We start from the raw sequence: 288,358 nt of genomic DNA, 5'->3' as shown, positions 1-288,358 counted from the left end.
TGGGGACACCTCTGTGCACAAGTATCACAAGCAGCTTACCAGAACTCCTTGGCTACTCAATTTAATGAGACAGCCTCTCCCAGCAAGATGTTATACCAATGTCACCAGCGGTTGTCAAGCTCCAATGCTTCATAATCACTCCATCATATAAGCATGAGTATATAAAAAGAATAAAAGCCCATAGCGTAATTCCGTAACATATAAAATCCAATTTATTAAAAGAATACTACTCACAGTGAGAAGGTAAAAAACAGGTACATAGAACAGTGCGGCGTCCCGCAATTGTCCAAAACAGCATCAAGCAATGTAAAGCAGCCGGCTCCGTAAGGGGGCGTGTGGACTTTGCATCTGGAGTCGCCAACGTTTCGTCATCAAAAGACTTCTTCTGGGCGCCCAGACGAAGTCTTTTGATGACGAAACGTTGGCGACTCCAGATGCAAAGTCCACACGCCCCCTTACGGAGCCGGCTGCTTTACATTGCTTGATGCTGTTTTGGACAATTGCGGGACGCCGCACTGTTCTATGTACCTGTTTTTTACCTTCTCACTGTGAGTAGTATTCTTTTAATAAATTGGATTTTATATGTTACGGAATTACGCTATGGGCTTTTATTCTTTTTATATACTCATGCTTATATGATGGAGTGATTATGAAGCATTGGAGCTTGACAACCGCTGGTGACATTGGTATAACATCTTGCTGGGAGAGGCTGTCTCATTAAATTGAGTAGCCAAGGAGTTCTGGTAAGCTGCTTGTGATACTTGTGCACAGAGGTGTCCCCATCCTCCACTTTTCCCTGGGTGTCACTGAAAAGGATTGTTCTCCTCAACACCTTGCATGCGGATTCATTTTCATTTGCATTTCTGTTTTGGGACTTTATTCAGTATTTTGGACACTATTTTGCTTATATTGTATATGTTTTTTTTGTGGTTCTCCACTTGCCACATTATTATTCAAATTACTTTAGCGCTGCACTTTTTGTAAAGATTTTGGTTATTGATCACTGTTAGTTGATTTTGGTGCTAGCTGCTCACATAATTCATATCGAATACACTGTCATTTATTTAACTTAGCGCAGGAATTTTTTTTCTCTCCCTTTATTACTGTAAGATAGTTAATGTGAATGTAAATTAGCTGTAACTAAGAACCAGCCAGCTGAGAAAATTGCAGGAGAGAGCAGAGAGATGTCATCATTGTTCTGCTGTATTTTATTGGTCAGTGACAGTCTAGGTTGGGTCAGTGACCAATCTGAAGGCAACCAAGCCATGCCAAGCCAGGGGTTTCTGAAACACAAAATTGTCTAAACAGAATTACAAATCTTTCTGCAGGTAAGCCAGTTTATACATACAAATAAATATAAAAAAGGAGCCAGTGCTTTGTGGGAAATATGCCCAAACCTTCAATATAACATACAATAAAAAAGTGCAGGTCTCCAAAAACTAAAACTGTGTTGTGTCATATAGTGCAATTTTACCATCAAAAATATAAAATTAGAAGTCTATGATCTTTGATAGTGACAGTTCATAAAATTTACATGTCTCCACTAAGTGACATAAGTCTTTATGAGCTCTCCAACGAGATTCCTCAGTTTGTCCCACCACCAATCCAATGCACTCACCAGAACATATGGCTGCACAAATTATCAACAGCAACTGGGCTCAATAGCAATAGGATGATCGAACTTTTCAAAAGTTCGGTTCGGCCAGAACATCCGAACTTCCCGAAAGTTCGGCCCGGATTTCAGAACCCCATTGAAATCAATGGGACCCGAACTTCGGTAATCAAAAAACCCAATTTTGAAGCCCTAAAACCCAATAAATGCCCCTAAAAAGTGCCTAGGGTTCTGGGTCATACCCCAGGGACTATTAATCACACAAAAAAAAGTTCTTAAAAATTGTCATTTTTGAAAGAGAGACAATTATTGAAAAAAAAATTAAAAAAAAAAAAAAAATCTTTGGATTTAGTATCTGGGGGGTCTAAAAAGTGTACCTGTGAAGTTTCAGCTCTGTAGCATGTCCAGAACCATAAAAAAAAGATTGTTTGTATTAGGTCACTTATAGAACAGGTTAGTGGCTTCTCTCTTTTCACACCTTGCCGGTTTAGTAGCAAACGTTTTTTTTTTGGGGCATTTTTTGGGGTCTTTTGAGGCAGGCAAAACATCTGAACTTGTGTATACGGGTATATATACACACATACTTATATGTATATATACACCTAGACATATATAGGTGTGATATATGTCTCCAAATAACCCAAAAAAATGCCCAAAAAAACGCTAGCGCCAAAAAAAAAACGCCCAGGTGTGTTGTTGCAGGCATTTTTTGGGGGTTTTTGGAGGCAGGCAAAACATCTGAACTTGTGTATAGTGGTATATATACACACATACTTATATGTATTTTACACTTAGACATATATAGGTGTTATAGGAGCGGAGCCATATTAGTGTAAATGATTTCATTAGTGCAAGCATATATTTCTTCTACTATCACACCTATATATGTCTAGGTGTATATACACATATAAGTATGTGTGTATATATACACCCGTATACACAAGTTCAGATGTTTTGCCTGCCTCCAAAGAACCCAAAAAAATGCCCAAAAAAACGCTAGCGCCAAAAAAAAAACGCCCAGATGTGTTGTTGCAGGCATTTTTTGGGGGTTTTTGGAGGCAGGCAAAACATCTGAACTTGTGTATAGGGGTGTATATATACACCTAGACATATATAGGTGTGATAGTAGCAGAAATATTTGCCTGCGCTAATGAAATCATTTACACTAATATGGCTCCGCTCCTATAACACCTATATATGTCTAAGTGTAAAATACATATAAGTATGTGTGTATATATACCACTATACACAAGTTCAGATGTTTTGCCTGCCTCCAAAAACCCCAAAAAAATGCCTGCAACAACACACCTGGGCGTTTTTTTTTTGTTGACGCTAGCGTTTTTTTGGGCATTTTCTTGGGTTCTTTGGAGGCAGGCAAAACATCTGAACTTGTGTATAGTGGTATATATACACACATACTTATATGTATATATACACCTAGACATATATAGGTGTGATAGGAGCGTAACTATATTGGTGTTAATTATTTCATTAGCGCAAGTAGTGTTTTCTGCTCCTTTCACACCTATATATATGCAGGTGTATATATATATATACATACATGGGTGTGTATATATACCCCCTATACACATGTTCAGATGTCATGCCTGACTCCAAACATGTGCTCAAAAAATCCCTATAGACGCCTGCAGCCAAAAAGCAAGCTGACAGGGGCGAAGCCATATTACTGCAGCGAAAGTGACTTCAGAGAAACTAGCTTTTCTCTATAGCGGTCACCCTGATATGGAAGTGTTTGGTCACCCTGCCATAGCAGTCAGTGTCAGTTCACCCTACACTACATTACGGTCACCCTGATATGGAAGGGTTTGGTCACCCTGCCACAGCAGTCAGTTCACCCTACACTACATTACGGTCACCCTGACACTTCACACTTTCCCTACAGAAACTACATTTTTGCATCTAACTAAAGTGTAAAAGAGCACCTGTGCTGCCACGCAGCTTTAACTGTCTAGCAGTTGTTATTACATGTTATGTTATGCTATGTTATTGGTATCTTCCTTGCACCCCTGCTGTTTCTGGCTAGATGGTTTCTCCCATCTCCATTTTCCTGCTGTATCTACCATTAGTTGTTATGAGGAGACTGCAGAGTGTGGAAGCTGTTTAACTTCATTGTAAATTTACCTATGGAAAAGCCTCTATGTTTATGCCTTTGCTAACTTGAAGCATAAAGAAGCATTGGAGAACACCTCTGGAGTCTTTATTCATTGAGTAAACTATCTGTTAAAGCCATCATTCAACCTGCTGCACACACTTTCAGACTGGGGGTCTACAAGGAGGTCACAGGTACAATTGATGCAGAGACAGAACAGTAAATTTACAGGAATACACAGCTTCAGAGAGTACATTTCCATGAAGAATCCATCACAGGTATCTCTGCAGCTTAAGAAAAGTAAATTTCCAATGGTTTCATCACACAGGTATCTCTGCAGCTTCAGAAAGTAAATTTCCAAGAAGTACTTGAAGTAAATTTCCATGGTGTATACAGCTTCAGAATTAAATTTCCAGAAGCATCCATCACAGCTTCAGAACAGTGAGTATACACTTGCCTGTGTGTCACCAGAAGCATTACTCTGCATATGAAACCAGCCACCTATTACTGCTTCATTACTGTTACAGCCTTCTGAGGTGATCCAGTTTGAACTAGTTCCAGCAATAGCTAGCTATTGTATCAAATACCCAGCACCTGAGCCTGCCTGCTACTAACAGAAGTCACTACTTACAGAGCTGAGCTCTGGCAGATTTCTAACAAGACACCAGAAATACAGTACTTATTATGTCTGACAGAGATCTCACAGAATTACCTGCATTTAGTCAAGATAAAGCAGACTCCTTACTTCATTCTGCTCGTTCTGTCAGAGCCCCTCATCCATCCTTGAAGGCAAGGGAGGCTTATGAAGCAAGTAAGGAAGAAACATCTAGTAACCTGACTGCATTATGGGAAAAGACTTTAAGTTGTATAACAGCCACTAATGAAACTAGCAACAATTCTGAGCAATTGAACACTGCTCTCTCAAGGGTTAAGAAGGCATTTGAGAATTATAAAAGAATTTCTGAGAAGTACTATTCCCTATTGTCACATTCCAACATAGAGGAAGCTGCATTGGAATTAAAGGACTTTACTTCTAATGACCAGCAGAGGCATAGCACATATCTTGAAGCAAAGGCACAGATAGAATGTAGATTGGCACAGCTACATGAAACTATATCCTGTAACTCTGCTTCTTCCAGACACTCTGGAAAATCTTCTAGGTCTGCCCGCTCATATCATAAATCTTCTTCTAAGTCATTGCGGTCCTGCTCTATAAGGTCAATACTGAGCGACCAAATACTCAAAGCTCGCCAAAAGTTTGCAGTAGCCCAGGTTCAAGCCGCCTGCTCTGAAAAAGAAGCAGCCATCAAGGCAGAAGCTAAATGCAAGGAAGAAGAAGCTAAATGCAAGGAAGCAGAAGCTAAATGCAAGGAAGCAGAAGCTAAACGCATTCAGGCAAGAATACAAGCAGAAACAGAGGCTCAGCTAGAAATTCTTCAGAAGAATAGAGAAAAGGAAGTAGCTTTAGCAGAGTTATCTGTCTTGGAACAAGCCCTATTGGAAGAAGAAGGAGCAGCTTGTACCAGCTTGGCTGCTTTTCAAGACCCTGTTGAAAGGACCCTACAGTTTGTCTTAACTCAGAACCACGACAATACAGTCCCACCTACAGTTGGAGATTCTTCTCATAATCATCCAGCAAGTGGATCAGAAGGCAATGTGTCGCGAAAGCAAGCTGGTCAACTAGACACACCTACTAACAGAGACCCTCCACAACTACCGCACGTCACAAAATCAAGTGAATCAACCTACCCAGCTCATGTGCCACCACAACCCTATGTGCATAGAGATTACAAGGGCACAGCAGAAGACTACAGAATGAACTCTATACCCCCTTTGATACAGCTCTCTTTAACTTCAAATGCTCAGAGACCTTCAGACGACAGACCCTTACCTAGATTAAACCCGTCTGCAACACCTTTCTCTCTACCTACCAGCCAACATCATATACCAACCATGGTCCAAGACGGCGCACCATCAGTAGACCCTGTGGCTATAAAAACTGAAAGCACTGACATTGCAGAGTTCAGCAAGTATATGATTCGACGAGAGTTGATTACAACTGGACTGTCTAGATTTGATGACCGCCCAGAGAACTACAGGAGTTGGAGATCTACATTTAAGGCGGTAACCAAGAACTTGGACATTGAACCTCAAGCAGAACTTGACTTACTAATAAAGTGGTTGGGGCGTCAATCTTCAGAACAAGTAAAGAGACTTAAATCTGTCTACATTTATAACTTTAAAGCAGGCCTTGATGCTGCCTGGGAACGTCTAGAACAAGACTATGGGAGCCCCGAAGTCATTGAATCTGCCTTATTCCAGAGACTAAACAACTTTCCTAAAATCTCTGTTAAGGACAATCATAAGCTTAGAGAGTTAGGTGACCTCCTTCATGAACTTGAAATTGCTAAGTTAGATCCTAGTTTACCAGGTCTTAGCTATTTAGACACTGCTCAGGGCGTAAATCCTATTGTAGCAAAGTTGCCTAGTCATCTTCAGGGAAAGTGGACTAGTGTAGGATCAAAGTATAAGTATGAGCATTGTGCTTCCTTCCTTCCCTTTTCTTATTTTTCAGAGTTCGTGCGGAAGGTTGCAAGATCCAAGAATGACCCAAGCTTCTTCTATCCAGATACAACCACCATTCCTTTAAGTACTTCAAGGGGTATTGCCACCAACAGTAAATTCAAGGATTTAAGGCATCCTATTGCCATGAGGAAGACTGCAATAGCATCCAACGTCTTAGCTACAGACATTAAAGCTAGCAATCTTAATCAACAGTGTCCTATTCATATTGCGCCACACTCTCTCTCCAAATGTCGTGCATTTAAGGACAAGCCTATTGAAGAACGCAAGTCATTTCTCAAAGAGCATAATATCTGTTTTAAGTGTTGTGCATCCTCCGATCATTTAGCTAGAGACTGTAAGATCGCCATCAGATGTTCTCTCTGCAACAGTGACAAACATGTGGACGCTCTTCATTCAGACCTGTTCAAAAGGAAACCTTCACCCGGCAGCAACCCCAAGACTACATCAGATGATAGCGGGGAGAGAACTGAGCAATATGCCGACCCCATAACCACAAGGTGTACAGAGATATGTGGAAAAGGGCTTCATAGCAAGTCTTGTAGCAAAATATGTCTTGTAAGAGTTTTTCCTGAAGGATGTCCACAAAAATCCATAAAAATGTATGCCATACTCGATGATCAGAGCAATCGCTCATTGGCCAGTACAGAATTCTTTGACCTATTCAACATTCAAGGAGAGACCTGGTCCTATACCTTGCAGACATGTGCAGGAAAGGTCAATACTTCTGGAAGAAGAGCCCATGGCTTCGTAGTTGCATCAGAATATGAGGACACAGAGTTTCCTCTTCCAACTCTAATTGAATGTGATCAACTACCGAACAACAGAGAAGAAATCCCCACACCAGAGGTTGCACGTCATCACCCTCATTTGAGTCACATTGCTAACTACATTCCACCACTTAACAAGGATGTTAAGATTTTGATTCTACTAGGGAGAGACATTCCTAGAGCCCATAAAATAAGAGAGTTATGTAACGGTCCAGATGATGCTCCTCAGGCCCAGAAACTTGATCTTGGATGGGTGATAATAGGAGAAGTCTGTTTAGACCAATCTCACAAGCTCTTGGATGTAGCTTCCTACAAAACTAATGTTACCTGTCAATTGATGAAATGTCCATCGCATTATTATGTAAAGGAAAGACTTGATTTCAAAAACGAAGTTCCATATCAAGCACTTCAAAGTATTAACTGTAAGCTCACTTCTCAAAAGGACTTTGGTGATTCAGTGTACCAGACTACTTGTGATGACAACAAGATTGCCCCTTCAGTCGAAGACAAGGAGTTCATCAAGATTATGGATGAAGAGTTCTTCAAGGACAATTCCAACAGTTGGGTAGCTCCAGTACCCTTCCGAGTACCAAGGCTTACTCTCCCTAACAATCGAGAACAAGCTTTAACCAGATTTGCTGCACTGAAGAAAACTCTCCGTAACAAACCTGAGAAGCAAGAGCACTTTCTAGCATTCATGCAGAAGATTTTAGTGCCAGCAGTGGTCCTCACACAAACCATTTGGTTTTCAGGACCCATGTTTTTAATGGACCAGTCTTCTACAAACTCAGAAGAAATTATCGATTTCCACCTGGAGGATCCAGATACTGATCCGGAAATCCGGCCTGAAGTTGTAGCATTGAGTTCCAACATCTGCTCAAGAAGAAATTTGGAGGATGAAGATGACTCCACAGATATGGGGGATGGAGCTGATGAATGGATGCAGGCCAAGACTCTGGTTAAGCCTCCGGACCAGCTGGAACTCAGCGACGCTGAACTTAAGGAGGAATTCACTCGTATCCTGACTGCAAACAACCCTCATGCCCCCCAGAATATTGTGAGGTACAGTTTTAAGGAACGGGCCTACAAACCCATTAACATCGTGGACCAGCTGGCCGTACGCTTCTCCCTGGATGGAAACATGTTAAACAAAGACTCTGATGAAGCGCGGCGACAGATGGCGAAGTTGGGAGTCATTGAAGAGACTCAGACCAACGACTCCACAGAGCCGGGAGACAAAGATACAGATGGGAAGTCTGACACTCAGGCTAGTGAAGAATGGACAGAAGGTGAGGAAATACCATCCAGGAACAAGAAGGAGAGAAAACTGACCAACCAGTTCAATTATAGCGAGAGAGCGTCCCAGAGCATTAACAAACCCCTGCGGGAGCGAGCTTCTCAGACAGAGCCACCTCCAAGGACCACCTTCTCCGCCACTGCAAACCAGTGGAAATTCAACCCACCACACGCTTCACACATGGGCAGAGCATGGAAACGTATGATTGAGATGGCAAGGCGCATACTGGATTCTATGTTGCTTGATGTGAGTTCTTCGCGTCTTACCCATGAAGTACTGACCGCATTCCTTGCTGAGGTTGCAGGTTGCAGCAATAATCAACTCAAGACCGCTGACAGCTGTGTCCACAGACCCAGAATGTCCAACTGTTTTAACTCCAGCTGCATTATTGAGCCGGAAAATTGGACAGATCCCAGCGCCAAAGAGCATCTTTGAGGAAAGGGACATATATAAACGTCAATGGAGATATGCTCAATACCTTGCAGATTGTTTCTGGGACAGATGGAGGAGGGAATACCTCACACTTCTTCAAGGATGTAAAAAGTGGCAAACCCAGAAGCCTAACTTAAAGGAAGGGGACCTGGTTCTTCTAAAAGAAAAGCAAACCAATCGGATCCAGTGGCCAGTTGGAGTTATTTCAAAGGCCATTGCTAGTGATGATGGAAAGGTCCGAAGTGTGGAAGTCAGGATTGTAAAGGACGGGAGCCCAAAAACCTTCCTGAGACCAGTCACTGAGACAGTCCTAATTATGCCTGCTTCCAAAAATTCTGATTCAGTGTTATGTGAAGGAGTCACTTAGATCTCTAGCATAGTTAGCTTAGAGGAGAGGGCTACATAGCATTCTACTGTATGCAATGTTAATTGTATGTTTATGGAAAATAATTGTGTAGTGGTATCTCACGATACCAGACGGGGAGTGTGCTGCCACGCAGCTTTAACTGTCTAGCAGTTGTTATTACATGTTATGTTATGCTATGTTATTGGTATCTTCCTTGCACCCCTGCTGTTTCTGGCTAGATGGTTTCTCCCATCTCCATTTTCCTGCTGTATCTACCATTTTGTTTAGTTGTTATGAGGAGACTGCAGAGTGTGGAAGTTGTTTAACTTCATTATAAATTTACCTATGGAAAAGCCTCTATGTTTATGCCTTTGCTAACTTGAAGCATAAAGAAGCATTGGAGAACACCTCTGGAGTCTTTATTCATTGAGTAAACTATCTGTTAAAGCCATCATTCAACCTGCTGCACACACTTTCAGACTGGGGGTCTACAAGGAGGTCACAGGTACAATCGATGCTGAGACAGAACAGCACCCTAACTACACTAGATATCCCTTTCCTTACACTAATAAATGCTAAATGACACTTTTAAAGTAAAATTAACAGAACTGCTTCCACTCTCTTCCATGTCCCTGTATAACAATGCTAGGAATTTGGCGGGGGCTATCTTATATACTGGGGGGCGTATTCACTAATGATTGGACTATGGAGCCCCTAGTCACTCCATTCACATTCCTAGCATTCTCCTGCCCCCTCAATTGGCTTTTTCTAATGGTTCTGGTCCAATCACGGGCTTTTAAAGCCCATTTCCTGAACCATTGCATTTTGGTTGGTTCTGGTTGCCGAATTCCGAACTTTTTCAGCAAAAAGTTCTAAATTCAGCCGAACCTCGAACACCCAATGTTCGGGTCGAACCGATGGTCGACCCGAACCATTCGATCATCCCTAAATGGCATCATCCAAGAATTGACAGTATGACCTTGGAAACGGTACCTTTAAGGAGATGACTCTGTGGAGATAACAGCCAGACAGATGAATTGCAGGACTACATAGGTGTCAGGATTCAGCAGCAGCTAGGGAGCCCAAACACATGTAGCTACTAGAGATGGCCTTGCGGTTCGCCCGGCGGTCGGTTTGCGGTGAACTTTGCTTGTTCGCTGTCTGCCGATCACGCAAACATATGGCGATGTTCGCGGCCGCCATATTCTTTTACATTGTGAAGAACTTTGACCCATGACACATCCATCAGGTGGTACAGGACAGCCAATTGAGACATTTCAGCACATGGACATACCCCCCTACGTTATAAATAGACCTGATCTGGCGGCCATTTTACATTCTGCTTTTTGTCAGTGTAGGGAGAGGTTTGCTGTGTGCAGCAGGGACAGATTGTCAGTGACACAGATCGCTCTGTTATAGGTCCACAAAAGTCCTTTTAAGGACCGTTATTTGGTATAGGTGTACTATCTATAGTCTCTCTTTTGTCAGTGTAGGGAGAGGTTTGCTGTACGGAGCAGGGACAGATTGTCAGTGACACAGATCACTATGTTATAGGTCCACAAAAGGCCTTTTAAGGACTGGTATTTGGTATAGGTGTACTATCTATATTCTCTCTTTTGTCAGTGTAGGGAGAGGTTGCTGTGGGGAGCAGGGACAGACTGTAAGTGCCAGTTCACACTGATGCGATGCGGGAACACTGCGAATAGATATGCGTGTTCCCGCATTGCATCCACAGCACAGGCAGTTCACACTGGCATATGTGACATGCTGGGGGTGTCAATTCAAAGTTAACGACACCCCCAGCTCAGATCACATATTGCAGTGCGATCTGACAGTTCGCACAGAATCGAATCGCAATGGTGTGAACCACCATGCGATCCGATTCTGCTGCGGACCAAAAAAAGGGTCCTGTGCGTGTTTACTGTGATTGCGGTGTGAATTCAGCCATACATACCAAATACGCTATTATGAAAGTAAATTGTTATATAACACCACCCCTTCAATCTGTCATTTTGGGGGGGGGGAACCACTGGTCTATCACGCAAGTTATAATACTTTTTTCTAATTGCGTTTGCCACTCTTTGTAGTTGTAGTATTGCTGCAGAACCGCTCACCAGTCACAATGCTGCACAATACAAATCCACTATAATATGCTTTCTATATTCATCCAGCATTGCAACTTCCTCATCTTCCTGCTCCTTTACGGTTTGATCAATGACACTGCGCAATGCACGCTCCAGAAAGAAGGCGTAAGGTACGATGTCACTGATGGCGCCTTGGCTGCGACTGACCAGTTTGGTGATCTCAACAAATGGCCGCAGAAGTCTGCATGAGCAGCCACTGGTGCGGTGAAAAAAACCAAGCTCCCCAGAACCTGTCCTGCCGCAGGGTTCGTACAGGTAGTCGTTAACTGCACGTTTCTGCTGGAGCAGCCTATCAAGCAAATACAGGGTTGAGTTCCATCGCGTCGAGCAGTCACAAATAAAACGTATGACGGGCAGGTTGTGTCGCTGCTGAATGTCAGCAAGGCGAGCCATGGCTGTTTAAGATCTTCTGAAATGGGCCAAGATTTTCCTGGCCTGCCGCAAGACGTCCTGGACCGCAGGGTATTTGACATAGAATTGCTGCACGACCAAGTTCAGGATGTGTGCCATACATGGCACATGTGTAATTTTGCCCTGTTTCAGCACACTCAGCAGATTGGCACCGCTGTCGCACACCACTTCACCAACTGTCAAATTGAGCGGTGTTAGCCACTGATCTGCCTGTGAACACAAAGCTGAAAGGAGTGTAGGACCAGTGTGGCTCTTGGCTTCCAGGCACAACTGACGCAGCACAGCATAGCAACGTTTTACCTGGCATGTCGAATAGGTTCTGGGGATCTTGGGCGGCGCAGCGGAAGAGATGGTAGCAGCGGAAAAGGAGGAGTCAGCCGAGGAGGAGAGGGAGGAAGGAGTAGGAGGAGGAGAAGAAGGGGCAGGCCTGCATGCAATCCGTGGCAAAAAAAACAAATCTACACGGGTGCCACGGGTTACATGCTTGACGGTTGTCAGAAGGTTCACCCAGTGGGCATTAAAAGTTATATACCTTCCTTGTCCATGTTTGCTAAACCACGTGTCAGATGTATCTTGGCACCAACACTGTGTGCCAGAGATGCATTCACTTGTGAAAGTGGATAGTAATGCGCTTCAATAGTTAACCAACAATATTGATGTGTAAAACAATCAAATCTTGTAGGTGCAAAAGTAGTGCACAAACTTGGAGGACTTCAGAATAGTGCGTAAATACAGTCCATCAATAAAGTCCATAATCAAAAATGTGCAAATAATGTGTTCAGTGGTGAGTCCACACTTAAATGGTGACTGTGTTCAAATTCCAAAGTAGTGAATGGCCTCTTACCATGAGTTAAACAAAACAGAGCTTCCAAATGAACTTGACAATGTGATAATAAAATAACGCCCAGTGATAAAGATGGACTCTTACCAGAGATGATGGAGGTAAAAACCTCAAGCAAAGTAGGTAGATGATCCTGTGTCAGCAGGACTGAAGAGGTGGAGCACTCTCTTTGAGGATCCTCCAGATCACATGCACCGACAGCATCCAAAAACTTTGTGTGGCTCAAGATGAAATGGGCCAAAGATGCATTCCCAAACGAAAGAAAGGGACTAATAGTGCATTATCCTTTAAAATCAAATTTAATAAAGGCAAATACACTTACAGCAATTCAAGTTAAAAAGATGCAACAAGTTGAAGAACGTCACGGCCACCTGCAGAACGGTAACGTGAAAAAATGACAGCGCGACCAGCTCCTTCCGACGCGTTTCCACACAAGGGGTCTTCTACTGGGACTGGACCCAAGATTTGATTGTTTTACACATCAATATTGTTGGTTAACTTTTGAAGCGCATTATTATCCACTTTCACTTCTTCTACATATTTCTCTAGTGCTGCTTCTACTGATTGCGCACCTTCTTTTTGACTTTTCATGCATTCACTTGCCCCTGAACATGGCCATATAGCTCTGGGATGCCCTTCTGCTGGAAATATTTCCTTCCTGGGACCTTCCATAGTGGTGTTCCAATGGCCACAAATTTTCAAAAGGCCTCCGAGTCCACCAGTTTATATGGCAGTAGTTGGCGGGCTATCAGTTCCGACAAGCCAGCGGTCAACCGTTGGTCAACAGGGTTATCCAGCGTCATCAATTTTTACCCTCGAGCATTTGGGCCACGGAAGCATTTTCTAGAAAAATGTGAGGACAGCATGATGGAAGGTGGAGTGGATGACAATTGTGAGGAGAGAGGAGAAGGAGAAGAGGCTGGACGGTGAGAGCCTGGAGTGTGGCTTTGTGGATTCGGTGATGGGAGTCCAGGTGCCTTCTTAGGCCCCTTTCACACCGGCAGACCGTTCAGATCCGCCTGTCCGTTTTTTTGCCCGATCTGAATGGTCCCCCCCATGCATGTCTATGGGGCATCGGATGTCAGCGGAGACATGTCCGATGTCCGATGCCCCATAGACATGTCCGATCCAATCCCATCCGTCAAATCTGTATGGATGGAAACCTTTTTTTCCATCCGTCCAGTGGATCGTCCCTAGGTGAGTGTTGGGCTTACCGCGACTTATGCGTTGACTGCAAAGGCTCCAGCATCAGGGAACGCATAGACCAACAGGTGTCTGACTACATCGGGTTAACGGCCGATGTGGACGCCCTGAGAAGTGATGAACCCCTGTACTACTGGATGGGGAGGCTTGACCTCTGGCCAGAGCTTGCACAATTTGCAATGGAACTGTTGGCTTGCCCCTCGTCCAGTGTCCTGTCCGAAAGGACGTTCAGCGCAGCAGGGGGGATCACGACAGTGTTGACTACCTCACATTTCTAAAAATGAATGAGGCTTGGATCTCGGAGGAATTTAACACATGTGACCAGTGACCATGTTTGATTCAAATTCCTCATGACAGGCCACAAATATCCGCCACCACCCATAACAATTCATGGTCCCTGTCTTAGGTAAATACAGCGGCATAAAAGGCCTTTTATGTCCGTTGAATGCCTAATTGCTACAGTCTGTCCCAGCTCCACACAGCAACTTCTCCCTACACTGACAAAATACTTTTGTGGACCTATTAGCTAGCGACTTGTGTCACTATACAGTCTGTCCCTGCTCCACACAGCAACCTCCAGCCACAGAATACAAAGTTCTTTGCTGTTAGGTGAATGACTGTTGGCTAATTTTTGGGCCCTGTACTGGCCGACACTTACGTCTGTATCCTGTGAATGCCTAATGTACCTCTAGCCACCGAATACAAAGTTCTTTGCTGTCAGGTGAACGCCTGTGGGCTAATTTTTGGGGACTGTACTGGCCGACACTTACTTCTGTATCCTGTGAATGCCTAATGTACCTCATGCCACCGAATACAAAGTTCTTTGCTGTCAGGTGATCGCCTGTGGGCTATTTTTTGGGGCCTATACTGGCCGACACTTACTTCTGTATCCTGTCAATGCCTAATGTACCTCCAGCCACAGAATACAAAGTTCTTTGCTGTCAGGTGAATGCCTGTGGGCTATTTTTTGGGGCCTGTACTGGCCGACACTTACTTCTGTATCCTGTCAATGCCTAATGTACCTCCAGCCACAGAATACAAAGTTCTTTGCTGTCAGGTGAACGCCTGTGGGCTAATTTTTGGGGGCTGTACTGGCCGACACTCACTTCTGTATCCTGTAAATGCCTAATGTACCTCCAGACACAGAATACCAAGTTCTTTGCTGTCAGGTGAATGCCTGTTGGCTAATTTTTGGGGCCTGCACTGGCCGACACTTACTTCTGTATCCTGTGTATGTCTAATGTACCTCCAGACACAGAATACAAAGTTCTTTGCTGTCAGGTGAACGCCTGTGGGCTAATTTTTGGGGCCTGTACTGGCTGACACTTACTACTGTATCCTGAAAATGCCTAATGTACCTCCAGCCACAGAATGCAAAGTTCTTTGCTGTCAGGTGGATGCCTGTTGGCTAATTTTTGGTGCCTGTACTGGCCGACACTTACTTCTTTATCCTGTGAATGCCTAATTTTTCAGACTGGAATTGAAAAGCAATGGGTCTGTAAACGTTCTGCTAAATTAAGGAATGGATGCGGACCCATTTTACAGATGTGTGAATGGACCCTATATGTATTTGACATGTATTTACTGGCTGCTGTCAGTTCTGGCTTAGAAAAAAAAATAAAACATTTTTTGGCTGAAAAAAATAAATACATTTTTATGGCAACTTTTCCAATAGCAACACTACTGGTATGTCAGTGTCCATGTTGTGGGACTATGTGTGCACAGCTAGTAAGTATTTTGGGGCTGCAAATATGACCTGGAAGTTTTTAATGTTCGCCTGCCATTAAAGTGAATGGGGTCCACCGCGAACTTGCGGTTCACGAACATTGAGAAAGTTTGCAGATGGCGTTTGCGAACCGCCCCGTCGGATGTTCATCCATCACTAGTAGGTACACATGGTAACTGAGACCAAACAATGTAGATATCCTTAAAGTGAGATTTATTTACAGTGAAAAATACAAACAAGCATACACAGCAAACAATGAACATAGGAAACTCCAGAAAACAAGAACCAACCCCAAAGACAAAAATAACTAATGAACCTAAGAACTGAGAACATATGTAAACGGCATCCAAACCACACATGCCACGGTCGTTAGAGCGAGAGCAATAATTTGAGCCCTAGACCTCCTCTGTAACTCTAAACTGGTAACCTGTAGAAATGTTTAAAATGTCGCGTATGGGGATTTTTAAGTACCAATGTTTGTCGCCATCCCATGAGTGTGCACAATTTTGAAACATGACATGTGAGGTATCTATTTACTCAGCGTAACATTATCTTTCACATTAGAAAAAAAATTGGGCTAACTTTACTGTTTTTTTATTTTTTTATTCAAAAAGTGTATTTTTTCCAAAAACATTGCATTGTAAGACCTCTGCGCAAATACGGTGTGATAAAAAATATTGCAATGATCTCCATTTTAGTCTCTAGGATCTCTGCTAAAAAAATATATACATATAATGTTTGGGGGCTCTAAGTTATTTTCTAGCAAAAAATAACTGATTTTAACTTGTAACCAACAAGTGTCAGAAAAAGGCCCGGTCCAGAGCTGCTTAAGGCAATTATTCTCTCATAATGGCACCGACCAGGCTATTATCCCGTAGCAACACCCAGGTAGAAGGCAAGACTGTATCAAACAAGTGCTCACCAAAATGGAGCCAAATAAAGATATAGTGTAGTATTCATTGAAGGTAAATATCTACCCATCGTAAGTATATCCGTGAGAAAATGACTGCCCCTGCTTCAACAAAATGGCTGCTATATGTATAAAATAACAGATCCCATGGAAAATGGCCACCAGTCTTCGATAAAATGGCAGACGGGACTTATTTATACATATAGGCGAGTCCCATGACAAATGGCCGCCTATCTTCGGGAAAATGGCTGACGTTTATGGCTCCAAACACCTTTATTAGGTCCTATATTTATATAGAGTCTGAGTCTGAGGACGTCACCGGAAGTGACCAAACGCGTCAGTTTGGACCGCATAGCGTCATCACGTCACGCAGGTGGAACGCAAGCCGGAAGCCAGCCCATTATTCCGCGAGGAGGATGCGCAGCCCGCACCGCTGACCACAAGTGATAGTGTACCTTTGTTTTTACAATCTGAACCCAATGTATGGGTAATAAACTACCTAATCCTTACAATATTACGCTATTTGGAGCCTTCTTTCTCCTTCCCTACCATATTGGGTCGTTACACCCTGGAGCCTAGAGGAGCTGTTACCAGCCCATAGGACCACTATAAAGGGGAATCCATTTGGCCCAGGGGGCCACCAAAGCCTGAATGGACTTAATGCCATATGGCATATAGGACCCACTAGATATGGTAAGTGATCCAATTTATCCATTCACTCGGGACAAGAAATCGATGTTATAGCCAATCAAGCCAGAGCACTTGCACCTTCGAATTGTGAAGATTCACTTTCACTAAGGACATTATTTTGAGCGCAAAGTCACTGTTTACTTTGGACTGTCTTTTTATTGCTGATTGATATTTATACCTGAAATTTTATATGTCATACACTAAGTCACTCATGCACTAAGGACATTATTTTGAGCACAGAGTCACCGTTTACTTTGGACTGTTTTTTTATTGCTGATTTGATATTTATACTTGAAATTTTATATGTCATATCATATACCAAGTCACTTATGCACTTTATGGCACATGCTTAACTATTTATTGGGAATCCTTGCAATTTTTATGTTTATTTATTTTTGATATTTATTTGATTACTTACATTTTACCAAAGAGATTGGCATGGATAGTGCTATATATTAGACACCCAAACCAGCAAGCACTGTATTTGGCCTTTTTCTAAGACCATTCATCTGTCAGTACACCTTTTATTGTACAGCAGCTGCTTTATCCTAAACTTTTTATCTATATTTATATCTGATTCACTCATAGGCACATCAGTTGTTTGCATATAAATATACACCTTATCCTTGGTGGGTGGAATATACTCTGTATATTTTTCTACACACACATATATATAATATATATATATATATATATATATATATATATATATATATATATATATATATATATATATATATATATATATGAGACACTTGATATTCAGCCCCCTGACGATGCACTAGAGTGCAAAAAAACGTTGGCCGGAGAAAGAGTACTGACGTCATCATTGCCGCATGGTGTGTATGCGGCATCCATATTTGTAAGTCCAGGATACTGTTGTTTTAATTCTTATTTTTCTGCTATACTTTCATAAATATACTACACTATACAGTATATCTTCATTTGGCTCTGTTTTGGTGAGCACTTCCATACAGTCTTGCCATCTACCTGGGTGTTGCTACAGGATAATAGCCTGGTCTGAGCCCCATTTCCTTAAAGGGACCATCCTTCAAGGGTGAATCACTGTGACCTGGTGATTTCTACTGTGCTTTTGCGGTTAACATTTTGTGCAGCTATTTGATCTGGTGCATTCGATTGGTGGTGGTGCACTCTGTGGAGTTTTTTTTTTCACACTTTATTTTTGACACGTTCATGTTTATTTTTATTGGTCTCAGATATTCGTTAAATACTATACTATATATACTCTTTTTGACTTTAGCAGTAGCGGAACTACCACCGACCAGAAGGATAAGTACACAGGTAGTCACCCTAGGTAATGACAGGGACTCATCTGAGGTGCAGAGTCTAAGTACTAACCAGTGTGCACCAGGGCACCTAACAGTGGAGTTGGGTTTTTCTGCAAGTTAGTACCAGGTTGCAGTCCTCACAATCTCCCCACCAGGAGATGAGCAAGCCGGGGTCCATTAGCGGATAAGCAGGTAGGGATCAGAAAGAATCATAGTCAGAACAAACCAAAAGGTCATTAAGGAGTAGTTGCTGGTTGGGATCAGGCAGAAGTGCAGTCGAGAAACAAGCCAAGGGTTGATAACGAGTGATAGCAAAATATGGATGGGGACAGGGAAGAGAGGAGCAAGATACTGGCTTCAGAGTTCAGGGTTCAAGACAAACAAGGTTCAAGACAGAATCATTCAAGGAACTATCCAGTGAACTGTCCAGTGAACTGTCCAGCATTAATGGGTAGCACAGCAAGAAGAGACATTACCTGACACAGCGGAGGTTTCAGGTTCAAATACAGGCCCTGACACTATTTTTGGGGACCATCTGTTCCACATACTGCAGTCTTGCCATCCATCTGCTGGTTTAAATGGTGAATCAGTCTGACCTTTGTCATCTCCAGAGGATCATCTCCTTAAAGGGACTATCTTCAAGGTCATATTGTCTGTTTTTGGATGATGCCATTGAGCCCAGTTGCTGCCTATAATTTGTGCAGCCACATGTTCTGGTGAGTGCATTGGATTGGTGGTGGGATACATCGAGGAATTTTGCTGGAGAGTTTATAAAGACATATATGTCACTTGATGGAGATGTGTTAATATTCTTATGAACTGTCGATATTAAAGATCTTTTATATATATTATATGGCCTACTAGTTTACACTTTTGATGGTAAAAATTGCACTATATGACACATGTAACAGTTTTAAATTTTGGAGTGCTACACTTTTTTATTGCAGTTTATACATACGTTTCCAAATTTTGGAATGCTTTTTCTTAAATTATTATATCCTGCACAAGCATATTTAGCTTAATTTGCCATCCATTTCCAATATCTGGTATGTGTCCACACATCTGTAAGTTAGGCTGGGTGGTAAGGGCTGCCAAGTATGTATGTACATTTTATGATAAGCATAAATATAGAATCCTATTAGATTATCATTTACCATTACTTGTATAAAAATACTATGCAAATGTTTTAGCTTGTTGGCCTTTGCTGTAATAATTTTTTCACTACACAATCCAGGGCAGTTTCTAAGGTCACAATGGCAGCAAGTCAAGCAAAACACAAATTAGAGAACTGCCATGGAATTCCCATTTAAGATGACATTTACAGTCTTGAGATAAATTATCTAAGAATTTTGACCATTTCAGGACTTTGAAAAAAGTCGGAAGTAATTAAAGAGAAAAAAAAGAAGCATTTGACAGATCATTTTGCATATCAAAGTAAAAAATACTGTAGGTTGCTTGTCTAGAAAGTCTGTAGGCTGTATTAACTTTCTGTATAATGAAACAAAAATTCTAAAAGCATATGTAAAAGCACAGAAAAATCAATTCATATAAATGCTTAGGCCTTGTGAACACAGGGCATACTAAAGCATACACCTGTGGAGGGTCGTGTTTCCCGTAAGGGGATGCACAGACAGGGCCGCTGTTAGAAATCTCTGTACACCCTACCTGACAGGGCCCCCTAAATCTCCCCCCCCCCCCAAAATATCAAAATATTATCTTTGCTACAAATACACTAAAATCATTATTAGTGGACACTAACACAACCTAACGTACAAAATTCCTGCTAAATCTAAAAGATACAACTGTATTGAGTTCAAAAATAAAGGTCTGTGTGTGAATCAGGCCTTAAGGCTCATTCACACAGGTGCTGTGGCATGTACAGTGTGAATCTGAGTTTTTTTTTTGTGTTTGGAACTGTGTGCAGAAAGTCTATGTTATGCTATCTATTCACTCTGTATCAGCCAAAGTATCTGTTTGAATGAGCCCTCAATTATATGTTTTTATTTATATGATTTTTTTACCATTTTTTTAAAAATTAGTTTTGACATTTTTAACAGCCCTGTTGGGGGGGGGGGGGGGGCTCTGGTGAAATATCATGGGTCTAAACAGACCCCCAATGTCTAACTTCTGAGAAAGAGAAATTTCTCTTCCTGCAGTCTCAGTTGCACAGAATGAGTGAACAGGAACAACTCTTTATTGAGCTTCCTGTTCATTCACAACTGAGACATACTAAACACAGTTTACTATTCTTCAGTTATGAATGAGCACTGAGTGATTGGTACTGAAGACTCACTGTGTTCGTTTAGAAAAGCAAGGGACTAGTAAATATCATAAATTTACCAGCCCCACCCCACTTTCCATCCTGAAAACATCCCCTGGGCTCTGAAGCAGCTGCCAGGAGGGAGAGGAGGAGAAGCCAGCAGTGCTGTGAGTGAAACCAGGGGGGTGCAGCAGCAAAAGGAGGGGAACTTTGATAGGAAGGGGTGATCGGTGTGGCAGGGGTGGAATTACAGGAACCAATCGCCTGTAGTTCTCCCCTGCAGTAGCTGAAAGCGGCGGGAGGGAGTAGAGGAGAAGCATAATATTTTATGTTCCTGCCAATGGGAAGTACTATGCAGTGTCACTTGACTGACAGATTTGAGCCTGCTGGGGCTGCTGACATCACATCCTAGATGGTAGCAACCAGAGGCAGTCTGATAGTAATGGCGGATTTTACAGGTATATAAAATGCATTAAAAAATCTTGTGGAAAGATTTTGCTGAAAAACATGGTCTAGCAACTGGGATTTTTTTAACAGAACCAGTCTCCCAGTGTTAGGTGAGTTTGCTGTTATTTAGATCTTGGCCAGAGCACTATCAGGCTGTAAGGTAATCTCCTCTCTAGGCTAGGTTCACACATTTGGTAGTACAGCCAATCCAAAAAGTGATTGGGGGTGAAAAGATTTTTTTAAAACATTTTTGCTGATCTGTGTATTAAATTTTCAGCGGCCACAGCATGTGTAGGACCCCCTCTGGCTGCCTTACTAGGCTTTCAGTGGGTAGTCAAGTAGACAGTAGAAATGTGGCCAAACCACATCTTTTTTCACTGTGAAGATGGAGCTGCTGAGCGGCAGCTCAGTATCTGGAGGTCCTACTCCTTAAGGTGGCAATGTGCTGCTGCCCAGGAAAAACCCATCCCATAAGACACAGTGTATAGTGATGGAGAAGGTCCACAGCACACATGGCCCAGGTATACCAGAACTGATAAAACCATCAGAGGGATTATGTTGATGGCTATGCTGGGGCATCCATACCTAAATTAACTCTCCAACTCTGCTGAGTTGAAATCAAACTGGCTTGCCTTTCTTAGACAAGTTATGCAACATTTGAGGGAATGCACTACAGGGGTAGAGAAGAGAGTAAGTGACTTAAAAGATACATATCATTCAATCACAAATGGGTAGGCAGATTTGGAGAGTAGGCTTGTTGTTGCCAAAACAAAAAGCCGAACATTTTAAAAATCAAATCAGATGCAATAATTTTTCGTTGTGGCTCTCTCAGAATGTCATACTTTTGCTACAGGTGCCTTTCGGGCATGACAAACTATTCCATTTGGTCTGCCTATTGGTCCTGATGACCCTCATTGTTTGGTCATGTTCCCTAGCCTATGCCCAAGATTTTACTTGTTTGAACAGTTGCCAATGAACTGTTGAACCATATTTTTTAAAAATGTGACCTGAATTCTTTTCTTCATCTAAGTGGGCACAAAACAAGAGTGAGGGATACTGAAGGGAACCAAATGGTCTCCCCAACATTCCAGCTTAAATGTATATGAATATGATGGTGCAAATTGGTGAGCATTTAGGGGTAAAGTATTTTCCCTGGGTGTATGATAATGGTGCTCTTTTATTTTTTGACCACCTAAAAAACTCTTTAATTTAAATTTTTTTTAAATTATTGCTTACAGATACTTTACATTCCAACACACTATCAATTGGATCAATACTGCTAACTGTATATGTCTCCTTTCTTGAAAATCTACTGTGTTCACTGTCCCCTAAACAATGGGTGACAAGTTTATATCACTTTTTAAAAATGCAGACCTCCACTTTTTGAAAAGCTTCTAACTAAATGGTCCAGAAACATCCCCTCAGTAACAAAAGAGGACTTTGAAAAGGTGGAGTAATGTAAACTTACTTCCCTACGGTCATAAGTACACACTGTCTTTTCTCTCAATTCCTTGTTATATTACCAAGCTGAACAAAATGGGGATTAACCACTTTCATCCCCTTCCTGCCCAGGCCAAATTTCAGCTTTCAGCGCTGTCACATTTTGAATTACAATTGTGCGGTCATGCAACATTGTGCCTATATGAAATTTTTATCATTTTTTTCACACAAATAGAGCTTTCTTTTGGTGGTATTTAATCACCACTGGGTTTTTATTTTTTTGCTAAATAAATAAAAAAAGACCAAAAAGTTTGAAAAAAATGTGTCTCTTTATTTCTGTTATAAAATTTTGCAAATAAACAATCTTTCTTCATAAATTAGGACCAAAACCTATTTGGCTACATTTCTTTAGTGAAACCAACCCAAACCAGTGTTTATCATTTAGTCTGTAGGAAAGTTATAGAGTACATAAACTATGGTATATACAGTACTGCATGTCTGAAAATTGATCAATCCTAATGTCAGGACAGCAAAAATATCCCTTAAATTACCCCTTTTTGGAAAGTAGGCAGTCCAATTTAGTAAGAGGCATGGCAAGTTTTTTGCAGTTGAAAATTTCTGTCATAATTTTTTGGAAAATTAAGAAATAAAGAAAAATGTTTTTTTTTTTACTCACGGTCACCAATGCAGTACAGTGTCATCATATAACTGGTATGGTGGTGATCAGGGACACTGACAATTTTAACAGTTATTTTTTTTTACAATTTTTTATTTTTTTTACCCCTTTGACCAGAGCAATATAGTGTTTCTATAGTAACACTGTACTACTCTGGGGAAGTGGTCAGGGGTTTTGTTTTTTTGTTTTTTACACATTACTAATACTTATAGCAGTAAATTGATTATATCAATGAATGTATAGACAACCATTTTTATTAAATGAAACTGATTCATTCAGTATGTATTGCTGTAATTAGCTGTGATTGGCTACAGCTATGCATGTTGTACAGATGGGCTGTGATTGGCCATGTCTGTACCATGTGATCACTGTGACCAATCACAGCTAGCAACACAATTGTACAAAATAAATGGCATGAAAGGAAGCCTTTCATTGTTTACAATTGTCATGTGATCTGCATTGGTTGGTCATTGTGATCACATGGTACTGGCAGCGGGACGGTACAGTGATCGGTCATCAGCTCTGTCTGGTGGACACAGTTGGTGACAGATCGCCCCCCAGCATGAGGTGCATTCCGGGAGGATGTCATATAAGTGGTTAAGTGGTTAAACAATTGGCGCAGTGCTATAGCTGTACTAGCAATGGCTAATGCCATGTTTTCTGACCCTGCCTCAAGGTTGAGCCTTTGGCAACAAATTTCTTGTTTGGTTCACAACAGCTTTGGATTTTAACCTGCCATTTATATATATATATATATATATAATGTAATGACATTTCAGCATTTATATATCAACCCTTCCTAAAATAGGGTTTTTTTTGGGGGGGTGCAGGAAGGTATGACTATATGAAAGTGTGAGTGTACGATGAATGCATTCTCTACCTGAAGCATGTTGCTTCTAATTGCTATTACTGTTTTGTCTTTGTGTTTTTTTCATTTAAAAGTCAAAAAATCTATTTTACTTATCTGCGAGCAAAGTTTTTTAAATGGTACACTGACTACACTGTCAGCAGTCCAATATAGAGTGGAGCCAGGTATCGAGATAATGTAACCTCAGCACACAAATTAGGAAGTTCCATCACTAAACATCCAATTTGCAAATGGTCAAATGCACCAGGAAGAAGAGGAGAAGGACAGGGTACTGGGGAGGACATAGTGGATGCAGGGAGCTCAGACTCCATATTGCAGGAAGAGAGCACATTGCTGGTAGGGAGAAAAGTGTCAAGACCAAAATGTGTATATTAGCAACTGAAGCATTGTGTGGTAAAATGACCACCTAATGCCAGCCACCAGGCTAACAACACAGGAGCACAATTGGGAGAAAGACACCCTAAAATAGGAACTATCTGAACTAGGACCTTTAAAGTAGAATTCCATGTGTAAATCAATTTGAAGTGTTTGGAAAGCCTAAATATTTTTTACCTTAAAGTGCTTGTTACCCAAAAAAAAAAAATGGATCATGTATCCTTAAAGGAGTTGTAAAGTCTCAAGGTTTTTCACCTTAATGCATTCTTTGCATTAACGTGAAAAACATTCTTGGTTGCAGCTGCCCCCCAGACCCCCCCAATTGTTGTTACCTGAACCCAAATGTTCCAGCGATGAGCACTAGCCCGGCAGCTCCAGCCATTGGCTCCTGCTGCTGTCAATCAAATCCAGTGACTGGAGAGCGGGGGGCGGTGCCGAATCCTGCACTCTGTGTTTTAACTAGACACAGCAGTGGTACTCATGAGCGCTCCTGCAAGGGTGCTCCCATGGAAAGCTGCTCTCCGTGGGGCCCTCGATTAAGAGAAGGAGCCAGAAGTGACGCCCGGGGACCCCAAAAGAGGAGGATCGGGGCTGCTCTGTGCAAAACCCTTGTACAGAGCAGGTAAGTATAAAAAAAAAAGAAAAAACAAACCTTTACAATCACTTTAAAGCATGTTATACAGCACAGTGTTTGTGCGGTGTAATTAAGCCCCTGTATCACCTGGAATACCTTGCTGATCCTTACACCATAGTCAGTTTACGTGCCTCTGTCATCCGTAGTTCTCCTCTCTGCTCTCCTATTGCCTCCTCTGTTCTCCTCCCCCCTCCCCTCCCTGCCTGTCACCTCCATCCACTCCATGATCCTCCCCTCCTGCTCCTCTCATATCTAAAGTATAAGCATGCCATCTCTCTGTTATATAATACCCGTGTCCCTGTGCCTGTGCTGTATAAAAAAGATGCTGATTATACCTTATATCAGAGTATCTCCCAGCGCTCACGTGACTCCTCAGCTCTCTCGCCTCCCTGGCTGACATCAGTGGCAGTGCTGGGCTCCGCCCTCTATAGCTGTCAGCCGGGCAGAGGAGAGAGCCGAGGAGTCACCTGAGCGCCGTAAGACGCTCTTATATAAGGTATAATCAGCATTTTTTTATACAGCACAGGCACAGGGACACATAGTGTTATATAAAAGAGGGGATGGCATGCTTATACAATAGTAGGTTAACAACCACTTTAATGCATTCCCTGCATTAAGATAAAAAATGCTTCAGTATGTGTGTAGCACCCTCCTAGATAGTTTGAATTAGTGTGTGTTTTGATAGGTAAATTTAGTTGCCACATTTTAGACAGTGTGGCTGTTAATGTTTGTTAGGTAAAAACATAGTTTGCTCAATGTACTCAGTGAATCTGCAATCTGCTAGTCAAGTCTGCTTAGTGTGGTCAGCTGCTGCCAGTCTGTCTGATAGCTTCCTCTGTATCCACTGAACTTTAGAAGGTTCTGGATGATAGGTGTGGAGCTATGCAGATGGCAGCATGAATATTGATACAACCCTGACCTATCCCACAGAGGCAGGCTCTGATGACATGCTGGGAGACTGTATATTCTGTGAGCACACAGAGCCCTGGGTCTTTTCCTGGAGAGGATTAGTCCATTCTGAAGGGCATGCTGTCCTCCCAGGCACTGCTGCTATGCCTGCTGTTGTGAGGCCTCAGGTGGGTAACCTGAGGGCCTGGATGCTGAGACCCTTGAGCTAAAGAGATCTGACTGAACGGGGCTGAGGAGAAGATCTAGCTTGGTATCACTGGAGTAAAGTGTCGCTTGGAAGTTGGAAGGAGGCAACCAGCTGTTCCTTGGACCTTGTGTGAGTACAGATGCATTTGTGAGATATTGGGGACCTTTGTACTTTTACCACCCTTCTGGTGTTAGACAAAGGCAGCTGTGGGTCTAGTAGAAGGGGACACCAGCTGGTGTCCTGAAGAGCTTTGTCCAGGTAATCTCTACTTAAAGGAACTCTACTACTACAACCACTACCTTAAAGATAATGTCTACTGTTTGCTACAAGCACAAACATTCATATAGCTTGTCCTGAAGAATACCTAAGTCCTGAAGTATACATAGTTCTTGTTTTTGGAGAATCCCATCTACTTCCCTCAACCATATCCAAGTTCTCCAAAAATAAAAACAATATAACAACACCTATAGACTGGTGATTGAAGAAGCATGTGAATGAGCCTGTGTGCCTGATTGTGGGGAAACCTGGACAGTATTCCTGTGACTCCTAGGGGGGTAGTGCCCCCTCACCCCCGTATACTTACTTGAGACCGATCTTGATCCAGCACTGTACCCGTCTGCAGTGGCTCCACCCCTCAGAACAAGTGATAAAACATTTTTCATCTTTTAAGGTTTAGAAGTGCAGGTATAGTCCATCTCTGGGATCATTATGTTATACCCATATTTAGGGTGTAACATGGTCACATCCCTCAACTCCCAACCCTCAATTTGCCCCCTCCACTTACCTGAACTAGGTTACTTCTCGCTGCAGCAATGTGTTGATTTATTTAGTGCAGCTGTGCCTTTAATCATTTAACAAAATGATTGTTTTTACATTTATAAAGTGATGTTTGCAGAGTGAGTGTAATATGCGTATTATTAACAATATTAATATCTACAATCCAAGTGCTGGCACACTGTCTCTATTATGGTTTCTCTTTACAAGCTGAGACTCTAATAAGCAAAACCCAGTGCAAGCCCATAGAAGCAGCTGCACTGCTGACTTTTATACATTTGGCTAGGCTTCAGGGATACAAGACTAACAATAACTGGAAAAGCTTTAGGTTTAGGTTGTAAACACCTCACATTTTCCTCTCATTAGCTTTTTCACTGGGCTCATGAGCACCATGGATAATTAGGGTCTCCTGCGATTAATTACCAGACAGAAATGTCACTACAAATCAAACAAATTATAGCAGGCAAGTGGTTCTTGATTCTTTCTATGTACTCATAGAATGCAAAAGAAATAATTTTCTGCCAAAATTTAGTTAGGGAATAAAATGTTTAAAAGATATAATTATACTATCATAGAAATTTACAATACTTGATTAATGGCTGGAACATGGTCAGGAAGAAAATTCCTGGGAGTCCGCTACTCAAGTACATACTGACAGTCTGGTTTAAAAAATCTCATTATACATATGTAAGCCTAGATGATGCAGTGAGACATTCCTGTAATGGGGTGCTCTATAAAAGGAGCAATTAACAGAACTCCACTGCCATGTGCTGGTCCATAAACGTATTTGCTCATACACAATTCAGCACCGACTGCCGGGCCATTCCTGTATTCCAGATCACAATTTCTAATATATGCAGTTATTGCATCACTGCAACACAGTGTACTTCAGAGCTTTCCTTGTCACCAATTAGAGTCTCAGCATTTTCCACCACTCTGTTTAAGTTACAGTCACAACTGCATTCCAGTCTTATATTCACCTCCAGTGTACCTGTCTTTCTTTTGATTTGCTTTGCAATGTTTATTGCTCACCAGCTCACTACTGTTCTCAGCCTAACTTTAACTCATTTGGCCACATTTCCTCTTCTGCATTCAGTTCCAGAGGAGAAAATTTCCTGGCTTGACTGTTAGCTTTTTATTTTACAGACTATACCAGCCTTCTTCCTGTTTGCTTGATTTGCTTGTGCAGCCCTCTTTTTGGAGGGCTATGAGAAATGGCTCTCCCCAAACAGGATATTTCACTGAACCTGTGGATAAATAAGAGAACCAGAACCTTCAGTAAGCCGAAGAATGGAATTGGCAGGATCCCTGTCTGATCCCTGTGAACTTGAGCTTGAACTACCATGCTGTTAAATCCAGTAAAGCCAGCAACCAAGAAGCCGGATGGCAAATAGGTCCTTGGGAACAGATGATTGTGATCTGGTAGAGCTCCTCAGAGCAACTGTCTAGCACACTATCAGGTTAACATGCCACATCTGTCTGAGTCAATCCTAAAAACAACCAGGAATACCAGAATACCTACCCTCCATCACAAACCTGAGAGGCAAATGCAGAATAGCATTAATTAATAGTTACTGATCCCATGGAGCCACCAGAGCATTCACTGCCTCCAGCAGAGGAGGACCACTGTCTGTCTGTCTGTCTTTTGACTTGGAGGCCAAAAAGACAACCTCCAGAGTCGTCTACCTGCAACACACTTCCTGGAATACTTCCTGGAGTAGGAACCAGTTCAGGCACTGTTGGTTGAGGCATTTTTATGTTGATTTACTAAAACTAAAGCGTGCAAAATCTGGTACTGCTCTGTATAGAAACTGTGATGGAATACAGACACCCTGACTGGGTATCTCCGTCAGAGAACTACTTCCTTGCCATTGGAACACAGGAACAAGGTATTATAGCTGGGAATTGCACTCAAAAACTAGACATTACTAGCTTAGGGGCAAACAGGAACAACTTTTTTTGAACAGAAATACAGGTTTTTATACAGTTCAAAAATAGGGGCATTCACCATATAAACAATGCAAACTTCAAACAGCAATCCAATTAACAGCTAACTATGATCTAATTGAACAGTAATTTAAATAACACCCAACGAATTAACCAGTAAACAAATTAACAGCTAGGCACCTAGACAAGCCATGATTAGTCAGGGAGTGCCCACCCCAAACTTTCCAGCAACTGTTCTCTAAAATTTAGGAAGACCTAGGGTTGCCCAAATCTCATTACCCAGCTTTCTTTTCACATCCATCTTCTCACTGAGTTTCAAGTTGGCAGAGGCCATCATGGCTTCCTTTGACTTTTAGATTTGGTAATAACATGTCATCTTACATTATATAACATGACATCTTCCTGCATGGTTGTAGCTCCCTCAAATGCCAGGGACCATAATAAGTAGGCAAGAGGCTACCCTGCAGTCCCCTGTCTTGGTTAAGTCGGTCACAGAAAACCAATCAGTTTCCAGGTTTTATTGTCAAATCCTCATTGAACAAGCAGAAGTTAGAAGCTGATTAATTACCATGTGCAGCTGCACCAGATTTTGCACTCTCCAGTTTTAGTAAATCAACCCCTTTGTTTGCCACTGTAACGCTCCTGCGTTTTTGTAGTAGGCTGGATATGCAGCTGCAAAATCTCCACTCAGTAGTCATGTAGAGATGTGTTGAATAACCAGATCCAACTCTCCAGACTCATCACTGTGGGCCTGTCAGCTTCAACATACAGATATATACACACTCAATAAGATGTTCCTGGAGTGGTGGAATGTATATGACAGTATGAAGGTGTTGTGCTGAAGGGACAGGTGTGAACAGTGATAGAGATGGTAAGTACTTGATAGGTTTGTTCAGGAGAGTACTAGATGGTTTTAGGTAGAGTGCAGATAGGTTAGTAATCGAGTATGGTGACAGGTGGTAAGGACAGCAGATGACAATTACAGGATAGACTAACCCAGTGCAAGGATAGATGGTAGTAGACTCAAGAGCAAGCAATCTATGTAACAGTGCAGATGATAGATGGTAATAGACTCAAGAGCTAGCAATCTATGTAACAGTTCAGATAGTAGATGGTAGTAGGCTCAAGAGCTAGCAATCTATGTAACAATGAGATAGTAGATGGTAGTAGGCTCAAGAGCTAGCAATCTATGCAACAGTGCAGATGATAGATAGTGTAAGTAGGTTATGGAGGATTCCCCTGTGGGGTACTTATCACTAGTAAATGTTAGTAGTAGAGGGGTCCAGTAGAGAGGGGAAGATCCGGTAGCGAGATACAGGGATCAGTAGTGAGGTTCCGGTCTGCTCCAGGTAGAAGCAACCAGCTGGAGGTTCCGACAGCAAGACAGGCTTGAAAGCATGTGGATACACAAGGCAGGTTGAACGAACTATGTGAGTGAGAATGCTGGCGGTTGAAATAGCCGCTCTGCGGCGCTCAGCGATGACATCATCTGTCTTAAAGGTGTATGCGTACCACCTAGTAAGAAAGGTGGGACGCATATTTGGAAGGAAATAAATTATTAAGGGTACCAGAGGTACCAGAATCTTACAGCCACTTGTGTAAGTCTGAAATGCACATTGCTTCAAGGCTGGAAAATGATAGCAAAAGATATGATCAAATTCATTTAAAAACGACTGGATCCAGGGGTGAACTGGGCCAGGGGGAAGGGTGGAAATTTCCCCTCTGGGCCGAACTGATCCCCCCAAAAAAGGCTGCCACAGCAGTAGCTCAGCCTTACTTACACAGTGCCCCATTAACCAGAGACCCGTTTCTTCCATCATGGCCACCCAGTGCCCGCTATAGTCTGCGCTGGACTGGTTGCTAGGATCACCAGCCGCCTGGCATTCAGCAACCAGTGACGTCAGGGTCCTGAGGAGGAAAGCAAGGCCGAGGAGAGAACCTCCCTCCATCTTCTACTGTGCGGCCGCTGCGGAAGGGAACTGTCTGACTCTCACGGTGCCAGGAATCCATGATCAAGTAGAGCAGAGCCAGAGCACCTCTCCAGAGTCGACCTGCTGCGTGAGATGAGGTCAGGAGCAGAACAGTGACAACATATGTTTCATGTGAAGCATTGTTTCCCTGTACTTAGCTACCCCCTGGCACTATATACCTGTCCCATACCTGTATATTGATGTCTAGCTACTCCTGGCACTATATACCTGTCCCATACTTGTATTATACAGGTATATAGTGCCAGGAGCAACTAGACGTTACTATACAGGTATGGGACAGATATATAGCGCCACAGGTATGGGACAGGTATATAGTGCCAGGAGCATATAGACATAAATATACAGGTATGGGACAGGTATATAGTGCCAGGAGCAGCTAGACATCAATATACAGGTATGGGACAAGTATATAGTGCCAGGAGCAGCTAGACGTCAATATACAGGCTGTTTGCGGTTTGCGCTAAGTCTTGAGTGCAGGGTTTTGGGGTGCACTAGGTACTGCGTGCAGGGTTGAGAGGTGTGCTAGGTACTGAGTGCAGGGTTGCGGGGTGCGCTTTTTGGATAGTGCAAGGTTGTGGGGTGCGCTAGGTACTGAGTGCAGGGTTGAGGAGTGTGCTACGTACTGCATGCAGGAGGGGGGGGGGGAGGGGGGAGGGGGGGGGAGGGGGGAGAGAGAAGAGGTGGAGAGAATTCTCAATTAGTGTAGGCTGCAGAGTGCATGCTGGGAGTTGTAGCCCGTCATCCCAACAGCATGATGGATGTGGAGCCCCTCAGAACCACTGCAGATGGCATGCTGGGCATTGCAGTCCATCTACCTCACTGCACAGGGCATACTGGGCATTGCAGTCCATCTGCCTCACTGCACAGGGCATACTGGGCATACTGGGCATTGCAGTTCCTCAGGATCACTGCGGTGGGCATGCTTGGCATTGAGGTTCCTCAGGATCACTGCGGTGGGCATGCTGGGCATTGCAGTTCCTCAGGATCACTGCGGTGGGCATGCTGGGAATGGCAGTCCCTTAGGATCACTGCGGTGGGCATGCTGGGTATTGCAGTCCATCTGCCTCACTGCAGAGGGCATGCTGTCCAGCGTGCCCACTGTAGTGCAGTGTTAATTTTGGCAGCAAATTTCAATTTAGTTTTAGTCTTAGTCTTAGGACTAAAATGGCATTTTAGTTTTAGTCCTATTTTAGTCTTCTGCAAGTGTTTTAATTTTAGTCGTATTTAGTCGACTAAAACTCCAGTATATTTTAGTCGACTACAACGCCCTACATTTTAGTCGACTAAAACTCATTTTAGTCATCTATAATCAAATGGGTGTAGTTCAATTGTAATTTGTAATGCATTATTTAAGCATTTCTCTACAATTTCCAAACTCATTATATACTACTGCTGGTCCTGGAGTGAAAAATCTAATATGTTATTATTTATGCTTTGAGCATGCACCAGTGTTAATTTTTGGCAGCAAATTTCGATTTAGTTATAGTCTTTTGACTAAAATGCCATTTTAGTTTTAGTCATATTTTAGTCTTAAGACTAAAATGCCATTTTAGTTTTAGTCGTATTTTAGTCATCTGAATTGTGTTAGTTGACGAAAACATTTTAGTCAGTTTTAGTCGACGAAATTAACACTGCTGTAGTGATCCTGAGGAACTGCAATGCCCAGCATGCCCACTGTAGTGATCCTGAGGAACTGCAATGCCCAGCATGCCCACTGTAGTGATCCTGAGGAACTGCACTACACTTTAAACCCAAGGCAAGGCCATGCTGAGAGCTCCCCTATGGTACTTACCGCAGACAGTAAAGTTGTAGTAGACAGTAGTCGGCTCCTGGCGGTGAGGGTCGAGCAGGTGACAGTCACTCCGCTACAAGTCATGTGGCTGCTCTGACTATACACTGACTTCTCTCTTCAGCACGCTGCTCACTCACAAACCACGCCCCTTCACCGGCAAATTATACACAGCTATGCATAGGCAGTAGTTGGCCCCGCCCCCTCCACCTTCTTCTCCACCCACCAACCACTGTTTTGGCTATGCAGGGGACAAAGGGGCGGAGCCCCGCATATCGGCCCCGCCCTTCCCGACATCAGAGAGTCCATTTGACAGCTCCAGGCCACCTTCTTCTCCGCCCACCAACCACCCACCGCTGTTTTCTCTAGACTATACAGGGGACAAATGGGTGGAGCCCCACATATCGGCCCCGCCCTTCCCGACATCACAGCATCAATTTGACAGCCAGCTCCACCAGCTGGCTTGGGATTCAAGGTATGCTGCTCCTTCTCCACAAGTGCGGAAGGCAGAGAGGGGGAGAAAGAGGAGAGCGAGGAAGGCAGAGAGGGAGGGCAGGCGCCGCGAGGGCGGGTGCCGCCCCCCACTGATGTGCGCTCTAGGCCGACGCCTATCTTGTCTATAGGTAGCGCCGGCCCTGGGTCCCAGCATGAACCCCTCAGAGCTGAGAATGCATCACACTACCTGCCCCCCCAAACTAGTGTAGGACTACAAGTCCCAGCATGAACCCCCAAAACCTAAGTGGGGTCACATTCTTAGATCTCAGGGGTTCATGCTGGGACTTGTAGTCCTTCACTAGTTGCCGGGGGGGGGGGTCAGGTCCTCAGCTCTGAGGGATTGGTACAGGGACTTTTCTGTACTGTTTGCACTTTAACCACTTTAAGACTGGAAGATTTTGCTGCTTAATGACCAGGCCACTTTTTTTCAGCTTGGCACTGTGTGACTTTAACTGCAATTGTGCGGTCATGCAATGCTGTACCCAAACAAAATGTATGTCCTTTTTTTCCCACAAACAGAGATTTCTTTTGGTGGTATTTGATCACCTCTTCACTTTTTATTTTTTTGTGATATTAATAAAAAAAGAGCGAAAATTCGGAGAAAAAATTACATTTTCTACTTTGTCTTTTAAAAACTATCCAATATACTCAATTTTTGTCATATTTTTTGGCCAAAATGTATTTAGCTATATGTCTTAGACAAAAAAAAAACCTCAATAAGCGTATTTTTATTGGTTTGCGCAAAAGTTATAACGTCTACAAACTATGGTGTAAATACTGGAATTTATGCAGCTTTTACTTTCTGACTACCTATCTCATATCATGAAGTGCTAAAATGACAGGGCAGTACAACCCCCCCCCCCCCAAATTACCACTTTTGTTAAAGTAGACATTCTAAGGAATGTCCTGAGAGACATGTTGAGCTCATTGAATATTTAATTTTTTTTTCACAGGTGTTTGGAAATGACTAAAAAAAAAAAAAAAGTTGTTATTGAAATGATATATTGCTCACGCATGCCATGGGTATATGTGTAATTACACCCCAAAATATATTCTGCTGCTTCTGAGTAAAGGGATACCTTACCACATGTGTGAGACTTTGTGGAAGCCTAGCTGTGTACGGGACCCCAAAATCCAATCACCACCTTCAGAATTTCAAAGGGCGTAAATTTCTCATTGCACTTTCTCACTACCTATTACGGTTTTTGGAGGCCCTGAAATGTCAAGATAGCACAAAACCTACCCAAATGAAACCATTTTGGAAAGTAGACACCCCAAGCTATTTGCTGAGAGGCATATTGAGTCCATGAAATATTTTATATTTTGCCACAAGTTTTGGGAAAACTACATTTTTTGTTTTTAATTTTCTTTTTAACACAAAGTTGTCACTAAAAGATAAATTGCTCCCACATGCCATGGGTATATGTGGAATGACACACAAAAATAAATTTTGCTGCTTCTCCTGACTACAGGGATACCACATGTGTGAGAATTTTTGGGAGCCTAGCTGTGTACAGGACTCCAAATCCAATCCTCGTCTTCAAGCTTTCTAAGGGCGTAAATTTCTCATTGCACTTTCTCACTACCTATTACGGTTTTGGAGGCCCTGAAATGTCAAGATAGCACAAAACCTACCCAAATGAAACCATTTTGGAAAGTAGACACCCCAAGCTATTTGCTGAGAGGCATGGTGAGTCCATGGAATAATTAATATTTTGCCACAAGTTTTGGGAAAATTACATTTTTTTTTTCTTTTTTACACAAAGTTGTCACTAAAATATAAATTGCTCACACATGACATGGGTATATGTGGAATTAAACCCCAAAATACATTCTGCTGCTTCTCCTAAGTACAGGGATACCACATGTGTGAGACTTTTTGGGAGCCTATCTGTGTACGGGACCCCGAAAACCAATCACCACCTTCAGGTTTTCTAATGGCATAAATTGCTTTTTTTACTTCCTCACTACCTGTCACAGTTTCGGAGGCTCTGAAATTTCAAGATAGCACAAAACCCTCCCAAATGACCCCATTTTGGAAAGTAGACACCCCAAGCTATTTGCTGAGAGGCATATTGAGTCCATGGAATATTTTATATTTTGCCACAAGTTTTGGGAAAATTAAATTTTTTGTTTTTAATTTTCTTTTTAACACAAAGTTGTCACTAAAAGATACATTGCTCCCACATGCCATGGGTATATGTGGAATGACACACAAAAATACATTTTGCTGCTTCTCCTGACTACAGGGATACCACATGTGTGAGAATTTTTGGGAGCCTAGCTGTGTACGGGACCCCAAAACCAATCTTCGTCTTCAAGCTTTCTAAGGGCGTAAATTGCACATTTTACTTCCTCACCGCCTATCACAGTTTCGGAGGCCCTGAAATTTCAAGATAGCACAAACGCCCCCCCCCCCCCAAATGACCCAATTTTGCAAAGTAGACACCCCAAGCTATTTGCTGAGAGGCATGGTGAGTCCATGGAATATTTTAAATTTTGCCACGAGTTTCGGGAACATTTTTTTTTTTTTTTTTGTTTTTTTACACAAAGTTGTCACTAAATGATTTATTGCTCACACATGCCATGGGTATATGTGAAATGACACCCCAAAATACATTCTTCTGCTTCTCCTGAGTATGGGGATACCCCATGTGTGAGACTTTTTGGCAGTCTAGCCACGTACAGGACCCCGAAAATCAATCACCACCTTCAGGCTTTCCTAGGGCGTAAATTGTTGATTTCACTCCTCACTACCTATCCTAGTCAGGACAGAAGGGACAATAAGTCACACCTAAATCCGCTACAACTACAGACAGGACATCTTCTTTGGGGGTTTCTTTTTGCAGGGGTACTTGGGATGACATGTGGAAAATGCCTTTCATGCAGCTGCTGCAAACTGCTGATTGAAGTGGTTTACAAGGGGCCGAATTTTGTGGAGCCGGTCATATCCAGGGTCTCCCCGAGGATTTCAGAGTTCATTGTCACTGAAGTGCATTAACCGCATAATTTGCTCGTATATCGCCCTGGACACGGAAGCAGAGAACACGGGTATATGGTGAATTGGGTTAGTGGACCAATATCTCACTCCTTTTAGTTATACCCATGTTGAAGGAAAGGCCCAAAAACGTTTTAAACTCAGAAACTGTTATAGGTTTCCAGCCGAATTCTCTGGCAAGGGACAAATTTGTATGTGCGGCAATATATTGACCAGCATATAAATTGCTTTGGTCCACAATATATCTGTAAAGATATTCCGTGAAAAACAGCTCAAAAAAATTAAGGGGAGTAAAATTGGCTGTTTTCACGTGAATTGCGGGTTGGGCAGTGAATGGGGGCTGGCATATCCTAATTGGCTCTGTCGAATCTGTGGGCTGCCAATTAGGATATGCCAGCGCTTCAGGGAGGACACTATGGGCTCTATGGGCCTGTCTTCGAATTCTAGGTGGCTGCGGGCCACTACTCGTGCTAGCCACCGCACCAGCTTCAACTGCACTTATGCGACTCGCCACGTCACCAAGTGATACTGCAGTGCTCGTATGTCTAGGTCCAGGGTGTACTAGGCCACTGGTGCTTGCCAGTTCACCAGAAGTGTGAGCGGCACTAGTACTGGCTCTCTGCTCCATATGAGCACCCTGCGATCTCTGCACCCTTAGCAACTCCAGAACAGGGTCGGGTACGCCTGACCTTAGCAGGGACCCATCCGTCGTCAGAGCTATCTGTCAGGGAGCCACTGCTCTCTACAGGCTTGTATACTGACCCTGATTCTGCCAGTGAGGCTTCCCCATCGCTCTCATCTGACATGGTCAGTATGCTGTAGGCCTCTTCACTACTGTACCACCGTTTGGACATTTTAGCCACTAAATTTACAGGTACAGTTGTGTGACTCACAGGTAAAAAAGCACCTGGTTGTCAAGGACTATTTCAAACCCTACAAAAAAACTGCTAGTGCTAACAGGGATCAGGCCTGACTCTGCTAATGCAGCAGTTTTGTGTGTTGTGTTTTTTGGAAGTGACAGTAATCTATTGATTACTGCACTTGCCTTGGTGAGGTGGGGTAGGCTGGGCGGAGGGGGCTAAACACAGGTGCTGGCAGGTGTTGTGACCGATCCTGCTAACGCTGCGTTTTGGGAACCCTAAACTATTGGGGATGCTAGTATAGTTCTGATCAGATCAAAGATATTGATCCGTTCAGATACTATACTAGTAATGGAGGTGTATGTGTGTATGTGTGTGTTACTGGTAATCAAGGGGTTAACTAATATTTCTAACTATGTGGCAGGGATCTGCGCTGTCCTAGACTGACACTAACTAGCGTTAACACTAACTCATGTCCCCTGTGACACTAATATAGTGATCAGAAATAAACTTTACACTATAAAAGTGACACTGTGACAGGGTAATGAAGGGGTTAACTGGGGGTGATCAGGGGGTGATTAGGGGGTTAAATCTTTATTTGGGGGGGTAGCGGGTATCCTAAGACTACTTGGGACAGAAACTAACTCGCTAACGCTAACTCAAGTCACAATCACACTATTACAAGAATACAAAAAAACACTATATACCTGTATCTAGTGTGCAATGTGACAGGGGGTGAAGGGGTTAACTGGGGGTGATCAAGGGGGTTAGGGGGTTAAATCTTTATTCGGGGGGTGGCGGGTATCCTAAGCCTAAAAGTAACGGTCGCTAGCGCTAAACCAAGTCACAAGGCACACTAATACAGAAATATAGAAAACTGCTATATACTGTGTATAGTGTGCAATGTGACAGGGGGTGTAGGGGTTAACTAGGTGGGGGATCGGGGGTTAAATGTGCCTATCTATGTGTGTGTGTGTGTGTGTGTGTGTGTGCTTGGTGCAGTACTTACAATTGATCTTCTCTCCTCTCATGCTGGAATCCAAAAAGGATTTTGGGAGGGGAGAGAGGATCTTTTCTGTGCCTGTGTTTACATTACACAGGTACAGCTCCTGTGCGTCTGTGATTGGTCAGGACCGATCAGCAGGTCCAGGCAAAAAATTGTTGGCCTGGACCTGATGACTGATTGGTCCTGAACCGAATCAGACCATCGGCGGGGCCCCGGGAGCAAGCGCCGTACATGTACGGGGCTTTGCCTGTACGAGCCCGTCTGCTGCAGTACATCTGCAGTGGCTGGTCTTAAAATGGTTAAGAGGCCATAGTGGTACAAATCCCAGGGGTGCTGGAGGGCCACATTGTCCTCCCCCTCCTTTGTGATCATGGAAAACCTTAGACTGTTTTCTCCATCACTTTGCCACCACCGGCTCTACTGAATCCCCCCCCCCCCCCCCCACCAGCCACCACCACCTTGGTAAACAACCCAGAGCTCAGTAGACTGACAAGTGATCTTGCCTTTTTTATTCCCTGCAAAGCAAGGAGAAAACAACAAGATCACTTAGTAAAAGCGGCACATATTACACACACATTACACATTGTTACCCTCACATTTAACCCCTTGATTGCCTCTAGATGTCAACCCCTTCCCAACCAGTGTCATTAGTACAGTGACAGCGTATAGTATTAGCACTGATCACTGTATTAGTGTCACTGTTGATGCCAGTGTCAGTTAGTGTACCCCCCACCCAGTGTCAGATTGCCTGTCATACTATCACAGTCCCACTATAGTCGCTGATTGCTGCCATTACTAGCTTAAAAAAGATTCCAGTAACTATACCATTGTTTGTAAACACTATAACTTTCATACAAACCAAAAAAATTATACACTTATTGGGAATTTTTTTTTTATCAAAGGTATGTAGCAGAATACAGAAAGGAAAAGAGACAGGCCCGCCACTTTGAACAGGAGCTGTAGAGGGGAAGAAAGGATAACGGAAACCACATGGGTGCTCAGTACTCTCTCCCCCTCCCTTTCTCTCACTTTCTCCCCCTCTCTCTTTCTTCCCCACTCTCTCTCTCTCTCCACCTCCCTCTCTCTCTCTCCCCTCCCTCTTTTTGACCCCCTCCCTTTCTCTCACTTTCTCCTCCTCTCTCTCCCTCTCTCTCTGCCCCTCTCCTCTCTCTTTCTCCCCTCTCTCTCTCTCCGTTTCTCCCCCTCTCTCTCCCTCTCCCCCTGTCTCTCTCTCTCTCTCTCCATCTCTTTCTCTCCCTCCCTCTCTCTTTTTCCATCTCTCTCTCTCTCTTTCTCTTCCTCTCCCCCTCTCTCTCTTTTTCTCCTTCTTACCCCCCTCTCTCTTTCTCTTTCTCTCTCTCTCCCCTCTCTCTTTCTCTTTCTCTCCCTCTCTCTCCCTCTCTCCATCTCTCTCTCTCTCCCTCTCTCTCTGTCTCTCTCCCTCTCTCTTTCTTTCCCTCTCTCTCACCCTCCCCCTTTCTCAAACCACACATGTAAGGTATCGTCACGATTGTTAGAGTGAGAGCAATAAATCTAACACTAGACCTCCTCTGTACCTCTAAAGAATTAACCGTTAAAAATGTTTAAAATGTCACGTATGGAGATTTTTAAGTACCGTAGTTTGTCATCATTCCATGAGTGTGTGCAATGTTAAAGCATGACATGTTAGGTATCTATTTATTCAGCGTAACATCATCATTCACAATATACAAAAAAAATTCAAGTTACCATTACTGTTCTGTTTTTTTTGTTAACTCATGAAAGTTTATTTCTTCCAAAAAAATTGCATTTGAAAATTGCTGCGCAAATACAGCGTGACATAAAATATTGCAACGATTGCCATTTTATTCTATATTTATTCTCTAGGGTCTCTGCTAAAAAATATGTATAATGCCTGGGGGTTCTAAGTAATTTTCTAGAAAAAAATACTGATTTTAACTTGTAAGCAACAATTGTCAGAAAAAGGCTTAGACATGAAGGGGTTAAAGGGGACAACAACTAATGCACATATAAGTAACATATATATGGGCACTTCACCAGAATACAGGCGCTGATCCTAGATACAGTCCCTACTTGCTGCGGTGTGCGTGTATTGGATCCATCCTGGTCGCTTCAGCTCCTCCTGTACTCCACTGGGTGGCGGATACAATATGAAAACCAAACTGCAATGTAGGAAAGAGAGCGCACGCCGACCTCGGATAATAACGTTTATTAGCAAACAATACAACACATATGGATGCACTCACATTTTGGTCCTATAATGACAGACACATCAGTGGTAGCCGCCTGCTCCTCCTCTCCCTCCGGGGTGGCCTCCGGTGTAACCGCCACAAATAACAGCCGGATTGGCTTGCCTGAGCCTCGGCAGTGGTGGGCGGATGGATGGAGGGATATCAGGGGATGCAGCCCCACGGTATGGTTGCTATGGACAACACATTTCAGAGGCTGAGCCTCCTTCTTCAGGTCCCGCCCTGCTTCCTTACTACCTCCCTATATCCCTCCGGGGTGGCCTCCGGTGTAACCTCTAGCAGCTCATGGCTCAATACACCGATCCAGCCTGCTCACCAAGCGCTTCCTGCTCCTGCCCCCCCCCCCCCCCCCGCCAGACCCATACAAGCAGACCACGGTGCGACCCCCTCCCGCAGAAAAAAAAAAAATAGGTGACTCAGAGGAGTCAGAGGAGAAAGGGGAGGCGAAGTAAAAAGAGGAAAAATAAGCCACTTAATTCCACGTTCAAAATATTCAATTTGTCCTCGCATATACTCAATGAAGGAGAGATTAGCTTATTGCAAAAGGGCTTAATTTTGCCCCAAGTTGTAATGCTAACCTCTTTGATTTGTTTAAGGATTTGCACAAGTACATACGGGACCTAACGGTACAGAGATTCTATAGCCTGAAAATAGATAAGGATAAGGTGTTGCCAGGAGACCCAGGAGAGATAGGAGCAGTAGAGGGAGGATTATCGCCCATAGGAGATAGTGAGGATTTAGATATAGAAGTGCTCAATATCTTGGAGGAATTACTCATAGAGGGGGAAGTTCATCAGGGGATATAATATCCAACCCCTACTATAATGACATCATTCACAGTCATTTTAGGCCCAAATCAAGCTTTTATCCCCACCATGTAAAGAATGAATTAATAAAGACCTACTATTCCATGGTATATGCGGATTTCAGCAGAATTTGTGCCCGCCCCAAGGGGAAGTTAAGTACCAACAATCTATCCCAGGAGGAAAGAGTGGCATTAAGCTGCCTCAAAAAGAATAATGTCATAATTATCCGTGTAGCAGATGAAGGGGGAGGAATAGTGATTCAAAACAAGGAGGACTATTTAAAGGAAGCGGTTAGGTTACTCTCTGATAACAAAAGCTATGAGGTCCTAAACCACAACCCCCTACCAGATGGTGGTATTTGATCACCTGTGTGAGTTTTAATTTTTGAAAAAAAGAGCGACAATTTTGAAAAAAAAAAAAACATATTTTTCACATTCTGATATATAACATTCCCCAAAAAAATTTATAAATCAAAATTCTTTGAACTATAAACAAAAAAAGAGTGACAATTTTGAAAAAATAACAATATTTTTCATATTTTTTTATATGAAATCCCCCAAAATTTTTTTTTACCATTTTAGGCCAATTTGTTTTCTGCTACATATTTTTGGTAAAAAAAATCACAATAAGCGTATTTTGATTGGTTTGCGCAAAAGTTATTGGGTTTACTAACTACGGGAAAGATTTGTCATTTTTATTGTTTATTTTTTTTTACTAGTAATGGCGGCGATCTGCGATTTTTTTGCGGGACTGTGACATTGCGGCGGACAGATAAATATGCACTGTTACTGTAATAACAATGGCAGGGAAGGGGTTAACACTGTTGGTGATCAAGGGATAAATGTATGCCTCATGCTTACTGATGTGTGTGGGGGGAGGGGATTGTGTGACACAGACACAGATCGCAGGTTCAGCTATGCTGAATCCTGTAATCTGTCCCTGCCTATCACAGAGGAGATCTGCCCGCTTTGATCACCGCCTCTCCTCCCCTGGCCCGACTCTTGCTCCCGAATACAGCGGGAACGAGCCTCCTGTGGCACGTGCGGAGGGGGCGGAATCCAGCGACGTAGGTCTACGTCGCTGGACCCAGGAGAGCCACTCTGCCGCAGTAGGCTCAATGTGAGTGGTCGGCAAGTGGTTAAGCATGCATGGGATAGGCATAAGGCTTTTCTAGATATAAGATGGGGCCAGGGGCTAATGGAAGTATTCCATTTTTTTTAAAGGCAGAAATTGGGCAGTCTAGATGGGCCAAATGGTTCTTATCTGTCAACAAATTCCATGTTTCTATGTTACTGTTATATACTAGTACACATACTTGTGAACCTAAAGTGAGCAGTGTCCTACATTAGATATGTGTTTTGCTTTGTTTTTGTTTTTTTTCCCCTATAATATTAGCAATGTTTTTTCTTTTCCGTTGGACTAGTTTATTTCTTGTGATGCACATACTTGTTTCTGAGATGCAGAATTAGTAAATGTTTGCTGGTTGGGTGGTGCTCAGAAAACACGATAAAAACGGTCCAAAGAACTTGAGTTAGCAGGAAGGGATTCTAAGGAAATGAAACTATCTTTTTTTGTGGTATGTGAAAAGTTCAAAAGTTAAGGTTGGTTCTTAGATTTTATGCTACAGAAATGTATATTCACTCTTTGATAACAAGAGTGAGTTTTCCTAGTCTGTTTGCATGTGCATGATGAAGTATTACAATTAAGATTTAAGATGGATTATCAAGAAGTGTGCACACTTGACTTTCCATGATGATCACATTTTTAATATATATTTTTACTTATTTGAAATCTCATAAAACCTTAACCACTTAAGCCCCGGAGGATTTGGCTGCTAAACGACCAGAGGGTATTTTGCGATTCGGCACTGCGTGACTTTAACGGACAATTGCGCGGTCGTGCGACGCTGTACCTAAACGAATTTGGCGTCCTTTTTTTCCCACAAACAGAGCTTTCTTTTGGCGGTATTTGATCACCTGTGCGATTTTTTGATCACGCGCTATAAACAAAAAAAGAGCGTAAATTTTGCAAAAATAGCAATATTTTTCCCTTTTTTTTATATGAAATTCCCCCAAAAAAAAATGTAAAAATCAAAATTTTCTAATATTTTTGGCCAATTTGTTTTATGCTACATATGTTTGGTAAAAAAAATCGCAAAAAGCGTATTTTGATTGGTTTGCGCAAAAGTTATTGCGTTTACTAACAAAGGGAAAGATTTTTGTCATTTTTGTTGTTTTTTTTTTAACGCGTAATGGCGGCGATCTGCGATTTTTTTTGCGGTACTGCGACATTGCGGCGGACAGATCGGACCCTTGACTGACATTTTTGACACTTTTGGGGTTACCAGTGACATTTCTACAGTAATCAGTGCTATATATATGCACTGTTACTGTAAAAATACACTGGTAGTGAAGGGGTTAACTTTATTTGAGAGGGAGGGGCTGTGTGTGTCCCTAGGGGCGTGATTCTAACTGTGATTGGCTGTGGCTTCAACTGTATGCAGAGTGATCAATGGATCTACATAGTAGATCCATGTGATCATCTCTCATACAGAGAGGAGAATGACAGGCAGCTTGTTTACACAAGCTGCCTGACTTTCTCCCTCTCCCCCGCCGATCGCAGAGTGGCCGGCGGCGATCGGGTCCGCCGGTCACACGCGCGGGGGGGTCCGTGACCACGCAGGAGCGGGAGCGCGCCTCAGGCGGCGCGCGCTCGCTCCCTAAACCCTCACAGGCGAGCGACGTAGACCTACGTCACTTTGCCTGTGAGGGGCTGACCGCCGCCGTAGATAGTCGTGCGGCGGTCGGCAAGTGGTTAAATGTAAGGTAAGTATCAATTATATCATTTGTTTGCACATATGAGTGACCCAGATGTTTTTGAAGACTTTCCTGAATTATAATGTATGACGCCAGAAGACATATCAGAGAGTGTGATAAGTGATCCATTCCAAATACCTTCCTCCTGCATGTTCCATATGAGAAAAAAATTAATTTTGTTGAAAAACACCCTTTTCAGCCAACCAGGACTGAATGTGAAGATCTTCCTTTTCAAGAAGCAGACTTTATTTTACCGCAAAAAGCCTAATGTGGATCTATTCAGCTTTCATGGCTAAGTTGTGTGTTGAAGAATTTAAATTTAGAAGATCTTTTTTGCAGCATGTGCATTGTCTTTTCTGATTCCTCTTCCTCGTTCATTAGTGGTTGTACTCATGTTCGGCATTGCTATCAGGCAGCAAATAAGCATGAATCTTCTGAAAGCCATTGTGATGCCGTTACTGCTTATTTCACTGTGAAAAGGAATAGAAGCATTGGCACATTAATAAATCAGGCTCATGCCTCCAGAGGACAGAAGGAGATACTTCAAAATTTGAAGGTATTAAACCATATATTTGATATAATAAAACTGCTTGGAAAACAGGGTTTGCTATTTCGTGCCTATGCCACTAATGAATCACTGTACAATTTAAATAACAGTGAAATAAACCATGGGAACTTTCTGGAAATCGTCCTATATCTATTACAGTATGATGTTCCTCTTAAAAATAACCTTAATAAAAGTATTCAGGACAGTGAAAAAAGAAAACAGCGATTGAAAGACAGAAAAACATCAGGAAAACAGACAACTGGACGTGGATCTCTTGTAACATTTTTTCCAGTAAGACAGTAAAGGAAGTATTTGAAGTATTTGCAGCAATAGTTCATTGCATGAAAACCGTTATTGTGTCTGAAATCAGAGAGAAACGTTTCAGTATACAGGTCGACTTCACGCAGGATGTTGGAATTGTAGATCAAGCAACAGTGGTTGTGAGATATGTAAAAGATGAAGTAATTAAAGAATGACTTGTGGCGATTCTCCCTGTTAAAGATGCTACAGGAAAAGGTTTTCACGAACTTCTAATGTCCTGTTTTAATGTATTTGGATTAGATTTCCAAAAAATTGCCGGTGAATCATTTGATGATACAGCAAATATTAGGAGTAAGTATGTGGGACTACATGCACAGATCTCGAAGGTAGTGCCAGATGCGGTCTATATTAGGTGCTATAGTCATATCCTTAACTTGTGTGCCTCAGATTGCTGTCAAGAATTGGACGCAAAATAAAATTTTGAGCCTCATAATTTGCTTGGCAACCTTTTTTTGGAGACTCCCAAAAGAAAATGAATACTGTATGTGGAAAGATCAACTGGATAAAAGACATGGACAAGAAAAAACATTTAAAATGACAAAAAAATGGAGGGACAAGATGGTGGGCAAAAGAAAAGGCCCTTAACTGGATTTTTGGTGAGAAACACTCTCTTTATATTTAGACACCCTTGAAGTTTTATATGTCATTTCCCAAAGAAACTTGCTTGAATCAAAAGCCACTTCTGAGGCCTCATTCCTTTTTCACAATCTTTGTCAGCTTAGGACTATCTTAACAGCAAACATATTTTTGAAGGTTTTTGATGTTATAGGGCCAGTGTCAAAAGATCTACAAACCAGTGGCCTTGACTTCATGGTAGCATGGCAAATGATCAAAAGTGCAGCTGAGCAACTGAAAAAAATAGATTTCAACTATCCAAAACAAAAGGCTGAACGCTTTGCAATAAAAACAATTGAGCTCCTTGGAAGTTGAGACCCCGTTTCCAGTTTGAAGAGTTGCACGAAAAAAACACTTGGCTGGAGAATCTTCACATGATGAACGACTGGAAGATTAAATGCAATACTTTCGAGCTAGTGTGTTCAGATCAATTCTGGACCAAATCATACAAAGCTTAACTGAGAGATTTTCAGAAAATACGCAATTGGTCATGGATTCCCACTGCTTGGATCCTCGCACTTTTCTGAAAATTAGGACAGATCCCGAAGTGTTGGATGGAGGGGCACTAGAGAGAATTTCTAAGTTAGCCAGAGTAAATGAATGTTCTCTCAAAACTGAATTAATACCTTTTGCTAACTTATTTCCAAGTTTTACAGGATGTCTTTCTGAAGATGAGACACAGAAAGTGGAAATAATTATTGGTAATGATGATGAGGAGGAGGATGATAATGACAGGATTTCCCCTACCGACAATCTAGTTGAGGTATAAAAGGAATCAAAGTGCGGTATTTGCTGGCAGTGCTTTTTTTGCTGTCACAGGTTGTTGCTAAAATACACCCTTTATTCTACAGCTTATGAAAATCTTTCAATCACCTATGAGTACCTGCTGACCTTTTCTTTTACACAAGTGTCATGCGAGAGAGCCTTCAGCAAGCTGAAAATCATCAGGAATCAACTGCGAGCCACAATGGGACAAGAACTGCTTGATGTATTAGAAATTATTTGTTAAAGTTCTTCCTTGATGAGGTCTTTGCTAACTGTTTGAACAAATATTTGTTTTCAATTTTTTGACAAAGGTTAAGTGAGAAGGTTTATCCATATCCATAAATATATCACATATTCTTTAAGTGTATTGTGTACATACATTGCTTTAATTTGTTAAAACTGTAGATTTTATTTGTGTTAAAGTTCCTTTGTTGCTATTAAAATTAAATTATGTTACCACATTGCATCCTATTTGTCTTGCTATATAACATCAATATCTGTTATAAAACCAGGTGGGCTTGGATTATGAGCTGATTTGGTGGTTCAATGGGCCACTTGACTGGACTTGCCCCCCAGGCCTAAGGCTGCCAGCTCTCCCCTGACTGGATCTCACTGACAATTGATGTACCTCACCTTCATAGTACTGTCTGCTTGAATCTGGATTGTAGAACCTTCCACTAAAAAGGTATAATGCTTCAGGGACAGTCACAAACCTTCCATAGCTTGTGGATGTTACTTGGGAAATAAGATTATCACAAGGACCAAGTCCACTGTAATCAAGGATGTCCATGTCCCCTGCCCAGACCAACTAATTGGCACCTGTCATGGGGATTTCTTAATCACTTCAATACTGGACACTTTTACCCCCTTCCTTCCTAGGCCTATTGTGCGGTCATGCAACACTGAACCCATATGAAATTTTTAGCCTTTTTTTAAACAGATAGAGCTTTCTTTTGGTGGTATTTAGTCACCACTGGGTTTTTTATTTTTTGCTAAACAAATGAAAAAAGACCAAAATTTTTGAAAAATAAATGTTCTTCTTTGTTTCTGTTATAAAATTTAGGAAATAAGTAATTTGTCTTCTTCACTGATGTACGCTGATGAGGCTGCACTGATGGGCACTGATAAGGCTGCACTGAGGAAGCTGCACTAATGTGCACTGAAGAGGCTGCACTGATGGGCACTGGTGAGGCTGCACTAATGAGCACTGGTTAGGCTGCACTGATGTGTACTGGTAAGGCTGCACTGATGTGCAATGATGAGGCTGCACTGATATGCACTGATGAGGCATGAGGTGGCACTGATGGGCACTGATAAGGCAGCACTGATGAGAACTGAGGAGGTGGCACTGATAAGCTGCACTGCTGCACTAATGGGTATTGACAAGGCTGCACTGTTGAGGCAGCACTGATAGGTGGCACTGATGAGCGCTGATAAGTTGCACTGATGGGTACTGATAAGTTGCACTGATGGGCACTGATTGGCACTATTGGGACTGCACTAATAATCAAGGCACTGATGATCAGTGCCCTGATTATCAGTGTAAATGTGCCTTGTCAGACTTGCAAATTATTGGCTCTCCTTTCCTTAATCTGTGACATCGCATGAGGAAAGGAATGCCGATAAACGGCAAGTTTGTTTACATGTGATCAGCTGTGATTGGCCCTTTATCTTGATCTGTGATCAGCTGTGTCCAAAGGACAAAGCAATCACAGGTGCTTAGTGGATGTCCTCCCAAAACACGCCTCCCACACACCTCCTGGCTAGCTGTCTTTTGGCTTTGGTGCATTATTGAAGTAGTTAAACAACAGAAGGGAAGGTCTTCCCTGGCTCTGGAGCCCGATTCCCGAGCCTCAGCTATAAATGAATCATCTATCCAAGGACCAAGTTGACTAAGAAAGAATGCCTTATTGTAAAGGCCTGGGATTAAACTAGGCCAAAGGAATTGCCTCAAAAGAGGTTACCCTCAGACCTAGTTTTCTCCTGGTCTGGAGATCCTCAAATCTGAAACCAGAGTATGTAAAGCTTTAAAGGAAAAAGCAAATTTTTCTTAGTTGTGTTTAGGATCACCCAGATATTCTGAACGATGAGCTTGTCTAAGCTTTGTGCTCTGATGGTTCTGGATCCATCCAATTTATCTAAATATCTGGAGGTGGATGTTATTTTGCTTGATGGAGCCTGACCTGACTTGTCAGGCTCCATCAACAGTAAGTCCTCTTAGGATCCCAAAAGGAAAGTGTTTTGGAATGCAATAAGGCTAATACTGGGTCCAGAATCCTGATGAATATTCAAGGTGCTGATGAGCAGTCAAGGGGCAGGACCCCACACTGATGGTAAATTGACCCTATAGCAAGGCGTGGGAATTGCTGATGTGCTGAAAAGATGGGAACATGTGCCTACAAAAGCCAAAAAGTCTCCTCGGTAAAGGTAAATTTAGCATGTTCCTATGCATTTGAACCCAGACCCTTAAAGCTTCAAGATGCAGATCAGGCTAATGCCATGGACCTTGGAACAGTGAACTGTTCTACCACAGGAACTTGAGCGAATATGTGGAGGTCCAGATTGGAGAAATGAAAAAGATAGTTTCTAACAATTAGAGTAAAAGACCTTCCAATCTTTACTTTAGGCAACTCGGGCTGTTCTGGGCTGTTCCATACCAGAAGACCATGCAGTCTACCTCTTCCATCTGGGAAAGTGCCATAGCAATATTCTTACCTAGAGACCTCTGGCTCCATTGATTCTTCTTGATGCATGGTAAGTTTAACTTCCCTGATTAAATGGCATAGAAAAGGTGAAGCCACAGTCTGAATATTTTGTACCAGGTTCTCCTTTCTGCTCTTCCTTATCAGTGAAAGATTGCATACAGCTTGCTGTGGGAGATTCTGTGCAGTTGGTAGCAACAGTGTAAAACCCTTTTCTGCCTGCCCCCTGCCTCCTGGGTAATCTACACATGTGCCCATTTCCAAGACATCTGCCCAAATGCGGGGTAGATCTTTCTACTTCACATTCTCAGATTGATGCATTGTTCCCTGCACTTCTTTCTTCTTTTCTCATTGGCTGTTAGAATATACACTGGAACACAGTGTAGCTGCAACCCATCAGAGAGGAGATGTAGCACACAGCTTCTGAGGACACTAGCAGATAAATTCCAAACAAGAAAGCATGCGTGTCTTAGAAATGCGGCGGATTCTCTTTTTTCATGTGAGACAAGCTAGGAGAATTATAAACAAGGAGATCATTTCCAAGGAAGATGGCCCTGGTTGCACTGCTTTATGTAGGACTGTTACCCACACTTTTACAGATCTAAATAGCCACAAAAGGGGTTCCTTGTCTTCTGGAGCATTTAGCATCCAAAGTATTGGACTGTGCTATAGTAAAGGCTGAACCTGCACAAACAACCACCAAAGGTGGCAGGTTAGGAGGGTTTCTTCTCTTCACGCTAGTGTTTAGTCCTGTGGGTTTGCAGTGGTCTTGTGGGCAGATCTAGACAGAGCTACTACCACATGTATGCTGCCATGGTGCCAGTAAAGCTGCTAATAGAACATACTTTATTGTTATTGGAAATAGAAATGGGTCCTCGGAAATGTATGCAAATAAATCTCATATTGTTTGTGCAGTGTAGCTTCAGCCTTAAAAGCTCATTGTCGATAGGGAAAATTACCATAAAAATACAGTGGGGGGGGGGGGGGGCAATTATTAATGCAATTATGTCACATGCATTTTGTATGCAAACATTTTAGCATTAATCTTTAGGTGGTCACCAAAGTGACCTTTTTTTTTTTTTTGCATGATAGTGTGGCCAAATAGTGGTTGTACACCATTGCTGGCTGCAATGATATTTAACTGTTTGAACTGTTGCAAAATTTGCTAAGGTGCTAAGGAGCTTTGTTTAAACACTTGCAAATATGTTTGTTTTCAGCAGTGGCTAATTTATTACGCATATTGCTTACAGAAATCAAATATGTCCCTAACTTGCTTTAAAACAAAAGAGACAGAATAGCAGCTACAAACAATAAGACAGTTTTGATAAATGACCCCCGATGTCTTATGTAGAGTATAGCATTTAAATAATGGCAAAACTAAAATTAAAAGTCATAAAAATGACCAAGCATTACCACCTCACAGTCAGAAATACCTGAGGAAAAAAAAACACTTTTTCAACAATTATTTTTGTTCCAGTATTACAAGTCCACAATATATCATGCATTGGCATCAAGCTGGGAATTAAATTACCACTAATCATTTTTGTAAACCCTGCTGAGAGGAAAAAAAACTCAATCAGACATTTTTATGTGAAATGTGTTCTCTTTTAACTCACTCTTTGTAAATGGATAATATGTTGGTTAGATACGGGTTTTTGGTAAAGTTTATCAAGTGCACAGTATGATGTTGTTAGAAATGTATCTTCCTCATGAAAAACCCCAAATGCAGATTTATTTTACAGATAGGCGGTTTAAACTGGTTTCTGTGGCTGAGATTTAGAAACAGTTTCTCTGAATAATTTACTTCTTTTTATTCAGTTCAGGAAGCTACCTACAGTAGTGATCGAAAGTTTGGGCATCCCAGGTAAAAATTTGTATTAATGTGCATAAAGAAGCCAAGGAAAGATAGAAAAATCTCCAAAAGGCATCAAATTACAGATTAGACATTCTTATAATATATCAACAAAAGTTAGATTTTATTTCCATCATTGACACTTTCAAAATAACAGAAAACAAAAAAATGGTGTCTGCAAAAGTTTGGGCACCCTGCAGAGTTAATATCTTGTACTGCCCCCTTTTCAAGTATCACAGCTTGTAAACGCTTTTTGTAGCCAGCCAAGAGTCTTTCAATTCTTGTTTGAGGTATCTTTGCCCATTCTTCCTTACAAAAGTCTTCCAGTTTTTTGAGATTTCTGGGCTGTCTGTCACGCACTGCTCTTTTAAGGTCTATCCATAGATTTTCAATTATGTTGAGATCAGGAGATTGTGGAAGCCATGGCAAAACCTTCAGTTTCCGCCTCTTGATGTAATCTCCCGTGGATTTTGAGGTGTGTTTAGGATCATTATCCATTTGTAGAAGCCATCCTCTCTTTAACTTCAGCTTTTTCACAGATGGCATCAAGTTACCATCAAAAATTTGCTGAAATTTTATTGAATCCATTTTTCCTTCTACTCGTGAGATGTTCCCTGTGCCACTGGCTGCAATACAACCCCAAAGCATGATTGATCCACCCCCATGCTTAACAGTTGGACAGAGGTTCTTTTCATTAAATTCTGTGCCCCTTCTTCTCCAAACGTACCTTTGCTCATTCAGGCCAAAAAGTTCGATTTTAACCTCATCGGTCCACAGAACTTGTTTCCAAAATGCATCAGGCTTGTCTATATGTTCATTTGCAAAGTTCAAACGCTGATTTTTGTGGTGAGGACATAGAAGAGGTTTTCTTCTGATGACTCTTCCATGAAGACCATATTTGTACAAGTATCTCTTTATAGTGGAATAGTGTACCACAACTCCAGTGTCTGCCAGATCTTTCTGGAGGGATTGTGTAGTCAAACGTGGGTTTTTGAATTGTTTTTCTCACAATCCTGCGAGCTGTTCTGTCTGATATTTTTCTTGGTCTTCCAGATCTTGCTTTAACTTCCACTGTTCCTGATGACTGCCATTTCTTAATTACATTCTGAACAGAGGATATTGACATCTGAAAACGCTTTGCTATCTTCTTACAGCCTTCTCCAGCTTTGTGAGCGTCAACTATTTTCAGTTTCAGTTTTCTAGACGACTGCTTAGAAGATCCCATGGTGCTGATTGTTGGGGCAAGGTCAAATGAGTCTGGGCATTTAAAACCTTTGAGATTGACATCACCTGGTCTTCCCAGACTATGATTAAGAACAATCCATGACACTGGCAGGTCTCAGCCTTGCAAAGGGGGCAGTGCATGCTAGAAATTCTGCAGGGTGCCCAAACTTTTGCAGATGCCATTTTTTTGTTTTCTGTGATTTTGAAAGTGTAAATGATGGAAATAAAATCTAACTTTTGTTGACATATTATAAGAATATCTAATCTGTAATTTGATGCGTTTTGTAGATTTTTCCATCTTTCCTTGGCTTCTTTATGCACATTAATACAAATTTTTACCTGGGGTGCCCAAACTTTCGATCACCACTGTATGCTGGGTTTAGGCCAAGTGCTTCACTTTCTCCATCCTCAGCATGGTCAGCCATCAGGTTCTCAACCAGTGTTGGGCATTCCAAGGGCAGAAACATAGTAAGGATAAACAATATTACACTGGTGGGGACACCTACAATAGGCCATTTTTTGCGATGCGGCACTGTGTTATTTTAACTGACAATTGCGCAGTTGTGCAACACTGTACCCAAATAAATGTTCTTTTCCCCACAAATAGAGCTTTCTTTTGGTGGTATTTGATCACCTCTTTTTTTTGTGCTATAAACAAAAATGACTGACAATTTTGAAAAAAAAACAACATTTTTTACTTTCTGCTATAAAACATATCCAATAAAAAATTGAAAAAAATAAAATGTCTTCACCGATTTAGGCCAATATGTATTCTGCTACATATTTTTAGTAAAAAAAAAAGGACATCAGAATCGTCGCTGTCCTCACTTTCCGTACCTGATGACAAATTTTCCCACAAATTGCTATCACTCAGTTCTTCAAAGAACTCTGTTTCGCTGTCTCTTTTTTCCAGTTCGTCTAAAAGCGCTTTTGCGCAAAAATAATGCTTTTTGGACACCATGGTCGTTCTCTATTTTCCAGGCACAAAGAACTGGAAAAGCACAGGCAGGGCACTGGGAAAGTCAACAGATGGTGAAATGGCGTGATACAGTGTAATCCGTTAGGATCACAACTTTATATCATGTCCTTTAGTGTATTTACATTTACAATTTGACGATGGTTCCACCCCCCTGCGTCGCAACGCTCGCAGGGAAGGAAACCGGAAGACAGGTGCCGGTACCGGCCGAGCACACAGCGGGAGGACATAATCAGACCGCCAGGGAGGTTAAACAAATAAATTGGCAAGGATAAAAAAAGATAAAGAAGTTACATACTTAGTAAAAAGCCGATTCACATCACGATATTGTGTGTTACGGATGCGTTTCAGTGTGTGGGTTTTGGATGTGTTTTTGATGTGTTTGAGTGCATTTTTGATGTGTCACAGTGTGTTTTTTTGCCCTCTTTTTTCCTTGATCTCAGTTGAGGACGTGTGCATTCCTGTGCATTTTGAAAGCATTTTCCTGCCTTCCATACAGAAAACAATGCAGCATGTTCTACTGTTGTTAAATGCACTGGACATTGGAATTCATGTTAAACATTGTCAATGCATTTTTGATGCAGAATTAAAATTCATGGGACTGCATTTGGTTTGAACCAGCACTAAGTGATTACATGAGCTACTGAAAGTGCTTTAAAAAAAAAACTGAGGGTTTAATATTACCTTAGGATGAAGCAAACAATATTGGGCTTTTCCTAATACAATTACAATTCTCATTTTTTACTAAGTGCCATTTATGTAGTCTTTAGCTATCCCAAAAGAATAATTAGATGATTTCATGTTGAATTTGCAGATTAAACACTTCAGGCTATAAAACGTAATTAAGAGTTTTGGAAAATGTAGACACACTTTATAATATCATGGGACATGTAACCAGCGAGCAGGTGCAGCTGAGCGTGTCATGCAATGCTCAGACTAGGTGGAATTTATCTGCTACCAATTGTGACATATTTGAAAAAATTGTTATCCTCTAGAGCAAGCTTTTTTTACCACCTTTTTAATGCACTAGAATCCTTGAAATCATTTTCTGGTTTCAGGGAACTCCAAGTAATAATTACAATATCTACAGTTCACAGTACAATACTGTGATGGTCAGTGGTAAGAATGCTCCTTATATTTGTGGTGAGTGGGAAGAATTCCTTTATAGAGATAGCTAAAAAGATCATTGGTGTCAGTGGTTACTTATCTGAGATGTAGAAATTGCTCATTTCCCAAGGATTCCCTAGCAACCTTTGGAGGAACCCTATAGTTTTACAGAACCCTGGTTGAAATAGGCTGCTCTGGAGGGCTTGTAGAAAATAACATTATTTTAAAGGTTAACTATATCGGTATGGGCGTCCCGGACTTCCTAGATTGTCTTTCATGCAAGCCATTGAACGTTTGTATGTAAGTGCACTATTGACTTTTAATAAATATTGTATACTACGGATTTACACTATGAGGACTGTGTATTCCATGTTCCATTAACCACCTGTGGGAGCATACCAATATACCTTGGATACGTGGTGGAGCAATTAGGAGATTGTGAAGGCCGTCACAAGCCAGACACATACATAAAGTGGGATACCCCTGCATAAGGGGAAAGATATCTGGTGAGTGTGATTCCAGGTGGGGGACACGAGTAAACACACTGGGGCTCACTGCATGTCGTGGGTTTAACCTAAGTACAACAGCACCGCTGCTTTGTTGTTTCACTGACGGCACTACAAGGAGCAGCAAGATCACGGGAAGAGTGAAAACAAAGGACACTATACACTTTTATGAACTTATAAGGTTTTATTTTACACAGGAAGCTGTTTTATATACATTGCCTTGCGAAAGTATTCGGCCCCCTTGAACTTTGTGACCTTTTGCCACATTTCAGGCTTCAAACATAAAGATATAAAACTGTAATTTTTTGTGAAGAATCAACAACAAGTGGGACACAATCATGAAGTGGAATGAAATTTATTGGATATTTCAAACTTTGTTAACAAATTAAAAACTGAAAAATTGGGTGTGAAAAATGATTCAGCCCCTTTACTTTCAGTGCAGCAAACTCTCTCCAGAAGTTCAGTGAGGATCTCTGAATGATCTAATGTTGACCTAAATGACTAATGATGATAAATAGAATCCACCTGTGTGTAATCAAGTCTCCATATAAATGCACCTGCACTGTGATAGTCTCAGAGGTCCATTTAAAGCGCAGAGAGCATCATGAAGAACAAGGAACACACCAGGCTGGTCCGAGATACTGTTGTGGAGAAGTTTAAAGCCAGATTTGGATACAAAAAGATTTCCCAAGCTTTAAACATCCCAAGGAGCACTGTGCAAGCGATAATATTGAAATGGAAGGAGTATCAGACCACTGCAAATCTACGAAGACCTGACCGTCCCTCTAAACTTTCAGCTCATACAAGAAGACTGATCAGAGATGCAGCCAAGAGGCCCATGATCACTCTGGATGAACTGCAGAGATCTACAGCTGAGGTGGGAGACTCTGTCCATAGGACAACAATCAGTCGTATACTGCACAAATCTGGCCTTTATGGAAGAGTGGCAAGAAGAAAGCCATTTCTTAAAGATATCCATAAAAAGTGTTGTTTAAAGTTTGCCACAAGCCACCTGGGAGACACACCAAACATGTGGAAGAAGTTTTTGGCAACAATGCAAAACGTTATGTTTGGCGTAAAAGCAACACAGCTCATCACCCTGAACACACCATCCCCACTGTCAAACATGGTGGTGGTGGCAGCATCATGGTTTGGGCCTGCTTTCTTCAGCAGGGACAGGGAAGCAATGGCTTGCAGAAACGTATCACTTTAAGTTTTATTTAGAACTTGGATAGGAGATGGGATGAGTGGGATAATCCAACTAACAACTATTCACAGTATTGAAGACATCTGACTTGAGAATGCAGCAAGGCCGCTGCTTCACTCTGCCACTGGAATGAAGGTAATAAAAGTGTTCCTGTGTTCAGTTATCTTCAGGGTTCTAACTTGGCACCCCCTTTCTCTCTCACTGTGGAGCTGACACCCATCCACTGACTCTACATACTTTAGTGGTCCCCTTTCTAGGCAGACCCCTGGGCAAGTTCCTCTGTACTCTGTACTTTTCCAGATTCACTTCATCCCCAACTCCTCCAGTCAGCTTCTCTTGGACCTCTGGGTTCAGTCACGCTCCCTGGTTCACTAGGCCGACTGCCTGTGACCACCAACCACTGCTACAGAAGAGGAAGATCAAGGAGTAAATTTAAGCCTAGGGGAGTGTTTACTAACTGTGGGGGGAGGGGCTTTTGAAATGACCATAGAGACCTGTGATCCTAAATAAAAGGATCACAGGCACTCTGTGATCATTTCAGAGACAACGGTCAGCTGTGTTTACAACAGCTGCCCGTCCTTTTCTCTCAGCAGGGAATGAGCGCGGGTGGCCGGCAGCTATCACGGCTGCCAGCCCTAGGCATCCCCGGTGCCTAGTGGGGGTGGGAGCCCACTGCTGGCAGCAAGCGCTCGCCCCCCAGCACCACGCACATGACTGGCACGTCGTTTCTCGAAGCCGAGCCAGCTTGCCGCAATAAAACTGCGGCGGGCGGTCGGCGAGTGGTTAAAAGAGAAGTTTGGGATGTTTTTACATTTTAGAATCATACTTACCTAGGTGGATGCAGCATCGGTCTGATACTGCATCTGTCCCCTGCCAGTTCTAAGGCTGAGTATCCAGCAATCAAACACCACCGATTGCTTGGTTCTCAGACCTCCCGGAGCAGAGAGCTGATGACTGTCATTCACCACTATCTGCTCTGCCCCCCCACCCCTGCGCTCACTTGAGCACTGGGCCATGAAGGAGGCGGGAGCAGGCAGCTCAGACTTTCAGCAGCTGGCTGAGAGGCTGAGCCGAGCGCTGGTCTTGTCAATGGCATGTGTGCGAATCCCAACCAAATGGCCATGATCCTTCCTGAGTATGGACCGGCTCTATGACCTCAGCCGTCAGTGGGCTTCAGCTTGCTGACTGCTGAAAATGGGTCACAGGAGTGCAGAACAAACTGCACTCCTGTGATCCACAGGAGAAGTACAGCCACACAAGCTTTGGCTGTACTTCTCCTTAAACCACTTCTCTGGACCGGAAGGATTTGCCCCCTTAATGACAAGACCATATTTTGAGATTCTGCACTGCGTTATTTTAACGGAAAATTGCGTGGTCATGCGACGCTCTACCTAAAAAAAATTGATGTCATTTTTTTCTCACAAATAGAGCTTTCTTTTGGTGGTATTTGGTCACCTGTGTGATTTTTATTTTTGGCACTATAAACAAAAAAGAGCAAATATTCTGCTATATAAAATTCCCCCCCAAAAAAAATAATAAAACAAATCAAAATAACCATTATTTAACATTTTAGGCCAATTTGTTTTCTGCTACATATTTCTGGTAAAAAAAATCACAATAAGCGTATTTTGATTGGTTTGCGCAAAAGTTATTGCGTCTACTAACTACGGGAAAAATTTATGTCATTTTTATTGTTTTTTTTTTTTTTTTTTTACTAATAATGCAGGACTGTGACATTGCGGCGGACATGACTGGACCCCTGACTGACGTTTTCGACACTTTTGGGGGGACCAGTGACATTACTACAGTAATCAGTGCCAAAAATATACACTGTTACTGTAATAATGACACTGGCAGGGAAGGGGTTAATATTGTAGGTGATCAAAGGGTTAAATGTGAGCCTAGGGGAGTGATTCTAACTTTGGGGGGCGTGGCTTTTGAAATGACCATAGAGACCTGCGATCCTATATAGAAGGATCACAAGGGCTCTATGATCATTCCAGGGAGAAGAACGGTCAGCTGTGTTTACAACAGCTGCCTGTCCCTTTCTCTCAGCGGGGAACGATCGCGGGTGTCAGGCGGCAATCGGAACTGCCTGCACCGTGCATTGGCTTCCCCACTGACGAGTGGGGGTGGAAGCACGCCGACGGCAGTGCGCGCTCGCCCCCTAGCTCCCTGCGTGTGATCGACGTATAACTACGGCGATTTGCGCAGGAGCGGCTGCCTGCCACAGTATAACTGCGGCGGGCGGTCATAAAGTGGTTAAGGCAGGCCCTTGCATTACATACTTGTTGGTAGATCCAAATGAGATTGTACAATCAAATCATGTATGGCAAGCTTTATTTCCACCATGACCTCAATTCCATGTCAATTCCATGACTAGTCTTTGTTGGTGATTCACATCTTCCCTTCTAAGTCACCAGACATGCTATTTAATTAGTATTTCCAATCCATCCTGTGCCAGGAACCGATACCGTAACTACTCAGACACTAATGTGTATGCCTTCAACTCTGTGTTCTTGTCTCAGTAATACTTTATTCCCATACTGTGAAGAAAGAATGCCATACATAAGAAAAATGTATAGGTAATCTGGTTAGTGCAACTGCTGAAACAATTATCATTTCTCTATCTCTGCAATATTAAACAAAAAACAATTCAAATATTATTTACTATAATTCCGGTAGCACTTATTTATGACATAGTGACCAGGGACAAGTTAATACATTTAATCATATTGAAAAAAGTAGATAAAGTTAATTGTCCGAAAGCTGGAAGGTCTGTTACACATAATATTTCTAAACAAATAAAGCATATACAACACACATGGGACAAAGCAAATGGAGAAATATTGCTCTATGACTGGCAGTACCTGTTGGGAAAGTAATTGTGGCAGAGAGTTAGTCACCCTTCAGTGTGGTTCTGTGTTGTACTGCTCAGATGATGCATAGCTCTGGAATCCTAGATAATGAGAAGGTTCTACAACACCCAGGAGAATTGCTGTGTACCAAGTTGAAACTGTAAAACTTTGCCATGAACTCCCAAGATACACAGGAAGGAGAGCAGCTAATTGTTGTTTGGGTAAAACCAGCAGCATCAAGAATGTGACATTTCACATGTTTAGAGATATAATTAACCTGGAAGCTGGTGGAGATGTGATTCTTTGCCGCGCTTCTGTTGTCTTTCAGCTGCGTGTGTGGAATATACATGCGGAATGTACATGTGGCAAGCTACTTTACTTGTATTTTCCATGGAAAATTCCATTTGCTATTCTTGGGGTTCTTTCTTTGAAAGTTGCATCTGAAGAATATGAAGAATATAGAATGAATTCACATCTTTCAGCAAATTTTGGCTACAGATACAAGTTTACAGAGGGTTAAAGAGAACCAATCACTAAAAATTGTTTAATTTAAATAATCTCAAATGTCTTTTTTTTTTTTAAATATAATAAATGACTGGCTCTTTCAGAAATAAAAATAAGTCTCTTTACCATGGCTTTGGTCTGGGCAAATTATGGTGCCACTGGATTTATCAGACTTTAGGCAGCAGACCCTTCCTAAGTACAGTATATAGTATAAGTATATTTGCATATTTTTGCTTTCTAGGAATACATCTATATGTTATATGTGGGTGTATGACAGTACCGGTGTATACCCATGTACAGCCTTCTGCTCCGTGCTTCTTTCTTTTGCGCAGCTTCTCATTAGAGCGCACCATTGGAAGAATTTTTGCGATTTGACGGTCCGCTCACATATAAGTGTGGATGGAAACTTATGTGCTCAACATTTGCATTATGAGGGTAAATATCCCCATTAGACAGATCATGAATGTATTTGTTTCCTTTCCTTTAAAATTCATGACCTACTCATACTATATCTAAATTTCTTGTTTTCCTTAAAGGGATACCTCCTCTTTGGGATTTTTATGGGATAATTTATTTTCTCCAGCCCGGTTTTTTGATATTGGGGTACTCCCTGAAGTATATTGCATTTTTTATCGATACAGGTAAATATATTTGAGTTCAGCAATCAGATATATGACCCCTATTCTGAGGTCATGCAACTCATATTTTTCAATGTATTCCCATACTGCAGTCTCTTATTTTCAATACGTGTATTCTTTGGCTTGGCTATCATCCTCTCTATGGGTCAACTATAAGGGGCTGGATGTCTCAGTTCCTTCTTCCTCTCTACTCACCTCGGCTCCGGCGCCTACATTATCTTCACTTCCGGCAAAACAAAGGGTCCAGGTCTCCATAAGGTACCTTTTAGATATTAGTACTAAAATTATGAAGTTCATTAGGGCATTCAATTTAGGACTATTGGTATATGCCCTAGAAATGTATATTTTTGTCCTATCGTTTATGTTCTCTTTCTTGCAATTTAGAAATGTTCACTTTCGAGAAATATCTGGCAAAACTCCTGAAGAAGCTATTATGAAGATGGCGAAACACGTAGAGTTGATATTATCGAGTGCATTTTCTTGCTTTTAACATTTTTTAATCAAATGTATTGTCTTGTCCTTATTTTCTTTCTGTAATAAAATGTTCAATTTTTGAGAATTCAGATTTTTCTCCATCATTTGCACCTATAAAGTCCCACTTGCCCCCCTTTAATGTAGTTACCATTTATCATAGGGATGTGGTGCTCCTATTGTTCTATATCTCTAGCAATATTCCTTAAAAATTACCCATGTACAGCCGTGCACAGCCTTTCATGTCTATAGGTGGCTGTAAACAGCACCTGGGCTTCTCAGGCACTGAAGAAAACCAGAATTTTGTGTACACCCCCAAGTTGCCCATGTGTAAGAGGCAACAACCTGCTGTTGAAGGTTTAAAAATACTTTTGCCTATCCAAATTTATACCTGGGTGTCCTATCCAGTAGCTAATGCCATCTTGATCAAATTATTGACTTCCTAACTGACCTCATTTGACCATCCTCTACATACTGAGCCCAGCCTAGAGCTCCCTAACATGTGGCCCCCTGATATCTCTAATATAAAGTTTAAAACTTTACTCTGACTGCATACAGTGGCTGAGCAAATCATAGTAAGGGCCTGGAAGAAGCCAAACTTATGTTCAGCCAAAACTAAGAATAGGACCACCCAAGCAATGATCCATGACAAATTTGAGGCAACACCAACAGATAAAAAAACTAAATATATCCCACTCTGTCAACCAATGAATTGACAATTACCACCAGGCTTTGACACAATGCCCTTAGAACCCTGTACATTAAAGTCACCTGGACCATACATGCCACTAATTTGACTAAACTGTGACGAGCCCTGTTTTCGCCCACAACTCCTGGGAAGTTACCCCCCCCCCCCTCCTTTCCTCACTTTTAACTTTATCATTACAACCCAATCACAGCAAGAACTCTTAACATAATGCTTTACACACCTCTTTGTTGTGCACTTAATAAAAATGCTTGTATCTACCATACCAAGTTATATTCACAGAATGTGGCGGGGATTGTCATATTTCTTTGTAAACCCAATAACATTTTTGAACAGAAAAAAAGTTCAAGTTTCTTTCCTGCATACCACAAAAGAACCTGTATAAAAGAGGTAAAAAAGGCATAGTATGTAGCAAATCTACCATATACTGTATACCTATGGTATAAAAAAGATGAAAAAGGTCTTGGAAGAGAGAGAAACAGAGAGGAGAGAGACAGAGAGAGAGAGAGAGAGAGAGAGAGAGAAAGAGAGAGGCAATATAAGTGAATGTTATGAGTGTAGTAATGTCTGTGCTAATTCTGCAAGGTGGCAATTGGTAAACGGAAAGCCTGGGGTCTCAGCTAACTTGAACAAACTACCTCATGATAAGTAAGTAAGAAAAATGTAAAGTGAGACCGTGAGCCAGGCCTTCTCATCCAATGTCACTGCTTGACCTTACAAACACGCTTCTGGAAGAATGGTCAAACATTCCCATAGACACACTCCTAAACCTTGTGGACAGCCTTCCCAGAAGAATTAGGGCTGTTATAGCTGCAAAGGGAGGACCAACTTAATATTGAACCCTATGGACTAAGACTGGGATGCCATTAAAATTTATGTGCGTGTAAAGGCAGGCGTGCCAAAACTTTTGACAATATAGTGTTATTTTCATTTATGGTCTTGTCCCATTATACAAGAAGATACTTTTAAATGATTCATTGCGACTCGTCATGTATAGTGGAATATATATTAGATTTCCATACTGTCTTAGGGTTGTCATGTTTTAATTTAGGAGAGGATGTCAAAGATAAAATGTTGAACACAAAAGACAAGTAAGACAAACTACATGTAATTTGGGCAAAATCAGTAGAGAACTGCAGTGATAATCTATTTTGATTGATGATCTTCAAATATTGTAAATCAGAAAACACAACCGACACTCACTTTTATTATGAACTTTGAAAGAAAGAAATCAGGAAGTGTTTTAGTTCTACACTATACAGATTTTACATTCTCATGGCAATACCACCTAGATGATCTGTCTCTTCATTATCTACTTAATTGAAAATAGAATAGTACGCCTACACTAATTAGAGCTCCGCTGTTTAGAAATAAGTGCTTTATAAGTTGTTGTTTTTTTAAATACCCTAATGTGAAAATAAGTGTGATGCTTTACTTTTATAATTATCTTTAATTAATGAACATATGGGATTTCCATGTGGTTTATTAAAGAACACATTTAAAAAAAAACAAGTAAGATCAGTCAGTGAATTGCTAATGCTCTCCAGGAAACATTAAAAGTCAAAAACTATTCGATTTACCCAAAAGAGTCTGTGTCACTGGGCAAATAAAGAGCAAACTGCAGCGAACACAAAGGGCCAGTAGCTAGGGGTATTCGCAGCAGCCTATCAAACTTTCCTTTCATGGCCGAATGCCAAACCCTTCTGAAAAGCGAAGCTTCAACAATTTCAGTTAGTGTTAGAACTAGCCATTAAACTCACCTACCTATCTTTGTCTAAGAAAGAAGAAAGGGGGAAGCACCACCTAAGTGCAGAATTAAACAATAGGAATTATTGTCAAAGGTTAAAAAAAATTACAAGAATAAAAGTTTAAGTACGCTTATCGTATAGAGAAAGTGTCCACCTCTCGCCTCTGTTCTGCAGGAGCCACCTAGGGTACGGACCGCTGGAGATCTTGGAATAGGAAATGGATGCCCTGGCGGGAACCAGGAAGTCCCCGCCGACCGCTGTAGAATGCAATGGTGGACGTGACGTCACCAGGAGAAGAAGAGATGGCTGGGAGGATCAGGCTACACACTCGTTGTTCCCTGTTCTTTCGGAAGGAGCAGGGAGATCAGAGCGCATAGACTAAGCCGCCAATTTCCTTTTATTATGGACTATAAGGACAGAACAGCTGTTCCTGCACATACCCTATGCACTTGAACACTTTGATCTTGCTACCTATATTTGTCTGTATCCAATTTGTTCTGCGTTTGTACCTATTTAGGGGTGCTATATTCTCACCAATCAGTGCTGGTGCATCTGCCTGGGGTAGTCTGTAGTGCCTCCATCATATATTAAATAGCAATAGTTTTGGTGAGAAAAAGTCTTCTTTTTACCTTAAGAGGGTGCGGGGATTATCAATAAAACATAGGCATACAGTATTTGGTATCATCTTGTACACTACAGTAGCTCAGAGTTTTTCTCTGCAAAGCAATAAGTTAATTAAATAGAAAATATGCAAGCCTCTCAACTGTTGTCATGTACCTGGGTGTCCTTGATCCGGGAGGTTCCCTGTTCCATAGCTTGCAGCCTTATCTGTTGTGCCACAAAGAAGCTCTGGAGATTTTGCAGTGATTTTCCAGCCTTACTTTTGGACTCACTAGCTCCACCTGCTGCCAGCTGCAAACAATGTACAATTTAACCAGCTGTGAACAATGTACAATTTACTCAGCCTTCAAAAAGCAGCATTTCCTGTTCCTCAATGCCCGTTTGTTTGGAATATCTTCCTGGGTGGGCTGCTTGCTCTTTGATAGACTTTCGTGTATGAACTTTTGCCTGTATTCTTGACCCCTCTTCAGCCTGCCGAATCTGTACTTCACCGCCAGCTTGTGTATGACTTCTGCCTGCCTGACAATTCTTTGGATTACGTTTGGATACCGCTTTGCCCGATCTGTTGCGGGCCTAAACCCCTGACTACATTTTCGCCTGAATCCTCAGCACTCAAACTCCACTTCGGACTTTACCTAACAGGTACCTAACATAACAAACGGGCTATAATGTCAGTGGACCCTGCTGAGATTGTTAAGGCGCTTACTCATCAGGGACAATTGAGTGGAGCTCATGAACAGCATATTTCTTCTCTGGACGCTAAGCTAGATGAACTTTGTGCTATGCTAAAATCCTGTTTGCCTGGCTCCTCTGTATCTGTCCAGACTCCTGCTCCAATCCAACCCACCTCTTCTGTGCCCCTAAAACTTCCTTTAACTGAAAAGTTTGGTGGTGACACCGAGGACTGCAGAGGTTTTTAAAACGTTTGTCGCTTGCACTTCCGCAACAACCCTGGGGCTTTCAGTACTTCTTCTGCCAAAGTGACATTTGTAATTTCATTGTTAAAAGGGAAAGCCCTGGCATGGGTCTCTCCTTACCTGGAACGCAATGATCCTGTGCTGCAAGATGCTGATAGATTTCTGGCTTCTCTTCAGACTGTATTTGACAAGTTGGATAGAGCTTCTGCAGCCGAGTGCTCACTTTTGGACATACAACAATGTAACAGGACTATGGCACAGTATGCTATTGAGTTCCGTACCCTGGCGGCTGAGACCAAATGGGACTCAGGGGCATTACGTGCAGCTTTCCATAAAGGTCTTACAGATCGCATTAAGGATGAATTGGTCTATAAGGACTCCCCAGAAGATCTTGAAAAATTCATAGAGTTTTGTGTCCGTCTGGATCTCTGGTATCATGAAAGGTGCCAGGAGAGACTCAGAACTCGTAAGCTTCCAAGGCCGGTATATTGCTTGGCCCCTAACTTCCAAGCACCACCTCGGCCTGAACCTGAAATTTCTGTTGAATCCAAGTCTCCTGTGGGAACCATGGAAGTCAGCCATCTCCACCTCTCAGAATCGGAGAGACAGAGGAGGCGTGCATTGGGCTTATGCTTATACTGTGGACTTTAAGGACATTTGCTATCTGGTTGTCCAGCCCGTCCAGTAAAAGGCAGGGTCTAACCAGTGTCGGAGGAGCTGGCTTAGACCTTACAAGTACTTCCTCCAAAACTAAGACTACTGTACCCGCAACTTTCCAATTAGCCTCTAAACTTGTCTCCTGTGAGGCTTTGGTAGCCGCTGGTATATTCTTGGATTACAATTTTGCTAAAGAAAATAACATCCCATTTGTTCCAAAGTCTAGACCCCTGAGTATTACCACCCTGAATGGACAGCCGTTGGGAGATGGCCTTGTCAAGTTTGAGACCACCACTATCACCCTTAAGGTATGCGCACTCCATAAAGGGGAAATCATTCTGTCTCTTATTGATTCCCCACTTCTGCCTGTTATCCTTGGCTACCCTTGGTTACAACAACACAACCCTTCCTTTGATTGGGTAAAGGGAGAATTACCCTCTTGGGGGTCTTCCTGTTATTTGAACTGTTTATCTCGACCCACAAGACTTTCTGGTTGTCTGTTGAAAAAAAAAAAGCTAGCATTTTGTAATTATAAAAAAACCCAGAGCAATGAAGATAAGGAAATCTACAAGATTAGGCAGAAAGAGGCCAAGCAAGTTATAAGAACTTCTAAAGCGCAGGCAGAAGAAAAACTAGCTCAGTCTATGAAAAAGGGGGATAAGACATTCTTCAGATTTATAAATGAAAAAAGGAAATTAAAACAAGGAATAACTAAATTAAAAACAAAGGACGGAAGGTATGTAGAAGTGAATAAAGGGCTAGCCGACTGCCTTAATGAATACTTCTGTTCAGTTTTTACAGAAGAAAAAGAAGAAGGACCTCCACTTGAAAGGATGACTAATGAATCGTTTGATGCATGTGTCTTTACAGATGAAGACGTTCTAAGATTACTGTCTAAAGTGAAGACAAATAGGTCACAGGGTCCTGATGAGATACACCCAAAATTATTAAAAGAGCTTAGTGGTGAGCTGGCAAAACCATTAACAGATTTATTTAACCAATCATTAGTAACAGGAGTCGTTACGGAAGATTGGAAATTGGCAAATGTCGTGCCCATTCACAAGAAAGGTAGTAGGGAGGAATCGAGCAACTATAGACCAGTGAGTCTGACATCAATAGTAGGCAAATTAATGGAAACCCTATAAAGGATAGGATTGTGGAACATCTTAAATCCCATGGATTGCAAGATGAAAAACAAAATGGGTTTACTTCAGGATCATGTCAAACAAGGCTTTTGACACTGTCCCACATAGAAGACATCAATAAACTGCAGTCATTGAGCATGGACTCCCATATTGTTGAGTGGATTAGGCAGTGGCTGAGTGACAGACAACAGAGGGTTGTAGTCAATGGAGAACATTCAGAACAAGGTCATGTTACCAGTGGGGTACCTCAGGGATCTGTACTGGGACCAATTTTGTTTAATATCTTCATAAGTGATATTGCAAAAGGCCTCGATGGTAAGGTTTGTCTTTTTGCTGATGACACAAAGATATGTAACAGGGTTGATGTTCCTGGAGGGAAACGCCAAATGGAAAAGGATTTAGGAAAACTAGAAGAATGGTCAGAACTCTGGCAACTGAAATTTAATGTGGATAAGTGCAAGATAATGCACCTGGGGCGTAAAAACCCAAGGGCAGAATATAGAATATTTGACAAAGTCCTGACCTCAGTATCTGAGGAAAGGGATTTAGGAGTAATTATTTCAGAAGACTTAAAGGTGGGAAGACAATTTAATAGAGCAGCACGAAATGCCAGCAGAATGCTTGGATGTATAGGGAGAGGTATAAGCAGTAGAAAGAGAGAAGTGCTTATGCCGCTGTACAGAACACTGGTGAGACCTCACTTGGAGTATTGTGCGCAGTACTGGAGGCCATATGTCCAGAAGGATATAGATACTCTAGAGAGAGTTCAGAGAAGAGCTACTAAACTAGTACATGGATTGCAGGAAAAAACTTACCAGGAAAGGTTAAAGGACCTTAACATGTATAGCTTGGAAGAAAGAAGAGACAGAGGGGATATGATAGAAACTTTTAAATACATAAAGGGAATCAACTCGGTAAAGGAGGAGAGCATATTTAAAAGAAGGAAAACTACCACAAGAGGACACAGTTTTAAATTAGAGGGGCAAAGGTTTAAAAGTAATATGAGGAAGTATTACTTTACTGAGAGAGTAGTGGATGCATGGAATAACCTTCCTGCAGAAGTGGTAGCTGCAAATACAGTGAAGGAGTTTAAGCATGCATGGGATAGGCATAAGGCTATCCTTCATATAAGATAGGGCCAGGGACTATTCATAGGATTCAGATATATTGGGCAGACTAGATGGGCCAAATGGTTCTTATCTGCCGCCACATTCTATGTTTCTATCTTTCTATGTTGGCTTCCGCGGCCATCCCTCCTACCTTGCCTCATGAATACCATGAATTTGCAGATGTGTTTTGCAAGAAAAAGGCGGAGGTTTTACCTCCACATCGTTCTTTTGACTGTGCGATTAATCTGATCCCTGGAGCACCTCTTCCCAAAGGAAGGACCTATCCCCTGTCTCTGCCTGAACAAAAGTCCATGGAGGAATATGTCAAGAACAACTTGGAAAGAGGTTTTATTTGACCCTCTTCTTCTCCAGTGGGGGCAGGTTTCTTCTTTGTCGAAAAGAAGGATGGGGGTCTCCGACCATGCATAGACTATTGAGGGTTAAATCAGATCACTGTAAAGGACTCCTACCCGTTGCCTCTTATTATAGAAATATTTGATGTGCTTAAGGGAGCCGTTCTCCTCACCAAACTTGACCTCAGAGGGGCTTATAATCTGGTTCGAATTAGAGAGGGAGACGAGTGGAAGACAGCTTTCAACACCCGCAATGGACACTAAGAGTATCTGGTTATGCCATTTGGACTCTGTAACGTTCCTGCTGTCTTCCAACATTTCATGAATGACATTTTTCATGACTTCAGTAACCGTTTTATGATAATCTACCTGGATGATATCTTAATTTTTTCCAAGACTCACCTTGAGCACCGCTCACATGTAAGGCAAGTATTACAGCGGCTGAGAGAAAACCACCTTTATGCAGAGATTGAGAAATGCAGTTTCCATCAAAACCAGATATCTTTTCTTGGATACATCATAAATAGTGTCGGTTTCCAAATGGACCCACAGAAACTCTCTGCTGTCTTGCAATGGCCCCAACCGACCACTTTGAAGGGACTCCAAAGCTTTCTGGGGTTTGCAAATTACTACAGGTGTTTCATCAAGGGTTTTGCCTCCATAGCTGCCCCCCTTACTGCTATGACTAGGAAAGGCACCAATTGCAAACTGTGGCCCTCTGAAGCAGAATCAGCTTTCCAGCTTTTTATGGGTAAGTTCAGCAAGGCTCCAATTCTTCAGCATCCAAACCCTGATCTCCATTCTCCAATACATTGTTGAGGTGGATGCCTCTGAGGTAGGAGCAGGTGCCGTGCTGTCCCAGAGACCACCTAAGACCAGTAAGATTCATCCAGTGGCGTTTTTTTTAAAAAAGTTTTCTCCAGCGGAGATGAATTATGATGTTTGGAATCGAGAACTACTTGCTATAAAACTTGCATTAACCGAATGGCGACATCTTCTGGAAGGGGCTCTAAAGCCTTTTTCTATCCTGACCGACCATAAAAACCTGCTGTATCTTCAGACTGCTAAACGTTTGAATTCACGTCAAGCTCGATGGGCTCTGCTCTTTTCCCATTTTAATTTTGTCCTTTCCTATGTACCTGGTCATAAGAACAGGAAGGCCGATGCTCTTTCCAGACAGTTTGTTACTTCTGAAGAAGATCAACCTACCGAACAATATATTATTCCACCTCACAAGATTGTTACACAGATCTCTGCAGATCTTTCCCAACAGTTACAGGAAACCCAGAATCGTGTTCCTCAAGGGCTGAAGGTACCACCAGGTAGCCTGTTTGTAGCCCCCAGCCTCAGGAGACCTGTACTCCTCTGGGCACATGATGGATTGTTATCTGGTCATCCAGGTATCACAATCACTCTTAAGACCTTGCAGCGTCATGTTTGGTGGCCTCATATGAAAAGAGATGTTACAGACTATGTGGCTGCCTGTCCAACCTGTGCTGCTAATAAAGTACCTCGCACATTGCCTGCTGGGCTATTACAACCGCCTCGCCAGCCTTGGACCCATTTAACTATGGACTTCATTACAGAATTACCCAAATCTGATGGCATGACTGCTATATGGGTTATAGTGGATCGCTTTTCAAAGATGTCTCATTTTGTACCACTCTCTGGGTTACCTACAGCGGAAGCTCTGTCTACCCTCTTCCTTTCTCATGTTGTGAAACATCATGGTGTACCTACTAATATCGTCTCAGACCGCGGATCTCAGTTCATTTCCCGATTCTGGAGAGCGTTTTGTAAGAAACTGGGAGTAACGCTCTCACTCTCTAACTCACATCACCCGCAAACAGATGGTCAAACCGAACGCATGAACCAGACCCTTGAAACCTATCTTCGGCATTACATCAATTCACTACACTCCAATTGGTCTAAGTATTTGCCCTTGGCTGAATTCGCCATTAACTCTCGCTGGCACAGTGCCCTGCATACCACGCCATTTTACGCAGTATTGGGCTATCACCCTCAGACCTTTCCACTACTTCAGCCTTCATCTGGTGTACCAGCAGCAGATCAACGGATGAAGAATATCTTGCTACACTGGAAAAAAAGATTTGCTTATTGCTACAGAAGTCAGCAGGCAGATATGAACATTTCTCCAACAGACGACGACGCCATATACCTCCATATGCGGTGAGGGACAGAGTTTGGCTGTCTACCAAATACATAAGACTGAAGCAACCCTCTACCAAATTGGGCCCTCGATTCATTGGTCCTTTTAGGGTAATTGCTAGAGTCGGACCAGTCTCCTATCGGTTGAAATTACCCTCCTCACTCCGGATACACCCTGTGTTCCATGTTTCTCTCCTTAAAAGGGCAATCTTCAATCGTTACTCCAGAACTCAAAAACTACCTCCTCCTGTTCTTGTTGATGGACAACATGAGTTTGAAGTCTCTAAGATTCTGGATTCTGGAAGGCGGGGTCGTGACCTACAATATCTGGTTCATTGGAAAGTATACCCCATCACAGACCGTTCCTGGGTTCCAGCTAAAGATTTGCGTGCCCCTGCTCTCATCCGAGACTTTCATGCCTCTTTTCCTTCTAAGCCTCGCTAGGCCCCTGGAGGGGTCCATTGGAGAGGGGGTCCTGTCATGTACCTGGGTGTCCTTGAACCGGGAGGTTCCCTGTTCCATAGCTTGCAGCCTTATCTGTTGTGCCACAAAGAAGCTCTGGAGTTTTTGCAGTGATTTTCCAGCCTGATGCTTCACTTTTGGACTCGCTAGCTCCACCTTCTGCCAGCTGCAAACAATGTACAATTTAACCAGCTGTGAACAATGTACAATTTACTCAGCCTTCAAAAAGCAGCACTTCCTGTTCCTCAATGCCCATTTGTTTGGAATATCTTCCTGGGTGTGCTGTTTGCTCTTTGATAGACTTTGGTGTATGAACTTTTGCCTGTATTCTTGACCCCTCTTCGGCCTGCCGAATCTGTACTTCACCGCCAGCTTGTGTATGACTTCTGCCTGCCTGACCATTCTTTGGATTACGTTTGGATACCGATTTGCCAGATCTGTTGCCGGCTTGATCCCTGACTACGTTTTCGCTTGAATCCTCAGCACTCAAACTCCACTTCGGACTTTACCTAACAGGTACCTAACAACTGTCCCTCATTGGGTAGGACTGTGAAACCAAATCTTTCTGTCCCTCATTCCTCCTCAACTGTCCTTCACTTTTCCCTGATATGTAGACCTTATAAATATATTAGTTACTGAATCAAAGTGTTATAATGCACTAATTCTTGTATTTAATCATTAAATTAATATATCTATTATTTTGAAGGGCCAGAATATGAGAAAAGTTTTTGTGAAAAAAGTGCATACTGGTTTAGCCAATCATTTGTAGGAAAAAATTCGGAGCAGTCCCAGCTGAAGCCTGATAAGGAGAAATGCGTCGGAGCAGTAGCCACGCCGTCATGCCACACCACGTGTTCCGCACTGCAGGCGGTCACATTCGGCACACTTGGAACCATTGTTTATGTCCAGTTCCTTCCATTTGCCATGTTAGTGTGTTTCTTTTTTGATAAAGTTTTTTTAAAAGGATAATGCACTATTGGCACTTTATATCCTTTGTTATGGGGAGCTACATTAGAGTACAGTATCGCCAGCCACATCGGTGAGTTGGATATGGTGGAGTGGAGAAACATTCAGCCTACGCATTGAAGCCGCTATTGGATACCCTCTATCTGGTTCATCTGTATAAACAACAGTGGTTTATGCCTACCCTCTACATACTTCTGGTAAGAAGTTTGCACTACAACCGAGATGTCACCTCACTTGATTTAATTTGTTCACGTGTGGAAAGTGCCTATTCCCCAATAAGGCTCACTGTTTAGTGTTATCTGGTAAGAGGCTATTTCTTCTATTTCACCCGCACATATAGGTCTAAGATTAGCAAGATTGAAGATCCACTATTGATGGAAGCTTGATCTTTGGCTATTTGAGATTATCTGGATCAATTGGAGGATTTTATATATATTTTTTCACGATTGTTATAAATGATATGTTTTTGCATAAAGAATTTTCACATATGGTTTTTCACACTGTATGAAGATCACCATAATATTTGGGTCATCCCAGATGTCATATGTTTAATATTTATGATTGTGCTGAGCGCACTATACCTTTTTTCACATTCATTTTCACCATTTCAGTGCTGCCGCATAATTGTATGGTTAGCGCACCCTATTTTCTTTCACTTTCAAATACTTCACAATGACCACCAGTGTAATTAGCATTCTTCCCACTGACCATCACACTAATGTATCATGAGTTGTAGATAAAGTGATTTTTATCAGGGGTTCCCTGAAACCTGAAAGTTATTTTAAGGGTTTCTCAGTGTTGGAAAGTTTGAGAAAGGCTGTACTAGTATATTCAGCAAGGGTGATCACCATAGATCTCTGATAATGGGATCTCTTTGATTAAATATTTTGTACTATGGCAAAGCCCGAATGAAAACAGAAACTCGGCAGAAGTACATTATGGCATTTGTATGCTGCTTATACCTGCAAAGCCTAAGTGTAGGCACACCTGTAAAATATTCCAAATGTTACATCTGCCTGTGATCTCAAAGCTGCAGAATTAATTTAAAAAAAAGGTTGTTTTTGTAAATTTCAGATGCCAACTCAAGTTTCTCAACAGTTTCTATAAATTGCGTCCGCTGGGAGTAATCATGCTTCTCTCCTAGTATGTAGTGAGCCCTGTCAAACCACAATTTATATTGTAGGTGTTTAACTTTATGCTAGAATCCCTTTAAACAACTGGGCTATTTTAACGGAGGTGACATATTCATGAGATGCATAATTTTGTTATTTCACAGTTCTGGCCTTTAAATGAAAAGGTTAGTACTTTAGTGACAACATAAAGGGTATGCTTACTGTTCAGTCAGGAAGTACAGGACATTTTTACATATTTTTTTATTCTGTGAAGTAAAAAATTGTGACAGTAACAAAAATCAGCCACATTATTTTACAGTGGGGGATGGGGAGTAAGGGGGGAGGGGGTGTATCTATGTACCAATATGAATGCTATTGATGACCAGAGGTAGTTTAGAACAGAAGAGTGCACTAAGCAGGGGGGTCCTCATATATAACAATGACTGAGGGAAGATGTGTGCCTACCAAGCATTGTGGTGTCCATTTTTCTGCAATGCACTGCACATCACACCAGCACTGTGGCTTGAACAGAGCACATAGAAAAAAAATAGTTTTCTTTGTGCCCTAGTGGTGACTTGCATTTATCCAGTGCCTTTTGGATGTATCCAACGTAGATCAAAATTTTTAATGAATGACATGTAGCCCCCATTCACACCAGTGCGGAATTGAAAATGCGCTAGTTCAACGCGATTTCAAAGCCACACATCAGTGCGATTTGCACTGCCGATATCGTTGTGGCTTGCTACTTCATACAACAGAAGTTTATGCAGGTTGGAATGAAATCGGCAAAAAGTATTGCAGGAACTTTTTTAAATTTGCTGCAACATGAGTCGCGGCAATTTGAATGGTTCCATTGCTGACAATGGGCTGCAACTTGTCAAGCAATTTGGAACTGTCAAATTGCATGACAAATCACGTCGTTGTGAATGCGGGCTTAGTTTGCTAAAGCTCTGTGTTTTACGAAGAAAACTGCAGTGATCTTATTTGTATAAAGCATTATTTTTACTTTTTTACTACTTGATTATAACACAGTGCTGCTGATTAGTAATTTGCAGGTTTAAGTCACCATTACCTAGGGACAAAGAGCACAGGCTAGGGCTTTTCTGATTTTATAGTCAGGGATAATAGGCCTAATGGATGTTTGACAGAAAAAAAGGCCCTATTTAATAAAAAAACAAACAAACCCCCACAATAAATGAAAACTACAAAATACCACCCCATAAAACAAAAGCCTATACTCTATAGTAAACTTTTTTTTTTACTGCAAAAATAAATAAATAAGAAAAAAAATATATACAGTGTCTCACAAAAGTGAGTACACCCCTCATATTTTTGTAAATATTTTATTCTATCTTTTTATGTGAAAAAGCTGAAGAAATGACACTTTGCTACAATGTAAAGTAGTGAGTGTACAGCTTGTATTACAGTGTAAATTTGATGTCCCCTCAAAATAACTCAACACACAGCCATTAATGTCTAAACTGCTGGCAACAAAAGTGAGTACACCCCTAAGTGAAAATGTCCAAATTGGGCCCAATTAGCCATTTTCCCTACCCGGTGTCATGTGACTCGTTAGTGTTACAAGATCTCAGGTGTGAATGGAGAGCAGGTGTGTTCAATTTGGTGTTATCGCTCTTACTCTCATACTGGTCACTGGAAGTTTAACATGGCACCTCATGACAAAGAATTCTCTAAGGATCTGAAAAAAAGTTTTTTTGCTCTACATAAATGTAGCACCCTCCTAGGTAGGTGCTAGGTGGATAAAAGCTTAGCAGCTTCATCTACTTTTCAGGGGAGCTTGTTAGTTTTGCCTGTGTCCATGTGTGATTTATCTGGTCTGAGGGAGAATCCTCACTGTATCCAATAGGCGAGCCTGTTGGACAGTGGAGGAAACCCAGACAGTAACACACAGGCTTTTGTGACTATCCCAGTGGGTTGGCACAACAGTGGTGCATCCTGGGATATGTTATAAAAACCACGGGCACATGTGACAGGGTGTCTTTGGGCGGAAAGCCAGATCCCAGGAGGAGGGTGACGGCTGTCTCTCCTCCTGCTGCTGAGGAAGGTGGTAACAGGCGGTCGGCCTAGTGGACCATGAGTGTGGTGCTGAGTTGGTGAAGAGGTCCAGTGGAGACCGACAGTGGAGCAAGTGGCAGAGCGATCTGAGGAAAAACAGTGTCTGTGAGTCCAGGGAGCTTGCCAGGGGTCTGCCCAGGACAGGGACCACTCCAGGAGGGTGTCAGTGGACAGAAGGTCAATGCACACAGTTAGTGAGAAAGGGGGTGCCAAGTTAGACCCTGAAGAGTAATTCAAGTGAGAGTACATATTCTTTATCTTCACTTCAGTGGCAAGGTGAAGCAGTGGCCTTGCAGCATTCTGCAGTCAGTTGTCCTCAGGAATTGTGCATAGTTCAAGTTGGAGTATCCCACTCATTCCCTTCTCCCGTCCAAGTTTTAAAATAAAACACAAAAACCAAATCCCCTGGACTGTTCATTGTCTGAGCTAAGAACTTTTAATGCCGTGTGTTTGCTTCCAGTTGCTAATGGTAACCCGGGGGAACCCAAGAAGTGTAATTCTCAGTGGCTCCCTAGGGGGCAGTATTACATAAAGATGGCCTAGGCTATAAGAAGATTGCCAAGACCCTGAAACTGAGGTGCAGCACGGTGGCCAAGACCATACAGCGGTTTAACAGGACAGGTTCCAATCAAAACAGGCCTCGCCATGGTCGACCAAAGAAGTTGAGTACATGTGCTCAGTATCATATCCAGAGGTTGTCTTTGGGAAATAGACGTACGAGTGCTGCTAGCATTGCTGCAGAGGTTGAAGGGGTGGGGGGTCAGCCTGTCAGTGCTCAGACCATACGCCACACACTGCATCAAATTGGTCTGTATGGCTGTCATCCCAGAAGTAAGCCTCTTCTAAAGATGATGCACAAGAAAGCCCACACACAGTTTGCTAAAGACAAGCAGACTAAGCACATGGATTACTAGAACCATGTCCTGTGGTCTGATGAGACCAAGATAAACGTATTTGGTTTAGATGGTGTCAAGCATGCGTGGCGGCAACCAGGTGAGGAGTACAAAAATGAGTGACCCCTGCCTACAGTCAAGCATAGAGGTGGGAGTGTCATGGTCTGGGGCTGCATGAGTGCTGCCGTCACTGGGGAGCTACAGTTCATTGAGGGAACCATGAATGCCAACATATACTGTTACATACTGAAGCAGAGCATTAACCCCTCTGGGTGGCAGGGCAGTATTACAACATGATAACGACCCAAAACACATCTCCAAGACGACCACTGCCTTGCTAAAGAAGCGGAGGGTAAAGGGGATGGACTGGCCAAGCATGTCTCCAGACCTAAACCCTATTGAGCATCTGTGGGGCATCCTCAAATGGAAGGTGGAGGAGCGCAAGGTCTCTAACATCCACCAGCTCTGTGATGTCATCAGGGAGTAGTGGAAGAGGACTCCAGTGGCAACCTGTGAATCTCTGGTGAACTCCAGGGCCAAGATGGTTAAGGCAGTGCTGGAAAATAATGGTGACCACACAAAATACTGACACTTTGGGCCCAATTTGTGTTGAATTATTTTGAGGAGACAGCAAATATACACTGTTATACAAGCTGTACACTCACTAATTAATATTATAGCAAAGTGTCATTTCTTCAGTGTTGTCACATGAAAAGATATAATAAAATATTTACAAAAATGTGAGGTACTCACTTTTGTGAGATACTGTATAAAATGGCACTTTTCCACTGCAAGCACCGGCTCGGCTCTACGTGGCCCTGCCTGGCCCGGTCTGGTTTTCCACTGCATGGTACCGCATGGTACGGTGTTGGAACGGTTAGGTACGGTTTGGTATGGTTTGCTTTTCCACTAAAGTAGTACTAAAGTAAGTGGGTGGGATATCAACGATTCTCTGACCAATCAGTGGCTAGTAGTGACAAACAGTCAAGGCTGCATGCAAAGGATTGTGGGATATGGAGCCGTACCATTCGGTTTCATGTAGTGGAAAAGCGCTGCCGTACCGTAGCGTACCGAACCGTTCCTACACCGTACCATGCGGTATCACACAGTGGAAAAGCACAAAAGTGAGCCTGAACCGTTCGGTTCCATGCAGTGGAAAAGCGCCTAAAGAGAGAGGAGCTAAAAGTGACCACTGACTTCAAATAACCACAAAATAAAACGAAATACTAAAAAACCCAATAATAAGAACAAAAATAGGCAGGTTAGGGGTTGATTGCTCAATTAGCAATCAGATATATGCTACAGTTTTCTAAATGGCCATAATCTCTTCCTGTGCAATTTATCAGTTTTAGCTATGCTTTACCTAAAGGAGCTTCTAATTCTCCAACATTATGGCTGCTCTATGCCCACCCCTATTTACAAGAGATGAGGGGGCAGGTCATCCCAAAGACTTCGTATTAGCCCTTTTGGCCAACCACTGCATTATGGTTTTAAAGAATGCACCCAAACAAATCTGCATCAAAAAAATCACAGGCAGGATTTGCCTTGAACCCATGTTAGTGGAAAACCCAAACCTCATCTCTACGTCTGATCTCCTCTAGCTTCTTTCAGTTACTTCCTGTCAATATGCACTTAATCCAGTGTTGGCTGCACATCATTGCTCATTGTGATAACACAGAAGCACAAATGAGAATCAGATGTTACTCTAAAACAGGAAGTGTTCAAAAAAGGACCCTTATGGAAGGATCAATGAGGGATTGTATTGAAAGCTACAGATTTGAAAAAATAATTCTTGGCATTTTTTTTTTTTCTTTTTTCTGATTTACACATGTTGCTTGATGAGGAGTTTTCTTTTATCCTAAAGCTATTGTTAAAGAATTCCACATCAACAGTTTTGACAGGTAAGGAATTCAGTGATCCACAAGTTAAAATGCTCTAAAGCATATTTTCACCGTAAGTAATTGCATACCATTTTATTATTTGTAGCAACTATGCTGTTTTTTATCACTGAAAAGTGAAATATTTAAATAAGTCTTTTGAAAGTTTGAGGTTACATGTGAAAATTTAAACAACCTCACCTTCATTGGAAAAATATCATTGGAGAAAGCAGTTTTTATTAGTTGTATTTTGTGCAAACTACTTTCATTCATTTTTATTACACAATTTACTAATGTACCATATTAAAAAGTTTTAAAGTGCATTTGTGATTAAACAAAAGTAAGCATAATGTTATAACAGAGTGAAGCAGAAAAAGTGGAGATAATGGTGGAGGTTTGAAAGTATTTTAAAATTGTGATATTTAACCATTTGCTGTTTTACTGCTACAGGATGGCAGCTGTATATATACGTAATCCTGCACCGTCTGCTGGAAGTGCAGGATCACAGCAGAAGTCGATCCTCGGTGCCGACACTAGATGGCCACCGGCACCCGCCGATCGTTGGGCAGATCGATCGGTCTTGATACGTACACTGGTGCGCAGTCACGTTTGAACAAGAAGGGGCCATCCCCAAACTGGTCCCACAAGGTTGAGATCATGAAATTGCCCAAAATATCTTGGTATGCTGACACCTTAAGAGCTCCCTTCACTGGAACTAAGTGGCCAAGCCCAACCCCTGAAAAACAATCCCACACCATAATCCCTCCTCCAATGATTTGGACAAGTGCACAAAGCAAGGTCCATAAAGACATGGAAGAGGGAGTTTTGGGTGGAGGAACTTGACTGGCCTGCACAGAGTCCTGACCTCAACCTGATAGAATACCTTTGGGATGAATTAGAGCAGAGAATGCAAGCCAAGCATTCTCGTCCAACATCAGTGTCTGACCTCACAAATGCACTTCTGGAAGAATGGTCAAAAAACATTTCTTTAGGCACACTCCCAAACCTTGTGGACATCCTTCCCAGCAGAGTTTAAGCTGTTATAGCTGCAAGGAGTTGGCCAACTCAATATTGAACCCTATGGACTAAGACTGGGAACTGGGATGCCATTAAAGTTCATGTGTGTGTAAAGGCAGGTGACCCAATACTTTTGAGAATATAGTTTCTATATATATATATATATATATATATATATATATATATATATGTGTGCCAGAGATGGGTCCTGGATGGGAGGTATGTGTATTCATTATTTGAGTTCTGGTTCCCTTGTTCCCTTTAAGGGGAATGAAGAGAAGCACTGTGAAGTACTCAGGGATTCTGATGCTAATTTCCCGGGATTGAGTCCTGGTATGTGACCGGGAATTCAGAGACTCTGAGAGTTTGTACGGGAAAGAGCCTCCATCCTTGATTCCAGCTATTTTGGTCCTGAAAGGGTTAACCTGCTTGCAGGAGATGCCTGAAAAGGACAGGAGACATTCAGCAAGTGTCTGTGATGTGTTGAGTGGAACAGGACATAGTTGTTTGAGGGCTATGTGCTTTTGGGACTACTGAGACACTGCTTAGCTAAAGTGGCCTTTCTTTGGACCCTTGGAGCAGACGGGGACTTTAAACCTGGTATGGGACAAGGTTTTGCTGGAGGTGAGCTGGATGTTTGATTTATACTAGAAGTTGATGGACTGTTTTGTATTGTTTATGCTAAAGAAAGCCACTTTGTTTTAGCCTTTTTTTTTTTTTTATTTGCTTTTACCCACATGACTGGCTGGTGATCTGGACTCCCCAGATATCACAATATATTATAACTTACAAAACACATTATCATGCATTACATTAAGTCAACCCATTTATTTGGGCTGCCAAACAGTTACTATGCACAGCTGCCCCAGATTCTGGGTGCGCCAGTTTTAGCAAATCTTCCCCTATGTATCATTAACAACTGTTGTGTTTTCACCTTTGTTTCTAACTTTGTACCATCTCAGCATTGCTGGTCTCCTGCAGTTTCTTCACAGCACTTCCTTTCTAAATGCATGCACTCTAACGACACCTGCATGGCTTTTCTCAACACTGTGTGTTGGCAAATGTCCACTTGTATTCTCCAATGAGAGCTTAGGTGACAATGAAGAAGAACAAATTGAGCCTGGGGCAAAGTATTGTCGTCCTAAAACTGAAGTGCCTGAATGGCAGAATCAGCAGGTAGCATTTTAAAAGAGAAGTATGGGGTTTTTTTTTTTGGTTTTCAGGGCTCACTAAGCAGAGAGCTGCTGTCAGTCACCAGCTCTCTGCTCTTAACCCCCCCCCCCCCCCGCTCACTGGAGTGCTGGGCTTTGGAGGGAGCGGGAACAGCCGGCTTAAGCTCAGTGTTGGCACAGGCATGTTGGCAGATCCCGACCTCATTGTTGCGATCTTGCCTGAGCCTGGACTGGCTCTGTGATGTCAGCCTACATTGGGCTTCAACAAAGAAAATGGCCTCTGCCCCCACCTATAACTGGCCTTTATAGCAAAGAACACATGGAAGGGCAACGCACATGAGACAAACAAAAATAAAAATTCCCAGTTCAATTTGCTAACCAGTTTGCTTACCAACAAAATTAACCCGTCTAACAGTTTGCGTCAAAACAGGGGTTTAGTTAGCACACATTTGCATACGCATGTGTAAGCTTCAGGGCCACTCCACGGAACCCTGTATTACCTGCAGTCCTATCTCTAGTAAATTTATGAGAGTCTTCACAGTGGAAGCACATGCAAGCTAATGGATAGATAGGGGGCAGGTGAGCCTGGAGGTGGCCCATCCCTCCTGAAGGTACTTGGGGGCATAATGGAAGCCCAGCCAGTGGTATTACAGCAAAGGCATCCAGTATGTCCACTCACCAGTATACTTTAACAACAAAGAAAATGGCCTCTGCCCCCACCTATAACTGGCCTTTATAGCAAAGAACACATGGAAGGGCAACGCACATGAGACAAACAAAAATAAAAATTCCTAGTTTTTTCCAATTTGCTAACCAGTTTGCTTACCAACCAAATTATCCTGTCTAACAGTCTGCGTCAAAACAGGGGTTTAGTTAGCACACATTTGCAAACGCATGTGTAATTGGGCTTCAGCCTGCTGTCAGCTGAAAACAGGTCAAAGGAGTGCAGTATGAACTGCACGCCTGTTATTCACAGAAGTACAGCCAAAGCTTGTTTCTCCTTTAATAAAAGCTGCAGATTTGAAAATATTGAAATTGACTTTGAAATTGCATTAAGATATTGAGATTTTTGTGGCTAGGTTTACATATACTTTAATGTTGATTGTAATTAGCACATGTAAACGTAAAATTTTCAAATTTTTATGCAGACGTCCTTTTTTGTAGTTAATCTTCTACATTAATATTAGCTGTGCAGCACAATATAAATTGACAACTAAATTGGCTGGAAGTCTGATGAGATTACAAATGAGTCTATAAACATGGGAAATGAGCCTCATGACTTTATAGTACAATATTTGGCTAATTAGGAGAAATGAAATCTTGTGAAATGAACATGTCAGTGATTCACCATTCAGATGATGACTGCACAGCAGGCATGTAGGTCTCCATGGAGGTACATAACATCCCTTGATGCTGCCTCACCGCTGAGAAATCCTCATTCACGTACTGTCCATGTAAGTTATTTAGGTGAGCAAACAAGACAGACACATGGACCCCCCTGAAGATCAATAGATTCATTTGGTCTTGTGTTTAGGTTTTCATTCTGATGGATCATTTATCAGTGACAGTCACTTCTAACAAAAATTGTTTTTAATGACTTTATAGGGCATGAACCACGACAACGTAGTGAATTAAAAAAAAAGAAAAAAAAAAGAAGCTGCTCTCGTTTAACCACTTCTGGAAAGTAAGGATTTGCCCCCTTAATGACCAGGCCACTTTTTGCGATTCGGACAATTGCGAGGTCGTGCGACGCTGTACCCAAATAAAATTGATGTGCTTTTTTTCCCACAAATAGAGCTTTCTTTTGGCGGTATTTGATCACCTGTGCGATTTTTATTTTTTGCGCTATAAACAAAAAAAAGAGAGACAATTCTGTAAAAAAAAAACAATATATTTCACATTCTGGCATATAACATTCCCCCAAAAAAAAAATGTAAAAATCTAATTTTTTTAACATTCTAGGCCAATTTGTTTTCTGCTACATATTTTTGGCAAAAAAAATCTTGATTTGCGCAAAAGTTGTAGTAGTTTTTTTTTTTTTTTACTAGTAATGGCGGCGATCTGCAATTTTTAGTGGGACTGCGACATTGCGCCGGACAGATCGGATCCCTAACTGACATTTTTTACACTTTTGGGGGGAGCAGTGACATTACTACACTAATCAGTGCTAAAAATATGCACTGTTACTGTAATAATTACACTGGCAGGAAAGGGGTTAATACTGTGGGTGATCAAGGGGTTGAATGTGAGCCTAGGGGAGTGATTCTAACTGTATGGAGGCGGGGCTTGTGAAATGATCACAAAGACCTGTGATCTTACATAGAAGGATCACAGGCACTCTGTGATCATTCCAGAGAGAAGAACAGTCAGCTGTGTTTACAACAGCTGCCCGTCCTTCTCTCTAAGCGGGGAACAATCACGGGTGTCCGGCGATAATCGGAGCCGCCTGCCCCGTGCATCAGAATCCCCACTGCCAACGAAATTTAAAGTGCCCCCGTCCCTGCACACAGAAGTGAACGCCCACATATGTAAATTGCATTCAATCCACACATGTGAGATATCGCCGCAAACGTTAGAGCGAGAGCAACAATTCTAGCCCAAGACCTCTTCTGTAACTATAAACTAACTTTAGTGTTTTGTTTTTTTTAAATTCATGAAACTGTTTTTTTCCTCAAAAAAAAAAAAGTGTTCGAAAATTTGCTTCGCAAATACCATATGACATAAAAAGTTGGAATGACCACCATTTTATTCTCAAGGGTCTCTGCTAAAAAAAAAAAAACATATATAATGTTTGGGGTTCTGAGTAATTTTCTAGCAAAAAAATGATGATTTTTACATGTAGGAGCAGAGTGCCAGAATTGGCCCGGTATGGAAGTGGTTAAAGGGACATACATTAAAAATAGGCAGCGCCACACCCACTTTCACTTAATCCATTTTACATTCCTGACTCTGCTTGCAATAGTCTCAGTGGGGGCAGCAGCTAAGTGTTTTTGCTCACCCCATACATTGGTCCATAACGCGGAATAAATATTCCTATTTTCAAAGCTATCGCCTAGACCGAGCAGGCAGGAGACGGTAATCTGATGTCACACACTGCACATAGTGGAAAGCTGAGTGTAATCTGGGACCTGAGTGGAGGGAGTCTATAGAGTCTCATAGGGAAACACTCACAGCTAGGGTTGTCAATTGCCTACTGTGTTCTGGGAAGGGGGGGGGGGGTCTGTGTCCTCTTCTGAAATCCTGTGGTTTTTCGGACAATCTGTAAGAAGTGAAAGTGGATAATAATGCGCTTCAATGGTAAACCAACAATATTAATGTATAAAACAATCAAATCTTGTAGGTGCAAAAATAGTGCACAAAATTGGAGGACTTCAAAATCATGTGTAAACAAAATACAGTTCATCAATTAAAGTCCATAATCAAACATGTGCAAATAATATGTTCAGTGGTGAGTCCACATTTAAATGGTGACTGTGTTCAAATTCCAACGCAATGAGTGGCCTCTTACCATGTGTTAGACAAAACAGAGCCTCCAAATAAACTTGACAATGTGATAATAAAATAACGCCCAGTGATAAAGATGGGCTCTAACCAGAGATGATGGAGGTAAAAACTTCAAGCAAAGTAGGTAGATGATCCCGTGTCAGCAGGACTGAGGTGAAGCACTCTCCTTGAGGATCCTCCAGATCACATCCACCCACAGCATCCAGAAAAAAACTTGGTGCGGCTCAAGATGAAATGGCCCAAAGATGCATTCCCAAAAGAAAGAAAGGGACTAATAGTGCATTATCCTTTAAAACCAAATTTGCTCCAGTCCCAGTAGACGACCCCTTGTGTGGAAACGGGTCGGAAGGAGCTGGTCGCGCTGTCATTTTGTCACGTTACCGTTCTGCAGGCGGCCGTGACGTTCTTCAGCGTGTTGCATCTTTTTAACTTGGATTGCTGTAAGTGTATTTGCCTTAATTAAATTTGGTTTTAAAGGATAATGCACTATTAATCCCTTTCTTTTGGGAATGCATCTTTGGGCCATTTAATCTTGAGCCGCACCAAGTTTTTTTCTGGATGCTGTGGGTGGATGTGATCTGGAGGATCCTCAAGGAGAGTGCTCCACCTCTTCAGTCCTGCTGACACGGGATCATCTACCTACTTTGCTTGAAGTTTTTACCTCCATCATCTCTGGTAAGAGTCCATCTTTATCACTGGGCGTTATGTTATTATCATATTGCCAAGTTTATTTGGAGGCTCTGTTTTGTCTAACACATGGTAAGAGGCCATTCACTACGTTGGAATTTGAACACAGTCACCATTTAAATGTGGACTCACCACTGAACATATTATTTGCACATGGTTGATTATGGACTTTAATTGATGAACTGTATTTTGTTTACACATTATTCTGAAGTCCTCCAATTTTGTGCACTATTTTTGCACCTACAAGATTTGATTGTTTTATACATTAATATTGTTGGTTTACCATTGAAGCGCATTACTATCCACTTTCACTTTATTTATATATTTCTCTAGTGCTGCTTCTACTTACTGATTTGCGCACCTTTTTTTTGACTTTTCATCAATCTGTAAGAAGTGACTAATGCAGATAGCAGAGGGAGACAGAAATCACACTCTGTGCTTTGGATCGAGACTAGTACACACTATAGAGGGATATGCTCTGTTTATTTTTCATTCTATAGGTTTACAACCACTTTAAATAAAGGTCAGAATCACTTTAACTGCTTCCCATCTGGCTGTATATGTACATTAACCAGATAGAAGCTTTGCCAGCAGGGGTGGATATCGGCAGGCTCATGTGCAGCTCCTAGAACATGCACCTGTAAGCCCAGGGATGTGTCTGTCGGGTATAGGTACATGACTGGGTCAGGACCAATAAAATTGGTCTTGTATTATGTTATCTCTATGTCCAGTCACGGCAATCACATGTATAAACAAAGAAAATAAAAGTAAACATGGGTTCTCTCTTCTCCTACGGCCATCAATATCTTGGTTGGGGAAGTGGCACATGCCCAATGACACATCCCCGCTGTGCCTGGAGCTTACAGGATTCTTGGGGCCCAGCGTGGTGGGTGGGGCAGTCCCCACTGATGCCATATTAAATTCGTTTGCTGGGCACACATGGAAGACTGGGACATCCATGCCTGACATGGACAGGAATGACTGGTAAATTTACTAAATACTATTAAAGGAGAAGTAGGGCCAAAGCGGTTTTCATTCTGCACTCCTGTGAACCATATTCAGCTGACAGCGGGCTAAAGTTCACACGGCTGAGAGCCCTGAGCCAGCCCTGCTCCCCCTGCACAGCCCGAAGCTCCAGTAAGGGCTAGAGGGGCAGAGGAGAGAGTCGGCAACTGACAGTCACAGCTTTCTGCTCACTGAAGACCAAGAACTGAGCAATCAGCGGTCTTTGATCACACAGTTCTTGGAAAGGAGTCAGTGGAGGATAGATGCAGCATTGATCCGATGCTGCATCCACCTAGGTGATTATGTATTTTTTTTTTTTCTTAGTGCCCCAGACTTCTATTCTGACTGCTTCCTACTTTACTGCAATTAGCAATAGGCAATCTAGAACCGGACACTTTTAAAACTGAACTCAGGGCTCAAAAAAAACTGCTTCTAAATATATTCCTCAATAGCCACAAATTATATAAATCGACTTTGCGTGCACAAAGTGCCTTTACAAATCCAGATATTACCTTGTAAAGTTGTGGGGACATTATCAATGTGCTACCAGAACTAGTGGAGGAGCCTAGCAGATCATCTTGCTACAGGCTGCCTGCAGGAAACCACAGGAGGGGGCTGTCTATTTCAGACACCCTCACCCCTGATGGCCTGATAATTGAAATTGACATTAATTGCTTTATTAGTGAAGCGATCTATAGACTGGGGTGGTTTTGGTGATATTTTTATATAGACAGTGGTTTTAAAATATTTATTTTGAATATAAATTTGATATTTACTTTTATTTGCATTATATACTAAGCGATTTATTGTGCATGAATTTTTATTCTTCTATGGATTATTTAATTTTTTAAAAGATCAGGTGATTTACATCTTGCAGTGATAATAGTTGATTAGTGTTTTTTTTAGGGTGTTGAGATATTTTATTTTAAATTTTTTTTATCATCAATTTTGACCAATTTGATTGTGTATGGTTAAATGGCTTCATGTCAGACCGATTCCAAGTGAATCCATTATGTTTATTGTGTCGCCATACCAGCTTTCTAACAGTGGGTAAGAAGTGAGTATTGGCTTGTTCTGTGAGAAGCAGGTTATTTTATCAGCACTCTGGAAGATAAAACTTGTTTGCTTCTACCGATATAAAAAAGTCTGTAGTGACGAAAGAGGTCATGGGCGTAGCTAGCAGTGACTCCGTGTACTAAGCAGGGGATTTGCCTGTGTGCACAGGGTCTCCGCTCAGCGGCAGACGCTTGTTACACTCCAATTGCCTTTTTATGCTTGTAATTGGATGTCTATATGCACAATAAACATGTTTGGATGATTTTACGCTTTTCTTTTCGTGTATGGATTTTGAGAATCTGATTGACTTTGCTGGGGGGGTGAGTGGCTTTCCACTTGGGAAGGCCAGGCAGGGGGGTGAGTGGCTTTCCACTTGTCGGTGGTGGTTAGAAACACTGAGGCACTGGTAGGAAGATGGTTGTTTTGCAAAAAGAAGCTATTGAAAGTGTTACTAAACCCAGGACCCTGCGTTCAGTATATCTGGTCTGCCACAGTAGACAGAACATGGAACTGTGATTATTTTAGTAAATATAAACTGCTAAATACCTTTTCTCAGAGTCGTCTTCCAGGACAGCCCATGAGACCTTAGGGCTCCTCCTATCAGGACAGGAAACACATTCAAAATTTAAATAAAAGGCGGTCCGCTGGTCCTCACCTTCAGTATTTAGTGTTTCCTCCGGACAGGGAGTAACATGTTCCTGGAACTGAAGCTCCTGGTCTCCTGGACTGTCCATGGAAAGATTTGGAAGAAATATGCATCTTCTTTTGCCCAGGTGCGGTACCCCTTAGTATCGCAATAAGGGCTGACCGCTGTCTCCTGTTCTCGTCCATACGGGCAGAGACCGTGGATGGGGTCAAGTGGAGCGCAGGGGGAGTCCTCTTCCATTCCTGGCAGCGTCCTTGGAGCAGCACACGCTGTGTACCCGTGACACCGCCGATCCAAGCAGACCGCCACTTGCAAAACGTTGAATTTGGCGCCAAGAACGGAGAGGGCGGAACGTCGGCGTCTCCACTCTGGTCACAGGAAGTTGCATACGTAGCTTCCGGCCAGTGACGCAATCCACGGGCGCCGGAAACCCTAGTTCCAGTTTCCAAAGGCGCGAACAGCGAGGCGTTGGGTGTAAAGGTGAAGCCCCAGCACACGCTGTGGACCACCGAACGGAGCACAATGGATTCCTCGGCAGCTACCACTCAATCGGTAGAGACCAGCTCTGGCACCGGCACCTCCCAGGTAAGCAAGGGGGATTGCTCTTGGCCCTATTTTGCTCATACCTGTCGGGGGTTCTTTATGCCTTTTCCCTTCCCTTATAGTTTAGAAAGGCCGGCTTAAAGGGAGCACAAATTCTTTTTTCACCTTGCACAAGGTGGGTGGACAAGGGGGAATGTTAATCATGTTGTTTTCTATTATAGACCAAGGCTCAGGACAAGGTCCAGTTGCAGCCCCCCAAAAATAAATGTGAAGTTTGCTGAGCCAAGCTAAGTTCCACATGGACTAAAACAGTGTGCCGCTCATGCATAGATAATTTAATTAAGGATTACCCTGCTGTATCCTCCCAAAGAATGCTAACATCAGTTAGAGATGAACTAACCACCACCTTTAGCTCATTTAGGACCCTCATTGAAAAAATGCAGACCCCAATACAAGGACCTGTACAATCCCAAGTACCTACATCTGTTACCACACCACAGGTGTATGAGGGTAATAGAAGAGAGGAATCAGAATCTCCCCATTCCTCTTGGGAGGAGTCCGGATCAGGGGATGAACCTAGGGAAAAGGTTTATTATGGAGACTCTAATTTTAAATTTTCCCTGGAAGCTGTAGACGATTTACTTAAAGTAGTATATGTTACACTGGACATAGAAGAAGAGAAGGTGCAACTTTCTAAGCATGACCTTATGTATGCTACCCATAAGAAGCATGCTAGAAATTTTCCAGTACACAGCTCTTTGTTAAATATAATCAAACAAGAATGGGAAAATCCAGAAAGAAGATCTTTTTTTCCCAAAAGTTTAAAAAGGAGGTTTCGATTTGATTATAGCAAGGAACAACCTTGGAACAAAATCCCAAAGTTAGATGCCCCTCTTGCTAAAATATCCAGGGGTACAGATTTAGCATTTGAAGACATGGGTTCACTCAAGGACCCAATGGATAAAAGAATGGACATTATGTTATGCAGAGCTTGGGAAGCCTCAGCCATGAGTCTAAAACCAGCTCTAGCCTCTACTTGTATAGCCAGACATCTAGAATTATGGCTCTCACAAATTCAATCCCATCTAACAGCTGGAACACCTAGGGAGCAGATTGTAAAATCTTTTCCCCTTCTGTTTCAGGCAGTAGGTTTTTTTGGCTGATTCTTTAGCGGAATCAGTAAGGATGGCAGCCAAAACCTCAGCCTTGACAAATTCAGCCAGAAGAAGTCTCTGGCTAAAATCATGGTCAGGTGACTGTACTTCTAAGTTACGCCTCTGCGGTCTCCCCTTTACAGGTGACTATCTCTTCGGCCCTGGCCTAACAGAAGCCCTAGAACGCACTGCGGACAAAAACAAATAATTTCCAGAAAAGAAAAAATACCCATATACCCAAAAGATTTTTCGGGGCAGGGGTAGACAGCAGAGGAAACGGGAAGTCCAGCCTACGTTCAAAAAACACTGGACTGGCCACAAAGGTAGGGGTAGGGGAAACATCTTGTTTCACAAAGTGGGGGGGAAGATTAAGGGCCTTCCTCCCCCAGTGGAAGAAAATTACTTCAAGCCGGTTTATTCTAGACTTGGTGTCCACTGGACACAGGCTGGAGTTCAGTCGCCAGCCTCCAGAAAGGACAATGATTACCAGGTTGCCCAGAGATCCAGCCAAAGCTGCCGCTATAAGTCTCCAAATAGGAGACTTACTAGATCAGAGGGTATTAATACCTGTTCCAAAAGAAGAACAGGGCAGAGGATTTTACTCCCACATTTTTGTGATCAAGAAACCCTCGGGGAGTTATCGATTGATCCTAAATTTACGCAAGCTAAATCTCTCAGTAAAGTACAAACATTTTCGCATGGAATGAATACATTCCATAGGGAACCTGCTATATCCAAGATGCTTCATGACAACTCTGGACTTAAAGGATGCTTACTTTCACATCCCCATTCACCAGGCTTGCCAAAAGTTCCTAAGACTAGCAATAGAACTAGGACCAAAGATCAAACATTACCAATTCCAAGCACTTCCCTTCGGGTTATCCTCAGCCCCCCGTATCTTCACCAAGGTACTGGGGGAAGCGTTAGCTCCGTTAAGACTAAGGTCTATTATGATCACCCCCTACCTGGACGACATCCTGGTGGTAGCAGATTCATATCAGAAATTGGAGTCCGATCTCCTAGTAATTCAGGAGTTCCTTGGGTCCCTAGGCTGGATTATCAACAGACAGAAATCCTGCCTAACACCCTCCCAGAGGGTGACTTATCTCGGATATGAGATTTCTTCTCTGCATCAAAGGATTTTTCTCCCACAGTCCAAGATAGTGAAGATGCATCAGATGGTAGCTTCCTTACAAACCAACCAATGGGTCTCTTTAAGGGACATAACAAGGGTCGTAGGCTTGATGACCTCCTGCTTTCCAGCAGTTCCTTGGGCAAGATATTAGCAACTTCCCCTCCAAAAGTTCTTACTAGAGAACTGGGACGGCCTGCAAAATTCCTTGGAACAGAGGGTAAAGGTGCCCATAAAAGTAAAGAGAGCACTATGGTGGTGGAGATCTCCTCTTCACCTAACAAGAGGTTTAGATTGGGTCATTCAGGTGTCACAGAGAATAACCACAGACGCAAGCTCTTTCGGATGGGGGGCACATCTCCAGAACCAGTGGGCTCAGGGGAAATGGTCCCCAGTTCAGATGAAGACTTCCTCGAACCAAAGAGAACTCATGGCAGTACAAAAGGCCTTAGAGTTTTTTTCAGATAGACATAAAAGGATGTCATCTTCAGATTCGATCCGACAACATAACAACGGTGGCGTACCTCAACAAACAGGGAGGTACACAGAGTCGGGGATTACAGCACATAGCCCAGATAATATTTTCCTGGGCCGAGCTAAATCTAGCCTCCATCTCAGCTATTCATCTGAAGGGGACTCAGAATGGTCTAGCAGACCACCTCAGCCGCCACCAGGTGTGCCAGGACAATTGGTCCCTCAACCCAAAGGACTTTGCAAACATTGTAGCCAGGTGGGGCCTTCCAGAAGTGGACCTATTTGCAACAGACAAACAGCAAAACAGAGAGGTTCTTTTCCCTAGACCAGTGGGATCAGTCCTCAGGGGTCGATGCCTTTGCAAACCCCTGGACTTTCAGTCTCTGCTATACCTTCCCTCCAGTCAGGTTAATCCCGGAAGTCCTCCGAAAGTTCTGCCAGTAAGACACAGATCTAATTCTGATAGCTCCCTTCTGCCCCAAAAGGCCATGGTTTGCATGCCTACAGGCCCTAACCTCCAAACCTCCCATAAACTTGCCTTGGAGACAGGACCTGTTGACACAGGGTCCAGTGACACATCCATACGTCAGATCACTGAACCTAACAGCTTGGTATCTGAAGAGCAGATACTAAGCTCCCAAGGATTCTCAGACAAAGTAATCAATACATTAATCAATTGTCGTAAATCTGTCACGAGGAAGATATACTCCAAAATATGGAAAAGATTTCACTTTTGGATGGCTGAAAACCACAGGCCTTCCCCAGATGGTCCATCTATTTTAGAATTTTTCCAAGAGGGTATAGACAAGGGGCTCTCCCTTAGTACCTTGAAGGTGCAGGCTGCTGCCATTAGCACTTTTCTTCAACAATCCCTTCGGAAAAATCCAATTATAAATAGATTCTTCAAAGCTATTGCCCGATCAAAGCCGACAGTGATAAAAACATGTCCAGCTTGGAATTTATCCTTAGTCCTTCAAGCCCTAGTAGGTTTCCTTTTTGAACCCCTGAGGGATTTATCTGAAAAATTACTCATTCTAAAAACTTTATTTCTAGTTGCAGTAACGTCAGCTAGAAGAGTTCATGAATTACAGGCCCTCTCAATTAGGGAACCTTTTCTTATAATTTTTGAAGATAGAGTAGTGTTAAAAACCGACCCAGGGTTTTTACCCAAGGTAGCTACGTCCTTCCCCAGGACACAGGATATTGTACTACCTACCTTTTGTAGTTCCCCTTCTAATGAAAAGGAGAAGACGTTTAGTTTTTTGGATGTCACAAGAGCTCTTCTGGCATACCTGGAGGTGACTAAAACCTTCAGAAAGTGTGATATTTTATTTGTGCTTTTTTCTGGATCACATAGAGGTGAAAAAGCTTCTAAAGCCACCTTAGCTAGGTGGATAAAGCAGACTATTACGGAAGACTACACAGTCAAGAAGGTGGCTCCACCATTTATCAACACACACTCCACAAGGGCCTTGTCCACGTCCTGGGCCGAAAGGGCCGGTGCCTCACCAGACCAAATCTGTAAGGCAGCTACCTGGTCTAACTTTTCGACCTCTGTTAGACATTATCGCCTGGACCTCCTATCTTCCCAGGAACAGGCATTTGGTCGAAAGGTGCTCCAGGCAGTAGTCCCTCCCTAGACTGGTAAGTTTCTCGCTCATCGTCTCATGGGCTGTCCTGGAAGACGACTCTGAGAAAAGCTGAGTTATACTTACTGGTAACTCCTTTTCTAGTAGTCTTCCAGGACAGCCGGATTCCCACCCGGTTTGTCTTGTATTATGTAGAATATATGAGGTGTATGTGTGTGTATACATATATATATATATATATATATATATATATATATATATATATATATAATGTATGTATATGTTTTACAGGATGTCCTACGGTTCTCAAGAAATACTGAAGGTGAGGACCCGGGGACCGCCTTTTATTTAAATTTTGAATGTGTTTCCTGTCCTGATAGGAGGAGCCCTAAGGTCTCATGGGCTGTCCTGGAAGACTACTAGAAAAGGAGTTACCAGTAAGTATAACTCAGCTTTTCTCTTTAGCAGTATATAGCAGTTTTGTGACTTTTATCAGTGTCTGGTTAAAGCTTGTAGGAGAAGTTTTCATTCTCCTCTGAGTGTTCTATAAGGCTGCATGACCCCTGACCCTCTGTCTGGACAGTGATGATTGGCCCTGTGCTGATCGTATGCACTCTCCCAAGAATACACATAAACTGAGCATGTGCAGCTTGCCCCCAAGCCTCTGTTCTAACGGCAGATAGATTGGAGACAGTAGAAGAAGGGGAGAATCAGAGAAAACAGGATGAAACAGCATTTTTACACAATGCAAAGGATTAACCCCTTAGGATCCACAGTGAGTATATCAAGCATGCTTTACTGCATATACACACTGATTTTACTGAGTTTAGTAACACTTTAGGTGAACTTATTTCTGTTGATTTTATTACACTGGGTGATTTATTAAGCCTTATCATTGTTACATTGTATCTTCTGCACTGTTTCATTTCACAGCAAGTATTGCACAGATTGAGATGATTCCCTCAGAAAGCCCCTGTCCTTGGCATACAAGATGCTTCATCCCTCCATTTGTAGTGGTCTGGATGCTTTACATGCAGCATGGCATGACGGGGGTCAGGGGTTTGATGAGGAAGATTGGGTGGAGATGTGGGACAGCCCTTTCCAATGCCTAGTAGCGACCAGAGATAAGCTAATTCAATTCAAATAGCTTCACAGGATTTATTTCATCCCCCAACGCTTGCACCAAATGTTTCCTAATGCTTCGGCCTCTTGCTGGAGGTGCCCCTGTAGTCCGGCAGGATTTTCCCACATCTATTGGGAGTGTCCTATGGTTGGGGGCTTCTGGCGGGAGGTGACAAGCTTTGTGTCTGCTCTTACTAATGAGGCGATTCCGCTAACTGTTAACATTTGCCTCCTGGGTCTGGTGGATACCTTGCAAGCCCCCAAGGCACTACGCACCTTGGTGGGAATCCTCCTCTCCTACGCCCCAAAAGCAATTGTACTGAAATGGAAATCTCCGATCCCCCTACATTGGGTTTCTGGAAAGGTTTGATTAATGCCGTGGTCCCCCTTTACAAAGATGCTTATACATCCAGAGGGTGTCCTCGCAAATTTGATAAAGTGTGGCAACGGTGGGTGGAGTCATCTCTGACGACTGATGTTCAGGATTAAATCTCTGCTTCTAATGCTATGTATGCTTTTGTAAGATTTGGGCACTTTTCTTTGTTGTTGCTGGGTGGGCCAGCTGCGTTTACTTGCTGAATCTTGAGGGTGGAAGAACACTATTACTTTTCTGGGGATAACCCAGAATTTGTCATTTTCTTTTACTTATACATTCAATGATAATGGTAAACAGGACAAATAGAGAGTAAATCTTAACTGGGGCACAGACAGCTATAAAAACTGGCAGGTGTTCTAATCCCGCTCCACTCTATTCAAAACTAAAAAAAGAAAGATTTACCTTTTAGTTATACTTTAAGGACTGGTAAGTTGTAACATAATACATTTTTTTAGTTTAGATAAACTTTTATTTTTTTGTCACATAGCTTTGTTTTTTTGTGGTTGTTAATTTTTGAAACAATATTCAAACATCTGGGTAAGTCTGAATGTCTTACTTAATCTTTAAATAGGGTATTTTAAAAAAGGAATATGGACTTTGCCAGTGCTGACTATGTAAAGTTGCAGACTCGAGTTTTGTAATGTTCATCCCCACATTACTACTTAGTGAAGAGAATCCAGCTTGTCTTTACCAGTTTAAGGCATATATTGAACCAAATTTGATTTGCTGAAAAACAAGAATGTCACCGCCTTCCTGTTTATGTATTTGGTTGGATAAGATTAGATCTATCACTTTACTACAGCTGAAGCAAAGCCCTTTATATAAAGACATTTACATATGTTTTCTTTCTTTCTTTTCATCTCTGCACAACATCCGATCCATAGTGGCTACCAGAAAATGAGACCTTTCAACATTAAATTGTAATAGCTTGATACTTATTACTGTCATAGAAATATAATTGCAAGTATACACGAATACAAAGAAATAAAAGTTAAAAGACTGTTAGTTTTTTTTTTACAGTTCTATATAAGTTTGTTGTTCATTTATGCAATATAGTAAAAAAAAAAAAAAAAAAAAAAAAAAAAAAAAGACAAGCACTTCATTTATCTCCCAGATTTATCACGTTTGAAGCCATGTTGTTGCTTCCCTGTCATCTTCTTCTTGTAGACAATCCAGTTTTGAAGAGTGGTATAGCTTTCCCTGATCTTCTTCTCAGAGGGGTAGTTGTTCACCAGCTCTTTTGCCACCTGCCAAGACTTGCCGGGGGCTTCTGATAGAAACAGCTTGGCAGGTATAAAAATGCATTCAGCTCCTTCACTTATCTGCCAATGAAACATAAAAGAAATTAAAAAAAAAAAAGGACACTAGAACTAAAGTGGTGATAATGGTAATTGCTTCTGCTGCAAATTCCACAAGTGACTAGAACATAGGACCCAACTATAGAGGATGCAGGAGACAGAAATCCCTAGGTCAGAGGGTCCAAGCACTATAGTCATTTCCAAATCACATATATTTTTTTTTTTTTTATAATAGCTTCACACAAAGCTAAACTACTAATTTGTTTGCAGTTTTTATGAATGAAAAAAAAAAAGATCCTGACCAACTCACCTAAAGACCCTATAAAGTGACCATCCAAGGCCCCTTATTTCCTTATGAAGACTTGTGATCACCAATAAGGACTATGCTTGTTGCCACTTCTTATATTCTGACTTCACAAAGCTGCCACTGTAAGGGTCACCATATACTGTAAGTTACAATCTGAGCATACATTCTCTGTACAATGAACCTTAGATCTACAAAAATTATTTAATATAGGGGCCTACCTCATCCATCCAATCAATCTGTATCCAATCAGGCAGACCCTTGTATTGCTTACTTGTTGGTAAATCTAAAGAAGATTGTGCAATCAGACTGTGGTAAGCTTAAGACTGCAGGGCTCTTGGAAGATCAATTGATGGACTCCTTTGGGGCCAATGTGCATTGTCCATGTCACCAGAAAGTGAGTTAAGCACTACAAAAAGTACAATCCCCCACTACATACCAAAAGAAAGAATACTTTGGAGGAAGCCTGTCACCTGATCATGGTTTTAGTTACATTGTAAAAAAAAAAATAATAATAAAGATTATATGGGGGGGGGGGGCGTGTCCAAGATGACCACTGGAGTAGCAGCACTGTGAGAGAGCTCTGTACAACTTGCTGGCTATTTCATCAGTTTCCCTGCAGAACCTTGCCTATTCCCCCCTGCCAACACTGGACATACTCCCCGGGACTGGTATGACCTGACGTAGACATTCCTCGCAAGCCCACCAATTCTTCATCTGCCAAACTGGGGGACAAATCCCTCCAGTTTACTCTCCTGGATCTCTACTTTAACTCGGATGGGAAATATGTCATCCTCCATGTTATGTGTGATGGGCTAGAATTGGTGATTGCTGGTATATACAATCCTCCCCCAGCTACCATGTCATTGTTTCTTAAACTTGCACCACTGTTGGCTAGATATCCTATGGCACATGTTCTCCTGGCGGGGGATTTCAATATGCCCCTTGACCCGAGCCTAGACAAGCTCAATCCCGACTCCGCTACAGACTCCCCTATACTTAGGTGGGCTGAAATGTTTGGTTTGAGTGATGTGTGGCAGTGGAAACATCCTCAGGAGAGGCAATTCACTTAATATTCTGTCCCGTATGCCACTTACTCTCGCATAGATTTAATTTACGTAAGTAACCCTTTACTTTCTCGTACTCAGGAGGTCTCTATTTTACCACGTGGCATTTCGAATCATGCCCCAGTACTCCTAACGCTTAGGACCGATTCAGCCTCTGGCCCTTGTCTCTGGAGACTGTCCCGGTTCTGGGTCATGGATGAACCAGTGATTCAGGAGGTGAAGGCGGAGATCTCCGACTTCTGGATACACAATCGAGGTACAGCTGCCCAGGCTGTAACTTGGGATGCCTTCAAGGCGTACATTAGGGGGCAGTATCAGAGGATTATAGGCAAGGTGCGGATGGAGTCCTCTCTAAAATTGAAGGAAGCTGAGACTAAGGCCCAGGTTCTGGAAACCACTTATGTAGGCACAGGAGACAGAGAAGTTTATTGTGACCTCCGGGTCCTATATAGAGAAATAGGCCTACTTCGTACTACTTCCTGCAGGAAACTCCTTCTGTCCCAGTCCTAAAGAATCTTTGAACAGGGTGAGAGATCTGGTAGGCTCTTGGCCTGGCTGGCTAGGGAATGCTCCACAACTTCTCACATAGCCAATTAGAGATGACAGAGGCACCTTATGCCCTAACTCACTCCAGATCAACACCCAGTTTGCTTTATTCTATAAGAGGCTTTACTCTTCTAGGGTGGACTACACTCCTGACAGCCTAGTGTCCTTTTGGATGAGGTGGACTACACTCAGGCTGGGTTTAGACTCCCCTTTTTTACACTTAAGGAGATACAGGCGGCGGTGACCTCACTTCAAACGGTATGACAGCTTGCCTGCGGAAATTTTTTAAGACACATGCTGACGCGATTGCCCCCCACTTCCATATCTTGCTACACGCTGCATCTGCAGATGACCCTCTCCAGCTGTCGATGTGGGAGGCAATTATAGTAGTAGTGCCCAAACCTGGGAAGGACCCAGAATTGTGCGCTTCATAAAGGCCTATTTCTTTGCTCAATGTCGATGCTAAGATCTTTGCTAAGATTCTTGCTAACCGCCTCAACTAGGCAATCTTGTCTTTAGTTCATGGTGATCAAACTGGCTTTATGCCAGGTAAAGGCACTGACATTAACCTTTGCTTCTTTTACACTAATTTGGCCTATGTTTGCAGCGGTGATTCCCCTGGGGTGGTGGCCTCTCTGGATGCAGAAAAGGCCTTTGATTCTGTGGAATGAGTCTACCTCTGGCAGGTGCTCCGGAAATTTGGCTTTGGGCCTAATTTGTGTCCTGGATCCAACTACTCTACCAATCCCCCACTGCCAGAGTTAGAACCAATGGTCTTCTATCCTCACCCTTCCAACTCACAAGAGGCACTAGACAGGGATGCTCCCTTTCCCCCCGGTTTATTTGCCCTTGCCATGGAGCCTCTTGCGATACTAATTCGTTCTCTGCCTGGGATTGCAGGACTGCCAGTGGGTCCCCTGATGTAGAAGATCTCCCTATATGCAGATGATGCTCTACTGTATCTCCCTTATGCCTCTGACTCTTTGCAAGTGGCCCTTGGACTCATTGACCGATTCGGCAGATTCTCCAGTATCAGAATCAACTGGAATAAATCGCTACTTCTTCTCTTCTTGTCGAGGAAGCATCCAATCTCTTCTGCCCTAACCCCATTAGTCTGGGTTTCAAAATTCAAGTATCTTGAAATAGATATCCAGGCGGAGCCCTCTTTATACCTGATGGATAATGTATACCCAGTTTTACAGCAGCCACAACTCTCTAGTGGGTAGAATTAATCTTATAAAAATGACCTTCCTCCCCAAATTTTTATGTATTTCGCAATACACCGGTCCTTATTCCTGCTTCCTTCTTTAATAAGGTGGACCAAGTTATCAGTAACTTCATCTGGGCGGGCTCTACCACTAGAATAGCTAGGTCTACCTTGCAGCTGCCCTAGTCCCAGGGGAGACTGGCTCTACCCTGCTTTCGCCAATATTACTGGGCAGCGGTCCTGGTGACAGTGCGTTGGTGGTTCAAACAGGCCTGTACCAACCCGTCGGTCAACCTCGAAGCGGCCATTTTGGGCTCTTACTCGGCATTGAGTAACTTGGTGTTCAGGGGCCCTAAGGCATTTCCAAATATGACGATCTCAATGCGTACAATGGTCACTGTGTGGGGACAGATGTCTGCTGCTGTCTCTGACAAGGGCGTGGTTTCTCCTCATACTCCATTATGGGGTAATCCTCACCAGCCACACCTCCGTTCCATACTGACCCTAATGTGTGGACCGGTTTTGGTATAAAGAAGTTACAACAGATCATGCCGGAAGGGTGACTGTTATCGTTTGACACCCTTAAACTTACCTTTGCTCTTCCCTCGTGGATGTTTTTTCAATACCTACAGCTACGTCACGCGGTCCAGACACAATTCTCCACTCCAGTGATGGAGAGTTTTCTCATTTCCAGTCATGCCAACAGAATTCTATTATCCCTATATCTTAGAATTTCGTGTCACAATGTAGAGAGTGATGCCAGTTTGTTTTATAAGTGGCCGGGGGATATATCCTCCCTTACTTCTGAGGACTGGCATGGGGGACTCCAGCATTTTATTCCTAGTCATCTCGGCTAGGAATAGATACATCCAACTTAAATTTATTCACAGGGCGTATTACACCCCACTAAGGCTTTCAAGAATCGACCCCACCAGATCTGAACAATGCCCTTAATGCCAGACTGAGACTGGCACATTTATTCATATGATATGGTATGGTCTTGCCTGCTAATCCAACAGTTTTGGAGAGGGGTAATAGATGTGATCAACTCTGTGGGAAAACTATCTGTCCCTATGGATCCGAAGATACTCCTATGAGGCATATGTGATGATGTAAACCCCAGCACGCATTTAAGAATGTTTGTTCTATACAGCTCTTTATGCCAGGAAGTCCATCTTGTCCCACTGGAGACAGGCTGACCCCCCCACAATTTCCCAGTGTAGACGTCACTGATGGACTCGGTCTTGCCTCTCTATAAACTTACCTATATGAGTAGAAGATGCCCTCATAAGTTTGTGAAGATTTGGGAGCTTGGATGAAGGCTAAACCTTTAGGGTTGTAGAGAGTTTGCCTGCTGGAGAGACAGTGATGTGATCCAATCTGTTTGTCCCTCCTCCCTTACCCCTCCTTCTGTCCCTGGGCCCCCCCCTTCCTCGCCCAAAAATATGTAGCAGAAAACAAATTGGCCTAAAATGTTAACAATTTTTGCTTTTTAATTTTTTTTTTGAGAATGTCATATAGCAGAATGTGAAAAATATTGTTTTTTTTTCAAAATTGTCCCTTTTTTGTTTATAGCGCAAAAATAAAAATCGTACAGGTGATCAAATACCACCAAAAGCTCTATTTGTGGGAAAAAAGGACATCAATTTTATTTGGGTACAGCATGACCGCGCAATTGTCCATTAAAATAACGCAGTGCCGAATCGCAAAATAGGGCCTGGTCAGGAAGGGGCAAATCCTTCCGGTTTTAACCACTTCCCGACCACCCGCCGCCTTTTTACTGCGGCAGGGTGGCTCTCCTGTGCAAAAAGATATAGATCTACATCGGTCGCGCTTGGGAAGCTAGGATGCTAATGTGCACCGCCGGCAGTACGCTCCCGCCCCCACTCGACAGCGGGGAAGCCGATGCACGGGTCAGGCGGCTCCGATTGCCACCTGACACCCGTGATCGCTCCCCACTGAGAGAGAAGGACGGGCAGCTATTGTAAACACAGCTGACCGTTCTTCTCCTGAAAATGATGATAGAGCCTATGTGATCCTTCTATATAGGATCACATGGTCATTTCACAAACCACGCCCCCCCACAGTTAGAAACACTCCCCTAGGCTCACATTTAACCTCTTGATCACCCACAGGGTTAACCCCTTCCCTGCCAATGGCATTATTACAGTAACAGTGCATATTTTTAGCACTGACTACTGTAGTAATGTCACCGGTACCCCTAAAAGTGTCAAAAATGTCAGTTAGGGGTCCAATCTGTCAGCCGCAATGTCGCAGTTCCGCAAAAAATTGCAGATCGCCTCCATTACTAGTAAAAAAAAAAAAACAAAATGACATAAATCTTTCCCGTAGTTAGTAGACGCAATTACTTTTGCGCAAACCAATCAAAATACGCTTACCAAAAATATGTAGCAGAAAACAAATTGGCCTAAGATGTTAAAAAAATTTGATTTTAAAAAATTTTTTTGAGAATGTCATAAAGCAGAATGTGAAAAACATTGTTTTTTTTTTAAATTGTCGCTCTTTTTTTTTTTTAGCGCAAAAAATAAAAATCGCAAAATAAATACCACCAAAAGAAAGCTCTATTTGTGGGCAAAAAAGGACATCAACTTTATTTGGGTACACTGTCGCGACCACGCAATTGTCCATTAAAGTAGTGCAGTGCCAAATCGCAAAATAGGGCCTGGTCAGGAAGGGGGGAAATCCTTCCGGTCTTAAAGTGGTTAATTACACCCTTTTAATTAGCAGAGTAAATCTGTAGCAGCCTCATTTTAAACATAACATAATAAAAAATGATGTAAATTAGTTGGCTTCCTAAACCATAGACTAGTCATCTATATCCGCCCTGCTATAAGACAACTGGGGGCTTGCCTGGGTGCTTTCCCAGGAGAGCGCAGGCAGTAAAGCTCCTGATCGCATGTCACAGAAGAGCCCTTTTGTGATTTTGAACCCAACCTGCTTAGTTATATTATTATTGTTATTATTATTATATACACAATTGGGTTATTTACTAAAGGCAGGCTTTGTAAAAGAATTTTCTCTTAACTTAGTGAATGTGGTTAAGATCTGCTGACTTCCATCAATCAACCATGTGTGTGTAAAAATACAGTTTTTTTTTTTTCTTGGCATGCGATTGGCTATTTTTTTCAAAGTGAATTTAGGGAAAAACTTCTGGCTAAGTGAACAATCTATTTGCCTTAATAAATCAATCCTAAAGAGTTCTTTAACTTTTTGTTATTTTTGCGCAAGACCTAAAGTTTGCCCTCAAATTCTCAATGTAACTCTAAGAGCCCATTCAGACTAGCGCGACTTGTCAGGCGACTTGTCAGCCTGACAAGTCGCGGTCCATTGAGTAGTACAGGACCCGTTCTAATAGGAGCGACACAAGTCGCTCCGACTTAGAAAAAGGGTCCTGTACTACTTTGGGGTGACCTGGGAGCGACTTGCATAGACTTCCATTATGTGAAGTCCCTGCAAGTCGCGCCGAAGTTGCGGTGCACGCGACTTCACAGGTCGCCCCCCGGATTGCCTCAGTGTGAACCGGCTCTTAATTACACTATATGTTTATTTCATGCTGTTTGGTTTTCTAATTATAAGCTACTAAGAAGGTTAGGACATATACAGATTTGTTTACAGCACATGAGTGAAATGCTGTGAATTATACAAATGAAATAATTAAAACATAGGTCTTTACCACACAGTAATTCTTCTATCAACTGAAATCAGAAAGTTCCTCTTAGATAACCTTTAAATGTAAGAGCTGAAATGGCAGGCAGGGCGTGCGGGAGAATTGGTTGTTCACTGCGGCGCTAATTGTTACTAGAAATAAGCCCCAAGGGACCTCATTATTTATAAATATGACAATTAAAATATGTAGACTTAGTCTGAATACATTGTAGCTTTCCGGTCATAGCAATAATAATAAATGAGCTTGTTAAAAAGTATTTTTGCTGAATCACCTCAGTTTGGTTTTTAGAGAAAAGTTCAGCAGAGTTTAGTACATTTTACTTATGTCATTACTGAATATCCAAAGTGAATAAAATCCTCAAGAGCAAGATGGATTCTCAGCAATGTGTGAAGATCATTATACAAGCATAATAAAGGAGTAATGTTACCTTGTCTGAGGGCTGGTTCACACTTGTTCGATGCGGGAAGGCTGCGAATTCGCAGCCTGTTCCCGCATCGCATCCGCACAAGAGGCAGTTCACACTGCCATATGCGATACGCAGGGGGTGTCAATTAAATGTTAACGACACCCCCAGTATCGCAGTTCGATCTGACAGTTCGCACAGGATCGGATCCCACAAGTGTGAACCACTGTACGATCCGATCCTGATGCGGCTGAAAAATTCCCTCCTGTGCGTCTTTGGTGCGGGTGCCTTGCGAATTTCAGCCATACAAAGTGTATGGCTGAATTCGCATCCGCACAGGAGATCGCATGTAATGAAGGAGCAGTGTGCTCCGAATTACATGCGATCTCCGCAGCCGCACAAATGTGAACCGGGGCTTACTGAACCAGTTTCTAATTCACACCATCTCGATGGTACTTAGGGCCACTATGCATCCTTTACATCATTTTTGATAATGGCATTTTTCGAGGCATTTATACGTAATTTTCTAAATTAGACCTTAGAAAATACGGTAATACTTATCCTACAGAAAATGCTCTCAAACAATGGGGATCAGAGTTCAAGAGATGCTAATTGGCTGGATGACAGTTCTTATAGTCTTTAAGCTGAGCTCATGTGGCCAAAGCTTAGGTATGTAGTTACATGAGAATGGCAGCATGGAAAGATAATTGTTACAGATTTCCTAAATAATTTTAAGGAAAGGGGGGGGGGATTAGTTGCATAGTTACATGGTCATAGTCAGATTGAAAAAAGAAAAACACTATACTCACAAAGTTCAACACATGAAGAGAAAATATTAAAACCATCCTCTAAACTCACAGCTGATACAGAGGAAGGCAAAAAAAAAAGCCTTCCTCTGCATGGTCCAGTAAAACAAATCCTTCCTGATCTCCTAGGACAGGGATCCTCAAACTACGGCCCTCCAGCTGTTGCAGAACTACACATCCCATGAGGCATTGCAAAACTCTGACATTCACAGACATGGCTAGGCATGATGGGAATTGTAGTTCCTGAACAACTGGAGGGCCATAGTTTGAAGACCCCTGTCCTAGGACAATCAGAGTTTACTTTATTCTGTAAATATTGACAAAGGAAAACAAAGAAGAAGATGGGACTTTTAGGGTTGCCACTATGTAAATGTTACAGTAAATTACCTGAAGATATTTAAAATGAATTGTAAGCTCCAAAACAAAAATGTAATTTACTGCAGCGTTTCATTTATAACATGTGTTGGCTACATTTATTTCTTTTCTGTTAAAGTTCTTTCAAAAGAATATTATTAATTTTGTGAAAAAATTACAATAGAACAAAGTCAAACAGAAAAAGTAACACAAACTGTAAACATGCATACAATAAGCAGATGTACATGCCATGGTCACTTATACAATATCAGTACTGAATCACTAAGGAAAATATTCATAGGGTTCAAATAATCCCAATATATGACTCTGAACACCCATTTCCTACAAAAGGAAGGACTGAAGTATTGGTGAAATATGAATAGCAAATGTATTCACATAAATACAGGCAAGATGCAAGGGAAACCAGCATTTGCACTTATATCAAACCCTTTGCTACAAGAAAAAATAAAAGAAAATTTAAAAGAGAAAAAAAATGCAGCTTTGATTAATACGTGTATATAAGCTATCCAAGGGGACCAATTGTCAGAATTTTTCATGTTAGTCTTAATAGATAGAGGTAATTTTTTTTTATTGACCATAGGAGCCGTCGGTCTCTGCAAAACCTCCTGGTAGTTTAGGGCAAACAGCCTCCAGGCCTTCATAATTGCCTGTTTGGTAGCTGTAAAAGAGTTGTGACAAGTTCTGCTCATATTTGGTTAGAATAATAACAGACTTATGCAGTAGGGATTCCTTTGAGTCTTTATGTAAGTTCTGGAGTAATACAGTTCTAAGTAAGTGGTATATCCATATCTACAGCTGCTGGACCTTAGGGCAGGGCCACCAAAATGGATAAGCTTTTTCCTTTATTTTCACTGTGTGATCCTGCCAGACTTGGATGACAACTCTCACTCGCCATATTGTATCTATGGAGGAGCAGTGTTATCACTCTGATTGCTCTTCTAAATTGAAATAACAACATTACCCCTTCCCCACATCTCCATTATAAAAAGTAGAGAGGGTTTGGTAGTTTACAGAAGACAACTTGGAAAGCTGATAATGTTTGAGATTTAGCTCAATACACAGAAAGTGACAAGGACACTGGGTTTCTGGCAGGATCAGAGGGTTATATTGTTTACTTGCAGAAAATATGTAAAAAATAATAAAAAAGGCCAAATGCAGACATCCCATCTAAGTATTGGTAAGCTGCCATATAATGGTGGAATAGTGTAATATAATAGTGCAACATATTTTTCTGCTATCCAATTCAAATCAAGATATTTTAAATTCAAACTACATAAAAACTGAAAATTTCCTATCAAATACTTACAGTAATTTTCTTTTCCTGATGGACTCCATGGCAGCAAACGTATGGGTTAACCCCACCTCCACTCCTCCCCTATAGGACCCCACTCCCATAAATCTTTGCTCTGAGCAAGAGGCCACGTTCCATAACTAGCCTACTCATGATTCTGAAAGGGAACTCCTGCTGCCATGGAGTCCATCAGGAAAGGAAAATTACGGTAAGTATTTGATAGAAAATGCTCCTTTTTCCTGAAAGACTCCATGGCAGCATACGTATGGGAATTAACTAGCCATACACACCCAGGTGGGCAATTGCAGAAAAAAGACAATGGTTTAATTGACACTTGCAACCGACAGGATCTGTAAACCAAAAATTAACAGAAGATAAAGAGGCCGGCTCTACACAATAATGAGCCATAAATGTATTGATCAGGGACCACAAGGCCACCCTACCAATTACATTGGGAACCATACGCTGCAAAGCCGCCCAGGATGTGGACACACTCCTGGTCGAGTAGGTGGTCACCCACGCCAGGGAGCCAAGCCCTCGTCTCTCTGTGAGCCTGTCGGATGGCCAAGACAATCCACGCCACAATTGTCCTAGATGAGGCATGTTTCCCTTTGTCCTTTGCAGCAAAAAGAATGAACAGGTGTTGGAAGCAGTAGCTTGTAGATATAACTTCACAATATCTGAGAGATTCCTAGAACCAACAGAAGGTACTGCTGAGAGTCAAACTCAGGATTTCCTGTTTACTAGACATGCACTAAGCCACCAACTAAGCCACAGTGTGACCTCTCCCACATCTAAAGGACACAAGTTAGTACTCCAAAGGTTGGCAAAACAATTTCTTAATTCCCATGAAAGACTGATGTACCCTTGGGAATTGAGTCAAGCATAGGTAAAAGCATTGCTCGAACTGGAAGAACATTAGGAAATGTTTTCCATGACCAGTGCGGCTTTTTATGCATGATAGCCAGGAGAAAGGCGAACATGACAGAGAGGCCTTTAACAAGGAAAGCCCTAGAATACTCCGCTCCAATTCCTGAGAGGGAGTTGAGAACAAGAGGGAGATTCCATCTGGAAAACTTCAGCTTACTCTGAGGTCTGAACCTAGTTGCTCTCTTGAAAAAATGTTGGACAGGAAAAGATGCCTAGACCTTGAAACGCCTGTGAAGGCCAATAAAGCTGACACTTGCACTCTGAAGGAGCTGATCAATAGAGCCAGATCCAAATTTGACTGGAGGAAGCCCAGAATATTTAGAACCTATAGATCAGTACATGATCTGTCAGCAGCAGACATGTTTTGCACACACAGACTTTGACCAGATTCTCCTGTAAACTTTGTTTTTTTTTTTTTTTTTTTTCTATAAGATTTATTCAGAAAAATGTGTTGTACAGTAAAAAAAAAAATTACAAAATATATAAGCATAAAAGGGATGAAGTTACAGAAATTCAAAAACCAAAAGAGAACCAGAACGCTTATGGTGTCCATCCGGAATGTAGGAAAGCATATTGAAGATAGCAGTTTCAGCAAAATGAGAAGTATTATAGTACAAGTTTCTCTTATGGAGAGCGGAAGAACCAAAACTAATATGAGCAGTATGTTATTATAAAACAGTAAAAACTGAGGGTTAGGAATGTCTGGTCAGAACTAATTGTTAGAGTTGGTATTGGTCTTCGATTTGTAGTATAGTGGAAAAGGAAGATAAGAGTAGGCAATCAACAGAAAAGAGAGAGAAAGTGTTAGGGGGAGGAAAGCAGAAAGAAAAGAAAAGAAAAGAAAAAGAGAGAAAAAAAAACCTGGGGGGGAGAAGATGGGGGGGGAGGAAGGGGATGCATCCCCTCTCTCTCTGCCTACGGTATAACTTTGTTTGTGTTCACTCTCTCAGCATTCGAGAGAGAGAGATGACTCTGGGGGAGCAGCCAAGGACCTCCAATTTTAAGAACTAGACCGTCAGATGGAATCGTGCTGGACATGGATATAGAAATGCACCCAGTGACAGCAGGTCTGGCCTGATGAGAAGGGGCACTGGGTTCTGGTAGCTGAACAGTGCTAGCAAGGGGAACCATGGCCTAATTGGCCAATAAAGCATCACTGCCACTACCTCCACAACTTCTGTTCAGGGTTTTCGTAGAAACCCGAGGATAACCAAGACTTGAAGAAATGCACAGGACCCGCTGCATTTTCAATGATCCGTCAGGCCATCTGCGCATGAAAGATTCTAGGACAATATCCCCCCGGACAACATCCCCCCCGGACAACATCCCCCCCGGACAATATCCCCCCGGGACAACATCCCCCCCGGACAATATCCTCCCTGGACAATATCCCCCTAGACAATATCTAACCCTAACCCTATGTCCCGGGGAGATTATGTCCAGGGGGATGTTTTCCGGGGGGATATTGTCTGGTGGATATTGTCTGGGGGGATATTGTCCGGGGGGATATTGTCCTGATACCGCCTGAAAAACCTCCACATGTAGAGACCATTCCTTGTTGTCCAACGTAACTCTGGAAAGAAAGTCTGTTAGAATATTCTGGATTCCGGGGGAAATAAGCCTCTAAGATGTAGGCTCGATTCTTCTGAGCCCAAGACATAATTGGCTCTGCTTTCTGTAATAGAGAACAGGCTGTGGTTCCCCCCTTGTCTTTTAACGTATGAGACCGCCGTAGTGTTGACTAGCCTAAGAGCACTGACGCTCTCTTCATTATATGGTGAAAGGCCTGTAGGGTGCAGAAGGCTTCCCGCAGTTTCAGAATGTTTCAGAATGTTCAATACAATCTTGTGAAATTTACAGCCCTGCCTGCCTTAAACCCCCCCATATTGGTGGTATCGGACATGATTGTTAACCAGGAAATGGGGCAATGGAATGGCAAATGATCCCGTTTCTCCATTGCAGCCAACAAGGGACTTACTCTCATGACAGAGGTTATGTAAATGACCTGAATTCTGCTGCCTGGCTCCCAATGCTGGAGAAACACCTTCTGGAAGGGCAGCATTCTCTGGAGCGTCCACTTGACCATCGGATCCGTAGACACCATAGTGTCGATCATTTTAGACACTGAAAGGCAGGTAGGAGGAAGACAAGGCCAGGAGTATTCTGTTTCAGAACATTGGGATACAGAGACAAAGCAATGGTCCACTTGATTATTTCAAATTGAGCCCTGAGGCACACAAAGGACAGAATGGGCTCCAAGTTTATCTTTACCAGGATCAGCCGCCAGCCAAATTTGGAGGAGCAGCTGCCCTCTGTCTTGGGACAGTAGGAGAAGAATATCCAAGAAAATATGCAGGCGTATGCCCCTTGCTTTGATAAAGACCTTAACAACCAATAAGATCCTTAAAACACACAGGGTGATGTTGAAAGCCCGAATGGTAGACAAGCAAGCTGGAGATGGTCTTGACCTATGGCAAACTGAAGGAATTTGCAGTCTTGAAGTCTTCTACAATGGGCACATGAAGGTAAGCATCTTTAGGTCTATTGGAAATGAGCCAGTCACCTGGCTGGATCCCCTATGAATCAGAGACCATGTTTCCATCTTGAACTTTTCCTTTTAATAAAAATTGGTTTAGGTGTGCGAGGTCTAAAATCGGCCACCACAAGCCGCTCCTCTTTATGACCATAAAGAGAGGCGAGTACATGCCCTTAAATCTCTCGCTTCCTGAGACTGGCACAGCAGCACTTTGCAATACCAGTGACTTTACCTAATACAAGAGTATATGCTTAATTTTACCTCAGAGTGAGGCAAAATCTGTGGAAACAAATCCGAGATGAGGAGGACTTCTGATGGACCATGCATGTCCTAAAAAGATCACTTTGACGTTCCAGTAGTCTGAGGTTCAACTCGGTAGCTTCTTGGATACCCAAGGGCAAGCTTCTAGCATACTTCTGAGGGGTTATCTGGCCTATTCACCAGCTCTTCCTGGCCTAAAAATAAAAACGTGCTACCCTCGCACTCTCTGAACTGTGTCGTCTTCCGGCCTAGCAGGCGCCAGTCCTGAGGCAATACCAAATTTGTCAACTGTGGCCCGGGGTTATGGCACTGGCTAGCTTGCCAAAAAATGAAGCTCCCTCAAAGGGATCTTACACTAGGCCTGTTAGAGGCTGGATCAGCAAGCCCATGCCCCAGCTATAGCACTCACTTTGCTGTAATTGATGGGAGCAAAACTCACGTCACTATGTGGATGATGTCAATTGGAGCCTCACCATGGAAACTGACACCCGCTCCGGCTCCTAAACTACAGAGTTTCTAAAAATGCTCTTGAATTCTGCGTCTGCATTCTCCTTTCACATTTCCATCACTTCAAACATAGCCACAAGGGCCCTTGCTGACTTTCAGGCAATTTACTGCATCTTCCAAGGAAGGGTGACATGCTTCCTTGCCTCATTAAGGCCTCAACAACTAGAGAGGCAGCCTTTAGATGCTTCACATCCTTACCTTTAAATGGATAGAGCTTGGCCATCTTGCTCAGAAGGGAATTATATCTTGCAACCTTGCTCCACCCATCCAAAATGATGTCCCTTATTTCCATTAGAATAGGAAATTAGAACACTCTCTCTAGAGGTGCTTAAAGAACTTTCTTTTGCTTTGCAGGAGACTCTACAGGTTCTTACTTGTGTAAATGCCCAGTTCATTGTCTTGACCAAGAGCGTCACAAAGGCAAAGGGACTCATCTCGCTCTGCCTCATTTTCTGAGGTCTTCGTAGATGGATGGCTTGGTTAGGATGGTTCAAGTTCTTCCTGGCCATGCCTAGTGGGAGAACACGCCATAACCGTTTTTGGACTTTGCGTGTGGCTTGTACCCAACTCTTTAAGGGTTTTCTGCACTACGCGCCTCACCAGAGATTCCATTTGAACCGTCTGGGCTTAGTATGGCACACACAGAGACTTGCCCTCTGGGACTGAAGTCCTGCATCGGACTTCATTGGACATCGGAGCGGCTGACATGGCGGTGAATGTGGTGCCTTAAGGAGGATTCAGAGCTTCTGCTATGAAGGCTGGACCTTGACGGTGAGCAATGACGATTAAGTCTGGAAGAGGAATGTTGATGTAGTGACTTAATGAGGTCTTTATCATCTTGTGCCGTGTATCATCAATCTGAGCTAGAAGGAATTAAAAACCTAAAAATTAAACAAAATAGGGTAGAAAGGAAAGGGTTAAAAATTCAAAAGGAGTGGCCAGGCAAGTGAGGAAAGGAAAGGGTTAAACACACCCTCTAATCCCTGCTACACACGGACTGGCCACAAGGGGGGGCAGTGATACATCCGCAGTGTGGAAACTGCACAAACAGCCAACCTGCACAGGTGATAGAACCATTAGGATCACACACACAGGCAGCACACAAGGGTGATATTGCAGAGCAAATACCTGTGATGATTGCACACAGCATTTGGGGAAACTGCTGCAAGCTGCCCACAGAGAAATACCAATATCAACAGTACTGACCGTCAATTGAATTTGTCCACTGTAATGACACCACCGCTGCCCAAAGCGCGTATTTGCTGAGTCCCTAGGCAGGAGTAACCCAGGCCAGAAGAGAGAGCAGCAGTGTGGAACGCAAATGCGCTCCAGCCGCCATAGACTGGAAGACACTAGAGCCAGGGAAGAAAAACAGACAAACACACACAACTGCTGCCATGGAATATGCAAAATAAAAGTATACATCACCACACATGGCATCCCCCACGACCATGCCTGGATCCAAAAGACGCTGCTTTACTGGCCCAGGGCTTTATAGCTACTTGCTAATAGCGAGGCTCTTAGGCCGTACTGCTGCTTTGTCTGCCAATGGCCAAGCTTAAGCTCTTCATGGCACCGCTTCCATCTCCCTTCTCCACCCCGCTAATAGCTGGGGATTGCTGGAGACTCAACATGCCACCAAATCCCTCGCCCTTCTCCACCCCGCTAATAGCTGGGGATTGGTGGAGACTCCACATGGCACCGAATCCATCACCCTTCTCTACCCCGCTAATAGCTGGGGACTGCTGGAGACACTCCACATGTCTTCCAGAGTACAGCTTGCCGAACAACCAGGCCTCGATCGTGGACACTTCATCCAAGGTAAGACTTCAACCATTCTGGTCCTTAGGAGGAGGACAACAAAAAGGAACGTGGCCTCTGCCTCAGAGCAAAGATTTATGGGAGTGGGGTCCTATAGGGGAGGAGTGAAGGTGGGCTTAACCCATATGTATGCTGCTATGGAGTCTGTCAGGAAAGTATACTTGTATATGAATGTATAAAAAAATTATCCAAAACAATAATATATTCTTCACAAATATTTTAGCACATTTTCCAAATTTTATTCAAGTCAAAGAAATTAGGGCACTGGATAATCTGTCTAATATTTTTTTCTGCTCTTCAAGGTGGCCATAGCAAGCACCCAATTGGAGGTTTGATAATATTTTATTACACATGAGCATTTTGCAAGTTGGAGACTTTCTCTGAGCCAGACCCAAATATTCATGGGAGACAATGCTATGCATGTTATTGCTTCATAGTCTCTCGCAAATATCTTAATGGGCACTGGTTGACTATAAAAGAACTAAACTACTAAAACTCCTACCCAGATGTAATCGAGAGGAAAGGGAGGAAAACATGTTTTAGGTCCAGCCTGGGTTGCAAGCCTGGTTTCCTCCACAGATACAGTGTAGTAAGCGTAGGAGTAACCATAGGAGCGGAAGTTGTTATTCAGAGGATCACAAGGTAAAGATAAAAATAAAAACACTTGAAAAGGCCAGCTAATACAGGCACTACATTTAAGGATTTTTAAGGTACAATAAATACAGTATATTGACGATGTGATTGATAAGAAGCATTTATGTTATCACTTATTCTTCCCCAATGAAAGTATAACGACTGTCATTAAAGATGGTTTATACTGCTCTCAATTCTCAGTAGCACAATAGAGGCACTTAAACGGGCATCAAAGACAATGGAAACTCTTCCCCCCTCTAAGGTACTGTTTAGTATTCTAATGAATATTTTTAATAATACACTTCAAAATAGCAAGGATACATTCCAATAACTGGGAAACATCCCTTTACTAGAATTCATAAAACTTTTTCTTGTTGAACTGGAACTAATTCAGAAACTGTGACAGCCTATCAATTAGCTTATATGAGATGACTGTATTAGGGATAGACCGATTATCGGCAAGGCTGATATATTGGCGGCCCATATGCACTTTCCCCGATATATCGGTATCGGCCCCGCAACTGGCCGATATTGCCGATATTTTTGTGACGTCATTCTGCCTTCTTAGGCCGCCTCCCTCACCTTGGACAGCCTCGTCTGGAGTCGGGATTAGTCTCGCGGGAGTGTATCACAGCCATACACCCACCCACAGCAGCCTGGTGCCAGCCAGCCAAGCACATCCACAGGCCCTGTACCAGTCAGCCAGCCACAGGCACTGTACCAGCGAGCCAGCCAGCCACCCACAGGCCCTGTACCAGCCAGCCAGCCACCCACAGGCTCTGTACCTGCCAGCCACAGACACTGTAACAGCCAGCCACCCACAGCCCCTGTGCCAGCCAGGGTGCCAGCCAGCCACCCACCACAGGGTGCCAGACAGCAAGCCACTCACCACAGGGTGCCAGACAGACAGCCACCCAGAGACAGGGTGCTAGACAGCCAGCCACAGGCCCTGTACCAGCCAGCCACAGGCACTGTACCAGCCAGCCACCCACAGGCCCTGTACCAGCCAGCCACAAACAGCCCCTGTGCCAGCCACCCACCTACCACAGGGTGCCAGCCAGCGACCCACCACAGGGTGCCAGACAGCCAGCCATCCACCACAGGGTGCCTGCCAGCCACCCACCACAGGGTGCCAGCCAGCCAGCCATAGGGGCACCTGCCCACCACAGGGCACCTGCCAGCCACCCACCACAGGGTGCCAGACAGCCAGCCACCCACCACAGGGTACCAGCAAGCCAGCCATCAAGCATTAAACAAAAAGTAACATGTTCAGTACCAGATTTGTGTTTGTCTTTATTGTTCAAAACTTTAAATGTACAAAATATCGGCCCATATCGGCCAATACTGATACGTTGCGAGCAAAATATCGGTATTGGTATCGGCCCTGAAAAAAACATATCGGTCTATCCCTAGACTGTATACCTACTGATGATGGCAAAAAAACATTTGGCTAAATGTTGCCTTTGTCTTTGCCATCTATAGACACAGGTTTTAATGAAATTAATAAAAAAAATCTGTTCCTGCAAGGAGGGGACTTACCAGGCTAAAGCTTAGATTTGAGGTCTTGTTTACTGTTTCTGCTAGTCCCTGTGACATGGAAGACAAATATATTGTATTTATTAATAAATGTATATTTGATGACCATTCATGGCATAAAATAAACTTTATATTTGTCCTCTATATTATAGTTTGGAAACAATTACAAAGATTTACTTTGGATAATGTTTATGTGTATTGGTATACATACAGTTGCCAAACTCCAGCCAAAACATTTTTAGAAATAGACAGAACCTGTGCATGTTTTTTTCTTTTTAAGGCTTCTTTCACACGGTCCGCCTCCGTAGGTGGATCCGTGCTGCTCAGCGGGGGATCGATACACAGATCCCCTGCTGAGCAGGCAGGGGACAGCTCCCTCTCCGCTCTGTGTGCAGAGAGGGAGGTGTCAGAGCCCCATGCATCTCTATGGGGGAATCGGATGAGAGCGGACCACCTGTCCGCTCTCATCCGATCCCATCCGATCTCCTGGATGGATGGAAAATAGGGTTTCCATCCGTCCGGATTTCGCGGACAGGATCGGATGCAGATGGCAGTGGGTGTCAGCAGACATTTCTCCGCTGACATCCGCTGCCCCATAGGGATGCATGGGGGATCCGATCAGATCCACCTGAAAAACTGACAGGCGGATCTGATCAGATCGCTCGTGTGAGAGGACCCTAACTCTATTACCTATGGGGAGACTTCCCAAAACACACTTTAGCTTTGTTATATTGTTGTTTGTGTCTTGTGCCTCTTTCAAAGATGGCTGGTCTCCTCATTTCCTGTTCTGGTGTCACAGGGCCAGGCAGTGAGGTAAAATCTTCCAAACAAGGTGACAGCAAGCAGGTAAAACAAGACAGTGGCACTGGCTCTTCCCAAATGTATACAAATCAAAGTAAAGTTTTGGCTCAAGCTGGGGTTTAAACATTTTGAAAGATGAAAATATGCTCTAAATGTTTCAGGAAAGAAGCCAGATTACCCAAAAATCTCTGAATTCTGAATACCTGAGACAAGCTAAACAAGCTAAACTAGCACAATGATAAAATATATTTATATAATTGTTTTATAATGTTGCCTGTTTTTCTTTTACAGTTATATTTCCAAAGTAAACATTAAATCTGTGCTTATAAATATAATAAAATGTGGGGAACAGTTTGATATTGCAAACTTAGACATTATTTCTCCATAGTACAATCAGCTACAGAGGTCAGTAAGGGCTTGTGCTTTATTGAAAAATAGAAATAAAAATAGCGCCCCAATAAAAATAACTAATTGACTTAGCGTGCAGCTGCCATCAGTTTTTGGTATGTGCCAAAAAATTTGAATTAATTATATTTGAGGTGCGAACTTAAATATCAATAAGGGCCCACATGAAACCCGACAAATGCATACAGTGAGGGAAAAAAGTATTTGATCCCCTGCTGATTTTGTACGTTTGCCCACTGACAAAGAAATAATTTTAATGGTAGGTTTATTTTAACAGTGAGAGACAGAATACCAACATAAAAAACCAGAAAAACGCATTTCAAAAAAGTTATAAATTGAGTTGCATTTTAATGAGTTAAATAAGTATTTGATTCCCTATTAATCAGCAAAATTTCTGGTTCCCAGGTGTCTTCTATACAGGTAAAGAGCTTTGTGGTGAGGACGTAGAAGAGGTTTTCTTCTGATAACTCTTCCATGAAGACCATATTTATACAAGTATCTCATTATAGTGGGATAGTGTACCACAACTCCAGTGTCTGCCAGATCTTTCTGGAGGGATCGTGCAGTCAAACGTGGGTTTTGAATTGTTTTTCTCACAATCTTGCGAGCTGTTCTGTCCGATATTTTTCTTGGTCTTCCAGATCTTGCTTCAACTTCCACTGTTCCTGATGACTGCCATTTCTTAATTACATTCCGAACAGAGGATATTGACATCTGAAAACGCTTTGCTATCTTCTTATAGCCTTTTCCAGCTTTGTGAGCGTCAACTATTTTCAGTTTCAGTTTTCTAGACAACTGCTTAGAAGGTCCCATGGTGCTGATTGTTGGGGCAAGGTCAGCTGAGTCTGGGCATTTAAAACCTTTGAGATTGACATCACCTAGTCTTCCCAGACAATGATTGAGAACAATCCATGACACTGGCAGGTCTCAGCCTTGCAAAGGGGGCAGTGCATGCTATAAATTCTGCAGGGAGCCCTAACTTTTGCAGACACCATTTTTTTGTTTTCTGTAATTTTGAAAGTGTCAATGATGGAAATAAAATCTAACTTTTGTTGACATATTATAAGAATGTCTAATCTGTAATTTGATGCCTTTTGGACATTTTTCTATCTTTCCTTGGCTTCTTTATGCACATTAATACAAATTTTTACCTGGGGTGCCCAAACTTTCGATCCCCACTGTGAATATATATATATATATATATATATATATATATATATATACATATATTCAGCATTAGTACAGGCACACCGATAGTGAGAGAACTGAATAACTGAAGCTGTTTGCCTTTCTTGTTTTCTTTTTACCTTTTGTACAGCATCAGTTTTAGTAACATTTCATAGCAAATTAACGATTTTTCTGACTTATGTTTATTTATCTGTTATTGGCTTCATAGATGTGTGCCCACACCTTAGTGACAATAATATGGGCTGATAAACTCTCTTTCCAAGAAGGGGAGGGCGGAACAAACAGTCATATTACCCAAAGTGTGCACCTATGTTTAGAATATATTAATTTAAAGTGGAACTTCACACTCCGAATAAACATTGATTATTTTAATCCTCATGCTGCTAGCATTAGTAAATAGATAGAAAAGTATATTATATTTACTTGTTGTATACTTTTCTTTTTACATTTCTTCAGTTACTTTCTAGTTTCCTGCCTAGGCAAATTATGCCATACATCCAAGGAGTCTTCAGGAGGGGAGGAGAGGAGGAGGGGTTTTCTCAGCTAAGCACACTCTCCTGTATGCATACTTGAGCTAAGGGCGGGAAGTAAATGCTAGGATCCTATGACCCTTGCTAGGGTCCTATGACCCTTGACAAAGACGGCCTGTGTACTGTCTAAACCGGTCGGTACCTAGGAGTGCAATCACACTGCCATGATATTTCTGGGACCGGATGAGGCGCATTAAGATGTGGAAGCGCCACCCGATATCCCCAGTATTTGTTTGATCCAACGCCTGTTTTTTTCCTGCTAAATGTAAGAGTATCTACCTTATTTAAATAAATATTGCTTATACGTACTTTACTATATTGGCCATTCCTTTACTTTATACTGCTGAGAAACGTGGGGCTGGCTAAGGATTCTGAAGTTGAATAGTATATTGGCGATTGCAAGTTGGATCCTCCAGGAGGGCTCTAATCTACTCTGGAATATTGGCTTTTTATGAATATCATTCTGCTCACACTGACCCCCTATAACTAAGGGGTCGGTGATTTCTGGTAAGCCTTTTCACACATTGGGTGTCCATGTGGTGAAGGGATTGAAGATCTGTTTGTGTGTGGAAGAATCTTCTGGAGACTGCAAGTTTGTTGGTGCATGGGACTCTATATGTGATTTTTTCACTTACTGCTGCTGCACTTTATATTTATTTCATTGTGCATGGGACTTTATATGTGATTTATTTCACTTAACATTGTTGCACTTTAAATTCACCATTGTCAATGCACTTTATATTTATATTTATATATTTTAAGTGACATCAGTGATTTATTCTAATAATTTTAATATTTATATGCACTATTACCTTTTAATGGTTCACTATATTGAAACACCACACTTAGTGCACTTTAGATGAGCGCGGCTCTGTACACCTCTATAGGTGTATTTAAACCATATTACAAAGATATCAACATTCATAAAGCAACATTACTCACGAAAATCCCTCCCTGTTCCAGAGTCCCAACAGTGATAAAACGAGCTGAAGATGTAGTACACATCTAGAAGACAGCAATAAACAAATTCAATTACACAACATAACAGTTATGAAACTTGAAGCAGGCCCAATTTTTTATGTAAGTGCATGCATGCAAGTAATGTGTAAAAATAGCACTTCTGGGCATTTATTACTTAATGCTTATGTCCCACAAAGATATCAGCACTTTTGTCCCAAAACTGGCAGTGTCATCTTTTTCAGGATCAGCATGTACTTCCTGGACTGAGATGCTGGCTCAGAGATAACACAAACATGTAAATCCTGGTGTGTGTGCAGTCCTTGGCTGGGTTTATAAATGTATGACAAAGATCAGCCACTACTTCAGCCTCAACCCTTGTGACTCACTATAAAGTTACAATCTACTCTGATCACTGGGGGAGAGGAGCTTCAGGAAATGCTTGGGGGATTAACCCAGAACCAATGCTCTACTGCTTGACCAACAAGGAGGTAAATCAAGCAATTTTTTACTTTTACTTAACAAGATTGTTTAAATACCATGTAAACATTAGTGTAGACATTACTTGGGATCAAGTTCTAGGATACAGAAAGATACTTTTTAAAGTACAGTATTTTCATTTCAACTTATTAGTGTGCAAGCCCCAGATTGAGATTCAGAGTATATTTTAATCATTTTTACCTTTAGAATAAATTTGTATTATTAGTCATATGACAATTTTTTTAATCACTACTATAATCACATAAAAAGTTGGTTATTACTACTTTGCATTTAGCAAGTGAAAAAAAGAGAATTACATCTGGCACCATTTTCAGATAAATTCATGAACATTATCTAGCTAACACAGACACTTTCAGAATTGTTTTATAGAAGTATTATTAAGGCAGAGACAGTCCGATTTTAATGATCAAAGGTGAAAGGGATGTTTTACTAGGTATTGTGACAGTGTGAGCCCTGCTCATTTGTACAGAAGTCAAGCTGCTGATAAACTTCTGTACAACCAGCCTGTTGGACTTTCCTAGCTTGATCAGAATCGTAGACTATAGCCGGCAGCACTGATCAGTGTTTTTTGGATGGCGTGGAGTCTCCCCACTCAGAATGCAATACCTCAATGGGAAGGATTCGCCTATCCACACACTCGAGGCAGATGAGGGAATCCTTCCCGCTGAGGCATTAAGTCTTTTTTTTTTTTTTCATTCAACCCACCCCCTGAATGAAAAAAAAATGACTTATCTATAGCCTACTTAACTGGTCATGACTTGCAGTGGCTCACTGATGCTGAAGTAGAGGGGATAAGCATGAGACATGCATCTGACACCACTCTGGGGGAGCAACAGGTTGAGATGACGGTTATCTCCCATAACATGGAGGTGTCTTTAATCACTTTACCTCTGCTCACATTGCTGCTACTGCAGCAATGTGGCTCGTTCCCGTCCAGCGACGTAGACCTACGTCGCTGGACTCCTCCCCCTGTAGGCGGCGCTCGCGCGCCGCCGGAGGCGCGCTCCCGCTGTTTTCAGTCACAGCGGGAGTCGGGCCAGGGGAGGAGCAGCGGCGATCGCCGCCGCTCTTCCCCGATCGTCGGGGAATCGAGTGAGGAGATCCGCCCGCCTGTGTAAACAGAGCGGGCGGATCTCCTAAGTGACAGGGAGTGACAGATCGGAGTGTTCAGCATAGCTGAACATCCGATCTGTCCTTCTGTCACACAGTCACCTCCCCCCACACACGTCAGTAAGCACCAGGCATACATTAACCCCTCCCTCTCCAATAAAATTAACCCCTTCACTGCCAGTGTAATTTTTACAGTAACAGTGCATATTTATAGCACTGATTACTGCAGTAATGTCACTGGTACCCCCAAAAGTGTCAAAAATGTCCGTCAAGGGTCCGATCTGTCCACCGCAATGTCGCAGTCCCGCAAAAAAAATCGCAGATCGCCGCCATTACGCGTTAAAAAAAAACACCAAAAATTACAGAAATCTTTCCCGTAGTTAGTAAACGCAATAACTTTTGCGCAAACCAATCAAAATACGCTTATCGTGATTTTTTTTACCAAACATAGGTAGCAGAAAACAAATTGGCCAAAAACTAAAAAAAACTTGATTTTTACATTTTTTTGGGGGGGAATTTCATATAAAAAAATGTTAAAAATATTGTTATTTTTTCAAAATAAACGCTCTTTTTTTGTTTATAGCACAAAAAGTAAAAATCGCACAGGTGATCAAATACCACCAAAAGAAAGCTCTGTTTGTGGGGAAAAAAAGGCATAAATTTTGTTTGGGTACGGCATCGCACGACCGCGCAATTGTCAGTTAAATTCGCACAGCACCGAATCGCAAAAAGTGGCCTGGACGTAAGACAGCAAAATCCTCCGGTGGTAAAGTGGTTAAATGTTTCAACCTCTCAAATATCAGTAAATGAGCCCCTCCATGCCCCTAATAGAGGAAAAGTCCCCGGAAAGGTCTTGTGTTTAGATGCGGGATAAGATGACTAATGTGTTTCTGGAGATACTTGATGTTTTAATTAACCACTTAAGCCCCGGAAGATTTTACCCCCTTCCTGACCAGGGCTTTTTTTGCAATTGCGCGGTCGTGCGACGCTGTTTTTAAACAAATTTGACGTCTTTTTTTTCCCACAAACAGAGCTTTCTTTTGGTGGTATTTGATCACCTGTGCGATTTTTACTTTTTGCGCTATAAACATAAAAAGAGCGTCAATTATGCAAAAATAACAATATTTTTCAAATTTTTTTATATGAAATTCCCCCCCCAAAAAAATGTAAAAATCTAAATTTTTTAACATTTTAGGCCAATTTGTTTTCTGCTACATATTTTTGGTAAAAAAAAAATCGCAATAAGCGGATTTTGATTGGTTTGCGCAAAAGTTATTGTGTTTACTAACTACGGGAAAGATTTATGTCATTTTTATTGTTTTTTTTTTTTGCGGGGCTGTGACATTGCGGCGGACAGATCGGACCCCTGACTGACATTTTTGACACTTTTGGGGGTACCAGTGACATTACTACAGTAATCAGTGCTATAAATATGCACTGTTACTGTAAAAAATGGCACTGGCAGGGAAGGGGTTAACTTTATTAGTGATCAAGGGGTTAAGTGTGTCCCTAGGGGCGTGATTCTAACTGTCAAGGGGTGTTGCTTGTGATGTAACCACAGAGACATACGATCCTACATAGCAGGATCGTATAGTCTCTGCAGTTACACCAGGGAGAATGACAGGCGGCTGTGTTTACATTAGCCGCCTGCCTTTCTCCCTCTCCAGCGGGAGATCGCGAGTGACCGGCAGACATCGGAGCAGCCGGTCACTCGCGCGGGGATGTCAGGGAACGAGCAGGGGCTAGAGGCTCGTGGGCGAGCGATGTACCGGTACGTTTCTTTGCCCAGGAGCGCCAGACTGCCGCAGTATATGTACTTGCGGCGGTCGGCAAGTGATTAAAAAAACATAAATATCTTGTATACAAAAAATAATTTTCTTTTCCCTTCACCAAAAAAGTCCACAATCATTTCTCTCTTAGCCCTATGTTTGAAGAGGGGCCACACACACACACTCTCTTTTGCTGGCCTCGTCTCTCTACATACTAGTTTGATGGTGTTTGGCAAATTTTTAAGCCCTACATTTTCTCAATAAAAAGTATTCTGAGCCTGGTGATATTATAAAATTATTATTATTAATGTATTCTATATTAATGTGCATTTCCGACTAAACCATATTTTTGGATAGAGAAGGGAAAGCTAAAATCCCCTGTTAATCCTTTTTTTTTTTGTTTTTTTGTTTTTTAACTCGCTTTTCTATACTTCCTGTTCCGAAGACACAACAGGAGCACAAGGGGACATCCCCAGCTAAGGTTTTGGTTATAACCATAAACTCGTGAATTCCCTATTCGTTTTTACCTCAGTAACAAGGCAGGTAGAGAGGGCAAATCTCTTCAGTAGGGATGCAGACAGTAATGAAAACGTGAGACTAAATTAAACACAGTTAGAAAAACACAGGGTTTGGCCAGAGATACCTTTCTTTTTGAAGATTCTGTCTCTGGTATCTGTCTGTACTTCAGACAGTGCAATGCTTCTCAATGACTCTACCAATAAAATCAGCTGCAGGATACAAATATGTAATGAAGTCATTATGTGGGCGCCGCTCAGTTCTGAAGTACTATGATTCCAGCCTGTGTGATGATATACCACCCACAGGGTGTGTAAATGACAACCTGGGCTCACAGGAAGTGTGCAGAGTAATGTGAGTGTTGTTCTGCCTCATGATGGCTGGAGGCACTGGAGTGAGGAAAAAGCTGGAGAAAATGCTGAAGAGGGAAGAGAGTAGGTAGAACTTGGCTATACTTTTGTTTTAATTCAAGAGTGGGTGGAAATGAAAAAAAAAAAATACATAAACATTTTTGTGTAGCACAGTAAAACTTTCTTATAACAAAAGACAATCACATGTCTCTTTGAGTTACATACAGTAAAATAGGAGGAACACTTCTGATTTCTGGACAGTGGGCAGAGCTATGTAAATAATACCTTTGTGCCCCATTAGCCAGATGCACATTCAGAATTGCTGGTACGGTATAAAGTGTAAATGTAGCCTATTACAGTCATTTATTCCAAACTACACACTGCCATTTCTGGCTTGTTGGCTATCATCAGTGCAGTATAGAGAAAACATGACTTCTATTAAATAGGGTTCGGTACCCAATGAGACAATATAACCATACAGGTTATGGTAAGAAGGTACAAAAAGTTAATTAATGTGCAGCACAGTGAAGCTGAAATTATTCCCATATCTCATTCCATTATATATCCACAAAATAAGGGGATTATACTTCACTTTAGGGCAGTGGCAGCGCAATGCAATTTGTTTATGTTTCATATTTTTATCTTAATATTTAAATAGATGTAGCACCCTTCTATGATAGTTTTTGGGTTTCTGCTTACCAGAGAGATTGCCAGGTAAATTTAGATTGCTCTCTGCCTACCAGTGAGCAGAATCCATTGGTAGGGTCTGCTCATGGTGCTCAGGTACAGCTCAGCTTGTCTGAATGTTTCACACTGGTCCAATAGGGAGGCATATTGGACAGTGGAAGGAAACCTGACAAATGAGGGCACAGGCATTGTTACAGCCTTGGTGATTGGCAGAGGAAAGTGCCTTCAGCTAGAGAAGAGTCAGTGGACAGGTGTCAGTCAAGGGGATGCTAGAGAGTGTCCTGAAGATAAAGTAGTTTGCATCAAGTCTGCTGCTAGAGAGAGCAAGAAGACTTAATTCTTCCATACAAGTGGCAGTTTGGTTAAAGCAGGGGTCTTCAAACTATGACCTTCCAGTTGTTGAGGAACTACAATTCCCATCATGCCTAGTCATGTCTGTGGATGTCAGCGTTTTACAATGCCTCATGGGATGTGTAGTTCCGCAACAGCTGGAGGGCCATAGTTTGAGGATCCCTGGGTTAAAGCATTGTGTCTGCTTCTACAAGTAATCCGGTGAGGCCAAGTGAGAGTTTTCCTTATCTACAGTAAACCCCCGCTCCATCGCGGTTCAGTTTTTGCGGTCCCGGTATATTGCGTTTTTTTTTATAATGTTATTTTACTATATAAACCATTAAAATGAAATATTTTTGTGTTTTCCATAGCTCTTGCTATGTCTCTTAGTATCTTTTATGTGTTTAAATGAGTTTCTATTGTTTTAAAAGTGTGTTTAAAGACCTTAAAATGCTTTTACACGTACAGTGACAGTAAAGAAAACATGCCTACAATGCATTTTAATAGGGTTTTTCTATTTCGCGGATTTTCACTTTTCGCGGCTGGGTCCGGAACGTAACCCCCGCAATGGAGGGGGGTTTACTGTACTGTAAAGAGTTCAGTTGGAGTATCCCATTATTCCAAAAACTAGTTCAGTTGGAGTATCACTATAAACAAAAACCCTGGACTGTTTATTGAGTAACGAGCCAAACAGGAGTAAGGAGGAATATGTGAATACCCCCAGCAACTGTCTGCAGGTAATCAGAGGGAGGCCTAACAAGTCAACACACAGCAAGTCATATGGGAACAGTGCTACAATAATTTGTATTTTACATATAAATATTTAATAGTGGGTACACCCATGACACTAGTTTCCCAGGGAGCACAGTGGTAGCCATTTGTACTTTTTACTCTGTCTAATTTTTGGCCTGCACAAGTGAGGGAGTCACTTCTCTGACTGGTGGTTGATGCAAACACTAAAAAATTGGCATTAGTGTAATAAAGCACAGTGTATTATAAACTATTTATTTTTTTCCACTTGTTTTCAGCTTTTTTAAATCCTTTATGCATCTCAGTACCGATAATCTTATGCAGCCTCTTTTTTGTTACTTCCTGTCTACAATAAGGCTGCATTCACATGTCAGCGTATGGATCGCGGGCAGAATCGCCACGATTCCGCCCGCGATCCGGAGATCATTGCAAATCGCGGGACGCCTGTGCGTTGCCCGTGATTTGCAATAACACCCCAAACGCTATCAGGAATCAGGATCCCCTATGGCAAGGTGTCAGTGGAGGAAAAGAATTGTAAGATAAGGACCAAGTGCTGTCACCCTATACGAGCAAGGGCCTGAACATGAAATGTTTAGGAATTTAACAAAAGCTGTAAATTTAAAAAAAAATGTAATATTAATTTTGAGATTGAGCCAAAAATGTTAAAGCTTACATGCAGTTTTAGGTAAAATGTTAATATTTAGTTTCGAACACAATGAAGGCAAATGAGGATGAGATAACAATAAGTAGTGAAAACATCAGACCAGTACAGAACTGTAAAATATGACTTACATCTTGCTGGCTGTATCTTCCTTTGTCATCCTGTCTTTTGTCTGTGCAGGAACAGAACATAATTTTAATTTCACAGTTTTAATAAATCCAGTTCTATTGACAATAGTTTGTTCTTTCAGTCCTGTCTATGGTAGTAGCTGTTTTATTATATCTAGGTTGCACAGATATCGAATCAAGGTAAACTTAAAGTAGAACTATAGGAAAAACTTTTTTTTTCTTTTCTTCATTTTGGATAGAGTAAGGGAAGGTTATAACCCCTGTCAGATTTGTTTTCGCCACCTGTGTCCCTGTGTTTCCATTCACTTCCTGTCCCATAGCCAAAAAAGAAGTGAGGGGAAATCCCTGCAAATTAAGCGAATTCCTTGGGGACCCCCAGGTCACAAGAACTAGTGTACCCATTGGAAGATTCCCCCTCTATTATTTTTATGGGGACAACCCAACATTTAAGGCCCGTACACACGTACCGATCGTCGTCATACAAACGTCGGCGGACGAAAGATCTGCCGATTGTACGCTTGTTAGTATGGTGCCTCCGACAGCTGTCTGCGCACATTCTGCGGACAAGAGTCTTTCTTGCAAACATAAAAATTTTTGTATGCCGACACCAGAACGGACGATTGTTCGCCTGTCAGTACAGAAATCAGCCGACAGACCACAGATTTGCAAGACTGGGCATGCTCAGAAAAGAAAAAACACAGGGAAAGTTAACCATTACATGACATCACTTCTGCAGTCAGCTGAAGTCGGCGGACAAAATTCTTGTGCTGTCTTTGCACTTTTCAACAGACATCGACATCCCGGGGAGAAAAGACGAACGTTTGTATGACGACGATCGGTACGTGTGTACGGGGCTTTACTTTCAATAATAATGGTAAACAGGTCAAATAGAGAGGATCTCCCTAACGGGGACACAGACAGCAATAAAAACTGACCAATATTTTAATCCCTCTCCCCTCTATCCAAAACTAAAAAAAAAAATGTTTTGCTCTTTGTTATACTTCTGTATGCTGATACCACATGAGATATGCAAGGAGGCTGCTGGAGTTGGGTACACATCATTCTCGCCTAGGAGAAAATTGAGGGGAAGGGTGCAGACTGGACCAATATATTAAAAAAAAATGTAAAAGGTAAAAAAAAATTATATATACACTGTTCAAAAAACTTAAAGGAACACTTTGAAAACACACCAGATCTAAATGGGGAGAAATATCATGCTGAATATCTATATTGATATGGACTGGCTAATGTGTTAGGAATGAAAGGATGCCACATCGTTTGATGGAAATGAAACTTAAAAGCCTACAAAGGGCTGAATTCAAAGACACCCCGAAAATTAATGTGAAAAAATGATGCAGTAGGCTAGTCCATTTTACTGAAAGTTCTTTACAGCAACTCAAAAGGGCCCTCAGTAGTTTTTATGGCTCCCAAGTGCTTGAATGCATGCCTGACAATGTTGGTTCATGCTCCTAATGAGACAACGGATGGTGTCCTAGGGTATTTCCTCCCATATCTGGACCAGGGCATCACTGAGCTCCTGAACAGACTGAGGTGCAACCTGGCGGCATCGGATGCATCGAAACATAATGTCCCAGAGGTGTTCTATTGGATTTAGGTCAGGTGAGTGTGGGGGCCATTCAATATCCACCACTCCTCCTAGTATTACGGAATGGATTCGGAGGGTTCAACGGGTCGCTGATATGGAAGATCTCATTTCCCAAGCTAAGGACTCCACCCGCAAATACTATATGACTTGGGCTCCTTGGATTCACTTCACTACCTTGCCCAGCTACCGCACGATAATCGCTTAATTGCCATGACTTTACGTACAACATTATCCTGCTATAAGCCTCAAATGCCCCATAACATTTGTAGCACCACCCCCGCAGGAGCTGCTGATTATATTATTGGGTCTACACCCTGCCTAACAACCCAATCAAATTGGCTCGATCCCTCCTCAGGCACAACTGACCCAGAATAGGACTGGACTATCAAATAGATACACAGGTTGGAATACAATACTTCACTATGCAACAATACCTTGTTACCTTCTTGAATAGTAGTCCTTCTGGGTGACACAATGGAACAACGCACAAGATTGTAATTAACCAAACTTAGTTTACTATGTATCAAATTGAATAGGGGAGATACAATACAATACAATACAAGTCCATAAAAGGTTATTTAAAACAGCTTTAAAAAGGTAAAAGAATACCCCCACACTCCTCCTGCATTAAGGCTAGACACAGTACCAGGTAGGTGGGCCTATCTGAGTCCCTCCCCCAGAGTTCTCTTCTTTCTTGTTGATCTTCGCTAGCAAGGTTATTGAATAGAGCTCATTTGTAATCCAGATTAGGAATAAAGATCAAGAAAGAAAAAAACAACGAGCTGTTAGTTGTCACCGCAGGGTGTCTGCGTAACTGAGCAATAACTTCTGCGAGAGAGATAAGCCTCTGGCGACTCCTTTACAGACCTTATTGTTTGTCTATGAGTCTCCTGAGAGAGTATGGTGATAAACCCCGGGGTTTTATCACCTCCTACTGCGCTACCGCTATCTGTAGATAAAACTGTCTCTTCAGCAGATAAAGTCAGTTATTGGGCATGTGCCCTCTCACCAACAGAAGTTTCTCCTTCGCGCGCTTCCACTGCGGTCTCAGTCCTTTGGCTATATGCCAGCCGCGCGGGGTCCTTCTGGCGGATGACTTCCGGTCTCGGCAAACAGCAGTATGACCTCCAGGAATGTGCCTCGTGCTTGAGATGGGACGGTTCCACGTCGTCCCTCCAGGCTAAAAGGCTCTGGCCCAATATCCAGTGTCAGTCCTTCACTCTCGCTCGCTGGTTCCTCAGAGTCCAGCGCAGAAAGGCCCCCCCCTTCGCGCGCTTCTCTCCCCTTTAAATAACCTCCCCCATAGTGCCGTGCGGTGCAGCCGTGCACCCTGGATCTTGCAAAGCAGCCTGGGAGATGTAGTTTCTTCATCTTGTGAAAAGGAAGTCACAGCCCGGGAAATTCCATGCAGCTACCACTAGAGGGAGCCTAGTTCCTGGATCTTGCAAAGCAGCCTGGGAGATGTAGTTTCTTCATCTTGTGAAAAGGAAGTCACAGCCTGGGAAATTCCATGCAGCTACCACTAGAGGGAGCCTAGTTCCTGGATCTTGCAAAGCAGCCTGGGAGATGTAGTTTCTTCATCTTGTGAAAAGGAAGTCACAGCCCAGGAAATTCCATGCAGCTACCACTAGAGGGAGCCTAGTTCCTTCCCACATATCAAACAGTGTCTTTAGGCATGTTTAACCCCGCTACACACTCCCCCCACTTGAGAAACTTTGGTCCCCAAAGAGGTCAACAGTATGTACCCTAGTGCATAAGTTGGCATTATACAACAAAAACATTAACATTTTGCTGAAATAAGTCAATCTGAATATATCCAATTTTGTATTCTAATAGCAGTGCAACAGTAAAACGATAAAGTGCAATTAATAACCAAATAAGTGATTTCTACAGTGTTAATATAGTGCTGATTTCTAGTGCTTTTATATAGTGCTCCTTTAAAAAGCACTTGTGCCTTTGAAATTTCTTAAACACTTACATCTTAAAGTTTGTGTTGAAAAAAAAAACATCAAAAGGTGAGAAAGAAAAAAAAAACATATAGTGAGGTCAGAGCAACAAAATGTGCGCAAACATTAACTTACAAAGTAAACCAAATTGTGAACATCAAAAACTGTGCTTATTATAATGGCCAAACCCAATATCCTTATGTACAAACTTAAATGCAAACGTTTTCTACTTCAATACTTTGTTCTCATGATCTCTCACAGACCCCCCAAAACTTGGGTGGCTTGTACAGTTGTGCCTGGGGGTGAGCTAGGGTTGTCCCCCACCAAATCTACAGTGGAGGAACTAGGCTGGTCAGGAGATCTTTTGGAGGTAAAAACAGCTTCTTCCGAACATTCACCCAATTGATCATAGGTCAGTCTCTTAGGTGGGTGAATGACTCTCCTTTCCCTCTGTTCCCGTGGAGGCATGCTCTCAGAGGTGCTAGGATCAGGCACTTCTGAGGATTCTTCAATGTCCCCCTCCTCATGTTCCAACACAGAGGAACCTGATGGTTCAAGAGAGGTCAGTTCTTCTTCAGAGAAGGGTGCAACCTCCTCCTCAGAATCTTCATCCTCAGCTGCTTCTTCTGGAAGCATATGAAAGGGTATGAATTCAGGGGCTTCTGCCCGAAGGGCTCCTCTATCAGCCAAGTCAGATGAAGACAGGGAGGCAGGTGTGGGTTCTGGCAACTGAGATGACCACAACCAGTCGGGTACCTCCTCTTCATCTTCCAAATCTTCAGATGGAGAACTTCCCTCTCCCTCATCTTGATAACAGTGGTCCAACTGGTAGAGAAGTTCAGCCGCGTTCTCCGTCCGACCAAACACATCTTGCAGAATGTCCAAATAATCCTGTGCAGTGCAGTTCTTCTTGCTAAGCTTTAGATTACGTACAGCCTCTAATGCAGGTCCCCTTAAACTCTCTGTGATTCTCTGCTTCTTGTGCTGTTCTGGTACCTCCCATTCCTCCAAAGCCTGAGTGGCGGTATCTAACCACTCTTCGAACCCATCTTCTGCTGAAGGCACAGGCTGTTTCCCAGAGAATGTCCGGAGCTTCCTATATCCAGTCATCAAATAGCTCGAGGAGTCCCTACTACATTTTGCCACAATCTCCCCAAGAACAGCACACAGTTCTGAGCTAAAAGTCGACAAAGGTGATGACTCAGGATGCCCTTCTTGGACACCTTTTTCTTGGCTGGATACCCCAGGGGTGGTGGATGAGGGACCCGCAATAGGAACTCCTGGATGTATCAGGAAAAGTTCTGTTTGGTCAGTAGTTTTTACACTGTTTCCGTTGAAATAATCAGGGACCCCCTTCCTCCACTCACACAGTGCATACGTGTGTGGGACAGTGGTGTCAGTTTTCATGTCAATCACCCAAAATTTCCTGTCTGTGGATAGTGCCCTCAAAACAGGGAGGAGCTTTTCTTCAGTCCAGGCTTCTCCCTTGATTTCAACCACCAGGCCATTTTCCACTATGACATTCTCTTCCTTGCACCACTCAGCAGCAGCGACAGGATCCATTTCTGCGTGGGAGGGAATTCTATGGCTGAGAGGGTTGTATTGCAGGACTGTAGAGATCCCGGACGAGCCCCCACGTGTAGCACCACCCCCGCAGGAGCTGCTGATTATATTATTGGGTCTACACCCTGCCTAACAACCCAATCAAATTGGCTCGATCCCTCCTCAGGCACAACTGACCCAGAATAGGACTGGACTATCAAATAGATACACAGGTTGGAATACAATACTTCACTATGCAACAATACCTTGTTACCTTCTTGAATAGTAGTCCTTCTGGGTGACACAATGGAACAACGCACAAGATTGTAATTAACCAAACTTAGTTTACTATGTATCAAATTGAATAGGGGAGATACAATACAATACAATACAAGTCCATAAAAGGTTATTTAAAACAGCTTTAAAAAGGTAAAAGAATACCCCCACACTCCTCCTGCATTAAGGCTAGACACAGTACCAGGTAGGTGGGCCTATCTGAGTCCCTCCCCCAGAGTTCTCTTCTTTCTTGTTGATCTTCGCTAGCAAGGTTATTGAATAGAGCTCATTTGTAATCCAGATTAGGAATAAAGATCAAGAAAGAAAAAAACAACGAGCTGTTAGTTGTCACCGCAGGGTGTCTGCGTAACTGAGCAATAACTTCTGCGAGAGAGATAAGCCTCTGGCGACTCCTTTACAGACCTTATTGTTTGTCTATGAGTCTCCTGAGAGAGTATGGTGATAAACCCCGGGGTTTTATCACCTCCTACTGCGCTACCGCTATCTGTAGATAAAACTGTCTCTTCAGCAGATAAAGTCAGTTATTGGGCATGTGCCCTCTCACCAACAGAAGTTTCTCCTTCGCGCGCTTCCACTGCGGTCTCAGTCCTTTGGCTATATGCCAGCCGCGCGGGGTCCTTCTGGCGGATGACTTCCGGTCTCGGCAAACAGCAGTATGACCTCCAGGAATGTGCCTCGTGCTTGAGATGGGACGGTTCCACGTCGTCCCTCCAGGCTAAAAGGCTCTGGCCCAATATCCAGTGTCAGTCCTTCACTCTCGCTCGCTGGTTCCTCAGAGTCCAGCGCAGAAAGGCCCCCCCCTTCGCGCGCTTCTCTCCCCTTTAAATAACCTCCCCCATAGTGCCGTGCGGTGCAGCCGTGCACCCTGGATCTTGCAAAGCAGCCTGGGAGATGTAGTTTCTTCATCTTGTGAAAAGGAAGTCACAGCCTGGGAAATTCCATGCAGCTACCACTAGAGGGAGCCTAGTTCCTGGATCTTGCAAAGCAGCCTGGGAGATGTAGTTTCTTGCTTCCACCCCTCTCCCCCCCCCCCCCCGCCCTGAGACATCCATCCTGGGAACATTCACAAAAGTCCCAACTCCACCTTTTGAAATACCTGCTAGTACTCCCAATAAGGCCCCCTCGTACCTGGGAATTCCTACACTAGCTGGTGTTCCTTCCCCGATCTCCGACACAGCAAGTTCCCCGTAGGGGGTGTCAGAGCCCAGAATGACTCACCACAATACCCAACCCCCTTGAAAACCCCAGACTCTGGTTACAGCTGGGATGTCTCTTGTTGCATGACCTTATATATGCTGTTTTTCTTCAATTTCTGTTTCCAAGATGCCTTATTATTATCTCCTTTTTAGTGGAACTCTGTATAGCCATATTTTCATGTTGCACCACATGTATACGCCCTTTTTTGGCTTGCCTTCGTTTATACTGGTTTGTTTTGTACTCTTCTAAATATTCAATAAATCGTTTTAAAAAAAAAAAAGGACCTTCTTTGGTCCTGTCCAGCTTTCCTAGAGTAACTGCCTGTATACTGGAATCTCCTCTATGCTCTTGAGACTGTGCTGGGAGACACAGCAAACCTTCTGGCAAGGAGGAGTTGGACTGCCTGTGCAACCTCTATAGGGTTCAGGTATCTTTCATTCTTCCAGCCTCTTCCAGGTTATTTTCCTTGTAGAAGCTGTAGTATCTGTCAGATCAACAGCTTCAGATCTAGGAGGTGTATGCAGTTCCAGTCCACACACACACACTTTCATCACGTGCAGATCTAAGTATGTTGTATATTTGATCCAGTGTCCGTGTTCTAAACAATACATTGGAAGGACAAAAAGAGAACTGCACATTCGCCTTTCAGAACATGTTGGCAATATCAGACGAGGGTTCAAAGGTCATAGTCTATTGAGACATTTTGACAAATGTCATAACAAAGACCCATGGGGTACCTCTTTCCTGGCCATTGACAGGATTACAGCTAATTGGAGCGGCACCAATTTAGTTAGGGCGATTTCTCGCCTTGAGACCCGTTGGATCTTTGACATGCGTTCTTTTGCTCCATTTTGGTTTAAACATCGACTGGGACATCAATTGTTTTATTAATAATGCTTGATTTATTTCTGTAGTTTTTTATTTTGATTTATTATTTTTTATTTATTTTTTCTGCGTTTTTTTTTTATTTTTTATGCGTTTTTATTATTTTTTCTGCGTTTTTTTTTTCTCATTATTTATATACCTTTTGTCGTTTATTGTATGTATTTTTTATGTTTGTCCCATTATTTGTGATGTCGCAGCGTCCGATTGCCTATACATTCCTCCAGGGTCTTACCTTCAGGTAGGTCCGTTTTCACATTAATTTTAGAGGGTATCAATTCTTTTGGATCTGTTCACCTTTTTAACAATTTTTTAATATTTGTGGCTTCTTCACTATCATCTTTGCTGCTTATCTATTGGTATGTTGTCATGACTACTTAATTCTCCCTGGTCCCGTTTGCGTGACCATATGGATGTATTAAGCAGCAGGTAGTGATCTTATGGAAGTGCATTTATATATTTATATTTTTATTGTCCCCGAGTATTTCTGTTCCTGTTTTTCCTCATTTCGGGTGGTTTATGGGCAAACTGCCAGTATCCAATATGGCGGTTTAGCCTATTTAAACCCCTGACCTCGCACAGTGCCGCCTAGCACCAACCCCCAGAGGATGTGAGTTATCACAAAACATGTAGTGGTTTATCCTGATGGCGCGAGAGTTCGTATTGGTCCCTGGTGTTTGGATAGATCATCAGCGTTAGCTCTCCACCATACTGCCGGGTGACCCATGATCCGAGGAGGAATGTTCTGCAGGAACGCTGCGGCTGCATGTCATTGTTTGTTCCGCTGACATACAAAGTTTTTACATGTGAGTGCATCCCTTTTTATTTATTAAAGTTATACATTGGTAATGCACTATGGGAGTGTTTCCCCTTTTTATTTCCATGGCTATACACTGGATATCCCTGTGACCTATGATTGGTTGTCCCCGGAGAGAGTGACCTATGCTCCTGCCTGGCCATTCCACTACATTGGAGGATCTCTCTTTCATATGAGCGTTCAGCCACCTATAATCTAGTGGCAAGAGCTATTTGGTAAGGAGCCATCTCTCACTATATTGTTTGGTGGATTCATTTCTACTCCTGGGCACACCTGATCTTCACCTTTCTTCATTTGTTTGGAGCTTTTCCTTTCCTGGGAATCTGTTTCAGCCAACACCTTCCTTTGTGGACTTCAGTGTTCATTTTTTGGACTGTATATGTTAACATCATACTTTGATTCAGTATAAGTGTTTGTCATTCATAATTTAGCGCTACACCATTCTGTTTTTACCGCCTTATGCTATCAGTAGTGACACTGACCCTAGCCAAATGCAAAACTAGTGAAAAACAGTCAGAAAAGATGAGTAGGAAAATAAATGTCAGTGGCCTTCATCTGTAAAACCATTCCTGTTTTGTAAGTGGTCTCAGTGGTATATACTGGGTGCTATACTCTGATTAAAAAGTGTTCCTTTAATATTTTTAAGCAGTGTATAATAAATCTATATATATATATATATATATATATATATATATATCCAGGGTGCTTTAGGGGGAGTAAAGGTCCTCAGTATAATGTATGTAATGCTAAAACTTTTGTTTATATAGTTTTGAGTAGAGTTGGGAAGTATTAAAAGATAGGGTCCTTTCACACGGCCGCTCCGTGTGTCCGCAAATCATCCTATTTTTTTGCGGATGATTTGCGGACATCAATGTAAGTGAATGGCACTGCGGATGTCAGCGGAATACCATCCGCTGACATACGATTTTCCTCCTTTCAGTTCTGTTCCGTTTTTACGAATGGAACAGAACCCCATTTTTCCATCCGTGTAAAAAACGTAAAGGAAGGAAAATCGGATGTCAGCGGTGTCATCTGCTGACATCCGCAGTGCCATATACTTACGTCTGAAAGGAGCCTTAGGTTCACCTTTGGAACATGTAACATGTTCCAGCATCTGCACCTTCTCCCCCTGATCTCCCCCTCCATGTGACAGGGGGCGGGGGATCTTCTCCCCGCTATCATCATTTGAAAACAGAGCAGATGTGCGGGGCTCTGCTCACATGGCCACGTCACTAATTCACAGTTTCCATCAGCTGCAATGAACTATGAGGTAGCTGGTGAGCATCTTTCGGTGTCCTGTATTAGAGGTACGGCCAGACAGCTGTCCTGAGAGTCTGCAGGAACCAGACACTGGGCCTGTGGTCTGGTGATCGTGGGGGCAATCCTCTGTAGGGTTCTTAGAAAAAAATAATAAATGCACATTTTTTTAACTGCAAAGAAAATGACATTTGTTTTTCAAAAGGTGAACTTTAAAATCCTTGTTAGTTTATATATTGATGTCTGTGTTCCCTTCGGGAGATTTTTCTATGCTTCCTCTCCTGAAGAAGAGGTGGGAGAAAAAATTGGGAAATGTTCCTTTTTAGGTAGTTGCACTTGAACAGATTTACCCACTGGAAGATTTTTTTCTCATCTTTTGCTCTGGTGACAGCAAGGACTTTTCCTCTCTTACTGTCTTGGTGGCAAATGTCCCCATTTTATTCAAAATGAAAGAAAAATGCATTTCCATACACTTTAAAGAGTACCTCTACTTGAGGAAAGAAAATCCCCTCTGGGTGATCAATATACATTGCAAGACTTTTAACAATGTGTACTAGATTCCTACCTTTTGCTGCTGTGAAGAAATATTTGCTTTACCATACTGGAAGTATGGAAGTTATTCATTATTATTTCTGTGTTCTACTGAGGAAAGTTGCAGTGTCTGCATACCTTTAGAAATGATTTACCCTTAGGGAGTATCTTATTGAAACTGAAATTCCTAATGCAGAAGATGCCTAAAATGCCTAAAATTTGATTTCAAGTCTTAATGAGCCAGTCATACAAAGCATGCAATTACAAAACACATTTAGGTTGCCATATTGCATTGAACTTTACAGAAAATTACAGAGCTGCAGAGTGAAAAGGAAAGGTAATTTTTTAATAACAATAAATGACAACATGGTTTGTTTAGCGTGTATATAATACATTATTTTTTTAAAATTTACTATATTTTTTTCTACAAAAGTGTAGTTTACCTTATAGTCTATTTCCACTGTTGCAATCAAATTTGAGAATCCTCTATTGTATGTTTGTTCTGTGTTCCTATTCACACAGCATACATATAAATATTTTTTTCAAAAATATTTATCTTTCTATTAACAGGTATATATACATAGGACTCTATAGGCAGCTTCTAGTGTTTAGAATAATGTTCCTATGTGCGATTATAGGACGAACTAAGGGATAGTTTTTTAAGTGTATTAACATACAGTGGACCACTCAAGCCTTGAGATCTGTGTGCTCATTTCATTTACTACTGATAATGAGATCTGCCAGCACAGTACAGACATGGCTAAAGTATAACTAAAGGCAAACCTTTTTTTTTTTTAGTTTTGGCTAGAGTGGAGAGGTATTAGAACACGTATCAGTTTTTATTGCTATCTATATGTCCTGAAAGAGAGGAAATCTTCTAATGAGGACACTCAACACTTGGGTCCCCAAGGAATTCCCTTAATTTGCAGAGATTTCCTCTCACTTTCTGTTTGGCTAAGAGACAGGAAGTGAAGGTAAATCTCCCCAATGACACACAGATGGCCCAAAAAAAAATCTGACAGGGGGTTATAACTTGGGATAGACCGATATGGTTTTTTCAGGGCCGATACCGATACCGATATTTTGGTCACAACTAGAGTTGAGCGGACACCTGGATGTCCGTGTTCGGCGGGTTCGGCCGAACTTTAAAAAAAAGTCCGGGTCCGTGTCCCGGACTTTTGCCGAACTTTTCCCGGACACCGAACCCCATTGAAGTCAATGGGGACCTGAACTTTCAGGCACTAAAATGGCTCTAAAACACCAATGGAAAGGGCTAGAGTGCTGCAAATGGCAGCAAAACGTAGTTAAGACCATGGCGAGTGCTCTGCAAACAAATGTGGATAGGGAAATAACTTAAAACAACAAAAAAAAAAAAAACAGAAAAATAAAACAATGTTCTTCATCTCTGAAGGACGAGGCCCATATGGAGTAGGAGGGAGGTTGAGGTGGTGGTGGATGTGGCGGTGTCATAGGCGTGCGCATAGGGTGTGCCGGGTGTACCTGGGCACACCCTAATCACCTAGGGCACATAGCATTATCGCTCTGTTTGCCAGTGAGGAGATGGGAAAGATCTCCCTCGGACCTGCTCTGCTCTATTTCTCTTTGCCAGCAGGGAGAGTAATGTATCGGGGCCATGTACATGTAGGCAAACACATGCATGTGTATTTAAACTTTGGGGTGCACACCCTAATGCAATAGGCTGCGCACACCTATGGGCGGTGTAGGTGGAAGCGGCGGTGGAGGAGGAGGACGAGGTAGCCAACACTGCTTCTTTTCAGAAATTTTAAATGAGGGTACACCCCAAAAGAGTGAGAAAGAGCAAAAATGAAACAATGGCTGGGTAAGGTCGGTATCCATCGCTATTCTGCACAAGGTACGGAAAAGTCCCGTGGGATCCATGCCTGGTTAATTTTAATGAACGTGAGCTTGTCCACATTGTCTCTGGACAGGTGGCTGCGCTTGTCTTTGATAAAGCCCCCAGCCGTGCTAAATACCCGTTCAGATAATACACTGGCTGCAGGGCACGCCAGCACCTCCAAGGTGTAAAGGGCAAGCTCAGGCCATGTGCCCAATTTGGAGACCCAGAAGTTGAAGGGGGCAGACCCGTCATTCACTACATGTAGGCGTGTGCACACATACTGCTCCACCATGTTGGTAAAATGCTGCCTCCTGCTAAGACGTTCCATATGAGCTGCTGGTGCTGCTGTTTGTTGTGGCGTGCTGACAAAGCTTTTCCACATTTCGGCCATGCTAACCCTGCCTTCTGAGGTGCTGGCGGTGCCCTGGTTGCGTTGGCGACCTCTTCCTCCTCCTCCTACTCCTCCTCCTCCTCCTCCTCTGCCTTATGCTTCCACTGTGGCCCCGCTGTCAGGTGGGAATGCCAGAAGCATCGCGTCTACCAGCGTGCGCTTGTACTCGCGCACCTTGCGATCGCGCTCCAGTGAGTGAATTAAGGACGGTACGTTGTCCTTGTAACGGGGATCCAGCAGCGTGGCCACCCAGTAATCAGCACAAGTTAGAATGTGGGCAACTCGGCGGTTGTTGTGGAGACACTGCAGCATGTAATCGCTCATGTGTGCCAGGCTGCCCAGAGGCAACGAAAGGCTGTCCTCTGTGGGAGGTGTATCGTCCGTGTCCTCTGTATCCCCCCAGCCACGCACCAGTGATGGCCATGAGCTGGCCTGGGTGCCACCCTGCTGTGAACATGGTTTCATCTCCTCCTCCAGCTCCTCCTCCTCATCCTCCAGAACTGTGCCCCTGCTGGACAATTGTGTCCCTGGCGTTTGTGTGTGCAGGAACCCACCCTCGGAGCCCTTTGTTAATGACTGCCCTGAAAGCCTTGGAAATGTTACCTCTTCATCCTCCTCCTCCTCATCCTGTGCCACATCCTCTTCCATCATCGCCCGAATTGTTTTTTGAAGGAGGCATAGAAGTGGGATAGTTAAGCTGAGAACGGCGTCATCGGCACTGGCCATGTTGGTGGAGTACTCAAAACAGTGCAACAAGGCACACAGGTCTCGCATGGAGGCCCAGTTATTGGTGGTGAAGTGGTGCTGTTCCACAGAGCGACTCACGCATGCGTGCTGCAGCTGAGACTCAACTATGGCCTGCTGCTGCTCGCACAGTCTTTCCAGCATGTGCAAGGGGGAGTTCCACCTTGTGGGCACGTCACATATGAGGCAGTGAGCGGGAAGGCCGAAGTTACGCTGCAGCGCTGACAGGCGAGCAGCAGCAGGGTGAGAACGCCGAAAGTGCGCACAGACGGCCCGCACTTTCTGCAGCAGATCTGACATATCGGGGTAGTTTTTAAGGAACCTCTGCACCGTAAAATTCAGCACATGCGCCAGGCAAGGGATGTGCGTCAAACCGGCTAGGCCCAGAGCTGCTATGAGATTTTGCCCGTTATCGCACACCACCAGGCCGGGCTTGAGGCTCGCTGGCAGCAACCACTCATTTATCTGCTGTTCCATGCTCCTCCACAACTCCTGCGCGGTGTGTGGTTTTTCCCCCAAACAGGCAAGTTTTAAAACTGCCTGCTGTCGTTTACCCCTGGCCGTGCTGAAGTTGGTGGTGAAGGTGTTACGCTGTCCGGATGAGGAGGCGGTAGAGGATGAGGAAGCGGAGTAGGAGGAGTTAGGAACAGGAGGCAAACTGAAGCGCCCTGCAATCCTCGGTGGTGGAAGGACATGCGCCGAATTGCTATCCGCCTCAGGCCCATCCGCCACTGCATTTACCCAGTGTGCCGTTAGGGAGATATAACGCCCCTGACCGTGCTTACTGGTCCACGTATCGGTAGTTAGGTGGACCTTGGCACAGATGGCGTTGCGCAGTGCACACCTGATTTTTTCCCCCACTTGGTTGTGCAGGGAAGGGATGGCTTGCCTGGAAAAGTAGTGGCGGCTGGGCACGACGTACTGTGGGACAGCCACCGACATAAGGTTTTTAAAACTGTGCGTCTCCACCAGACAGATGTGGCTGGAGCGGCCGAGACTGCAGCAGAAGAGGAAGCAGGATGAGCCAGAGACGTTTCTTGGTTTTGAAGGTGTCTACTCCACTGCAGCTCGTGCTTTACACTTAGATGCCTGATCATGCAGGTTGTGCTCAGGTTGAGAAGGTTTATGCCTCGCTTCAGGCTCTGATTGCACAGGGTGCAAACCACTCGTGTCCTGTCATCAGCACATTTTCTAAAGAACTTCCACGCTAGAGAACTCCTTTGAGCTGGCTTTGGTGCGCTCGTTCCCTTGCTGCGTTGGGCAGTAGCAGGCGCAGTGTCTAGGGCACGGCCGCTCCGCTTCTGCACCCTGCTCCCTCTTCTGCTGTGCTGGTGGCTCTGTGCGACCACCGCCTCTTCCTCAGGTCACCTGCATGACCTTCATTCCATGTGGGGTCGAGGACCTCATCGTCCTCCACATCATCTTCCACCCAGTCTTCACCCCTGCCCTCCTTGTCGGTCTCCACAATTCTGAGTGCCGCAGCAGTTGGCACCTGCGTTTCGTCATCATCGGAGACGTGCTGCGATGGTCCTTGCATGTACTCATCTTGAGAAATAAGTGGTTGGGAATCGCTGCACTCAATCTCTTCCACTTTTGGGGCAGGGCTAGGTGGATGGCCCTGGGAAACCCTGCTGACAGAGTCCTCAAAAAGAAGAAGAGACTGCTGTATGGCTTGGGGCTCAGACTGCTTGCCTGATTTGCAAGGGGGTGAGGTGAAAGACGGTTGGACATCGGCTGCAGGTGTCAACTCTGACCTTTCTGCAGTAGAGTGGGTGGGAGACAATGTGAAGGAACTGGAGGCACGGTCAGCAGCAAACCAATCTACTATCGCCTCTACGTGTTCTGGCATCATCACTTCTAGAGGCGTATGATGCCCTACCAAATACTGATGCAGGTTCTGTCGCCTACTAACACTTGAGGAAGGTGTTTCACTTGTGCGTGTAGCTGGCACAGATCGACCACGTCCTCTCCTTGCAACAGGAGCTCTACCAGCAGCACCACGACCCAGGCCACGGCCCCTATTTGACGGTCTCCTCATATTTCTGTAATTTAAGATCTTGCCCTAGAAAGGTGTTTATTGAATAGCGGAACAAAACAACAACAGTATCGCACGGGTGTATCTCACAGTCAAATATGCAAACTATGCCGCAATTTAATGTTTTTTACCCCAAAAGGGTGTATATTGAATAGCGGAATAGGATAAAAAACAGTGTATCTCACACGTACAAACACAGACTAGGCCCCGATTAAAATTTTTTGTACCCTAAAGGGAGGATGAGGAAGAGGAGTAGGAGGATTTGGGAACAGGAGGCAAACTGAAGCGCCCTGCAATCCTTGGCGGTGGAAGGAGATGCGCCAAACAAATTTAAAAGGTGTATCTCACACGTATCGATACAGACTATGCCGTAATTTAATTTTTTACACTCCAAAAGGGTGTATATTGAATAGCGGAATAGGAAAAATTTCATAATACGGTGTATCTTGCGCGTACAAACACAGACTAGGCCCCGATTACAATTTTTTGTACCCTAAAGGCAGGATGAGGAAGAGGAGTAGGAGGAGTTGGGAACAGGAGGCAAACTGAAGCGCCCTGCAATCCTTGGCGGTGGAAGGAGATGCGCCAAACCAATTTAAAAGGTGTATCTCACACGTACCGATACAGACTATGCCGTAATTTAATTTTTTACACTCCAAAAGGGTGTATATTGAATAGCGGAATAGGACAAATTTTACAAAACGGTGTATCTCACACGTACAAACACAAACTAGGCCCCAATTACTATTTTTTGTACCCCTAAAGGCAGGATGAGGAGTAGGAGGAGTTCGGAACAGGCAGGAGGCAGACTGAAGCACCCTCAAATCCTCGGCAGTATGAGATGCGCCCCAAAAATTGGAAAGGTGTATCTCACACGTACCAACACAGACTATCCCGCAATTTAATTGTTTATACCCAAAGGTTTTGATTAAATAGCGGAATAGAAAATATGATATCAAAAGGTGTATGTATCTCACACGTACCGACACAGACTATCCCGCAATTTAATTGTTTTTACCCAAAGGTGTAGATTAAATAGCGGAATAGAAAATATTATCAAAAAAGGTGTATGTATCTCACACGTACAGAACCTGACTAGGCCACAATTACTATTTTTTGTACCCCTAAAGGCAGGATGAGGAGTAGGAGGAGTACGGAACAGGCAGCACCCTCAAATCTTCAGAAGTATGAGATGAACCCCATAAATTGGAAAGGTGTATCTCACACGTACCGACACAGACTATCCCGCAATTTAATTGTTTATACCCAAAGGTTTTTATTGAATAGCGGAATAGAAAATATTATCAAAATAAGTGTATGTATCTCACACGTACAGAACCACACTAGGCCCCAATTACTATTTTTTGTACCCCTAAAGGCAGGATGAGGAGTAGGAGGAGTTCGGAACAGGCAGGAGGCAGACTGAAGCACCCTCAAATCCTCGGCAGTATGAGATGCGCCCCAAAAATTGGAAAGGTGTATCTCACACGTACCGACACAGACTATCCCGCAATTTAATTGTTTATACCCAAAGGTTTTGATTAAATAGCGGAATAGAAAATATGATATCAAAAGGTGTATGTATCTCACACGTACCGACACAGACTATCCAGCAATTTAATTGTTTTTACCCAAAGGTGTAGATTAAATAGCGGAATAGAAAATATTATCAAAAAAAGGTGTATGTATCTCACACGTACAAAACCTGACTAGGCCACAATTACTATTTTTTGTACCCCTAAAGGCAGGATGAGGAGTAGGAGGAGTACGGAACAGGCAGCACCCTCAAATCTTCAGAAGTATGAGATGAACCCCATAAATTGGAAAGGTGTATCTCACACGTACCAACAAAGACTATCCCGCAATTTAATTGTTTATACCCAAAGGTTTTTATTGAATAGCGGAATAGAAAATATTATCAAAAAAAGTGTATGTATCTCACACGTACAGAACCACACTAGGCCCCAATTACTATTTTTTGTACCCCTAAAAGGCAGGATGAGGAGTAGGAGGAGTTTGGAACAGGCAGCACCTTCAAATCTTCAAAAGTATGAGATGAACCCCAAAAATTGGAAAGGTGTATCTCACACGTACCAACACAGACTATCCCGCAATTTAATTGTTTATACCCAAAGGTTTTTATTGAATAGCGGAATAGAAAATATGATCAAAAAAAGTGTATGTATCTCACACGTACAGAACCACACTAGGCCCCAATTACTATTTTTTGTACCCCTAAAAGGCAGGATGAGGAGTAGGAGGAGTTTGGAACAGGCAGCACCCTCAAATCTTCAGAAGTATGAGATGAACCCCAAAAATTGGAAAGGTGTATCTCACACGTACCAACACAGACTATCCTGCAATTTAATTGTTTATACCCAAAGGTTTTTATTGAATAGCGGAATAGAAAATATTATCAAAAAAAGTGTATGTATCTCACACGTACAGAACCACACTAGGCCCCAATTACTATTTTTTGTACCCCTAAAAGGCAGGATGAGGAGTAGGAGGAGTTTGGAACAGGGAGCACCCTCAAATCTTCAGAAGTATGAGATGAACCCCAAAAATTGGAAAGGTGTATCTCACACGTACCAACACAGACTATCCTGCAATTTAATTGTTTATACCCAAAGTTTTTTATTGAATAGCGGAATAGAAAATATGATATAACATTGGTGTGATTTATCAATAGCACATGTGAACAGCAGTGTCTTATATCATTCAGCTCTGCTGCAGGCCACAATTTAATTTTTTTAACCCAAGGCTGTATATTGAATAGTGGAATAGAAAAAAGTGTATGATTTTTGAAACCACTCAATAATAGCACATGTGAACACTGAACACAGCAGTGTATGATCAGAGTCAGCACAGCACAGCACAGCTGAAGGAAAAACGCTGCACACAGTGACTGATAGAAAAAGACTTTTCTCCCTCCTCCTCAGTGGGCAAAAAAGATTGTGTTCACTGCACCCCACACACAGCAAAATCGATGTGGACCACTGACACCTGCCTATCTCCAGCCTCTCCCTAAATGGATTGATAAGATCGGTCACTGCAAACCCCCCCCCCCCACACAGCAATATCGATTGTAGAACACACTGTCTGACCCTAAAAATCAGCAGCCTCTCCCTAAAAGGATTGATAAGATCGGTCACTGCAAACCCCCCCCCCCACACAGCAATATTGATTGTAGAACACACTGTCTGACCCTAAAAATCAGCAGCCTCTCCCTAAAAGGATTGATAAGATCGGTCACTGCAAACCCCCCCCCACACAGCAATATCGATTGTAGAACACACTGTCTGACCCTAAAAATCAGCAGCCTCTCCCTAAAAGGATTGATAAGATCGGTCACTGCAAACCCCACCCCACACAGCAATATCGATTGTAGAACACACTGTCTGACCCTAAAAATCAGCAGCCTCTCCCTAAAAGGATTGATAAGATCGGTCACTGCAAAATCAATTGTAGAAAACTGACCCTAAAAATTAGAAGCCTCTCCCTAAAATGCCCTACAACTCGCCCTGCCTAACACACTCCGACCTGTCCCTCAATTCTATGCGGACACAAATGAGTTTTGCCTGTCTGTCCCTAATCAGCAGCCAGCACGTATGATGTGTGCTCTGTCCCTGAACTACACAGCAGAATGACGCAGCGGTGCTCGGTCTCGAACTTAAAGACTTGGTCACATGCTTCAGATGGCCAATCACAGCTACTAATACATTTGTAGGCATGTCTGGGATGGCTTAAGGCACACCAGTTAAACGCTTGTTGATTGGCTGTTGAAAGCCCGCCATGAAAAGAGCGCCAATGCATACAAAACCCGGAAATAAAACGACCGAACACGGATTTTTACCCGAATATACAGTAAAGTTTTCGGGTCCCTGTTCGGGTAACAAAAATCCAATTATTCGGTACGAACATGAATAATACAGTCCGTGTTCGCTCAACCCTAGTCACAACGTATCGGTATCGGCCAATATGGGCCGATATTTTGTACATTTAAAGTTTTGAAAAATAAGACAATTTTTTACACAAATCTGGTACTGAACATGTTAATTTTTGCTTAATGGCTGGCTTGCTGGCACCCTTTGGTGGGTGGCTGGCTGCCTGGCACCCCGTGGTGGGTGGGTGGCTGGCTTGCTGGCACCCTGTTGTGGGTGGGTGGCTGGCTGGATGGCCCCCTGTGGTGGATGGCTGGCTGGCACCCTGTGGCGGGTGGCTGGCTGGCTGGCACCCTGTGGGGGGTGGCTGGCTGGCTGGCTGGCACCCTGTGGTAGGTGGGTGGCTGGCACAGGGGCTGTTGGTGGCTGGCTGGTACAGGAACTGTGGTCGGCTGGCTGGTACAGTACCTGTGGCTGGCTGGTACAGGGCCTGTGGGTGGCTGGCTGTCTGGCACCCTGTCTGTTAGTTTGCTGGCTGTCTGGCACCTTGTCTGTGGGTGGCTGGCTGTCTGGCACCCTGTGGTGGGTGGCTGGCTGGCACCCTGTGGTGGGTGGGTGGCTGGCACAGGGGCTGTGCGTGGCTGACTGGTAGAGGGCCTGTGGGTGGCTGGCTGGCTGGTACAGGGCCTGTGAGTGGCTCGCTGGTACATTGCCTGTGGCTGGCTGGTACAGGGCCTGTGGATGTGGGTGGCTGGCTGGCATCGGGCTGCTGTGGGTGGGTGTATGGCTGTGATACACTCCCGCGAGACTAGTTCTGACTCTAGGCGAGGCTGTCCAAGGCTAGGGAGGCGGCAATATCGGCCAGTTCCGGGGCCGATACCGATATATCGGGGTAAGTGCATATCAGCCCCGATATATCTGCCTTGCTGATAATCGGTCTATACCAAGTTATAACCCTCCCTTACTCTATCCAAAATGGAAAAAAAGTTTTGCCTATAGTTCTACTTTAACTATGATAAACACAACTCTACAGCCCCTTCCTTAACAATAAATAGAAGCAAGTAAACAGCAAGTAAAAATAAAGCAGCATTTTTTTTTAAAAATGTATAAAAAATATAGAACAAATATACAATAGGTGTCATCCTAATTTTTGGTGCAGAAGTGGAAATATACTTTAAGGTTAAGAAACAAACATGACTCAATTTCCATGAAAATATCAAGTGGGTGGAAATAAATATTTTTACAATTAACTTATCTTCTGGAGTATAAATTAATGATGTAGCTATTTGCATTATCATCTGCATGATTACCAAAATCAGCTGGCAACTGTCTTCATCTGTCAGACAGTCTGGGTTTATTACTACATTTAAAAGATCATCATTAAGAGCGCTTAAACAGTTAAGAACAATAAGAAAATTAAGATGGGTCACTGCACTCTGCCAGTCACCAATACTTTTTTGTTCTTTTTTGCTTTGTTTATTGAAAATACAATGATGATAATATGTAAGCATAGAAACAACATTATAGGGCATGCTGCCACTATTTTATCAAAATAATAAACTGCTAGTCAGTATTATATGAGGCTAGAGGAAGGGTCTAAAAAAAAAAATAAAAAAAAAAGACTAGCCAATAGCCTAAGGATTTGATGAATCAGGTAAAAATATCATTGATGTCAACAGACCTCAATTTATAAATCAAGCATTTATGATGTACCCTGTCAAATGCTTTGGCGAACTCTAAATACACTACATGCACAGGCCTTCCTCTATCCAGATTACAGCTCACTTCCTCACAAAATGTTAAAATATAACTAAAGGAAATACTTTTTTTTCAGATTTGGATAGAGTGGAGATGTATTAGAACACCTTTCAGTTTTTATTGCTTTGTGTCCCTGTTAAGGAGAGTCAGCCTCTCTATTTTTTTCCTCTTTTATTATGCTAATTAAAAGTAAAAGAAAATCACACATTTCGGGTTGTTATCAGAAAAGTAATAGTGGGGAAATATTCAAATTGGGACCCAAGGGATTCCAATGCTTTGCAGGGTTTTCTTTTCACTTACTGTTTGCCTATGGAACATTAAGTGAAGATACATCTCCCTAATGGGACACAGATGGGGGAAAAAACATCTGACAGGAGTTATAACCCTCCCTTGCTCTATCCAAAATGAAAAAAAAAGTTTTGCTTATAGTTCTACCAGGTTGGTCTGGCAAGAATGATTTATAAACCCATGCTGGTTACTACTAATAATACTATTTTCATAAGCAGATTTTTGGATATGGACTCTCACCATCCCTCCCAATAGTTTACATTGATGAAAGGCTGGCTGGCCTGTAGTTTCCTGGTATGTATCTCAGCCCTTTACCTTGCTATTCAGGGCATTGGCAGATGTATTGCCTTCAGTGTATAGGCTTTGCTGGAAGCTGGAGGTCTCTTTATTTACGATGATCTACACAGAGGGAATCTGTAGCAGGCGGGCACTACAGAGTGACAAAAAAGCCCAGAATCTGGATGCAGAGGGGGTTGATTTACTAAAGGAAAATAGGCTTTTCACTTTGCAAAGGAAGTTGCATTTTCCCCAGAGCTTAGTGAATGAAGCAAAGCTCTGCTGATTTCCATCATTCGACCATGAGCAAGCAAAAATTCAGTTTTTTTTTTTTTTTCATTTTCCTTGCATATGATTGAATATTCCTTTCAATGTAAAACCACCGCCTTCACTATGCTCTGGGGCAAATTCCTTTACCAAGTGCAGCTTCCCTTAAAACAGCCTATTTGCCTTTAGACAAACATCCCCAGAGACTCTAATATAAATAGAACTGGTGACTGTGGAAATAAACTGACAGATTGAAGCCCAGGCCAAAAGCATTATTACCAATAGCATGTATTCTTTAAAAGTGGATCTCTGGACAAACCATTTTTCTTTTTTTAAGATAGGTGAAGGCATTGAACCTCTTTAAGATTTGTACTGCTGTCTGCTTCCCCATTGGTAATATTTTTTCTCGCTTCCCCTATGATAATTGGCCACCAGGACTAGGAGGTAAGGATAAATCTCTTAAACAGAGACACAGCAAAACAAATAATAATAATAATAATAATGATTATAATAACGGTCTCACTCTTTTCAAAACTAACATAAAAAGGTTCTGCTGAAGTTATGTTAGGATTAATTTCCTGCAAAATGAATATACAAACCTAGAATAATGCTAAACTAACCTTCAAATTTAATTGTGAATATTATGAAGACATGTGTGGGAATGTTTTTATCTCTAGATGCACATCTAGTCAGCACTCCAGTTAACGAATTATAAAAAGGAAAGGGTCTTGCCCTCTGTGACTACCATATGAGGCAGCTGGAGGAGCTGAGATAAACAGAAGCTCTGAGATCATTGTTTCGCATTATTAACCTTGCCTTTGCCTGTCGTATCCATCTCTCAGAAAGCACACTGCACTAAAATATGGATCTCTGTTAAGAGTGTTTTAAAAGCTCTTAGCTCTGCAATTAATATAGTATTTCTGGAGCCTTGTCAGCTATCAGAATGTGTCAAGGGAAGGCAATTGTGTCCAGAAAATGTGTCCTCTACAACAGACTGGTGATACTGTTCATAGCAACCAGATCATTTTATTTAACCCATGTTTTTAACAAAAGGTTATCATTTTACATCTACTGTATAACCTTGCTGTTTTATAACAAGCTATAATATATTTGAGGGCCTTTACTGTATTTGAAGACTAGACTTTGAATCAAAAAGCCAACGATGTTCCTTTCTTCCTACTTTGCTTCCAAAATTATTTTCTCCTCTTCTATACTGTACATTATCTTCACATATCTGGTAATAGTTTCCTTCTTTCGCTAATATACTCCCCTTCTCTTCTCCATACTACTCTCCCCTCCCTACCTCCTGTAACGGATCAGCCAGCACCCTGACCGGGTACCTCCATTGACAGATGCACCTAGTGCTTCCCGAGGGCTCCAAGCACTCCACCAGACACCGTAACCACTTCAGACCCCACAAAACGCTGCAGCTTGGTTAGGGTCTCACCGTCTCCTACCAACCCTGGACCCTCGATAAGGCTCCAGGTTCCCATGGGTGAACCTCTTTCCCCAGAGAGTGCAGCAGAATAAGCTCTTACACAAGCTCTTACAAGAGCTTAGTGATTATTTAAGGGAGTATGGAAGACCATAGCAATCCCTTGTAGCATATTCCCTCAATAAAAGACAGGACTCTAGATTGAGGGTGAAGTAACTTTAGAACAACTTTATTGATCAAGAAACAGATTTATATACAGTTTTCACCCACAAGGTTACCACCCAGGTGGACCTTGTTGAAAACTGGACGTGACATTCACAATCCAATAGGAACAGAGTTTTACAATCTCATACAGTGTACACAATCCCTCCCCTCTGGTTGATTACAGTAGCATATGCAGATAAAAGTGTATACAGGAACTAAACTAATTATCTAGCCATCTGGATAGAACAATGTGAGGTCATTAACAATGGAACAGACAGGTAAACTTTAACACAATACACATTCCCTCCCAATACACAAACAATAGGGAAGTCTGCGAATGACAGTCTTTGTGTCTCTCTCACAGCCAAGCATGGAATACACTGTGTAAGGTGGTATTAAATCTTCATATTTCTATATGAAGATTTTGCTGACAAATATTGAAGTAATCCAAACCATTACTTATCTGTCTTTCACTCATAGTGACGGTTAGTACCGTCACACCTCCCATATCTTTTTTTCACTTCCAACCTCTTTTTACAATTTTAACCACTTGCCAACTGGGCACTTTCACCCCCCTTCCTGCCCAGGCCGATTTTCAGCTTTCAGTGTTGTCGCACTTTGAATGACAATTACGCAGTCATGCAATGCTGTATCCAAACAAAATTTTTATCAATTTTGAGACTGATAGGGCTTTCTTTTGGTGGTATTTATTCACCACTGGGGTTTTTATTTTTTGCTAAATAAACAAAAACAACCTCTTTTTACAATTTTAACCACTTGCCAACTGGGCACTTTCACCCCCCTTCCTGCCCAGGCCGATTTTCAGCTTTCAGTGTTGTCGCACTTTGAATGACAATTACGCAGTCATGCAATGCTGTATCCAAACAAAATTTTTATCATTTTTGAGACAGATAGGGCTTTCTTTTGGTGGTATTTATTCACCACTGGGGTTTTTATTTTTTGCTAAATAAACAAAAACAGACCGAAAATTTTGAAAAAGAAAACGTTTCTGTTATAAAATTTTGTAAATAATGGGATTTTTGACTTACCGTAAAATCCATTTCACACAGCTCCTGATCTTCATAACCATTGGGTTATATTGCCCCCTACATGAGTAGGACACTAGGCAGAAAAAAAAGTCTGTCTACACCTATGGGCAGTCCCAGGGGGTATACTTTTCTCTGCACCAACGACCAGGTGGCTGCATTTCAAACCTGCATCACTAACACCTGAAGACAGAAGGCCCAAGAGGCACTAAGTGCCCGAGTAGAGTGTGCCTTGACAGGGGAAGGAGGAACCCGACCCCTGATGGAATAGGCTTGAATCACCGTCTGTCTGATCCATCTGGAAATGGTCGCAGAGGAAGTGGACAACCCTTACCGAGGCCCATTTATGAGCACAAATAGTGAGTCTTACTTCCTAAAAGACCCCATAACTGCCAGGTACACCCTAATTGCCCGGACCACATCCAAGGCATGCAAGGCAATTTCCTTTGGATGTTTTGGCCTGGGACATAGGGAAGGCAACACAATGTCTTCATTCAAATGAAAATCAGAGACAACCTTTGGAATGAACGATGTACAGGGGCAAAGAACTACCTTATCTGTGAACCGCTAAGTAAGGTGAATGACAGGTTAACGCCACCAATTCTGACACCCTGCGTGCCACCTTCTGTGACAGTGTAAGCAGGGGAATCTACCAAAGATTCTCAAAAAGGGGCTTCTGGAGGACTGAGAGCACCAAATTGAGGTCCCAAGGTGGTAACAGAGGCCGCACCGGAGGTGGCAAGTGCCTAACTCCCTGAAGAAAAATACGCACCAGGGAGTATGTGGCCAAAGACCGTAGAAATAGGATCGCTAATGTCGACACCTGACCCTTGATAGTACTCAAGGCCAGTTTCTGCTCAACCCCCCCCCCCCTCCCCATTGAAGGAAGGTCAAGATCTGTGCCACTGAACAAGAGCGAGGATGAACCCCAAGAGATTCACACCACGCAATGTACGTCTTCCACTTACTATGGTAGATCTTCCTGGAAGTAGGTTTCTTAGCTTTTAACAGCGTTGGAAACACTGACTCGTGACTGTAAAGCAGGACGGGAGAGTTGTCCTTGGGACAGCAGATCCTCCTTGAGAGGAAGCTTGCATAGAACGTCGGTGACCTCCGCACCAGATCAGCGTACCAAGCCTGGTGAGACTAGTCCAGAGTCACTAAGATGACTGGAATCCCTTCTGCCTCAATCCTGCATAGATGTCTTGGCAGAAGCTTAAAAGAAGGGAAGGCGAAAAACAGATGACACTGACTCTACTGGGCCACCAGCGCATCTGTGGCATCCGCCAGAGGATCCTGTGACAAAGCCACAAACCTCTGCACCTTTCTATTGAGCTGGGAAGCCAACAGATCCACCTTGGGGATGCCCCACCAGAGACACAACTGATGAAACCCCCCCCCCCCTGGATAAAGGGACCACTCCCCTTGGTCCAACGCCTGCTGACTGAGGTAATTCACCTGCAAGTTTTCCACCCCAAGAATGTATATGGTGGAGAGTGCTGGAACAAACCGTTCTGCCCACCTTAGAGTGATGGTTACCTCCAGGGCCTCCAGGACACTTCTTGTGCCCCCCTGGTGACTGACATAAGCCACGGCCGTGGCATTGTCTGATTAAATACGCACTGGACATCCCTGAAGATGATACATCCAATGTTCCAGGCACAGTCTGATCTCTCGGAGTTCCAAGACATTGATCAGTAGTCTAGACTCTTCCAGTGTCCAGATCCCCTGAGCAGAATATTTGCCGAGGACGCCTCCCCAACTGGATAGGCTGGCATTCATGGTGACCATTGTCCAATACAAGGGGAGGAACCAGAGACTGTGGATCCTTGTCCCATTTGGCCAAAATCTCCCTTGCAGAGCCCTCATATGAAACTGTGCAAACAGAGCCGCCTCGAAGGTAGACACAATCAGGGCCAGCACCTGCATGCAAGTCCTGAGGGATTGCCATCTGCTGAACAGCAGGAGATGAATTGCTGCCTGTAATCTATGAGGTTGTCCAGAGGAAGGAGCACTCTGGCTAAGGCTGAGTCCAGAGTCAGATCCAGATAGTCCAGCTTGTGCACGGCATTGATGGGCACCGATAGGCAGCACAGATAGGTGGCACTGGTGGGCACTGATTGGCAGCACTGTTGGGCACTGATTGGCAGCACTGGTGGGCACTGTTGGGGCTGAATTGATCATCATCACACTGATGCTCAGTGCCCTTATTATTAGTGTAGATGTCCCATGTGGATTTGCCGGTTATTGGCTCTCCTCTCCTCCCACACTGTCAGCGTGAGGAGAGGATTGCTGATAACGGGCAAATCCTGTTTGCAATGTGATCAGCTGTGATTGAACACAGCTGATCACGTGGTAAAGAGCCGCCATGATTGGCTCTCTACCACAAGCTGTGATCAGCTGTATCTGAAGGACGTAGCAATCACAGATCACTGCCGATGCGCGCCCAAGGGGGTGCGTAGGCAGTGCAAGCATAGAAGGACGTCATATGATGGCCTCCTGGCAAAGTGCGACCCCCTCTGTAGCCATCATTCGGCCCACATGTGTCATACCCCAGCATTTTATTATGCCGAGGAGGCACAGGTGCATAATCAATAACAGGCTGAAATATATCCCAGCTGAACACTGTACAGAATGTTATTCACGTTTTAGTTTCACAACATTTTATTAGTGTTTTTTAGGCCCCGTTCACACTGGGGCGATCCGACTTGCCGGGGCGACCTCATAAGTCGCGGCGCGCTGCTCGCACCGCGACCACGGAGCGGCCGGCACGGACTTCATAACATTGAAGTCTATGCAGGTCGCTCCGGGTCGCCCCAAAGAAGCTCCGGACCCTTTTTCTAAGTTGGAACGACTTGTGTCACTCCTATTAAAACGGGTCCACAGCTTCTCTATGGCAGGCGACCTACGGCGACCTGTCAGGCGACCAGGTCGCCTGACAGGTCGCCCCAGTGTGAACGGGGGCTTAAAGTAAGTAACAAAACAAGAAATGTAAACAAATCCTTATGAGAACAAACTAGGGTAAATCAAGAGTATTACAAATAAAATGGGGTAACCCCTTGTGTACAATGTATCATTCAGTACCATTAGTGCATATAAGAAGTGAGAGGGGGTACAATTGAACAGCCAAGGTAATGTGTGTAATGTGATCAGAATGATCTGAGCCGCTCTTATAGGGGGTAAAATGAGTCCAAGCTGAAAAGAGTACTTAAGAACCATGTTCCCAGTGGTGTATTTAGGTTTTGTGCTGCCCTAGGCCAGACTAAACTCGTGCGCCCCCTAATTTAAATACGGCCCACCCCTTCCTGTTAAGGACACACCCCTTCCTGTTTCAGACCACCCGCCCTGTCATCTGTAAACCACACCCCTTCCTCTTTAGGCTCAACTCTTCCTCTTTGTACTTTAAAAGTACTGTAGGTACAAAGTGCTTACTTGTATATTTTGATGTTTTGTATGGGTACGTCGGTTCGTGGGAGCTCTCCTGGGGGCCCTCACTAGGCAGCGGGGATGGCGGCCACAATTGCCGCTGGGCACCCGCGATCACTCCCCACAGGGAGAGAACGATGGTCTGCTGTTGTAAACGGCAGACCATTATTCTCTCTGAAATGATCACAGAGCTCCTGTGTTCCTCCTATACAGGATCACAGGTCTCTATGTTAATTTCACAAGTCCCTCCCCCATATAGTTAGAAAACACTCCCCTAGGCTCACACTTAACCCTTTGATCACCCCTGGGTTACCCCTTCCCTGCCAGTGTCATTAGTACAGTAACAGTGCATATTTATAGCACTGATTACTGTAGTAATGTCACTGGTACCCCCAAAAATGTCAGTTAGGGGTCCGATCTGTCCACCGCAATTTCGCAGTCCCGCTAAAAATCGCAAATCGCCGCCATTACTAGTAAACAAATAAATAAAAATGACAAATCTTTACCATAGTTTGTAGACTTGATAATTTTTGCGCAAACCAATCCAAATACGCTTGTTGGGATTTTTTTTACCAAAAATATATAGCAGAATACAAATTGGCCTAAAATGATGAAAAATTTTGATTTGAATTTTTTTTTTTTGGGAATATATAGAGCATAATGTGAAAAAAAATTGTTGCTCTTTTTTTTGTTTATAGCGCAATAAACATATATCGCAGAGGTGATCAAATACCACCAAAAGAAAGCTATTTGTGGGAAAAAAAGGACATCAATTTTATTTGGGTACAGCGTCATATGACCGCGCAATTGTCCGTTAACTCCCTTAGCGGTAACCCCGAGCGTGACTGGAGGTGTTTTTTTCATGCTAGGATCGGTATCCCTGAGTCACGCTCGGGGTAGATGTGCAGAGCCTGCAGCGGGGTTCCTTACTTTCTCCTGGCGATCCAGCGATGATCTCCCATTGCTGTGATCGCCCCCGAGATCCCCACCGCGCCGTCCGTCGCTCTGATGACTTCCTGGTTCCGTTCCCTGCAGCAGCAATGGTGCATGGGAGCGGAACTGGGAGGGAAATTCAAATGTTGCACAAACACAAACACATAAAAAGGAGGTGATACAATGTAATCTGAGAGGATTACACTGTATCACCTTAGTATCAGTAAAATATCAAATATTATAAATTGTAAATTATAAATTGTGTTATTAATATATATTATATATATATTATAATATATTTTATAATATATTTATTATTAATATAATATTTATATTTTATAATATATTTATATTTTATAATATATATATATATATATATATATTATAAATTATAAATATCAAAAAATTGTACCGCTTTTGGTACATAATTCCTGACATAATCAAACCGCCAGGGAGGTTAAAGTAAAGCAGTGCCGAATTGCAAAATATGGCCTGGTCATTAAGGGGGAAATCTTCCAGTCCAGAAGTGGTTAAAGCTTGGAGCAGTTTGCAGTACAGTAAATTAACTTTCGCTGCATGTGAACTGCTAAATGACTTTACATTGATTTTAGCATGTATGGAGTACTTTGCACATGCTAAAATCAATGCAAACTCATTTAACAGTTCACATGCAGTAAAAGTTAATTTACTGTACTGCAAACTGCTCCATATTTGTTGAACATATATTTGCTGCAAAACTTAAATGGAATTAGTAATTGTAATTGCCAATATAGCAGTGGTGGTACTACTGGCACCGTGGTAACCTAAAATCGTTCCTACCTGCTCCTGCAGTCAGATCGTCCTGGCCTGGCTGGGGGTTCCCTGGTCCTTCTCTCTCCTCCTCCTCCTCCTTCACTTAGACCCCGCCCCGCCGCGGGGAGCAGCTAGTATTCCACAGGCCGCACGGAGGAGGGTAGGTGGAGCACTAGGCTCCGCCCCACCCACTGATTGAAGAGCAGCCGGTTTGGCCACTCACTGCGGCTCTATGGGGGCGCGAGATCCTCCCTCCCTGTGGCACGTACGCCCCTACTGAAAGCCAGACTGTGTGTGTGGAGTGTGGGAGGCGGCGGGAGGCAGGTAAGGACCAGGCATAGTTGTGCGCAGCCCATTGCATTAGGGTGTGCACCCCAAAGCGCAAACACCCATGCCTTTGTCTGCAGCCTGAACTACAGAGAGCAGTGAATGAATGGGAAGTGCTCCATGCTGAGTGGCTAGTAAAGTTTACTATGCTTCAGTTATGAATGAACACAATGAGTGAGTGTGTTCACTGTGTTCATTTAGAAAAGGAAGGGGCTGGTAAATTACATATTTCCTAGCCGCTTCCCCTGCTCTCCATCCTGAAACTTACCCCACAGCAGCCAGGGGGAGAGGAGGGAAGCCAGCAGCACTGCGGGCTGAGGGAGGTCAACAGGGGAGGGGGAAGGAGCCTGGGCAGTAGAGGAAATCGGCACTGCACATTGCACATAGTTATTGGGGTGTACCCAGGCACACCTGGCACAACCCTTGTGCACGCCTATGGGACCAGGTAAGTGACGGAGGCGGCGGAACTCGCAAACAAGATGACCAGAGCACTATAGACATGTCTCGGTCTCGGATCCGTTTTTTTTTTTATGCGGAGGAGCGGCATTTTTGCCACCCCCTGCAAAGTGCTGCCCTAGGCCTAGTCGGCCTAGGCCAAAATACAGCAGTGCATGTTCCTACTTTGAGGGTTCTTAAAAGTAGTTGGCGGGTATGGATCTAATCTATATAAAAAATGGAATGGGTGGGGTTAACTAATTAAGCATTTATCCTGCAATGCCACCACTCATCTGGGTAAGCCAACATAGCCTAAACATATATGCAAAAAAAGTCCCATATCGACCACGGGAAAAAGAAGCTATAAAGTCAGCTCAGGATAAGGCAGAGGGAAAATTTATTTCAATGAACAGTATGATTTAATGTAATCAAATTTAGTTTAATGATATAAGGGGAAAATGTTCCCACATGAATATATGACAAGCTGGTTACAAAACATAAGTGACAAAAGCTGCAGCAGCAAAACATAAAACAGAAGACAAGACAAACGAAAATGACAGTAATAACATCAATTCCAACCAGCCGGTTACCAGGTGTTGCTCGCCTATAGAGGGACACCTACGGCTTCAGCTGTATGGGAATACCACAAGTGTGGTGCAGGGTCCCCCTAAGTGCAAGCCCCCAAGAGCTCGAGCTGCAGGAGATGGGAAAAAAATGGGGGGGGGGGAAGGGTCCCATGGTCAATAAGGATATAATCTAATATTTATTGTTATCAGGGCAAAAAGGCCATGGAAATGAATGAGAGGATAGAGAAGGAAAGAGGACGAAAAAAAAAAAAAAAAAAAGAACACAAGAAAAGGGGGGGGGGGAGAGAGGGAAAGCCATAGGATAAAGAGGGAGGGAGAGATGGATTAGGTGGGGATAGGTTGAGCTCAGCATCCTGCGCCTCTCTTGGATACGATTAATATATTGGGTTTTGCATGTGTCAGGTAAAGTCTGCTGATTCTTGGTAATGCAGCCAGAAGACCCAAGAGTGGGTAAATACGGAAGAGTTGAGTTCTGCCATTTCTAACTTTCTGAGTATGTTTAAACCAGTCAGAAAGTTTGGGGGGTCTGTGGAGTGGTACTCACGTTTTAGGGCTGTATGTGTTCAAGGACATATGAATTGGGAACACAGAATTCAGTGATGCCCTGGGGAAACCCTTCCTCAAAATTCCCTGAGCATTTAAAAGCATGCCCAGTGCAGGAAATTCTTCATGGGATTGGGGTCTGTGCAGAGAGGATTTTTGGTGGGAGAGGATGGGCTCTCCATTCTTTCAAATTGCTAACTCTGGACTGGACACATTGGGATACCTTTAGAGATCACTGGAACCTTGAAAGGTAAACATTTGTTAAAGAATAATAGTCATTTTTGTGTAGTGTGGGTTAAAGGGCCCCTAAAACCAAATCACTTTGAGGAGGGGACAACTGCCTAGGTCCATGGTAGGTGTAACATTAGCCCTCACTTCCAAGCACCCCCTTCTGGGTACTGGGGGTGCAAAACAGGCTGGTGCCTTTCCTTATTAGGGCTTTGCATGCAGACCTCTCCCTTGCTATGAAAATACCAGGCCTGCATGCCCGCCTGCCATTATTGCTGAAATTGTTCGTATTCACAATTTCAGCACCACGGATAGCAAATGTCAGTGAATGAATTAACAGATTCCTGTTATTTAACAGAATTCACTCAAAGTAAGTTCAAAGGTGAAAAATAGCTGCTACGGTACTATGAAGATTCATCTAGGCATGTTTTAACCTAACAGTTACATATTGAATGTCATATAATACATAAGACAAAGCCTGCCAGATTTGTCCTGCCATTAGCTGGGTAAATCTCATTGAGTCCTACTCCTCTTCTGTGACTCAACGTCCATTATGGAATCAATAGTAGCTATGCCACTCCAAATTGGCCTCTTTCCCTGTACCACCAATTCCCATCAGGTGCATGCCCAGGAGCGCATCCCTGCTCAGCTGTGGCACTTGTCAAGTAGAATTGAAGTGGCTACACACTGATGTCCCCAATGTAAAACCAGTTTTACTATAATAAATAAATGCTGATCTCCATGATTAGGCCCTTAGTGGAGTGAAATGCATTGGAGCGGGAGGTGAACAGGTGAGACTATATGTTGTGAATCCTCCGTTTTATTATATTAATGCTGTTTTTACATTGACAATGGCATGCCTGGTTCATTTCTTTTAGTATCCATTGTATTTCCATCCGGCTTCAACTAAACTGATCATACTAACCATTGCCAATGGCACACAATGAAACATTGTCGCAATAGTGTTTGTGTTCCTAATTCTACATCCCTAATAATGTAATGTGAAATTACATGGGTGACTTCCTCATGACTCAATTCTATGACGTTACTGCCGTCACACAACATGTCAACAGCCTGTAAATATCAAGCATAAAAAAAAAAAAAAAAAAAACACTATTGTAACATTTTTCTATCTTATTAACTTGGTTTCCCTTACAGATTTATTACCTGTATAGTCTAAATCACAGAGATTGCTCCTGTATCCTAATGAAAAGGTTGATGGTCCTGCAGTCTGCAAAACATTAAACAGGAGAAAATTATGGACATTTGTCACAGCAAAATGAGACTTCTTGAGGCAGTTATTAGAATACTGGCAGTTATACGCAGGCTAAGATGTACTGTCAGTTTAACTTCATTATGACTTGTAATTTATCACTAAGCAGTGCTATTATTACTAGTGTAGCTACCTAGCAGCCGAGCTTTATTTATTTCTCCACCAGGCTGGGGTTACACACAAGGAACTGATCATTTTTATGCAAAAGTATAACAATGTCCTATTATTTTTATCTATTCCTATTTGCTAATACTTGATTGCCATAAAAGTCCAGGGTAAAAAGTGACATAGCACAAAAATTCAACTCAGCTTTATAAACCTACAATGTAAGTGAAATAATATTTTTTTTTTCCTATGATCCACTCTTGCAAAAAAAAAAAAAAAAGACCTGAGCTGGAGGCCTTAATAAATAAAGCACTATACTGTGTGCATTTATACAGACATCACAGGAAGCAAACGCTGTATATGTAATGAGAAAATATGCCTGCTCTCATGTATGCATAAGTATATTTACAAACTATGCACAAAAATAATGCTTTTTAAAGTACTTTACATGAAATCTTATTAATTGTCAGACTGGTTTACTAAAGCATTGGAAAAGATTTGCTTCAAATATCCAATCATGTGAACAGAAACTCCCTTTCCACCTATTTTATCTGCATGTGGTTGGATAATTAAAGTGAGTATTCACACAATTTATTATAAAAATTCTCAAATCCTTTAGTAAAACAGCCTCAACATGCTTTATTTTTGTAATTGCTTTCATGTAAAAATTGTTCTCAACAAATGAAATGTAACTATGTTTGTTATATGCATTACCAAAAGCATGCAGTCTTAAAATAATACTTGGGAAATCATATATAACATACAGGTGAGTTTTTAATGTTGTTCTATGGACATAGCTGGAAAATATGTCCTCCTGAACTTAAAGAGGTTTTAAAGTCTAAATGTTTTTTACCTTATTGCATTCCCTGCATAAAGATAAAAAAAACATTTAGCTCCGTTTTCTAACCCCTGCCCCTAAACACTTACAGTATCTCACAAAAGTGAGTACACCCCTCACATTTTTGAAAATATTTTATTATTTCTTTTCATCTGACAGCACTGAAGAAATGACACTTTACTACAATGTGAAGTAGTGAGTGTACAGCTTGTATACCAGTGTACATTTGCTGCCCCCTCAAAACAACTCAACACACAGCCATTAATGGCTAAACCGATGGCAACAAAAGTGAGTACACCCCTAAGTGAAAATGTCCAAATTGGGCACAATTGGGCACATTTTCCCTCCCCAGTGTCATGTGGCTCGTTAGTGTTACAAGGTCTCAGGTGTGAATGAGAGCAGGTGTGTTAAATTTGTTGTTATCGCTCTCACTCTCTCATACTGGTCCCTGGAAGTTCAACATGGCACCTCATGACAAAGAACTCTCTGAGGATCTGAAAAAAAGAATTGTTGCTTTACATAAAGCTGGCTTAGGCTATAAGAAGATTGCCAAGACCCTGAAACTGAGCTTCAGCACTGTGGCCAAGACCATACAGTGGTTTAACAGGATAGGTTCCACTCAGAACAGGCCTCGCCATGGTCGACCAAAGTAGTTGAGTGCACGTGCTCAGCGTCCTATCCAGAGGTTGTCTTTGGGAAATAGATGTATGTGTGCTGCCAGCATTGCTGCAGAGGTTGAAGGGGTGGGGAGGTCAGCCTATCAGTGCTCAGACCATACGTCACACACTGCATCAAACTGGTCTGCATGGCTGTCGTCCCAGAAGGAAGCCTCTTCAAAAGATGATGCACAAGAAAGTCCCCAAACAGTTTTTTTAAGACAAGCAGACTAAGGACATGGATTGGAAAAAGTACTATTTGTACCAAAATAAAAAATATGCAAAATAAGTGTGCAAAATGTGACAATGAATTAAAGAGTTTGTTCACCAATGCCAGAAGTCTGCCAAGCAAAATAAGTGAGTGGGAATCTATGGTGCACGAGGAGAACTATGATTTAATTGGTTTTGCTGAATCTTGGCTTTATTCTTCAGATGACTGGGCTATTAATATTCCTGGCTATGCTCTCTATCAGAAAGACAGGGTAAAATGGAGGGGAGGTGGTGTCTGTCTCTATGTGAGAAGTGATTTCAAAGTGAGTGTGAAAGAGGATCTAGTTGATGGAGAGTGTGATGAGTCTGAAGCAGTATGGGTGGAAATGTACATGGGTGAGTGTAATACAAAGATTATCATTGGAGTTTGTTATAGACCCCCCCCCCAGTATTATTGAGGAGGTGGGGACTTGGCTCCTGGCACAGATAGAAAGGGCTGCAAGGGCTGGGACAGTGATAATAATGGGGGGATTTTAACTACCCAGACATTGACTGGAGTAATGGCACTGCTGGAACAGTTAAAGGGCAAAAATTTATAGACAATTTTATGGTACAGTTTATTGAGGCCCCGACTAGAAATGATGCTCTGTTGGACCTGGTAATCTCAAACCATGCAGAGCTTATTAATCTTGTTCATATAAAAGAGCGCCAATTTATTTTATTTTTCTTCATACTTTACTGATAGTGGTGACACTATAAAATTGGCAGCACCTTTTGTGGTCTTCTATCATTCTTTTCACCTTTTTTCCTTATTTTGATGAGCTCTACTTCTGATATCTATTAGTCCAGTCAAATACAGTTTATTCCGTTGATAGCGCATTGGTTCCGACCTCTTGCATAGTGACAACAATATGATTTCATTTAATGTTAGCTGTAAGCAAAAAATGCATACAGTAATATGCCAGTCAGTACTGTTTAATCACTTATCAGGAAGTGGAAAATTCAGGGATCTCTTGATACCAAGCCAAGGTTAGGTAGACCAAGAAAATTGCAGCCACAACTGCCAGAAGAATTGTTTGTGATACAAAGCAAAACCCACAGATAACTTCAGGAGAAATACAGGCTGCTCTGGAAAAAGACAGTGTGGTTGTTTCATGAAGCACAATATGATGATACTTGAACAAAAATGAACTATATGGTCGAGTTGCCAGAAAGAAGCCTTTACTGTACCAATGCTACAAAAACCCTAGTGAGGCGGGTCAAGGTGTTGTCGGGCATATTGTAACCAGGCTTTTTTGTGGCATTCGAACAGTGAACGAAAATCACCATCCAGGTAGTGTGCAGTATGCAAGCCATGCCCTCTGGCATGTTTCTTCCCACCCACCAGGGCTTAGTTATAGATAGAAAGTCATATGTGTCACGGCTCTCACCATGCCATACAGACGGCCAGGTGTGGCCGCCGTTAAGTACCTAACAGGGGATTTCAACCTGGATACTTTGATGTTCTGTCCCTGTTATCCTGCCTCTGAGCCACACTTCAGTTCATATGGATTCAGTCTTGTTTATCTGGTATTGCCTGCAGCACTAGGGGGCTGGACCTTACCTGAGAATGCTCTTGTCTCTCACTGTCCAACTGAAGCTAATATCTCATTTAAGCAAGGTATAAAACACTGCCTCTCCCTGAGAGCAGTGTCAGTTCATTGTTCCTGGTTGACAGATTTATTTCCTGTGTTCTTGTCTCCTGAGCTTGTTTTCCAGACTGACTCCAGCTTCTGACCTTGCCTCCGCTTCGTGTTTATCCTGATTTTTGGCATCCATTGACTACAGTTATTCCTGGACTATCCTTCCCTTTGTATTTCTGTATTCCTGCTAATTGGAGCACTTTTCCTGCCAAGCCCCCATGCACAGATTCACAGCCCAGGTGGCTTCCTTACCTGGTCACCTTGGACTGTGGATATCTGCAAGAGTGAGCGTACATCTCTGCGCTACAGACTCCAACCAAGGTAAGCCCTGACAATATGACTAAACCCCCGATGGGTGGTGTGTTGTGGAAATTGCATATTTAACAGTGGCTCACTAATGATACCTTTCTTTTGTAAAGATTTGGAAGGAAGTTTGGCCAAGCCTAACCCCCCCCCCCCCTTCAAAGTCACTGTCCAAACAATGGATAAAAAGCCCTTTTGTCCTCAGGACAAAGGGTGTTGGTTTGGGGGGATGGTATATTCGAAATACTTCTGGCCAAAGCTGCAAGAAAAGTCAGTCTCAAACGAAACATCCATGAAGCAATGACTGCTGACTTTTCTCTGTGCTATGTGCTTGGAATGAGACTCCATGGCTGCAAACTTCTTTTAGTTAAGTATATTTGCTTTATCTTTATCTGTATCTGCTAGTCTTGTATTATGCTCCTAAATATTGTAATAGTTTTGTATGTACAGATTGTATTTGCATAGTAAAAGCACATTTATACACCACAAAGGTCTAAGTTTCCTTGGTTGTACCGCAAAGTAACCCTTGCTAGAAACGCAAGCAAAATATTTGGGGGCTCCGCCGTGATTGCGCTATAAATTCAACTGAAACAGACCTGTTTGTTTTCTGTGGTGTGTTGTGTAGCTTGTGCTAGGTAAAAAATGCTGCGTAAGCTGTTTAGGAAAAGCAAGGCTGCAGAGGTTTCTGGTGTCCTGAAGGAAATGTGCAGTTTACCTATCTGGGCCAGAGACAATGAGTGGGAGTCTCTTGCTAAAGAATTTGCAAAGTATGCTTCTCCTTTGAATAAGACTTGGGGTGATAAAATCTCAGATCATTTTGTAGATTTTAGCCTTAAGGGGTTGGATTTAAGTAAAGCAGAGAAGAGGACAGTTTCCACAGTGGGCTGGTATTTTCTTCATGCTCTCTATACAGAATCACAGAGAAGGGAGAAGGCAGAGGCAGAAGTTAAGTTATTGAAAGACCAGCTAGCAGTTGCTTCAGAGTGTGTGCGTTCAACTGCTAGTAGGGCTGATGATTTGCAAGAGCGGTGTGCAGCCCTCATGACCAAATCAATTAATGCCTTAAGGAAAAGAAAGGGATGTAAACCTGTTAGTAAAGCCAGGGTACTTGCCATTGTCACATCCCAAAACTGGGATTGTGAGGATGTCTCCTCCAATGATAGTGAGGATGAGGAGATAGTGTTTGATGTTTCTGATGATGATCATCCAATGGGAAAGAAAAAGTGTGCCAGACCTCTCATTACTAAGCATAGGAAAAGGCAACATGATAGAGAGGATATGGCAGATGGGGAGGTGCATTATCGCAACCCCAGAGATGTTGAATTTGAAGAAGTCAGGGAGTTTACACAAACTGAACTCCATGAGCTTGCAAAACAATACAAACAAAGGTCCGGGGAACCCCTATTGAGTTGGCTCTTACGCTTGTGGGATGAAGGGGCGGACAGTGTTGTTTTGTCAGGCAAGGAAGCAGTGGCTTTGGGAGTGTTAACCCATGATCCACAATTGCGTCAGGCCATGCCAAAAGCCCGAGAGTTTAGTGTGAATTTTTCACTCTTAGACCTCGTGAGAGATGGTATAGTCCTAGTATACGCTAATCCTAGTGACCTGGAAAATACCTACTCGTGGAGAACATTAGGAGAAGGTATTTCCAGGTTACGTGAGATGGGTTGTATAACCGGATTAAATACATTTCCAGAATGGATGGGTCCAGATATGGAACCCTTCACTTCTGCTCTGCGCTCTAAGCTAATGAAGTCTGCACCATTTAATGTCAGGGCTCCTTTATTGTCTTTGCTGGGAGGCCTGGGTTTAAACAGCAAAATTCATGAAGCAACAACCCTTTTAAGCCAGTTGGGGGAGCTAGAGGAGACTAAAACAAAACCTGTCAGGGCAGTAGATAAGGTCAGACAGGCAGAGAACAGGCTGAAAAGGACTTTTAAAGAGAAGAAAGGGAATGTGGGAGAGAAGACAGGAGGTGAAGAGAAAACCAGACTAGTTATCTCTAGGAAACAAATGTGGGTATACCTATTAAAGGCAGGAGTACCTAAAAGTGAGATAGATGGCATCTCTACTGCAGAAATTTTGAAGCGGTGGAAACATTTAGTGGGGGAAACTGTCAGGGTTAGAAACACTACTCCTAGTGAAGATAACATCAGCCTAGATTTAGAGACAACAGAACAGACCCCTCCTGTTAGTCTCAAACCCATTCCCAAAACTGAACATGAACCCAAACCCAAATCCCTTTATCCTGGGGAGGAGTTAGAGAGAATCAGAAAAGGGGATTGGGAGGTTCCTTATTCTTTATGAAGGGAAGGTGGGTCTCCTGTAATAGCAATAAGAACAGTGACAGCAGGAGACCGACGCCCATATGCACCTGTCACTGTATGGTGGGGGAAGTCGTCTCCTCCTACACATGTCATGGCTTTAGTGGATACTGGAGCTGAAGTTACACTTTTGCAAGGAGATCCTTCCCATCACAAAGGAAAAGTGATTTATGTAGAAGGTTTGGGAGGGCAAACCACACCAGCAGTTAGGACACGGGTGAAATTGGCTATTGGCAAGGGACCAGGATTTTGGACAAATGTTTTGGTATCAGAGTTACCTGAAAATATTCTTGGGATGGATGTACTTCAAGGTCAGTCTATTCAGACTGAACAAGGTAAATTCACATTCGGGTATCCTGATAAAACATATCTGGTCAGGGCGGTGAAGGCTGTGGTCAGAGGTCATGCAAAATGGACCCCTGTCTTTATTCCTCCACCAGAGAAGCCAGTCTGTCTCAAGCAATACAGACTTCCTGGAGGCCACAAAGAAATTGGGGAAACTATTCATGAACTGTTAAGAGTAGGGATCCTTAGACCTGCTGTAAGTCCATTCTCATCTCCGGTGTTCCCACTAAAGAAACCTGATGGGACATATAGAATGACTGTGGATTACAGAGGTCTAAACAAAGTGGCACCTCCATTAAAGTTAGCTGTACCGGATATGATCTCAATCATTGAGAAAATTGCTAAAGAGGCAGGAGAATATCATGCTGTGATAGACCTGGCTAATGCTTTCTTTTCGATTTCAATAGACCCAGAGTGTCAGAACCAGTTTTCCTTTGTGTGGAATGGCCGCCAGTACACTTTCACTGTCCTTCCTCAAGGATACCTTCATTCTCCAACGATTTGTCATGGACTGATTGCCCGAGATTTAAGCACCCTAAATCTGAAAGTCGCTGTGTTTCACTACATTGATGACATCATGATCTCTGGAACAAAGGAAGATGTAACTGAAGCACTGCACCTGCTGATACAGCACATGGAGAGCAGAGGGTGGGCTATCAACAGAGACAAAGTCCAAGGACCTGCCACAGAGGTGAAATTCCTGGGAATGATGTGGACTGGGCCACAGAGGAAAATTCCAGAGACAGTTGTGCAAACTATCCAGGCATTGTTGCCACCTACTAGCAAAAAGGAGGCGCAGAAGTTCATTGGAGTTGTGGGATTCTGGAGATCATTCATCCCACATCTTGGACTGATTCTGAGGCCTATATACAATGTCACAAGAAAAAAGACTGAGTTCACATGGGGTTCAGAGCAGCGGACCGCATTCCTGGCTGCTAAAGAAGCCATTTTGCAGCATCAAGGATTGGGACCTGTGAGACAAGGAGTACCATTTCAGCTGGATGTAGTTGAGCAGGATGGTACAATATCTTGGAGTCTGTGGCAGCCAAATGAAAAGAAGGGACTGAGAGCAATACCCATTGGATTTTGGTCCAAACAACTTACAGGGGCACAGAAGAGATACACGCCCCTAGAGAAGTACCTGTTTGGGGCCTACACAGCACTTCAACACATAGAGACCATTACAGGAAAGGACACAGTCACCATCCATACTGCATTGCCAATAGCAGGATGGGTGAGAGATGATGGACTGACCACTAGGGCAGCTGTAGCCCAGAACCAAACACTAATGAAATGGAAATGGTACCTTCAAGAAAGAGGGGGTATTGCAGCCGGGGATGTCAGAGACATTTAAAAACAGTTGGCTGGGCTTGTCACTTTTACCAGCACCCATACAGAAGAAGAAATTCCTGTGCTGCAGTCATCCCCCATTCACGAGGCTCCACCCTTTGAGTCTCTGTCAGATAAGATGAAGGAGTCAGCATGGTTCACTGATGGTTCAGCCATAGTCACCTCGTCTGGGCGTAAATGGACAGCAGCAGCCTACAACCCGAGTACAGACACAGTCCTGCAGGAGACCGGAATTGGAGGGTCCAGTCAGTATACAGAGTTGAAAGCTGTAGTGATGACTCTTCAGGAGGATCTTTCTTCCCATGTCACCATCTGCACTGACAGCTGGGCAGTCTTTAAAGGACTGACAACTTGGATGTCCACGTGGAAGTCCAATGAATGGTTGATTCATGGAAAGGTGGTGTGGGGAGGCAAGGAAGTCTGGGACTTCATCTGGAAGGAAGCTCTCTCCCGCACCATAAAAGCGGGGCATGTTGATGCACATGTGCCCCTGGTCCCAGACTTTGAGAACTATAACAGAGTGGCAGACGAAATTGCCAAGGTGAATGCAGTTGTGCCAATTGATCCTGTCTTGATGAACTTGGCCAACTGGGCCCACAAGCAATCTGGACATTTGGGGCAGAAAGCCACATATGAATGGGCACAGCAAAGAGGATTGCCCATATCAATGGACATGATAAGGACTGTAATAGGCAATTGTACAGTGTGTGGAGAAGTGCGACAATGGCCATTGCAAAAGTACTCCACCGGGTCGATTAAGAGGGGAGAGAGGCCTGCAGAGATTTGGCAGATTGACTTCATCGGTCCCCTGCCCCGGGGAAACAATGGACTGAGGTATTGTTGCACTGCAGTGGACACCTATTCAGGACTTTTGTTTATTCATCCTTGCAAACGTGCAGATCAAGCCGCAACACTTCAACTGCTACAGAAAATTGTTGTTGCGTATGGCTGTCCCAAACAAGTCCAAAGTGATAATGGCTCACACTTCACCGGATCAACAGTACAGCAATGGGCCAAAGATTCTGGAGTTTACTGGTTGTGCCACATCCCATACCATCCACAGGCAGCTGGTTTGATTGAAAGATACAATGGGCTATTGAAGGACCAGATACGCCAAGTTACACCCACACGTACACTAAGGGGGTGGGATCGGGTCCTCACACAGGCAGTCATGTTGTTAAATTCTAGGCCACTAGCCAAAAGCACACCATATGAAAGGATGGTTGGGGCTGGGATGCAGATTCCACAGCTAGAGTGCAGAGTTCAGTATTTACACAAGGTTCCTGAAAGAACAGGGTTTAACAGGTACCAAGTTACTGCTTCCCATGACATAGAAACCAAGAGTGACATATCTGAAGCTGAAGCCTATCTAGGAATGAGAGGGAATCTGGCAGGAAGGTTTGAAGTTATATTTGCATTGGCAGATGAGCTTCAGGACAGTGGCTGGGACTCTGATTGGTTAGTGGATACTTCCCAGCAAGAGTGGAAACTGAGGCTCTATAATATCAAACCTTCCAAAATAAACAGCAGTGATCTTCTAGGAAATATCAGTATATTTCCTCTCCTCCCTATTGATGTTCTTTGGGAGGATCAGAAGTGGATACAGGCAGGTGGAAAAGTGTTGGTCAGAGATCCAGGCAAGAAGTCAGTTAGAGGAGAGATTGTAGCTGAAGGGCCGGGATCTACTGTATATGTATTATTAGAAGGAACAGATAATCCGCTTTGTTTTCCACTCCACAGGCTGTCTCCGATTTGATCCATAGAAAGACCAGAGAAAGTGGTTACATGATGGACAGAATGATGGAAGACCGCAAGAGCTATGGAGAGCAAGGCTTTTTGATTACAAGCCTGGACTTGTTTTCTAAAGAACGTTAGATTTGACTTTTCTAATGAACTTTTAGCCAAAGACTGAAATACCTTCATAGTTATAGGAGGGGGTTGTATTTTAGTTAGTTCCCCCATTGTGTTTTATTTAAGATAAACCAGGGGGTGGGAGAATTATTAGATGTCTTTATGTAAAGTTGGAGGCATTATGTCATTTGTGAGCCAAGGGGTGGAGTGTTGTGGAAATTGCATATTTAACAGTGGCTCACTAATGATACCTTTCTTTTGTAAAGATTTGGAAGGAAGTTTGGCCAAGCCTAACCCCCCCCCTTCAAAGTCACTGTCCAAACAATGGATAAAAAGCCCTTTTGTCCTCAGGACAAAGGGTGTTGGTTTGGGGGGATGGTATATTCTAAATACTTCTGGCCAAAGCTGCAAGAAAAGTCAGTCTCAAACGAAATATCCATGAAGCGATGACTGCTGACTTTTCTCTGTGCCATGTGCTTGGAATGAGAATCCATGGCTGCAAACTTCTTTTAGTTAAGTATATTTGCTTTATCTTTATCTGTATCTGCTAGTCTTGTATTATGCTCCTAAATATTGTAATAGTTTTGTATGTACAGATTGTTTTTGCATAGTAAAAGCACATTTATACACCACAAAGGTCTAAGTTTCCTTGGTTGTACCGCAAAGTAACCCTTGCTAGAAACGCAAGCAAAATATGGTGGGGTGAAACATATCAGAGGGAGTGTCTTGTGGAGTGGTATAAGGCTGAGGCCAGCTCACACATGTTAACAACATAGACTAGACTGGGAGAGCGGCGATTTTTCTAAACATACTGCAGGCTACTGGATGGTGATTTTTTTATGTTGGCACCCTATTCCTGAGCACTAGCAGGACAATATAAATATTCCTTTTTTTGCCTAGAGTGGCACTACAAGTATAAGCAAGTCACAGAGAGCAAAGTGACAGCCTACAACCTAGCTATACTCACTTTAGCAGCATTCCGCAGCTGCCTATTCTTCTGCCACAGACACCATAAAAAACCTGGTGCTTCAGGCACAGAGCAGTATGTTACCTCCACCTATGGTGCAATGCTCAGACCTAGCAGGAAATTTCTACACCCAAACGCTGTCACATGACAAAAGCGGGTGACATCATCACTTCCTGTAGGCTCTGACACCACGATATATTTTATGATGACTGTTGTGGAGAAAGGGTTGGTGGGAAAGCACTGTGCAGGTGAGTATAACTGGGTTTGGAGGTAGGCTTTAAAGAGAGCCTGCCACTTTGTCCTGAATAGTGTCAAGGTGATAGGGTCCCCTTAAAAGACAGACACATTTCTGTACCTTAAAAAGCACTTTATTACCTGGGGTCTAGGTCTCATATGCATTGGATTAGCCACTGCTCGGTAGGAGGCTGAGTATGATGTTCTGGGCAAAACAGGCCCTGTACATAAGACACATGTAACCAGAGGTTATAACACAATCATAAGTCATAAGTGTCTCTACCAATATACCACAACACAGTGAAACAGTCAGTTTTAAGAAGAAAATCAATTCATTAAATGTATCATGCTATGCACAAAATCATATATACTGTGTACCAATAAATAACTATACATATGGTATGCAGTCTTGATTTTCAGCATGTACAGAAAAAAGTTAGTTTTACAAAAACTTGATAAAGTATTAAAACTCATTTTTATTGTCCGTTAGGAACACAGGAGTTTAGCAATTCTTAAACATTCTTAAACTACAGGAGGTTGGGATACTGGCAAACAAAAATATTAAAATGTATGTGAACCCCTACCTTGTAAAACAATCCATTCAATTTAAAATAGCAAAGAAAGCCAAAACCTTTGTGTGTGTGTGTATGTGTATGCATATACACTATATTGTCAAAAGTATTGGGACACCTGCCTTTACACACACATGAACTTTAATGGCATTCCAGTCTTAGTCCGTGGGGTTCAATACTGAGTTGGCCCACCCTTTCCAGTTATAAAGCTATATTACAGCCTGTCTGTCCTAACACTGGAGGACAGACAGGCTGTTCTCCCAGCACAGCTAGTAAACTGACCACATTCGAATGGTTGTGCTTTCATACCTAGCATGGTCAGCCTGAAATATAGAAGCAGGCAGTGGCGGCAGGTGCGTTGGGGCGCAGGGGTGCCGCCCCCCCTCCATGCGTCCGGCCCCCTAATCTGCATGCGGGGCGCCAGACGCATGGAGCTCAATGGGTTTAATAGGCTCTAATAGGCTTCAGCAAAGGGTGGACATGGGGCGCAGAGTAGTGCGCCCCGAGCCCACCTATTTTGTGACAATAGCGAATGAAAATTCGCTATTGTCACACGGATCCTCCTCCTGGTCAATCAGGAAGCGGGTCCTAGACCCGCTTCCTGATTGGCCGAAAGGCAAACCCCATGCCATTGGCCAAGGAGGAGGTGGGAGGACTCGAGGAGACGCCGTGGGACTGAGGAGAAGCAGCCATCGCTGCAGGTAAGTGCACTGGTCTCGGGGGGGGGGGCGCTGGTCACTCTGCATTGAAGGGGGTACACTGATCTCTTTCTGCATTAAAGGGGGCACACTGATCTCTCTTTCTGCATTGAAGGGGGCACACTGATCTCTCTCTGCATTAAAGGGGGCACACTGATCTCTCTCTGCATTGAAAGGGGCACACTGATCTCTCTCTGCATTGAAGGGGGCACACTGATCTCTCTCTGCATTAAAGGGGGCACACTGATCTCTCTCTGCATTAAAGGGGGCACACTGATCTCTCTCTGCATTGAAGGGGGCACACTGATCTCTCTCTGCATTGAAAGGGGCACACTGATCTCTCTCTGCATTGAAGGAGGCACACTGATCTCTCTCTGCATTGAAGGGGGAACACTGATCTCTCTCTGCATTAAAGGGGACACACTGATCTCTCTCTGCATTGAAAGGGGCACACTGATCTCTCTCTGCATTGAAGGGGGCACAGTGATCTCTCTCTGCATTAAAGGGGGCACACTGATCTCTCTATGCATTAAAGGGGGCACACTGACCTCTCTCTGCATTGAAGGGGGCACACTGATCTCTCTCTGCATTGAAAGGGGCACACTGATCTCTCTCTGCTTTAAAGGGGGCACACTGATCTCTCTCTGAATTAAAGAGGGCACACTGATCTCCATCTGCATTGAAGGGGGCACACTGATCTCTCTCTGTTTGAAGGGGGCACACTGATCTCTCTCTGCATTAAAGGGGGCACACTGATCTCTCTCTGAATTAAAGGGGACACACTGATCTCTCTCTGCATTGAAGGGGGCACACTGATCTCTCTCTGCATTGAAGGGACACACTGATCTCTCTCTGCATTGAAGGGGGCACACTGATCTCTCTCTTCATTAAAGGGGGCACACTGCTCTTTCTCTGCATTGAAAGGGGCACACTGATCTCTCTCTGCATTGAAGGGGGCATGCTGATCTCTCTCTGTTTGAAGGGGGCACACTGATCTCTCTCTGCATTAAAGGGGGCACACTGATCTCTTTCTGAATTAAAGGGGGCACACTGATCTCTCTCTGCATTGAAGGGGGCACACTGATCTCTCTCTGCATTGAAGGGGGCACACTGATCACTCTCTGCATTGAAGGGGGCACACTGATCTCTCTCTGCATTGAAGTGGGCACACTGATCTATCTCTGCATTGAAGGGGGCACACTGATCTCTCTCTGCATTGAAGGGGGCACACTGATGTCTCTCTGCATTGAAGAGGGCACACTGATCTCTCTCTGCATTGAAGGGGGCACACTAATCTCTCTGCATTGAAAGAGGCACACTGATCTCTCTGCATTGAAAGGGGCACACTGATCTCTCTGCATTGAATGGGGGCACGATGATCTCTCCGCATTGAAAGGGGGCTCGCTGGTCATTCTGCATTGAAAGGGGGCAAGTTGGTCTGTCTGTATTGAAAGGGGGAACGCTGGTCATTCTGCATTGAATGGGGGCACGCTGGCCATTCTGCATTGAATGGGGGCACGCTGGTCATTCTGCATTGAATGGGGGCACGTTGGTCTGTCTGCATTGAATAGGGGCACGTTGCTCACTCTACTTTGAAAGGGGGCACACTGGTCATTCTGCATTGAATGGGGGCACACTGGTCATTCTGCATTGAATGGGGGCACGCTGGTCATTCTGCATTGAATGGGGGCACGCTGGTCATTCTGCATTGAATGGGGGCACGCTGGTCATTCTGCATTGAATGGGGGCACGCTGGTCTGTCTGCATTGAATGGGGGCACGCTGGTCTGTCTGCATCGAATGGGGGCACGCTGGTCCTTCTGCATTGAATAGGGGCACGCTGGTCCGTCTGCATTGAATAGGGGCACGCTGGTCACTCTGCATTGAAAGGGGGCACGCTGGTCATTCTGCATTGAATGGGGGCATGCTGGTTATTCTGCATTGAATGGGGGCATGCTGGTCATTCTGCATTTAATGGGGGCACGCTGGTCACTTTGCATTGAAGGGGGTACACTATACCTTGATTACTGAAGGCCCCTTTCACACTTTTGTGACCTCAAAGTCACGCAATTTTTACAGCGTTTTTTGCCGCAAAGCAATGCCTATTACATTTTTCTGTTTGCGACCCCCCCCAAAAATTTTGAGCACCAGCCGCCACTGGAAGCAGGTAGACTGGCAGGAACACCAGGAAGGAAAGGAAGCAATACAAAGAGAACAGAATACTTTTTAGCACAAGTACTTGGTACAACAGACAAATATCAGGAATATGAAATGTTGGGATAACATATTCTTTAAGTCAGTCTCTATATAACCATGTCTCTAACAGTCATAGGAAGTTAGACTCCTTTCTTTTTTTTTTTAGCTCTGCTGAAAAAACATCTAACTACATTTTACTGGTAAAAGATGAGATTTTTTGAGGCACAACACAAATTTACAATACAGAGGTTTGGCACTTTACAATTAATTTAGGATTATATTTCACTATCTTTTTTTTTCTTTTTGATTTTTTTACTTTATTATTTTTTAACAATTTAAGATATTCCACACTTTGTACGTATATGTATTTTTGTTTAGTGACTTTAATCAAGACTTCAAAAAAGCTGCTTGAGTTAGACTCTAAACAACAGCTATCCAAATCAGCCTATGCTCAGCAACAGCTTTGGAGGCCATACCTGGACCCAAATGGATTGAAGATTGCAGTGCTAGCCTGGAATGCGACCTTTGGACACTGGGCTCTGCATTGTGGAGCTTTCTAGACCTGTATGTACTGTATTAATTCTGGGTCTAAAGCTTTGGCATGGTCTCTGGTGTGCTCCTGCTTCTGAAGCACCTCATGGATCATTTGTCTCATCCCATTGCCTAAATACAGTGATTTGGTTACCTCCAAACACCTGTGACCCTTATCAGCTCCAGCTGCTTGGGTTTGTCAGTACACAAGGGCTTGTCTCAGTTTTGACAAAGTTGCTTCCACTATGTGGTGAAACATGTTTTAAAGATGCACAGAGGACAGTTATACCACTTGCTTGACTCCCCATTCCTTTCCTGACAGATTTACTAACCTACAAGGTCCCCAGGGTCAACATCAGTCCCTATGTCTTCCTTTCCTAGTAAGGACATGATTCTTTTGTGTTCTTCAACAGTTCTGGCCCCTATTCGTAATACTAAGGAGGGGTTTTTCTTCCTGGAATCCCCATTGTAGAACATTCAGGGAACCTCTCCTCAAAGGAGTCAATTTCCTGGATTCTAGAAGCCCAAACAAAGCTGATTGTTCTATTACTTGTAAGCTTTCTAGCAGTGATATTAGGTCCCCTGTGTCAAGGTATAACCTTGCCTTCCTGTTGGCAGCCATCTTGGACATGTGCAGACTTCTGTCTCTTATAAACTCTGTTTGCATCATCACTTGTCTGCTGCCTGGGCGTCGCTCAGTGATGATGTTGTACACCTGACTATATACTATATATCACCTGATGGCTTTCAGACCTTGCCCTTGCGTTTGTGCTCTCTGGTCTCTGTGGTTTCCTTGTGCATGACTTGGCTTGGCTGACGAACTTCCTGGCTCTGGATTCCGCATCGGCAGACGACCCCGAATCAGACGACAACCCAGCTTCAGCAGACTACTCGCTTCTGGACTCTATCTGGGCTTGGATGATTACCCGTTCCTGGACTCGATCCGAGCTTGGATGACTACCCGCTTCCGAACTTGACCCCGGCTGTTCTTGATTTTGCTCCTCCCTCTTGCTGTGTGATTATTATTGTTGCATAAATAAATCGCTTTATTTTACTTGCATCTTCCTGTGGTCTAGTTTCCTGGCACCCTGACACCCTGCTAGTGCAGCTGGAAGTAGCTCAAGCATTCTTATGTGTAACAGGCGTTTACCTGTTTACCTCTTTCAGAGTTTGTCTGATTCTTCGGGAATTCTTATTTTGCACTGTCATCTTTTCTTATGGGGTCTCTAAGTTACTTTCCACCTCTCTTGCTCTGTGTTACAGAGTCTGGATACTGGGCAAGGCACTAAGCAGGTCTCTACAGACAAAGAGGTCCCAGATGCTATTCGTCTAACCCTGACCAGGTAGGGGATGGTTTATTTCCCTTTCACTAACAGAAGTATCCTATTGCCTATCTCTTGAACCTGGTTCTCTAGGACAGACAGGTCCTGAGTCATCTGGGGATCCTTTTGCTTAGCGGTTTCCTCTCTTGGTCTCTTCTGGACATCATTTGCTTGCTACAAGATCTTCACCTCCAGAAAAGTTTGATAACTTTCCCTGCAACAGACCAGATGACCTATTCCCTACACTGGATAGCAATGTCATTCGTGACTACAGCTGGTTACCCCAACATTGAAAAGTAGAGGTTTAGTACCTGCCCCTTCCAATTTTCCTGTCACTGCAGTAGAAAACAGAAATCGATTTGACCCCACTAACGATTATAAAATCAAACAAATTTTCTTAAAATGAAAATTTCCGAACGGAAATCTTTACATGTACGGCCAGCATTACATTTGTTGCTCAAATGTCAGAACCAGTTGTGAAAGCAAACAAAATGTCACCGTCAGAAATTACTGCCTGCATTGTCAGCTCCATCTTTTAAAAAAAATGATGGTAAGGTTTCGTTCATCTCACTGAAATGCTTCTGACATTATTTATAAATAGACCCCTAAGTCTAAAAATGTTGGTGCTTGGAAAAAAAACTGAGTCAGTAAAATGAAATATGTAGGCAAGGGAAAAAAAGCCAGATCTCCAGGGGAGTAATATAGGAAACCAGTAAGATAATTGCCCTGGATGGACCCAATGCTAGCTCAGTATCCCCTTATTATGTGGACTCTCTTTTTGAGCTTTCAGATTTCCATTAATTCTATGCTATGTAAGTAAGTAAATCTTACTTTCCAGTAGATATGAAGAGCTGTCTGATTTCTCAAGCAAGAATGGCACTGTGGGAAGCCGGCTTACAATTGAGTAGTAATTTCTGGAAGTCCCAGCTGCAGTATTCGGTCTGTCCGGAGTGAGGTGAACAGCTATTTGACACTTTCCCTAGAATAAGAACATGAAATCTTAAATATTGGGGTTTCAGCTATATCCTACTTAGCAGGGTTTTTATGTTTTACAACTACATTTTATCAAGTACAGTACAATGCAAAAATGCACCTAATGTGCTGTGTATATGGATAAGAAAAAATAAGCTTATTCTGGAAGCTCTAAAAGCACTTAAAATGTCACATGCAAATACAGCTGTTTTGCAAATGTGGGCACTCTTTTTAGTTCAATCTTATTGTATTTATTTTTTAGATTTCAGGGAACATAGGAAAAAAAAGGCATCACAATTCATGGAAAGTGTTAAACCACTACACAACAGATATATAGTCATATGATTACAGTGCTTAGAAGCAACTCAATGACTTGTAACAGGAGTGCACGGTTATTATTTGGAGGTGGAGACCTCCATGCAGTGAAGCCGATTCTTTTCAGCTCCACCAATCTGGAAAGAACAAAATTAACACATAGTCAGTCTCCTAGTCCATCAGCCAGTTTTAGAGACGAGGCAAGATATTGCTAAGTTCCCCCTAAAATCCCAACCACAGCACTACCTGCATGGAAATTGCAGGTTTTCCCTATGACTGCATGGGTTTCCCCCAGTTGCTCTAAATTCCTCCCACACTCTAAAGACATGCTGATAAATTAACTGGCTCCCATCCAAATTGGCCCTAGTATTTATACACTATATTGTCAAAAGTATTGGGACTCCTGCCTTTACACGCACATTCATCTTTAATGTCATTCCAGGCTTAGTGCGTAGGGTTCAATATTGAGTTGACCATTCTTCTAGAAGTACATTTGTGAGGTCAGACACGGATGTTGGATGAGAAGGCCTGACTCACAGTCTCCGCTCTACTTCCTCCCAAAAGTGTTCTATCAGGTTGAGGTCAGGACCAGGCCAGTCAAGTTCCTTCACCTCAGACTCGCTCATCCATGTCTTTATGTACATAGAACAGCTTTGGGGTGAATTAGAGTGGAAACTGTGAGCCCGGCCTTCTTTTCCACATCAGTGCCTGACCTCACAAATGCGCTTCTGGAAGAATGGTCAAACATTCCCATAGACACACTCCTAAACCTTGTGGATAGCCTTCCCAGAAAAGTTGAAGTTGTTATAGCTGCAGGGTGGGCCAGCTCAATATTGAACCCTACAGACTAAAACTATGAGGCCAGGTTCCCATATGTGGGGCCGCGGGGTCCAGTGCTTTCCTGTTCACCGGTTCAGGTGCGAATCAGGTCCAACCTTTTCTGAATTTGCACCAGACCCAAAACACGCACAGGACCCTTTTGGAATTCGGACCACAGCCGCACGAACTTGTGTGAACCGGCTCCATTGAGAACCAGTCACACTCGCATGTCATGCAAATGGAATGTGGGGAAACCCAGCCTAAGACTGGGATGCCATTAAAGTTCATGTGTGTGTAAAGTCAGGTGTCCCTTTTGACAATATAGTGTATGTTTGAATGTGAGTTAGGGACCTTATATTGTAAGCTCCTTGAGAGCAGATACTGATATAAATGTTAAATATACTGTATATGTAAAGCGCTGTGTAAATTCTCGGCACTGTATAAATACCTATATTAAATAAATTATGCAGTATAAGAAAGGATCAGTGAAATGTTTACAAACCCTTACATACACCCAATGAATTGACTAGCATTAAGTGATACACAGAAACAAATTCTACTACATAAGTTGTAGCTGTGTATCTGCAGCCTTTTCTTCTGTAGATTGTTCTGAAAACACACAGAGGAAAGGATTTCTTCTTCGATCTAGGGGGAGCGGATCTGAAGTCCTCACAGAGCCAACAGCTCTAAACCCTGATTGGAGGAAAGGGATACACCCCCTTCACAGTGCATAGAGAACAATCACAGCTGAGAATCTGAGTCACAGGCTTTTTAAAGCGGAGTTCCGGACACAAAATCGACATAGTCGATTTTGGGCCATCCGCTTGCTCGTGGTCACCTGAAAAATAAATGGATAGTTACGATTTTTTTTTTGTTTACTTACCTTGTTATTGAAGAAAAATATACTCACCTTTCTTCCACTTCCTCCCTCTGCGGCCGCAGCCCACGCCGTCACCCTCTCTTTGCATTGATTCCTGGGAGCTGAACGTCATCGCTCCGAGGAATCAATGCGCCTGCACCGGCCCCGCTCGTCAGTTCCGGTGCGGGCGCGTCATTCCCTTCTAAACAGATTCTGGGCATGCCCAGAAACTGTGGAGGGATGACGCGCCGCACCAGAAGTGACGAGCGGGGCCTGTGCAGGCGCATTCTGGGAGAAGAGGACACGGAAGGGGACGCAGAAGAGGACGCGCTGGCTTCAGCTGCCCACATCCGAGATGGCAGCGCTGGAGAAGAAATTTTCAAGGTAAGTATTTCTTCTAAAAGGTAAGTGCGACCCGGGACAGTACAGAGGCTATCCATTGTGGAATGTACTAGCCCTGACTGTCCCGGGGGAATTTTTATTGAAAAAATATTTTCGTGGCCGGAACTCCGCTTTAACTCTAGGTGTTGGGAAAAGCTGCCAAGAGTGATTCATGCTAATAACAGAAGAATAAGGCTGAGAGAAATGTGCTTTGGAGAGGGACAAGTTCACAGTATAGAAGGACGTGCCTTTTCATACTTAATGTCTTAGGTTTGCAACCACTTTAACCTCCCTGGCGGTCTGATTATGTCAGGATTTCTGTGCTAAAAGCGGTACATTCTTTTGCATGGAAATCTGTTGTTTTACATTTTAAAACTCACCCTCCCCTGCAATCCCCCACCGTCCTCCCCCACCGTCCTCCCGCTGTCCTCCTGCTGTGTGCTCGGCCGATGCTGGCACCTGTCTTCCGGTTCCCTTCCCTGTGAGCATTGCGACGCAGGAGGGTGGAACCGGCGGCAATTTAAAAATTGTAAATATACTAAATGACATGATACCAAGTTGTGATCCTTATGGATTACACTGTATCATGCCATTTCACCACAGGATTTCACCTGGTGACTTTTCCAGTGCCCTGCCTCTGCTTTTCCAGTTGTTTGTGCCTGGAGAAATCGAGAACGACCATGGCGTCCAAAAAGTGTTTTTTTTTTTTTTGCACAAATGCGCTTTTAGACGAACTGGAAAACAGGAACAGCAAAACGGAGTTACTTGAAGAACTGAGCGATGGTGATTCGTGGGAAGAATCGTCATCAGGTATGGAAAGTGACACAAGCGACGATTCTGATGTCTCTTTCTGGCACATAGCTCCATTGGAAATTCTGAAGAATCATTTGATATACTTCCCAAATTCCACAAGCTATGTGCCAGAAAGAGACAGCAGAATTGTCACTGTCGTCACTTTCCATACCTGATGGTTTTCCAGTTCGTCTAAAAACGCTTTTGCGCAAAAAGAACGCTTTTTGGACGCCATGGTTGTTCAAAATTTTCCAGGCACAAAGAACTGGAAAAGCACAGGCAGGGCACTGGAAAAGTCACCAGGTGCAATCCTGTGGTGAAATGGCATTATACAGTGTAATCCGTTAGGATCACAGCTTTGTATAATGTCATTTGTGTATTTACACTTTTGAATTTGCCGCCGGTTCCACCCCCCTGCGTCACAACACTCGCAGGGAAGGGAACCGGAAGGCAAGTGCCAGCAATCGGCCGTGCACAGAGCGGGGAGAGACTGTGAGGACGCCGGGGAGGACGGTGAGGAGGACGCCGGGGGAGCGCAGGGAAGGTGAATAACATTGCGGGGTAATCCCGAGTGTGGCTCGGGGTTACCGCTTTTGGTACTGAAAGTTAACCCCGAGCCACACTCGGAAATACCGCTAAGGAGGTTAATCTCTAAGAGGAGACCATAGTTTATGACCTACAAGCACTTTACACAGGGTGATTTCTGTAGGTGATAGAGTACAGAAATGAGAATGTCCTTCTGTTAGTTCATTTATGTTTCATATGACATACAATTGTTCTTTACTTATGCGCTAACTTTCAGCATTTTCCTAAAGCCTAAAGTACACATAGGTAGAATGTCAGTCAGTATCGGCCGGTTCAACAGAAACCATCCCACAATCGGCCTGTGTATACACCAACCTGTTCAACAGAAGCCGACTTCTGTCGGACGGGCATCCTGTGAAACCTGCATTCGATCGCTATCCGATCAGCGCTAGCAGCCAATGGCTGTGACCACTGACCAGTGTGTTCTGGCGGGGGGGGGGGGAATTGGGCGGGGGCAGTCCCCCTGTCAGAACACAATAGCTTAGCTGTGGAGGTTGCTGAGCTTACATCGGAAAGTTAGTACAGCGAGCCCCTTCCAAGCTCTATATTTTTTTTTTTTTCGTTTAACTTGCTGCGTTGAACAAAAAAAAAAAAAAAAACGGATAATTTGTACTAGCCATTTATGACTTTCATGCCAAGGACATAAAACCTTGAATAACTTTTAGGCCCTTTTACACTTGTGCAACTTGTCATGCTGTGAACATCAGAGTTGCACGACATGTCGTTCCCCATGTTTTCCAATGATACCCATTCATATATGCGCAACTTCAAAGTAGTTCATGCACTACTTTGGTCTGACTTTCATGCAGGGCCATAGTCTCAATGTTAACCCTCAGAAGTTGCATGAAAGTCATACCTGAATGTTATACAATGCAACTTGTGTGCAACAGTTTTCCAATAAAACTGCTAAAGTCGTATCCAAGTTGCACCCATCCAAAGTTGCACCAAAGTTGCACTCCAAAGTCGGCACAACTTTGGAGTTGTAAAAGTGTGAAAGAGGCCTTAAAGTTGCAGCAAATTCAAAGAAGTTCATGAACTACTTTGGTTTGACTTTCATGCAACTTGAGGGCCATAGATTTCAATATTAACGCTCAGAAATTGCATGAAAGTCAAACCTGAATGTTAAACAATGCAACTTGTGTGCAACAGTTATCCATTAAAACTGACCAAAGCCAAAGTCGTATCCAAGTTGTACAATTCCAAAGTTGCCTCAAAGTTGCACCAAAGTTGCACAAGTGTGAAAGGAGCCTTATAAATGGAGTAGACTCTTCATTTAATGTGCTGTTATTTTATGTAAAATGTTATGTTTTGTTTCAGACAATTTAATTAGGGATTTTCTAGCGAAATAGAGTAAGTACTTACAGATTTAATCAACACCAAAAATGATGATTTGGTGCTATCTAAAACAACAGTTGTTCCGGCTCTGCAGAAAGAAAGAAAATACAGACAAAGACTTAGTAAAACAGGGTGTAGTGAACTTGTTACTATTGCATGATGCAATGTAGAATTTGATGTCTAATTTATTTAATGTACTTATTGTACAATGAAAATATGACAAGATAAAATAAAGTGAAAGGGACAAAGTTTATTAACCAATATTAAAGTGAAATACTAAAGGCAAAACATTTTTGTGTGAAGAGAGATTACAATAATCTTTTTTTTTTTTGCGGCCTGTGCCCCCTGTCAAGGAGATTCGCCCTCTCTATATGTCATATTTACCATTATCGTCGAAAATGAAAGTGAAAGTGAAAAAATAAATCACAAATTTTGGATTGACATCAGAGCTGTAATAGAGGGAAAATCTTCCAATGGGGACACTAGTTCTAGTGACCTTAGTGACACCCTAGGATTCCTGCTTTCTACTTTGGAGGGACTTCCTCTCACTTTTGTTTATGGGACAGGAAGTGAAGGGAAATATCCCTTATGGTACACAGATGGCAAAAAATTGGACAGGGGTTATAATCTTCTCTTACTCTATCCAAGACGAAAAAAAAGGTTTGCCTATAGTTCTACTTTAATTAATCATCAATTACCATTTATTACATTTGCTTATAGCGGGGGTCAGCAACCTGTAGATTGCGGTCTGGTAGATCACAGTCCGAGCTTGCTGAGCCGTCATCCCAGAGCATCAAACAGAGTGCAATGCAGAGGGACTACTTGTAAAGTTGGAGCTGTAATAGAGAACAAGAGCTACATAAGCCCATGCCTCCTCCGTAGTGTTGGCTCCTGTCCTATGCAGAGTGATAGCAACTGCACTTCACCTCTTATCCCGGCTAGCAGTCTCCAGAGTGGTGCCAGCATCAGGAAAGAAGAGATCTTCAGGTAAGTGGGAAGCAATGCAAGACATAATAGTATAGGGCTGCTTTCACACTGATGATTTACCTGTACCGTGGGTGCAGTGCAGTGTACCTGCAGCTTTCCTGTGGGTTTGCTGTGCTTATCCATAGACTTAAATTATATCCTGTGAGGTTGATGTGCTTTCTGAAAGTGCACCAAAGCTCCTAAATGCAGTCTACCTGCAGTGACACCTGCAGTCTATGGCAAAGCGCAGCTAGCCCAGGAAAATCACAGATCAGTGTGAAAGCAGCCTTATAGGGGGCTCTGTACAGTAAGGGTTAATTTACATTTGCAGTTTGGTGGGTGGTAAAACCCCATAGTTAGGACATATTTTTACCACCCTTGCCCCAATCGCATCCCTTTTAGCTGCAATGGCCAGAGGGGTACATGTCACAGCTGCAGCAGGGTTCTGCAAGATAGTGACTTGGGCATTATGGGAGATGTAGTCCGGGAGGAGCCAGGATCATAGACTGCTGAGACAGAATGACCTTTCTCCCAGGGAGCAACAGGACGCACGGAGCTTTCTGCAATTGGTTATATAAAGGGAGGCGGGACTTTGCTTCGCTCTCTTGCCTCGAGGACAGCGCACTGAATAGAAGGGGAAGATCTACTGCGGATCGCAGGAACTTAGGCTGAGGCCTAGTGGCAGACACCGGAGTTAAGCCGGCGGTGTGAGTGTGCGAAGGAGTCTCAGTGGCGTGACCGAGCGGAAGGTGGCTGATAGGCGGACGGAGACACTAGAACTCAGCCTAAGTTCCTGCGATCCGCAGCAGCTCCTCCCCTTCTGTTCAGTGCACTGTCCTCGAGGCAAGAGAGCGTAGCAAAGTCCCGCCTTCCTTTATATAACCACTCCCAGCAAGCTCCACGTGTCCTGTTGCTCCCTGGGAGAAAGGTCTTTCTGTCTCAGCAGTCTATGATCCTGGCTCCTCCCAGACTACATCTCCCATTATGCCCAAGTCACTATCTTGCACAACTTTAATAACAGTGACAATAACAATACCAGCCATGCGACCTGGCTACATCCTCCCCCCACTTGAACATCTTTGGTCCTCCAAAAATAAGGAGGTTTTCCTTCGAAAAAGGTAAAGGCCGACCCATAATAGAGTCTTAATCAACCATCTGAAATAGCATTCATTGTAACTGAAACTGATTAAAAAAATCACTATCTAGTAGCTTACTATACTCACTATTAAATAAATCTGGGTCACTCTCACAGAAGGCTAGCAAAAAGTCAGCAACCACTTTAATAGTGTCAGTGGGTGGAACAGGATCTTCTCCTTGAGAGTCATCAATAGAGGGAACAGTCGATGATAAAGACTGTTGTGCTGTAGAGATTTGTTCTTCAGAACTTTCCCCCAAGGTACTATAGGTCAGTCTTTTAGGAGGATGAATCCCTCTTCGTAGTCTAGTGGATATGCCACTATCATTTTCAATAACACTTTCCCCTGTTGAAGACTCGGGATCCACTGACACTGCTTGTCTATCTTCAAAAGAGTCCACTTCCTCTGAAGATGAAACTATTTTGGGGCCTTGACTTCCATAGGGATCTTCAAATGGCTCCAAAGGAGGGGAACTGGAAGGTTCAATAACAGACTTATCTAATCTGAATGCAGGGTGATCCACCGAAATGTTGTCAGTAGGCGATAGCTCCTGAGTGGCCAATACAAGCTCCTTTCCTGTCTGTCTTTGCTCCACACTTCTCATGGGGGAACCACGTCCCTGACTGGACTCTCTTTTTGGGAGAGGGGCAGAGGTCCACTCAGCAGTGGGTGAAGATGAGTCAGTAGAAGATCCCTTGCAAGATGGCCACCACCAGTCAAAAATGACACTTTCATCATCACTATCTCCTTCTTCATTCATTAGCTCTGCAGACTTTGAGCCAGAACTTCAGGAAGGCTGGGATCGTAGCCTAGGGGTCCTAGGGGTATTCTCTTCTTCATCCCCTCCAGACAAGATTCTGACTGCTTCGGAAATAGGCAATATGTGGTTCCTATGCCAAGTCCTAAGTGGTCCCGCCTTACCCTCCGTGTCAATCTGATATACGGGCAATCCAGGAAGCTTCTTATGAATGACAAAGGGCTGAGAGTGCCAACAATCAGCCAACTTATGATTCCCTGGCACTCCCAGGTTCCTCAAAAGCACTTTTTCACCAGGCCGCAGGTCTTAAACTCTCACTTTTAAGTCAAAGTTTTTCTTATTCTGTTGTTCCCTACCAGCAGAAGCTTCCATCGCTTCCTCATGAGCCCATTTCAGATTCTGTCAGAGTCTGTCAACATATTTCTTGTAGGAGGCCTGTGAGGTATGATCCACCGAGGTACCAAAAGCTAGATCCACAGGCAATCAAGCTTCTCTCCCAAACATCAGTAAATATGGGGAAAACCCTGTAGTCATTGACAGTGCTATTGTAGGCATGAACTAGTACTTGGACATATTCGTTCCATTTCTGCTTCTTCTCAAGAGGTAGTGTCCCCAACATATTCAACAAGGTTCTCTCCAGTTGAGGATCCCCCTGAGGGTGATAGGGAGTCGTTCTGGACTTCTGTAATTTTATTAATTTACTTTTGAAGACTCTTCCTTGATCAGAATGTATTCTCTGTGGCAAACCGTAGTGAACAAAGAACTTCTCAACTAATATCTTGGCCACTGTACTGGCCTTCTGATCACGGGTCGGAAAGCCTGAGCGTATCGGGTGAAATGATCGGTCACTACCAAAATGTTTCCATGCCCACCCAAGTCAGGTTTGAGACACAGGAAGTCGATACACACCAACTCCATGGGACCATGACTCCGTAGATGACCCATGGCTGCTGCTCGATGTGGTAAGGTCTTCCTCTGGATGCAGCGTATGCATGAATGACAATAGGCTTCTACCGCCTTCCTCGTGAAGGGCCACTAGAATCAGCTCCTGACCTATACTTCTCTGGCAAGAATAGCTGACACAATCCATCTGGCTCTTCCACAGCATTTACCCAGTACACCACTCCATCTCTTAACTTCATCCGGTCCCAATCTCGATGGACTACCTTGGCTCCTACCACAGGACTCTCTGCTAAAATTTTAGGGTCATTGGCCTTCAGAGCTTTCTGTATTACTGCTCCCAATGGATCTTCTCTCTGCGCTTTCCTCACGTCCTCCTTAGACAATTGAGGAAGTTCCTCACTTCTCATCTGCGTCAAGTCACAATAACACTTGTTCTCACCCCTGAAGGAGAAACTCCGGCTTTACTAAGCCATTACGGATGTCAGGCATAGTAGCTACTCCTAGTGCTTCTGTCGCAACCTACATCACTGAGGACTATTTGGCATCGGCGTTAGCCGACCTTGAGGGTAAGATTGCTGGCATAATTGCAGCATCGCAAGGAAGGAGGAAATAAGATAGATCCCCCTCACCTGAGCCACGCCCTAAATCAGTTCAGGATTGGGCAGAGGATGTGGAAGAAGTAGCTGTAAATTACCCTATAGAAGGTCAAGCTGAGGTTTCCACTTCTAGGGGGTCAGGATCTGAGTTGCCCTACTCGGCCTCTCAATCCAGAGATTGTTAATTCAATCTCTGGCTGAAATAGTCCAATTTGGATACAAATTAACTCCCTTAGAGATGGCTGAAGTCTCTTTTTTCTCCCTAGACTCATTGCGCCCTCCTCATAGTCCTCAGGCTTTTCCCTTACATAAGCTCTTGGAGCAGGTAATGTATGCTGATTGGGATCATCCTGATAGGATTTTTGTTCCTCCCAAAAGGTTTTCATTTTTGTATCCTATGGAGGAAAAATTCACATCAAAATGGAGTATACTTACTGTGGATGCTGCCATGTCTTTAGTTAACAAAAGTTTAACTTGTCCTTTGGATAAAGCCCAGGTTTTTAAAGATCCAGCTGATAAGAAGTTGGAATCTTTACTAAAAGCCTCCTTTGCTGTTGCAGGGTCTGTGATAAAACCAGCAGTAGCAGCTATAGGAGTTTGTCAGTCTTTAAAAGACCGTATTAAGCCAGTGTCCAGGACAGTTCTGTGGAAGATTTGACAGATCTACCTCATGCTTTATGTTTTGCAGTGGATGCTTTTAAAGACTCCATACAGCAAATGTCACGGTTTGCTCTTTTGATAGTGCATATACGCAGAATCCTGTGGCTAAAAAGCTGTTCTGCGGAATTATCGTGTAAAAAGTTGCTGGCTGGCTTTCCCTTTCACGAAGAACGCCTATTTGGTGATGATCTGGATAAATATATTCAAAAGATTTTGGGGGGGGAAGAGTGCGTTGCTACCCGCTAAGAGGAAAAGCAAACATCCTTCTTTTAAGATTCCCAGCACTCAGGATCCCAGTGCTTCTAATCCCCGGCATTTGCGACGGCCGTCTGGATCTAGGACCAAGCCTTCAGGGCAAGGGCAGAAGAAACCCTGGACCCAGAGATCTACCAAGTCTACCTCTAAGCCTTTGCTGTGAAGGAGCGCCCCCCCCCCTCAATCGGATGGGGTGAAGGCTGCTACAGTTCTCGAAGGCCTAAGTAGAAATAAAATAAAATAGAGATTATTGCGCTAACTTAAAAAATGTAAGCAGCTGACATCAATCACTGAACTAAGGAGGGTGATAAATCAATAAATACAAAAATATGTGCAGCGCTAGAAGAAAAAAATTCCCAACAAAATAAATTGTCCAATCGCAGGAAACATTCCACAAGTAACGTAAACAATTGATGGTGAGAAAAAGTCCAATATATAATGGTGCAGATCATATATAAGTGCAGCAAATCCCGTCACCAGTGAAGGTAGAAATATATTGCGCTCACCAGATGGATGGGACCCCAAAACACCTTATAGTGTAGGAGTCAAACAGGCTTAAAAATGATGGAGTGTCCCCACAGATTTTTCACCGATTCCAACGGCAACCATGCAAATCTCCGGTAGATGGAATAGTTCAGAGATTCCCCTTCCACATGGTGGGTGGTAAAACCGAAAAAAATGGAGGGACATATAGCGTAATATTGCTAAAATCAAGTTAAGAATAACTGGTATCCTCCTCATCCAGTGAATTCCCCTAGGGGACAGTGGTCTCATAATGAGAATTATCAAAGACATTTCTCTCCCCCTCCATTTAGACCTTACCCTCAACAAACATATGCTAAACCATATAATGTGAACACACATAATAGGTTTTCTCCTTTGAGGCAACAACCTAGACATGATGATCAGTCTCGTTCATACGATGAGGAGTATGACCATCAAAATAGTTCACCCTTTAATTATAACCAGCCACGCCCAGGACCCAGTCATGAATGGGATTTTCCCCGGCAACACAACAAGGGAAAAAGGGGTGCGGATCCAAGCGAGGTACCAGAGGGGGGTGGCGGATCCAAAGAAAAAAGAATAAAAACTTGATTGGATCCGGTATCTTCAACCTTAGCAAGGTGGAACTCAGTCCTCATGAGTTATACACCTTGGATAGAGGTTTGAAGTTCGCTCCACCCAAACCCATTAACAAATTTAGTACATTTATCGATGTCCACAAATATGTACGCAAAATAAATGTACAAAGGTACATTCTGTCAAAACCCAGAACAGAAGTACCACATGAATATACCTCTTCTATTAAACATTCCGGATTATCAAATCCATCTTTATTTAACCCCCCTGGTCCGGTTGCTCCATCAGTGGCGGTGTTTAAAGATTTGGTGTTTAAAGATCTGGCTGAGTTAGCTGTTAAGAAACCCTATATACAGCCTCAACTGAAAAAGGGTCTAAAATCTCTGTGTGAACAGAAAGACCTCATAGTGCGCCCTGCAGACAAGGGCGGCGGCATCGTCGTCCTTGATAAACAGGACTACTATGATGAAATGGGTAGAATCCTAGGCGATCAGGACACCTATATTAAAATACAAAATAACCCTACTACTTCTTTTAAGAAGGAATTGGTGAGACTGGTGGAGAAAGGCTATGAAAGGAACTTAATAAACAAGAAAGAAAGGTCTTTTTTGGTTCCCACAGCCCCTCGCATCCCAGTCATGTACTATTTACCGAAAGTACATAAAAACCCGGTAAATCCTCCTGGTCGCCCTATTATTAGCGGCATCAATTCTATTACATCACGTATTGGCAAATACATTGATTTCTATCTACAACCGCTGGTTATTGAAACTCCTTCCTTCATTAAGGATACCTGTGATGTTATCAACAGGCTGAAAAATATCAAGTTAGAAGGTGAACATCTGATGGTGACAGCAGATGTCACCTCTCTCTATACTTGTATCCCTCATGATCAGGGTTTAAATGCTGTTGACCATTTCTTAAAGACAGATAAATCTATCTCTCCTTCACATCGAGATTTCATTCTAGATCTGTTGATATTTGCCACCGGGAGGAATTACTTTTGGTTCAATCACCAATACTTTTTACAACAAAGGGGTGTGGCCATGGGGGCGAAGTTCGCCCCCAGTTTGGCCAACCTCTTTATGGCCAAATGGGAGGAGGATGTCGTCTTTCCTTATGACGCACCCGAGCTGGTTCTCTGGGTGCGTTATATAGACGACATCCTCCTCCTGTGGAAAGGGGACACCTCATCTCTCAAGACATTCATGTCATTCTTGAATGATAACACGAGAGGTATTCATTTGTCTTTTGAATATAGTTCCACCAATATCCATTTCCTAGACCTCAATATTTCCATAGTGGACAATCAGTTTGTCACCAGTACTTTTTTCAAGGACACAGACCGTAACTCGTACCTGCCTGTTGACAGCTGTCATCACAAGGCTTGGTTGGGTGCAATACCTAAGAGTCAATTCATCAGACTTAGGAGGAATTGTACTCATGAACATGAATTCCTCCAACAAGCCCAGCTGCTAAAGGATAGGTTCTTAGTTAAGGGTTATAATTCTGATGCTCTTGAGTCCACTATAAGGGAAGTAACCCAGATTGATAGAGCACAATTACTTTCTGGGTCTAAAAATAGAAATAAAACAAAAAACCAGTCTGATTTTGCTAAATGGTCCTTTTTTACCAATTTTTCTATTCAGCATAATTCCATCAAGAGAATTATATCCAAACATTGGGATGTACTTAGAAATGACCCCATTTTGGGTACCGTTTTACCTGTACGACCCTCGGTCACTTTCAGAGGTGCACCTGCATTAAGAGGACAATTAGCTCCCAATGTACCGGATGAACCAATTAAACCAAAAAAATTTTTTGCTGATCTTATTGGTTTTTATCCCTGCCGGAAGTGCAGAGTGTGCGAATATAATTGTGATAAAAGAAGGAAATTTACATCCTTTCAATCTTCTGTCACAGGGAGTCTTCACCATATCAAATTTTTCGCCACTTGCATAACTACTCATATTGTTTATTTGTTAACGTGCCCCTGTAAAAAGCAGTACGTGGGACGCACTATAAGGTCCTTTAATGTGCGTGTTAATGAACATATTACGAGCATTCTCACAGGCAAGGATAAGCATACTGTAGGTAAACATTACCTTCTTTATCACCATAAAGATCCCACTGGCACTTTATTTCAGGTCATAGACCAGTATGTACCTCCCTGGAGGGGTGGCTCAAAAATTCGTGGTGTCTCTAGGAGAGAGACATACTGGATCTATACTTTGAAGTCCTACCATCCTTTTGGGTTGAATATAGAGTGGGATATAAACGCCTTTATAAACACAGCTTAGCGTACTAAATATCCCACTCCCATCTGCCTTTCTGGCTATCTTTAGCCTTATATGTTCCCTTTATCCTCATTCGTTCTTTTATGTGATTTTATTATTTTTATTCACGATATTTTTTAAAATATTTTTATTATATTTGTCTTTTGGCTGTATACATCATGTAGTTATGTAATAAAAATATTTTTTGTTATAGATATCCTGTATTAAGGGTCACCTAATATGGAGATAGACTATGGACTGTATATAGACAAAATTTGTTATTATGTCCCTTCAACTGTGGACAATTGACATTTTTGTTTCTTTCAATATACTGGTTTCTCAATAAATGAGCCCACTATGTTGATATATTATGGTTTAGATAACTAAACCGATTTTTTCCTCTCCCCTTTTTGTTGGCGCTGTTTAACTATAACGTCATCTTTTTATTCTCCCCCTTTTTTTGTTCTCTTATTGGCGATATTCACTACTCGCTGAATCGGCCAATCTGAGCTGTCTCCATTTCTGTTTTGTTGACCTGGTGCATTGATATGCTCCAACTTCCGGTAAAGCGGTCCGCCTTGCCGTGCTGACATCACTTCCGCCCAATCCCGGATGTGATGTCGGCATATTCGGTCTTACACTTCAGATGGAGGCTTGGGGTTGATGATGGTTAAATGCCGTCCCCCCTCGATGTTTTGACGCTGACATCACTTCCGCCTATTCCCGGATGTGATGTCAGCACTTCCTGTCTTACAATTCAGAAAGAGGCTTGGGATGTACGATGGCTAATGCCATCCCCTCCAGGCATTTCATCACTTCCTGTTTCCCCTTATGATTTAATAGACTTCATTTTTGGCGCTATACCATAGTGAGGCTTGGAACGCACGCTGGTTTTACTTCCGGTTTCCATGCAGTCCACCGCCTACTTCCTACAGGTGTACCCAATTAATTCTACCTCTATATATATATGAACACTGGCTACCTGCTGACTTTATCTTTTGAAAAAGCCATTTATGCCGAAACATGTAAAGAGGACTTGGTCAGCCCAGCTGTTTTACATCTTATATGCCTGTCTTTCACGGATGTCTGTAAGTGTATCAGCTTTATTGATATTAAATTGATTTTAGCAATATTACGCTATATGTCCCTCCATTTTTTTCGGTTTTACCACCCACCATGTGGAAGGGGAATCTCTGAACTATTCCATCTACCGGAGATTTGCATGGTTGCCGTTGGAATCGGTGAAAAATCTGTGGGGACACTCCATCATTTTTAAGCCTGTTTGACTCCTACACTATAAGGTGTTTTGGGGTCCCATCCATCTGGTGAGCGCAATATATTTCTACCTTCACTGGTGACGGGATTTGCTGCACTTATATATGATCTGCACCATTATATATTGGACTTTTTCTCACCATCAATTGTTTACGTTACTTGTGGAATGTTTCCTGCGATTGGACAATTTATTTTGTTGGGAATTTTTTTCTTCTAGCGCTGCACATATTTTTGTATTTACTAAGTAGAAATAATTCAGGACAACTGGGTTATTTCCACCATCTCTCAGGGATACAAACTGGAATTTCAGGTGTTCCTGCATTCTCAGTTTGTAAAGTCAAACATACCTGCAGATCCTCTAAAAAGAAGATATCTCTTTCTGGCTCTGGACCATTTAAGGTCCCAAAGAGTGATTACAGAAGTGCTGGAGGACGAAAGATTCAGGGATTTTTACTCAAACCTTTTCGTAGTCCCCAAGCCAAAGATGTGAGACCTATTCTGGATCTCAAAGCTCTAAACCAGTTTATGAAAATTCATACTTTCCATATGGAGTCAATTCGTTCAGTCCTGGCCTCCCTGCAGGGAGAGGAATTTCTAGCATCCATAGACATACCTTCATGTGCCTATATTTCAGGCCCAATAACGTTTTTTACGCTTTACAGTAGAAAACCGTCATTTTCAGTTTGTGGCTCTGCCCTTTGGGTTGACCATGGCTCCAAGAGTGTTCACAAAGCTCCTAGTTCCAGCATTGGCTGCCCTATCTATCGGTTTCGACTCTAAGCCGGAATGTTTTCCAGACAGTTCAGTTCTTAGAACATCTGGGTTGGATTCTGAACTTGGCAAAGTCAGCATTACAGCCGGTCCAGTGTCTGGAATATCTGGGTTTCCTTGTGGACACAATACAGGCAAAGGTATTCTTGCTATCAAGAAAGGTCACAGACCTGAAGGATCTGGTTCAATCCATAAGAAGGCAAAAGTATCCTCCTGTATGTCTTTGCATGAGGTTATTAGGGAAGATGGTGTCCTCATTTGGAGCAATTCCTAATGCTCAATTCCATGCCAGACCCTTGCAGAACAACATTCTGTCAGCATGGTCCAGAAAGGTCCAGTCCCTAGACTGGTGCATGTCTCTGGTACCAAGAGTATGTCAGAGTCTAAATTGGTGGTTGTTAACCAAAAAATTTGAAAAAGGGAAATCCTTTCTTCCAGTAGTCTGGAGACCATGGTCCAAGGAAAGTGGTCATGGGTAGAGAAAGGTCTGCCCATCAATGTCTCGGAAATCTAAGCAGTTTGTCAGGCTTTAAAATTCTGGACGCTCAGACTTCTGGGTTACCCTGTCAGGGTACAGTCTGACAATGCCACAGCTGTGGCTTATATCAACCATCAAGGAGGCACCAAAAGTTGTCAGCCCAGAAAGAGGTAGATATCATCCTATCCTGGGCAAAAAAATTTGTACCATGCCTATCGGCGGTTTTCATTCCAGGAATAGAAAACTGGCAGGCAGGCTTTCTGAGTCATCAACAGATGTTTCCAGGGGAATGGTCCTTACACCTCAAGATCTTTGCATTGATTTGCAAATGCTGGGGGGGCCCAGATGTAGATCTGTTGGCATCCAGGTTCAACAACAAGTTGAAGAGATTTGTGTCCAGGACAAGGGATCCACTCGCAGTTGGAGTGGATACTTTGGTCACTCCTTGGGAGGAGTTTTCCCTGATCTATGCCTTTCCTCCGGTTCAGCTGCTGCTGTGTCAGTTATGCAGAATCCAGCTAGAGAGGAAACCAGTAATCCTGGTAGCTCCTGCATGGCCAAAGAGGTTTTGGTATGCACAAATTAAAAAAATGGCTGCGGCAAGGCCTTTTGTTCTTGCACTGCATCCGGAGCTGCTCTCTCAAGGCCCGATATTTCACCCTGCTTTGCAGTCTCTAAATTTGACGGCTTGGCTATTGAAGCCTTGATTTTGAAAGAGCAGGGTATATCTGGCCCTGCTGTTTCTACCCTGATAAATGCTAGAAAACCAGTCTCTAGAAGCATTTATTACAGAGTCTGGAAATCTTACATTAACTGGTGTGAAGCCAGGAAATGGCATCCCTGCAAGTATATCATCTGGAGAATTTTAGCTTTCTTGCAAGTAGGGGTAGATATGAAACTAGCCTTAAGCACAAAGTGTCAAATTTCAGCCTTGTCAGTTTTTCCAGAGACCGATCGCTTGCATTCCTTGGTTTAAACCTTTTTTCAAAGGATATTATGTATGATTCCACCAGTGAATCCACCATTGTGTCCTTGGGACCTAAATTTGGTGCAGTTTCACAGAAACAGCATTTTGAGCATTTTCATATCCACCTGGTTATTTTGACCAGAAAATTGGTCTTTTTGATTGCGATAACTTCAGCCAGAAGAGTATCAGAACTAGCAGCTCTTTCTTGTTAAGAGCCATTCTTGATTTTACATCAAGATAGGGTGATTCTATGTCCACGCTCAGGTTTTTTGCACATGGTAGTGTCTGTGTTTCATTTGAATTTAGGACATTGTACTGCCTTCCTTTCTTTCAGATCCTCAAACAGAGGAGGAAAGGTTACTACATTCTCTTGATGTAGTATGTGCTCTTAAGGCTTACTTGAAAATGTTGGCTCAGATTCATAAGACAGATCTTTTGTTCATACTGCCAGAAGGGTGCAGGAAAGGTCAGGCAGCATCTTAGTCTACGATTTCTCCTTGGATTCGTCAGGTTTTTATCCAGGCGTGTGGTTTAAAAGGGAAGGTTCCACCTTTTCCAGTAAAGGCAGGCTCGGTGCATAGGCAGTTCGCCATGAAGCTTCTTTGGCTCAGATTTGCAAAGCCGCTACTTGGTCATCGGTGCATACGTTCACTGGATTCTATCAAGTGGATGTTAGTACCCAGGAGGAGTCTGCATTTGGCTGCAGTGTTCTGCAGGCAGCTATGTAGACCCTTGTGGTCAGATGGTGGTATTGATGGTGTCCCCCTCCCCTCAGGTGCATTATTATAGGACATCCCATATGTAATGAATATGGCTCTGTGTCCCATGATGTACAATAAAGAAATATGGATTTTTTCTACAGCTTATCTGTAAAATACATTTCTTGGAGTACATCAGAGGACACAGAGGTCCTTCCCCTCTTGTATGGGGTATTTATTTCTCCAAATCTGAGGTATTTCCTGTATAGGAGGGGTCGCCAGTGTCCATTCACCTGAAGGTGGCCTATAACCTATATGTAATGAATATTGCTCTGTGTCCCATAATGTACTCCAAGAAATGGATTTTACAGGTAAGCTGTAGAAAAACAAAATCCATATTTTTCACTCTCCAGTTTCAGTAAATCAACCCCGGTGTTACATGCCCTGTAACAGTCATATACATGAATCCCCCCCCCCCCCAAATAATAAGAGGAAAAAGATTTATATATTACTGATGTCACCATGATGTCAGAGATTGCCAAAAATCAGAAAAACTAATCAGAACCTCAGTACTTTATGGAACACAAGTTTACCTATAAATAGATTCTCAGAAACAGACATAAACATTACAGGAAATAAATTTAGATTAATAGAATATAGTATGCTGGAGATACCTTGTTTTTCTCCATTTGTACTGTGTTAACTTGTTTGTGTATGCTTATATTTTGATTATCTGGGCTAAATCTGCAATGAAACTATGTGAAAATCTTAAATATAATCGCCTACAATGACTAGATTCAATCTTGTTGTTCTTAATTCAATTTTTTAGTAATCATTATTTTAGCAATACCAGGCTTGCAATGATCAACGTTAATTTCTGACATAGGTCAAAATAAAGTACCTGGAATAAATTTAGATAAACATCCATTTAAATGTTGTTCTTTTATTATATTGTTAATGCTATTCAGGCCTATCATTCATGGTTACCAAGGTTTGAGAAATACACATGTAGGCAGTTTTGTGTAAATGTTAAAATGCTGAGGAAATGAGGCATTGCTAATTCTATTTGTTGAGGAAATGTGAAGAAACATGCACTATTGTGCCTCAGAGAAATCATCAGACCAAATCTGCCTTAAATTGGCAGCAGATCAAAACTGTAATACATTTTGGGTGCTGAATGTATTCTCTATCTCTCTCTAAATATACAAGAATGATAGGAGCAAGAAGCCAGTTAACCTTCATCACAACCATCCCTCATTTAATACAAATTTTTTCATATACCCAAAAATTAGGGGTGGAGAATCAAAATCATCATTTAGATCTGGGAAAGACTTGATAGGAAAATTTGAATGATAGATATCTGCACCAGAAGCATTCTTATTCTCTGAAGCCAGTCACTAATTTATTAAAGTGGCTCTGCCACTTTAAAAAAGGAAGCTAGCGGTGCCTAGATATATATACTATATTACCAAAAGTATTGAGATGCCTGCCTTCACACGCACGTGAACTTTAATGGCATCCAAGTCTTAGTCCGTAGGGTTCAATATTGAGTTGGTCCACAGTTTGCAGCTATTACAGCTTCAACTCTTCTCGGAAAGGCTGTCCACAAGGTTTAGGAGTGTGTCTATGGGGATTTTTGACCATGCTTCCAGAAGCACATTTGTGAGGTCAGGCACTGATGCTGGACGAGTAGGCCTGGCTTGTAGTCTCTGCTCTAATTCATCCCAAAGGTGTTCTATCAGGTTGAGGTCAGGACTCAGTGTAGGCCAGTCAGGTTCCTCCACCCCAAATTCGCTCAACCATGTCATTTATGAGCACTGGTTCACAGTCATGTTGGAACAGTTAGGTGCCATCTTCAAAGTGTTCCCACAAGGTTGAGAGCATGAAATTGTCCAAAATGTCTTGGTATGCTGACGCTTTACCTTCACTGGAACTAAGAGATCAAGCCCAACCCCAGAAAAACAATGCCACACCATAACCCCCCCCCCCCCCCTCCACCAAAGGATTTGGACCAGTGCACAAAGCAAGGTTAATTAAGACATGGATGAGCGAGTGCAACTCCTCTCCCTCATGCTGCCCCAAGGCACCCCCCCCCCATGTTGGGGACATGTGGCCTGGTATAGTTCAGGAGGGGGTAGGGCGCTCCCTCGTTCCCCCCCCTTTCCTGACCTGCCAAGATGCATGGTTGGATAAGGGTCTGGTATGGATTTTGGGGGGACACCGCGCGTTTTTTTTATTTTTTTTATTTTGGCGTTTTCATTTTTTTTTTTTATATGTACTGCCAGGAGCCAACAATACATTACAACTGCAAACAAGTTTAAATGACATTTTTTCCTTTAGAAATGTCAGTATTGCTGCAGCAGGCTCCATACATCGTACAGATGCGCCACTTTATAGGAAGACTAAGGGGACCCCCCGGGTACGATATTTAGAGGGATTTTTTATTTTTATTGTTTAACTTTAAGCATCATTAAAATCACTGCTCCTTTAAAAATGATCGTTTAAAAAACATTTTTTTGCATTGACACATGTCCCTCCAGGTTGGTACCCGGGTCCACAAACACTTTTTATGGCAATAACTTGCATATAAGCCTTTAAAATGAGGACGTTTGATTTTTCATGTTTAGGTCCCATAGATTTTAATAGAGTTGGTATGTTCGCTAGAACTTTTTCCCTGTTCAAGATGTTCTGGTGCAAACCAAACAGGGGGGTGTTCGGCCCATCCCTACTGTTGCTGTATCACTTGTCTGTCCACCCTAAACAGGAACAAGCTTATGTTAGATACGTGTATTCTGGTAATGGTAAAGAAGAAATGTGTGGTTGATTATTATATAGGGTTACGCAACCTCTTTTGCCTCTGCCACCTACCATAGCCAAAGGCCTAATGTGTCTACTGATAAATGTGGTCCTGATGCTGGTGGACTGGGAAAATATTCTGCTCTAACTATATAATGACATTTCCTGACTAATGACTCAAAACTGACTCATGATTTTACCACAGGAATATGGAACTGTATTCCTAAAATAAGGCTTCATTTTAAGCAAGTGCTCTTATGTTTCAAAAGGCCACTGATTATATTTGTACTGTCTGTTAATATAAAAATGTTAGAATTTAAAGAGCATCTATGTGTAATGCAGGAAATTCTTGTTTAAAGCCATAACTTATGAAAGGGCTTTTAAACACAATGATAGATATGTAGAATTTTAACAACCTAATGGTCCCAACTACATAGTACAGCTAAGCAGGGATATAATAACAAGCATCATGGAGTGTAAACCACTCCATATACAGAACTACTTCTTTATACTGTATACTGCATAAGCATCATCGAGTGTAAACCACTCCAAATACAGCACTATCTCTTTATACTGTATACTTTATTTTAACTAACTCATTACCATACATTTCAAAAGCCTCAATGTGAAAACATAGTGCATATGCCTTTAAAACCAAAAATGGCAACAAGAAAAACTTTTTTATAGTGTGATATTAAACACATACATATGACAGATAGTTTCTTCACTACTTTAAAATGAAATATAAAACACCCATGTTATTATAAAAAATAAATGTAGTCCACTGTGTTTCTTCTCATAAAAAAAGTCCAAGTTCACTGCATCTCAGCGATACCCATCAACGCAAATCATACAGCCGTTCACCAATGCTACATGCCTTTCTTTTTCCAAAGAGCGCCATATATAGCTCAAAGTTCTCCTATTTGGATCCAGAGCTGCCTCCTCACCAAGAACTCCACTCAACTCCTCATTTCTCTCAGCAAGAATGTAATCCCAGAGGCATAAAGGGAAAGAAAGGCTACATAGAATAATATTGCTGAAACCATGCACTTTATTAAAAGTAATTGCATGTACAAGGAAATTTCTTCATACAGATCATACAACATCCACCAATGTGCAAGCTTAGGAAAAGAATATAAAAAAAGTATACGCCTGCAGCTCTGTTAGCATTCTGACACGTTTCAATGAAAGACGACTTTCTCAAGGGATTGCATCCCCTTGAGAAGGTCATCTTACGACAAAACGCATCTTAGTGTGGTCAAGCAGTGAGTCTTGTGTGCTTACAGGATCTGGGGTAAGTGCTGACATACAGAGTTTTGGGATGGATGATCCATGCTGCATGACGGCTGAGGTGTTGCCTTTTCCTTAAGGGCAGTGGATCTCTTCTAAATTGGAGATCCTTTGTGTCCTGTAAGAGGTTTTGGTAGAGTAGAGTAGATTCTGGTACAATATGGATATATGATTCAAAATTTTAAGGGAAAAGGGAAAACCATGCATTTAAAGCACATTTGAAGACAGTTTATATATAGATAAGACAGATACGAAAACGCATAGGGCTTTATATATATATATATATAAGAGCAAATTCTGGTTAAAAGTGGTAAAAGTGCAGGCATGGTACAGCAGGTAGTCAGAGGCTGTGAACATGGCACAGGAGATGTCAGAGGCTGTGCAGCCATGGTAGAGGAGGTGGTCATAGGCTGTGCGGACATGGTACAGGAGATGGTCAGAGGCTGTGCGGACATGGTACAGGAGATGGTCATAGGCTGTGCGGACATGGTACAGGAGATGGTCATAGGCTGTGAGGACATGGTACAGGAGGTGGTCAAAGGCTGTGTGGACATGGTACAGGAGATGTCAGAAGCTGTGTGGACATAGTACAGGAGATGGTCAGAGGCTGTGCGGACATGGGACAGGAGATGTCAGAGGCTGTGCGGACATGGGACAGGAGATGTCAGAGGCTGTGCGGACAAGGTACAGGAGATGTCAGAGGCTGTGCGGACATGGGATAGGAGATGTCAGAGGCTGTGCGGACATGTTACAGGAGATGTCAGAGGCTGTGCGGACAAAGCACTGGAGATGTCAGAGGCTGTGCGGACAAGGGACAGGAGATGTCATAGGCTGTATGGACATGGTACAGGAGATGTCAGAGGCTGTGCGGACATGGGACAGGAGATGTCAGAGGCTGTGCGGATAGGGTACAGGAGATGTCAGAGGCTGTGCAGACATGGGACATAAGATGTCAGAGGCTGTGCGGACATGGGACAGGAGATGCCAGAGGCTGTGCGGATATGGTACAGGAGATGTCAGAGGCTGTGCGGACATGGTACAGGAGATGTCAGAGGCTGTGCGGATATGGTACAGGAGATGTCAAAGGCTTACGAAGATGGCTTCATAAGCCGAGTGCTCCGCATACCTGCCGGGAAATGATGAGCCCTTAACCAGAGTCGCCCACACTCCTGCACCACATCCCACAAGGACTTCAGGTCTCTGAAGATCCTCGCCATGCCGTGCCGCCGCTGCCACCGCAGAGAGTTTCTTCCCTACAGTGATCTGGCTACAACAAAATGGCGGTGATACCCAAACACTGCAGGCCGCGGTTAGACCTCTAGAGGCGGATCGCCAGTGTATCCAAATCATCAAGCGGTTACAGCCACAGCTCACAGCAGCCCCAGGGCAAGCGGCCTATCGGGAATTTTCCTGCTATCCCGGTAGGCTAGTACGGCCCTGTGCCACAAATGTCGCAAGTTTTGAGGGAGTGTGCAATAGGTATGCTGACTGCAGGAATGTCCACCAGAGCTGTTGCCCGTGAATTGAATGTTCATTTCTCTAACATAAGCCATCTCCAAAGGCGTTTCAGAAGATTTGGCAGTACATCCAACCAGCCTCACAACCGCAGACCACGTGTAACCACACCAGCCCAGGACCTTCACATCCAGCATCTTCACCTCCAAGATCGTCTAAGACCAGCCACCCGGAACCCGGACAGCTGCTGCAACAATCGGTTTGCATAACCAAAGAATTTCTGCACAAACTGTCAGAAACCGTCTCAGGGAAGCTCATCTGCATGCTTGTTGTCCTCATCGGGGTCTCGACCTGACTGCAGTTTGTCGTTGTAACCGGCTTGAGTGGGCAAATGCTCACATTCGATGGCTTCTGACACTTTGAACAGTTGTTCTCTTCACGGATGAAAAATGGGGGCAAAAACAAGTGTTGCGTGTATAATTTCATTCAGTATATAACAGAGATATAAACAATGTAAAATATTGAAACACATTTGATTTTACAAGATACTGTATATGTCCAAATAAGCCTTCTTTTGATACAACACTCAATGTTTTTTCCTTACAAGTAACCCATTCTTCAGGCTTAGCTTTTTGAGGATAAACATTCATTTTTCACACTTATTTGCTTTGTTCGGAGAGCTGCCCACCTCATCAGATTTGTATGCAACCTAAAGGAACCTTTCGTTACAAGTATTTTCTATGAAACATAAGAGTTTGGCACCGGAACAACATTCTCTTTCCACTATTCCCTGGTTGCCAAACCAGAGACAAGCTTCCATATAGCAAGCAATCTATAAAACAAATAAGTGCAGTGCAATATGTTACAGCAATGGCATACAGATGTCTAAATTAGCAAGTAAGCCCAAAAGCCCCATATATATATATATATAGGGAGCTGAGTTGACCAGTGCATAAAAGTTGAATCATAGATCCAGTTCAGGTGATTCTCTTTCCACTACAACATTCTCTTTCCACTATTCCCTGGTTGCCATACCAGAGACACGCTTCTATATAGCAAGCAATCTATAAAACAAATAAGTGCAATGCAATATGTTACAGCAATGGCATACAGATGTCTAAATTAGCAAGTAAGCCCAAAAGTCCCATATATATAGGGAGCTGAGGTGACCAGTGCATAAAAGTTGAATCATAGATCCAGTTCAGGTGATAGACCTCCACCCAAAAGCAAGCTATTGCCCTCATCTCAAGCCTAGATATGTTTGGAACTTATTAAGGTTATTTACAGAGGCATATTTTAACCCCTATCAAGAACCCTAAGTTCATCAGTGGAAAGATTTTTCCCACTGATGTTAAAGATCCCTTTTTCTTTTGTATTCTTTTTCCAGCTCTTCCCGATAGGGACAGGGATCTTTAAAGCGGAGTTCCACCCTGGATTTTTTTTTTTTTTTTTTTTTTAATACCCCCGGGACAGTCAGGGCTAGTGCATTCCACAATGGCTAGCCTCTGATCTGTCCCGGGTTGCACTTACCTGCAAGACGAAATACTTACCTTGCAAACGTCTTGTCCAGCGCTGCCATCTCAGATGTGGGCAGCTTGAAGCCAGCGCGTCCTCTTCGGCGTCTTCTTCCGCCTTCTGTGGTCCCACGATGCTCTGCGCCGGCCCCGACGTCACTTCCGGGTCGCGCGCGTCACCCCTCCACAGCTTCTGGGCATGCCCAGAAGCTGTTTAGAAGGGGATGACGCGCGCGACCCGGAACTGACGTCGGGCCGGTGCAGGCGCAATGATTCCTGGGAGCTATGACGTCCAGCTCCCAGGAATCATTGCAGAGCCAGGAAGTGACGACGGGCCGCGGCCGAGGAAGGAGGAAGAAGGAAGTAAGGTAAGTATATTTTCTTCGCTACGAGGTAAGTAAAAAAAAAAAAAATATGCGATTATCCATTTCTTTTTCAGGTGACCCGGAGCGAGAAGATGGAGGTAAGTATAAAAATAGGGTGGAACTTCACTTTAACATCAGTGGGAAAAATCTTTCCTCTGATGAACTTAGGGTTCTTGACAGGGGCTTAAAATATGCCCCTGTAAATAACCTTAATAAGTTCCAAACATATGTTAATATTAATAAATACATCAGAGGCCTTAATATGAAAAAGTATTTTTTGTCTAAACCTCAAGAAAGGGTTCATCAGCCCCTATCAGGTGTACATTCCAATTTATCTAACAAAATCGGTATTTAATCCTCTGAATAAGGACAACAAGTTCCTGGATGTATTTAGGAACATGGTTGTTAGGGACATTGGGGAGCTTAACATTAAAAAAGTACAGAGCTCTATGCATATACAGAAGGGTATTACCTCATTGGAAGAAAATAAGGATCTGGTTATCCACACTGCGGACAAGGAAAGAGGTCTGGTAATCATGAACAAAGGGTATTATAAGGAGGAAATGGAGAGGTTGTTAGGGGATACTGACCCCTATGGTACCCTTAAAAAAGACCCGGTATTTGATTACCAGAAGGAATTACATCAGGTAATTAAAACAGGGAAAGATAATAATATTCTTAATAAAAAAGAGGCGTTGTTTTTGGGGCCCCTCTCTTGCCGAACACCCATTATATATTTCCTGCCCAAGGTTCATAAAGATGCTCTCCGTCCCCCTGGCAGACCTATTGTTAATGGCATAGGTGCTGTCTCGTTGAGGTTAGGACAGTATATTGACTTCTTTCTCAAACCTTTGGTCACGGATGCTAATTCCTACCTAAGGGACACTAAGCACATTATCCAAATTCTGCAGCAGCTATCCTGTCCCCCTGGGAGTTTTTTGGTTACTGCTGACATTGTCTCTCTATACACCATTATTGGTCACCAAGATGCCCTTCACTCTGTTGAGTGGGCTTTGGATAATTCGTTCCTTTCAGGGGATCATAGGAATTTCCTTCTTCAATGTTTGGATTTCTGCTTGAATCAGAATTATTTTTGGTATCAAAATCAATATTATCTTCAGGTGAGAGGAGATGCCATGGGCGCCCATATTGCCCCCAGTGTGGCCAACATGTTTATGGCCCACTAGGAGGAGGATATTGTTTTCCAACAGTACCCTGAACAGTTCCTCTGCTACCGGAGGTACATAGATGATCTATTCATGGTGTGGGGAGGTGACATAATCAGATGGCAATCCTTCATGGATAGATTCAACTCCAATGATAGGAACATAGTCCTCACGTGGAATGTGGATCCTGGACTTGGAGGTTCATAAAGAGTGTAAGTCCTTCAGAACCAAAAGTTATTTTAAGCCTATGGACCGAAATGGCTATATACCTTTAGATAGTTGCCACCACAAGACGTGGTTGTGCAATATCCCTAGAGGTCATCTTGTCCGTTTAAAAAGGAATTGCTCCTCGGAAGCAGATTATCTGTAACATTCAAAAATTTTGGCCCAGAGATTTAAACAGAAAGAATATCAACATTTAGCTTTACAGGAAGATATTGAAGCAGTGAGATGGATTGATAGGACAGCCCTGGTTTTGGGCCCCAAAAAAGATTAGGGAAATGGAGCATGAGTTTAAGATCATTCTTGATTACAATATTTAACATAAACAGGTCAAGAAGATAATTTCTATACATTGGGGGATCCTGAGAAGAGATAGGGTTCTTGGGGAGGTTTTACCTGTTCGCGCCAAATTTATACATAGGAGAGCCCCGACTCATCGTAATAAAATTGCCCCAGGTCTAATTGATCCCCCTAGGAAGAAACAGAATCAACTTTTCTCCTTTCTATCAGGTTTTTACGCATGTGGACGATGCCCAGGCTGCAGACAGGCTAAAGGAAATTTAAAAAAACGTAAGGTGTTTGTTGCTGCTATTTCCGGAAAGAACTATCAAATAAAAAATCTCATTACTTGTAATACCAAAAGTGTAGTGTATATGTTGGAGTGCAATTGTGGCCTCCAATATGTAGGAAGAACATCTAGGGAATTGCATGTTCACATTGGAGAACATGTAAATAATATCAAAAAAGGCCTCAAAAGCCATAATGTCTCTAATTATTTTAGGTATCACCACAACAGGGATCCTAGGTGCCTTAAATTCTAGGTCATGGAGAAGGTTGATAAACATTGGCGAGGGGGGCATTATATTAGACATTTGAGTCAGAGAGAGTCAAGGTAGATTAATGAAACTGGGGTCCTTATCCCCTCAGGATTGAAAGTGGATATTGACCTCAATTGTTTCATATCTGACAGATGACTCTGATACAGGGGTTTTGGATTGGCCTTTTTAACTTTCATGCTGGGAGGAATATATATTTATATCACCATGGCTTTGTATTGTATAGATGTTTTAGATTGTTTGATAATGAAGGACGTTGTTTTATTTACTTTGTGTTTTTATACGTTGTTTTATGTTATTTGGGGTAAGTGTTTCAGTTTTGACATTTTTTAGGAAGATGGCAGTAGGTTTTAGATGTCATGGGGGCCCTTGGAGGGATTTGTTCTATGATATGGGGTATGGAGTGGGATTTCTATCATACTATATATATTTATCTTTTAAGGTTTTGTCCCAGTTCAGAGGACTTTTATCCTGTATGTTAATTTTTTTTATAGAATTTTATGGAGAATTGGCATGATGGTCTTTCGGTCTTCCTCTCTGTGGCCACTAGATGTCGCTTTGGGCGTCTTCATGGTATGGTTGCCGAGAAACGGGCTTAACAGCTGAGAGCAATCACCATGGCCACAATGGGTATTTAGGAGGTAATGTCCGTAATAGCTCCACCCTACTGACGAAGTCCCGTACGACGTAACGAGTATGGGGGGAGGAGCTACCCATCCTGACATCACCTGCTGCCATCTCCTTCACAAGCCGACTGGACACCGGTGTGTTTTACTGCTGTATCATACTTATATGAATGTAAGTGCACTACAAATAAATGGTATTGTTGTTGAAGCAACGGATCGCTCTTAGATTTCTTTCTCCATTTGCATCCATATGTATTTCTTCCATTAATGGGAGCCTCAGTTGGTTGTTTGAAGCCGCTCCTGGTCCTGTGTTACTTATCCTGGAAGTAGGAAAGTTGCTGGAGAACCACTGTTTCTCTATCTATATTGAATGCAAAGATATACCTAGTTGACCTGCTGGTAAAACAGAGGGCTAGGCTTGAGGTGAGGGCAATAGCTTGCATTTGGGTGGGGGCCTATCACCTGAACTGGATCTATGTTTCAACTTTTCTGTACTGGTCACCTCAGCTTCCTATATATAGGGGACTTTTGGGCTTACTTGCTAATTTAGACATCTGTATGCCATTGTTGTAACATATTGTGTTGCACTTATTTGTTTTATGGATTGCTGTTTGGATTTTTGGTGATTAACCTTGTTGTTTTCAGCTGCATATTTTAAGTCTAAATAATTTTATTCTTTGCGCTAAAAATATTTTTATTGAAGCTTCCATATAGATATTAAAGGCCATTTGATCTTTCATAAATTGTCCAATGCCCACTTACAGATAGTGGCACCACTACAGACATCAGAAGAAAGGGTATGAGCTTCCCTTCCTCGCCCATAAAAGCCCAAAATGAAAGTTCATACGTGACCACATACTTCATCAGTGTCCTCTCTACCTCCACTCTTTTTTCCCTCCAGTTTATGAGCAGTTCTTATTCTGCTTCCTCTCTCACATCCTCTTGGCTAAATCATTTTTCTCTCCCCATACTACTTGATTACTGCATATGCTGCCTCCTCACTCTTTGCTTCCCAATGCGCTCCTACTCTATTTTCCTTGCCCCTTCCATTTTCATTTATAACACCCCTCTCCCAGTGCCATGGTAAAATGGTATTAAATCCAAAATAAAAAATGTGTTACATTGCAGTTTATCAATAATTGGATGAGATGGCTGCATCCGTTTTCTTTTCTTTGGCTTTTTCCCTCTGTTTTCACTTGGTGATCTGGCCAGCAACACGCCTCCAGTATTAGTGAGACACTATTCTGGCACAGCAGACAGCAGCTTTGTCAGTCTAAGGGGGGGGGGGGTAATGCTACATGTATTAGCAGATTTAAACACACTAACACATTGAAGCCAAACTCCAGCTCTCACTTTATAATGAGTTACTGCATTTATTAATTTACATGAATAACTAAAAGCTGATAATTTAAGCACGCTTGATAATGTTAAATGCCACCCTACCCCCACCCAAGCCCATAGTTAGACACCATTCTTCTTCCTATGTGCTCTCTGAAGTACATATTCAGCTACCATTCCGCCTCCTGTGTACCCTATCAAGACGATGTTCAGCATCACTTTGGCCAGTTTAGACTCCAGTCTCCTCCCATAATAATACACTATACAAATAATACTGTATATCTTCAGCAAATATATTGTCTGATTAAAGTGTTTTAGCCTTCCCCTACTTAAAAATTCCATCTGTGTTGCGGTTCCAGATATTCCCTTACTCCCTGTCTTGTAAAACTGTTGGCACCCTGATACTAAGCAAGGGTAAATCTATCTAAAGGAACCCTGGATAGCCGTGAAAATTGAACAGGGGTTCTAATTCATCCCTACTTTATGAAGAACTAAAAAAAAAAAGAAGAATTTTGGCTGGACGTACTTTGTAAACTTTAATTGATGCATTCCATTGTGTTATAAAAAAGTAATCAGTCTACATTATTCAGTTTCATGAACGGCCACACAATTGCTAGAGGTCCTGAATTCTATTGACATTTTTTTTAACTACCCTAACCACTAATCAATTCATGCTCTTACTGTCAATCAATATAATGATGTAAAGATGATAACTGGCAGCTAATGTATCAAAAGGAAACTGTTCAAACTGACTAGAAAGCATGTCTACATATTGCAGAAATCAATATGGAGGATCCCCTCCCCCTTGGCAGGTGATCCGTACAAGACGTCTGTGGTAGCTCTGCAGCAGATACAGTTTTAATAAGCCAAAGCAGACATTTTATTAAAGTTTTATTAAATTCCCAAAATGGAGCATATAATGGATTCTGAAGAAAGATATACTGTAGCTCTAGTTTAAAGGTTTAGGTCAACCAATACTGATGATCACACTACAGCAGGAGGAGCGAGAAAATGTAGCACAGGGATAGGGCAATTCCAGGATTTTGGCAGGAAGTTCTTACAGCTGAATTTTATAAAAGACGTTTAAAGTCAATGGTTTATTTAGCTGTCTACCATCAGCTCAGAACTGTTTGTTTTAGAGTAAACTTAATTGGGGATATTTAAGATCATTAAAGACTCATGCCAAAACTAAGCGATAACAATCAGAGCCACAACATGGATCCAGATACCCACAGCTAGAAGCTCCATCTCATGGCAATTTTGGGCAAGCCTGCATCTCACTAGTCTGCCTTAATTGTTTACATAAACTGCAGCTGGTTTTACACATAATTTTTTTATGTATTTAATAAATCCAACAACTAGATGTCTCTAAGCCCTCTGTAGTGTGACATTGGTGCCACGGGCCCCTTTATGCAGCTCAGCAGAATGTTGCTCTCAGCCACACACAGAGCTATCCTTCCTCCGTGCCTGAGATTGATACAGCAGTGAGAGGGAAACTAGACCAAGGACACTGATTGGCTGTCATTGCAGCCGAAAAGGAATGCCTGTCCCTTGAAACAGGGTAATGATGGAACATGATTGGCCTAGAGGGACCCAGGGGATTGTAATTGGCAGCTGGTTGGCCAACTGACTTAGTGTGGCCCATTTCACAGAACAAAGCACAGTACAGGGAGAGCCTCGTGAGCGAGGGTGAGCTGCCAGGACCCACAGCAAGAGAACAGGAATCTGGACCCAGAGCTGCATGAATTGCTGCAAGCCCAGGGAGAGGACCCAGGACTGAAGGAACTTTGTTGTTGTTAGCTGTCAGCCTGGGGAGAAGGCTTGGGGATGCTGCTAGAGATTGTGCTGCTGCGAGCCAGAGCTAAAGAGGACCTTGTTGTAAGAGCATATGATTGCTGGGCTACTTCTGTGATGAGTGTGCAAAAGATCCCCAAGACCACATGGAATTGTCCTGTCCTACAGCTGCAGACTTGACTGTTACTGCCTGCAGAGACTGTCTGTTGTTATCAGGAGAGACTGTGGGCCTGGTGCTGCTGCTTCTGAAAGCCCCAGTCACGTGGCTGCTCGTACTGCTGCCCAAAGAGAGACTGTTTCTGTATTACATGGACTGGGCTGCTGTGTTGTATGACCACATGCTACTGCTGCTGCCAGTGGGTTTTCTGCTTCACTAAGGAAGTGCTTCATCAGGAGATCCACAGCTACTAAAGGAGGGACTAACTCCATCAGTGATAAGAGGCCTCTTTGCATTCCACCATAGCATAAATTCCTCAATGCCAGCAGAACTGTACTGTCCCACTGGCCAGTAGAGTGGGAATAGACAGGGCCTCTTTTGTTAGACATGTGCAATTCGTTTTGGTCCGAATACAAATTTTTGGTCATTCGGAGATTTGGATGAATCCGAATCTCCGAATTAAATAGTAACTGACAGTAATGAATTTCATTGAATCCGTTACAACTTAGTTAGTTTATTTGTTTTCTAATGAATTTCAATTTTTTTAGAACGATTAGAATTCGGATCGGTTGAAAAACGTTCGACTGATTTGAATTATGTGTAAAGAATAGCTGGTTGTTAAGCAGTGGGCTTAACAAACTGCCTGCCCGCGTCCTTAACAACCATGAGTCACATGGTGGTACCGCCCCTCTTTTGACGTCACAGACAGGTGCATGCCCACCCTAAAGCACCAACTCCCCCATGTGTAGGACATGTGGCCTGGTATGGCTCAGAAGGGGGGGGGGCGCTCGCTGGTTCCCCCCTCCCCTTACCTGACTTGCCGGGGTGCATGCTCAGATAAGGGTATGGATTTTGGGGGGCCACACGACATTTTTTTTTTTAATTTTGCCATGGGGTTCCCCTTAAAATCTGTATCAGACCCAAAAGGCCTGGTATGGACTGGGGGTAGGGGGCCAACCTTGGTTTTCTTTTCACATTTTTCTATTGCCGGTCAATTGCCAGCATTATTTTCTTTACATTCATCTTTCAGTGGGGAAGCTTCCCAGCCCGCTGCTTAACAACCAGCTGTTCTTTACACAGAATTAGAATCGGTTGATGGATTTTCAAACTGATCTGAATTCTAATCATTCTGAAAAGTTGGAATTCGTTAGAAAATTAATAAACAAAGCAAATTTTGACGACAAACAAAAAATTTTTTACGAAAACTAAACTAATTCCGAAACCAAACTAAAAACAAATTCCATAATGAAACAAAATCAGTAACATAATAAATCTATCCGAAAGTAAACACATTTTTCTGTTCTGCGCATGTCTATCTTTTCTAATAGTTGGGACATTGTTGTGCCAATTGTGATGTCACACTGTGAAATGTTTGACACTGCATTGTACTTCTTTGCCTAACCACTTGCTGTTCTCTCTTTAATAAAGACCATTCTAAAAAGTTCTAGGTGTGTTGTGTTACTCAGGTCCAGGTGAGGATGGGTCATCACTGGTGCAGGGCAGAGGGACGCAAACAATTCAGTGGCTCCTAAATGGGTAGCATTATAGCAGTATTATGTCTGACACTATGATGAGTACTTGTGACATCACATATGGCGCTTTTCCACTGCATGGTATGGCTCGGTATGGCTCGGCAAGGCTCGCTTTGGCGCTTTTTCACTGCATGGTACCGCATGGTACGTGTTTGAACGGTTCGGTACGGCAGCACTTTTCCACTACATGGTACGGCTCGGTACGGCTCTCTTATGACGCTTTTCCACTGCATGGTATGGCTCGGTACGGCTCTATTATTTAGTACCACCTCGGTTGGGGTTCCAAGCGTGCCGTACCTATATCAAATCCCCCAAGCATTCTTTGCATTCAGCCTGATTGGTCCTCACTACTAGCCACTGATTGGTCAGAGAATCGTCACCGTCATCGGATTTGTGACACCACCGAGGTATACCATGCAGTTGTGTGAACTCTCCTTCTTCAGCATATTATACAGCACTGGAGGATTATCACTACAGCTCAAAGCAGTGCCTGTGTGTGAATTCTCCTTCCACAGCATACTGTACAGCACTGGAGGATTATCCCTACAGCTCAGAGCAGCGCCTGTGTGTGAACTCTCCTGTTCCTCAGCATATTGTACAGCACTGGAGGATTATAGCACACACAACACACACAACACACAGCACACACAACACACACAACACACAGCACACACAACACACATGCACACACACAACACACACAACACACACACAACGCACACACACATGACAGTGCTAAAGCTTACCCTTGTGCGCCATTGAGCAAGCCTGTAGTCTGTGCTTTGTTGTAGGAGTTCCCATACTCTCTTGTTTTTTTCTACAGTATTTAGTTTTGCTGCCATCAGCCTCCTTTGCAAAAAACGTTTTCGTCATGTGGTGAAAAGAATCCACAAGCCAAGAATCAAGAACGCCATTCCTTCCATAGGCTCCATTCCTCACGTTGTGTCGCGTTAAGATGATGTCACGGCAGTAGAGGTGGTGCAACTACGTTGTAATCCCGCCCACTTACTGCTAAAGTGGAAAAGCAAACCAAGCCGAGTAGAGCCTATACAGTGCCGAAAGGTGCCGACTCGTACCACGCAGTGGAAAAGCAAACCGAGCCGAGCAGGGCCAAGCAGTGCCGAGTGGAGCCGAGCTGGTACTCGCAGTGGAAAAGCGCCAGTTGTGTCGTGTTAAGATGATGTCACGGCAGTAGAGGCAGTGCAACTACATTGTAATCCCACCCACTTACTACTAAAGTGGAAAAGCAAACCGAGCCAAGTAGAGCCTATACTGTGCCGAAAGGTGCAGTGGAAAAGCAAACCAAACCGAGCAGGGCCAAGCAGTGCCGAGTGGAGCCGAGCAGGTACTCACAGTGGAAAAGCGCCAATACAGTATGTACAGTATGCTTTTTCCCACTTATATCTGTGGACTGAAATCTATGGAAGTTAAGTCTATTCTCTACTTCCCTCTTCCTCTTTTACAAAAAATGTAATGAAATTTCCAAAGATATAATTAGACATCAAAAGACAATGGCTTAAAAAAAAACAGATGCCAATGAGATTATGAAATACAAAGAAGTGAAGGAAATGGGCCGGTAGGCCTATTGTTACAAAGGCAATACAAAGACAAATAGGCGGTACAAAGAAACCACTGTTGTGCCCTCCTCTTCTTCCAGTACCTGTGCACTTGACCAAATCTCCACCAATATACTTCATGCCTACTCCTCCAGTATGACAACTGTGCTAACTGAACCATCTAATTTCTTTGTTACCACAGGCGTCTTGCCTTTAGCCTTCAAAGCCCAAAATCATACTGTCTATACTGAAGATCCTCTTTATCCTTTTGCACTCTCTAGCTATCACTCAATTTTTCTTTGCCTGTATGCTTCTAAACTGGTTGAACGATTTGTCATAAAACAGACATTTTTCCCCACATCTAACTTTCTTCTTGATCTTCTTCAGTTTGTTTGTTGTCTCTCACTCTGCTAAACCTCTCTAAAGTGTGCAACTGCTTTCTCAGAGTCTAGTTTATAGTCAACTTTTCCTCTACTCCTTGAACCCTTCTCTGCATTTGAAGCTGTTTACTTCTCCGGTACTACAAATCCTCCACTTCTTTCGCATTTAAAACAATGCCCCTTCATGATTCCTCTCACATTGTTTGGATTGTTAATTTCAAGTTTTCTCCAGTACCCTTTACAAAGTAAGTACTTAACTCAGCCCTTTCCTTTATCCCTGCCATCCAGAACATCTTGAAGTCCAGTCTCTTCTATTTGTACAATATCTCAAAAATACATCCCAATTAATCACTAAACCCATAGGAATCCTAATGCCTCATAATATCTCACCTTAATTAAGCAGTATTCTTTTATCTAGTAATCCACTAAAATGATCCTCACTTCTACAATCTATTGATCCTCTCCAATCACTCTTCCTCTGCTACCCCCTTCTGCCAATTTCATCAATGGCTTCGCATTAGTTATCTGAGAATACAATTCAGTTTATTATTCTTTGCCTATAAAAAAACGCCTCAATTTTTTCCTACCTATATTTCTAGCCTTCTATTTTCCAGACAGGCCTTTGTTCTTTTCTATTGATCTAATTGTGTGTTCCTCAATAATAACTTCATCCAATGCACTTAAAGGTTCTTCTAGAGCTGTCCTTATTCTCTGGAATTCTTCTTCATACATTCTACCACATTTCACACATTTAACAGTACAAGAAAACCCACTTCTTCAAAACTGCTTACTACTTCACCCTAATCATTTCTTACCAAGTGAACCACTCCTATCACCTCCAGTCTTTGCCACCCTCCTTATTACCATATCTAGTATTCTCTTACCATTGCCACTTTATAAAGGCTAGTATATACCACATTACTAGCTATATATATGTATAGATAGCAAGTTTATTTTAGCCCTCTAGGTAAAGATAAATGGATTTCTATGGAAAAGTTGAGTTACACATTAAGTGAGTCTGTTATTTTCAAGCTCCACTGGGCTTAGCTTCATACAGATTTTCTGTCCATGTTAATTGTGTAGCTATAATAGGCAGATAAATAGTGGCAAGTGCCAACACAAGAGGAAAATTATCTGAATAATTCAGTATGGAACTGCACGCAACTGACAGACTCAAATGGACATTGATAATGGCATTCATTAAAAGGAAATGTAGCAAAACTACAAATTGAGAACAGCTCTGTTTACATTTAATTTTACATATAATTAGACATCAGAATTTATATTTGGTGTCTGGAGAACCAATGCTAGCCCTTCTGTTCTTATTACATTTAAGTTGCTAATTAGACTTAGCGGAAAACCTTGGACTCTCAAAGGTGTCATTAAAAGCATGTTTCTGCCATAGAGGAAGTGAAGTAATTGCATAACTGTATTTCCATTCTAATACAGTTACATAGCTTGAAACGCTATGGTGCTAGATATATGTTGATAGATGCTTGTCATATGGTTTAAAAACCTGTATGCATTACTGTAACAGCCAGCCCAAAGTGTCAATAAATTTCCTATACTCTTCCTTTTCCACACTCCACTGATAGACTGTATTGGTGGATGGATCAAAACCCTGAAGTGGCTATCTTCTACTATTTGCCAGGTATCAAATTGTTTGATATAAGAGCTGTCTGTGTTGCTCTATGGCTAACACCCAAACCGGAAAATAAAGTTTAAATCTCATTATTTGTTATGGGACAACGACAACTTTTTTAAGCACTTTGCTAAATGATTAGGCCCACTGTGACTGTGAGAGGAAGTGTATTGTAGCTGACATCATTATATATTGCTTTTCTTCATGATTGTGGAGATTTTTCTGGAACTTTGGGACCAAAGTAGCTATTTCAGCAGAAAATGTAAAATACTGTTCATAGTAAGTCAGTATGAGACCTTTTCAGCAGGAAGTCAACACTCTGGCACCCATTGTATACCACTCAGTAAACATTTACTATAAAATATTCTAATCCCGTACAATATGCATACACACTCCTCATACCTGGAAGCATTGCTTTGATAGTATCTGTGTAGCACCCTCCTAGGCAGGTGCTAGGATCAGGTAAATTTAGTTCTGGCTCACTATATCCAGTGGAGCTAAATTTCATTGTTGGGTAATTTTTTGCTCACTGTAATTAGTGTGGCTGTGTTCATTGTTCTGGCCAGTTCTATGTTTCCGTGGCTACAGGATTGATTGCTTCCCCCTGGCTAGTTCAGAAATGTATTAGAAGTTAGTGGGCAGGAAGAGTCTTATCAGCAGCTGAATATTCATAGAGCCTTGGCCAATCCCTGGGGAGAGGTACACAGATGGTGATTGGGATTCTGTATAAATACTCTGGGACAGAGAGCAGCCTGGTCTTTTTCCCTGATCACAGCCTAGGGAGGCTGCTAGCCTCCTAGAGCATTCTGTCATGTGCCTGAAGGTTGTTGAGGCCTCAGTGTGGCTACCTGGTGGTTTATGCTGCTGAGAGCTGTTTAAAGCTGACTGAGGGGTTGTCATCTGAGGAACTGGTCTGGTATCATGAGGTGTAAGTGTCTGGAGGATATTGGAAGGAGGCAACCAATATTTCCAAGGATGTTTGTGAGTACAGACTGGTTAGAGAGATCCTAGAAACTGTGTGCTGTTTGCCATCCCTCTTGTGCTACAGTAAGCGGGTGTTAAATTACATTGTATCCTGTGTCCTGAAGAGCTCAGTCAATTTAATTCTTAGGCTACATTCACATGTGGGCGTAGCGGATCACGGACAGAATCCCTGCGATTCTGCCCGCGATCCGGAATCATTGCAAATTGCGGGACGCCTGTGCGCTGCCCGTGATTTGCAATGGCACCCCAAACGCTGTTCGATGTTGCCGCGATTTCCGCCTGCTGAATTGTGGTAACATCGCACAAATAGAATCGCGGGATACATGATGCCCAAAAAGGTACAGGAGCTTCTTTTGTGCGTCATGCGTCCCGCGATTCTGTTTGCGCGATGTTACCGTCATCAGCAGGCGGAAATCGCGGCAACATCGCACAGCGTTTGGGGTGCCATTGCAAATCACGGGCATCGCATAGGCATCCAGTGATTTGCAATGATTTCTGGATCGCGGCCAGAATCACGGTGATTCTGCCCATGATCCGCTGCTCCCACATGTGAACGTAGCCTTAGCGAAAGAACTTTGCTTGGACTGTCCGCAGAGGAAGACTATTCTCCTCAAGTTGCTACTACAAAGCTCAGTCTACCTCTTACTTGTACAAGTACTTGGCTCGCAGTTCCATAAGAGAAAGTTCAGTGTCCTCAAATAATTGTTAAGGGTTATTGGAGTGTCCTCCTATTACCCAATACCTATCCAAGTTCAAGATCTTATTAAAGCACCCATAAAAAGCATACCCCTTAACTGGTTTCTGTGCCTGAAGAGTGATTGAAACTGTGTGTGTTTGCTTCGAGAAAACTATTGGGAAAAATGTTTCAAGCTATCTACTTAGTGGCTCCTATGGGGGTAACACTACATCTGCCATTGTCACATCTGCAATCTGCCACCATCTCAAAGTGCCATATATAACTGCATAGGATCGAAACTCAAAATAACTGTACACACTGATCCCTTTGTAGCATTAAACTAATGAGAGGGCCATGGATTAAATACAGCCCAGGGGCCCATAGTACACGGAATCCGCCTTTGTTTACGCAATAGGGTTGATTTATCAAAGGAATAGAAGCCATTCAGCTAAATTGAGGGTTCACTTTATAAAACGTATGCTTATTCTGCAAATGAATGTTAGTAAATAAGGTTAAGCTGTGTTCACTGTTTAGATTCATTCAGGTGCTTGTATAAATCTTTTTTTTGTTTTTTTTACTTTCCTTGTACATGATTGGGGAAAGTAAATACAGTTTCACCTAATTCAATAACATTCACTTTGCACAGTGAACACACACCAACCTCCTTTGGTAAATCAACCCTATCTCAGTGTCTCTAACATCATGAGAGGAATGTTTGTTTCTGTCATCCACCACCAACCTTAGCTCATGACAGATGTGGAAATTTGACTTCCTCCTCTCATCTGGCTGCAACGTGGGGAAGCTGGGAGAAGTGTCTGCTTTGTTGTTGCCTTATGAGTGACTCAGGTTTCTTATCTAAATGTCTTCAACTTTCTTAGTATTTGAGAATTTTGAACAATGATATGCACTTTAGTGGAAGTTTTGTGTAAGCCAAAAATGAAAAAATAAGCATTAGTATTAAAGGCACATTTTTTTTCCTCAGGAGTCATTATAAATGTTATAAAATCTGTATATAGCCCTACAGAACAGACAGACAGTGCACAGTCCACATGGGCTTTGCTGCTTAACTGCAGACAGGAAACAGAAACTTTTTTTATACAGAGAAAAGCTGAAGAATATATCTCTACTAAATACTGATGTACAGTAGATGTTTCACATCATATAAATCTGTTTTTTTTGTAAGCGGTTTTGTCAAGTGCTGTGATCCACTTTTGTTTCTCATGAGCTGAAAGTCTTTGCATCTCATCCCATGTATCTGGCTCTGGTATTATTGCTACGCGTGCAGCATAGGACAGATGTTTGGCCAGGATGCCTTTATTGCTTCTGATGGATTTCTTGATTGAAGCCTCTTGTGGCATTGTTTCTTGTTTTACAGTATTTGGATTTTCTGCGTTCATTTCTTTTACTTTGTTGCACTTTGTGACACTGATGTGGGATTTCCCTCAGTTTCAAGTGTTTGTGTTAGTTCATGAAATTTTGAACACACTAAAGTTTCATTGGCAATTACACTTCTACTGATGGTTACCCTGTTTGTGTTTCGGTGTAGAATTCTGTATCCCTTTTGAGATTCACTGTACCCCACAAGTACATCTTTTTTTGTTCAAGCATCCCATTTTGTAAATTTTTCTTTTGGGATGTGCACATAGGCTTTGCTTCAAAACATTTATAGATGGTTCAATTTTGGGGCCTTTCCCTTCCACAGTTCATATGGAGTTTTCTCAGTTGATTTTCCTGGTAGTCGATTTTGGAGATAGCATGCGGTCATAATTGCCAGTATGTGGTTGGCATAGCTGCATCAAACACCATAGTTCTTCCACTCTCACAGAGTAAGGTTCATTCTTTCTGCAACCCCATTTTGTTCTGAGTTGTATGGTGCAGTCTAGTGATCGACCGATATCGTTTTTTTATTGCCGATACCGATATTTTGGTCAATGCATATCGGTATCGACTGATATGGGCCAATATTTTCGTACATTTAAAAAAAAAGAATTTTTAACAATTTTTTTTTTTTGACAGATACTCTTGTGGGAAAAGACCCCAAACCCCTCCTGTGCACTTAAAATCATTCAAGTTTGGCTGTTTTGAATGCTGTAATTTTTTGAATTTGACGCCAGTACCCGGAAGTGATGTCATGAGATCACTTCCGGGTTTTTGCATGGAGAAGCTTTCAGAGCCGAATGCGGTTTTGATCGCGTCTTCGGTGGCCGTGCAGGCTGGTTGCCCGGTGGGATGGGAGACCCGGGTGAGGCGCGGAAGGTGGCGGGAGGGGGGGTCATCCCCTCCCACTCCTTGTAATGACAGCCGAGTGGCTTTTCTGCCACATCGGTTGTCATTACAAGACAGCCGACCGTTGGCTATGGATGCTGGTACCGGGTTGATGCCTCTAGCTGCAGGCATCACTCCGGTAAAAGCACTTTCCCGAAATATCGGCAATATCGGTCACCTTGGTGGCCGATTCCGATATATCGGGGAAAGTGCAGATTGGCCCTCGATATATCGGCTTTGCCGATAATCGGTCGATCCCTAGTACAGTCATTTGAAATATTATGCCATGCTTTCTGAGAATCACCTGTATGTTATCAACTGTATATTCAGTTCCATTGTCTGTGTGCAAAAAACACATCTGGCATCTGCAGTCTGCCATATTTGTTGCTTACTTAAGCCAAATACTGTTCAAGTTTCTCTGGTACTTCACTTTTGTTGTATAACAGATATAGTGTAGTATACCTGGAGTAATCATTTATAAAAGTGAGAAAATACCTCTTCTTTCCCTGAGTCAATTTTTCCATTAGGCAACACATATCTCAATGAATTAAGTCCAGAGGTTTCTTAGCTCTGCTATTACTCTGCTTTGGAAAGGCTTCTCTTGTAATTTTTCCTTTTATACAGCTGGTACATTTCCGTGTTGTTTGATCACATGGACTCATTTTTATTCCACTTACATAGTCATTCTAAGTTAATTTCTTTATTATGTCAGGACTTCTGTGCCCAAGTCGTCCGTGTCATGTATGATTGCAGTTTGAATGTTTTTCCTTCTTGTTAGCCTTGTCAGTATTAGCCACCACATTGCAGTTCAGCGGATATAGTTCATCTTTAAATTTAGCCTTTGCAAGTAGGATATTCAATTTTGTGATAGCACAACTGACATCTTGGAAAATCATTGCATTGTCTTGTTTTGTGAGCTTCTTCACTTACAAAAGATTTGTTTTAAGAGCAGAGACAAAAATTAAATTTTTCACAAGTATCTTTCTAGTGACACTCTAGGAAATAGGACATTAACCACTTAAGCCCCGGAGGATTTGGCTGCTAAAGGACCCGGGGTTTTTTTGCGATTTTTTACTGCGTGACTTTAACGGACAATTGCGCGGTCGTGCGACGCTGTACCTAAACGAATTTGACGTCCTTTTTTTCCCACAAACAGAGCTTTCTTTTGGTGGTATTTGATCACCTGTGCGATTTTTTGATCACGCGCTATAAACAAAAAAAGAGCGTAAATTTTGCAAAAATAACAATATTTTTCACATTTTTTTATATGAAATTCCCCAAAAAAAATGTAAAAATCTAAATTTTTTAACATTTTTTGGCCAATTTGTTTTATGCTACCTATGTTTGGTAAAAAAAATCGCAAAAAGCGTATTTTGATTGGTTTGCGCAAAAGTTATCGCGTTTACTAACAAAGGGAAAGATTTTTGTCATTTTTGGTGTTTTTTTTTTTTAACGCGTAATGGCGGCGATCTGCGATTTTTTTTCAGTACTGCGACATTGCGGCGGACAGATCGGACCCTTGACTGACATTTTTGACACTTTTGGGGGTACCAGTGACATTACTGCAGTAATCAGTGCTATAAATATGCACTGTTACTGCAAAAATGACACTGGCAGGGAAGGGGTTAACTTTATTGGACAGGGAGGGGTTAAGTGTGTCCTAGGGGCGTGATTCTAACTGTGCAGGGACATTCCTATTGGTGTAAAAGCAAAGATCAACCGTTCTACATAGTAGAACGGACAGATCTTCACTTTTACACAGGGAGAACTGACAGGCAGCTTGTTTACACAAGCCGCTCTGTCTTTCTCCCTTCACAGGAGCGATCGTAGTGTGACTGGCGGACATTGAGTCCGCCAGTCACACGCACTGACTTGTCTGTGAACGAGCCGCGGCGGGCGCGCGCCTCGGCGGGCGCGCGCCCGCCCGCGATAGGCTCGCAAGTCAGTGACAGGCGAGTGACGTACCGATACGTCACTCTGCCTGGCCGGGGCTGACCGCCGCAGTATATAGTCGTGCGGCGGTCGGCAACCGGTTAAAGAAAACCGCCCTCTATTCTTTCTAATTACATTATTTGCTCATTGGCTGTGGTGATTTGTTCTGTTTTACTCCGGTCAAGGTGAATAAAGAAATTTCTGTTGTTTGTCATGTGACTCGTAGCTCCTGAATAAAAACCCCATGCCTGCAAAGATGAGGTGAAACTTTTGGGTTGAAAAACATATTCATTATCTGAAGCAAAATCAGTTTCTTCCTTCACACTTTTGGCCTTTTGTAGTTTAATTTGTTTTTGCATTATAGCTTTCTAAATTCTGCAATCTGCTTTTAAGTTACCTTGTTTCTTGAATACAAAATATTCAGGTTTTTATTGTTGCATATTATTGTTTTTTTTTCCTATTTTTTGCCTTCAACCACTTGCTGACCGAGCCATAGCTGAATGACGGCTACAGCGTGGTCGGCTTATTCTGGGAGGGCGTACTATGACCTCCTCCCAGAATCGCCTTTCCCGTGCGCCCCCTGGGGCATGCAAATGAAAGCGTTCATGCTCTCCATCGACTCGGTGCATTACGGATCGTGATAAAGGGCCAATGACAGCAGCCCTTTACCATGTAATCGCTCCGTCCAATGCCACAGCTGACAGATAATTATGAAACCACTCCATTTGACCCACTCAGCACAGAGGCACAAACAATGATTTCTTCAGAATAACAAATGGTAGGAATCTGCAACAAAGTTTGTTAAAATCCCTGCAATGTACATAGATCACCCATAGGGGAATGTTTTTTTCTCAACAAAAGTGGAGTTACGCTTTAACATATTCCAATGTCAGTTCATCATCTGGACGTGCATCAAGTGCTGTAACAAGCATTTCATAACTTTCTGGTAAGCCACTGCTGCGACATGAAAATCTTTTATATCTTCTCCTATACCTCTCAGGCGTTCAACTATTTCAGAGGTGTGCTATATGTAGTCCTGCATATCCTAGCCTTTCATCAGCTTGGTTTGGTAAAGATTTCTAATCAAATACAGTTCATTTGTGAGCTCTTCCGTTTATCATTTGTAATCCTTCCCACATTTCTTTACCAGTTTCACATTTACATACAGTATATGAATGATTTAATCATCTTCCATGCTAAGAGAGATTGCGCTCTGCTCTGAGCTAGCTTTCTGGTGTTTCTCTATCCATTCACCTAAAAGGTGTTCTGGCCTAACTTAATTTATACATTTCCACGTACGTTCTCTTATTAGTAGCATTTTCATCTTTAATTTCCAAGACTGGTAGTTCAGGTTTGTCAGATTTGCTAAAGAAAGCTTTGTTGCAACTGTGTTACTGGCCATTCTTTTAATTCTTTTGCAGTCTTTTTTCTGTTGTTGTATCTTGCACTTATCTGCTGTAGCTGGCTATGACTGGGTTCTCAGCTTTTCTCTGGGTGGGTGTTTGGGCTATGCCTGGGCCCATAATCTGTTAGAAATTCTGTATATAGCCCTACAGAGCAGACAGACATGGCACAGTCCACCTGGGCTTTGCTGCTTAACTGCAGGCAGGAAAAATGAACTTTATTATACATAGAACAGCTGAAGAATATATTTGTACTAAATACTGTACTGATGTACAGTAGTTGTTGCACAATATACAATTCTGTATTCCAACAATCAAACTGTCCCCTATATGTGTATATATCTTAATTAGCGCAATTGAAAATAAAAAAATATTCTTCAATAAATGAATCAAGATGCAAAAATATTGTGGGATGATTGCTGCCAGTACTACAAAAAAAGTGTATTCACCTCACCTTTAAATAACATATATATATATATATATATATATATATATATATATATAAACTTAGTACTGTGCAATCCTCTATTTGAATTGTTGATGCAATTATGCGACAAAATCCACAAACAATATCAGTGAACAAATAAATCTACACAAATATCCCAACAAGTGAAAAAAAGATAAAAAAAAAATCCTTATAACGAATGTTCCAAATTATCGTGCAAACTGTGCAAGAAAATAGTGAACAAATCTACACAATGTCCAAAACGATGAAAACCAAAAAAAGAGGAATAAATCCTTATAAGGAGTGTTCTTGCCACTTCTGTGTATAACAATCAACTTAAATCAAACCGGTAGGGTAATATGGAAGAGGTAAATGGTGCTGCCTGAAAGTATCTGATCTATGGTTATGTCAAATAAGGTGAAGGAGATCAAATCCAATGTGCAATCATACAGAATATGCAATAAATAATAAATAACAATAATTAAATGTATTAAAAATGGGAGGAATCGGATCCAGTGAATCTAACAATAATAGATCACAATATAATAGGCTGGAAGATATACCAGTTTGCCAGATTCTATCACATAAAATATACGATAATTAGAAAGTCAAAGTCAGTGCTGACATAATAAACAAATTAATAAATAAAAATAGGAGGAATCGGATCTGGTATTTCTAGCAATAATGAATCACAATATAGTAGCCTAAAATCTGTATAAATTCATCAAGGCAATAAATAAATATAAAGAGTTGAAAGTGACATGTGTGGAGGGTGACCATAAATAATTCAAATATTAGTGTGCCATATAACACAAAGTGCTGGAGTGATAAACGGACTAATGTGCAGATCCCAAAATGATCAATATATAAATAAATAAAGTGATGAAGTGCTGGTAATTCCAGTGGTAAAAACATGTACCAACAGGAAATGTGGAATAGTTAATATATGAATTAAACTTTAAAATAGTTTGGTGCTAGGTGTTAACACAAAGTAAAATCAATACAATAGTGTAAATGATGACCAAAAAAGCACATAGAGTGACTAGTGCTAATAAAATATTGCGCCTGAACAGGAAAAATCGCATAAGTCCAATCATTCCAGTCGCATAAAAAGGTGATTCAGTGCTTAAAATCAGTCCCAAAAGGATGTATAATCAGGTGACTAAAGGTGCTGCAGACCAATTCAAGGGTCTCCACGTGTGGTCGGTGTGACGGAACAGGTGCTCCCCTCACTCCCAGGACCGCACTTACCAGAAATTGTAACCCCTGCAGGGGTTAGTCACCTGATTATACTGTACATCCTTTTGGGACTGATTTTCAGCACTGGATCACCAATTGTATTGATTTTACTTTGTGTTAACACCTAGCACCAAACTATTTTAAAGTTTAATTCATATATTAACTATTCCACATTCCCTGTTGGTACATATTTTTACCACCGTAATTACCAGCAGTTCATCACTTTATTTATTTATATATTGACCATTTTGGGATCTGCACATTACAGTAGTCCGTTTATCACTCCAGCACTTTGTGTTATATGGCCCACTAATATTTTAATTATTTATGGTCACCCTTCACACATGTCACTTTCAGCACTTAATATTTATTTATTGCCTTAATGAATTTGTACAGATTTTAGGCTACTATATTGTGATTAATTATTGCTAGAATTACCGGATCCTATTCCTCCTATTTTTATTTATTAATAAAATAAAAATAAAAAATATAAATACAATAAAATGTATTCATTTATTAATTAAAATAAATGTATTGCTGTAAACTCTAAAAATAGCTCACTCACATACAACAGCACTGCAAGCCATGCTGGCTGTATTAAGCACATTCATATATCCACCGGCTTACCGCCGTTGGGTAGGTAATGGTCATGGGATAGCATCAGCTGTTAGCTCCTGACTCCAAACACGTTGCGTTCTTGTATAGACTTCTTCAGTGGTCTCCCAATCTGTGTTCTGTGGAGTATTTTCCTCCTAGCTCTTCCTTCAGCAATACTATGGTAAGTTCAGCTCACTAGGTTTTTATGATTTTTAATTATAAAGTTTTTTTGTTTTAAAAAATGAGAGCCAAAGAGAGGTAAAAATAACAGACAGGGTCCTTGCACACAGTACTGATGTATGAATACCAAATGTCCTTTGCAGTAAACAGAAAAAGGAGAATCTTCCTTATATAGCGAACACATTTAATCATGGATATGTGCATTTATGCACAAATAATTATTCTAACTGCCAGAATGCTAAATATTCACTCAGTAAGGTTGAAAAAAGACACTAGTCCATCAAGTAAGACCAACAGAAAAAAATGAACAGAAAAAAAATAAAAAAACAACTTATATGGAGTCCTGCACCCACAGCTGATCCCCATAATGTAATCTACTAGAACTAGACGAGGTTGCCGTTCCCTACGCACTAAAAGGCCACTTAAAGCGGTAGTATACCGCTTTTTGTGACTTTTACCTACAGGTAAGCCTATAATAAGGCTTACCTGTAGGTACAATTAATATCTCCTAAACCTGCACGGTTTAGGAGATATTTGCACTGCATGCAGCCCCTGACGCGAGCGGCGCATGCGCTCTGAAGGTCCGGCGGACCTTCAGAGTTCCTTGTCGGGAAGTTACCGGAAAGTTAATCCCCTGCGTGCACGCGCGGGAGTGGCGTCATCGCGGCTCTGGCCACTCACAGCGCCGGAGCCACCGAACCCGGAAGAGACGCCGAGGGATCATGTCCGCTCCCACAGCGGTGTCTGGGGGTCCGTGTAGGGGCTTCGTTCTAAGGTAAGTTTTTCATAATGAGGTAGTATGCAATGCATACTAGCTCATTATGCCTTTGTCTTGCATGGTTTATTTATTTATTTATTTTTTTAGTATACTACCGCTTTAACTAAAACGTAACTTTTATTGTAAATCAGAAAAAGGTATGTAATTTACCATAACAGGTATACCTTTAGGATGAGGACAATGCCATTATATATGAATCAACGTTCTATCTCTATGTGGTAATATTTACATCTACCAAGTTTAAATGGTGAAACTTCTCTTTATATATACATATAGACAATGTGAGGGAATTAGGGTTGCCACCTCATCCCCTTAATCCAGGACACATATTAATTACACAGGTTCTGAGGCTAATATAATGCACATAAGGCACTAAGAGAGTTTAATTACTAGTTTAAGCAGCCACAGAACCTGTGTAATTAATATTTGTCCTGGTTTAAAGGGATGAGGTGGTAACCCTGTGAGGGTTCTAATCTCCTCCTACATTAAATATAAAGGCTCCAGGCTATTTAGAGGATATATAAACTCAAGGTGTAAGATGGCTGCCGCACATGCTCATTGCTGAGGGAAATCCTATCACTATCTTGTTGATGAAAATCAAAACTACAAGGCAATTTCTTATTATTGATTGCTCCTATCCCATATTCCATTGTCCTGTACATATATACAATTCCTTTTGAGCCAAATGGATCAGAAGTAAATGGAGATTATTTTCCATTTATAAATACCAATATGATCCATGCAAATATTAATATTAGAGAAGGCTATCAGACAATAAATCCAAAGATTTTTAGTCATGTACGAAAGGTAGAAATGTAAACCTGTATTACATATCTGAGAGATAGATAATTTCATAAGGCGGAAGACAGATAGGCCATATCTTCAGTAAGACAGTATTTACTAGTATACTTTCTCTTTTTATGTTCATCTCATTTTTATATGTGACCAATAGATGGGAGGAGAGACAGATAAACCCCAATCTCTTTATTACAGTTGGTCTTGGTGTGTAGACCTTGAGTTTATATATCCTCTAAACTGCCTGGAGCATTTATATTGAATGTAGGAGGAGATTATAACGCTCATATTGTTTTTATATATGTATATATATATATATATATATATATATATATATGTCTATATGTACATATCAAAAAAAGTTTCACCATTTAAACTTGGTATATGTTAATATTACCACATAGAGATAGAACGTTGATGCATGTATAATGCCATTGACCTCATCCTATAGTTATACCTGTTATGGTCAATTTCATACCTTTTATGATTTACAATAAAGGTTAAGTTTTAGTTAAGTGACCTTTTGGTGCATAGGGAAGCTCGCCCTCGTCTAGTTTTAGTTTATTTTTGCCATTGCCACAGTTAAGTGTTATCAATATCACAGGCTTTTCTATATAGAAACTTTAATCTACCAAGAGGAAGGTGTAATTTACATGCATACACACACAAAATACCGATCAGTAAAGCAGATTTTTTGCACTTTTTTACTGATCTAAACATTGTGCTGGTTTACAGATGTTTACATGCCTGTATGTGCAGGCCCATTGGAATGGGCTGCATTCAGATGCCAGAACTCCTAAAAACATAGTTTTTTTGGCACTTGTGCAAGAGCCTTACTAGCATGTTGCACATGCATTTTCTGTTTGTTTGTCTTTAATCATTTTGCCCCTACCTCACCCTGTTGCTAGGGGATGTGCTATGTAGTTAGTCCAACACTTCTTCATGCTTTAGCTTCCATTCTCCACATGTACTTTATTCTGCAGGAGCTAGACACAATGATTTTCTGACCTATCTGATGTTCATTTGTTATGATCTGCACACATTTTTGAATTTAGGCTTATAATCTGCAAGATGTCATTTAGATCAAGTCACTGCCTGCTGAGCTACTGAGACTGTAAGTTAAGCTATCTCACCACAACTGGATCAGTTAAAAAGGTCCCACTTTCAGTGCTTAGCTTGCGCAAGCTGAACACTTACATTGTTATGATGATTATTATGGAAAAAAAGACATGCATTATATCTTAGTGATTTTAGAATAATGTAACAGGATCAAAGGGGAGGCCAAAAAAAGAAAAAAAATGTATACAGAAATGTGGTTGACACAGAGCTCATTCAAAAAAATACCATTATAATCTCAAACAGAAGAGCTCTGTTAAAGAACGCAACAAATCAGTTTCTGCTTTACATGCTTTACATATGCCTAAAAGAAAGAGGTAATTGATCTTATTTCTTAAAGGAGTGGAGCATATTCCCTTTGCAAAGTGAATTTTCACCTAACTTAGTGAATAGGATGAAGCTAACTGAAGATGCACTTTGTAAAGAATAACCAATAACATGCAAGGTAAATTGAAAAAAAAAAAAAAGTATTTTACTTGTACACTCCTAGATGATTGAAGTTAGCATGGCTTCATCTCATTTACTAAGCTAAGTGAAAATTCACTTGCTTAGTGAATGAGGTACAGTTGTGCTGACTTCAATAATCTAATCATGTATGAGTAAAATAAAAATTTTTTTTTTTTACATTTTCATTGCACATTGGTTATCCTTTGCATAGTGAACGTACTTTACCTCCTTTACTAAACTAGGTGAAAATTCACTGTGCAAAGGGAATGTTATTTAACAGTATCAGCCAAATGATCAGACCAGTGGTGATGTGCAAATTCTACTTTACTTAACAATGAAAATTAGATTACACAGGAGATCATATGAACAGGGGTTTGCAGTACAAAACGATAATACGAACAGTAAGAAAGCAGGGTTAGAACATATGAAAACAATTCTACTGCAGTTCTACTAATGGCCACTGGATGGCAGCAGAGTGGTCTGAGTTAAGTTTACTGACAGAGTAGAGAGCTAAAGAAATCTCACATGTTCAAGATAGTAATCATTCATTCAACAGACTGTGAGCTGAGGGGGATTTCCTGCTGGCACAGACTTACCACTGGAACTGCTGGTGCTGACTTCGGTCACGAGGCTCCGGGGGCTGTAGATAGGACCACCTCACTGCATGGACAGCTTCTCTAAATGGACTTTAACAGAGTCCTTTCCAGTGACTGGGGCTTGGACAGATGCTGCATGCTCTTGTGCTCACTGCTGGTGGCCCGCACACCAGACTTAACAGGGGAGGACCCAGCACCTGGGGACAGCTCACTTGCCCAGTCACTGCTGTCCCATCAGGCAGAATCTCTTTGAGCACAGGAAGCTGGGAGGAGCTGGCATTTCTACTCACTGGGCGTGTCCAGGAGCTCAGGGGATGCTGGGAGCTCAGAGGATTGTGGGGAGTTGAGTTAAAGGGACTTGCACCTGAATCTGGATAAAGGGGCACACCACTACAGGAACATGCTCTATGCCTTTAGGAAATAAATCCTGATGTCAGGGGAAGTGAAGTACTCATAAGCAAAGTTGGCAAATGCTTGATTTTAAGTTACATGTTTCTCTGATCATTGTGCGGTTTATTTTCCTACAGTGCAGAATGACCCAACACTGTAAATTTAAAACTTCGCAAAAAAATTGTCTTTTATTTCTTCTAGGGCTTCTGTGCACTACACATTTACGACTAATATATGTTGTCTTCCCTTCTTTAAACATTTTAATGCAATGCCTCCTGCTGATATTTGCATAAATGAGTAGCTAAAATACACAGATCTTAGCTCTTTTTTTTCAGTTGTTAGCATAAGACAAAAATACACAAAGCCTGTATAAGTTTTCTATGGTTTTTAAACATGTGTATGCTTCTTAAAAATGTAAAAAAAAAAAAGGACTGATAGATGGGATAAACATTTTTGGATTGTCTTATCTTACCTGTGATTTCTCCGCAGGGAGCAATGAGCAAGAAGGTTTATCTTCTCTAAAGGCCACGAAGAAAACAATGGCAGATTCCTAAAAAATAAAGAAATATTACTTTTAAGGACAAAATTTGCAACCTTCCATATTTCTGCTCATATGTTGCTATTACAAGATTGGCAGAATTTTTTTTGTGGTCCTCAAAAACAGGGTCATGTGCATATTTTGTTGTGTGGATGCACATTGACGATCTAAAAGAAATGTATGGGCATTTGTAGCAGTGCATGTACCACAATGTGAGTTGACACACCACGCATGTACATATAAGGTGTGAATGCAGCCTAGAACATTTCACCACGCATCTAAGCAAGCAGGGACAATGACTAAATACAGATGTGTTTGATTTATTAAAAGCAGGGCTTTTTTTTTTCTCTCAGAAAATAGGTGCAGGAACTCAACCACAACCCCTCAACCCCCCCCCCCCCCCCCAACACACACACACACACTCCAAAACACATCAAATTGTGACTGTGATCAAATTTCAGTTAGAGGATCTTAAGAGGGAGCTAAATGCCAGGAGTGCATTAGATACCAAGTGCAGAATTGGGGTGGGGGTTACACACAGAGTGCAGAGTTCAGGGGTGTGCTACATGCAGAATTTGGGGCTGCGTTATGTACATAGTGTAGAGTTCAGGAGTGCACTGAATATAGACTGCAGAGTTCAGCCTTCTTCCACAGCTGCATCCCCTATCCACATCTCACTTTCAGCCCTCTTCAACTTTGACCTCTTCATGCGAACCCACCTCCATTGCCCCATCTTTTCCACCCTTCCTTCTTAAAAGCTTCACCATCTTCCACATCCACGTCTTACTTTTGTTTCTTTATTAGGCTGAAGCACTCAGCTGGCTCTATGACCTCCACACTGCAGGGGGCTCCACCTCTCTCACTTGCAGGGAGATCATCCAGCAGGGATATCCTGGGCACCTGCATTTCCTTTGTCCCCATCCTGCACTCAGTAGGAGCTGTTCAGGAGATCAGATTTGTGGAATCTGTTGGGAGACAAGCTGTGCTTCTGTATTTACAAGTGATAGTGGTGAGCGGGGAGTAGAGGGCCTGAGCCAGAGGTGGTGGAACTGAGTTCCACCAAGTTCCAGCTGAAAAAAAGCCCTGATTAAAAGTATGGCTCTTTTGCCATGCGACACTACTGCTACTCCTACTTACTACGAAAGGTCATAAAGGTGATGGTATTTTGATAAACATTATGGAGTTGATTTACTAAAGAAAAAAGGCTGTTTATTTTGCAAGGGTAGTTGCACCTTGTAGGGGAAGTTGCCCCAGAACGTAGGGAATGTGGTGAAGTTTCACTGTGCAAAGAATACCTAATAATGCAAGGAAAATAAAAAAACTGCATTTTGCTTCCATGAATGGATGATGGAAGTCAGCAGAACTTTGCCTTTCATTAATTAAAGAAGAGCCCCAGGCTCCTTCAGAAAAAAAAAAAAGTCAGCAGCTACAAATACTGTAGCTGCTGACTTTTTATATTAGGACACTTACCTTTCCTGGAATCCAGCTATGTCTCCAACCCAGCAGATTTTTCAGTCGGCTCTCGGGTGCTGCTGCCGCCTTTTTTTATAAGGGAAACCAGCAGTGAAGCCTTGCGGTTTCACCGCCGGCTCCCCACTGCACATGCACGAAGCTCACTGCGCTTTGTGAATGGCCTGGCGTCAGGGATGGAGGAGGGGGGTCGAACCTTTTAGGTAACTTCACCGTTCCCCTCCCCTCGAAAGATGCCAAATGTGGCAGTGAAGGGGGGGGGGGGGAGCAAACAAGCAGAGCTTTCCACTTTTGAGTGGAGCTCCACTTTGAGCTCTGGGGAAAATTCTTTGCAAGGTGGAGCTTTCCTTGCAAAGTTAAAAGCCCATATACCCTTAGTAAATCAACCCCTCCTTATAATGCCATGCCTGTTTATTGTCATACTTGACTTTTCTGCCCAACAGATTTGAATTTCAAAGGAAAAGTTACATTTTGCAATGTGCACACTGTCTGTAACCAGCTAGGCTGGGTGACAATCTGTTTTTATCAGAACTATTCTGATAATATCTGTTAAAAATATTAACCACTTTCCACCCGCGCTATAGCCAAAAGACGGCTACAGCATGGGCTTCCAGTGGCAAGAGGGCGTCAATAGATGTCCTCCCGTGATCGAGCTGCTTGCGCACCCCCTGCCAATGACAGCCGATCATGGAAGTAAACAGAAGTCGGTTATCGTTTTTTTGTTTCTCCTCGTGATCAGTGTGAGAAAAGAAGAAAGTCGGTGACCGGCTTCTGTTACAGGCACATCAATCCCAATCTGAGCTCACCAGGGCTGCTAATCAGTGCCAACCAGTGCCACCTGTCAGGGCCCACCAGTGCCAGCTTTTAGTGCCCATCAGTGCCCACCAGTGTCACCTATCAGTGCCCACCAGTGCTGCCAATCAGTGCCTATCAGCATATCATCATCAGTGTCACCTGTCAGTGCTGCCTATCAGTGCCACCCACCAGTGCCTATCTGTGCCCATCAGTACTGCCTATCAGTGCCCATCAGTGCCACCTATCAGCTCTCATCAGTGCCACCTCTCAGTGCCCTTTAGTGCTGCCTATCAGAGCCCATCAGTGCCACCTATCAATGCAACCTATCAGTGCAGCCTCATCAGTGCCTATCAGTGCAGCTTCATCAGTGCCCATCAGTGCCACCTATCAGTTGCCATCAGTGCTGCCTCGTCAGTGCCTATCAGTGCAGCCTTATCAGCGCACATCAACGAAGGAGAAAAATTGCCTGTTTGTAAAATTTTATAAAAAAACTATGACAGTTTTCTTTTCAAACTTTTCAGGCTTTTTTTGTTACTTTAGCAAAAAATAAAAACCCAGTGGTGATTAAATACCACCAAAAGAAAGCTCTATTTGTGTGAAAAAAAATGATAAAAATGTATGACCGCGCAATTGTCATTCAAAATGCAACAGTGATGAAAGCTGAAAATTGGCCTTGGCAGGAAGGGCATACAAGTGCTCAGTAAGCAAGTGGTTATTTCAATGATGCATTACATTCAATTTTTAACACACCAAATGACATTTTTACATATATTTGTTCATGCTATTTTATGGAAGGTTCCTCCTGCAAATGTGGGCAGCTGTTGATGTGCCCATTTCACATACATTAGGCAGCCATGACCCACATGTAGACAGGAAGTGAAAGAGAAGAGATCAGCACTGAAATGCAACAGATTTATAAAATGCATTGGGAATGTTTATGTATTTTAGCAACTTAGTGAGAGCTTACATCTATTTTAAAGTGATTGTAAACTCATTTTTTTTAATAGCAAACAAGTTTATACTTACCTGCTCTGTTCAATGGAAATGCACAGAACGGCCCAGAACCTCCTCTTCTCCAGTCCCCTGCTGATGCTCCTGGTTCCTCCTTTTCTTGGTGTGCCCCCATAGCAAGCGGCTTTCTATGGGGGCACACCTACCGGCTCCCTTCTGAGCCACTCTGCCTGCACCCATAGGCACAGATGGCATGGCTTGGTCCTTCCCCCATCACAGGAGTTGACTGACAATAGCAGGAGCCAATAGATCCCACTGCCTCAGCAAAGCCTGTGAGAGCGGGGAGAGCTGCTACAGAAGAGAACAGTACTGGATCGAGTGAGGTAAGTATAAGGGGTTATGAGTGGGCATACTGCTACCTAAACATTTTGTACCTTATTTATATTCCTTGCAACCCCATCTAATGTAGGTTTTAGAACCACTTTACCTATAATAAGGCTTACCTATAGGCAGTGTAAATATCTCCTAAACGTGCAGCATATAGGAGATATTTACTGTACATACAGACAGTGACAGCATTGACGCATGCGCTCTATGCGCCACCGGTGCCGTTCCTTCAGAGCCCTGCGCGGTGGATGGCGGCTCCCGTGCGCATGACGTCATTGCGGTTTCGGACAGTCACAGAGCCAGAATCTAAAAAGCCAGAAGGGTGAAGATGGAAGCAGCCTCCAGCGCTGACTTCTCAGCGCAGGAGGGATTTGTTTTGAAGGTAAGTTTAACATAATGTGCTAGTATGCAATGCATACTAGCACACTATGACTTTAACTTGCAGGGTAATAGAAAAAAGTTAAAAAAAAAAAAAAAATTCTTTAGTAATAACCCACTACACATAACATTTTACCATAACTACTTTTTTTTTTTTTTTTTTTTTTAAGAAACTTCATTTTAAATATTGTCTGATGATGATATTTTTACGAAATAAGATTTACTATTAGATTAGAAAAGTCCATTGTGCTCTCTGTGGGTAACCGATACGTGTTTTAATATGAAAAATATTGTTTTATTACAACAATTTTATATTGCTTTGCTCTGATACAGAGCTGTAATGGAAGAGTTCAGTCACTTCATAGAAACAAAATGCTGAAATCAGATTTGTCTGGAGTAATTCTTTCAAGCATAAAATAACACACATTTAGAAGTTACGTGTTACGTGTTTTTTTTTTGTACAGATTTGCAGGTAAATGGCATTGTTTCTGTCCTTATCCTCATTAGTCCCTCTGGATTTAAATGCTAATATTAGGTAGATATCTGCTGTGCTACATATGTAGTTCCCTTTACATCAGCCTGCAAAGGAAATTAGACTGCCACCTAGTGATCATTCATAAATAGACATTTTCCAGTGTAGTCATAGGAATTTAATCATACAGAAATCGCTTTGGGGAAATTTTATTAAATATAAATTAAATACAATCTTTAACACCTCCTATTATGAAAGTGTTTACTTTACAGAAATATTGCTTTGCAAAAACCCCGTAGCTCTCTGATTATTTTCCAAAAACTTTAATATAATCTAAATCATTGGTGTAGTAAATACAGTACTCCCTAGAGGATTTTGAAATCAATACCCCCGTCAGCATTGATTATTTTTACAGACAAAACAGAAATAATCTCAGGATGGTATGTAATAATTCAGTTAAAAAGCAACTTTAGCCAAACAGCTCAATACACAAATATAGAAATACTTCTCCGACAAAAAGGCTTGAACGGTATGGCCTTATGTGTATGGATGCCAAAAACACATTTTTTTCTTTGAATCTGAATGCAGCCCTATCAAATCCAATGTGTCTATACACGTGGGTGTCTATCTTTGATTACCAGAGCAGCATACACTTAAAACTGAAAGGCCCAAGTCTCACGTTCAGCGAAGAGTGTTTTTATGATTTTTACAGGCATATGTGCCTAAACGTGTGTAAACATGTGCATGCACAAGTGTAAATTCATTCTAGTGGCTATAATAAATGAATAGTCTAGCCACTAAAATGAATTTGTATGTGTACACAATGTACACATATAAATCTGTGTACTTTACATACCATTACATGTGTTTTCCAGGCTGGATCTAACTACCAGCTTCTGACAGCAAAATCCAGTATTTATATGAGTATTTCATTACACCCATGTGCATAGAGTATGGACTGCAAGATTGCAATGTAAACTTATGGCACGGAGGCATAAGTGTCTCGTTTTAGTGTAGGTTTAAGTTAGGGGTAGGAATAAGGATTAAGGTTAATTTTGGATAAACTAGGAAAGGGTTAGACCCTCTTATTTTTTTTTTTTTTTTCTGGGTACACATTATGGAGATTTCCCCTGAATTCCTGTCCTGGTGTCATATATTTAAAAGAAAACATCTCCAACTGGGGACAGAGCCAGTACAAAAAAACACCAGCTTTAGTAGAGTAGAGAAAGGTTATAAAAAGGTAATTAAAGCTCTCTGCATCTTTATTTTAGTGACCTCTGTTCGGCCCCTTTCACACGGGCGCACCGCCTGACGGAGTCCGTTCTGCTCAGCAGGGGATCGTTCCACGATCCCCGCTGAGCAGGCGGATGACAGCTCCTTCTCCACTCTGTGTGCAGAGACGGAGCTGTCAGATCCCCGCTGTCCTCTATGGGGAGATCAGGGGAGAACGGACCGCCTGTCCGTTCTAATCCGATCCCATCCGATCCCATCCTCCAGACGGATGGAAAACGGAAAATTGATATCAATACTTACCGTAATTTTCCTTTCCTGATGGACTCCATGGCAGCATACGTTTGGGTAGCCCCGCCTCCTCTCCTATCCTATAGGACCCCACTCCCATAAATCTTTGCTCCCTTTCAGCATCCGTGTTCAGTAACTAGCCTACTCAGGAATTGGGAGGGGACTCCTGCTGCCATGGAGTCCATCAGGAAAGGAAAATTACGGTAAGTATTGATATCAATTTTCCGTTTTCCTGACAGACTCCATGGCAGCATACGTTCGGGAAATAACTCGCTATACACTCCCGGGTGGGAAGATGCTGAACAAAACTTTTAATTATTGCCATCTACTGACAGCACTTGAACACCAAAATTAACAGAAGATAAGGCAGCCGGTTCAACACAATAATCAGAAAGAAAAGTGTTGATAGATGACCAAGATGCTGCCCTGCAGATCACATCAGGAGCGACATGCCTGGAGACTGCCCAAGACGTAGAGATGCTACGATTCGAATGTGCCGTTACCGCCTCCGGAGGAACCAAGCCCTTTGCTCTGTAGGCCCACTGGATAGCCTGGACAATCCACGCAGCCACCGCTCTAGAAGAGGCACGCATACCTCTCTTTTTCCCTTGAAGAAGGACAAAAAGGAAATCTGACTGGCGGAAGGAAGAAGTGGCCGCCAGATATTGTTTCAGGGTGTCACCGACATCCAGAGGATGAACTTCAGAATTCTCACCGGTCTTGAAGGTGGGAAGGATTATGTCTGTATTCTCGTGAAAGACGGAGGTCACTTAGGGATTTGACCCCAACATAGGAATCAGGACCACTCTATCCGAGAAGAAGGTTAAGAAAGGCTCTTTTGACCCTAGGTTTTGGATCTCGGAGACCCTCTTAGCAGAGGTAATAGCCACTAGCCACGTTGTCTTCAGAGTGAGCTCTTTGACTGAGAGAGAAGCCACGTCAAGTGATGAGAAGAAATCCAACACTAGAGGAAGATCCCATTTGGGGAATCTTGGTCTTCTCTGAGGCCTGAGCCTAACTGCACCTTTAAAAAAAACTGCTGAACCAGCTGATGCTTAGCCCACTGTACTCCCGTGAATGCCGAGATGGCCGAAACTTGTTCTCAGAGTGAGCTGACTGACAGGGATAGATCTAGGCCGGATTGTAAGAACCCCAATACGTCCTGGACCGTAGGTGCGTCTACTGAACCGGACCTAGGAGTTTGAAGATTCACGAATTTCGCCCAAATTCTCTCATAGACCCTGTTGGTGCTACTCCTTCTGGCATTCATAAGTGTAGGAATCACTTCAATTGAGCATCCTAGGGCCTCCAACCTCCCCCTCTCAAGAACCAAGCCTTGAGATGCAGACGTGCAGGGCATGGATGCAGTGTAGGGCCTTGCGACAACAGATCCGGTCTGAGAGGCAGAGGAATTGGATCCTGGTAACTGAGGAGAGACAACAGTGGGAACCAAGGTCTGTTGGGCCAATAAGGAATCACTGCCAGAACTTCTACCGCCTCCATCCTCAGTCTCCGTAGGAACTGGAGAATTATTGGTACTGGCGGGAAAGCATAGGATCTTTGGAAGTTCCAAATATCCATCAGAGCATCTACTCCGAACGCCCGAGGATCCCGAAACCTCGCATAGTACCTCTGGAGCTTCTTGTTGCGGGGGCCGCAAAGAGGTCTACCTCCGGACGGAACCCCAGAGATAGAACCCATTCAAACACCTCTTGATGGAGAGACCACTCGTTGTTGTCGAGTTTGTATCTGGAAAGGAAATCTGCTTCCAGATTCAGTGTCCCTGGGACATAGGGTGCCGAAAGATTGGCCAGGTGCCTCTGAGTCCAGGACATAATCTGCTCTGTTTCTTGAAGTAATGATAGGCTGCGGGTCCCTCCCTGCCTCTTCACATACGCCACCGGTGTTGTATTGTCCAACCTGAGCATTACCGAGGATCCTTGGATCAGATGGCGGAAAGCTTGCAGAGCTTTGAAGGCAGCCCGCAGTTCCAACACATTGGAGACTACTCCGCGGGTGGGAAAAACCCATCTGCTTTGTGCCACTTCTGACTGGCAGTGGGCTCCCCAACCTGTACTGCTGGCATCCGAGGTTACTGTGATCCACGTAACTGGAGCTATGGAATGGCAGTTGACGAGATTCTCCCGTAGAAGCCACCAAGTAAGACACCTCTTCATGGATGAGGTCAGATGGATTTGTTGAGACATGCTCTCTTAAGTCCACTGCTGGAGAAACCCCCTCTGGAAGGGCCTCAACTTCCACAAGGCCCATTTTACCATGGAAGCTGTGGCCACCAGGGTACCTACTATCTTCAGGCACTGCCGAGCAGTGAGATGAGATGAAGCCATGGTGAATGCCACTCTGTCTCGGACCACCGGGATCTTTTCCTTGGGCAGGGAGATGGTACATTTCACCGCATCGAACAGCGCTCCTAGGAACACAAGCGATTGTGTGGGCACCAGGTGACCCTTCTCGAAGTTCAAGATCCACCCGAAATCTTGGAGAATTGAGATCACCTGCTCTAGATGCAGAAGAAGTTTAGACCTGTCTTGAGACAGGAGAAGCAGGTCGTCTAGATAGTGGTGTAACCTGATGCCTCTGATTCTGATAAAAGGGCCACTACTGCCAATAAGGTTTTGGAAAACGTGCGAGGCGATGTTGAAAGCCCGTAGGGGAGACAGGTGAATTGCATATGAGCTTTCCCGATGGCAAAGCGGAGAAACCGTTGGAATTCTTTCGCTACTGGAACATGAAAGTAAGCGTCCTTCAGGTCTATAGGCGCTAGCCAGTCTCCTGGTTGGACTGAATACTGAATCGTGACCAGAGACTCCATTTTGAACTTTTCTCTGCGGATAGACTTGTTGAGGTACGTAAGATCTATCACGGGCCTCCAGGTGCCGTTTTTCTTTTGAACTAGGAAGAGGGGTTAGTAGACTCCCTGACCTCTTTCCGATTTTGGAGCTGGAATTACGGCCTCCTGAACCACCAGCGAGTCTAGGTAAGGGAGAAGGATCTGCTTTTTTTTCTGCTGATGAGGGAAGAGACATGGCGACAAACCTGGTCCTGGGGGCGCTGTTGAAAACCCAAGAGTGTCCCTGAGACACTGTGTTGAGGACCCAGGGATCTTGAATTGAGGCCCCCACACATCCCGAAAGTGGAGCAAACGAGCTCCTACTGGGGATGCCTGGGCGGGCCCACTCTCAGAAGGATTTTGTGGTCTCCCGGTCTCCAGACAAAGTGCCCTTGGAGCCCTTCTGGAAGGCGGACTGCCTGGACTTCCATCCTCTCCCAAATGTCTTGCCTGGTCTATAACTGCGCGCCTCCCTGGCGCGGCTTGTGTTCTGCTTCCTCGGAGGGGCCCGCTTCTGGACACCAGTGCGTCTGTCCTGGGGAAGGAAACCAGATCTACCACCCATGGCCCGAGTTATGGCCGTGTCCAATTTATTCCCAAAGAGGGAAGAGCCCTCAAAGGGAATCTGGCACCATGCCTGTTTTGACGCGGCATCGGCCACCCAAGGCCGAAGCCAAAGGGCGCGTTTAGTGGTGACGGAGGATAACATTACCCGGGCCAAGAGGCGGATGATGTCTATGGAAGCCTCCCCCAAGAACCTCGCAGCCATCCTTAGCTCTTGGATTGGAGAGCTCTTTGCTGCTTCTTCTGAAAGTCCTTTGAGGGTTTCATCAAGGCCATTAATCCAGACCTCCATGGCTTTTGAAACTGTAGCCAGGGCTAGAGCTGGTTTACAGGCCATACCTGTTGTGAGATACACCCTCTTGAGGTCAGCATCAATTCTCCCCTCTAGAGGCTCCTTGAAGGACACCGTGTCTTCCATGGGTAAAGTAACATGTTTTACAAGCTGCATCACTGCGGTGTCCACTAGGGGTGGAGACTCCAAGTGTTTGACTTCCTCCTGCTTGAAGGGGTATAGTTTCGCCATTTTCGTAATCATGGAGTTTTTCCTCTCAACCTTACCCCATTCCTCAGAGATGATATCTCCCAATTCCCGTAGGAACAGAAAATTCAAACGTTCCTTACATAATTGTTTGAAGAATTTCTTCTGCTTTGGGGGGGGGGGGGGGAACTGCAGGATCCTCCCAATCGAGAGCATCTCTTATGGCTCTTACCAAGGGGGAAACGAGGTTGAATTCAAATCCCGGACAGGAATCATACGTATCTGAATCCGAATCTGAATCTGAAGGAAGGATGGAAGGGTGGCTGGGTTGAGAAGGCTCAAACGGATCTTGTTCCAGAATGTCTCTCTCTGGCGAGCGAGACGGCCCTGCAGATGTACTTGGACGATTAAGCTCTGCCAAAGAGTCCTTGAGGACCTTGCGCACTACATCTTCAATGTGCTGGTCTGAATTTCCCCGTTCGCCCATTGCTTGGGCACAACAACGGTTGCAGAGGGACGTACCGTCCGGAACCAATATACCACATCCCCAGCATTTTCTTCCATGAGGACGCTCTGAGCGGCAATGATGTTTAGCGGAAGAAGACTGGCCCTCGCGCCCCGGACTATGGGGGGGATCTGCGTCTGGACCTGGATGAGGAGTGCCGGTGTTGCGATTTTGGAACGCCGATCTTCTCTGCGTGCATTATGCTGTGGATCGGACCTGGAAGAGCTGGAGACAGACATGCAAAAACATAGAAAAGCAATGGCCATAGACAGACAGAAAAAACCCCTCCCTTCCCCCCTTTCCAGCCCTGCACATACCTGGTATGAGCGGGCTGGCCACTAGGGGGAGGAGATGAATCCATACTTAAGGCACAGAAATAAGTTCCTGCTGGCTGAATCAAGCACAGAGAGAAACCCAGGATTAGTTATAAACTGCCTATAGACTGGGGGGGAGGGGGGCTGGAAGAGGTAAATACCGGAAAAAAAGGCTTAAACACACACATAAAAAGACACACAGGCAACCCTGACTATATTAAAAGAGCCTCATAAACAAAATGTGACGATAACACAGGGGAAAGAGGCACAAGTTAGCTTATGGAAAGTAAAATCAACACTAAAACAAGGAAGTTAAGTGTCCCATAACAGGGCTTACCACCCTGCCTCCTGGAGCAGGGACGGTTCCACGGAGACGCAACACCAGGCTTTACTTCGGGCAATGGTAGGCCACCCGCAGCAGCTGGGCTCTCTCGGCCAGACCACCGAGCTCCCGCCCAGGGTCTCTTCGATTGCCCCCTCCATACCCTGCTAAGAGCAAAGGGCTTAGCGGAGGCTCCATGCTGACCCAATCCTTGCTTCCAGTATATACATAGGACTGCTTTGTAGGAACACATCATCATGCTTGAGGAGGACAAAAAAGGAACACGGATGCTGAAAGGGAGCAAAGATTTAGGGGAGTGGGGTCCTATAGGGTAGGAGAGGAGGCGGGGCTACCCGAACGTATGCTGCCATGGAGTCTGTCAGGAAAATAGGGTTTCCATCCGTCAGGATTTCACGGACAGGATCGGAATCAGATAGCAGCGGGTGTCAGCGGAGATGTCTCCGCTGACACCCGCTGTCCCATAGGGATGCATGGAGCATCCAATCAGGTCTGCCTGAAAAACTGACAAAGGATCGCCTGTGTGAAAGGGGCCTTCCCCTTATTTCAGATGTTTTAAAATGGTACTAAAGGCAAAATAAAAATTGATGCATCTGTCACTAACATTAATTAAAGTGTTACTAAGCCCACAACAGTAAAATCAGTGTGTATTTGCAGTAAAGCATGCTTGTTATACTCACTGTGGAGCCTAAGGGGTTAATCCTCAGCACTGTGTAAAAAGGCTGTTTGATCCTGTCTTCTCTGATCCTCCCCTTTTTCCACTGACTCCAAAAAAAATACCTTATATTTACAGAGTCTATGGAGTCAGGCTACACATGCTCAGTTTGGTGTGTATTGCTAGAGTTTTTTTTCTTGGGAGAGTGCATGTGATCAGCTGGATATAAACTCTATTGCAATAAACATGTTCACCTTCTAATATACTGGAAGGTGACCACTACACATACAGTAGCACAAACCTAGCTATCTGGCACTGTGCATGTGAAATAAATACAAGAGTATGGCAGAGATACTCTGTGTGTCAAAAGAATTTAGATATACCCTCAGCAACTGCAGGTAAATTATTAGATCTTAGGAATACTTGCATAATAGTTGTATACATGTTATCCCACAGCAACCAATCAAACTTTTGCTTAAAGTTTCTCCAAATTAAAATCGTATTGGTTTCCTTTTATTACAACTCCACTTCTCCCCTTATTCTTTTTATTCATTTTAATCTAATGTAATGTCATGTCCATGGAGCAGGCATTTTCTGAAAATGGACTCATCACATGAATGCATACTTCGAAATATTGGCTACAAACTTACAGCATATACACCCTCCACGATACCGTGATCTACACTGTCCTGCTGGCTCCAGGTATGGCTGGTATGAGGGCAAAGCCGGAAGGCTCCCTTCAGCTGGTCCTGGATGCTGTTTGCACTAATAGGAAAGATGGAGTCTGGTGTGCATCACTTCAAAGGACTGTCAGGTGCCCAGGGTAGCCAGAGCTGGCCATCTCCACCCCCACTCTAGGCACCAGCAGGAATGCAGGATAGCACGGTCCTGTCAAGCCACAGCCCCAATCTGCTCCAACAGCTAAAGTCTAGTTGTCAGACCAAACAGAAAACCAGGGTCCAGCAAAAAGAAGACTGGTGCAAAGCACTGCGCCTTGACATGGTACAAGGCCATGGCCCATTGGGTGAGAATCACTGCACTAGTGGATCTACTAGACTTTTAGGCCAATTGGGCAAAATGCTCTCTCTGCCCCTTTATTGAAAAGGGCTATGCTGATTTACAGCTGACATTTCTCATGAATAGTGTGTGCATTTCAGTAGCTATAACACATACAGATGAAAATACGCTTACAGTAGGATGAAGAATTAATGGAAGACTTTTTAATGTGACACAACCTGTCCAGTTTGATAGCAATTAAGTAGCATTTATACTACATTCCTCTAGCTGGTTATAGACATAATAGGTTTAGTTATGGCAAGTTATTTTTGAACGCTCTTGTGCCCTCTTGTGGTTAAGTATCAACATGCATTTTGCTCAATAACTAGCCATCATTCAAATTCTAATTTGTATAAATATAACACATCAAAACAATACTTAAATATTTAGAATTTACTGATATTATTAAATGTCAATTTACACCATGCAGCAATTACCTTAAGAAATTACATAAGCTCAGGTATTCTTCCTGTATCTTTGCAGCGAGGATCTTATTGAATGCCTGAAAGCCAGAATAAAAAAAAAATAAGAGCTCAAGAATACAAACATTACATCATATCATTAATTATAAATAATAAAGTAAACGAAAAAGCACTTTGGAACAGCAGAAACCTTTCCAATAACACAAAAATGTATATAAGTGCTTTTAAAGTTGATAAGCTTGTGACATAATCAAGCAAAAGGGGCACTGTGTGTCTACAATACTGCAGTAGTGGCCAAAAAGACCCACATCACGCAAAATATGGATGCATGCAGGTGTACTTAAACATTTTTAATTAATCATTTAGTTCTTGATAATGCCAAATTGCATACTATTCTTTTAAACACTGACCCCTTAACTTAACCTGAATGCAATTTCATAGATCTGCCCCACCCCAACAAAATCCTTTTTATTAGGTCCTCATGCCCACAACAGCCAGGCACATGTGGCAGTATTTAAAATGAAAACCAGTCTGTGGCCACTTTTCTTCAAATAGTCTACTAGTGTATTCATTAAAATAGAAGATGTTTAAAAAAAAAAACAGCTAGTATTATAGCCTAAAATCTGACTTGATATTGCTATCCCACTGTACAGCAGATACCTGTTCAGTGATAGATAGAGCTGTGACGGAACCAGACAACCCGACTGGGTATCTCTGTCAAGAAGCTGCTTCCTAAAGCTCTGGAACACGAGATCTGTGAATCTGGCTATAGTTACCCCAAGAACTAGACAGTACCAGTTTTGGATATACCAGAATAAGAACTGTTTATTGAACCAACTTACAGACTTTTTATACACTTGAGAAGTATGTCAGTGACCAGTCAAATATTTACCCAAAACATCACACAATGGTTAGATAACGAGGTAGGGCTGATTCATGGCTAATCCCCCTCTAGCACTTACTTTAGCTGACCATGATATCATTAATATGCCAATTAACTGAGCACCTAAATCAGCCTAGGCAGAATGCACAGAATGGTATCAGGCAAACAATAGATGACACAATTAACCACCTGAACAATCTGGGATCTCATTCCAGGTTAGACCCACCAGCATCAAGCCCCCAAAGAACAATACACATTATTATAATTGTTATTATTATTATATTATTGAGTTGATGAGATTACCAATAAGGATTGCTCCACACAGACAGTGGCTAGGAGTCTAGCCTGTAGTCCTCTCCCAAAATCCTCCTAAGTCTATGACAAGAGGTAGGTGACCAAAGAAGATGCAACTGTTAATAGTGGTTTCACCATTCTGGCTTTGCAGTGTATGAATCACTGATTGTCTGATTAGAATAATTACACATAATTATGTTACACATAATTATTACACGTAATTATTTGGCCATTAATAGAGTTTTGACACTTACTTCTCTTCACATTGCATTTCTGAACTTTTATTTTATCTGTTGAAGAAAACAAATGGAGAGGAAAACATAATTCATATGATACTTACCTTGTAAATATCTGCCTCTGTGCCCCTACTCTGCAAGAAAATGCTCATTTAGGTCTAGATAAACATAGGTCTAGAAAGACTGGAGCATATTGAAACCCTGAGGGGGAGCTGGAGATCATAAGGAAGGGCATTGTTACAATCTCAAAGGGCTCTGAGATGGTAATGGTCAAGGGTGTAGTCTTCTCAGGTGGGGCCTTAGGTATGGAACAAGATGCACATTCCTGGCAAGCCTGTTGAACCCATCCTGCCAGTTGTGGGCAACAGAAATACCTCCTGACCATCATGTAAGACGGTCTCTGACATCCTCAAGAGGATGGCTTACGTCTTTGAGACAGAAAGTGTTGCACCTGCATGAGGTTGGGGTCTTTTTGTTGGATTAGAGCCTACTACTCCTGGGTATGGATCCCAGTGCATTCTGTCTGGGGAGCTGCTGTTCTTCCCTGGAGGGTATTTGAGGAAGCTGCTGCAGGTAGGACAGGGGCTAGTTCCATGTCCTTCCAGTTTGCCGATTGTTGTCCATAAAAACCTTTATCTATGCTCCTGTTAGGTATTTAGTATCACACCAGCCCCAGAAGGGAGCATAGCTAAGTAATTGTCTTTGGGGGGGTGCCAATCCTGTACTGACTGGACTTTGGACACGTCTGGGTTCCATGATATGGCCCTCCAGCTTCCATGATATGGTCTAGGTATGGGATTTTCTAACACATTAAGCGGCATTTATTGGACTTGAGTTTCAGCCCATACTGGGTTAAACGGGTGAACACTCCTGGTGTTAGACATGGTCCTCGAATGTTTTGGAGAAAATTATAATATCATCTATCCTAGATAATAGAGAAAATAAAATATCCCAAGCATCTCTCCATCAGGCATTGGAATGTACTGGAGGCATTGCTCAGTCTAAAGGGCATGCAAACAACCGTGAATAGTCTCAGGGGCATGATAAAGGCAGCCTTTTGACGGTCGTGTCCTTCACTGGGACTTGCCAGTATCTGTTTGCCAGGTCAAGGGTAGAGAAAAACTTGGCTTGACCCAGTGCAATAAGTGACCCTTCCACCCTCGGTAATGAGCAGTACAAGGACAACAGGAGAAGCCCATGGGCTACGGTTTTCCTGAATTACCCCATTCTGTAGTGTCGTGGATCAAGTCCTTGACCTCTTGGCACAGGGTTGGGGAAATATGATGGTAACGCTCCCGGATGGGGGAGCGCCCCCCCGTATGAACCAGCTGGTTAATTGCCTCCGTGCAGCTGTAGTCCACAGGGCTCGTGGCAAAGGCTAGTAGGTACATCTCTAGCAGTTGATGAAGTATTCACTGATGAGGTAGGGAATAGTCCTGGAAAGGAATGGCCAGCTGTTCTAGCAGTGATATATTTTGCAACTCATTCAAGGAGGTCATTGCTGCCTGCAATGGGGTGTAGATGGCTTCCACCCTGGTCTGGGCCCCTGAGATACAGTGTTGGGGCACCACATAGAGGTCTGCTATGGTGTTGTGGTTAGGGAAGGGGATTGGAGAAGTTCCCAGATTGATAGGCTAAACTAACACTTTCCCCTTAAGAACCTTGGATAAGGTGCTCGGTCTTTACCAAGCTCCACCATGACTGTGGCCCCTTGTAATTTCTTGTGAGCCCCGATGGGCAAAGACCACACTACCTCTTGGAGGGGTTTCAGGAGTAACATTTGTTTGGGGGGTGTACGGACAACCCCTACTTGCTCAGGCTGCTTTTTCACTGCCTTATGGTAGGCCTCATAGGTTCGGATCATGTTGAGCCAGATAGCTCTCAGACCAAGCCCCACGCCCATTGGCCTGAATGCTTGAACTTGGACAGCAAGTGTTGTAATTCCCAAGTCTTTCAAAATGTTATGCCTGGAAGGACAGGTACTGTTCAGCTCACTGGGCTGCGAGTCACCACAACCCCCACTCACTCCCCCACCTGGTCATCTATCTGAATTTTCATTGAAGTATCACCTTCCACCGGATGGGCAGGTTGTTAGCCTCCTTGAGGGACAGCAAAGAAGTACCTCCTGTCCATTGACAAGGGAATTCGCCCCTTAACTTGGTGCGACTATTGCCTTAGCTCTGATGGGACTTTGTGCTAATGGTCTCGGGGGCCGTCCCTATGCCCGGGAGCTATTAGTTCAACAGTAGCCGACGGGAGCTCTTGATTTCAGGCCAACCACAGTTTCGGGCTACATGTCCAAAGCAGCCAAACCACCAGCACTTCAGGTCTTTATCCGGGTCCCTCCACAATGGATTCCTGCCCCTAGAGGAAAGTTCTGAATCCTGTTTAAATGTGGACATCTCTTGCTTCAAGGATGCCACGTACTGAGCAAGGTCCCTAATGGCCATCTGTGAGGCCAACAAGGGCCAAGGCCTCCTTTTTTAGATGTAGGAGTTCATGTCTCTTCGTCACCTCCATGGTTGCTTCCACATCTTCCTGTTCCCGCACAACCATATCGACTATAGTATCGATAAAGGAGAGAGTGGGTTGAGCTTTAAATCACTCCTTTAGGGCTCGCCTAATTGGCTCACTACAAACTTATCCCTCAATAGTTTGTGTAGCACCCTCCAAGGTAGATGCTAGTGAGAGAGTATAGTTTTTGGCTCTGTCTGTCAGAGGAGCAGCAGGCAAATCTACATTACTTTCTGTCTAGCAGAGAGCAGGATCTGTTAGTGAGGTCTGCTCAGTGTGCTCAGTATGTGATTCATTGAGTCTAGAGAGTGTTTCACATTGGTCCAATAGGGAGGCTTGTTGGACAGTGGGAGGAAACCTGACCAATGGATACATAGCCAAAAAAAGGAGCAAGTAGGCGGGGCACTACGAGGGACTATAAACAACTGCTCAACCGGCGCTAACAAATAAGTACCTTAAAAATATTATATAAAAGATATATGAATGTTTGATACAAACAATATATCTAACAAAGCTGCTGCTATAAATGAAATGACATACAATTAAGGTGCATATATAATAATCTCACCAACAGGATATACTACAACACACTAGCAGCGCTAAGAGTATAAAAAGTATATATATAAAAAATATATATATAAAATATATAAAATTGCAGTCCACTGGGATAAAGTCCATGTGCTCAAATAATCATGCAGTGTGCCCAGAATATTCTCTCCTGACAATCCAAGGTCGTGAGTATGTTGGTGAATACACCGGACCCTCCACCTCACCAATGTGCTCCCCCAAATCAGAAACACTCACCAGAAGTCTGGTCAATAAGCGCCTGTAACATCAGCCTATCACAGGCTTAGAAACGATCTCCTCAGGAGTTAACCAGGAGCGCCGGCACTTGAACCGTCTCAATCAGATCAATTCAAGCTTTTTTGCATTTCTACAAATCATTGTAGAATCCAGTCACCCTCCAGAGTAGCTATGGTATAGCCTTATTCATCTGCAGGGAAGTGGGAGGATCTTATCTCTGAAGATCCCACTGTAGAAATGTAAGAAGTACAATAGCGTGCTCCGAGCCCGTTAGGTAAACAATCATCTTCCAGCGGACGGAGGAGGGTGGGGCCGGGCCGGCTCTGGAGCTCCGGGGCTGAGAATGAAGTCACAGCCCGAGGAGGAGGCGTCCGCTACAAGGGAGTAGTCCCCTTGTAGCGGACGCCTCCTCCTCGGGCTGTGACTTCATTCTCAGCCCCGGAGCTCCAGAGCCGGCCCGGCCCCACCCTCCTCCGTCCGCTGGAAGATGATTGTTTACCTAACGGGCTCGGAGCACGCTATTGTACTTCTTACATTTCTACAGTGGGATCTTCAGAGATAAGATCCTCCCACTTCCCTGCAGATGAATAAGGCTATACCATAGCTACTCTGGAGGGTGACTGGATTCTACAATGATTTGTAGAAATGCAAAAAAGCTTGAATTGATCTGATTGAGACGGTTCAAGTGCCGGCGCTCCTGGTTAACTCCTGAGGAGATCGTTTCTAAGCCTGTGATAGGCTGATGTTACAGGCGCTTATTGACCAGACTTCTGGTGAGTGTTTCTGATTTGGGGGAGCACATTGGTGAGGTGGAGGGTCCGGTGTATTCACCAACATACTCACGACCTTGGATTGTCAGGAGAGAATATTCTGGGCACACTGCATGATTATTTGAGCACATGGACTTTATCCCAGTGGACTGCAATTTTATATATTTTATATATATATTTTTTATATATATACTTTTTATACTCTTAGCGCTGCTAGTGTGTTGTAGTATATCCTGTTGGTGAGATTATTATATATGCACCTTAATTGTATATACAATGGATACATAGGCTTTGATACAGTCCTGGTGATTGGCAGGGACAGGCTGGCTCCATGCATTCTGGGATACTGTATAAAAGCCAGAAGCACATGTGCTGTGGGGTCTTTGGCTGGTGAGCAGAGTCCCAGAGGGATGGTGGAGGCTGCCCCCTCCTCTGTAGCAGTGGCATGTGGCATCAGGAGGTCATCCTGAGGGCCAGAGGAATGGAGCTGAATCCAGAGGTCCAGGAAAGCTGACTGAGGGGGAGACACTGGAGATGCTGGAAAAACAGTATCGTGAGTACAGGGGATTGTGTCAAGGGGCCTGACCTGCGGGGGGCCACCCTGGAGTAGGATAGTCAGTGAACGGGTGTCAGTGGTAAAGAAAGGAGATACTAGGAGAGTGTGCTTAAGATATCTTTAGTTCATCAAGTCATCTGGAAAGAGACTTAACCTTAACTCCACCTAAGTGGCAAGGTGGATCAACAGGCTGGCTGTATCAACAGATAGATGTCCTCCCAAATTTGTGCATAGTTAATCTTGAGTATCCCACTAATCCCTTCTCCCATCCCTAATTTATAAAATACAACACAAAACAAAGATATACCCCTGGACTAATTATTGACTGAGCCAAGAGGGGGCAGTGCTACATTTGTTTGAAGAGGTTACATCGGAACAGCCGTGTATATCCTTCTTTTCTAGGCCCTTCCAAAGACTTTGGAATGCTACCACAAAGTGAGCGAGGCTTTCATCCTCCTGTTGTCTGCAGATGAAGAATCTCTACCTTAACACCACAGAGATAATGTTCTTTCTGAATAGGCTCTCCAGGCGTGCTATGATTTGTTCCAGGTGGGACCAGTCCTCTTCCAGTATCACCATCACTGTTCGGTGGGCATCATCCACCAAGGAGTTGATAGCCAGCTTCATGATCACCTGGGCGGGAACCTGATACAGGTGCACAGCACTCTCCAGCCTCTCCCCCCACTCAGCATGGGAGATATGGAATCCGGTAAACTTTTTGTCACAGCGCCAGGGCTACTCCTAACGTTGCAATGATGGTCTCCACTCCTTCGTCCGCACCCGCTGCAAAAGGGGTCATATCCTACCGACTGCCGCCAAGTTTGGGAAGGTACAGTGTGATGCAGTGGAAGAAAAACACACAGGCTACAGGTGCAGTTTCAAAACTATATTACAACGAAAGTCCAGTAAAAACTGTTTGACTTGAACATTGGCTGTTCGCTCGTTCGTCAAAACATGAACAGATGTGATTTCTTTGCAGGGAAATTTGAGCGCCCACATCCATAATGCACTGCACGCGCGTGCAGTGCATTATATGATTGGCCAAGGCATGCTCCCTGACCTCCATGAATTATGATGAATCATCTGGTTGTAATGTTCTGGTACCTTTGGGTACCCTAATTACTCTTTCATAAGTGTATGCGCCCCACCATTCTCTTTTGGTAAGGTGCGCATACACCTTTAAGACTGATGCTGTCATCACTGAGCGCCGGACTGGATGGCTATTTAGATCGCCGGCTCTCACTCACATGTGTTCGTTCAAACTGCTTTGTGCCTTGATGCTAACCTGTCTTGAAGCTCTCATGCTTGCAAGCATACCTCGCTGTCGGAACCACGCTGCGCTGATCCCTGTATCCCGCTACCGGATCATCCGCTCTTGCCGAACCTCTCCTCTGCTACATTGCTATTAGTGATAAGTACCCCACAGGGGAAACCTCTATAACCTTTATACTAAAGCTTACACTATCTAGCTCTGCATACTAAGGACTATTACTACATCTGCATTATCTAAGATTGCTAGCTCTTGAGCCTACTACCACCTGTTCTTGCACTGGGTTGATCTCTCTTGTATGTCCACCTGCTACTCTGTCATCTGCTACCATATATGATTGCTAAACCTATCTGCATCCCATCTGCTACTATCTTACTTTCAAGAACATTTCCTTTCAAGTGTCTGTCATCTACCATCTCTACCCAACCTGTCTCTTCAGCCTATCATCACTGTGTTACTATATATATAAGTCACTCTAGGAAACATCTTATTGAGTGTGTGTATTTACTTGCTGAATTGAGATCATCCACACATGATGAGTCATTGAGAGTTGGGATTGGTGTCTCAGCGTTTCTCTACATGACTACTGAAGTGGAATATTTCTGCAGCTGAAAATCCACATCATACGTAAAACGCAGGAGCGTTACAGATTGAACGAACCACAAATGGATTCAGCAGAAATAACCACTCAGATGACACAATTAAAACAGCAAGTAACTGCGTTAATACACGCACTTGCTGAAATAAAAGAAGACAATCAGGCTCTGTCGCAGCAGGTAATTAGACTGACACAACTTACCACTGCTCAGTCCCCTGAACCCAAAATAAATCCTCCTTTGGTATTTACAGGCGATCGCAAAAATTTTGCGAATTTAAAAACGCATGTGAGTTACTTTTCTTGCTAAAACCCCGTACCTACCTTACTGATCATATTAAGGTTTGTACTATTATTTCTTACCTAACAGGCGATCCTCGGGCCTGGGCAGACTCTCTTTTTGAGAAAAACGACCAGCTTCTCAACTCCTATGCCTTGTTCCTAGCAGAACTCACTAGCCTATATGATGATCCCAATAGGAAGAGTACTGCCGATCTTCAATTAAGATCCTTGAAACAAGGTAGGAGACCTGTAGAAGACTTTGTCGCAGAATTCAAGAGATGGACCCTTGATTCAGAATGGAATGATGCATCTCTGAAAACCCAATTTAGGCTTGGCCTATCAGAGGCTGTTAAAGACGAGCTCGCCCGAGCGGATCTGCCAAAAACCCTGGATGCATTGATACAACTCAGTATCACCATAGATAGAAGACTACGAGAAAGAAAGGCTGAGAAAATGGGAATGCCATTATCCAGTTCTTCTCGGATTTCGGCCGTTGACCCCGTTCCTATGGAGGTAGGAACCATACGCCCACCTCTATCAACTATGGAAAGAGCCAAAAGACGATCTGGTAATCTCTGCTTGTACTGTGCATCCCCGGATCACAAGATAAACGTCTGTCCCCTAGTCTACAAAAAGAAGGGTGAGTGTTCACATGTCCTCTTAGGGGGATTGACAACTTCAATCACTAACCCTTACCTTTCTGTTTGCTTAACATTACAGTGGGACCAGAACAGGATTACTACTAAGGCCATGATTGACACAGGATCTTGTGGAAATTATATTGACATACGTTTTGCTGCTTTAAATAAAGTTCCTATTATTTCTAAACTTAAACCTGTCTCAGTAAGTCTTATTAACGGTGTTCCTTTATCCTCTGGTCCGATCACTGATCAGACACAGGCACTCCTAGTCACTACTAACGGGTCTCATATGGAGACCACTACCTTCGATCTAATACCTTCACCCCACTTTCCCATTGTGTTGGGACTTCCCTGGTTGCACACACATCAACCAACCATAGATTGGAAGGAACGGACCCTGGCCTTCCTCTCTTGCTATTGCGAGGGTACGTGTAACCTCCCGTCTTTCGGGAAGATCCTGTCTGTGGTGACAGATGAGATTGCACCACTATGTTATCAGGATCTCTCTGAGGTTTTTCTTGAGAAAAATGCTCAAGCACTACCTCCCCATCGAGACTATGATTGTAGCATTGATCTACTCCCAAATAGCAAATTGCCGTTCGGTCATGTTTATCCTCTTTCACAGGATGAACTTTCCCATCTCAAAGACTATTTGGATGAGAATTTGAAAAAAGGTTTTATTAGACCTTCCACTTTTTCCACAGCAGCAGGACTCTTTTTTGTCCGCAATAAGGACTCAAGTCTCAGGCCTATCATCGACTATAGGCAATTGAATGCTATTACAATAAAAGATCACTATCCTCTACCGCTTATCCCTGAGCTCATTGAGCAGGTGCGTGGAGCTACCTATTTTTCAAAATTGGATCTGAAAGGAGCATACAATCTCATTCGAATCCGTGCTGGACACGAGTGGAAGACTGCATTCAGAACCAGATACGGATTGTTCGAATATCTTGTAATGCCATTCGGGCTATGCAACTCCCCTGCAGTTTTTCAACGATTTATAAACGATATTTTCAGAGACTTACTAGATGTCTGTGTTGTGGTATATCTGGACGATATACTTATATATTCACAATCCCTGTCTGAACACATAAGACATGTAAGACTAGTATTATCGAGATTGCTTGCACACAACCTTTATGTGAAACTGAAAAAATGCTTGTTTCATAAAGAAGAGGTACTGTTTCTAGGCTACATCATATCCAAAACAGGAATCGAGATGGACATAAGTAAGATATCCTGCATTCAGGATTGGCCTACACCAACCACACGCAAGGCGCTACAGCGATTCCTCGGATTTTCGAATTTCTACAGGAAGTTCATCAGAAACTTCTCTGCCATTGTGAGACCCCTCACACAGCTCACTAGCATTAAAAAAACATTCAAATGGTCAGATGAAGCAAATAAAGCTTTTCACCTGTTAAAGACAAGGTTTACTTCTGCTCCCATATTACGCCATCCAGACCCATCCCTCCAATACATTCTGGAAGTAGATGCGTCAAACATGGCAGTAGGGGCAATACTCTCCCAACGACCAACTCACACTTCACCACTTCATCCAGTCGCCTTTTTTTCTAAATCCCTAAGCAGTCCAGAGATAAATTACCCTGTGGGTGAAAAGGAACTGCTTGCTATAAAATTGGCTCTGGAGAATTGGCGACATCTACTCGAAGGCACCCAATTACCAATACTTATATACACGGACCATAAAAATCTCCAATATCTTCAGACTAACAAAACTCTCTCTCACCGACAGGTACGATGGTCACTATTCTTTCTAAGGTTTAACTTCCTAGTGACCTACACACCTGCAGATAAGAACAAAAAGGCGGATGCACTATCACGACTAACTGAAGAAAACTACTTCGAAATCCCTTCCGTTCCTATAATACCTCACAAACGCATTATTGGAGTTGTCCGTTCCTTGAAGGAAGAGGTTTTGCATGGTATAAGTTTGGATTCACCCCCACCACAACTAAATACTGATGCAGAAGGCTTCCTCTACTACAACGACAAACTTTACATACCACCTACCATACGCACCAAGATCTTGGAATTATCGCATGATGTGCCTATGGCAGGACATATGGGTATGACAAAGACTCTTAATCTGATTACCAGACAATTCTGGTGGCCTGACATGAAAACATCTATACAAAAATTCGTCTCTTCATGCAATGTCTGTGCCAGGTCCAAAATTGACACTACGAGACCATCCGGTCTACTATGCAGTCTACCAATACCCCAAACTCCATGGGAAGTTGTGTCCTTGGACTTTATAGTGGAATTGCCTCCTTCCAAAGGATTTAATACCATCTTAGTGTCAGTGGACCATCTGACAAAAATGGCACATTTCATTGCTATTCGCAGACTACCTTCGTCCAAACAAACGGCAGAACTCCTGATGAAACATGTCTTTAAGTTACATGGTATCCCAAAAACTCTTCTGTCTGACCGTGGATCACAATTTATTTCCAAGTTCTGGCAAGAACTATGTCACATACTACGGATCGAGCGGAAGCTCACTTCTCCTTACCATCCGCAGACCAACGGACAGACTGAAAGAGTCAACCAATGCATCGAGCAATATTTACGTTGTTACACTTCTTACCAACAGGATGATTGGGTGGATCTTCTCCCTCTGGCAGAATTTGCCTACAACAACGCAACCCACAGTACGACCAAGCAGAGTCCGTTCTACTTGAACTATGGGTTTCATCCCTCTATTCTTCCACCACGCATCCTTCCTTCAAATAACCCAGTAGCCTCAGACTATCTTACCCAAATAAAGGACTCTCTGGGTTTGCTTAATACTACCATTGCACACGCTCATAGTCAACAAAAGAAGTACTATGATCTTCGCAGAAGACCTTCTCCTCAGTACGCTATCGGGGACCTCGTTTGGCTCTCAACAAAAAATTTAAGATTGAAAATCCCTAGCAAAAAGCTTGGACCTCTGTTTTTGGGACCTTTCCCAATCAAGAAACTTATTGGAAAAGCTGCAGTACAGCTTACATTGCCAATAGACCTCAAAATACATCCCATTTTCCATGTGTCGCTACTGAAGCCCCATGTTCCTGACCAAGGAATAAGGCCTACTATCCCACCTCCTCCTCCTGTACAAGTTGAAGGTGGAGAAGAATATGAGATAAAAGAGATTCTGGATTCTCGTATCCACAGAGGAAGACTTCAGTACTTGGTTCGATGGAAGAACTATGGGCCCCAAGACGACACCTGGCTAAACACCTCTGACATACATGCCTCTAGATTAATCCGCAATTTTCATGCGAAGTACCCAGACAAACCAGCTCCAGAGGTCTTCAGGAGCCGGCCTTAAGGGGGGGGTACTGTAATGTTCTGGTACCTTTGGGTACCCTAATTACTCTTTCATAAGTGTATGCGCCCCACCATTCTCTTTTGGTAAGGTGCGCATACACCTTTAAGACTGATGCTGTCATCACTGAGCGCCGGACTGGATGGCTATTTAGATCGTCGGCTCTCACTCACATGTGTTCGTTCAAACTGCTTTGTGCCTTGATGCTAACCTGTCTTGAAGCTCTCATGCTTGCAAGCATACCTCGCTGTCGGAACCACGCTGTGCTGATCCCTGTATCCCGCTACCGGATCATCCGCTTTTGCCGAACCTCTCCTCTGCTACATTGCTATTAGTGATAAGTACCCCACAGGGGAAACCTCTATAACCTTTATACTAAAGCTTACACTATCTAGCTCTGCATACTAAGGACTATTACTACATCTGCATTATCTAAGATTGCTAGCTCTTGAGCCTACTACCACCTGTTCTTGCACTGGGTTGATCTCTCTTGTATGTCCACCTGCTACTCTGTCATCTGCTACCATACATGATTGCTAAACCTATCTGCATCCCATCTGCTACTATCTTACTTTCAAGAACATTTCCTTTCAAGTGTCTGTCATCTACCATCTCTACCCAACCTGTCTCTTCAGCCTATCATCACTGTGTTACTATATACATAAGTCACTCTAGGAAACATCTTATTGAGTGTGTGTATTTACTTGCTGAATTGAGATCATCCACACATGATGAGTCATTGAGAGTTGGGATTGGTGGCTCAGCGTTTCTCTACATGACTACTGAAGTGGAATATTTCTGCAGCTGAAAATCCACATCATACGTAAAACGCAGGAGCGTTACACTGGTAGACTATGCTCCCTTTTGCAAATTTGTGGAATGTGCTGTACCACAGTGGCAGGTTCCAAAAAGACATTTCTTTTCGCGTAAGGCTATTCCGGCTCTCTACCGTCATGTAGAAGGTATTGTTTTGGCCTCGTTGGACAGAGCAGTCAGCAGGAAGGTTCAGATTACTGCTGACTCTTGGTCCAGCAGGCATGGACAGGGACGTTACATTTCCTTCACAGCACACTGGGTAACTCTGCTGGCAGCTGGGAAGGATGCAGGACAGGGTTCAGTGCTGCAGCTTGTTTTGCTACCACGCCTCCAAAAAGCTGTTGCTGGTTCCTGCACATCTGCCTACTCCACCACCCCCTCTTCTTCCATGTCCTCTTCTGCTGAATTGTCCTCTGAAGCAGCAGTGCTCCCTAAGCGTTCAAGGGGCTACGCAAGCAGTCAGGCTAAAAGATGCCATGTAGTGCTTCAGTTGGTCTGTCTCGGGGGATAGGAGTCACACCAGGGCAGAGATTCCGTCAGCTCTGCAGGGGCAGGCTCCGAGATGGCTGACTCCACAACAGCTTGAGCCAGGAATGGTTGTATGCCACAATGGCACCAACCTTCTCTCCGCCCTCTGACAGGGACACTTGACACATGTTCCATGCTTGGCACATGTCCTGAATCTGGTGGTGCAGCGTTTCTTGACCAGATACCTGGGCTTCCAAGATCTCCTGAGGCAGGCCAGAAAAGTCTGTGGCCATTTCCAGCGTTCATACAATGCTAGTGCTTGGCTATCTGACATTCAACGGGAATTCAACCTGCCCACCAACTGCCTCATTTGTGACATGCCCACCAGGTAGAGGGCCAGCAATGAGTACTTGTGTGAGTATGGCACAAGGACAGGCTCAGGGGAGCTTGGCTTTTTTTCACCACGCCAGTGACTTTTGATAAAGGATGCATGCACCAGTCCTGTCACCATTTGAGGATGCCACAAGGATGGTGAGCTGGGACGATGCATGCATCAGTGACACTAACCCTCTAGTCTACCTGCTGGAGCACACGCTTCGTGGAATCATGGGCACTTGAGACAGAACAGCATGAGGGAGAGGAGGACTTCTTTTCCTCACAAGGCCCCCTTTATGCAGATATCATGCCTGCAGGGACACAAAACACACAGGAGGAAGAGGAGGAGGAGGATTGTGGCAGCATGGACGTAGAGGATAGCATACAGCAGTCTTCAAGGGATGGTTTTGATTCCCCAGAAACCCCAGGAGTTGTACGTGGTTGGGGAGAGGTTGCTCCTGACAATATCATTCTTAGTGACCCAGAGGACTGAGAAGCTCATGCCTCCTCAAACTTACGTTGCATGGGCTCCCTGATTCTGCAAAGCCTGTGAAAGAATTCATGCTATCAAGGAGAGGGATAATTACTGGTTGGCAACCCTTCTTGATCAACATTACAAGGGTAAAGTTGCAGCGCTCATCCTGCCTTCGCAGAGGGAGCAGAGAATGAAACATCTTGAGTAGGCCTTTAAAACAATTTGTGTAACACCTTTCCAGACACTGGGAGGTTAACATTCTCTGGACGTGTTTCTGAGGCATCGTTCAGCCAAAGGAGAAGCGGTGGAGAAGGCGACTGGCTGACCGATGCCTTTAAACAGTTCTTTAGTCCTCAGCAGCAGCCAGGGCTATTAGGTTTAAGCAACCATCGGCAGCGTCTCCATCATATGGTGCATGTTTTTCAAGGGGCAAGAGCAGACTTAGAGACCTTTCCAACTGAGCATCCACTGGGTTACTGGGTCTTGAGGATGGAACACTGGCCAGAACTTGCTCAATATGCAGTCGAGCTACTGACCTGTCCTGCTTCCAGCGTGCTTTGTGAACGGACATTCAGTGCTGCTGGAGGATTTGTGATGGACAAAAGAGTGTGTCTATCCAAAGACTCTGTTGACCAGCTGACTTTTATCAAAATGAATCAGTCCTGGATCAACAGCAGCTATCAAGCCCCTAATGCTGATGTAACTGATTGAAGTTGCTAGGGGTCTGCCATCTCTTGAATACTGCATATGCTGCCTATCCTATTCCTCAACATTGATTCTGCTAGCTTCCAACAATGTTTTTGGTTTAGGTCACCACCAACACCCAAGGCCTAATTTTTCTGCACTTGTATGACAGGTGCATACAATTTAAATGTCGTATGTCATTTTTAACAGCAGGCCCTGTCCCTGTGCCCTGTGCCCAGCAAAAGTAACTGCAAGGGGTTACGGTGTTTAGGCACCACCAACACCAAAGGTCCAATTTTTTGCACCTGTAGGATAAGTACATGCAATTTCAAATTTGTATGTAATTCTTACCAGCAGGTCCCGTTCCTGCGCCCAACAAGAGTACATTTGAGGGGTTACAGAGTTCAGGCACAACCAACACCAAAGGCCCAATTTCAGTTTCAGTTCCTGCCAATACTAACCTTCCAGGTCCCCAGCACTCCAGCAGGTTTGCATAACTGCCATCCAACCTTGGACAGGTCAGATGACAGCACAGCGCCCCCACTAGATTACTGATAAGAACACATACAACACTTGATCTTAGCCAATTTCAAATTTGTATGGAATTTTTACAAGCAGGGACCGTTCCTGCGTCCAGCAAGAGTAACTGCGAGGGGTTATGGTGTTCAGGTACCACCAACAACCAAGGCCAAATTTTTCTGCACCTGTATGACAAGTGTATGCGATTTCAAATTTGTATGGAATTCTTACCGGCAAGGCCCGTTCCTGCGTCCAGCAAGAGTAACTGCGAGGGGTTGCAGTGTTCAGGCACCACCAACAATCAAGGCCCAATTTTTCTGCACCTGTATGACAAGTACAAGTGATTTCAAATTTGTATGTCGTTTTTACCAGCAGGGCCCGTTCCTGCGCCCAGCAAGAGTAACTGCGAGGTGTTGCGGTGTTCAGGCATCACCAACAACCAAGGCCCAATTTTTCTGCACCTGTATGACAAGTACATGCGATTTCAAATTTGTATGGAATTTTTGCCAGCAGGGCCCGTTCCTGGGCCCAGCAAGAGTAACTGCGAGGGGTTGCAGTGTTCAGGCGCCACCAACAACCAAGGCCCAATTTTTCTGCACCTGTATTACAAGTACATGCAATTTCAAATTTGTATGGAATTTTTACCAGCAGGGCCTATTCCTGCGCCCAGCAAGAGTAACTGCAAGGGGTTGCAGTGTTCAGGCACCACCAACAACCAAGGCCCAATTTTTCTGCACCTGTATGACAAGTACATGCGATTTCAAATTTGTATGCAATTTTAACCAGCAGGGCCCGTTACTGCGCCCAGCAAGAGTAACTGTGAGGGGTTACGGTGTTCAGGCACCAACAACAGCAAAGGCCCAATTTTTCTGCACTTGCATGACAAGTATATGCGATTTAAAATTTTGTATGTATATTTGTATATGACATTTTTTCCTTTAGAAATGTCAGTAGGCTACATACATCGTACAGATGCACTACTTTACAGGCACATTAAGGGGACTCCCCAGGCACAATATTTCAAGGAATTTTTCATTTTTATAGTTTCACTTTAAGCCTCATTAAAATCAGTAAATCACTGCTCCTTTAAAAACGATTGTTTTTAAAAACATTTTTTGCATTGGTACAGGTCCCCCAGGTCAGTACCCAGACCCCCATACACTTTTTTGGGCAATAACTTGCATTTAAGCTTTTAAAATGAGGACTTTTGATTTTTGACGTTCGAGTCTCACAGACTTCAATGGAGTACGTTTGTTCGAACAAACTTTTCCCCTGTTCGCGGTGTTCTGGTGCGAACCGAACAGGGGGGTGTTCAGCTCATCACTACTCACAAGTTGTAACAGCAAAGTGGCAATAGAGTGGTGAACCGAAGGTACCGAATGCGTGTGTCACGTGGGGTGGAATGCAGCCTGGTCTGTCTGCACCCAAACGGGAAAGCTTCCAGGAAGGATGGCGTGTCCCTAGACTTTCCCTACTCCTCCAGAACCCTTCTCTGAAACATTGTCCCTGACAGGCTGGTGACCTGTACCTACTTTAGCCACGACAAACTCTGTACGACAAATCTGGGAACCAGTGTCTTAAAAAAATACTCTGCCTGACCGAAGATGGCTGCCTGAGTCACATGGGGTGTTAGCATCCAATGGGTACTAGGCTCCCTTCGACTTTCTCCTCCACCTGCACAGCCGCTGCAGACGAGTGCCACCTGCATTGGAGAAAGTAGATTGCACCTGTCTACAGACTGACAGGTTCACTTTAAAAAAGCTTGTTGTTTTAAATATAACAAGTTATATTTAGTAAGGTATCACCGGAATTGCTGCATTTAAAAAGACACTATTAAAAAATGCATAAGTAAATTTTATTGTCGGGAAATTGGCAGCAGCTACCAGTACATTCAATATGGGATTCACCACAACATTCATTACATTCCACTTTAACTGCAGGAACTGATTAACAATGCATGATTCATTGTTTTAAGCATTAACACATAGATATCTTAAATACTCATTTCACGGTGGCTTGTGTAGTAACGCAAGCATAAAATAAAAGCTGAAACTACAGAATGCAGTTGAAAGATATACACCATAAGCTCATTTGCTAGTATGGACTGTCTCTCATTTAACTTTTTAGTTTTTTTTACAAGGAATGATGAAAAGAAACATGTGTTGAGGTGGACGGTCATTTCTGGCCTTCTTATAAAAATGATAGATGTCTGGAAAACACTTTTTAAGCCAATGACCTAGAACAAGCTTGCAGTCAGTGAAGCCAGACATGTATTATTCCCAGAGGTCAGCCTTGGAGCTACTGGAGAACTAGTGGTTTCTAAAGTAAAGGACAGCAATTATAGCCACTATTTTAATTTAAGCGCAAATAGTTTTTGAAGATTCGCCAAACGCACACATTTTACTTTCTTAAAACAGAATACTTTAAGAATAAAGATAGCATTAAACTCTTGTTCGTGGGCTTACAACAATTGTAGACAATACGACTGTTATGGGGCCCAGAAGCACAAGACCCTCAGAACTGTCTGGCTACACTGTGATTTATGCAGGTATCAATATAATTTGGCAAATACATTTGAATAAAATAAATGTATTTATCCTTTAGAAAGATCTGTGTCCACTTCGAAAGCCATTAGTGTTCTGTTTTAGTAGAGGAGTTTCCTTTAAGGTGGAGATTGGGGAGGTGGGGTGGCCTTTAATAGTGATCCTGTCTCTATACTTTTTTATAGCACCCTGCAATAAAGGACGATTAATGCGTACCTCTCTGGGCTTAGCTGATTTCACCCTGTTACAAAGCTACCCTAAGCATTTTCTGTATCTTACAGTTTTCTGGATCAGATACCAGGTCTCCCTGTGTAATGGTTATTACCACTGGCCCCTACTTCACTACAGAACATACTAATGACATAGGAGACAGCAGGTAGAACCACAAATGCAAAGAATGACTGGCAGCATGCAGAGAGAAGTATGTCCAAGGCAGGTCAGCAATGACCTGCTGACCTGATACTGATTCTTCAGTATCCTGTATTTCAGCAGAACAATGATCAGTCAATTCCCACCACAGGGATAAGGAATATTGAATTTTTATGGCAGGGTGCTTTAAAAAAAAGAAAAGTATGGCAGCAGGGTCACTTTAACGGTTTGGGGGTTCCATTACATAGTTATGGTCCTTACATTTACTTTTACTTAGGTAGATGCAGCCAATGGGTGGCTCTGCCATATACAGTTTTGCTGGTCTGTTGGCTTCAACAGGACTGAGTTACTGACTATGAACAAGCATGCAGATCAGGGAAAATACTAGCATTTTAAATAGGGCTGGTCAGAGATGGTAGTGTTCATATTCCTCTAATGGCAGACTTCCTTTGAAGTGTGTTCTGAATACATAATACAATTACTAATTTAACATGAGTGCTAAAAAATGGGTACAATTATTTGGTAAATATGAAGTTAATGTCTTTGTTGTGGTACCTGAAAAATGTATTCAGCATAATAAGCAGATATTAATTAAGGAAGGGCAGAGGAAGGGATAAGAAAAATGAATGGGTAAGACTTCTTAAAGCAACCTTTGCCAGGTTAACAAAAATATGTGTGAAAGGTCACAGCTAGAGAATAGGTATTATACGAACCACTGCATGGACAACCGCTCCAGTGGTCCATGTCTCCCACTCTACCTCCATTCCAGCACTGCTGCCTCTGTCAAAGACTTCTGGGAGTGTTAAATTTACATGTCCCCTGCTGGTTCCATCTGTCAATCACACTAAAGTCTCCTGTAGTGATGTACAGTAGGGTTTGAAGGACTAAACCACAGGACGCACCAGGGGACACAGCCATTTGACATTCCCAAAAATGTTGAATAAGGATGCACCGATACCAGTTTTTTAAGACCGAGTACCTATACCTTTTCTGATCTACTCACCAATATCAATTACAGATACCTACGTATTTTAAGTGTCATGTGACAGTTTTTTCAGACTAATGAAAAATTATTACTGTTTCTTTATAATTATGAAGAACAGTTCTTTTTCAGCTTTGAAATCGTGCTGAAGTAGAGCAATTTCAAAGCCACACTGGTGTAAACTAGAGCGGCTTTGAAATTGCACTATTTCAGCACAATTTCAAAGTCGTAGAAGAAATGTAAGCCCTTGTTCACACCAGTGCGGCTTTAAAATCGAATTACTTCAGTGTGATTTTAAAGCTGCGGATCAGTGCAATTTGGACCTCCAATTTCATTGCAGCTTGTGACTTAATTTAACAGAAGTCAATGCAAGTCGCAATGGAATGGCAAAAAAGTATCGGTTTTAGTATCAGAGCATTTGCATGAGTACAAGTATCGGCATTGATACTGGTATTAGTGTAACGCTAGTGCTGAATGCTCAAGACAATAATGAAGGCTGCAGCGCTAGAGCAGAGCATAGGTAGGAGACAAGCCTGCTGGAGAGGTCACTATTATACTTGTTCTATTGCAGGAACATTTCCCCATTTTTTTTGTCAACCTGATGGAGTTATTTCAAGGTGCACATGGGCTTTAATAAACAGGGCTTGTCAGACTTGCCACAGGCCCTCCCATCATGTGGTGTGTTCTTAATTATATACAGATTGTTTCATCAATATGAAGTAAAGTTTCACTGGCCAATAGAGACATGCGGGACATAGGAAGGGGCAGTCAAGCTATGACAAAAGTTTGGGAGGCTGTGCAGGCACCTCTAGGTACATACCTGCATCCGGTTGCCCCCAGTGACAACATGTCTTTAATATACAAGAACAAAAGCACATCAATACCATTTGTATATCTTATATTTCATAGTACATACTTTATATTCTGCATGGCCGGGCATTTTAAGGTGAGGTGTGCTATAAATTTATGCAGCACAAAGCACAAAAAGCCATAGAGGCCAACTGGATTTCAGTTTATAGAAATCAGATCAGTGAAACATGAATTCTAATTGCCTGCTCTTGACTGCTAAACTATACTTACTTTTATTACTCTTCACTTATTAAGCTCAAATGCGTCATTTTTTCAGTTAACAGAACAAATGGACTCCTGAGAAGTCATTGGAGACAACCTGGAGTCTATAGAAACCATGCAAATTATTGGTAATATAAGGCTCAAAATTCACTTTATATTTCCTGACTCTAAATTCTAACAAACCATGAATAATTACTTTGGTTTCTTCTTTGAGGAATATGTTTGGTTCCTAACATAATTACAGACACAAGACTCCATTTTACCAATAAATCATGTTACTTGATATACTTAATCAGTTTTACCTTTTAGAAAATATTGCCCAATGGGTATATATTTCAGTTGTATTAGCAGCTAAAATGTTTGTAATTCTGATAAGCATGGCTTATGATTCACAAAGCCCCGCCAAACTGCATAGCCAAAATATGACACTGCTATTTCATCTTGCAGCTATTCGTGTCATCTGCTTAATAACTGCATTGTAAATGTTCATAGTTACTATGCTGAGGTCACCTTGTTCTCTCTTAAGCTGTATAAACACTCTTCCTTCCAGCTTCTTGTCCCAATATGCATACACTATGCAAATTTACAATTAATTTCCCAATGAACAGAAAAGGAATGAACTTTGTGGTTGGCCCTATTGCCATTCTCCCACCCGACACTTTTCGATTTAAAAATTAAAGGAGTCAGATGGAAAATTGTCGGCCAAACAGATGCAGATGCACCCACTATTCAGGTGATAAGATAGCTGCTATGACCGGCTGTCAGAATACAATAGTTGCAGCAGGAGATTATTCCATCTGCACTATATAGCGTGGATGGTGGAATCAGTTAGATTTTTTTTATTCAGCCCATTCAGGCCACTGTATAGTATTGATGGAAGGATCTGTTAGATTTTTTCATTCAGCCTGTTCAGGCTGTGTAAAGCCAGCATAAAACATGTAGCAGTGGAATACCATACAGTACAGCCAGGTTGACTCACAGAACTAAGGGCCATTTCACACTGATCCATTTTTCCTGCGTATTTATTCCTTGCAAAAAATCCTATGGGACTTTTCACACCACTGCATGACCAGTGCAGTGCGTTTTGAAAAGTCCTGCATGCTGCATCTTTGGTGCGATTTTGAAACCTGCAGCTTCCCATTAAAATGAATGGAACAGTAAAAATGCACCACGATTTTGCATTTTTGATGCGTATTTGATTCACATTTTCATTTTTCGCAGGTGCAGGCAACCCAAAAACGCATAAGAAACACGCAGCAAATGCATCTGAAACACAGCACCATCACTTTTTTTACCGTGATTTTGCTACAGAGCAGTGTGAAAGTACCCTAAACCTGCCATTCTTAGCCTGATGTCTGTTGGCCAATGGCATGTGTAAAAATAAAAATAGATCTCAGATAATTGTTATTTATTCATTTGCTTCTTATAAGTTTATCTGTTAATTAAAAGCACAGTAAATCCACCACCACACTGCAAAATGAAGACACACTCGCAACATTTGTGATTATTATACCTCCTTGTCAATTATTAGAAGTTCTACATCGGATTTACATACAAAGGAGATAAGTCTCTCACCGGTGACAAGCCCAATATCCTGCCAAAAGATAACAGAAAAATGTACAGATTATTACTTACATATTCTTTATTATACATGCTAATGTTTCCAACGCAAAACTTGGCCATAGATGGATCGAGATTCAGCCAGTTTAGCAGGGACCAGCTGAATTTTGATCAATGTTTAGCTAATGTTATTTAGCTAAATAATCTATTGATCATCTTCTGTTGAACTGAACTTTGGGAAAAAAAGCCACTCAAACAGTGTATTCTGACAATGGAAGAGTCCCACTGTCAGAATACAATAGCACATCCCCCTCTATTGTGTGCATGGGGAAATAGCTTTTTTTTCTTCTGTCTGCTGCCTACACGTTCTACAATCTTTTCTCATTTCAATCAAATACAGTATTTTTATACTGTGATTATTCATTCTTTCCATCACTACTGTACATAAGCATTTTTTATTGCTTAATATTTAAACCACTCGGTCAAATGCTACCTTTGAGGCAAACCAAGGGATGATTGAATCAGGAGAATCACAAATGTATAACTTTTTGATTCTCTTGAATTTTGATCTGTTTGACCAGTGATGAATCATGCAGTTCCATAATCCAATCACATTCAAGACTCATTGTATATACAGTATATTATGTGTCTCATCAGATTGTATGTATGTATTCAAAAAATAAGAAATTCCACAGGTTTGTATAATTTTTAAACCTATGCAAACCTTCTACTGATAGAAATACCGGTTCATATACTATATGTGTCCTGGTGTCATCATATTGTGGGGCTAAATAGAGAGCATTACATACTACACGGTGTCCTCAGCAATTCTAGAAAAAAACTGTGTTCTGTTTTCTAGGTTTGGTACCTGTAGAGAGAATACAGTCAGTTGCAGGCTGTTAGGTGAGCTGAGCAATATATTATTTTTAAGAATAACTAAAGCCAAAGTTCTTTCTTTTATTTTGGGTAGCGTAGAATAGGGACAGGTTAAAAAACGTGTGTTTTTTTTCCTTCACTTCCTGAACTGTTGATGCAACAAGAAGTATTAAGTTAATACATTATGTGTTTAACTCAAGGAAAATTCCTTCTTAGACAGTTCTTTCTGGAAAAAGTTTCCCCCCTGGAGGATTTTCCTTCTATTCCTGTTTTGTTGGGATCTCAGAATTTTGAATTTACCCTCACTTTCATTTCTGCTAGACAGTTATAATTAGAGAGAGTGAATCCCCCTAACAGAGGTGAGACAGAACTAAAAAAAAAACATTGGTTCTATCCCCTTACCTCTCTATCCAAATCTTCTAAAAAAAATCATTTAGATATACCATTAGCTCTGTTTTTCTGGAAGCTGCTTTGAACATTAGGATGTGAAGCCCCTCTAACCTTGGGTAGTGTTCTTTGGAGCTATATGTGCCCTGGTTAGAGCTCCTCCAGGCCTTTAAGACAGACATTTCCACATCTTAAAGAATGTGAATTGGTGAATAGCTCTGAAACCTAATATATCTACACTGCTATCCCTACTAAGCCAAAAACTCCCTTTGTTAACAAAAAAAACTGTATTTGGTTTATTTGCATCAGTTAAGTTGGCAGAAACAACCCTTGCATAATGGAACTTTACCCATTTCTTTTAAGTGGAACTAAACCCTTTGATTTACTGGTTTAAAAAAACAGTTACAGCTAACTGTCACTTTGGTTGTGCTCCTAACCAAATTGCCAAACTATCAAATATCTGATGTCATAAATAATCACATGTGCAGTATCATGGCAGTGACTCACTAGCCTAGAATAAAATTATGTAAGATCTCCGCACATGCACATATACGCTGCAGATCTCTGCCCTTTGTTAGATATTACCCATGCACACATACATCATGCCAAAGAAGTGCAGCTTGTCTGTTCATGCTTCGAATGTCAATTAAAGATGGCGGCACTGAAGAAAATGGGTCAAAGTTTTTCTTCAAGAAAATCCACCCTTGACTCCATGATCTAGTAAGTATGTTTTTCTTAGGCCTGGGGAAATGTTAAGAATTGTTTTTGGGTTTTTTTTGGGGGGGGGGGATGGGATGGGTAGACAGAGTGAAGATTTTTTTTATTTCAACATTTCTTTGCTATACAAGAAAGATGGGTTTGTATGGATTTCAAAGGACTGTCTGTCAGAGTTAATATGGTTGGTGTTAATAAAGCTCACCTATGATTTTCACCCCACCATCACTCCTGTGTGTGAAAGGAGGCATGAATGCATAATGGACCAATATAAAGATTGGTAGTTTGAGTGGAAAGCCTGACAGGGCAGAGTAATTTCATGTGGTCTTATGTGCACCCCCGTGGATTCGTTTTCCCTGGAGAGCATATAGGTCTATTTGTTTTTCTTCCTTTACAATATGAGCTCCAAAACATTGAAATAGTTACCCCAACAATATCTCCTTCTTCTACTTCATATAAAGAAGTTGTGCTTTGTCTTCTTGATGTTGTGTCTTCCATGACTGAAGCTAAACTTCCAGATAATATTATAAAACATTCACGTGGTATGTGGCCTTTTTTGATAACTAATGTTTTTGATTCGTACCTGGAAACACAAAGAATAAATAACTGATGTTACATACTGTATTTTTAAAGCAGTTGTATCCCCAAAAAAACACTAAAAAACGAAACAAACCCTGCAGGACAATGGCATTATGTGCTAGTATGCATCACATACTAGCACAATATGAAATACTTACCTTAGAACAAAGGCCCGACACGGTCGCCCGGACACAGCTGAGGCAGCTGACATGTTCCCTTGGCGGCTCCAGCGCTGTGAGTGGCTAGAGCCGTGACAATGTCACTCCCGTGCATGAGCATGGGAGTTTACTTTCGGTCAAGGAGCCGGCAAGGAGCTCTGAAGGTCCGGCAAGATACGCCAGACCTTCAGAACGCATGCGCTGCTGGTGTCAGCGGCTGCATGCAGGGTGAATATCTCCTAAATCGTGCAGGTTTAGGAGATATTAATTTTACCTACAGGTAAACCTTATTATAGGCTTACCTGTAGGTAAAAAGTTAAAAAGCGGAGTATACTACCGCTTTAAATTATCTTCCAGTTCAGTTTCTTTGGGAAAGTCAAAGGATCAGGCAAACCTCCAAAAAAAGGGGATATTTTTAGAATAGGTAGAAATTTAAGAACCTCTTAAAATCATTTGTGAATATTTAGATAACATACTATTGCAAATAGGTATTTGTATTATTTAGCTGGTTGCCAAAAAGTGCTTGGCAGTCAGCCTAAAATAGAGCTCCAAGAAAAATCTATGGAAAAGGCAGTTGGAGGTAAGTGTAATTTTTAATTGCATGATCTTTTGTGCAGTCCTTCTGCACATATGGCTTCCCAAAAAGTGTTCTAGGAGTGCAGTGGTACAGAGAGCTCAATGATTCAGGTCTGGACACTTTCTACTTTCTGCTTTTCTATTTTGTAAATTATTTGCTGCAATAAATGTCTACTATTTCAGAGAATAATTCCATTCATAACATAGCAGACAGAATGTAGAGTTCACAGATTGAAAGCTCAGAGGTAACATTGCGTCCACGCTTCTGGCACAACAAATTTATCAATTTTGTGGGCTGTAAGATGTAAAGAATATCAGTAAAAATAACAAAGGGTCAGCAACTATACAGAAAAGAGTTCAACAAAGACTTGTGTATGTACATGTGTGCATCAAACATCTCTTCAGATCTCTACCAGTGCAGGCCCATGGTCATGTTCCACCTTTTAGGTCTCTGTGTCAACAGACTTTGGGTTTGAGTACATGACATCAGTTTGAGATGCTTCTCAAATCAGAATTCATTCAGAGGTGTTTTTGTGCTGCAGTTGACATTCTTCTGTCATGCCTTTGACCTGGCTTTAACAGGTTTTGCACTCCCTAAGGGTGCAAAACCCTTTTAGATGCAGAACCCATTTGAATCAAACAAAAGCCCATCAACACAGGCCCTTTAAGTGACACCCACAGTTATTGACAGTTGCTGATTGTAAGAGAAAAGTTACCAACTTAATTTGTGGCTGTCAGCCATAAGTCATATAACATCTCAGGATGAAACTGATGGAGGACTTCCCCTTGCCACGCACTGTGAGTTTTTTTTTTTTTGCAGTGACCTGTAGCTGTAAGTAACCTCAGGTGTCTCTTTGACAGATGTGTGAAAGGATAAATGCCCCAAATACTATAGAACACCAGCACAGGGGGCAAACACCGAAATCCAGCCTAGTCTGCCCTGATCTTTGTCAGTTCAGAAAGCAAACTCTATAGACCCAGGTAGTGAAGCAACACCATCATCAAAGGTATTCGTGGGATAAAATATATTTTAATATTTTTTTTTTTCACCAGGACCACAAATACATTTTAAAATGTATATGTTTTTGTAGATACATAATATTGTATTTTATATCTTCATATCCAGCCAGCAGAATAAAGCTGAACTCTTTACCTCTTTAAGTCTTTAAAGCGGAATTCCGGCCTCAAATACCTTTTTTAACTAAAAATACTAATCCAAAGGTATCCAAATACCTTTTTTAACTAATAATACTAATCCATCGCCCTTTACAGAACTGCTATTCTCATACTTACAAGGTGTACAGTGTTGGACTTTAGTCAAAATCTTACTTTTAAAAACGCTGTCTGGGCGCGGCCATCTTAGACATGGGCATCTGAAGCCGCAGTGTAATGGGCCGTGTCCTTCTTCCTGATTCCAGGGAGTGTTCTGGGAGTTCTTCCTGATTCCAGCCTCCTGTGAGTGATGACAAACAGCTCCCAGGATGCAATGCAAAGGCGGAAGTGATGTCGGTGGCCTTGGCCACAGAGGGGGGAGAAGGAGGAAGTACAATCCAAAATGCCCTGAAAATAAGGTAAGGGACCCCCGAAAAAAATTGAAAATGCCTAATTGTTGATCAGCATAGCGAGCACTCCAGGAATCACTAAAGTTGAAAAATAGGCCGGAACTCCGCTTTAATAAACTTTAACAGGACTCCTCACAGTGGTTAAATGGAATAAGATGGACAAATATATATTTACACAAAAATACATAACTCTCTAATACTTGTAATAGTCTAGTACCCCTAACCCTGCTTAACCTATATTTTAATTACTATAGTTAATTCTGTATAGTCCCGTGTAAGACCGGCAGGAGATGGGGCCCGTTGGAGCTAATACAACTACTCAAGTAATAGTTTTGTAATCCACGGAAAAGCAGAATCCTTCTCCTTTGGATTTTGGTCCCTCGCAATAACACAAAGTCAAGGCAGCAGTCAGTTAGTAATCATTTCAATGTAAAAGACAAAAAAAATGGTTGCTGTCTCCTTTAAGAGAAAAAGATCCAGACAGTCCTTCCTGATTCCAGCCTCCTGGGAGTGATGACAAACAGCTCCCAGGATGCAATGCAAAGGCGGAAATGATGTCGGTGGCCGTGGCCACAGAGGGGGGAGAAGGAGGAAGGACAATCAAAAATGCCCTGAAAATAATGTAAGGGACCCCCGAAAAAATTGAAAATGCCCAATTGTTGATCAGCATAGTGAGCACTCCAGGAATCACTCAAGTTGCAAAATAGGCCGGAACTCCGCTTTAAAAAGAATTTTCCCTTGCATTTATCCTATTCCTGACTTCTCAGGCTTCCTTTATGCTGTAAAACCAGTTCCCCAAGCCACTTTTCTTCACTGGCCGACTTGATGCAACTCTCTGACATCAGCCCGTACAATGCAGGACCAGCAGTCCTGCCCTGTATATGACACAAGGACCCGTCTACAGCCCAGTACATCAAAAAGCAGAGAAGATCACCGGCTGCCAGAGGAGCGAGAAATAATGTAATATACTTACGCTTGATATATGACATACTGACAAAGCTCCAGTTGAGTCTTGTCCTGAAGACCTTGAAAGGCTCTGTTCTTCTTCAAACAAAACTGAATCTTTAAAAACAAAATGTCTTTACTAGCAACATTTTGGATTTCTTGATTAAAAGAATTTCTTGAGTTTCCTAACTGATCACCGCAAAATGTAAGGAATGTTTTTTTATAGTATCTAGTAGTAGTATCTAGTAGCTAGAACTATTGTTTCATATAAGCAAACAGTTTTTTACTGTCATTGTTTCATATTGTACTAAGGGAAAATCAGATGTGTTGTCAGGAGTAACAAGAATATATATTTCCAAACATTGGGGCAATGGTAATTTGTATATACAACTGTTAGCAATTCTGTATTTGCATAAAAGGAATTCCTTGCAAAACACACTTCAGTAAAAATATAAAAAGTGAAATTAACCTTCTGTTTTTACTTAAAATAATTTTTTAGGAAAAAAAAAAACTGAACACTTTGTCAGTATCTGTGTTCCAGCTATAATTTATACCAGGATATGCTCACTTGATTTTTTAAGAAAGCAAGTAAGTTTGGAATATCTTTTATCTATAACAGAGATCCTGATTTTATACAGTAGATACTTACAAGGGTGTGCACACTTTTTTTTTTTTTTTGTTAAAAAAATCTACCCTGTAAGATTACCAAAGATCTTTTGTCGACCTGTGGTCCCCTCAACCAGGCAATATTTTGTTCTTTCCAACTTTCATGTTTTCAGACTATTTTATCATTTTTTTTTTTTTTATAATTCAAACCTCTGAAGAGCTTCTGGTTTAATTCTGCACAATAGTAAAAAAAAAAAAAAAAAAAAAAAAAACCCCGATTACTAGAGATCAGGGCTTATTTAATACTTTTATATAACAGTCTGTCACAAATGATAAAGTAATATTGGATTCATTTTTTGAATTTTACCAGCACATGCACACATCTGCATTTAATAAATCCCGAAGTGATATACAAACATATCTGTAAGGCCTTAACGTTTTCATAACTATATACTGTTTATCTCAGGTTCAAGCATTTATAAAACATTAGATAGAGAAATGTTGGTGGAGGACATAAAACAGGCTATCTGGTCTATTGCCCCCTGGAAGTGTATATACTGTATATCAAACATTTATTGTAGCTACCCTAGAACTGGTATATAAAAAGGATTTTGCTACAGAGAAACAACCTCAGTCAATGTATAATTCTACTTTCCTACTTCTGTTCAAACAGGATCAATATCCAATCGATCGTACATCTTATAGATGTGTTTCTCCATCAAATACTAGCTATAAAAGAAAAAGCACTAGGCTGAACTCTTTAATACTATCCTTGATACATATAAAATGATGAAATAAATACTGTAAAAGTACATAAAATGTAGTCCAGCACTTAATGCATCCAGCAGCGCACGATATATCAACATATATCGTAGACCATAAAATCCTTAAAAGGAACAACACTGTCTTCAAATATAATAAAAAACGTCTTTAAAACATCCAAACAGTTCATAAGGTGCTGATAATGATAATCCCCGGTGTCTAGATGCCAGTAGTTAGGTTCCAACCTTCACCACACCCAACGTGACCCCCCTCAGAGTGGGCACTCACCGGAAATATTATAAAAGCACGCCTGTAAGCATAGGTAGCTTGGACCCTTTACTCCTCTGGATATCCACGTCACCTCCACACACGTGTTCAAATGTGGTTTCAGATGTGTCATGGAAATAAAGGTAGGGGCACAATAGCGTGATACTGTTTCAACATTTATTTGCACAAATCACACCCATGCATTCGCACTATGTGTTTTATGTATTTCTGCTATTTTTTATTTACTTTTATTTCATTTTATCCATTGTTCCTCTTATATGTAGGGTTTTATATATATAATTTTTAGAACATTTATATGTGGTTTGATTAGATTACCTATATTGTATTTTAAGTAATCAGATGTCATTTTAATACATATTACTGTGATCGCTTTTTAATGTAGGTTGATTGTGTGGTTTACCACATAGACACTGTATATTGTGTTTCAGCACAGATGCGGAATAAGCACGGTTTTAAAAAGACATTTTCATAGTAGTGACTGGCATATTCACTTAATAAGAGGCAATATGTTAACCATAATTTCATGTAAAATGCATGACCGGGACTGCCCCCTAATAACATTGGTAATCGCAAGGGTCCCGGCTGACTATTCTCCATGATGGATATTATGGGAAACAGCGGGGCCAGCCTCCTTTGTGTACAGCCGATCGGCTTCTTCCTTGTGCAATTAACAACATCCGGGGTCAATGCTCCGGATGTGTTTAGAGCGGCATCCTCTATTGCGGTTTCCGCCGGAAGTGACCGAGCAACGTCCGCCGGAAATGACATAGGTACGTCATAGCGTGATGTTGTTTACATCCGACGTCACTTCCGGTATCGTGGATACTGGAATTGACGCTTTTTGGCGGCGTTTTGAGCATGGAAAACCCCTCCCAAGGGGTGGAGCAGTAATTATGATTATGGGAAAGAGTCCTGGTCATTCATATATAAATATGGGGGCAACATGCAGCATGCCTGGTCCTCATTTGAAGTCCACACGGACAAAACGCGTCAGAACACAGGCATGCTGTCTCCCTGGTAACCAGAAGTGGCTTTGGCTAGTATCCGGATCTCACCTAAGGAGGCTTGAATATTTGGCTAACATCCGGAAGCAGTGGTGGCTTGTCTATCTTCATGCAGCCGTGGTGAGCTGGCCTTAACCAATGGGTTACTTTATTCTGCTTGACAAATTCTGTTTATATGTAAGCATATTGGATTTGGGGTGTTTTTGGGTGTGATTTGTGCAAATAAATGTTGAAACAGTATCACGCTATTGTGCCCCTACCTTTATTTCCATGACACATCTGAAACCACATTTGAACACGTGTGTGGAGGTGACGTGGCTATCCAGAGGAGTAAAGGGTCCAAGCTACCTATGCTTACAGGCGTGCTTTTATAATATTTCCGGTGAGTGCCCACTCTGAGGGGGGTCACGTTGGGTGTGGTGAAGGTTGGAACCTAACTACTGGCATCTAGACACCGGGGATTATCATTATCAGCACCTTATGAACTGTTTGGATGTTTTAAAGACGTTTTTTATTATATTTGAAGACAGTGTTGTTCCTTTTAAGGATTTTATGGTCTACGATATATGTTGATATATCGTGCGCTGCTGGATGCATTAAGTGCTGGACTACATTTTATGTACTTTTACAGTATTTATTTCATCATTTTATATACATTGCTTTTAACACAGCGGCTGCGATCATTAATGATTTTTATGTCATTTATGTCATTTATTTGATCTAGTGTGTGGTTTATTTCCCTCACCAAGAGCGCTGGGCGAGTGTTTGTAGTCCTATTTGGTCTCAACCACTTTTTCTTTTCTATCCTTGATACATGATGAACAAATATCTTTATGCCTAGTAAGTCCATCACATATATTATATACGCATACCTTAATTGTTGTTTAGCTCTCAGGACATACAGTATCTCACAAAAGTGAGTACACCCCTCACATTTTTAAAAAATATTTTAGTATATCTTTTCATGTGACGACACTGAAGAAATAACACTTTGCTACAATGTAAAGTAGTAAGTGTACAGCTTTTATAACAGTGTAAATTTTCTTTCCCCTCCAAATAACTCAACACACAGCCATTAACGGCCCATTTTCCGAAGGGAGGGGATCATGCTCTGCTTCAGTATGTCACAGTACATGTTGGCTTTCATGGTTCCCTGAATGAACTGCAGCTCCACATGAAATAAAATATTTACAAAAATGTGAGGGTTGTACTCACTTTTGTGAGATACTGTATCTCTGTATCATCCATCATAGCCTCTCTGGATACAGTGAAGGCTTTTTATTCTATAGAATGGTATTTCTTGTAAGCCTGTCTTATTCACTTTCCAACATTTCAGAAAAAGATCAATATCCTTTAAGCTTATCTACAATATACCATTTTGGTCAATAGATCACTTCCCCATCAAGTGTCATTCACTAAGACATCAGGCAAGGTTTTCCCTTGCCTCCAATTCTTTTTACTATAGCAACAGAGACTCTAATATCTAAAAAATGGAGACCAACAGTGGCATTATCATTGGCACGAAAAAAACATATGTATTGGGCTATATGCTGGTGATTAAAGTAGAATTCCACCCAAACAAGCTATTTCCATTACATCACTATGCAGGCTCTGTATGTTCTGCATCATACTGTAGTAGCATTAACTATGTACAGTATGCAGCACTGTTGTCTGCCAGCAGTACAGGTGACTTTCTATCTGCTGCTCGAACAAAATACAGTTGGCCTGAATGTTTTCCAACATTCAGGAGAACCGTTGTATTTTTATCAATGAGTACAGGGATTCCTTTTATTGGCTGAGATGATGAGATGATTCATTGATACAATACAAATGTTTTCCTAAATGTTAGAGAACCATAAATGCTGACTCTATTTTCTTCTGGTAGAAGATAGGAAGTCTGATCCTTCTCTCTAGGTGCCTGTACATTCTTGCCCATATGCCTGTGATGGTCCCAGAATTATCTTTTCAGAATGTAACTCTGTTGTGCCTGCGTTTCCTTCATCTTAACACAGCCGCACAGAAACTCATTGGTGCTTTGGCATCATGCATTTCCGTGTGCAGGAAACCTGCAACTTGCTTTGTGCTTTTCAATGCGTGGGGGACGGTGCCATTAAGAGTTAATGGCACCCCTGTGCATTTGCCTAAAGCAGCGCATTTTGTTTGCAAGCAGGTGTGGGAATGCGTGCGATTTAAATGCACTCCCACACCTGCACAAATGTGAGCTTATCCTAAACCACAGGAGAACTATGTAAAAAATAAAAAAAGATAAAATAGCTAGATCAGGACTTGATCTAGAATAGTGTCAGGGTCAGTGTCAGGGTCAAGTTCACAGTCAGGATAACAGGTCAAGGTCAGTATGTTTTAGGCAGGATTAAAAAAAAAAATAATAATTTACGTCATTGTTAGTGTCTAAGTACAACGCAAAATGTGCACTATTGCTGCAAACATCAGGAGTAGAAGAGTTTTGTTTTGGGTTCTTCTTGGTGTTGGGTCATGGTAATGTCAATAAATATATAGCTACATTTTTTTAAAAAAATGTTACTATTTCAGGCAGAGATTTCTTTTGATATTAAAAAAAGGGCCAGGAGATATCCATTACCATTTATTACTAAATGAAGACACACTTTGTCCTGAAAAAATAAAGGTCTAACCTTGGATACATTAAGTAGATGTGATGATACTGTGAATACAGTTTTAGTAATGGTCCTTTCACACGGTGGCCGGCTCGGCAGGCTCCGCTTTTCTCAGCGGAGGATCGCTCCACTGATCTCACTGAGCAGGCAGGTGACAGGTTCATCACTGTACAGAGCGAATATGAACAGAGTTCTGCTCTCCTCTATGGAGAAATCGTGTGAAAACGGACCGCCTGTCCAATTTCTTTAGATCTTATCCGATCTGATCCTCCAGACGGATGGAAAATAAGGTCACCATTTTCACATTTCACTTCCTCAGAATTGCCTTGTCTTATGTTATCCGCCATGACTGCTCTTTTCTTCTGAGTTAAAGCTCGGGTTATTATAACCAAACTCTAACTTAAAGGCAATGTTCACCTTGTTACAAAATAAGATTGTTCTAGTCTAGATGTACAAGTTGCTTATAGTTACTGTGAACTCTGTTTTTCCATGTTCAATTTCTCAATAAAATTTATGGAAAAAAAAAAAAAGGATTGGCTCGGTTAGCGGCGGGTGTCAGTGGACACGTCACCGCTGACATCTGCCGCTCCATAGGGGTGAATGGAGGGTCTCTGATTAGGTCCGCCTGAAAAACTGACAGGCGTGTGAAAGGACCCTAATACATATCATAGTTGCAAAGCTGGGTTCAAGCATTAAGATTACCATCATGAAAGGGTTAAGAAAAGGAATTTTCTGAATGTTCGGACTCTATTGTTTACTTGCAGACCATGCCGCCATTGCACTTTTCTTCTTTGTTTCATACAACAATGCAAGGCATAAATGTACTATAACTCACATTGTCTGGCCAGTTGTCATCTCTCATGGAAAAGCAGTTTTGGGATTCCTGGGTAGGTGACCAGAAGGCGTGTGTCAATAACGCCTAGCACCCTCACTGCTATTTGTTTAGACAGGTTCAGTGTGTCAGCGCAGGAACGCAGGTCAGCTGATGATAAGCTCAGTCTATTCAGTCAGTTGAAGTCATGGATGACAAGTGTGAGTAATTAATTCTCAACAGCAGCACTTATAATACTAAATCAATATTAGAGAACAAACACAGGGCTTTTATGATACCTGTCTCAGGATTTCTGGAGTTCTTTGCTTCGGACAAATAGATAACAGGCTCTTTAGCTTTTCAAAATCTTTTCTCTGCAAAATAAGGAAGTCATTAAAGTTATGTTGACTGTAATTATCTCCATAGCCACCAGCAATATTACAAATAGCTAGCATACTACAGTGTAGGGTATGTGGTTAAGATAGGTAGAACTGTTTTTTACAAAAAACAATGAGTGCATTTCCGTCAGTTATTTTTACTCTGCAACTTACTCTTTTCAGTATTTCACACACTGTACATGCTGACACATTCCTTCTATGCCTTTAAGCGAAAATATCTGTTTTCATACACATGCTATTGGTAGTCTTTTTCCATGCACAAAGCCAGTCCACCTATCATGCTATAACTGGCCCTGCCAATACCCTACTGCCCGCTTGGTGTTAATTCTTGCCCGAACAGTGACTGCAGCCAATCGTTTTGGTAGTGCCCACTGAATGCTGACAGCTGCTGGAACAGGCTGTCAGAATAAAATAGCCTCTGCACTGATTAATGCGGATGGAGTAATCAGTTGGATATTTTTTATTCAGCCTACAAGCTGTATGAAAAAAATCTGTTCATATAATCTTCTAGTTTTGCGGGGATTAATATGAGCCGCTCGATCTGGCATAAACACTCGTCAAGAGTGCCGACTATGCCTGCCCTTTCCACCCCCTACTACAGGCTGACTTTTCATTTATCCACCCATCCTCCATTCATAGAGCACTTTTCATTGCTGGAAGTTATAGTACAACTTCCTGGAATGGTGAAGCAATCTGAAAGTCAGCACTTTTGATGACTACATATGACGGGCCCAGTGTCTCATATTAACTCCCGCAGCAATGAAAGTTTACCATTGTGGGGGTATGGTGGTGGTGGTGGGGGGGGGGGGGGTCAGAGGGGGGAAGATTTTATCTAATGGCACTTGTCCACTGCAAGTACTGGATCGGCTCCACTCAACACTGCTTGGCCCAGCTCGGCTCAGTTTGATTTTCCACTGCATGGTACGAGGCACGTTTCAGCACTGTATAGGCTCTACTCGGCTCGGTTTGCTTTTCCACTAAAGTAGTAAGTGGGTGGGATTACAATGATTCTCTGACCAATCAGTGGCTAGTAGTGACAAACAATCAAGGCTGCATGCAAAAAAATTGTGGGATATGGTATAGGTACGGCCCACTTGGAACCCCAACCGAGGTGGTACTGTTTAAGCGAGCCATACCAAGCCGTACCGTACCGAACCATTCTAACACGTACCATGCGGTACCATGCAGTGGAAAAGCGTCAAACCGAGCCGTACCATGCAGTGGAAAAGCACCATAAAAGAGCAGCGGCAAGCACAAGGGACACTTCATTCAATGTAAGTACTGTCCCTTGTGCTGATTAAAAGAATAAAAATAATAAACTTAAGATTTAAAGTATATTTCATCTCAAAGAAAACTAATACACTGTAGCTTACCACTCCTTAGATGTGGTCGCCTCGTTCGTTTTCTTTTTGTAAGATTTTTTCCCTCTATTTTTACCTGGTAATCTTGAGGATAACACAATTCCTGAGACTTCTCCACTGTATATCTGGAGCAAGCCATGTCTGCCATTGTGTATCTCTACTGTATGGTAGTATATGGCATTAGTAGTTTACAAAAAAAGTCAACATTGTTCCAGCTGTTTTTACATCTCACAAGAAGTAACAAGGACACGCATTTCTGGCAAGATGAACAGGGATTTTCTGAAAATGTTAGCCTGAAATAAAAAATTAATGCAGCTACCACATCTAATGAATGGCCAACAATATATAAATGTTTTTGTGTGACATGACTACAGTTACATAAAGCACAATTGGCTGCTAGGACAATTTCATTAGCTGGTATATTAAGCGGGGGTGGAGAACGCTCTGACCTGGAACTCCGATTGAGGCATGAGCTCTGTGTTATTTTTGACATGAAGAACACAGAATGGAAACTGCCTGCAATTAGAGAGAACTATTACTCTGCAAACATTATTTTAATTGCCCTAAAACCACCGACTTCACTCGATAATGGTGTCCTGAGGGTATTAATTGTGCATGCTTTTATTTAATTTTATGTATGTAATCTTGCCCTATAAAACTGATTAAAATGGTTTTAAAGCCAAAAGGTTTTTTACCTTAATGCATTCCCTGTGCTATGGTAAAAAACCTTCCACTAGTGTTTCCCCCTCCATTCTTCCTAAATACACTGAACAAAATTATAAAAGCAACACTTTTGTTTTTGCCCCCATATTTCATGAGCTGAACTCAAAGATCTAAGATGTTTTCTATGTACACAAAAGGCCTATTTCTCTCAAATATTGTTCACAAATCTGTCAAAATCTGTGTTAGTGAGCACTTCACCTTTGCCAAGATAATCCATCCACCTCACAGGTGTAGCAAATCAAGATGCTGATTAGACAGCATGATTATTGCACAGGTTGGCCTTAGGCTGGCTTCAATAAAGGCCACTCTAAAATGTGCAGTTTTATTGTATTGGGGGGGGGGGGGGGTCCGAAAACCAGTCAGTTGCCTCACGCAGTGCAACACATCTCCTTTGCATAGAGTTGATCAGGTTGTTGATTGTGGCATGTGAAATGTTGGTGCACTCCTCTTCAATGGCTATGTGAAGTTGCTGGATATTGGCAGGACCTGGTACACCCTGTCGTATATGCTGATCCAGAGCTTTCCAAACATGCTCAGTGGGAGACATGTCTGGTAAGAATGCTGGCCATGCAAGAACTGGGATGTTTTCAGCTTCCAGGAATTGTGTACAGATCCTTGCAACATGGGGCCGTGCATTATCATGCTGCAACATGAGGTGATGGTCGTGGATGAATGGCACAACAATGGGCCTCAGGATCTTGCCACGGTATGGGCAGGCATATGTCCATAACATACGCCTGCCCATACCATAACCCCACCACCACCATAGGCCACTCGATCCACAACATTGACATCAGCAAACTGCTCACCCACACAACTCCATACACGCTGTCTGCCATCTGCCGTGTACAGTGAAAACTGGGATTCATTCGTGAAGAGAACACCTCTCTAAAGTGCGAGAAGCCATCGAATGTGAGCATTTGCCCACTTAAGTCAGTTACGACGATGAACTGCAGTCAGGTCGAGACCCCAAAAAGGAAGACGAGCATGCAGATGAGCTTATCTGAGACAGTTTCTGACAGTTTGTGCAGAAATTCTTTGGTTATGCAAACCGATTGTTGCAGCAGCTGTCCGGGTGGCTGGTCTAAGGCAATTTTGGAGGTGAAGATGCTGGATGTGGAGGTCATGGGCTGGTGTGGTTACACGTGGTCTGCGGTTGTGAGGCCGGTTGGATGTACTGCCAAATTCTCTGAAATGTCTTTGGAGATGGCTTATGGTAGAGAAATGAACATTCAATTCAGGGGCAACAGCTCTGGTGGACATTCCTGCAGTCAGCATGCCAATTGCACAGTCCCTCTAAACTTTTGATATCTGTGGCATTGTGCTGTATGATAAAACTGCACGTTTTAGAGTGGCATTTTATTGTGGCCAGCCTAAGGCATGCCTGTGCAATAATCATCTTGTCTAATCAGCATCTTGATATGCCACACCTGTGAAGTGGATGGATTATCTCAGCAGAGGAGAAGTGCTCACTAAGGCCGCTGAGCCGGCAGATGACAGCTCCGTCTCCGCACTGTGTGCGGAGAGGGAGGTGTCAGAGCCCCGCTGCTCTCTATGGGGAATCGGATGAGAGCGGACCGCTTGTCCACTCTCATCCGATCCCATCCCATCCGATCCCCAGGACGGATAGAAAATAGGGTTTCTATCCGTCCGGATTTCACGGACAGGATCAGATGCGGATGGCAGCGGGTGTCAGCGGACATGTCACCGCTGACATCCGCTGCTCCATAGGGCTGAATGGGGCATCCGATCAGATCCGCTTTAAAAGCTGACAAGCTGATCTGATCGGAACGCCCGTGTGAAAGAGCCCTAACACAGATTTAGACAGATAGGTGAACAATATTTGAAAGAAATAGGCCTTTTGTGTACATAGAAAAAGTCTAAGAGTTCAGCCTATTAAAAAAGGGGGCAAAAACAAAAGTGTTGCATTTATAATTTTGTTCAGTGTTCTTACCTGAGTCCTGTATCAATCCAGTGCTGTGTCCATCTGCATCAGCTCTTGTCTTTCACTCTCTCTCACAGGCAAAGAGACAGCAGCGGGAACCATTAGCTCCTGCTGCTGTCAATCAAATCCTGTAAGGAAGGAGCGGAAGCGGGGCAGGCTGTGTGTGTCAATGTCAACTTGGCCCCATAGCAAGTGGCTTGATATGAGGGCAGGCACAGAGCAGGAGAGGAGGACATCGCTGGCTGGGTACCCCAGAACAGAAGGTGAGAGGCCATTCTGCATAATTCCATTGCACAGGGCAGGTAAGTATAACATCTTTTTTATTTTCGGTATAAAAAAAAAAAACTGGAGACTTTAATATCACTTTAAGATTACATTACAGGAAAAAAAAAAACTCATACACTTGAACCAATTTTAAAAAATCCTATTAACCTATCGGTATATTTTGATATTTTAGGAAAATCCACCACCCAGAGAAACCCATATAAACATTTGGGGCAACATGAAAACTCTATGCAGTACCAAGTCCACTATTGTCAAATTTTAAATTCATACAAAAATGTACATGAATGGATACACACCAATTAAATTTCATTTTAGAGCCCATTCACATTAGCGCGACTTTTCAGGCGACTTGTCAGCCTGACAAGTCGCGCTCGGTCGCGGTCCATTGATTAGCACAGGACCCGTTCTAATAGGAGCGACACAAGTCGCTCCGACTTAGAAAAAGGGTCCTGTACTACTTTGGGGCGACCTGGAGGCGACTTGCATAGACTTCCATTATGGGAAGTCTCTGCAAGTCGCGCCAAAGTCGCGGTGCACAGCGGTGCACGCGACTTCACAGGTCGCCCCCCAAAGTCGTGTCGCGCTCGTCTGAATGGGCTCTTAACCACTTAAGCCCCGGAAGATTTTACCCCCATTCCGACCAGGGGGTATTTTGCGATTCGTCACTGCGTGACTTTAACGGACAATTGCACGGTCGTGCGACGTTGTACCTAAACGAATTTGGCGTCCTTTTTTTCCCACAAACAGAGCTTTCTTTTGGTGGTATTTGATCACCTGTGTGATTTTTTGATCACGTGCTATAAACAAAAAAAGAGCATCAATTTTGCAAAAATAGCAATATTTTTCACATTTTTTTATATGAAATTCCCCCCAAAAAAAATGTAAAAATCAAAATTTTTTAACATTTTCGGCCAATTTGTTTTATGCTACCTATGTTTGGTAAAAAAAAATCGCAAAAAGCGTATTTTGATTGATTTGCGCAAAAGTTATCGCGTTTACTAACAAAGGGAAAGATTTTTGTCATTTTTGTTTTTTTTTTAACGCGTAGTGGCGGCGATCTGCGATTTTTTTTGCGGTACTGCGACATTGCGGCGTACAGATCGGACCCTTGACTGACATTTCTGACACTTTTGGGGTTACCAGTGACATTTCTACAGTAATCAGTGCTATATATATGCACTGTTACTGTAAAAATACACTGGTAGTGAAGGGGTTAACTTTATTTGGGAGGGAGGGGCTGTGTGTGTCCCTAGGGGCGTGCTTTCTACTGTGATTGGCTGTGGCTTGAGCTGTAAGGACACTGATCAACGGATCTACATAGTAGATCCATGTGATCAGTGTCTTTACAGCGAGGAGAATGACAGGTGGCTTGTTTACACAAGCTGCCTGACATTCTCCCTCTCCTCGGGTCCACTGGTCACACGCGCGGGGGGGTCCGTGACCACGCGGGAGCGGGAGCGCGCCTCCGGGGGCGCGCGCTCGCTCCCTAGACCCTCACAAGCAAGCGACGTAGCCCTACGTTAGTTTGCTTGTGAGGGGCTGACCGCCGACGTAGATAGTCGTGCGGCGGTCGGCAAGTGGTTAAAGAGGCCAACAGATTATTTATTTCAACAACAATCTCCCTTAAAATAACATATTAAGACATTAATTAATGTAATTAACATATTTTATACACGTTATTTACCTGTAATAGTCTCCAATGTGTGGACAAAAGCCCCGAGACTGCTGCTGGGCAACACCACCTTGGATATTATGTCAGCAGCTTCAGCAGACTCAGTTATCACTCAAGTAAAACCTTTTAATATTTCCTTTCACTACTCCTCCAGGCTCTACATAAACGTTCATGTAGGAGGTGAAAGGAGGGGCAGAGGAGCTGGGCCAGCACATATAGAAAATAGACATAACAAGGCGTGGAGAGGGCTAGGATGAAGGGGAATTAATAAAATCCCTTCCCTACCTTTACACCTTTACTGAGTACATCACTTTACTTACCTAGGGTAACAGAGCATCGGGGGAGTAAAGGGAAGGCAAATATAAGCAGCTGCATGGATCAGCAATAAAATTACCTGTTTCTTTACCCTGCATTGGCAAAGCACAGGTTCATTTTAATCAAGGCAATGCAGTCCATATTCCTCCTGGTAAAAGTGTAGTCCATCCATGCCATAGTCATCAATGTTACCTCCTAAATAACCATAATGTTAGGATATATTGTCTGCTTGTTTTCCCCTATTAAAGCTGACCTCTGAGATAAGCAAATCCTGGTGTGCTTTATGTATTTTTTCAGATCTATGCAGTAATCAAGCAAAAAAAAAAAATTCCTTTATGCAGGATTGTGTGCAATAAAGAGTAGGCACTGCTGCTCCCTCTCCACGTGTGGGTCTTGTATACACCCCTTCCTGTCATTTTCTGCTTCCTCCCACAACTCTGCTGCTCTCTGCACAGGTTATGTACAACACAGTGATGATGTCACCACTACTTTTACAAGGTAAAACCAGGGTTTGCAAAGGTATTTGGTGCACACAAAGTGGATTTATATTCCTTGTTCTTATAGGGGAGTATATTAAACATTTTGTGCCTTCAGCTTCATGATCACTGACATATTAATAGACAACAAGCAACAAATATTGTCATTAGATTAACGCAGTCACAACTATTGCGATCAAACTGACTCAGTCATGAAAGAATTATGGGGGTCTCCTTCTGAAAATGCTGCTTATGTCTGACTATGCTATGCTTTAGTCACAGTTCCAAAACCAGCATGCTGTAAATGAGTTTCAGAACTACTTGTTCCAGGTCAGCAACACAGACAGCATTATAGAAAAACTCTCGTGAAAAATGTTTGTCCCGTTCTAATCGGTTGTCCCATTGTCCCTAAACATACGCCTTCATGTTGACTTGAGCTCCACCCCATTCTGAAGCTCAAATCATGGGCTTTACTGTAAGGGCAGATGCAACCAGCACAGAGGTCCCCTCTTCGAACAAAGTGATATTTCACTATTATGAATAAACAATTAGCACTGCTTGCTCATTCATTGTAATAAAAGCTTAGATAGCAAGGATAACTTGCCACAAATTTGTGGCAGTGTTGATTTGTAAATTTATTAACTTGCTGCACCCTTTCACTGACAATTTGTACACTCGCAGAGCACTTGAAGCACGAGTTCTAGATGACACTTTTCAAATTTGTAGCGATTTTGCGTGGTAAGTCTCTAGCCACAGCAAAGTTGCAGTGGTGAATCTATAGCAAGAGCTCTGCAAGTCACAGTGACCCCTGTGGTGGGATGACTATTACACAACATAACTGAACCAGAAAATGCAGCAGACTTGCAGAATGTTTGCAAAGAAAGTTGATCTGCAGTCATGCAACGTGGACAGGCTGCAATTGTGCAACAAACTTTTGAAGCCTGGCAAACCTAGCAATAGCTTAGCAAGTTTTCTTCAAACTTTCAGCACAATTTCTTGCTATCTGAGAGACCAGTCAGCACTGCAGCTCTGTGTAATCTATATTCCAGTGCCCTGTGTTTGTACAAGAAGTTTCAGATAGATCACACAGAGCCACAGCTCTGAGTGATCTTTCATGACTATGAATGCAAAACAGCACATTCATAATAATGACAGGTTACTCAGAGATGTGGGCTATGTGATCTTTCAGTGTCTGCCTTTACACATACACAGCCCCAACCCTGCTTCAGGGTATGTGATCTTTCAACACCTAATTTTACACATGCACAGCTCCCACCCCACAGCGATGTCAGGACAGTGCAGTGTGACACAGCCTGGCAGTGCTGGTTCATAAAAATGTAAGGATCACTCAGTGTTGTGAGGTTGTTTTATCCATCTGCCGGGGCAGTGTATGTCTACATTCCGACACAGACAGACACACAGAGCCGCAGATAGAGTTGCCACCTGTTCTTCAAGCCAAAGCTGACCACTTTAGAGGCACACAGCAATTTTTTTTAAGGGAGAACACTGTGGACTCTGGTGTAAAGGGGAACTCTAATGTAAGGGAGTTTCTGCTCACCAAACCTACCACTTACATCAGAGTTCCCAGCATTTCCCCTTAAATTAGAGTTCCCAAAGCCCACTTACATCAGAGTCCACAGGGCACCCTTTACATCTGAGTCCCCCTTAAAACATGCCCAGCGCTAGGAGGAACGAACTAAGTAGAGGGCATACAGTGCATGGCTGGGTGGAAGGTGAACCGAGCTGCAAGGGTTAATTGAGAAAAGTAGGTGGTCTGTGCTGACCCTTAACTTATTGGTCAGTTGTACGGGGTGAGGGGGTGGAGCTGTAGAAGTATAGCTGCAGGGTAGGAGAGGTCCGGTCACTCTTTGAGGAGAAAGTGTGGAAGAACGTCCCTCCCTCCCGCCCTCTTTTTTCTGTGGGGAATTCCGATTGTTGGGGTATTTTGTTGTTTTTTTCAGGGTGGTGGCGGCTTGGGGTCCTTGACAGGGGTCTACAAGCTGTTTTTTTGGGAAAAATGGTGGGGACCCATCCGAGGTATGGCGTCCTCTAACTGGTACAGGTGGGTGTCTGAGGTCGGCTGTGTTAGTCTCTGAGGAGGTGCTTAGCGGCTGGGGACATGACTAAGCCGAATGGTGACACAGACACAAAAAGTTGTTTAATATGGTACTGTCAAGGACCTGCAAACAACTTTAATCTGGATTATTGTTACATTGTTATATTTAGTAATAAAAATATGTGTTGTTTAATAAAAGGCCAATATCGGCCATTTTAAATCTAAGTATGAGTAGCGTGATTATTTAATGGAGTGAGATGGTTTGTTAGTTTGGGGTGGGAACAGTAGGGTAGAACACGTTGGGGCAACACAGAGCTCTGATCTACCCAGATCATGAGCTATTTATGAAACAGTTAATGACACACATGACATATCATTTTGGATAAAGGTTTGTAAAAGTTGAGCACTGCTTTTATAACACACAAAAGCAATTACATTGCAACATTGTTTGCTAATATTGGGGAAAGACATTAGGGCTAATTTATTCAGAATGTAGCTTGGAGTGTCATAGGTCTTTTTGTCATATTATTTTATTATTGGAGACCAGGAAACGGGGAAAAAATAATGCATACTATATAATTGCTGAATACACTTAAGTAAATATAAAAGACCAATGCCAACCACAAACTGACCTAGAATACAATATTTCACATGCTTGCTTTCTACTGTATGTATATTATGATGTGTGTGATTGAAAGAACATCCTAGTACATACCATGTTGTTTTTTGAAAAGCTGCTAATGTTGAAGAGCAGGTCACGTCTGCTGTGGATCTGCATCTGAAGATGAAATAGTGCCCATTCCACAACACTGTTCCTTCCTATATATCTGTAAAATGTATGAAAAAATAAATAAAGCTTCACATATACCGACAATGTAAAAGCAACTTTCTTCCCAAACTGTCTGTAGCAATAGAAAGTAATATTGTAAGAGAATGGGTAATAGACCAAATGGCCAGATAAAGACTAATTGTATGTAGCACCCTCCTAATGTTGAATGCTATGTAAATTTAGTTTTTGGCTTCTTCTGTAATCAATAGAGTAGTGTTTTTATTTGTTTTGGTCTGTTCAGGTTTTCACAGTCTTGGAGTTTGATTGCTTCCCCCTGCTTCTAAGAGAAATTTCTAGAGCTTAGGGAGGGATAGTTCAAATACCCACCCTGAATATTAATCAGAACCTAGCCATTTCCTGGGGACGTATACCCAGATGGTGGCTGGGGAAGCTGATGAATAGTCTGGAACCCTGGAGAGGTTGTTCTTTTTCCTGGATCAGAGTTCCAAACTGCTGCTGATTTTGGAGGTCTCAGCTGTGGCCGGGCTGAGGACCTGGACATGATCTGGAGCCGGAAGTATGACTTTACCACAAGGAATCTGGTCTGGAGAAAGGATTGTCTTCCTCACTGGGTGGTGCTCGGAGGAAGCTTGAAAAGTGGTGGCTGTCCTGGGAACTTATGAGTAGTGACTCTTGATTGATTGCTGGTGACTGCGTGCTTTTAAATATATATGTGCCAGTGAAAGCTTTGGATTGAGACAGCCCTCAATGGGTCTCAAAATACTGGCCATTCCACTGTCCTCATCAGAATCTTGGAGTGTGAGCTTAAAGAAAGGTGTTCCTCTATTACTGTTCAGAAGTTACCTCATGGTCCCCAGCTATGAGGGAATAGACTATTTAATGTTCACATTAACTTAAGAAGAAAATTGTCCTTTAACTGCTGTTTTTTTTTAATCATTTTTGAACATCCCATGCCTTAACCCCTCTGCTGTTACAAGTTCTACAAGCAGTAAATTACAAAAAGACAACCCCTAGACTGTACTGCTTGGGAAAGAACCCTTGTGGGTGTAGCGCTACATGTAACTTGCAGTTTACTAAACAGGTGCAACTTTAGAAGCAATAATGCAAAACACGGGTTCTTAACCACCTCCCACCCGGGCCATAGTACATATACGGCCGGGTGGGAGTCTCGTCCTTCTGAATAGACGTTCCGGAACGTCCTTCAGAAGGAGAGAGATCGCGCCGCCGCGATCACGCGCAGCGGCGCGATCTCGATGTGCCTGTGTCCCTAGGACACAGAGCAACAAGCCTCGGCAGGAGGGCCCTGTGATTGGCCCTCCTGATCACATGACGGCTGTGACCAATCACAGCCGTCATGTAATGTCAATACAGCCGTTGTAACGGCTTCGATCTCTTCTCCTCCTGACAGATCCTGTCAGTGAGGAGAAGAGAAGAGGATCAATTCTGCAGCTGGGGTGATCAGTGAGTATTTCTAATTACTCACTGATCACAGGGGGGGTCTGTGCTGGTAATCAGATGATTGATTACCAGTGCAGCCCTGGGGGGAGGGGATGCCACTAGAGCCACCAGGGATGCCCACCCATGACCACCAGGGATGCCCACCATGGCCACCAGGGATGGCAAACAGGGCTCAGAGAGCCTGCCAGTGGTGCCCCCCTATCAGTGCTGCCCACCAATGCCATCTATCAGTGCTGCCCACCAGTGCCCGTTATTGCCATCTATCAGTGCCGCCCACCAGTGCCCATTACTGCCCACCAGTGCTGCCTATCAGTGCCCATCAGTGCCGCCCATCAGTGCCACCCATCAGTGCCCATCAGTGCCGCCTATCAGTGCCCATCAGTGCCGCCGATCAGTGCCCATCAGTGCTGCCTATCAGTGCCCACCAATGCTGCATATCAGTGCTATCTATCAGTGCCACATATCAGTGCCCATCAGTGCTGCATATCAGTGCTACCTATCAGTGCCCATCAGTGCTGCATATCCACCCCATCAGTGCCACCCCATCAGTGCCACCCCATCAGTGTCTCCTCATCAGTGCCTGTCAGTGCGGCATCATCAGTGCTCATCAGTGCAGGAAAAAACGTATCTATTTACAAAATTTTATAACCTAAACAAAAAACTTTTTTTTTTTTTCAAACTTTTCGGCCTTTTTTTATTTGTGCACCAAAAAAGAAAAAACTTGGCGGTGATCAAATACCACCAAAAGAAAGCTCTATTTGTGGGGAAAAAATGACATAAATTTGGTTTAGGTACAGTGTTGCATGACCGCGCAATTGTCATTCAAAATGCAACAGCGCTAAAAGCTGAAAATTGGTCTGGGAAGGAAGGGGGTTTAAGTCCCCAGTATTGAGGTGGTTAACAGCAATGTACAAGTGGCTCAGTTAGGGTAACCTGGCTGCAGATGATGGTCTCTATAAGTCTTTATAGCAACAGAGAGTCCAACTGAGAGTTGTCACTTTTCAGCATAAACAGCTACTTGTGCTTATCCTCATAAACAGCATCCCTCTCAGTGAAGTCCAGGGTCAATCTGGTAACATAGATGAACAGCTGGAGGTACCCAAAGCCCCAGGACAATTCTCAGTAATGCCTCGTACACACGCACCGATTGTTGGCCGACTGATCGGCCGTTTTTGTCCAGTGTTGCTGTGTTGGTTGAAATGTGCTCTAGACTGCACACTAATTTTTTGGCCAACAACAACAAACTTCAGAAGTGATGTCATGTGCTGGTTTACTTTCCGTGTGTTTTTTCTTCTCTGAGCATGCCCAGTCTTGCTCATCTGATTTTTGTCTGCCGAAATCTGTACTGACTGACGAACAATCGGCCGTTCTGTTGACGGCCAACAAAAATTTTATAGCATGCACACCAGATTTTGTTCAGCCGAAAAGTCGCAGTCGGTTGTCGGAAGCATCATACTAACAAGCCGACAATCGGCCGATCGGACGTTGGCCGAAAAATTCACAGCCAACAATCGGTGCGTGTGTACTCTCTGTTGCTATACAGGCTTATAAAGAGGCCTATCAGGTGTGGCCCCTCTAAGCTTTTGAAGTAGAGAAACTGAGAACCATACCTTTTTCTAGGCATGTCCAAAAACCCAGGGAAAAGGAGTTAAAGGGGTCTGCCCCTGCATCTGAGCATGGCAAATAAATGGGCTCTCCGCTACAACAAAAACCTGTATATTTGTCTGTGCTTGGCAAAGCAGAGGGAGGCAAAGGAGGGGTTGTACTTGCCTTTCCCTGTGCTCATATGCTGCCCTGACTCCTGTGCACTAGAAAGCCCAAGATTCCTCTGTTAGTTTGTTTAGTTTCAGTAGATACTTGCCTAGAGATATGCATGGCTCCATGTGTGATGTGACAGTGCTCAGATCTGCTCTGATGACAAGCACTCGAGTGTGGGGATACAAGGGGAGTGTCACGTGTTTTCCCATACTTATATGTATCAAATAATTCTCAAGTAGTTTAGTAGTGGATCAGAGCAGTTCAAGGTGTAGAAACTCAACCACTGCTGAAGCAAGGGCAGAATAAAATGGATTTTGACTTGCTGCTTCTACATTTTACACTTAGCAGTTTGCTTGTTACACTGCTTAGTAGCGCCTTGAATAATCAGTTTTACAGTGAAACAGCAAAGGCCCGCTAAGAAGACTAAACATTTTAAATGTGTCCATATATTAAACATTAATTATAAAGACATGAGGACCTCAAAAAATATTTGTAAAGAAAAGATTCTTCTAGCACAGAACTTAACTTTAACAACATTATGTACCCCAGTGACAGTTATATATGGCACCAGTTCAGAAAAATTCAAACCAACTGACTAAAAACAGCTATTTTTATTATCAATAATTACCTATAGATTGGCTTGTTGTTAAACTCACAGCTACCAAGGTCATATACTACAACACATAAGCCCCTCTTGTTTAAATTGCCATATGTTATAACAGCACTGAATAAAATGACACATCAAGGCACACCATTAGAAATGACAGGCATCACTATCTGTGACATTACCTCTTAACACTCAGCAGCATCCCACACACATGCTTAATGTTGGTGGCTACACGGTGAAACCTCCGGCACTCTGCCTGCATAGATAAATTCATTAAAGTTAGCTGGGATTAGAGTACAATGAGCATGATAAAATAGTAATAGTTACCTTATTATTAACAAGTTGAATGTCAGTCATCATACTGCTTGTCTGTAAACCTCCCCGGGACAACAATGAGTTGCTAGCAAAGCAGAATAGAGGAGGAGACATATTTCCCTACTTCAACGAGCGTATGGTATGCGTAGCCTGGGTGACACTGCTGCATACATGATAACTCTGTTCATTCATGCAGTATTCATTCAAATACAAATGGGCAACATAAAGGAGCTGTGGCTCATTACAATCAATTAGATTCCATGATTAAAGAAACACTGCCGTCTAAGATGAGTGGTGTGAAACTAATTCAGGGAATACATTTTACCTGAGTGCCTCTTCATTCAGCTTTTTCATTTGGACATCCCACTGCCTGAGAGTAGTCTGTACATTTGTATTTTGAATGAGTCAGTAGTTAAGCCTTCATAAAGGTTGTGTGTTCCCACTATCATTTCCCTCATACCATTACAGCCTTATGCATTCACGATGCAGCATGAGAGGCAGGTTACACGGTGAAGAAACATATGACAAAGGTCAATTAGTTTCATTAAGAAACAATGTGAGATGTTTGCTGAATGTGGCTTCCAGGCAGGCCTGGAAAGGCCATAGGGCACTCCAGGCATTTGCCCAGTGGGCCAGGGCCTCCAGACTGCATGTCCTAAGAAGCATGGCCTGTTGATGACCGGCCCGCACAGAGGGAGGTAAGCAGGGACCACAGTCCAGACAGTGCTAGCAAAGACGGCGGCTGCCGCTTACCTCCCGCTATGCAGTAATGCCTAAAGCAGGGGTGGCGCCAAAAGACTAAGAGGTGCAGAAGAAGGAGAGAGAGACACAAACGAAGCCCCTGCAGGGGATAGACACCTCAGAGTCAGCCGCTGGAGATACAGCTGCACTCAAGGGAAAATGAAGGGCTCTCTCCTAGCAACAGCCAGCACAACATGACAACTGCACAGGGGTAGAGAGGGCCTCCGCACACTGGGAGGAAGGTGAGCGCACTGATGAATATCACAGGATGAATAGCCTATCACCAACCACCCTGTGAACACCTGCCCACCCCCCTCCCCCAGGGACCAGACTGCACAGTCTAAAATGCCCGGGCCTATTTTTGTCCCAGTCCAGGCCTGCTTCCAGGTTTGATATAAAAACCATGCCTCTCAACTTTCTGAGATGGAAATAAGGGACACCTATTAGCAAAAGTATGTAGGCATAAGGCACAGCCCCTGCCACGCGCCCCTTAACCAGTTACTGACCGCCTACCGCAGATTTACTGCGGCAGGCAGCCGCTCCTGGGCAAGGCGACGTAGGTCTACGTCGCTTGCTCTCAGGAGGCTAGGAGGCGAGCACGCGCCGCCGGCGGCACGCTCCCGTCCCCGCTCGTCAGCTGATGCGTGTGTCAGGCGTCTCTGATTGCACCCGCGACCGTTCCCCCCTGAGAGAGAAGGACGGTCGGCTGTTGTAAACACAGCCGACCATCCTTCTCCCTGGGATGATCACAGAGCTCATGTGATCCTGCTTCATAGGATCACATATCTCTATGGTCATCTCAGAAGCCACGCCCCCCCCACAGTTATAATCACTCCCCTAGGCTCACATTTAACCCCTTGATCACCCACAGGGTTAACCCCTTCCCTGCCAATGGCATTATAACAGTAACAGTGCATATTTTTAGCACTAATTACTGTAGTAATGTCACTGGTACCACCAAAAGTGTCAAAAATGTCAGTTAGGGGTCCGATCTGTCCGCTGCAATGTCGCAGTCCCGCAAAAAAATCGCAGACCACCACCATTAGTAGTTAAAAAAAAAAAAAAAACTATAAAAATGACATAAATCTTTCCCGTAGTTAGTAGACACGATAATTTCTGCGCAAACCAATCAAAATATGCTTATTGCGATTTTCCTTACCAAAAATATGTAGCAGAAAACAAATTGGCCTAAAATGTTAAAAAATTTTGATTTTTACATTTTTTTTTTGGGAATGTCTTATAGCAGAATGTGAAAAATATTGTCGCTATTTAATTGTTTAAAGCGCAAAAAATAAAAATTGCAAAGGTGATCAAATACCACCAAAAGAAAGCTCTATTTGTGGGGAAAAAAAGGACGTAAATTTCGTTTGGGTACAGTGTCGCACAACTGCACAATTATCCGTTAAAATAACGCAGTGCTGAATCGCAAAATAGGGCCTGGTCAGGAAGGGGGCAAATCCTTCCGGTATTAAAGAGGTTAAAGTAGAATTGTACCAAAAAAAGGATTGGTTAAACCCACAAGTGCTTTTTTTAACCATTATTATTCCTTTATATTGTCTTTTGGAATTTACAGATGCAGCAATTTAGAAAGTGGATGAAAGGTTTAGTACTGTAAAACACTTTTTGATAGATAAGTAGTGCATTTTCTATACAACTATATAGATCAGACCAAAATGAAGGACAAATGAGAAGGAAAGAGGGACAGATGGACTTTGTTCTGAATCAGGGACATACCCTCAAAATCAGGGACAGTTGGGAGCTATGATAGAATTAAGGGCCCATTCATAAACAGCTGGTGTAATAACTTTTTTTCACTTACATTGCATTACAATTTGGTGCAATTTATAGCAGCAATTGTAATTGTAAAACCAATAGATTGCTATTGTCTATGTGTTTATGCCATTAATAACCATTTTTAATGCTGGGACAAGGTTGTTTGGCAATCTAACAAGACATTAAAACTGTAAAAAAGATTTAAAAAACGTTGACAGCTGGGCTATGCTCTGCATACAAAGTGGTTGGCTTTCCCATTGATAGCTAAGTACTGCTGGTTACACAGGGAGAGATTTGTTTTCCCAGTGTAATCTGCATGACTGAAGTCCTGCACAACGCAGGACAATCTCTGGCAAAGCAGAGGGAGGGGAGTCTCCTACCACAGCTGTGCCCCTTACAGCACCGCACATAGAACAGGTGGCTTTTTGCCCAGCCCTGGTCAACAGGATATAACAGGGATTTTCTAAAAACATGCAGAGGCTGTTGACAGCAGGCAAGAATTGACATCAGAGGCAAACTGAGTTATACATGCTTATCAGAGATCAGGATCAGGAATCAGTAATTATCAGGATTACAGAATTATAAAAACAGGAATCTGGGAAGAGAGCCTCGGTGGCATCTTTGCACAGGCATCTGGCTGAAGGTGAGCACTTCCCTATACAGTACTCAAGGCAATCAGCCACAGGTGAGACTAAAAGTTTTCCAGTTAGTAGTACCCACTTCCACAGCATGGCACGGGCACACAAGATTGAAACATCTGAATAGCATGTTTAGTAAGAGGATCTGTGGCAAAAAACTTGTAAGAAAGGAGAGTTAGGGTTTCTCAGGATACCCCAAAACTATTAAGTATTTTCAGGTAGGAAGTACTAGGCAGCATCTATTTAAATACTTTTTACACTAGAGGTTCTGGTTTCTGGCGTCTGCTACACGGCTAAAGAAGCCTTCATCACACTATGGGTGGTAGGATACCTTTCCCACTGAGATCTAAAGTTGATTCACTTTATAGGAACACAGGCAAAGTGCTGTAAAATGGATCAGTTCTGCTCCCCCGGCAAATATTTGTGGGCAGCTCAGGATGACAGGGTGGTCATCACATCCTTCATGTTTCCCTCCTCATTGAGTGCCAAGCAAGGGTCACATGAAAGGCCTACCCTGGGGTGGGTTCTTCTGGGCTACACTAGGCACCTGTATCAGGATCACTTTACTACACATGGGGTACCTCTACTTTTGGGCTGGTTTCATTATTGCCCCAGGACAAGGCTGAGGCAGCAGTGGGGGAGTACTCCACCTTAAGGTTCTGCTG

At 42.7% G+C, this 288,358-nt stretch overlaps 1 protein-coding gene across 1 annotated transcript; it reads right to left on the bottom strand.

Annotated features, from left to right (window-relative positions):
* Positions 1-93,561: 93,561 nt before the first annotated feature.
* Positions 93,562-284,669, bottom strand: LOC309561210 (cyclic nucleotide-binding domain-containing protein 2-like). Its single transcript, XM_082264983.1, has 17 exons — positions 284,554-284,669; positions 284,409-284,482; positions 280,329-280,440; positions 270,682-270,756; positions 264,307-264,395; positions 260,885-261,041; positions 258,435-258,515; positions 236,453-236,517; positions 223,213-223,290; positions 177,438-177,498; positions 172,184-172,331; positions 166,176-166,255; positions 155,064-155,127; positions 122,368-122,408; positions 115,548-115,610; positions 111,685-111,732; positions 93,562-93,794 (listed from the first exon to the last, which is right to left on the bottom strand). Exons 1-17 carry the CDS (start codon positions 284,653-284,655, stop codon positions 93,576-93,578), a joined length of 1,557 nt encoding a protein of 518 aa, XP_082121109.1. The 5' UTR covers positions 284,656-284,669; the 3' UTR covers positions 93,562-93,575.
* Positions 284,670-288,358: the final 3,689 nt, after the last annotated feature.

The sequence above is a fragment of the Pelophylax lessonae genome (assembly GCF_965119305.1).
Source record: "Pelophylax lessonae genome assembly, chromosome: 1".
Taxonomy (NCBI): domain Eukaryota; kingdom Metazoa; phylum Chordata; class Amphibia; order Anura; family Ranidae; genus Pelophylax; species Pelophylax lessonae.
The sequence above is the reverse complement of the archived record's forward strand: the minus strand, read 5'-3'. Positions and strand labels throughout refer to the sequence as shown.

Bases quoted from the DNA above. Each gene is read 5' to 3' on its own strand.
- LOC309561210 (XM_082264983.1), bottom strand. From the start codon at position 284,655: ATGTCTCCTCCTCTATTCTGCTTTGCTAGCAACTCATTGTTGTCCCGG. The intron at 258,516-260,884 runs GTAACTATTTCA...ATCTTTTGGCAG, and splicing joins AAGAAGGAGATATTGTTGGG to GATATTGGGCTTGTCACCGG. The intron at 177,499-223,212 runs GTAAGATAAGAC...TTCTTTCTGCAG, and splicing joins TCCCTGCGGAGAAATCACAG to AGCCGGAACAACTGTTGTTT.